The 227,872-nt window shown below is 38.2% G+C and overlaps 1 protein-coding gene across 2 annotated transcripts; it reads right to left on the bottom strand.

The window, feature by feature from the left end:
* Positions 1-92,997: 92,997 nt before the first annotated feature.
* Positions 92,998-211,578, bottom strand: CHRM2 (cholinergic receptor muscarinic 2). 2 transcript variants are annotated; one of them, XM_054692696.1, is made up of 3 exons: positions 211,210-211,578; positions 210,804-210,960; positions 92,998-98,400 (listed from the first exon to the last, which is right to left on the bottom strand). In XM_054692696.1, exon 3 carries the CDS (start codon positions 98,353-98,355, stop codon positions 96,955-96,957), a length of 1,401 nt encoding a protein of 466 aa, XP_054548671.1. In that variant the 5' UTR covers positions 98,356-98,400; positions 210,804-210,960; positions 211,210-211,578; the 3' UTR covers positions 92,998-96,954. The 2 variants fall into 2 exon arrangements, with proteins under 2 accessions (XP_054548671.1, XP_054548672.1); XM_054692697.1 differs by having other exon boundaries at positions 211,259-211,578.
* Between the last annotated feature and the right edge of the window lie 16,294 nt (positions 211,579-227,872).

Genomic DNA, 227,872 nt, shown 5'->3' with positions numbered 1-227,872 from the left:
GACAATGTGAAAATGTATTTTATAGAGAAATGGATTTCCTTCTGAAAGTGAAGCTATGAAATTAATGTTTAATAGGTGACATGCAAAGACCTCTTATAAAGTATAGTTGTTAGATTGAGGGATTGAGTGATGTAAGAATGATGTCACAAATCATGAAACAGGACTGCTCATCAGAACCAGAAGGCCTGGAGGTGATCGGGGGTGATGAAGGATGGTCAGGATAATGAAGGGGAGATGCAGTGACCCACATTTCAGGGCCATTTTGAACATGCTTGAGGGAGGAAAGAATTTAAGCAAAAATACCTACCACATACAAACCTACTGGCAGGACATGACCGATCTTATTGGGACTCCATTAAGTTCTATCTAAAGGAAGAAAATCAATTACATCCTAAGATATAATTATTTTCCTTATTCCAGTATAAATTAAAACAGAGAGATCATGATATGTGGCCAGTAAGTAGGTAGCTGATAATTCAGCCTTTGAGTCAGTTGGGGTCAGCCCTTGAACCAAGATGTACTAGTCACAGAAATGCTGCTCCATGGGGTAATTTAAGTGTGCAACTTCCTTTTCCAAGTGATATTCTGTTTCATGTAACTGTTTTTGAAATTTCTGCTGTCGATATGGGTCATTAAAATGACTAGAGGAAAAAGTGCTCTGTCTTAAATTATTTAAAATACCATCAACTTCATAGTAATATAATACATATTCAGAGTCATAAGTATTTCTATACTCTGATGTCTCTTGGGATGAATAGAATTAAACCCAAATTAGGAAACACATCAAAATGAAATTACTAGGAAATCTCATTCTCAACCAATGAACTGCAAAACAAACTTTAATAACCTTCTGAAAGAAGACTCTTCTCACATTTGATGAGAGCAGTGAAAAGAGACTCCAAGATGATAAGTAGGGAGAAGATATTTCTTGTATATATAAGCTGCAAGAATGGATGACACTTTTTACAGTATTTATATGCATTGTATAAAAGCTCATAGAAAATGTGTGTATAGACTGTCATTATAAAAGTGTGTGACCATGCTCTGGCTACCTAAAAGGTCAAAAATGAGAAGGAAATCTTAATAGGGGAGAAATGGATAACGTAACAAAGGGAGATTAATTTTTTTAAAAAATTTATTTATACAAGCACTGGGTACAGTCAGAAGCGCGGGAGGGTGAGAGGATTCACCAGAGCCAGAGCGGGGAGCAGAACAGGAAGATTGACGAAATACACTGCTGAGGGGAGCAGCAGGCGCTGAGCGAGAGGTCTGCGTGCCATGTGGGGCCCTCGGCTGGGGGTCGAACTGGCGCTGCAGAGGCTGCTGGCAGCTTAGCAGCCCAGCGCTCAACTGCTGCGCCACCAGGGAGGCCCAGGGAGATTAATTTTCTTTCTGTCATCCTGTTGTATAATAAGCTCGCTTTTGGTGATAGTACAAAATACACGAAGCACAGTGAGTATTCTTAAAGAATAAAGTATCTTGGCAATGTGGAAAATATATGAGAAAATACATAAGAGATGAGATCTATCAATCATATCTTCATTAATCTGGATAGCAGCTATAACAAAGTGAATTTCAGTTTTTCTGCAAAAATCTCTCACATGTCTTTTCTATCCAGGAACTCAAAGCGAACTATCCTGCTTTTAATTTTTATTTACTTAAGCTGTTGTTTATTTAAATAAATACTTGGCCATATTGCCAAATAAGTGTACATGGCATGTAACACACACACACACACACATCCCACGTTTGTTTGTCTCTGAGAACCAAGCAGAACCTTTGCTGCTATATTTGTCATCTTGGGCTGCTCTGACAAATTAACATGACTGTGGCCTAAATGGATGATATGGCTTCCACTTCTTATTTATCTTTAATTGAGATAATATTAGGACACCCCTAGTCTTGGATGTAAGACTGCAAGACTGTATTTAATACATAGAATATCAGCAAAGCACTCCATGATATGGGCTTCAATGATATCTTGGGGCACTCGATGCCGACAGCCAAGAAAACAAAGGCAGAAATAAACAAAGGGGCTGCATCAAATTAAAAAAAAAAGTCTCTGTGCAGCAAAAGAAACTACCATTAATATAAAAAGACATTCCACTGAATCGGGAAAAAATATTTGCAAAAGATACCTCTGACAAGAGGCGGATATTGAACATCTACAATGAACTCACACAATTCAACAAAAAGAAAATAAAGAACCCGATCAAAAAATGGGCAGAAAACCTAAATAGACACTTCTCCAAAGAAGACATGTAGATTTAGGAATCATGTCACTAGATAAGTTAAATTAATATTCCAGCTACTTCAATTTTTGCATGACTTTGAACTTAACCGTAATGAACTTACTTTACCCTAAATCAAAATAGTGACAGCAATATTTCCTCTCTCAAAGAGCTGCTGTGAGAGCACCTGGGAAACGAGGTTAGTACCATTTGTGCCATCCAGTAGATGCTTAAAAATATATTAGTCTGGGGCGAGGTGGGGAGAGGAAGGATTAGGGTCAAAATAAGGGTGGTGCAATTGTATGGGGAATACAACCAAAATGAAAATGCATACATTGTGCAAAAATGAAAAATGATGTAAAAATTATATAAAATAAAATATTAAAAAGATATATATATTAGTCTAGTTATTATTGTTAGCTCCTATGTTCTAGTAGCCACATTCAAAAAAGTTAACAAATAACAGGTGAAATTAATGTTAATATTCTTTCTTTAGCCCAATATACCCAAAATAAAGATCACTCATATTAAACAAACATAAATAGGGCCTCCCTGGTGGCGTAGAGGTTAAGTCTCAGCGCTACCCCTACCACGGTCTGATTTCAATGCGTCGGCCAAGTGGCTTACCCACCTATGGCAAAGCAGACCTCTCCTGGATGATATGGCTTCCCCCACCCCTGCTGCCCTTAGCAGTGTATTTCAGTAAATCTGCCTCACCTGCTCCCCACTCTGTTTCTCATCCCCTGCACCTCTGGCCTACAAGCCAGTTCTTCTATGCAACACACACACACACACACACACACACACACACACACCCCTACAAGCCAGTTCTTCTATGCAACACACACACACACCCCCCTACAAGCCAGTTCTTCTATGCAACACACACACACACACACACACACCCTACAAGCCAGTTCTTCTATGCAACACACACACCCCCCTACAAGCCAGTTCTTCTATGCAACACACACACACACACACACACGCCAGTTCTTCTATGCAACACACACACACACATACACACACACACACACACACACACACACACAAAACCCAGAAAATGAATGCTGGAAAAGCATTCAACAGAAAAAGCAAGTCAAAACCCAAACACATTTGTGTAAATAAGAAGCATCTGAAGGCGTCCGGGTATTGCCACACGCTGCACCCTACAGCTCACAGAGCCTGCGTTTCAGCCACAGGTGTGGAGACCCGCCATGGGAGGGAAGGGCACTGGCAAGTTACTCACGGGAGCTCCAACCTGAGGCCAGAACATGCTCAGCGCTTGGAGAAGCCTGAAGTCCGGTTTGCGGAGACAAGGCCGCCATCATGTGGAGCCTGTGGGAACTGCAGGGAGATTCAGGTTTCCCAGCGTGGGGGTAGAGCACAGGGCTTAGAGCAAACCTGCAGAGTGTCAGCCCAACGTGCCTAGCAAATGGGCCACAACCCAGCAAAGATGCAGAGCAGGTTCAGAAAAGATCATTACTATTTCAAAAGAAAGAAAAGTGGACCTCATAACTGGAAAATACGTGTTTGACATCAAGATAGAGTGATACAAATCTCGCGAAGCTGAAACCAGGTTCAAGGGATAACAATTAAAGTACAATATTGGATTAAATTCACATTTTTAAACAGGAACATTGGGGGCATCTTTATTATAACAGGAGACAGAGATTTAAATAAAGAAAATGCTCTGGCATCATGAGTTCTTCTTACTGAAGTCTCTGCAAGCCCTTATAGACAGTTATCAGAAAGATTTGAAGTGACAAGATGACTTCCAAATGGTGAATTGCTTTGGCAACATTAAGGAAGTTAGCATTTCTAAGTTAGTTAATCCCATTCTAAGTTAGGCCCATTTCTAAGATGATTCTATAGAGTTTGTCTTCTAGTTTTAAAAATCACATTCTACAAAACATGTGAGTTTCAGAATAATCAGACAGCTAAGTTGGAGGCTCACAAAACTGAGAAGTTAGTGAAATGGCCAGGGTGTATGTTGAGAAAAAAAGGAGAGAATCATGTGATATTAAAAATAACAGGGTACCACAAATAATATCAACATATGTTCCCACCATATCTTTCACTGAAATATCTGTATTTTCCTTTGCCAGAAACAAGGCCCCTAAGCATGCAGATATTTGGTCCCAAGAGAATTCTAGAACCTCATTAACCTTATGCTTTCTAAGACTAGAGAAAAGATTATGTAATTGAGACAAACCAACCCGGATTCACTCTTAACTAAGCATAAGTCAGAACAAATCACCCTGTTTTGACAGGATTGACATGTAGGGTATAATGATTTGAACACAGCATTTGTATAAAGCTGACTTTTATTTTTGCTTCATAATGTAGTGAAATATAGTCTGGATTATCATCCTGCAAACAATTGGATCATTTCTCCAGATATATTCAGTTCTTTTTTATTAAGAGGCATTTCTAACACAATACTGTTAGACTTTGTGATTTAGAATTTTTTGTGTGTGTTTGTGTAGAAGAACAGCATGTAGAGCAGAGGCGTGGGGGTTGAGAGGATTCACCAGAGACAGAGAGGGGAGCAGAACAGGCAGATCTACTGAAATACACTGCTAATGAGGAGCAGCAGGCGAGACAGGAGAGGTCTGTGTCATATGTGGGTCAGCTTCCTTGCGGAGGATTGAACTCAGGCAGTAGCCGTGATAGCACTGAAACTAAACCTCTAGACCACCTAGGAGGCCCTAGATTGTGTTATTTAGCTTGTCCTTTTAATAATTTAGCCATTTCTAAATAATTAGAAAAATACAGTAGCCGAGGAGCAGATGCCATCAAGTTTGGAGGCTGGTTTATATGATAGATGTGAGAGTCCAGTGTCAAAATGATTGTGGCAGTTCTAATCCAAAATGATGATATTTAGCAAAGATAAATCATCCTGCATTTTAATTAAAACAGCAAGGTTTATAACTGAATCAGGGAGAGATTTCTTTGAAACAATTCATATAAAATCTTGAATTTTTATTTACCATTAGGTGAGTGTAAGTCTGGCAACCCCCAGGCAATTTCAGTTCACTGAAATGGAACTGCTGGGTGCAAATCAAATTTGGCCACAATCCTGCTACACAGTGAACAGGTAAGTCAGATAACATCTGAGACACTGTTTATTTCTGAGCTGAATTTTGTGAGCGGTATTGACAAATTAAATGGTGTATGGAGAGAGGATTTTGAGATGGTAAGTGCTGGAGCAGCCACTTCATAAATGTCCATTTTAAGGAGTTGTAGTTATTTTCAGTACAGCAGTGTGGGTAAGCTCATAGATTATGGAATCAAAGAGAACTGAATTCAAGGCCCAGAATAGTCATAAAGCCTGGCATTCTGACTCTGGGTAAGTGATTTAGATGATTTGAGCTTCAGTTTCTGCATTTGCAAACAGCATTTGGTCATAATGCCAAAGAGAAGTTAGCAGAAGTAAGATTTAAAAGAGGGGCTACACAAAATGGTAGATTGCATTTGGCTTTGTAAGGTAAAAATCAACAGAACAAAGGGTACTTTAACTCAATAAATTCAGACCATCTAAATTATCCAGTTGTTGAGGTAATTAATAAATTAAATCAGGGTCTCCCTCGTGGCACAAGGGGTTAAGCACAGCACTACGAAGTTGTCTGCAGCCACTGCAGCACAAGTTCCATCCCCAGCTGGCCAGGGAGCTTCCCACATGGCACAGCAGACCTCTCCTGTCTCCCCCGCTGCTCCCCTCAGCAGTGTATTTCAGTCAGTCTGCCTGTTCTGTTCCCCACTCTATCTCTGGTGGATGAGTCCTCTCACCACCTAGCCCCCAGAACCTCTGGCTTGTACCCCAGTCCTTGTATGCATAAATAAATCAATCTTTAAAAAAATAAAATAAAAAGTAAATTAAATCACCTAACTACATGACTTAATAATTTAAATTACCCAAATTGCCTTTACCAGTATCCATCTCTTTGTCGCTGATATCATTCAAAGCTGTTCTGAAATACCAGCTCTCAGGGGTGCCTGCTGCCAGGTGGAGGTTTGACTGCAGGAATGATCACTAGTTCTTATCTATATAGCCGTGTTACTTATTCTTCCAACAAACAGTTGTTGTCGCCAGACACTGTGTCCCCAACAGACAGGCATGTGGCCTGCCTGTGAGTCTCTGCATCTCATGGAAATAGATGCACAGACTGCGTAAAGGGATGAGCCTGAATCCTTAAATTGAAACAAAGGAGGGACACCTATTCGATTTCTTTAGCTCCATTGTCTTTGTTTTTCCTTGAAACATTATGCTCTAGAGTAAAATAACACGAGAAGTTTTTCCTTTTTTAAAGATTTTATTTATTCAATTGTGCATAGAAGAACTGGGGTGCAGGCCAGAGGTACGGTGAGGGGGGGAATGAGAGGATTCACCAAAGACAGAGTAGGGAGCATAACAGGTGTATCTACTGAAATACACTGCCGAGGGGAACAGTGGGCGAGACAGGAGAGGTCTGCTGCGCCATATTGGGTCAGCTCCCTGGCCAGGAATCGAACCCAGGTCTTCGCAGTGAGTCTTCCCGGGGGTAGTGCTGAGACTTAATCCATAGGCCACCAAGGAAGCCCACAACTTCAAGTTTTTTTATTGGCCTACAACAAATTCTTTTCTCTAGAATCCAATTGTGACTTTCCATACATTTCTCTCTCCTCCCAATTCTTCTCAGACTCTTCCTCTTGAAATTTTCTTAGTTCATCTTTCAAGGGGCGTCAAGCAGACATCTCAGGAAGCTGCTTCTCCCACCCTCTTCTTCCTCTCTGGGCTTTACTCTTACCATTTTTAGTAGACTAGCACAGGTTTTCTATGATCCGAGCAGATGGGTAAAGGAGAACTCTGTACCCCTAGGTGGCTTTTCAGGCTTTTGTTTAATTTCACCAGGTGCACAGCAGGCAGGGGTGCCTGCCAGCCTCCCAACCCCCAACAAGTCTTCACTCTTTCTGGACTCTCTGGCATTCTCCCGTGGTGTCCCCACTGTCTCTGCTTCTCTGCTGCTTCCACGACTGCTACTCTTTCTCTGCTCTGCTGGCATCTTCATGACGCTGCCTTTATAAGCCAGTCTCAGCCCAGGTGTACCCACCTATACATGCCCACACCCGCTCCAGGTGTCCGCCATCAGGCATGCACGTAGGACTGCAGGGAGTCATCATCATCAATGCCAATGGCGGGAGGGCAGAAAAGCCTGATAATCACTTACCCTACATAGACCAAATCTCCTTGGTTCCAGAAGAGCAAGGAATAGTCATGATGGACCTATGATTGAGGTTCCAAATCCTTTCTACCGACAACCATTCCTTCAACTACTAAGACAGCCTCCATTTCAGGGCCAAGTGCCCAGCTTCTATTTTAACTGGAATTTGGAGTTCTCCTGCAGTTGCTTTGGTTCTTTAGAAAACCATAATCCAACATAGTTTTCTAATTTTATTTTCCAGCTGTATGGATATCCAGCCACATCCTTTTTCTCAGACTGTGGCCTATCTTGACTTTCAATAACACGGACAGCACAAAATCATCCTATTTTGAAAGGGATAGAGGGAAATGATCTGTTTTTATTAATGAAATTGTTCTATTAATTTGATTTAGGGCACATATGAGAAGAGAGGGTGGCTTGGCTTCTGCCATCTCTTGACAAAGAAAATTTCTAGGGTTCCAGCATTCTGCGTCAGGTTTAAAGGAAGAGAAGCACATATCTTTGGCGAGCCTGATAGGATTGTATAGACTTAGGATGTTGCTGCTTTAAACAGAGCTTTTACCTAAGTCATATCATATCCCAAATAATTATAGGCTTGTTTTTCCATTTCTTCCTCTGACTGTTGAATCCATTCCACATTCAGTGCACAACTGATTAAGTAATGAAGACGAATCATCCATCACTAGCCTGGCACAGGACAGAGAAGGCGTCCCAGCCAGGACGTCTGATCCCTGAGGAGAAGGGGTGTGCTGGGATAGCTGGCTGGCCAGAAAGAAGAGGTCCTCTGGAGAATAAGGCTGTCTGGAGCATTTTTGTCCCCATCCAAGTCACACTATCAGCTCACATTGGAATCTTTGAAGTATCTCAAGAGTTCCTTAGCTAAGATTTCATTTCTGGGGGCTATTGTTATTTTTGTTCGGATGTTGGTTTAATGTCTAGCTTTATGAACTAGATATCAAAGCTTGTCACATGTTGATATCTGCTTTTTGGAATTTTTTGAGAGGTTAAGAACAAGTGAATGATTAGTCTTTGTTACTATGTCAAGAACCCTTAAATGAGGACATGCTTTAATTTTCATTACAAAATGGAACTAAGGGAGGGCTGCTGAGAAGGGCTACTGGAGTGTAGGGTAAGGTAAAAAATCAGGCTTTTCTGCCCTCCCACCATCAGGATAGATGACGGATCCTTGCGGTCCTGAATGCATGCCTGATGGCGGCACCTGGAGTAGGGTGTGGGTGTATGTAGATGGGATTCACCTGGGCTAAGACTTTTTTTTTTTTTAAGATTTATTTATTTATTTATTTATACACGCACTGGGTACAGTCAGAAGCGCGGGAGGGTGAGAGGTCTCACCAGAGCCAGAGCGGAGAACAGAACAGGCAAACTGATGAAGTATACTGCTGAGGGGAGCAGCGGGCGCAGCAAGAGAGGTTTGTGCACCATGTGGGAATCTCGCCAGCGGCCAGGGATCGAACTGGCGCTGCAGAGGCTGCGGGCAGCTTCGCAGCCCAGCGCTCAACCGCTGCGCCACCGGGGAGGCCCAAGACTGGGTTTTTAAGGGCGGTGTCACGGGGACACTAGTAGAAGCAGAAGCCAAGAACGAACAGAAGCCAAGAGAGGAGCAGAGAAGCCCAGAGAAGAAGAAGAGAGAACACGAGAGAAGTCCGGAAAGCCCAGTGTAGGGCCAGGAATGGCCACTGAGCAGTTTTCTAGGATCCAGCAGACCGAGTAAAGGAGGCGTCAGAGTCTTCAGTGGTTTTTTGCAGGTCTTTTTTTTTTTTTTTTTAATAGAGGCATGTTTTATTTATTTATTTGTTTCTTTGTTTTGTTTATACATGCACTGGGTATAGTCAGAAGAGCGGGAGGGTGAGAGAATTCACCAGAGCCAGAGCGGGGAGCAGAGCAGGCAGAAGGACCGAAGTACACTGCTGAGGGGAGCAGCGGGCGGCAGGAGAGGTCTGCGCGCCATGCGGGACCCTCCTCCGGTGGCCGGGGAGCAGCCGGGGATTGAACCGCCACCTCAGAGGCCATGGGCAGCTTCGCAACCCAGCGCTCAACCGCTGCGCCACCGGGGAGGCCCTTTTGCAGGTCTTTTATTGGGATTTAGCAGGTACATGGCAGGCAGGAGTGCTGGGGGGCCGGAAGGCTGGCAGTGCTCCCAACCCCCAGCAAATCTTCACTCTATCTGGGCTCTCTGACGTTCTCTTCCTCTTTCGGCTTCCATTCATTCTTGGCTTCTACTGGCATCCCTGTGATGCTGCCCTTAAAAGCCCAGTCTCAGCCCAGGTGAATCCCATCTACCTATGCCCACACCCTACTCCAGGTGCCCGCCATCAGGCATGCATTCAGGACCGCAAGGATCCATCATCTATCCTGATGGCGGGAGGGCAGAAAAGCCTGACATTTTTCCTTACCCTACAGCCAGATAGAGTGAAGACTTGTGGGAGGCTGGGAGGCCTGCCAGCCTCCCGGCCCACCAGCGCCCCTGCCTGCTGTGTACCGGGTAAACCCCAATAAAAGCCTGCAAAAGCCTCTGAGGACTCTGACTCCTTCACCAGGTCTGCTGGATCAGAAAACCTGCACTGTGGTCTTCCTGCCTCTACATGGAGAATGCCAGGTCATGGCCAAAACAAAAACTACAGCCAGTGTCCAGTGATTCCATAGGCACATTAACCAGCATACCGATAAGCCTTGATAATCATAGCACAATATTTCTATGAGCATCCTGCTTCCCTTTCACTTCTTGAATACTCATGTTTTTTTTTTCTATTAAAATAAATCTTCTGTTAACTCTGGATTCCTAGATTCACAGTTTACCATCTTCAAAAGCTACTGAGCTTGCTTTGTTGTTTTCTGACATTATTATTGCAGATACATAATTAAAGCAATTTAAGCACAGGTGATTTATATTCTTTGGAACATAACCAAATTTTCTATTTGTAAAGGTTTTTTTTGTGTGTGTTTTTATCCCAAATACCTATAAAAATTTCTCTTTTGGTATTATAATAGCAAGAAAAAAACTGTATGCTTTTAAGTGTGGATTTATTTTCACTGAATTTTCTGTCATGTCCAATTCCAACTTCATGCTCTTGTTTTTTGTAGTTAATTTTTAGCTAAAGAAATGTTAATTATATTTCTTATCATCATTGGTTGGAATCTAATTATTCTATTACTCCTAGGAAAAACTGTCATTCTTCCTTTGTATCTTTATAATTTCTTTTCGCTATCTTATATATTTATCATTGTTTCCTTAACTCATCCTATCCTCTGCCTTATAGAAATGTTTTCAAGTTTGTTTGGCACATCACACAATTTTGTACAATGCCAGTTCTGCTCTTTATTGTGTTAAAGAAGATGAATATTCTTTTCAGTTGTATTTTCAGTTTCCATGAAACTGCACCTTATCCACCTGTTTCTAATTCACTGTGATTGTGTCCAGCCTCTCCACTAGCCAATGTTTGTTTCTAGTTTTCTTGAAATACTTTTTAAATTTTTAAAAAAATATTTATAAAAAATAATTTTTAAAATTAGAGAATTAAAAGCTGTTTTCTAACTCTACCTAAATATATAAATTTATCTACATATCTAGCTATATGTAAAGTTTAGAGGATGTTCTTCCTCTACATTTTTTAAATTCTCCTTATTAAATCTCAATATTTTTATAGACTCCAAGTGTAGCTGCTGTCTTCTCAGTTTCCATTTCTGTAGTGAGTGTGAGCTATTCTCCAGAGACCACTGTTATTATTTTGTGTGAGTATCAAAATACCTCCTTCTCTACCCTGTTTCCAAAAGTCAAATCTCTATTTTTGGTTTATAGCTGGGAGTACGGAGTTTCAAGCTCTGTTCCAAGTACCTGGCAGCTAACATTTGCCACATGCCACACATTGTTCAAGAACTTTCCATATCCCATTGTAGGGGCAGGAAGGGGCACTGAGCAGGTTTTCTGATCCAGAAGACTGGGTAAAGGAGGACTCAGAGTCCTCAGTGGCTTTTATTTAGATTTACCAGGCTTATGGCAGGAAGGGGTGCTGGGGGGCTGGCTGGACTGCCAGCCTCCCAGCCCCCAGCAAGTCTTCACTCTCTCTGGGGTCTCCGGCGTTCTCTCTGCTTCTATGCTCTCCTGCTTTTTTGGCTTCTGCTTCTACTGCTTTTCTCTCAGCTTCTGCTAGCATCCACGCAACACCGCCCCTAAAAGCCCAGTCTCAGCCCAGGTGAATCCCATCTACATAGGCCCACACCCTACTCCAGGTGCCTGCCATCAGGCATGCATTTAGGACCACAGGGTTCCCTCAGAAAAACCTGATACTTTTTACCCTACCCTACACCCATCCACTCCATTCTCCCATTCTACCCTCTGTGGTAGATACTGCTATTATTCCTATTTTATAGTTGAGAAAAATGAGGCACAAGGAGACTAACAACCTTTTGAGATGACTCAGTTGGTGATTGGGAGAACCAGGATCCTATGAAAAGCCGTTTTGATCTTAAATTAAAGCCCTCTACTTTCCTGAGATGGCTTTGCCTTTCTTGTGGGTTTCACTCAACATCAGAAGTTCTAAACTTTCGGATCTCAGTCATCACAATACCAAAAAAAAAAAAAAAAAAAAAAAGAACCAATGCTCTGCTCCCCATTCTATCTCTGGTGAGTTCTCTCACCACCCCCACCTATGGCCTACACCCCAGTTCTTCTATGCAAAAATAAATAAATGAAATCTTTAAAAAAAGTAGCCAATTATTTGTATGCAATCTCATACAATATTGCCTACAAGGGATCTCTGGACCCTCTAATGTTTAGTTCTAAATAGGTCAAATTCCAAGTATACTATCTCTAGAACATTCCAATGCCAGGGCTGTTCCTGACTTTCAGATAGCTCTTCAAAATATGTCTTCTACTTTCTCCTGTCATCTGACACATCTGGATGTGTCGGACATATTTAGAAATCAATCTGACCACCTGAAGGACAGACCTCTGGGTGGGAGGGGATGGACAATGGCATGATGGTAGAATCAGAACAAAGTCCTCACAAAACAAGGATATTACAGTTCAAGGGGATAAACTAGCAGCAGAGTTTAGTCAGTAAGTCTTACATTCTAGTAACTTAGTGGTACATTGTCACAGATTTTTCATTAACTAAGACAACTGTGGGAAGATTTGAGGTTTCCATTTCATTTTGCTATGAGCTTATATATTGCTTCTTGTGATTTCAGACATATCAGTAGAAATGAAGGTGATGGCTGTTCATAGGGAAGGATCCAGGTTCTATTGAAATTGGAACTTTTGTTATTTTAATTAAGGATCATTCAAAAATTTCCTTTTTTAATCTAAATTATGAATAGTGTTATTGACTGGATAATTGTGTCCCCTGAAGCTCATGTTTTTAAAGTTTTATTTTTATTTATTTATGCATACAAGAATTGGGGTGTAGGCCGGAGATGCATGGGTGGTGGTAAGAGGATTCACCAGAGTCAGACTGGGGAGGAGAACAAGAGGATCTGCTAAAATACACTGTTGAGGGGAGCAGCGGGCAAGACAGGAGAGGTCTGCTGTGCCATGTGGGTCAGCTCGCTGGCCAGGGATTGAACTCGTGCTGCAGTGGCTGCTGATAGTTTGATAACACCGAGACTTAAAGCCTTGTGCTACCAGGGAGGCCCCTGAATCTCATGTTTTGAAATCCTTGGGAGGTGACTACGTCACAGAGGTGGGGTCCCCAGGAGTGGGATTAGTCCCCTTATCAAAGGGCTCACAGAGAGCTCTCTTGTCTATTTCACCCCATGAATACACAGGCAGCTAGATATCTATGAACTAGGAAGGTCCCCACCAAGCACAGAATTGGCTGGTTCCTGGATCTTGGAGATCCCATCTGTACAACTGTGAGAATTAAATGTTTAAATCACCCAGCTTATGGTATTTTTATTATAACACCCTGAACAAACAAAGACAATTACCAATAAGGTGCAAAAATCAGTGTTTAGAAAGGGAAAGCAAACCACAACATATCAAAGATTTAAAAGCTGACAAATGATGGTTAAATGATTATGCTTTCTTATTGCGGAAGACAATGTCAGCCATTAGCCATCAAAGGATAAGGATTTCATTTCTTTTAATTATAACTAATGAAATTGAGTGTAAGAGTTTAAAACTGAAACTTATTAAAGACTCATTCATTTGTTTTATTGAGGAGACATTGGTTTACAGCATTGCATATAATTTACAGGTGTAGAGTCACCCCCTTCTGGTGTTGCTACCACACCACACCCACCCACACCAAGACACCATAGCCCTCCACCATAGTCTGTTATGTTCCCTCCTTGTGGACTTCTAGTGAGTCCTGGACCTGGGACACGATGGTGAGGGAAATCAGACGTGGGGGACTGTCATGTCCAGTATACAGTAAATCTTTATTGTCTTAGTGCTCATGATATACTATTTTAATTGCAGCAGGTGTAACATCAAAGCATACCACATACTGATGACACATATGAATGATTAGTCTACTTTCTTACTATTATCTATTTACTTCAGACAGTAGGCTACCAGGTGGTTAGTTCTCAAGCACATAATCTTATCACCCCCTAGCTAGAGCTTGGGAAGTTCACTCATTATTTTTGTTATTCTAAGACTGGAGTTGTAAAGGCCTGACTCCACGCAGGTCACTTTCCGGGCACTCAGCACCAAGTCCTGTCACTCAGAGGTTTTCCTCCGAGACGCATGTGTTTTCACATGCCTTAGGGACTCAGGTCAAGGCCCTTCTGCTCACTGCGCGGGGTCTCTCCCAACACCTCCTCTTTTCCCTCCTCTTCCCCCTTCTTTTCTGGTAGGCCCAGTTTTCTACTGTCAGATTTCTAGAGTTTGTTATTGGTTGGGTTTGTCTGACCCTTTGTTTTGTTTCTCCATGCTCCACATATGGGTGCCACCAGCCAGTATTTAAGACAGTTGTACCAAAATATTTCTGATTACAGAATTACAGAACTGGAGACTTTCACAGTTCTCTTTGAAGAATGATGATTTTTTTCCAAGTAGAACTTGGCAGACAAACATTAAATAAAAACTTTTATAATAAAAGAGAAGCAAAGCTGGTGTCCTTATTTTATTAACTTTTGCTCTCATCTATTTGCCATAAAATAAATGAAAAAAAAAATCTGGTCTATGGAAAAAGGGAAAAAAATGGGAAAAAAATAGCAATTAGGCATCGCACATTAAAAGGAAATTCAGCCCCATCTTTCTGTTAAAGAATTTCCTTCTTGCTACCATTTCCAAAGCACTGAAGGTAGATTTAGGACAAAGGGTATAGGCACTTCAGACTTATCTGGAAAAGTGCTTGTTATTTCATTGCCTTGTTCTAGGAAGGCCATGCTCAACTATTTTGCAGTTAAATGGCAGAGAAAGTGACAGATTATAACAGTTTTAGCTATTTGTAGCATTTGGTAGTAATTGGTCTAAGCCTACATTATAAAAAGCCAAAATTGAAAGCTCCAAAAAATGACCAAATTGTTCCTTAATGAAGTTCTTGGTAACTTCCAGTTCTTGAGCCATTATCTATCTGTGTCTATGCCATGTCTTCGGAGCACCCTTTCCACCCTCACTTCTACTAAGCAGTCTTTCCTATCCTCTTCTATCCTCCCACGGAACTAAATCATCATTTCCACACTGGTAGTCATGATTTACTTGTAGTGTCTTCCTTTAGAAAGCACCTAAAGGAAGGCAGAGACCTTCTGCGTCTGTGGCTTCTTAAATCCTCAGTGCCTGCAGCACAGCAGGTGTCCAATAAGAAGCTTTAAGTGAATGAGTAAGGTTGTTTTATTAAGTGTTGTCAAGTGTTCATGAAAGGAAAGCACACTGTTCCCTTTAATAATTCAGAGCAGTTTCAACCAAAGGCCTGTGCCAAATGGTGAATTATAGAAACCAGAGAAGTAAGCAAAAGTTGCACTTTTGTTAGTAGCAAAAGTTGTAGCAGTTGTAAGAGGTAACTGGGTATTTCAGGACCAAAACTCACCTCTTTCTAATGGGAAAAAATATTATAAAGAGGCATGTCCAAGGGAAGGTAGTGGGGACAAGGTGTATTTAGCTGTTTTTGTCTTTTTAATTTAATTTAATTTAATTTAATTTAATTTAATTTAATTTAATTTAATTTTGCTGTTGCTGCTGGTTCCTGAAAGCAGAATTCGGATCTTGGAGCAGAGAATACCAGTTTCTCCCACTCAGGAGCACAGAAAGATATGGACTTGGGAGGCAGAGGAACTGCTATTAGGGCCTAGAACCACATATGGCCCTGGCTGCAGGAGGTGGGGTAAAGGCAGCTAGAGAGGCATTTGCACTGTGATCACTTACTGGAATCCTAAAGCTTTCACACTGAAAAAAAAAAAAAAAATCCCCAAGATATTAAAACAAAAGAGCTGTGTCTAAGTCAGGGCAGTTACACTCCAAATGATTATTGACTCTGAGAATACAACTTTTCATTCAACAAATATTCATTAATTCCATATTGTAGTCTAGGTTCTAAACTAGGATGATGTGAAATCAGTTTTGCATCTAATAAACTCCATCTTGTCTCGATGTTGAGACTTCTACTTGGAAATTGAACTGTCTTGACTCAGCCATTTGATCACTATGAATAAACAAGAGATTTCTGCCATTGTGACAACAGACACGGAGTGGGCAGAATCTGCAGAAAGATACCAATCGTGAAGAGACAAATGGGCTTGGAAGCCAATCCAAAGGCATTATCACAAATGACCTAATCATGGGCCTCCATTGGTGGCGCGGTGGTTGAGCACTGGGCTGTGAAGCTGCCCGCAGTCTCTAAAGCGCTGGTTCGATCCTCGGCCACTGGCGAGGGTCCCTCATGGCGCAGCAGACCTTTCCTGCTGCCCGCTGCTTCCCTCAGCAGTGTACTTCATCAGTCTGCCTGTTCTGTTCCCTACTCTGGCTCTGGTGAATTCTCTCACCCTTCTGTGCTTCTGACTGTACCCAGTGCTTGTATAAATAAATAAATAATTCTTTTTTTTTTTTTTTTTAAAGAAAGATTATATCAAAGATATGTCAACAAAGATAGAGTAAATAATATACAAAGCCCCTAACCTCCTTGAGATTAGAGTGTTGTGGGTTCAGCTGTGGACATTAATTCTGAGCTGAGGTAGAGGGTAACTATGTGTGCTTATTTATTTTTCTTTCCCTGGTTTCTGTTGCCATCCAATGATGACATTATTGAATAATTTTCATTTTAATTATTATTTTTCAAACAATGTTTTCTTCCCTTTTTATGTATCCATCCAGTTGCATACCAGTCCATTTGCTAGTGAGGGCCACTGGTATACAAAATGGCAGCTCACAGGGAGCAAAAAAAACCCCACTGTAGAGTGGTTTCTGAAGTCTGATGGAAGTGAGAATCAGTGGTCAGGGGTTAGAGTGGACCTTTCCACTGGGTATTCTGACATAATAGATCTGAAATGGAATTATGTGAACCACATACTAGGGATTGCAAATGACATCATTCTCTCTCTCTCTCTCTCTCTCTGTGTGTGTGTGTGTGTGTGTGTGTGTAGAAGTACTGGGGTGTAGGCCAGAAGTGTGTGCATGGAGGGTAAGAGGATTCACCAGAGACAGAGTGGGAAGCAGAACAGGTGGATCTACTGAAATACACTGCTAAGGGGAGCAGCGGGTGAGACAGGAGAGGTCTGCTGCATCATATGTGGGTCAGCTCCCTGACTGGGGATTGAACTCAGGCCACAGGGTGATAGCACTGAGACTCAGCCCCTAGGCCACGAGGGAGGCTCAAATGACATCATGTCTTACAAAATAAATGGTGGTCTTTGACCAAACACATCTATTTACCCAAATGCTTTAAACCATACTAATATGTTGATTGTTTCAATGAAGCAGCCATTCCTATGAAGAGCTGAGGAAAGAATTCCTGTTTTACTAATGATGGTGGTCCTATTCCACATACAAAGAGACTGTGATATAGCTATTGGAGAGGAGAGACGTGGCTGCTTTTATATCACTTTTGCATTTTATAAATAGTACCATAATTTTGATCATCCCCAGGTAGTAATAGTAACCCCAAATAATCAGACAAACAGAAGACTGGCATCTAGTATAGGAGCTGAATTTTAACATCTGATCCATCAGGGTGTAAGTGGTATGCAGAGTTTTGTATCTGTTTTACTCTCTACCCTATTTAAAGAGACATTAACTCATTAACAGATAGATAAACCCTGCCAATGATGTCATGCTTTTCCCCATATATGAGTATTTCCTTACCCTGTGTGACTGGCAAGTCTCTCTCATTCACACACACAGACACACACACACACATACACACACACACACAGAAATATGCTCCCACATACTCACATAAGCACACAAATATCCTCTCTTTAGATTTCTGTTGAATTCCTCTCCTTTTGTAAAACTATCAGGACAACAACTGAAAGGAAAATTTGAAAGAAATATTTTTCTGCCTCTTCTCTCTGGCTGCCTCCCAACAAACTAAACTCTGCAGTTCTGGATTCTGTCTGACACATCTTAACTACTGACATTTAGCAGATGCTTCTCCAAGAAATGGGGGAGGGCGAAGGTGAAGCAGGGGTGTGATATAAGTAATTAGACTAACGATGTCTCAATTATCAAGATGTTCCCACAGTGTCCCCTTCTGTTAGCAAATCTGGAACAGGATGGCTGTCTTTAGGGAAGGAAAGGTTGAGTAAAAAGATACAGTGATTTGGGTCTCTATGAGGGTGAAAGCAGAAAGTTAAAAAAAAGTCATAGGTCCAGTTTGCATGCCAAGCAATAAGTAGATAAACTCATGTCTTAATCCATATAAAATCACTGAGCCAGCAGGGTACGTATCAGTCTAGTTTTGTAATGTCCCCACTCACCTTCGATCCATCCATAGGACTGATTTGATTCTGTGATGGTCTCACTAATATTACTGCAAATAATTCTCCTCCTTTTTTCAGTGTGGGTCTTAACTGTTTGTTTTGATTTGATAAGCTACAAAGTTGTCCAATCTTTGTTACTCAGCTGAAAAATTCAATCCATTCCATCCATATAAGAGACTTGATTCTTTTTCAAGCCTTGCTTAGGTTTCATTGAGATATTTCATATGCTTTTTCTAAGCAAACAATTTAGTGTTTTTTTAGTATATACACAAGGTTGTGCAGTTAATCCCACCACCTACCAGAATATTTTCATTAGCCCCCCAAAAGAAACTCTTAGCTGTTAGCAGACACCTCCTGTTTCCCTGCATGAAGACATTAGACACCCCTGTTCTCTGGTATTTGAAAATCGGGCTACGCATTGGGACAGATGTTTCTTTCTGCTGTGAGATTGTGGGCAAAACATTCATAGAACTCAACACAAATGAAATCACAAACATTTTAATCAATGTTTTCAGGGAAATATTTAAAGAATGCATTAAGACAAGTCCCTATCACAATAGTTTTCCTTGCATCTTTTGATCACATGTTGACCACTGTGATGGTCAGAATTATAAGATGTCCCTCCAAATTCTCAGTGCTGGAACACATGTATAATTTTCCAGGATATAAATCCAGTGATTTGGTCATTGATGGGTTGATTTGAAACTAATTAAGCAGGAGCTTGTCCTGGGTGGGCCTGATCTAATCAAGTAACCCTTTTAACAATAGTCACATGTTGGATTCCCTTCCCTGCAAGTTTGAAAGCAAGCAAATAAGTATGTAATGAATGGCTTATGCAGTGGAGCCAAGTGACTACCACCTGAGAGTAGCCTCTAACAGCTGAGCTTGGTCCCCCACCGATAGTCAGCAAGGAACCAGGAGCTTCATGAAACTGAATTCAGCCAACAACCTGAATGAACTTGGAAAAGTACCTGATATTCCAAATGAGCCCACAGTCCTGCCAACACCTTGACGTCAGCCTTGGGAGACCTTCAGAAGAGAACCAAGTCATGCCACATTTAGCCTTCCCACCAACAGAAGCTGGGAGAATGAAAGTATTGCTCTAGGCCACTATGTTTGTGGTCCTTGATTACGCAGCTCTGGAAGACTCAAACAACCACTCTTCAGAAGTGGGCATTACAGACCCTAAAGGACATGCTCACATAAACTCAGATTTCTCCAGCAAACGCAGAGGAGGAAGCCCCAGGAGTCAAGCCCTGGGATCGTCAACCCCAACAGGGTGGAGCAGAGCCCTGAAGAATTTGGACACAGATGTGTTATTTGGCTGGGTAAAGTGCATGTTCCCCAAAACAGTGCTTCTCATGTAAAATTTGGAGACCTGATCTATTGTTTGAAGGCTCCTTTAGTAAAATACAACACACATGAATGAGTAGAAACATAAAAATTTTTCAGAAGGACATACAAAATAAAAATCTTACATTTTTATTATGTAACAGATATAAAATTGCTGTCAAATTGCCATAAAGCTTTCCGAAAGTGTACTGTTGATCTTGGCGTTCACCATTCTGCTGACTGGTCACAAACCTCAGACCTCAGAGGCCTAGGAACCATAATCTGATGATTACTGCTCTAAGAAGCACCGACATGCCAAATGCCCCCGGTTTCTATTTTGCAGTATAGTGCCCAGCCAATATACCACACAATGCTCAGAAAGGACTGTGCTTGATCATGGATGGGTGTTTTCCCAGTTTTGGAGCTAGCTGGTCATTTTCTAGTTTGGTGCAGACTGTCCTCCAAACTTGCCAAAAAAAAAAAAAAAGAAGAAAAGAAAAAGAAAGTCTGCATTGTAACTCAGCTCTTCAATTTAAAAACCACAGGATCCTGGCAAGTTTCTTATGCTTTCTAGACCATATTTCTCTTATTTGTAAAAATGGCAATAATATTAGTCATCTGTCTCATATGGTTGTGAAGATTAATGAGATCATGGCTATATATGCAAGCTGTTCAGCAATGCACACATGTAGAAATTAATAGTATCACTATTCTTCAATTCTTCAATTCTCTCTCAATAAGTTACTCCACCACGCCAAGCACAGAGGATGGAAAAGGAGGAAAATATGACCATGTGTTTTAAACCTCTTGATTTTACTTTACCCAGAGGTTCTGGGAATGTCTGGGGACTGGCATGTGTGTAAATTACAGATATTGAAAGGACTGTTGTTAACATGACTAGCAGGCTCCCTGTACCTCTTGTTTATGGATGGAGTGTTCCTAATTAGTAACATAAACAGGAATAATGGTCATTGAATCACCATCCCATCATGGTCTCCATTCAGAGGTTATTCTCAGGGGTACAAGATGCAGGATTTATACTCAAATAACTCTCCTGGTTCTATCTATGAGCAGTGAGGCACCATGATAGCACAACTTGTGGAAATGGGATAGCAAAAGGAAGATGGCAACATTGGTCTTTACAAGAATCTCCAGGCTGAATAATACCCACTGTATGTGTTTATAAATACATGCTACATCTTTTTTCATCTGTTCGTCTGTTGATGGACATTTGGGTTATTTTCACATCTTGGATATTTTGAATAATGCTACAAAAAACATGGGCATGCAGGTATCTTGTCAAATTCCTTTTCTAACTTCCTTTGGCCAAATACCTGGAAGTGGACTTGCTGGATCATATGGCAGATCTATTTTTAATTTTTTGAGGAACCTCCATGGTGCTTTCCATAGTGGCCACATGAATTTCCATTCTCACCAAGAGTGTACAAGAGTTCCTGTTTTGCCACATCCTTGCCTGCATTTGCTACGACATGGACGAACCTGGAGCATTTTACACTCGGTGAGATGAGCAGACACAGAAAAAACAATACTGCCTGAGATAACTTTTCAGGTAAATTTTAAAGAGTCAAATGTGTAAAACAAAAAAAAAATCAGAACATAAAATAGTGGTCACTAGGGCATGAGGGTTTGAGGCATACAATTGATGATTTTTAAGAGCACAATGTGTAACAAGTGCTGAATAAACCAGAGCGATCTAATCTAATGAATGTAGGCCAAAAAACTGCATTGTAAGTATGTAATACAATAAATATTATTATAATAGCAACCACAATACAATATGTTGCTAAGTAACATAGGTACATCTTAAATTTACACAATGCTACATGTCAAATTTGTCCAATGAAAAAAGAAAGGAGAAAAAAAGATTTAAAGTATCTTATCTCTTCGTGTCTGTCTATAACACTGCATTCAGCAGTGCAGTTATTTCAGATATAGATAGAAAAACAATTTTAGGTTACTGCAGTGTTTTCTTATGTCCTCATAAGGTTAAAATAGTCTCCCATATGTCTGTCTTCTACCTCTTCCCTATAAAAGAATCACTTTTTTTTTTTTTTTTTTTTTTTGGTAATCTTCAAAACTATTGTTATTGAAGGAGCGGTGCACCATAACATATAAAGTTCAGCTGAACAACGTGGATAATCAGCATGTGCATATAACACATTAAGTTCCCCATTAAATGTCCAATGCTACCTTTCACTACCCCACTGTCTTTTTAGCAATTAGCCACTGCTTTCCCCTTTCCTTCTAGTAACTAGTAATAAGTTATATAGTTCCAAAGGTTTACTTTTATTTAGTTTATCTGCTTGTTTGTTTTCTCTATTAACAACATCTGAGTGAGATCATATGGTGTTTGTCTTTTTTCTGTCTGGTTTATTTCCAAATTTCCTCCAGGTCCAGCCAGTGTTGCAAATGGCAGGATTTCATCTTTTATAGTGGTATAGTATTCCATAAAAATATTTCTTAATAGATGTATTGTGTGCTAGTCTCATTTCACTTTAGAATGAAGAGGAAGGAACAATATTGTGGACTCCTGGCTGTTTTGTTCTGTTTTGGCCTTTGCGAGAAAACAAATTATTCTGTTAAATGTATTTTTTCATTCACTATTCCACTGCGTATATTTTTTATGAGTAAAACTACAAAAAGTTCCCTCAGAGAGCAGAAACAGTCTCTTCTGACTAAATGCCTCGAATCACTGTGTATATTTAGAATGTCTCAGTTTGCTGCTACATGCGTGCCTTGTGTAGGCCAAGCACTGCTTACGAAATCATCATGAGAACTGGGTGTGCTTTGTATGTATGTGTTGGAGAGGGACAAGGAAATAATAGAAAGCACATTCCTTAGATATATTTGTGGGACATATCAGTTGTGGGTGACCAACAATTCAATAAACAGACCTAGCAGACGTTATTCTATGCAAGACTAATAGATGCAGTTCTCTGCGAGTCCAATCCACTGAATTTTAGCTTTGACAGTGACCTCAAAAGAAAACATCAGCAAGGAAACATTCTTCTAAATGATAACCTAATAGCCCATCTATTCTGTAATAAGATTGTGAACAGGGCTCAAAAATGGCAAGATAGGAAAAATACTAATGATAAGAAAAAGTAAAAATGGTGTGTAAGCTTTGGTGTGCATTGTGGAGTGAGGGGGACAGAGATTAAAAAAAAAACCCAGAAATTCTTGGAGTTTTCTCAGCTATTTTTGCTTTTTATCCATCTTCCTCGAATCCTCTTCCTGTCTTCATTCATATTCTTCTGTTTTACTCAGGATTTCATCTCATTTAAGCGAATTATGGTATTTAACAAAAGTCCTTAGTCCTGCTTAGAATGTGTTCCTTTGGATTATGGAAAGCTATTAAAATGTTCTTCCTGCAGTTATAAAAATTTTTTTTAAAGATTTTATTTATTTATCTATACAAGCACTGGGTACAGTCAGAAGCGAGGGAGGATGAGAGGATTCACTAGAGCCAGAGCGGGGAGCAGAACGGGCAGACTGACCAAGTACACTGCTGAAGGGAGCAGCAGGCATGGCAGGAGAGGTCTGAGTGCCATGTGGGACCTTTGCCTGGTGGCCGGGCATCGATCCAGTGCTGCAGAGGCTGCGGGAAGCTTTGCAGCCCAGTGCTCAACTGCTGCGCCGCCAGGTAGGCCCAGTTATAAAAATATTAATGACCAGAGCCTACCAAGCACTCCTCTGTGCATCTTAGAAGATTCTTTGAAAGGATACATCTTGTCAATATGTGATGTGTGCCACCATGGAGTAGGAACTTACCTTGGGCAAGAAGCCAAGACTAGGCAGGCTTACAGCCACTTCCTTAAGTGGGTTACAGCCACCCACAGAACTAATATCCATCTAGCTGAATAAGAGGATGAGCAAGAGAGAACTTACTGTGTTTCACAAGGTGTTCCAAGAACACTCAAGGTGTCTAAAAATGTTACAGCATAGTATGTAGAAGCAAAAATTAAAAGTAGGAGGGATACCTGGTTTGGATGTGGGTAGTGAGAGAATTCAACTAGAAGGATTATTTCAATTACATGATTTGTTTTGGTGTTCCTCCTCATGGTCTAAAAACCTTTCCCCTGTTTAATGGTCCAAAGACTTCCTTGGTCGTTAAGACCTGTGAGCTTAGGAACATATAGAAAGAGCATTTAATCAAAGCTAGCAATGACAGGAAGAAATTTGAGAGCAATAATGTCTCTATGCAGGGACACTTTCTTGGGCTTAATCCCTGTGCATGCATCCTCTCCATTTTTGTGTGATTCTGAAGATTTGATTGATTCATTAGTTTTTCAGCCTCAAGTTTCTGTTTTTGTAGACATTTGTCAATTATGATGCCAGATTCTGTTTAAGTTACAGCGACCAGGTTATAGCCGGAGTGTTACTGCTTGAATACGACAGTAAATATTTATTCCTACTTTAGGGCTGCAGTCCAGGGAGATGCTGACTCAAGAAGCACTTGAGTTGAATGCCCAAAGAGTTCTGTGGGGATAGTGCTTATATAGAGGCAGAAGACCACCTTTATGCAAATGTAGTTTTCAGTCAGGGCAGTTCTGATTGGTGAAGAGTTGGCCAAGTGATGATTAGTTGAATTTCAATGCTGGTTGTAACCCACGAGTGTGGTATATTTCTTCTTAGCCATGAATATGTCTGAGCATATACCCCAACTTACCAGGGCCCTGACCTTCAACAGCCTCCAGGATGTTTGGTTTTTACCCACACATTGGGCTCTGTTTGTTTTTCTTTTTTATTTATCACACTGCTCTCTAATTCTTGTTTTGGTCTTCTCAGATTAGTTCTTTCCTTGACTTTTATATCAGTTGCTTTATTTACTTTTTTTTTTTTTGATACTCCGTGACTAGATTTTTGACTCTTTTCATACATGCCACATTAACAAATGCAGCTAGTCCTTCTGTCAGCTTTTTATGTGACATCTCTTTGTTGTCTCACCTACAACTGGATAAAAATATCAATAGCTTCTTCCAGTTTTAGTTCTATCAAGACTTCAGTTTCTGCTGGGAACACTATCATGTAACAGTGATTAGACATTCTTGTTCATCATTTGGAGGAACTTGGCATAAATAAAATTGTCCAGCAGAAAAACAGTGTGAAGAAAACAGGGCATTTGTTTACTGGGTGTAAGAACTAAAATAATTAGGAGGAAAGGCTTGGAGTATGTGCGGAAAAGTGTTGTCAGAATACTGTTCATGCATAAAAATTTACTACACTGTGAAAGGTCTTAAAATAAGGTAAGATAAATTATTGACATGATAACATCACTGAAAAGAAGAGGATGAGCTTTCCTGAGAAAAAACCACAGGGGTACCTATTTGTCTGTATGATAGGAATGACATGATTTGTGTTGCTTTAAAATGGAATAACTCTGTTTGTGTGTGTGTGTGTGTGTGGTTTGAAGTCCCTTTCAATGGGAATGCTTAGGTGTTGACCAGATAATATTTGGAAGCATGCACTACAGAAGAACATTCAGCATGAGCAATTTTATAGCCTGACTTCTCCCCCAACTTCAATGAGGTGTATCACTAATGTAAAATAAAATGCACCCATTTTTGGTGAAGAATTATATGAAACTGGTAATGGAATATAGTCCTGTAATCAGAATCAAAATCATAATACATAATAACTAGACATAGGTTTTTCATTGATGACCTTCATTAGGCTGCAAAAGTTACTTTTAATTCCTAGTTTTTTGACAGTTCTTATCAGAAATGGAAGTTGAATTTGGTCAAATGTATCTCTGAATCTATTTGAATTATCAGATTTTTTTTTATATTAATATGTTGGATTGCTTTGATGGGTCCTTCGAATAGAAAATCAATCCTGCATTCCAGGGATACATTCCACTTGATTGTGAATATCATATTTTCAAAATGCATTGTTGGACTCAATTTATTCATTCTTTAAAAGTTTTTGTATTGATGCTCACGTTGGATATTGACCTTTTTCTTTCAACATCTTTGTCCAGTTTTGTACAATTATCACAGTAATACTGGCTTACCAGAATGAGTTGGGAGGTGTTATGAACTGTATGTTTGTGCTCACTGCCCCCATTTATACATTGAATCCCTAACATCCAACATGTTTATTTTGAAGATGGGGCCTTTATGAGGTAATTAGTATTAGGTCATGAGGTTAGGGACTTCTTGATGAGATTAGTGCCCTTATAAAATATATGCAGAGACCTTGTGGACACTCACTCCCTTTCTGCCTGTCTCTCTCTCACTTTCTCTCTATCTGTTTGTCTGTTGTTCTCTCTCTCTCTCTCTACACACACACACACACACACACACACACACACACACACACGAAGTCATGTGAGCACACCATGAGATGGGGGTTACTGACAAATCAAGAGAAGAGGCCTCAGAATGAAACCTACCTTGTTAGCACTTTCCTCTTACGTTTCCCAACCTCCAGAACTAGGACACATAAACACTATATATGAATAAATATGCCACTTAAACCACCCAGACAATGGTAAATGTTTATGGCTTAGCATGAGCCCATACTAACTCAGAGAGCACTCTATTTATTTCATTTTCCTATCAATAGAAGAGTTGCAGTCTTTCTTCCTGAAATGATGGTTTGGATTCCCCAGAGATGCCATCTAGACCTGAAGTTTTCCTTGTGAGAACAATTTTAACTTCTGAATAGATATTAGGATATTCAATTATTTATTTATGAGTGAGCATTGACATATTGTGTCTTTCAAGGAATTTGTCCATTTCATCTCAGTGGCTAAATTTATTGCCTTAAAGTTCTAAAGATAAAATAGCTCAGTGTCATCTTCAATGACGTCTCTTCTCTCATTTATAATATGTATAATTTATGTTTTCTCTAATGGTTAGAGGTTTGTCTAATTCATTATTCTCTCTAAGAAATAGATTCAGACTTCACTCTTTTCTTTTTTTCTGTTTTTATTGATTGTTATTTTGGTCTTTATTATTTCCTTTCTACTACTTATCTGGGTTTAGTTTGCTCCCACTTTTTGAGTTTTTTAAAAGATGATAGAGCTTCAATAATTTTCACTTTAAAATTTTCCTTTAGCAATTTCTATTCCTCAAGTAACTGTGAATTATTTGATTAAGTTCTTAAACTTATATATTCATAGCATTATAAAGTATAAATAGAAAATAAAATTAAGTATTTTTGATCTTTTAAAAATATATTTTATTTATTTATTTTTGCATAGAAGAACTGGGGGTATAGGCCAGAGGTGTGGGGGAGGGGTAAGAGGATTCACCATAGACAGAGTGGGGAGCAGAATATGTGGGTTTACCTAACTACACTGCTATGGGGAGCAGTGAGCAAGACAGGAGAGGTCTGCTGCGCCATATGTGGGTTAGTCCCCTTGCTGGGACAAACTCAGGCCATAGTGGTGATAGTGCTGAGACTTAACCCCTAGGTCATCAGGGAGGCCCAAATATTTTTGATCTTATTAGCATTTGATTTCACTATTTATACTGGTAAATCATTTGTAGTTTTTATGTAATTGAATTTTTGAGAACATAAACTTTTTAGATTTTTATTACAATTATATTTTAAATACTTCCTATACCACTGTATACTATTGAAACTCTTTGTAATGTAATTTTTAGTGAATAATGTACCAACAACATGGCATGCCATTATTTATATGGTTATCTACCAATATTTAACATTGGCCATCTTTTTCAACTCTTCACTGTCACATGTAACATTACAATGAGTTCCTCGTGTCATTTAATTATTTACTTAAGATTAGTTTCCAGGAATTCCTGTCTTTTGAATAATTAAATAGGTGTAAAAATCATAATGGATTGTTTATATCAGGTTATTATTCCTAAAGAATTGATCCATTTATTCATGATTTCCTAATTCACCAAATATTTATAAAGGGTGATATGTCTATAAAAAATGTTAATATAATAGGTGCAAGACAAGATTTAATAGAGAGTCAAATAATAATACACAGTGATAATACAACAGTACAATAACATAAATATCATCCAAGGATGGTAGTTATGTGCCTAATTTCACTTGGGATCATGAGAGAGTTCTCCCCAAAGGATGTAGCATCTAAGGTAGGGCCTAAGAATGAGGGGCTATTTATAGGCAAAAAATTGAATATAATATATACCTGAGGAAGGAAATAATTTTGTAATGCTTTTCATTTGATGAATGGAAAGTAAAACTTACCTCCTTACATGATGTAATTGCATGACTTAGGATTACCCAGGACCTCAAACTGTTAAGGGGTATATGTTCTAAAAGGGGTCTGGCCATTCACACTTACAATGGCAAAGGGAATAGACTCTTAGGGTTAAAGGTCTTTAATTTGTGTAGAAAGAGAAATAGAAAGAGAAGGAAATATATTCCCAAAAAAAACCGTGAAAATCTTCAATTCCCTTTTGGGCAAATGTCTGGTCAAACAGGTTCAGTCCAGAGTGAGGCAACTGAGGCCTAAAAGTTTGCCACAAAGCTAAGGCAACTTTTGGCAAGGAAGCACAAGAAACAGGGTAGGTAGATCCCAGAGATTTGGGACAGGAGAGACCAGAAATTCAAAATATACTATATGATCCACCATGAGTTCAAGATAATGGTTTCCATTGTGTCTTTCAAGCATCTCTCCACCTGGCTGTTACCCACATGGTCTCCCTACAAGTCTTTCATCCAAGTGCCTTACCCCATGTTTTCATCCACCTCTCTCCTTCCCAGCTGCCCCCACATTTCAGCATGGCACACTAGGAATGTTAGTGTAAGGCAGTTGCATGCACTTGGGGAAGGTGAAAATAGTACTCTTTTGCTGTGTTTCAATGCTCCTCCCCCTTTCGGGGACTTGCATTCTGTCACAATGACACATTTCATCTTTGCTTTTTTTCATAGGTTTATAATTGTTTGATGACTGTAAGAATCAATGCACAGTGGATGAATATCTAAGGATGATAATTTAAAATAACATTATCATCACAATAATAACAACAACATAATACTTTACACATGACCTTTAAAGGCTGTTCTTAGTAGACCTTACCAGATTTTCTCAACATTGACCTTGTGTTCCAGTTACATTAAACTCTTCACTGCTCACTGAAGTCTCCTTAGATCGGGTGAACACACACTAAGGAATACCATGAAATACTGAAAAAAAAAAAAAAAAAGAAAGTAAAAACAAAATCTTATTCTATCAATCTAATGCAAAAAGTGATAATGATGAAAGAGAAAAATAAATAAATTCAGATTCATATTCTAATACCACTTATGTAAATTAAATACTATTTGGAGATTAATTTTTATCACAATGAAGCAATGAAGGACTGTTAAGCAAGATTATCCTAAGCAGAGATAAGGCAAAAGGAGGACAACATGACCTTCATTGTCATCTTATGCTAATTAACCTGCTTTAGGATCTACTGACTCCAGGGACTTAAGCTTTTGTTTGATTTACCATTGATTAGCAGCAGGCATTTTACAACTCTTTAAAGCTGAATGTTAATAATTTGTAAAAAACTAATTGGATGCAAATGATTTTGCCTAGAAGAGAAGATAAATCCTAAAGGTTATACATTTTTCCTCTGTAAGATAAACCTTTTATTCCAGCATTATTTACTTTACACAAACACACACACACACACATTCCTATATATATATTCCTTTGAACCAATTCTCTCATTCCATGAATTCTCTGCTTAGAAGATGAATGAGTTAAATAACATTTTGGCAAATGGTCATTATATTACACACAAAAACATTACATGTATGCAAAATGGCACCTCCAATTACATATATATCTTTAGATCCCTAGTTTGGAGTTTTATAAGACAGCTTTGCATTGCAAAAAATAAGAATTGAAAATAGCTGTTTAAATTTGTGTCATACAGCATTTTTAAAAATTGGGTTTTTTGTTTGTTTTAATTCAACATGCTTTTAGATACTGCTTTAGTCAGAGACATATGTAGAGAAACAATGCAGTGGTTCAATAGTTTTAGCATGATAGTAATATATATATATTTATTTTTAAAAAGCATATTTAAATATGCTTTGATTGAATTCAAGGAGATAAAGTCATAGTTTTACTAGCTCATTGTACAGTGAGTAGTCATTGTGATATCCAGAGCAACTTGAAAAAGGGAGGAAAATGCTGAGAAGGAGGGGCTCATGGGAAAGAACACTGAAATTAGCATAACCATTCCATCTTAGTTTTTACTGCTTGCATAGGGGAAGCACTAAGAAGCACAATGGAAAAAAAAAAACAAAATCTTATAAATTAAGTAAATAGAGATTTCAGTTGCTGCCTATCTCAGGAGAAGCAGTTAGGTGTTTGAGCTAGAGCAAAAGTCAACACTCTTCAAAGGTAGAAAACCAAATCTAGAGTCTCTACAAAGTATTATTCAAGATAGAAGATCTAAAAAAGCACTACACATATGAAGAAACAGAAGAAATATATAGTAATATTCCAGAGAAAACAGTATTATTCAAAAATGACAGAACACAGACACTAGACTAGTATACAAAGACTTCGAATCATGAAAGAAAATATCTAACTGAATAAGCAAATGGCAAAGCTCACTAAAGAAATTAACAAGATATAAAAAGTAACCAGTGGAAATTACAGATCTTAAAATTACAATATCTACACCTGAAATAAAAATCTCACTACATATGGGTTGATAAGAGATTAGAGAGTGCAGTTTTCTGTCTTGGAAGTTGGTAATTAGTAAAAGATGATTATCATATCTTAATAGCAAGGAAAAATGTGGTTTTGGAGAACAGAACATAATTTGATTCTGCATATCCAGTAGAAATTCCAAATGGGATATTTGAATCATGGATTTAGTGCTGAGGAGAGAGCCTAGAATTTGATTACAGGGTGGCGGGCATATCATTAACTATGTGAAAGGTATTTGAAATCATGTGCGTAAATATGATCACCTAGAGAATGCTAGTCACCTAAAAATAGAAAAGATGAAAGCTGAATAACACATATGTATGCACATGTATTTCTTAAAATATGCTTTCTATTTCAGTTGGCTGAAGTTCACTCTGAAATATTTTAGCTGATTTTGTTGTTGGTGTTGGTTTGTTGGTTTGTTTTCTGTTTATACATAGTGAATTCCTTTATTTCTTGTAGTTTCAGAAAAAGTCTACTACTGCTTTAGTGAGAGCTTGGGTGGGCTTACCGGAGATAAAGAACTGGATTGACTGTCCTCAACCATTGAGATGTGTGTGTTGCCCTGATTTTCTCTTTAGAAATAATTGACATTTTTCTGCAAGACCTATATGTTTCTTTCCTTCTTTAAGAATTCAGTTTTGTTTTGAGAATAGTCTTTCTTTAAACATATTTTTTGAATTATAATTGATATTCAAAATGAATATATTTAATGAATACAATTCGATGGCTCTGAACATATCAAAGCCCATGAAACCATCACTGCAAACATAGTCATTGACAAAGCCATCACCTCTAAGAGTTTGTCTTTGAAATAGTTTTTCTCTGTTGACGTTTTCCTGGGAACACATGAACCTTCCATTGTCTAAGCAAGCTTTCTTTTATTTTTTGAAGATAGTCATTACACTCCCATCCTTTTATTAGTTCTGTTCGCTTCAGGAAAATCATATATAATATTTCTGTTGTTGCTTCTCTGTCTGCCTCTCATGTTCCTCCTTTTTAACTTCTCTTTTCTTTTGTGTTTCCATTATTTTCTTCAGGCTGTTTCCCATATTCTTATTTATGCTTTCAGTAATATCTCTTTTTCCACTTTCTAATGTGACTTCCACTTCTATAACAAGTACTTTTTATCATTTCAATTTGTTCCCCGTGTGCTTCGGAAGCTAAATTTTTATCTTCTGTTCTCATCTCTTATTTAAGAACTTGCAGGTGTTACTTGAGTTCTTTTTTTCCCTGAAGACAGTAGTTTCTTTATTTCTCAATTTTTTTTCAATTTTCTGTAATTTCCATATATTAAGCAAATTCTTTTAGTTTGTGAAAAACAAATTGTATCTATACTTTTCAGGTGCCTAGGGATATACTTCATTTGGGGGGGGCATATTTATTTGTTTCCTTTTTGACTGAAATGAGGGGTATTTTGGATTTTACACATCTATTAATGAAGATTGCTCTTTGGGAGCTCTGAGTAGCAAAGTTCAGTGACGAAGAACAGGGAGATGACATCTTAGAACCTTCATTCACTCTCATGTTCATGTTGTTCCAAATACATGTTTACTCCAGACTAGAAAGTTTCTTTCCAGCTTGAAGTTAAGCCACTCATAGAACTGGTTTTTTGTATGATGGTTTATCACTGATTTACTATCTACAGACCAAGAGTAACAGAGAACTTCCTGACCCTCACCCATTGTCCTATGTTTTACCATAATTTTAACTTACTAAGATTATGCTGACCAGTGTTATTAACCTCTGAAGATGTACCTGCTGGTGTGTTTGTTCCTCTACCTGGCCTGCTAATACTCTGTGTTAATAGGAGCTCAACAAGTGTCCTCTTCTAACCAATGAATAAATGATTTAGCCACTCGCTACTCTCATATTTGCTCAATAAGTATTCAAGCATCTATTACCCCTCTTAGGTACATAAAGGGTTCAGACATGTTCCAGCACAGTTAAAAACTTGCTTCCTTCCTCCCTCTTGCTTGGGTTTGTACCTATGGTGAAGAAATGAATGACAATGTGTTTCAGGCCCAGGTAATAACCATGAGATAGTACTGAATTAGTGTGTACAAGGCCAGCAAAAAGCAAGCAAGATGGGGACAAGGCAAGGGCATGTCTTCTGTCAAGGTGTGTATCTATGGAGGTGTATTTCATATTCTCTTTTGGTTCCTTCCATCAGCCAGTTGTAATTTTTACATGCTTACTCCAAATTCTCTGTAGCTCTGCCCCGTGCTTTATACTCCTGGCTGACTTTTGACTTTAATATTTTTTGTTGTTGCCTCTGATATGGTGCCCGGCTCTTCCCCTGCATGCAGATGCCTCCAGCTGATTTGGATCCAAACACATGAAGTCTCTTCTTTCTTTCTTTCTTTTTTTTTTCAAAAAGATTTATTTATTTATATAAGCACTGGGTACAGTCAGAAGCGCGGGAGGGTGAGAGAATTCACCAGAGCCAGAGCAGGGAGCAGAACAGGCAGACTGATGAAATACACTGCTGGGGGGAGCAGCGGGTGGCAGGAGAGGTCTGTGCGCCATGTGGGACCCTCACCCGGTGGCCAGGGATCAAACCGGCACTGCAGAGGCTGCGGGCAGCTTCGCAACCCAGCACTCAACCACTGTGCCACCAGGGAGGCCCTGAAGCCTCTTCCTTCATGCTCCTTTCTCTTATACCAGTTAAAGGAAAAAAAATTAGGTTGAGCCCACTGCCTCTAGAGTTTCCTACTAGTAGCCTCCCTTTCCATCACTTTTCTGAGCTTTATCATGTCAGTGTACAGAGCTGATCAGATTTGGTGATGCCAGCTCATGCTAACAAATCTCACCCCAAATATAAAAACAGAATGATGATTTACTAAATTTTAGTGGGAATTATGACCATAACACAACAGAATGTTCACATCTCCCCAGTTGGTGTTTTATTTTTTCTTATGAAAAAGCTACACAGAAAGACAATTTACTAGAAGATAATTTGATGAGTATGAGTCAGAATAAAATGAGTTAGTGTGATGTGGAGAATGTTTAGTGACATCAGGCTGAATGCAATAGGATTCTATACAATAGGATCCCATCTAGCAAAAAAAGACTGAATACTCTGTTAGTCTGAGTCAATGTTCCAAGATGAGCCATTTGGAAGAATCTCAGCCAACACTTGCATCTAATTCTTTGCCCCCATGCTTCTTCAGAAAAAAAGAAAAGTATTTCTGTTTGATGCATATAGTAAACAGCACAGTAATTTCTTATACTTTTTCTTCCTTCTTCCAGGCATTTGGTAATATCACACCTCCTCAAGCTGTTGATGTTAGACATGAGCTTATGATTTGCTTTGGCCAATTAGCTGGGTGTGGAAGCCATAATCGCCCACATGTGGTCGGCAGCCTTCCCCTTACTTTTCCAGGAGACTGTGAGCACTTCCTCCTGTGTCTCCAAGGTGGATGACTCAGAGGAATCTTCCTCAGCCAGCCACAGATCACACACAAGGCAAAACACTCTTGTTTAAACCACTAAAACTTGAGGGCTGTTTGCAATCATGGTATTTTGGGTTCTTGCAAGAGGGGGTGTCAGAATTCCCCCAGTCACCACCAACAAGTAATTCTCTGTGCACCAAGTACCTTACAATTTAGCTCAGTTCTGACAGCATCTACCCAGAGATAGCATGAGATTCCACAGGTTAAGGAATCAGTCCCATGGGACTACCCTCTCTTCATACATCACAAGCCAGAGTTATCACCTGTGCTTCTTTTTTTTTTTTAAAGATTTATTTATTTATACAAGAACTAGGGTACAGTCAGAAGCATGGGAGAGTGAGAGAATTCACCAGAGACAGAGTAGGGAACAGAACAGGCAGATGGACTGAAGACACTGCTGAGGGGAGCAGTGGGCGAGACAGGTGAGGTCTGTCCCACCATGTGGGTTTCTCCCTGGCCAGCTGGGAATGGAACATGCACTGCAGAGGCTGTGGACAGCCCCACAGCATGGCACTCAACCCACTGCACCCCGGGGGAGGCCCTCACCTGTGCTTCTAATTGACCAGCATCAACTGGAGGCTCCCACAATTTCCTCCTTAAGTTGCATTGATTTGCTAGAGTGCCTCATAGATGTCAGAGAAATATTTTACTTGCTAGATCACAGGATGATTTTACAAGATGAACTCTTGCCATTTGCAACAACAGGGATGGAATAGAGGGGATTATATTAAGTGAAATAAATCAGAAGGAGAAAGACAAACACCAGATGATTTCACTCATATGTGGAATATTGAGAAACAAAAAAGAGGAACAGACAAAACTAAACCAAAACAAAGCCTAGAAATCTGACTGCAGAACTAGAGGGGGAGGATAAGGAGTGGGGAGCAAAGCTGGGGGTGCCCAATGAACTAGGCAGAGCACTGTGGTGCCTTGGGTGAGCATGGTGCGGTATCATACAGCTGAAGAGGTATGAATTCACACCCCTAAATTTTATAGTGTGTAATCTAATGTCACCTCAAAAAATGCTATTACAAAAATAAAAACAATAAGAAAATAAGAACACTGACACTTGGCAAAAACAAATAAATGAAAGTATATAACTCAGTAACAGTCAGAGGGGGGATGCATAGAACAAGGCATGGGAAGGAGGCAGAGGGCTCCCTATGATCTCCTCACATGTCCATCTGCTCTCCAGCCTGGAAGCTCTCTGAACCCTCTCTTGTTGGGTTTTTAGCCACTTCATGACATAGGCATGGTCACCTAAATCACAGGTCCCTCTCCCCTCTCTGGAGGCCTTGGCTGGGATTCAGAGCTCTTCTACTCACATGACTGCCTTCACTGGCGACAGCGCCCATCTTTAGGAGCTGGTCCCAAGGTCACCCCATTATCATAACACGAGTCACTTTCATTGTTCTCCTCACAAGAAATGCCAAGTTTTAGGAGTTCAATATTAAGAACAATGGATAAATATCAAAGATATATCTTTCATTATACAGCACAATATCACACACAGCAAAATCAGGCCTGTGCTAACTGATGGGGATACTGGTAACTTGAAATAAGGAATGTTGAAAATGGCCTTAAATATGGGTCAGACAGCAGATAGTGAGGACAGGTTTTATTATAGACTAGAAGAGCGAGGGTTCTTGTTATATTCTGGCTAATCTTTTGGTAACAGGAGCAGTTTCGGTAACTTACAAGCAATATGAGATAATCACACAGGCATTAAATAATTAGGGAAAAGAAAGGTAAGGAGTGGAGAAAGCTAAGACATATTGAAAGTTAGAATTCTGACTCAAAAGAAGTTTGCATGTGGCCACTGCCCATCCAGCTGAGTACACTAAAACAGAGAAGTCAAAAACACAGTTTAGAAAATTGTGCTTTCAAAAAGGCAACGGTTTGGATTAAAATAGACAATGACTGATAGATTAAAAAAAAGTCCTGGGCCTTCCAACCCTTTATAGGTAATATAAGCAGAAATGAGCTGAGAGTTACTCAACCTCCAAGAAGAACATCTTGGTGATTTCCAACTGAGATATGGTAAAGGGGGGTAGTAGGGGGTGGGAGGAGACTGAAGAGGGGGAGACGGGAAGGGGATTTCGGGGTGTCTACATCTAGGGACAGAACCAGACAAGCAGGCTACTCCCAAGAAGGAGAACCAGACATATTTAAGAATCATTCCCCATATATATCTGGGTGGAGAGAACCTTAATATATCTTTTCAGAACCTTCTCAGAATTGCTACGGACAAGTCTGTTATGTGGGGTCAGTGTGTGTGAGTCTGATTCTTTCTCTGCCAGCATGTTTCCTGCAGTTATGTGTCCTGGTGACTGCTTCATTATTCCATGTTGGATTTGGGAGGATTTCATGGTCTTCAATCAACAAGAGTCATACCCCAACTTGTTATGAAGAGGCTGCGCAAAACTACTCCCCGTTCCTTCACTACCCTGGGTGGTGGAGCTGATGTTGTGGTCCAGAGAACTTCTGCATTTCTCCCGTGGGGAGGTATCTTGTACATAGGATGGAAAGCGAAAACAAAATGTTTTCTTACCTGAAGTGTGGACTATGGTAGTCATTATATCTATTTACCAACATTCTAGTTATTTCCCTCTGTGATCCGGAGAAGTGCAAGTCCCCAGTCCAGTGCAAGGCCAGGTGAGCAGCCCTAAGCAAGGAGCTATGAGCAGATATCCTCTGTGTGTCCTCCAGAAACAAGTCTTTCCCCCTCAGCACAACTTCGTGAGACTCCTGGTGACTGGAGTTCCAGATGTTCCAGATTGTGAGAGCTCTGTCCTCTTGAGTCCCTGTGCGACTGATGTGAAACGAGAATGTAACACCAGAAATAGGGACCTCCCTGGTGGCTCAGGGATTAAGTCTCAGCCTTATCAAGCTACCGCCAGCCAGTACAGCATGAGTTCAATCCCCGCCAGGGAGCTGACCCACATGGCACAGCAGACCTCTCCTTTCTCACCCGCTGCTCCCCTCAGCAATGTATTTCAGTAGATTCATCTGCTCTGCTCCCCACTCTGTCTCTGGTGAATTCTCTCACCCCCTGCACCTCTGCACTATATCCCAGTTCTTGTATGCATAAATAAATAAAAATAAATATTTAAAAAAACCACCAGCAATAAATAAAACATTTATTGACATTTTATCCATTTAAATTAGGGGATGGTTTCACTGTGGCATAGCATGATGCACCCCAATGGATATACCCCCAAACTAGATAAAAATAAAAATAATCAATAACATAGGCCATTTTCCCTTATGATTTCAATAATTCTAAACAAAATGTTAGCAAGAAAAAAATTCTCTCAAAAAATTCTCTCAAAAAAATTCCCCCATTATAAGTTTAGATATGTCTCAGGAATGCAGTGATATTTTAATATTAAATAATACATAAAAGTCCTTCACTGTATTAGCAGATAGTTGTAGGAAAAACCATAAACTCATCACAATGGATGCAGAAAATTATTTTTATAAAACTCAAACCTATCAACAAACTAATAAGTAAAAGGAAAAGAACTAACTTTATACACCAAAACAACAGCTCAGCCTTCATTTGTACAATTATAAATGAGCAAACACTGGAATTATTCCCTTTTGATTTTGGAATAAAACAAGGATTCCCATTTTAAGTACTTCCATTTAACATGGTATCCCAGACTGAGTATGGAATAACATAAAAAAAACTAAATTAAGGGCATAAAATTTGTAAAGGAAGGATGACAGTGTTATTATTGGACAGGTTATTATCAATAGATCTAGATTAAGATTGTTGATTATCTGATTAATATATAGAAATATCAATTCATATTTCATCACCAGCACAAAGAGTTAGAAAACATAGCAAATGAGTAAGAGACCACCACTTTGAATAGTAACAAAAACAATAAACTATCATTGAATATATCCAGCAAATGATGTATAAGATGGGCCTGTTAAAATGACAAAACAATACAAAAAAGCATTAAAAGTACTTTAATGGAAGGAGAGATTTCATATGCTAATGGATAAAAAATGGTATTTAAATTATGCTAGTTCCCTACCCCAAATTTTTCTAGAATGCAGAGTGTAACTTCTTTACAGATATATGTATTTAATTATGCGGAATTTGGCAAGAAAGTACACTCTGACATGCTCTAGGGTTAACGACCATGTGAAAAGTGAGAAAGCATCACATATCAAGCTCTCTGGAAATGGAAAGATGGAACCAGCTTCTATTTAAAAGATAGTTTCACTCTCATCCATGAGGTGAGCTCATATGTTAGAACAGGTTCTCATGGTGCACATAAATGTACTGTATTAAAGACAATTCCAATTAAAATTTCAATATCTTATACAAATTGATTATTTGATGATGAAATATGCATGGGTGCACAAAAGATATCAGTAGCCAAGGTAATCTGAAAAAGAATGAGAAAGTGGCAGACTTGTCCTCCTAAATATTAAGGCTCATTACAAAACAATAAGAAGTAAGGGGTTGGGGCATTGTGACTGGATGAGAAAAATTGACTGATGTGAGAGCAGATGCAGTATCCGACCTGTGTGTAAGTGAAAATGACGTCTATTTCAGAGATACATCGCAAACCAAAAGCAAAAGGAAGTTCTACTTAATAGATATGGTAGCTTTCTATATGAAAATAGATCCTACAACACAGCAAAATCAAACAACCATCCCAGTGGGAAGAAATCACTCAATATCGAAACATAATTTAACACAACTAGAAAAAAATGTACAAAGAAGAAAAGGGAAATGCATTAATAAGATAGAAGAAGCATTATCAGCAAGCAAAGGCTAATTTAGAAATGTTAAAATAGCCCACACTAAAAAATATGGTGGTTCCCAGAGCTGAAAGTGGGGGGGGTGTGGCTCACTGGGTATGGGGGACTATTTGACAGTGTGATGGCACTAGAACTTTGGGGGTGGATAAATGAAGCATATGTACATATTAAGGTGTGAAGCTGTGCTCCCAAAATATACAGTTTTGTAGACACCATTTGACTTAAAACAAATAAATTAGGCCACATAAATTAAGATATTTCCCTGATCAAAGTCACCATAAGAAAGGTAAAGATGAAAGCTACACACTGAGAGAAACTGTTTTCAAGTTATAGAAGGACCGATGTCAATAATAATACCTAGACTAAAAGGCAGGTTAGTAACACTAGAAATACGGAAACAGACAAGAAAATTAAATACAAGCTAAAAACCCATATCAATAACCATAAGAGGAGGAGCCATATATGCAGTTAGACTTGCTCACAGATATGTAAACACTTATTTTTAACTCCCACATAATTTAATATATGTATAAATACCAAGAGGTGAACAGACACATAAAACCATACATGTAAACATAGGTAGAGAAAGAGAAAATGGTATTATACTTTTCGAACTATTAAAATCTGAAATCTCATGGGTTTGGAAAAAGAACTAGGGATGGGTGAATTGATGGGTGGATGAAATGAAAAAAAAAAATATGCACAAGGGCAATAGTAGGGAATGAAAATGGAAAATGTTCGAAGAGTAACAGCAGCTCTAAAATGTTTAATGTAACATCAGAAATTTAAAGTGTTTTATGTACAAAATCCTCATTTCTAGACATATTAATTTATTCCATTTTCTCGACTTCTGTTTGTGTGTGCAGCTTATAAAAACGTGTGACACTCCCACCTTCCAAGCTGGGAAGTTGTGAAATAACAATCATCACTTCGTGGGTGATATTTGGCATTGGGAGGGTGTTGTCCAGCGCTGGGATTTCCTTCAAAAGAATTAGCTTAACAGTGTAGAACTTAGAAAAGCTAAAGTGTGAATTTTCAGTACCCAAAGGTCTGACTAATTCTGAAAGTCTAAGATAGAAATAATCAGAAATCTCCAGGGAGTCCTTTTTGTTGTTCTTTACACTCCAGTTTCAGTCTCTTATCAGCCTATTGTTCCTCTCTCTTTTTGAAATCTTGGAAGAAAATATCTGTAATCATTTGAAATACAGGCATTTCCCAGTACATGGCTTGACATAAAAATATATATCCAGGTGAAGAAGCGTCTTATATCCTGTTGTGTCCTATAGTCTGACAATAAGAAGTGTGTTTTTTTCCTCTCCCTTGTTCTCTTTAGTATATATTTGAGGAGGAATTGATCTAAAAAATGTGCTTTTTAAATTGAGCATTATAAAATGCATAAGCAATTGTATCCCTGAAGTATCTAGGCCAATTTCTTTCTGAAACACTTTCAGAGAGAGCACAGAAATGAACCCAGCACCCATGTTCTGAGTCATAATGCATTCATACCAGAAATAATATTACAACTGTAGTTAGAAGCTGTTTAAATTAAGCTAAGTGTGTGCACTTGAGATAAATCAGCAGTTTTCAATGGGGATAATGTCAAATCCTAAAGGATATTTTGTGGGAGTAATTTTGGCTGTCACAACATTTTAGGTACTATTGGCATTTAGTCAGGTGAGGGTATTAGACTGTTACCCATCCATGGAAGTTTAAGTGACTATTGAACCTCAGTGACTCACTCTATGTCAATAGGGGACATTTGCAAGTGTTTCTTTCTTCTTCTTTTTTTAAGATTTATTTATTTATGCGTACAAGAACTGGGGTACAGGCCAGAGGTATGGGGGGTGAGAGGGCCCACCAGAGACAGAAAGGGGAACAGAACAGGCAGACTGACTGAAATACACTGCCGAAGGGAGCAGCGGGTGAGTCAGGAGAGGTCTGCTGTGCCATGTGGGTAGCTCCCTGAACGGGGATCGAACTTGTGCTGCAGAGGCTGCAGACAGTTTCATAGGTTGCGTCTTAACCCCTTACACCACCAGGGAGGCCCGCAAGTGGGTCAAAATAAGGGGGTTGCAATTGTATGGGGAATATAAAAATAAAATTAAAAAGAAGAAAACATTATTGAATGAAAAATGATGTAAAAACTAATAAAAAAGAAAATATTATTGACAGAAATATAATTGACAGCGTTTGGTTCACTAATATACACAACTGTGTTGCTATACATTATTAACCAGTGAATTCTGTGATTCTGTGCATAACTGCAATTTTTATTTAATTATGTCTTTCGTCTTAACTATTCATCACATGAAAGGTAAATTATTTTATTATAAATGACTTTTCTTTGAATAGGCTTCCATTTCCCAAAGATGGTATTCATTTTTCAAGATGGAAAAAAAATTGATTTATTGAGACCCATCAAATATATTTCAATACATGAATTAATAACACCATTTAAAATATCTAATTAATTACCTTTGGAGGATAACAGAGAGCATATTCATTTTCTTAAAAACTGTAAATAAGGTTTGCATATGAATATTCATAGCAATTTTAACCATAATAATCCTAATACTGGAAGCAACTCGAGTTCCCATGAATAGTAATGATAAACAAATTGAACTATATACAAAATAGTTATTCAACAATGGATAATATTGGAACCCAAAAAACAATGAAACAAATGACTGATGTATGCAATTGCTTGGATAAGTCTCAAAACATTATACTTGGTTAAAGAAGCTAGACACAAAATAGTTCTAATGGTTTCTATTTATATGAAACAATTGAAAAGACAAAACTCATTTGCAGTGATTGAAAGCTGATTAGAGGTTTCCTCGGGGTATTGGTGGGGACAGAGATGACAGTAAGGGATCAAGAAGAAGTAATTTGGAGCCTCAGTGCCTTTGATTTTAAATTAATTTAACATTAAAGCTATTAAAGTAGGACATCATACAGATTTTTTCTCCTGAATGTCACAAATAAGTTGTGATTGAATCAATTTAAAAATAATAGCTAATAATTGATTGTTTGATATTTATCAGGTTTTGAGCTAAATGACTTTAATAACTTTGTTTTGTCCTCATAATAACCTCTTGAATTTGGTGCTATTATCCTCAGTTGACATTTAAAGAAACTGTAGCTCATTAGTATTAAATAGCTTCATCAAGGTCCCTCAGGTAGTAAACATAAGAGTATGTAGTTCCTTATCTGTACAGTTTCAGAGAGCCTAGTTTTAATTAACTATCTTCTCCTTGACCTTCCGATTCTTAACCTTGAGTCTACATTATTTTCCTTGCACAAAAACCTCAGTTCCTTCCATATTAAGTTATGTTCTTGTGTTCTTTTCTCTACGCATCCATTCAATAAAAAGTACTGTGAGTATGTCAAGAAATCATGGAAAGGAAAGCAGAATATACCAAAAATACAGGAATTATATAAGGAGGCTGGATACATAAGTTATTTTTATACATTTCTATATTTTATACATTTGTAGCAATGTTGCTACATTACTTCTAAAATTTATTTGCTTTCAAACGCAACATAAGGTTGAGGACTGGTTACACTGATCTCAGCATCACTCTTCCTGTATCTATTCCAGGACTTACACTTCTTGCGTCTATAATAGAAGCTTGATGTAGAAAGCTGAAATCTGAAAAACGTAATAAAAATACCAGCTCTGAGAGGTAGATACCACTTAAAGGAAGTTTATCTATTAAATTTTATCTGGAGAAGACAACTTAGTACCAATAACTTCTGTTGCTGCCTATGTGTTTGCTCTCATATTTATTACCTACTTATCATCAAAATTGCAGAAAGTTTATAGCTTTTATTTTTATTGCAAATATTTCCTTACAATGACAGGGCCTCTGCATTCACTTTATCAATTCATAGTCATCCATGTAGTTGAAATCTGACTCTGAACTCACTTCCTTCCAAAAAATTTTTCCAATTAACCTCTCCCTCCTGAATACTTTATTCCCTGTGACTGAGGATTTAATAAATAACCCTTAATTTATGCTGTTACTTTTTAAGACTTGTGCCTACTAATTTCTATGTCCCTTGAAGGTTTGTGTTGACTTTTATCACTATTATCTCTACTATTAAGACTCAGTAGGCAATTAACCCAACCACTATAGAAATAGCATCTATCTATCTATCTATCTATCTATCTATCTATCTATCTATCCTATCCATCCATCTACCTAGTTTAGAAGGAGAATATGTAACATTTCGTCTTCTGTGTCCTGTTAATGTATGAAATTGTATTATATGTTTTGCTAAGCTCAGACTATAGCAGCTAGTTAGACTTTCTACAACATTTCCTAATTTTCTTTTCTTTCTTTGTCATCTCTTGATCTGTGATGAATGGTTGGGTGTTGCTTTCTTAAATCCCAATTCACAGTGGAAAGTATTGGTTCACTACCCTGCCAACTGCCTCAATGTCTCAATGTCTCAATGTCATTGTAAATATTTCATAGCTTTCTATGCGTGCAGACACGCTTACTCTTTGTCTTATTTTAGTAACCTTCAAAATGTCTGCATGATACTCTTTGGGGCAATTTTTCTCCTATTTTCAATTTTCTTTCTACTGTCTACCTACATATTATGAGATTTTTTTTTCCCAAGAAAATTGCTTCTGTGTAGAAGATCTTGCTATCTTGGGTAAAATGGTCAGAAAGTACAAACTGCAATCTGGTTCTTTCTAAGGGGAGATCTAATTACCCAGCTGGCACTGGAGAATACAAACATTTTCACTCTGGACAATGTTTATCTGTTTTTTTTGCAAGTGCATCACTTTGGAAAGCTACTTGCTCAGCTAATCTGTAACTGTCATGGAAATGTAATTTTTCTCTCCTCCAAACCAATAGCAGGCACCTGGTAAGACTGCCTTATGCACCCATGCATTCAAGTTTAACTGTTTCCATGGAAACCTATATGAGCAAGATTCCTAGCATCCTGAAACATTTCCCTTTTCTCTATGCAATTCTAACTCCATTCCTTTAGTGCCCTTGTATGAGACTACAGTGCTTTACAACAACTCTATAATGGGCTTCTTTTCTACTTTTGCCCTTGTCGATGACTCATTCTTGCCATGTAAAGGGGCAGAGACTGAGTCTTAACCACTTGGGTAGACTCCTCAGTACTTAGTCCAATGCCTTAGACATAATGGGTGCTCAAAGCATATTTGTTGAATTGCACCTGATTAAGGGTATATTCTATTAGTAAGTTTTACTATTGTAGTATCTAAAGTAGGCTCATTAAGAGCTTCTTCAGCAGAATAACTGGAAAGATAAAAAGAACAGGCTGACTGAATACAGAGTTTAAATCACCAATTTATATACTTCCAAACTAACCATGAATTTTCAGCCCTCCCATTTCAGTTGATAAAATTTAAAAGTGAAGGAACATAAATTTGGGTTTATTGAATAACTGCTAAATATCAAGCACTTAATTCACATTTCCCTATAAATTCAGTACTATTATCATCCATAGTGACTGGGTATTAAAACCTTAGGAGGAACAGCACATGTAATTTAGATGCTATTTTTTTTAAAGATTTATTTATTTATTCATTCATTCAATCATTCATTCATTCATTTATTTACCCAAGCACTGGGTACAGTCAGAAGCGCGGGAGGGTGAGAAAATTCACCAGAGCCAGAGCAGGGAGCAGAGCAGGCAGAAGGACTGAAGTACACTGCTGAGGGGAGCAGCGGGTGGCAGGAGAGGTCTGCATGCCATGCGGGACCCTCTTCCGGCTGCGGGCAGCTTCGCAGCCCAGCGCTCAACCGCTGTGCCACCAGGGAGGCCCAATTTAGATGCTATTTTACTTACTTAACCTGATGAGCTTCTTAAATATCTTTATTGGCACAGAATATGTAATCATATATTCATAAATTTGGGGGTTTAGAATGATAGAAAATAATATTTAGCATATGAAAAGATGAAACAGGCCAAAAGAATATTCTTAAAAAACCTTTTAGGGCCTCCCTGGTGATGCAGCGGGTTGAGCACAGTGCTGTGAAGCTGTCCGCAGCCTCTGCAGCGCAGGTTCGATTCCCAGCAGGTCAGGGAGATACCCACATGGCACGGCAGACCTCTCCTGCCTCACCTACTACCCCTCTCAGCAGTGTATTTCAGTCAGTCTGCCTGCTGCGTTCCCCGCTCTGACTATGGTGAATCCTCTCACCTTCCCACACATTTGACCTGTACCCCAGTTCTTGTATAAGTAAATAAATACATCTTTAAAAAAAAACCTTTTAAAAGATTCACTGATAACACAGCAACAAAGTGAAAACTGGAATGTTCAGGAGAGATTTCCTTAGATTTGAGATACACCAACATGTAAGGTCAATAATTATTATTATTATTTTTTAGCTTTTTAAAAAAGATTTATTTATTTATTTATACAAGCACTGGGTACAGTCAGAGGCACAGGAGGGTGAGAGAATTCACCAGAGCCAGAGCGGAGAGTAGAACAGGCAGACTGACGAAGTACACTGCTGAGGGGAGCAGCGGGCGGCAGGAGAGCCCTGTGCGCCATGTGGGACCCTCGCCCAGCAGCCGGGGATCAAACCGGCACTGCAGAGACTGTGGGCAGCTTCGCAACCCAGCGCTCAACCGCTGTGCCACCGGGGAGGCCCAAGGTCAATAATTATTACCATGGAGAGTGAATAACACAGAATGCATACAACATTGACAAAGATGATCAAAGCTAAAGAATTCTAAATCACTGTATTTATGAGAAAAGACACAAATTAACTACAATTATATTTAAAAAGGGATGCAATTTGAGGTGTTGTAACAATTTAAAACATACTAAGAGATTATTATAGACACTTTTTTGCCAGCAAATTAGAAATCTATGATAAAGTAGGCAATTCATGAAAAGCACTTTCCATATAAGTGGTTTCAATCACCTAATAATTGGTCAATGCTCATAAACAATTTCTGTTGGTACTTAGAATCTGTTTAGTTCTTGAATTTTTGCACTTTACCCAGGTACCATGACCAAACCTTTATTACATGGAATATCAAAAATATTATTTTTAAAAAATCAATGAGTTACACCATTAGTAAGAAACTGAAAATGAAGTGAGAGCAAGAAGTTAGTAAGTGAGAGACAGAAATCTGCATTTGTCCTGAAAGTATTTGCCATAGTTTGAGAACTTGAGTGTTGGCTGTCATGATCCTAAATAACCAAGACAAATTCACAGCATGCCTTGGAAGGATATTCTAACAGTTAAATTTCCTAAATAGAATTGGAACCCCAAACTACTCTACCTTCAGTGAAATATAAAAATACTTGTTTCCTCAGAGTACTGCAGTGAAAATTAATGTCAAACATCTTGGCTGTTAGTGAAGAAAAGAATTTTAGCCTCAAAAATTCACATACACATGAGTTTGCACTTAAAATTTCCACTGTATATGACATCTGAAAAACTCTTTCAGGTAAAAATCTTCTCTGAAAGAAATTACCCCTGGGCTTCAATCATTTCCACAAATGACCTTCAAAAATATGTATGTTCACATAATCAAAAACCACAAAACATGCAAGTAAATATATAGCATAACCAAAAACCAACCAAAATGATAGACTGAAAAATCAGACTTGGAAATTGTAATACTCAGACATAAAACATCACAAACTCATGCTTAAAAGGTTTAATGAAACATAAACAATTTTACAATCTTAGTAACAACCAAGAGACTATAAAATGAAATAAAGGATTAAGAATTAAACTTCTAAAACTAAGAAAAGCATAATAATTAAAAGAAGAACAGATGACTTTAACAGCATAGTAGGCACAAATAAGAAGAGAAGTAGCAAACTAGAAGACAGATATGAAGAAATAGCTGAAAAATTGTTAAGAGAGGCAATAAAAGAAAAAGGAAAAGAAGACTAACAAAAATAAAATAGAGAAGGTCTACTATGTTCTTTAATCAGTGGTCAAAAAAGGGGAAGAATGTGCTAAGTCTTATTTGCATGCTATACATTTTCTAGAATTTTTGAAAAACACCAACCTACAAATTAAAAAATAAAATACATCTCAAGTCATATATAAAAGAAAATCTGACCCTAGCATTGTATAGTAAAAGGTAGATCATGAATTCAAGAATTTAAAAAGCCACAATTAGCTTTTGAAAAAGCGAAAAATCACCCCAAGATGCATTATTATTAGCATCTAAATTCTCTCTACATTGATATATAGATTCAATACAACAGCAACCAAAACTCTAGCAGATTTTTTCCCTTCAAGTATTTCTAAAAGAAATTCATGAACATTCTATAATTCACGTGGCAATACAAAAGACACAATTAAAGAATATGTATCTTTGAAAAATGTGAACCAATTAGAGAACTAAGGTTTGATTTCAAGCCATGTTGTTTTATACTGCTCTTAGTATGTTTTTAACTGGGGTTGTTATTACACTGGTCACTGGTTCTTGTTCTGATTACAAGGTGCCCATCAGCAATAACCATCAGGAAGGGCCTCCCTGGTGGCGCAATGGGTTGAGTGCAGCGCTGTGAAGCTGTCTGCAGCCTCTGCAGTGCGGGTTTGATTCCCAGACAGCTCAGGAGAGACCCACATGGCGTGGCAGACCTCTCCTGCCTCACCTGCTGCCCCCCTCAGCAGTGCCTTTGGTCCGTCTGCCTGTTCTGTTTCCCACTCTGTCTCTGGTTAATCCTCTCACCCTCCCACACCTCTGGCCTGTACCCCAGTTCTTATATAAATAAAATAAATCTTTAAAAAAAAATAACCATCAGGAAACTTAAAAAAAATAGTTTATTCTTACAACACTTAGAAATTACTTAGCACACCTGGGCCACAATGAGGTCACAGATGAAACACAGGCACAAAGATCTTATTTTTATTTGGGTGAAGAGGGGGCTGGTGGAGAAGACTAGGATTTTGCATGCTTACTTTTTATCAGTAAGTTAACAGCATAAGAGCAGGAAATTAAAGCTCTGGTAAAGAAAGAAAGAATAAAAAGAAACTGTCAATAAAATCCAGACACTTGGAATATAGTATCAAAATGTCCAGGTATCAGTTGAAAATCACCTGTTGTGCATACCAAGAACCAGATCATCTCAGGCTGAATGAGAACAAACACCAACACGGACAGAGCTGTCAGGTGTATCTAATAAGGACTGAAAGCAGTTCTCATAAAAATGTTTCAACTAGCAATTATAAACATGTTTGAAACAAATGCAAAAAATAAAAATTATCAGCAAAGAAATATAAGATATAAAGGAAAACAAAGCAGAAATTATATAGATGAAAATGTCTGAAATTTAAAAATGACCACCCCAAATGCTGGCAAGGAAGTCAAGAACCCAGAACTCACATGCGGCTTATAGGCATATAAAATGGTACAACAACTTTGGTTAAGTGAAATAAAAACATGTACTCATACAAAGATTTGAACATAAATGTTCCCAGCAGCTTTATTTGAACAATCTAGTACTGGAAACAATACAAGTATTTAGCATCCATGAGTATCTAAACAAACTGTGTTATGTCCGTATGGCGTAACACTGCTCAATAGTAAGAATGAACTATTGCTATATCCTGCAACATAGATGAATGTTAAGGTAATTATGTGGAGTAAAAGCAGCTTGACAAAACAAATAAATGCCATATGTTTCTGTTTACATAAAATCTGGAAAATGTAATAGTATAAAATGACAGAAAGTAGATGAATGGCTGCCTGGGATGAGGGAACGGGAAAGCGTAGGGGGAAAGGATTAAAAAGTGGCAGGAGGAAATGCTCTGGGGGACACACACTAGTCTTCAGGAGATATCTGAGTTGCCCACTCAGGAAGCCTGGAGCTGTTTGAAGGACTAAGAACAGGTGCCAAGTGGGATCTTGTGGAAGTCCTTGCACTACTGGAAAGACTGCAGAGGACACTCTGTGCCCTTGTTGTCTTCCTGGGTCATTCCTGGAGCAGGGATGGGACTAGGGCTGCTACCTGGGCTTCTGCAAGGCCATTTGGGTAACTGGGCAACTGTGTGGCCTCCTGGAAGGTGGGATGAGGCAATTAAACAAAGATGCCATGACCTGTGGGGTCTATAATCCTTAGTGAAACACAGCTCTGGAATCAGAGGAAGCTTACTACTATAAAAAAAAAAACAAAACTGCATCTGGTTTCTGGAAGTATTTAGCTCCCACACTATCCTACCTTTAATCCTGAAGACTCCAATTAAGAATATCATTTCAAGCAGTTCTCTCTGACCTTCTTTTGCATATATTTTCTTTAATTAAGTATGGCAACTAGCTCCACAGGAATTTATGTCCAGTGAGATTAGCTGTAAGACTAAAAACTTCAATGTCTTATACTAGGATCTGCTCTTGGGGTGGTTATAGGTCACATGTCATTGACAGTTGATAACGTGTCCTTCACAGAGTATAATTACATAAACATAGATAATATAGCCACTTACACACCTAGCTTCTATGGGATAGTCTATTGGGATAGTCTATGGGATAGACATATTTTGGATGGTATTGACCCAAAAGTTGTTAAGTAACACGAGACTATATAGCCACAAAGTCTTTTGATCACTGGAAAAATATGATACATGGCCTTAGTGATTATAAATGATTGTGCATGACATTGTATGCTAGATGAATGAGTATACTGATCTAGATTAAATTAGAAAATCACTTTATAATTCAGAGCACCTTAAAAAATTGATACACACCTTTGACAAGACCATTGAAAACCTCAGTTTATGGAAGAACTTTCCACCAAAGCTTCACCTTAAGAATGGCATTTAGAGCAAAAGATCATAGATCTGAAAGTGACAAGCATTATAGAAGAAGTCTGTTTGGTGAGCTCATTCTCTTACAACAGCAAATTTCAGAGCATGAAGAGGAAGTTGTGAGCTGCTCAATGGTTTGACAGGAGTTATGCCTAACAGAAATGCAAGATGTCAACGAAAGAGAAAACCAATCAACCTCAAGAAGAACTTCATACTTCACGTGCCAAACCATTTTGGAATGGTTAGAAAAGGAGTACAAAGAATGAGAAAATAAGTATGGCAGAAAGGTGACAAAGCATCCATCATAGAAAATGCAAGAAATCCTGGATTGACAGGTATTCCCAAATTCTCAATGTTGTCTGAGTTTAATGCTGGTTGTAATACACAGCATCATCTGTCAAATGCTGATGCAGTTGGATGTGGATGGAGGAGGTTTGTTGGGACTGTAGAATTCTATGTTGGTCAGAGTCTACACTAAATATGGCTTTAACATGGCAGCATCCCAGGAGTGAAGGAACAAAAAAATGCCTAGAAGGGATGAATGGACCCCGGTCAGAAACAGCAGGTCAAAACCACCGTGGGCTCAGCAGTGGTGCTGAACGTGTGAATTATCTCTGCACTAGAGTCTCAATGTTGGAAACATTTTGAGGGTGAGGTCATATCCATGGTCTTGATTGTGGTGATGGAGGCTACATATATGAGAGTATTACGTTGTATACTTTACATATGTGCAGTTGTTATATAGGTCATACCTTAATAAAGCTATAAAAATTTTAATTAATGGCTATTAAGAGTTGCATTTTTTCATCTAGAGGGACTCATTTTCAATGACATCAATTTCTAGTCTCTTCCTTATATAGCCTTATTAAAAATGGCTGGTGCAGAAGGGTGTGCAAACATAGACATAACCTACCCTCTACTTCCCAAATTGGAGTTGCCTGACATTTATGTACTAGGTCCTATTGTGTTTTCACATCTTCCTTATCAAGGTAAGGACTTTAGTCCACTCATGTGTGTGGACTGGTTGGAAGCCAATAGCTAATAGTCAAATCAGTTATATCAGAATTATGTATTATTTATGGTTATTGTTGTTATTCTTAGTTTGGGAAGGTTATTGCTTACTATCTGTAAATATATATACACCACATTCCTTTTAATGGCCACGTAGCTCTCCATTGCACAATGCAGCATGGGCAGTGTGGACAGATAAATTTGTTTTAGTTTCCAGACGTTCCTGAAGCTGATCAATAATGTAGATGCTTTTTAATGTTGTCGACTTCTCCATGGCTGGTCTGTGCTTTTAATATGCCATATGAATTGTTGCTGGAAATTTATGGATGAGCCTCTCTAGTACTTAATTTAGAGCTTCTATAGTTTGCATGTTGTCAAAATTCACAATGATTTTCCTCGTCTACCTAGATGTACTCTGGTCTCTCTCCAGCCTACTGTGTAGTTGCTTCATCTTTCTACCAACTTCTCGAATTTGGTTTGTGCCTTCCTGTACCATATTTCTCTACTGCTTCTGGTTTGGTAAATATATCCTCCAGTATTTCCTAAGGAAAGATTGATGGGAAGATAATTTGATAATTACATAATATCAAAAAGTATCTTCATTTTGCCCTCAGGCTTTATTAGGAGTTTGATTAGGTAAATGAATCTAGCTTGAAAGCATTTTCTTCCCAGAATGTTTAAGATACGGGCCCAGGGCCTCCATGGTGGCACAAGGGATTAAGTCTCAGCACTATGAAGCTATCACCAGCTGAAGCATGAGTTCGATCCCCGGCCAGGGAGATGACCCACATGGCACAGCAGACCTCTCCTGACTCACCCATTGCTCCCCTCAGCAGTGTATTTCAGTCAATCCACTTGTTCTGCTCCCCACTCTGTCTCTGGTGAATCCTTTCACCCCCAATCCCTCTGGCCTACACCCCAGCTCTTGTATGTATAAATAAACAAATCTTTAAAAAAAAGATATGGGCATACTCTTTGTTGTCACATGTGGTTAATTGGCATGTTTATTTTATATCTTTGTTATCTGTTAAATTCCATTGTTATTCCTATCCAAGAACTACCTATACATAATAATTAAAAAATTTTAAATAAAATATTTGTAAAAATATATTTTTATGAATCTTTAACCAAAAAAGAGAATATTCTTTTACTCCTCTCCTGCTCTGGGTGGACCCAATTTCTCCTCTCTCCAGTGGACTATTTTCAATGCCTTTAGTTGTTTTTTTTTTTTTTTTTCCTGGCATTTATAGAAATGTCCTTTCCACTCACTGGTCTCAGGCATCTCATGTTCCTAAGAACCAGGGGAAGCAGGTCAGCCAGGTCTGGTACCTCCACTGGTGCCCTATCTCAGCCTTTGCCAGGGAGTGGACACCAATGGCTCCTACTTAAAGAACCAGCACCTACATGGATATTATTGGTGGAGAAATAGACAAGGCAAAGTAACACAAATATGCCTACACTGATTTATTTAAACACACAAGAAACTGAGCTAGAGAAACAACAGACGGGAGCATCCTAGAAATAATCAAATTTGCATACTTGGATTTCCATTTGTATTAAAAACAACAGTAGCAATAATAGAAAGCTCCTATTTCCCCATTAATCCTTCTATAAGCCCCTCTTTAAATTTCATTACTACTTGAATGGTCTCATGGTCCAGCCCACTTCCATGACTAAATTAGGCTCATTAATTCCCCTTCTGGAATGATCATATCTTTATTTCAGTGTTATTTCTTTTTTTCATTTCTTTGATATGTGCTAACTGCTTTTCTCCCAAGTTTCTGCAAGCCAAATTAAACTTCTATAATCCAGATTATGCAAAGAGATAATTGTTTATCCTCTGTGATGCCCTCTAATATGGGTATTAAATTGTCCTATATATATTTTTTACTGCTTTTTCGTGTGTGGGGGGGTGGGTGGGGGGGTGGGTGGGTGTATGTGTGTGCGCGTGCCCATGCATTCACACATGCAAATCTTTCCCTCTTACTTTGTTTTTATGGTCAATTTTTACCAATTTATCATTTTGTTATGTAACATTTCTACTATTTGCAACATTCTCAATTTTCAGGTTTAGCTATTATCCCTTCAGGACATGTGACAAATGAGAATTGAGAGTCCTGTTTCTTATCTTTGGAATAAGTAAGATAATATTTGCCTTTCATATTTGAATAACATATATCTTTCACTTATGTCAAGAAAATAGATACCATAATGACAAATTCAGTTTAGATATGAAAGTGATAATATGAGTGGTTTCAGCCATGTAAACAGGGCTCCTGTGATTAAACAAAGAGGCTGGGAAAATCACTCACCAGTCTCTAGCTGAGGGCTCTGTGGGGTCCCTCACTTAAGCCCCTGTAGGTCCTATTTTCCACCTATGCTCTTTAACTAGCACTGAGCCAGTTGCTCTGTACTAGCCTCAGTGTGACTTGGCATCCTATCACCTGCTAACTTCCCTTTATTTTGCAGCACACTTCATTTTGATTCTAAATTCTTGGAGTATAGTCTCATTAGGTGGAAATTTTTCAGACTGCCTAAATTTGTCTCTTCCTGCAGGCTATTTGGGACCCCATTATCATGCCCAGTGAATTATCTCTCTTTCTATTCTCAGGAATTTATCCCTTGCCTGATTACTAGAATTGTGCAAATTATTTATACTGCAAGTTCTATGGCAGAATTTAGGTCATAGGTGCCTTGCCTGAATTCTTATGGTATGCCATGAGTGTTAAGGGCTGCTAAATGCTAAGTCCTTTCCTCATTAAAGGAAAATGAGACAGATAAGAACATATAATTGATTTGCCATAAAATTAAATGTCTCCAATTGAAAGATTATGAAATCATACCTTTCCCAATTTTGTTGTAAATTTTTCCTTTGTTTTATTAAATAATGGAAGTAGTAGTTGGTTCCTTTATGTGCTGTGACTTTATTTGGCTAAATAAAAATTCTCCTGTAAAAGGGAAAAATATATTAGGTATCATATATCATTTTCCAAATGTTAAATTCAAATCTCTAGTGACATTGACCTATCTCACCTTGAGCGGAAGTCATCTTTCCAAGTATTTTATATTTTAATGCTGGATTTTTCTCCAAAACTCTACCTATTAATCCTAAATACAAAATGCAAGTTTGAGATGTATTGATTATAAAAGTGTGTACAAAATTATGAGGATTTGGACCTCATGTTTTAGCTTTAAAAATTCAGTGAATGTTTTTATCTCGATTAGCAAGTTGTCTTACTTTTCAGTCACTAGCTGTCTGACAATTATGGAGAACCACCTGGAAATTCATTGGTTAGGGTCTGGCTCTGCTTCTTCTCCAGTCTTTTTTTTTTAATGAAAGATTTATTTATTTATGTACACAAGAAGAACTGGGGTGTAAGCCAGAGGTGTGGGTGGTGAGAGGATTCACCAGAGAGTGGGGAGCAGAACAGGCAGATGTACTGAAATACACTGCTGAGGGGAGCAGCGGGCGAGACAGGAGAGGTCTGCTGTGCCATGTGGGTAGCTTCTTGGCGTTGGGGATCGAACTCATACTGCAGTGGCTGCCAGCATCTTGATAACACTGTCTTTAACCTCCGCACCACCAGGGAGGCCCTTCTTCTCTAGTCTTATTTCATGGCAATATTTATCATCCTCTTGAAGCAAAAATGACTTGGGATCCCTCTCATGCTCTTGGATACACCAAGATCTTTCCAATTCCTGGGATTTCATAGGGCAGTTTAATTTGCTTGAATCATATATGCATATATATGTGTGTGAGTGTATGTGTGTGTGTGTATATATATATATACACACGTATATATATACACATGGCTCAAGCAAGCTGAATTTTGAATATATATAATGTGCATATATATATGTGTGTGTATATATATTCAACTTGTATGCTCACTTTTTAGCAGTTTGCTGTTTCATAATAGGCACATCCTAAATGTTTCTTACATGAATAAATGAATTTGTGGTGTACATCAATCTAAAAGTTAGGCAACTAATTAGAGGAAAACTAAAGCTGTGCTTCAACAGTGTAAATTAGAGATAAAACTAAGATTATTTCCCTAGGAAGATAAAGATACAAGGTATTTACTCTCAACTAAAATGGCCATTGCTATACAGAGATAATTTGAAACTATGTCAGCAGATGGACAATTTCCTCCATATTTACATTTGCTCTCCAGAACCCTCTTCTCTTATTTGGAATTTCTTTTAAGAATTCCAATTTTTCCAGCAGTGATTTTCCAAGCGCACACTTTCTGCTAACACACATTATAAATACTTTTAATGCCAAGCTCTAATCCTGAGCTAGATGACAATTTTACATCTTTAATTCTGAGTCAGATGGAGGCATTTCACACGCCTGTGTGGCAGCAGTGGGTGTCCAAGCTGTTTAGCTTACTGATCCTTCAGAATTTCTCTCCTTATGGAAATTTTCAAAAGCATAAAAATACTGAAAAAGCTAAACTTTTGGTCTAGCTCAGTGATTTCTAACCCCAGGCCTGACCGTCCCTCTTGGGGAACCTTATGGTCTGAATGGCTAGAGGCCTGAAAGAGATGTGAAACTTGATGAGTCCTAACCCTTATTCCTGGTTTCATGATGAGAAAGACAACAGGGCACCTTTCTAGGAGAAATTGCACAGCACCCCGAAAGAGCCAGCACTTTAATTAGAACAATATTTCAAGTGACAGTGGATAAGACTACTAAAGAAAGCAGAAGGGTAAGCTGCTGGAGGCGGGAAAGTCCTTGAAGGCACTTTAAGCTCTACAGAGAATAAAGAAATGTGTAATATACACCATAGGGAAGCAGAATGATTAAATATAATTTATATCTCTAGATCTCAGTATAATCAAATGTCATGTTATTGTTCTTACTAATGGACTTCTGTTTTGTTTTCAAAGATTGTGTTGACAACGCATTACCTTTCTTTACAGGCAGTGAATTGTTAGACTTATTGCTTTTTTACATTACCACTTTGTCTACCGCGTCTTGTGCTGAATTTAGATCTAGTCCATACACATGACAAAGATAGGTGTTTGCTCTATCTGGAATACACTTTCTTCTTTCTCCAGGGCTCCTTCACCAGATTAAGTCTTGTGTGTTCTTTGACATTCAATTTAAATCCCTTCTACAATGTCTGTTTATGGTACTGGAATTGTCCTCCCTCAAAATGCCATAACCTCTAGAATCTATCATGTCCCACGACTTGATAAACAGAGATTCTATGTTCATTTCTGAATTTCTACAAGGAAATTATAGCCTCCCATTATAAAATGTTTGGACTCCAGAGTAAAAATTATACCCATTTTATCCTCTTTGTGGCTAACTAGCTCTAAGACTTTGGAAAAATCGGGATCCTCTCTATTCACTGATCTTCCATCTATTAGTAGAAATGATGATGGTGATTGTTTCATAGGGTTGCCAGGATGATAAAATAAGGCAATGCACATAAAGAACTTAGTACAGTGCTTGACTAGTCAAAATGTTTTTACTATTTTTACTTATTATTTTTCATGAAGACAGAATTGTGGTTTATACCTAGTATCTCTAAAAATATTTAATAAATAAAATACAGGCATTTCTTTTTTTTCTCTTCTTAGTAGCCAAGAAAACATCATTTTAAATTAAAAATAAATAAATAAAAACAACCAAACAAAACACTTCCCTTTTATTCTGAGTAAAACTGAGAGTAAAATGGATATCATCTTTGGAGAGAAGATACTCAAGTTAAGTAGATGCACTAAAGACCATTCTCATGGAAATTTGTACTAAGAATCTCTGGTGGCTAAGGTCTGTTTTTAGGTCATTTCAGTGTGATATCTGTATTTAGTTTGTACTACTGGTACTTTCTAAAATGTCACATAAACCTATATTCAGGTCTGCAGATAACATTTTCAAGCATTCAATATTTTATATTTCTCCATTTTCAGTTTTTGTGTATGAATAACTTATCTCACCTACTATGAGAATCTCCATGGCCATGATAAGCAAAAAATCTGGAAATCTGCATCATTAACTTAGAGGTTACCTGATAATCAGTGTTGCTCTCCTAGTTTGGATGCTATTCTGGAAAAATCATAACTATTTGGGAGAAAAATTGTTCCCCAGAAAATGGAAAATAAGATTTCCTATAATCTTCTTGTTAGCCTTTTAGATTCCTATAGTTTATTGCATTGTTTCAAGTCCACCACCAGATTTTAATGATGATTATTATATACTGCGTGTATGCACTTCTTTGGTATTTATAAAGTGTTTTAGCCACAATCTATTCATTTTCTCTGGGACTTCCAGTCTGGACACAGAAAAAACAAAACAACTAGAAGCTGCAAACCCAAGTGTCTTGTTGGTTCTAGAATTGAGGCTGAGTCACTGTGTGGTATAATCAAACCATGAATATGTTGGTAAATTATTGAAGAGGATATCACTATAACAAAGAATGTTTTATTCTTCGAAGAGTCGCAGAAGAAACTTCTTACTACCATGGTCTAGGAAATAACTATGTTGCTCTTGCGCGGTTAAATCCTACAGATACTGTACACTAGAGATTTGATCAGATGTCTTCTGTGTTGATAAATGATTGAATCAATTTTGCTGAAATCCAATAGCAGGGAGAGAGGACACACATTACCCTCCTTAGATATCTTATATGACTCTGAGTCTTTTATTCTTATCTATTTCACATTTATTTCATCTTGCCAAATTTTATGTGACACTACAAACTACTTTAAATCCTTTCAAAATAAGGCAGGACCTCATATTTTTAATGTGTTTTCACATATAATATTCTACTTGATTCTCTATCAGTCCTGTGAAACAGGCATAGTACTAACCTTCTTTTAAGTATCCAGCCATGTTTCTCACTATTTTCTCCAAAATGGATATTTTCTGCAAAGTTTGACACTGACAGAAAACTGTGATTGGTTTTAGTGCTCTCAGCCCTGGATCTTGCCTTATATAACGGATCCCAAATGCAGGCTTATGCAAGCAGGCAGCCCAGAATCTATGCCAGGGGTGTTTCTCTCCAGCACTGATTAATTCCTGTGTCTAAAAGCCATGTGTTCATTGTGGATGATAAGCTTGTTGCACAAACACAAGCTAACCACACTGAGTAAGTTTGGCATTAGTTCTGCACAAACCCCAGCGAGAAGGATATTTGCCAAAAGGAAGGAGAAAATTCCTGCCAATTTAGGCATGAATGAAATGTTTTGAGGCATCTGTAGACTTTTACATACTAAATAGAGAAAACAGACGTTTATAAAGCTGACTTGAAATGTGTTCAGCCAAACTTGTTGCCCTGAGGAATCCCAGATTCGAGGCTTGGGAAGGGGTCTAGCCCGGTCCTTAGAATCAGAGGCACATACATATAACTAAATTTAAAGTCACTGAGAGTTGAAACACACTGCTGTTCTAATTCTGCTCCAAATATTCATGTGCAAAGAGAAATGACACATTTTGCAGTGTGCTAAAATGTGATTTCTGTGGATGTAATTATAGAGGCCTGAAAATACTCGGATAAATTTTCTCCTCCTCTGTAAAAAAGAATGAATGAGAGAGAGAGAAGAGGAGGAGAGAGGAGAGGAGAGGGAAGGAAGAAAGAGAAAAAAGAAGAAAGTGGGGTAAGAAAAAGAAGAAGAAAGCAAAAGAGGAAGAGAGAGAGGGAAGGTGAGAGGAAGCTATTGTAGATCGGATCACCTTTTTGTTTGAACTTGGGCAAACTTTTACTTTTTTATCTTTTAAAATTTTTTATTGCCTTATTTCTGAAAGCAAGGCGAGTGGTCATGGGGCTTCTGCCCACGGGAGCTCATGCATGCCCACACGGCCACCACCTCGGGGAGGGGCTCACTCCACCTGCACTGACCCAAGGACCCAGTGCACACCGGCAATATGATCCTCTTGTGTGAGACTTAGTGATTAAAAACTCTCTGAAATGTCTGAATTTGTTCAGTATATGCTTTTATTTTATTCCATTGTTATTATTCTTTACCAAAGACTTGAAGGGAAGATGACATGCTAATAAAATTTTTCAGAACTGCATGGAAACCATCCCCAATTGCTTGATTTGAGCTAAAGATCAGTGTGTAGATATGTTTTATTTTGCATCATCTTTGCATGTCCTAGATGGTCTATGTAACTGGGAAATCTGGAACTGGGTAATGCCATGTATCCTCATCATTTATTTATTTATTTATTTATTTATTTTTTAAGTTTTGTTTTTTGTTTTTTTTTTTAATAGAGGCATGTTTTATTTATTTATTTATTTGTTTGTTTGTTTATACAAGCACTGGGTACAGTCAGAAGCGCGGGAGGGTGAGAGGATTCACCAGAGCCAGAGCAGGGAGCAGAACAGGCAGAAGGACCGAAGTACACTGCTGAGGGGAGCAGCGGGCGGCAGGAGAGGTCTGCGTGCCATGCAGGACCCTCCTCCGGTGGCCGGGGAGCAGCCGGGGATCGAACTGGCACTGCAGAGGCTGCAGGCAGCTTCACAACCCAGCGCTCAACCGCTGCGCCACCGGGGAGGCCCCTCATTATTTATTTTTAAACGTGCTCTAATAAATCTCCCTCTATCTTGTCCTCCACTATTCCATTGGCAGCTTCCATGGCTTTCCTGTTGTTGAAATAAAGTATATTTTGGTTACAACACCTTTCCTATTCCTCCTCAACTGTCACCTCCTTCCCTCCCACTGGCGCTAGGTAAGCTTGTCTGAGGGACAGGGAGTGAGTAGGATGCACTTTTGCTTCTCTTCATTCCTTGGGAAAGGAATGAATGGACAGGAGAGGACAGGAGAGGCTGGGCTGAAGGGGGTTTGATTTGGTAGGGGCACCAATAACACTTCCACATCGCTGCCTGATTTTTTTGATGCTGAGGGCTGTGGCAGGGAATGATGGAGAAGGCTTGGTGCCATTGACATAATTTCCCAAGGTCGTCATCCCTCTGACTCAGTTTGACTGTCATGCAAGGGTCTTGGGAGCAGGAATTTCCATGTTAGAGCCTCAGGATTACTGCACAGGTCCTGTCCGTCATGTGGGAGACATCTATCTGGTTTGACCTGATTTCCTCATAGACTCCACCACTGCCAGAAGATTCCACACCCTCTCAGCAGCTGGCATGTCCTCAGCTGGAAGGCAGCCTTCTCGGTGGCTGTGTTTTCACTATGGCAATACACTGCCCACTTGACCATGGAGATCGTATATATATTTTATGTGCCAAAAAGTGAACAACAGGGTTATTTACCACTGGTCCCTCTGTACACAGTCACTTCTGGTTTGTAAACTTTTTTTTTTTTTTTTTTTTGCATAGAAGAGCTGGGGTACAGGTCAGAGGTGCTGGGGTGAGAGGATTCACCAGAGACAGAGTGGGGAAAAGAATAGATGTATCTATGGAAATACACTGCTGAGGAGAGCAGTGCGTGAGACAGGAGAGGTCTGCTGTGCCATGTGGGTAGCTCCCTGGCCAGGGATTGAACCCCACGGCCACCAGGAAGGTACCTATAGCAACTTCTTTCATTTATCTTTTAAGCTCTATTTCTGAAGCAGTTGTTGTCTGATACAGGTCTAGCAAAAGAACGGGAAGCAAGCAGAGTCATTGCTGGTGGACATCTCCAATCACAAGGAGTGATATTTTTCGAAACTTCTTTTCTTTCAATTTGGGAAAAAGACAGACACTCTCATATCTGTGTGTGTTTTACCATAACTATTGCCTTTCTCCCAAGGATCACAACTATGGGTCTCTTCTTTGTTTCTCTCCTATTCTCTGAGTGTATGGTGAAGGCAGTTGATTGTGCTGCGGAATGTAGGTCTCCTGCCAAATGGCACAGACGGCAAGAACCACATCACCAACTGCTGAGAAAAGACAAGGCACCTTGCAGGAGAGTGAAGGCAAGACTCAAATCAGTGTGCCTGAGGAATGGCTTCGGGCAGTGTGATGGGATTGAGGAACAAAGGAAGTATAAAAAATGCAAGGTGGTAGAGGCTGATTGGCTGCTTTCTGCTGAATCATGATATAACTTGAATTGGGTGCAGAAATACAAAACTGAGCACCCCTCACTTCTGAGTTTGTCTATTCAAACTTGAGCCCAACATCTAGTTCCTTTTTCTTTTTCTTTTTTTTTAAAAAGATTTATTTATTTTTATACAAGAGCTGCGGTACAGGCCAGAGGTGTGGGAGGGTGAAAGGATTCACCAGAGACAGAGTGGGGAGCAGAACAGGTAGAAGGACCGAAATACACTGCTGAGGGGAGCAGCAGGCAAAACAGGAGAGGTCTGCTGCACCATGTGGGAATCAACCTGGTCGGCCAGGAATGGAACCTGTGCTGCAGAAGCTGCAGACAGTTTCACAGTGCTGCGCTTAACCTGCTGTGCCACTGGGGAGGCCCTGGTTCTTTTTTCCTATGGCATTTTTTGTTCCAGGCAATGAGAGGTCACCTTAAGGACGGTGAACACTTCCGGACCTGCGCTCTGAAACACAACTTGTTATCTTATGAAAAATAGGGTTTTTTTCCTTCTTTAAAATCATATGGGTTTTTTTCCCATCGTTTCACTCTCACAAGCCTTCCCTGCTGTTCTTGTGAGATAATAAGCAGAAACAGGAAAGGCCTGATTCCTTTAGAACAACCACCATGGTTTCAATTGGAATAATGGAGGGAGGTTCTTCCAGTCATGTGTGTGTGTGGCAGGATGAGTCTTCTTAATCATGGAAGTTTCTCTTTGGGCTCTAAGGTACACATTGCTTCTTTGGAGTGTCAGTCTTTCTCTGCTTAGGAGCCAACAAATTTGATGAATAATAAAGAGAGGTGACATGAAAGTGTTGACTACAGGAATTAGAAAGGAGACTTAGCTACAGACACAGGATCTTTAAGTTCAGTTGGACATGAAAATATTATGTGAGGGCCTCCTCTGGTGGCGCAAGCGGTTGAGCACAGCACTGTGAAGCTGTCGGAAGCCTCTACAGTGCCGGTTCTATCCTGCCAGCCAGGGAGATACCCACATGGTTGGGCAGACTCTCCTGTCTCGCCTGCTGCTCCCCTCAGCAGTGTATTTTGTCAGTCTGCCTGTTCTGTTCCCCAATCTGTCTCTGGTGAATCCTCTCACCCTCCTGTGCATCTGGCCTGTACCCCAGTTCTTGTATAAATAAATAAATCTTTAAAAAAATATTATGTGAATCTTTGTTGCAACACATATGAAATCCAAAAGAAAATACTTTCCCAGGAAATTATCATTTAGCAAAACTGACCCAAGTAGAAATACCAAGCTTAAATATATCAATAAGAGATTGGAAAGCAGACTACAATAAGGATATCTATGCCACAATAGACTTCTTGCCAGGACTATCTCCTCCATGTCCAAAGTAGAATTTATAGATTTATAGAGAGCTATGCTAAAATGAAGCTCAATGTTTATGCACAATGAAGCTTTTTGAAATGAAATACCTAAGGCTTCAGAAACCTGATATCCCTCCTTGTGCAGTAGCCACAAAGATATTTGAATAAAAAGAGCTATTGAGATAACCAGTTAAGTGTCTTCTAATCCACTAGTTTAAGTGAAAAGGTGAAAAATAAACTAAGTGTTTCCCTTTTTGGAATTTTCAAGAAAGCAAGGAATATTAAAGTTTGGAATCAGTGAGAAATTATTATTTGGTGTTGTTTACTCTAGAACATTTTCTATAATTTTGTTTTTTAAGCTAAGTAAAATTAAATTCAATTGTTTTAATAAATGTTAACAAATAAGTTGTCAGATGATTTTGCACAATCTCAAAAGTCATGATTTCCTTTGGACATACTACACCACTTTGCTTTAAAGAGTTGCACAGAAGGGTATCAAAACAGAGGATGTGGATTTGTAGAACTATAATTTTCCATGTTAAACTAAATAAAGGCACATGGTTGAGAAGACCAGAACATCCTTCAATTGCCTTTTAATAGGGAAATAATCTTATCTCAGTGGCTATGTTTGCAATCCAGCCACTAAGCCAATCATGAAATGCTTGATATTATCACAACCAGACTACTAAATTATCTCTGCCTGGCCTGCAAAAGCAGCCTTGTCTGGAACCACTTGGGGCCTCAATACCAGACCAGAAAACATCTGGGTTCTGGCATGGGCACTGTGAACTTAATGCCAGCTTCCTCAAGGAGCACCCAGTCAACCAGGCTGTTTGTAGTTTCACCCATCCTGGACTCCACTGTTTTTCTTTCTTTCTTTTGTCTTTTTTAAAAGATGTATTTATTTATGCATACAAGAGCTGGGGTGTAGGCCAGAGGTGGGGGGTGGTGAGAGGATTCATCAGAGACAGAGCGGGGAACAGAACAGGCAGATCTACTGAAATACACTGCTGAGGGGAGCAGCAGGAAAGACAGGAGAGGTCTGCTGTGCCATGTGGGTTGCTCTCTTTCTGGCCTAGGATTGCACTTGTGCTGCAGAGGCTGCAGACAGCTTCACAGTGCTGTGCTTAACCCCTTGTGCCACCAGGGAGGCCCTGCCCAAAGCCTATTATTCTGCAGACATAGGCCCACCTATTTTCCACACCTTGTTGTGTTAGTCAACCCCTCTTCCCCCACCACTGGAGATTCTAAGCCTGGTTGTCTGGGTTCTAATAGGAATTTTATGAGAGAGAAAGAGAGAGGTCACAAGGCAGACATGGTAAAACATCCATGACATTATTCATTCAGTCTTTCCTTAGCTTTGACACTTGTTAAGGTAAAAATGAGGAAACCTGTTCTTTTCCCGCAGAGACTATTTCTTTTTAGTTACTTTGGTTTTTCTACTTCTTTTCTGTTAAGACAATTTCCTCAGATGTTATAGTCTCTTGGCTGTCTTTTCATGTTTAGAGTAGAAGATCATTTTTAAAATGCGGATCTTAAGCTATCAATGTAGGAGGGGCTTGTTTACTATGGTTTAAATATCATGTTATCTATCTGGGTATTTTTTTTTTATTGTGGATAACCCTGCTGAAAATATTGCCTCATATATATCTCCTTACAGGCAGGTCAGGTTCTCTAAAATATAGTTTCTTAATTTCCTATCTGTAGCTTCTAAGCTTGGTTGCTTGGGTTCTAATAGGTAAAAAGTCAAGAATCTCAACATCCATTATATGATACCGCATTTAGGGCTCCATTTTCACTTTGACATGCTCCCCCGTGGCTTCTATCTTCTGATGGATCTGGTGCTGAGAACTTCTAGTTGTCCTTTCAGAAGACGAATCTCAAGTAAGGAGGAGTAGGCGATGTGGTTAAGTATAAGGGAGCAGTTGAAGGGCTAGAACAGACTTTCACACAACCTTCTGCTTTAGGTCTTTTGTACTTCCAGTTAGAGCTAACGGGCATTGTCAATTTCTGTGATTCTATCTGGGATTCCCTGTTGCCAACCTAGGATTCCGCTCTCTTGTGTTTGCTAAATTGGTTACCACTCACCCATCTGCTTTCAGCTTCCAAATGTGTGCTGCTTTTGCCTCTTTTCCAGCTATTTTTGTTCTTGTAGATTTCTAACAGCTTTTTTTTTTAATCCCTTCACTCTCATCTTAGTAGAACTTTGGGGTATTTATGTGTGTGTCGCTCATTATTGTAATCAATTTTCCTAAGAATACATGTGGATAAAGAAGGACATTGAAAACACTTTGCTATGACAACTGACATATTTTTTATTTTTAAAAACTAGTATTTGGTAATTCCAGTTTCATCATATTAAAATATGTAAGCATAGAAAGGGAATTGAAAGGACAGATATCAAAATCATATTGATAGGACTTCAGGTGAATTTTTCCTTAATATGTCTTGCTTATCTCTAATTTCTCATTTTTATAGTGACAAATTTTATTACTGAAATGAAAACATATGCAGAAGCTGCATCATAAGACATAGCAAATAACCCATGTATTTTGATTGGTTTCATAGTAGATAACCAGAATGTCAGAATTTTAAAAAATTACTAAGAAAATGAAATAGAGTTTGTATAACTTCAGATAATGATCTGAGTTTTGCTATTAGTATGGTGTTTTTGAATCATGAGTTCTTTTCCTTGCCAGGGGGTATATGGTATGACTGTAACAGAGAATCAAAAATATTCTTTACTGTCATTCAAAGAGTGAATTGCTATCCCCCAAGGTGAAGCAATCCAAAGGTCTAGTCTAAGTAGAAGGGTGAACTACTGTCCTCCCTTAATGGGCCATAAGATCTTTATCTTATGCAAACTAGACTTTCTAAACTATGGAAACAGATGCAAACGCAGTGTCCGTTTGAGTCCATCAGGCACAGCTAAACTGACTTTGAATATATCTCCATCCTTAACGAATTCAGCAACACACTTGGAAGGAAATCATGAGACTTCTATTTAAAAGCTTTCAGAGGACTTGTGACCCAGTTCTGCTCTCTGATTGTCTGCCAACAAGAGGCCAGTCCCAGGGGTCTGCTGAAGTCATGTTCATTTGCCCTTTGTCCAGAACAGACACAGGCAGGCCGATAGAATGTACAGCTTCAAGAATTTGCTACTGTATTTCATTATTTCAAGTTTACATCAGAATCTGAGAATGATATGACTGGTGGTGAATTGTAAATTTCCAAGAGGAAAGGATGCCAGGAAATTGAGCCTTCAGATCACCAGGGACATAGATTGTATAGATTTGTGTCAAGAACTATCTTCCGCCTACCCTATTAGAAGGTGAAAGTTGAGGGCAGGTGGCATTCTGGACCTCTACATTCAGATGATCCAAATCTGAACAAGGGAGGAAAATTCTGGCTCACAGGCTTATCTTAGCATCAATTTTCATTTTTCCTAATGATGTTCTAAACTTTCTACTGAAGCCTCTTAACCAGCACCTGACCACCTATTGCCCCAGATTTTCTACCAGGTTGTTGATCATTTAGTTCCTATTCTTTTATTGGGGTTCCCAATCCTCCAGGCTACCATTTTCCTTTTCTCTGGAAGTCTCACAGAATTAAATACATTCCATCGACCTGTTACTTTCTTTTAGTTGCCCCCTCTGGACATAATTCTAGAGTTTATTGCTTAGTGTACCATAGTTAAAAGGAGAAAATCTCTGCCAATTTCTAATCAAATTCAGGGTCCTCATTCTCTCTGTACATTCCATGTAAAACCTCACATATAAACTAGAAGGAAGAAAGCAACATCTCTTTTCTTAGCACAAACAATCTGGAGTAATTCTTCTTGTACATGGATTCATCTTTTTTATAGGTTTTGAAATCAACTCTTAGAAGTTGGTCTTTATAGACTATATCTAATCTCTCAAATTTGGAAATGTATGCAGTCCGTTAGCCCCACCTTCTCCACGTACTCCATATAGATCTTTGACACCCCAACTCATTAAGTTTCTAGATGAGCTATTCCTTGCAAATTGTCTTTATGCAAGGCTATGTAGGGTCCAGTACACATAATCCTAGTTCACCTGGAGCAAACACCTATCTTCCCAGCATCCTGTTAGGCTGACCATGTACCTTATACATTCTCCTTCCCTGCCAAATTACATTCAGTCTTAAAAATATTCTGGCTTGCATGATAAACTTTTTTAAAAAAGATTTATTTATGCATACAAGAATTGGGGTATAGGCCAGAGGTGTGGGGGGTGAGAGGATTCACCAGAGACAGGGTGGGGAGCAGAATAGGTGGATCTACTGAAATACACTGCTGAGGGGAGCAGCAGGCAAGACAGGAGAGGTCTGCTGTGTGATGTGGGTTAGCTCCCTGGCCAGGGATCGAGCTCATGCTGCAGTGGCTGGTGATAGCTTCATAATGCTGTGTTTTTAACCCCTGCACCAGTGGGTAGGCCCCTGCATGATAAACTTTGTGATCATTCTTGCTATAGAATTTTCATTACTCCAAGTAAGCATTTAAAGTCTTTGTCTTTGATCACTGAAGCGCAACTCTTATGTATGACTAATGTCTTGCTATGCCTTTTAGAATAGGATAAGCTTAATAGAATAAATCAGAAGCTGGATATGCTTTTGTAATCTGATCTAAAGACTTTTGGTTAACCAACTATTTTCCCATTGTCTTAATTCTCACTACCAACCTGCTAAATAGAAAATGTATTTAAAAATAGTTTGGGTGACATAAACAATGAGTTTAGCCAGAAACTGGTGGAGATATTTATCTAAGTATGTTTGGCTACTAAGTCAGATATTTTTGATTATTAAAATTATTGGTTTATAAAAGCATATCAAATACAGAAATGCAATGATAAAGAAAGCTAATTGTTTAGAAGACACATTCTCCTTCCCCTACCTATATCCTTAGAGGCTTTCCATAATTTTCTTTTTACTAATTTAATGTTATACAAATGTATAGATTTTTTTTTTATAAATGAATGCCTGTTTTACCAAAATTGGAAGATAATCATAGACTATTTTATATATATTGCTCTTCTCCCTCAAAAACTCTTATAGAAATTGTTGCAAATGATGTAACAAACTTACAAACTTACGTGATGTAAGTCCATCACTTTTGAGTCCAATATTTCAGATGTTAATGTCCCAACATATACTTAGCTAGTCCTCTGTTGATGGCCATTTACTTTGTATCCAGTTCTTGACTACTATGAATAATGCTTCTATAATCAACTTCCAATACAGATATTTGAAAATTATTGATTTTATTTTTGTATAGTACTGTCATAAGAGTAGAATTGTTAGGTCAAAATACCTATGTGATACTGATATTAATGGTACTTCCCAGTAGTCTGCTGAACAGGCTGTGTCAGTTATTTCTTTTACCAGTGAATAAAAGTGCATACACACATACTTCCTGGTAATAAATCTAACAGATATTTATGGATATGCTGTGCTTTTTTAATGTGCAAACTAATATGCTATTGTTTCTTCTATTTATTTTATATCTAAAATTTGATTCTGTTATATTGTTTTATGATTTATAATAATTAAATTACTCAATTGTTATAATTTATAACAATTAAATTACTCAAATTAAATGACCAATATGATTATTTTCGTAAATGTATAGTAATGCAATTGGCACAAAAGCAAGTGCCACCTAGGACTGACTCCATAGAGTGTGACTCTCCCAGTAAAATGAAAATATGGGTATCTTTGGGCCTCCCCTGGTGGCGCAGCAGTTGAACACTGGGCTGCGAAGCTGCCCACAGCCTCTGCAGCGCTGGTTTGATCCCCAGCCACTGGCGAGGGTCCCACATGGCGCAACAGACCTCTCCTGCTGTGCCCGCTGTTCCCCTCATCAGTGTATTTCATCAGTCTGCCTATTCTGTTCCCCGCTCTGGCGCTCGTGAATTTTCTCACCCTCCCGCACTTCTGACTGTACCCAGTGCTTGTATAAATAAATAAATAAATCTTTAAAAAAAATAAATCTTTCAAAAAAAAAAATAAAATATGGGTATCTTTTCTCAAATGTTATTAAAATTTTCTAAACGATAAAGGCAGAGCATTAACCACAGGCAGGATTGTTCTGAGCTCAGGGTCCTGGGAGATTGCAAAGGTCACACTCAGAAATTGGCTTGGCTCCAACATCTCTAAAAAGTGCTTACTTCTTCTCAGTTAATCCCTGGCACCAGGCAGCCCTGCCTCTACTCTTTGTCTTTGCCTTTTCTAGAATTTCATAAAAATGGACTCATACAATACACAGACTTTCATGTCTGGCTTTTCATTGTATTCATTCTCTCAACTGTTCATTTTCTGTTGCATTGATTTCTTATGATGTCTACTATTTTATCTATTTCATTTTAATAAAGACTACTTTAGGTTTAAGTTTTTATTGCTGCTTAACATGGAAGCTTAGATTTCAGTTTTCATTATTCTTGTCTTCTAATATCAGGATTTATAGCTTAAAGTGTTCTAGAAAAACTGAATTTTATGAATTTTGCTGTGTTGTATTATTATCTTTTAGTTCAATGTATTTTCTAATTTCTTTTGTGAATTCTTTCACCTCTGCCTCTGTGCTACTCAGGAATATGCTTGCTATTAAAAAAGATTCCACATATTTGTAGAGTCCCCAGATTTCTTTTGTTATTGATTTCTAATTTAATTCTGTTGATTGCCAGGACATAGTCCACATAAATCTAATCCCTTTTGACATCTCTACCATAGCATTTGGCTGGTCAATGTTCTGTGTAGCCTGGAAAAAGAAAGATTTAACTCTTATTGGGTATTTGTAGATATGAATTAGGACAAATTGATTTATTGCATTGTTTAAGTTGTCTATATTCTTACTAGTCTTCTGTTGACTTGATGTTAATACTGATTATGGGGATGGGATGAGAAATAGTAAAATCATAACTGATAGTAGTCAATTTATATTTTCTGTTTTTCAGTTCTATTAGTTTTTGTTTCATGTATTTTTGGGCTTTTTGCCATATGTATGTATAATTGTTATAAGATCTAGATGGGTTGACATATCATTATGGAATGTCCTTTGCCACTAGTAATGTGCCTTTTCTCAAGATCTTTTTCCCCATAATAACAGAGCCAATCTAGGTGTCTTATGCTTATTGCTGTTATGACATTTCTTTTTATCCTTTGATTTTAAGAACATCTCTTATAGATAGCATCAGTTGGTTGTAGCCTTTTAAAATTCATTTGAACAATCTCTCTTTTGATTAGAATAATTAGGTACAATTAATATCATTAGTAGCAATATTATGAAGTCTGTCATTTTTATATTTTGTTGCTGTTTTAATGTTTTCTTGAAATAACATTGATTTATGACAATATATAGTTTTAAGTTTACAACACTATAGATCAACATCTGTATATATAACATTTAGTGAACCAATAAAAATCTAATTCTATCCTTGACCATACAATTCACACCTTTCCCCCAATTTCCCTATCTTTCCCTTCTTTGCCTTCTGGAAAACACCATTTTGGTCTTACAGTCTAACATTTTGCTGTGTGTTTAATTTATCCATCTAGAATATCTTAAATATATTTAAAAAGACTACAAGATAGTATGTTCAATATGAAAACAAGAATCTCAAATTCAAAATAGGAAAATAAAAAGAAGAGATGATCTTACTTCTAAGAACTTGATAAAGTTGTCTGATACTTGTCTATAAATAAAAGGCATATACCAAAAAAAAAAAATCACCATAGAAATATACAAAAAAATGATCAGAAGCATGCAGCAGTTTGTGAAATGCTTACTCATTAAAAACAATAGTGATTTGTGATCTCCTTGCCTTGGATGTTTGCTTCACCTCCAGCTTCAGCAGATCTATTAACGTTTGAGGGCATTTGGGAAGCTGAGAATATAGGCACTCCACATTTCCGGCTGACCAATAAAATATGTGCTCATGTAAGAGATTCTGTAGAACCTGAAAGTCTAGGGATTCTGACATATGTTCTACATCTTGGAATCTACTATTCAAAGTCGCTAGAAATGGATACTTTAATAGCTTCAGGCATCTAAGCTACAAAGTCACAAGGAGCAAGGAAAAAAGCCAAAGACATATGAGATGAATTTCTGAGACTAATTAAGGCAAGTGTCTGTTACCACAATAACAAAGAAATTCCCAGATTGCAGAAAAAAGAAACAATACTTAGAGTCAAAACAACTTGCTTTCCACATTAACTTGCTTTCAACCAAAAATTGCTAGACATGTGAAGAAACAGGGATTTGGACTCATTGATCAGGTTTGAAGACACAGTATTCCTTATAAGGAAGTAATATCTTCTTGAATTTTTGGAAGTAATTAAATGCCCTGTTTTTGAGTTTTCCTTTGTTTCCTAAATTACTTCTGATTTCTCTAAGTATTTTTTCTTGTCTACTATCTTAGTCTTCTCCCTATCCTCACCCCCTTTTCTCTTTTGAACTTTCCTTACTTTCCCTCTTAATCTCAGAAACCACTTCATTTATGAATGTCTGCTAGTTTTTACAAGTATTTTACTTTATTATGTTGTCTTCAATGTAAAGGTCCAATATTCATCTTTGTCATTCTGACATTACTCCCCCAACGCCTTCCATTTTGTGGATAACATAGCTCAGTTCTTCTAGTTGATGTTTCTACCTTTACTCTAATATCTGACATTCTTTGATCATCTGTCATATTCAAGAATGAGGCAATGAAAATCTGACCATGGGCTCTCCAATGGAGATATTGTTCTGTTTTACCTCCTCTGTGAGTCCGCATCCTCTCCTCTATATTTGTTGATGCCTATGTACATAAGAATCTTACTTGACTTCAGGTTCATGATAGTAATTGACAGTGCTATGGCCCGAATGTTTGTGCCTGCCCCCACCCCCATTCATATATTGATAGTGCCCAAAGTGATGGTGTTAGGATACGGGACCTTGGGGAGTTGATTAGATCATGAAGCTGGAGCTTTCATAAATAGGCCTAGTGTCCTTGTGAAAGATATCTAAGAACTTTCCCTACTCTTCTGTCCTGTGGACACAGAGAGAAGTCTGCAGTCTATAACTCAGAAACATCTCTGACCTTCACCAGAACCAGATTATGCCGGCACCCAGGTATTGGACCTTTAGTTTCCAGAACTGTGAAAAAATTCATTTTTGTTGTTTATAAGCCACCCAGTCTATTGTATTTTGTTATAGCAGCTCAAATGGTCTAAGACAGGTAATATTTAAACTTGGAATTCTTACTTCTAGGCACAGAGTAACAGAGAACTTACAGTGTGAAAGACCTTGAACTGTCAAAACTGAAATGGATTATCAGAGATAATTTTTTTTTCTATGCTAAAACTTTTGGGTAGGATCATAATTGTACCATGTTAGGAAGATAAAAATATGTTCTCTTTTGAAAGATTTTTAATTTAAGAATTATTAGGAATAAATGGGTATTTCCTGCAAAAGGGATGAGATTTTAAATGGTCATATCAAAGCAATTTAAGTTTTTAAGACAATGTAAAAGTTATTACCCTTAAAAAATAATTGCATTTTTCCAGTAAATCAACTGATACATTTCTGAATGAATCCCACCCAAACTGCTGTATATACATGTGTGTTTAACAAAGCTAAACTTTTAAAATGGAGGAAATATCAAGGTGAATGATTCTCTAAAAGTGTTTTTCAGAACAGTCATCCCAGGAGAAAATTCTTGAAAGAAAGTGTTCCCTAAGCAATTTACTTTGCTTTGCTCTTAGGACTCACCGTGCATACTAACACCCCTTAAGAAGCCCTCAGTAAACAAACTTGGATCACTTTTAAACTCCTTGTCAAATGGCTTGTCATAGTCATCTTTTCCAAATTGCAACTCTTGACTATGTTTTAGGACCTAATATTGAAGAGAGCATATTTTAGGAACTGCATATCTAAGTTCATGTGCTGTTCTAATAAGCTAGAAATCTATGGAAAGACAAAAGAAAGCACAGTTATTAATTACAGGACATTTTTGCCAAAGAGAAATTTCCAACATTTGTGCTGTTCTAGTCAAATCATATGGGAAACAATTATCGAAGACTCGAGCCAAAGCTTTTTGTACTCCAGACCCTTGGCCACTCATACTTTTAGTCCTATCACTGAAAAGAATTGGAATATTTAAGTAATATCTGAGAGTCCTCAAAAGAAAATAATTTCTTGACAGAATAGATGAACAAATGGATCTTTCTTTAGGAGATGTCTGTTGTCAATTTATATGTCTAAAATTTTGCTGTTTTGCAAATCATGGATATATTTTATTAAAAATTATGTCTAAATAAACATGAATGAAAAATGAAAAAAGTGAAGAATGTTAAGTGCTCTAGTGAGATAATGACATTGAACAGGACACTTGGAGGAAATTCTGGTTAGAATAGATCCTGACCTTCTGGTCTTCATAGAGGAAGACAGTGTCCAGATCTGGAAATGGACTTCAAGTCATAGTGTCCACTGAGATGCACAAGCAGTAGCAACATTATTTCCAACATTAATCTTGCCCAGATTCATATTTAGATCTGATCAATGTTGTCTGGACATTTAGAGTCAGCTGCTCCAGCCTCCCTTGGCCCCCGAGAAAAACTGCCTCACCCCAGGTTTTGGTTCAGCAGAACATCTAGAGAAACTAGCTGTCTGTACTCTTGGGAAATAGCCTTAGGGGTATGAGGGAAAACACTGATTAAGTGCAATGTGATCTAACTTCAGAAGTTCCCTTCTGTTCAAATGTTCGCAGTATTTGAATATCTACCTTATTTTAATTTTTTTAAAATCAAAGTAACATTGGTTTACATTGTTATTTGTATTTTGGGAGTAGAGGATCCCCCTTCAGGCACTGCTAGTAGGGTTCGCACTACCCAGATATCCATAGATATATAGTTCACAACCATAAAGTGTTGTTCTCCTTCCCTACTTTTTTGCTTACCTCTCTCCCACCTGCTACCCTTCCCTTTTTACCCCCATCCCCCGGCAGTGTGTCCTGGGAGGCCTCTCTTAAAATGCCAGATTTTTAGACTACCCAGTTGGATTATTCTCTGCCTTTATGGTGTCATTTTGATTACAACTGTGATTCACTTAGAAAAAAATAGACAATAACTGTACTGAGGACTAATGTATTCTAGTCTTCATCTGCAAGAAATCTATTGCCAGTTTCTGCCAGTGTTTAATCATTCATTTTGTTCTATTTTGTCCTATAATAACTTATGAGCTCCATTTTTCTTTCATAGTAATGGCTATGAATTACTTGGTATTCTATTAGTTTTGGAACATTGGTAAATATGAAACCAGACTGTCATTTTTTTTAACATCCTTCACAGCATAGAACAGAAAAGTAACCACAACACTGATTACCTAACATAACATTGCAATTAATTCATAATTATAAGTGACTCTATTACTGAAAAGAGGATATAGTGGGAACCATACAACTATAAAGGTATAAGATACAAGGCAAGCATCTTTTAATTGGAAATGTTCTTGAGGAGGTTTCTGTCTGTTAATGTGGAGCATCAAATTCTGTTCTAAGACCATTAAAGAATTCAGCTTTAGTAAAGAAAGCTCCTGGAAAATCCTTGTGAAAAGTAATCAGGCCCCCATTTTGTACTTTGATTATTTGTATTCTCAATTATCAGGATTTTGCTAAAACCGAAGCCATCTTTTCACTGGAACAGGGAGGAAGTAAATAAATAAATAAAAATAGGAAGGACGAGAAATGGGCTGTTCTTTCTGGTAATGCTATAACGTGATTAGAGTTTTTTTCTTCTTGTTTTCTTTTTAATGAGGGCATTCTGATTCTGCACTAAAAGATTTTTCATGACACTAATTGTCTTCTCAGCATGAGAAGATGAATCACTTTCATGAGAGAGAGAGAGAGAGTTTCTAGTTGTCTTTCCACAATAAAGATGTTAAAACTGTAGATAAAGTCCTATAAGCAATTCCAGTAAATAATTAGAAAGTGCTTGTGTTCGCCCTTCAGAGAGCTAGTATTTCCAGAACATTTAGAGACTGATTGTCAACCAGGTTGAATTAAAAATCTGATATCTAAAAGCCATCTTCCTTGCTTTCAGAGTTTTATATGTCTAGAGTTGGCGTTCTTTTCCCGTGGGAAAAATTGAGCACTTAAATTCTATTTCATTGGTTTTGTTAGCACTTTTTGCATATCCATTCACTTTTTCAGACTCAGTTTTGTTGCTCTTAGCTTTTTTTTTGAATTTTGCTGGCAGAGTTATGCGTGCATCTCCATCTTAAAATTACAAAGTTCTGTGTAAATGCTTTTATCAGAGGCGCATCAAATTGTAGTAATATATGGCTTTCTCTGGACAACTTATCAGGTGTTTATCATCAGTTGTCCATCACACACTAAGAAAAAATGACATTTTTATCTTTAGACATTTTGACTTCCTAAGAGCTAGTACATCCTAGTCAACCTATTTTCCATGGGTGTCATTGGAGAGATGGACAGTGGCTCTGGAACAAGGACCAATCACTCCTCCTTCATGTGATTCTTACCTGTGAATTGTTTTAGACGTGTGATGAGATTCCCCATCACAGTGAACTTGTATACATCATAAAGCTTACCCTTCCTTTGATATCTTTTTTCTGAAGTACCGTCTATTGTGAATATACTGGGATTTAATGATGAGGATTTAATAGTGAGTCCTTTTTGCCATTAGAGTATAAATTCTATATGCTGCTATGACTAAAATTAATCCTTATCTAAATCCATCAAATCTCCTATGAAAGCCTTAATGAGAAACAGGTGCTGTTTGTTGAACAATTTAGGCTTTTGAAACAAACAAAAAAAATTAAAAAAATAAACATTTGAAAAATCTAATCACTAAAATGTGGTGCTCTAGAGAGCTGACTTAGAAGGTGGATGAGTGATTCAGCTATCAGCTATTAGGTAGCCCAGTAATTTCATGATGTTCACTAATTTTGTGAACCACTGAAGGGACCGAATAAGGTCTTTCACATGTATTATATTTTTCTGGGGGTATATTACTAACTATAGTTTTCAAGTGAAGAGAACAGGCAGCATTAACTATGTAACTGACAGAATCACAGAGGTCATGTTTTATTAAACAAATAATGAAAAGATCTATAAAAACAAAGTTAGAGTCATAAAAATGCCCAGGGATTTAGTATCAGTTTAGAAACAGGACTTAAGTCTCACAACTATAGTGGGTATTAATTTTATCTTAATATATAAATTCTGAGAATTTCTCAGAAGTAGGTTTTAGATAATGAATGCTGAGAAAAACCTTACCACAGTCACATCCCAGTAATAATGAACACACCTAGCACTCTGAGCTTGGCTTCTAAAGACCATATTCTAATAAAAGAGAGCAAAGCTACTTGGGGAGATGGATGATTTTAGGGACGACACAGAAAATACAAGATGAGTCTAGAGATTCTTGCAATGCCAGAAAGTAAGAAAATCCTTAAACAAAACAAAACAAAAGATAGAGACTTATCAAACTGACATAGGAGTCAACTTCAGGAAGTTTCCAGGGATCCAAGTTCAAACAATTTAAGCATGAAATAAATAATAATAGTCACACAGCTGGTACAATGTGACGTTGGGATTTGAATCCAGTTCTGTGGCTTTTGTAGACCTATACTTAGCTAATAATATGCATGGCATCCTTGAGAGCCCTATTGTCTTGCCCCATTATACGCAATCCCAGGATAAGAGTTGGTGGGTCAAAAAAATATGTGCTGGATTACATTCCACAGAATAAGATAAATATCCATGAGTACAAATAAATAATTGAAAAAAATAAATGGTGGAGATGGAACAAATCATCCTTACAGAAGAACTCTAAATAATAGTTAGTGTTCCTTCTCTTAAGTATGGAATAGATTCAGTGATTCACTTCCAAAGGAGAGAGTTTGGAAAGAAGAAATAAAAATAGTAACTTCATAACGGAGAAACTTGGCAAGACACCACCACACCCAAGTGATCAACTTAACATAATCAGTGGTTGGTCATGTTGATATATTCCCTCTGATCTGATGCAATGAGAGGACACTTCACCTTTAGAGATTTCTTCCCCCTGACTTATACTGCTGTCTATTATGTGGGAGCATCAATCAAAATTGAGAATGTGCTATCAAACACTTGAGGTGCACACTTCAAAAGTGTGAAAATCATGCAAAATAAGAAAAGACAAACTCACAGAGGAGACTGCAGAGAATGTGGACTAAATGCAATGTGGTATCTTGACTTGCATCCTGGAACAAAAATGGGATGCCAGTGAAAGTTGAGAAGCCAAATTAAGTCAGTAGTTTATTTAGTAGCACTGGAACAACATGACAACTGAGCTTTGGTGAGTGTGTTATGGCTACGGAAAATGTTAACATTAGGGGAAACTGGATGAAGAGTGTATGGAAATTCTCTGTATTATCTTTGATACTATTTAGTAATCTAAAATGATTAAATGTAAAAAACCCTAAAAATAGTATTTTATAATATTGTATTTTGTTCCCTCTGTTAGAATAAGTGTTTTCCAAATAAAGTAGGAAAATACTGCCTCCATCCAGTAACTTTTTATAATTAATTTTCTCATACCATTGTTCATTTTTGGACAGTATTTATTTGATTTCTTCCCACTAGGTGCAGTCCCCATAGTTGTCCCACCACCATAGAACCCATGAGCCATGGTGTCCATCCAGTAACTTTTATTCCTACTCTATTCTTGTGCTGGAAAACACATATTCCAAGGACAAGATTGATTTTATGGTGTTAACAAGGTTCACAAATTTAATTAGATGTACAAGTGCTGAATCAATAATCACGCCTAAGTTCTCTGCTCTCGCTCTCACTATGCATCAAGCACCTAAGGCACCTAAAAAAACAGAGGACAAGACCATATTCCAGGGTTCAGATTCCACTGTTGGAGGTAAAATCTAGAAATCAGTATTAGCTTATGATCATTCTAGGTCATTTTATTATGCAGTTGGGTTTAGATCCACGGTATCTAATCTACTGAGGAACGTAGGGATTGGGTTCCAAAAAAAAAAAAGAGAGAAAGAAAGAAGATACTGTTATTTTAAACCCTTAAAAGAGTCATTGGTTAATTTCAAGAAGAAAAAAAAGTCAAATACGATTATTCTACTAATAGGTGAATTATTCATATATATCACAATCACAGGATAGATACGGAAGTAGCAAGAATATCAGGGTTTGATATGGAATTGTTTTCATAAATTGATGCTGATTTTTCTACTTTGAATATAAAAAAAGGGGAGTGGTGAGTCAAAGCGGGGTAAAGGAGATGTAGGAAAATGAGGATCTGCCGCTGATTTTGTCCAAGGCTCCCTAATTAGGCTCATCCAATAGAAGTAGCAGTCTTTATGGTTGGTGTCCCCTCAGATTAGTATTCAAAGATTGCATTGTCATTGGTAAGTGACTTTCATAGCATATTAGCTACTATGCATACTAATTCAGAGTGATGGAGAAGCATTCATGTGAGAAAGAATTTGCACTTGAGTTCTAGCCATTTCCAGCTGAGAGAGAGAGAGAGAGAGAGAGAGAGAGAGAGAGAAGGTGGGGGAGGGGGAAAGGAAAGGAGAGAAGAGAAATAGAATCAGTGGAACAGAAATCTCACAGGCAACATTTCCTATTCTTAACTCATATAAATCAACCTGTACATTTTTTTTAATACCTAAGCAACTTCACTTCCCTGTATTTTACTCCAGAATGTATTCATTTGCTTAACAGGGATTGGGAATCCTTTTGGTTCAAAGCTTACTTTGGTTTCTACCATTGTCTTGATTCTAGAACCTAACAAAATAAACAACATATTTTGTTTACTGGTTTGCATGCATTTTATACCTATCCAACAGATATTTCTTGAACTCCTACTACGTGTGAAGTCCTATTCTAAGTTTAAGGTGATCCACAATGTACAGAATAAATTGTTATTACAACTTCTAATATACAGTAGATATTTGCATTTATAACTGAAATCAAATAAAGCTGGAAATTCACCCATGCAATGGTTGTAAATATATCAGAGATACTGTTTAAATGTTTTGCTTTAGGCTAACTGTTTCAATAACCACTGTTTGCATACAGGTTTTTCTTACAGAATATTCTTCTATTATTATTCTCTTAATCATTCATTCTTTCACAGATAACTTGTGGTCATCAAATGTTTATGGAGTTTCTACCAGAGGAATGAAAGCTATGTGAGAGCACAGAGTATGGTGTTTTTCTTTCTATCCTAGTGCCTGTCAAAGTGTCCTATATACAATGAGATGCCAAACAAATGTGAAAAAATAGAATTTTTACTACAAACCGCAGTAGCAAATAGGAAGATAAGGTCCCAGTTTCTATCAGCAGTTTGGATTTCTTGCCTTACCCAATAGTTTTGTTTGTTTGTTTTTATTTTTATCTTAAAATGTCATGTCTCCCATGGGCATTTGTATAATTTTCCCTGAATTACATTGTATTTTCTGCATTAGTATCTTCAAATCCTGAATCTTACTGAGATTTAGTTGAAATTTAAAAAATAAATTATTTATAGATTTCTATAGTGAGTTCAACGATTCATTATGACACATTTGGATTTTATTCTTGCTATTTTATCTCAGAATTTATTAAAAATCATTTTTCAGCTTGGTTGAAATTAATATTTCTTAAAATTATTCTCAGAAAGGAAATAAGAAACAAAATAAAATTCACTTTTCTAGGGGAAATCTGGAGTTAGAGTGTGTTGGCAATTCATGGTGAGATATTCCAAGAAATTATTGAGTCCCCAAATAATTGGCCACTGTGCAAGCAAAACTGAAAGAAGAAAATAGTAGAAGTATAGGACTAGGGAGGTTTACAGCCCAGACTGGGAAGAACTACATCTTTAAAAAGGTTTGAGTAGTGATGCCCCCAGTAAAATATCTCAGCTGCACAAAGTAATTCAGGAAAAGGCAAGACATAATATTTGCACCTATATTCCAGCCAGCTCAAAATTAGGTCCAACTTTGGCCTCCCCTGGTGGTGCAGCGGTTGAGCACTGGGCTGCGAAGCTGCCTGCAGCCTCTGCAGTGCGGGTTTCGATCCCTGGCGGCTGGCAAGGGTCCCACATGGCACAACAGACCTCTCCTGCCGCGCCCACTGCTGCCCTCAGCTGTGTGTTTCATCAGTCTGCCTGTTCTGTTCCCTGCTCTCACTCTGGTGAATTCTCTCACCCTCCCTTGCTTCTGACTGTACCCAGTGCTTGTATAAATAAATAAATAAATCTTTAAAAAAAAATTAGCTGCAACTTAATGGAAAAGAAAACAATGTTAATACGAATGGAAAGGGAAAAAGAGAAATAGATTTGCTTATTACGTCTTAAAAAAAGTGCAAGCACACTTACTATAGCACAGAAATGACTGTCCTGTGAGCAGAAACATTTAAAGTGTTTGAAGGAATTGTATTACAAAAGACTGAGAGCAGGCCAACAATTCTTTGACTGTTCAAAGCAAAAATACAAAACAGAAACAAACAAACAAAAAAGCTTTAGCTCCCTATATTGGAAGGAGACAAGTTCCCAGGAGGGCAAACTGCAGCTTCATCTACATTTTGCATGAAACCAGATAAATAATAGACAAGGATGTGCGTGCCTGAAGATGGAACCCAAAGCCTTGTAAAACAATGTCCAAGGGAATTTTTCCCTAACAACAGAATGTAGGATCTTCCCCTCTCTCTCATAATAGGGAGCATTTATACTGCCCCAGGGAACTGCTGTGGGTCTGTGATATGGAGGGATCCCCACTCTCCCCCATCTGGAACAGGAACACCACTGCAGTCATCTTGCAAATGTGGTCTCTGCTACAGACCTTGGAGAAATGCCAGAGTTACTTTTTAGTTGATAGGTTGCCAGGCAAAGACAGAAGGATGACCCCATCACACAAAGATCTTTGTCACTGAGTGGGTTGCACTGAGGGATAGTTGTCTTCCTTGGGGGAGAAAAGGATATTTTTTTAAAGATCTATCTATCTATCTATCTATCTATCTATCTATCTATCTATCTATCTATCTATCTATCTATCTATCTATTTATACAAGCACTGGGTACAGGAGTGTGAGAGAATTCGCCAGAGCCAGAGGGGAGAGCAGAGCAGGCAGATTGATGAAGTACACTGCTGAGGGGAGCAGCGGGCAGCAGGAGAGGTCTGCCGCCATGTGGGACCCTCACCAGTGGCCCGGGGGATCGAACCGGCGCTGCAGAGGCTGCGGGCAGCTTCACAGCCCAGTGCTCAACCACTGCGCCACCAGGGGAGGCCTGAGAAAAGGATTTTAAGGAAGAGAGGGACCATAGAATGAATGTTTAGTGACTAGATGGGCAAGATAATAGACTGGGAAAGAGATGACTTCACGATTACTTACCGCTGATTCCCCCCATTCTATGGAATAATGTGTATATATTTAATATATTACCTATTAAATGAATCTCTATTTTGAAATAATTTTAGATACACATTCAGTTGTAAGAGATAGCACAGAAAGACCCCATGTAACCTCGACCCCATTCCCAGTGACAACATCTTATAAAAGTAGTAAAATAGGCAACCATAGTATTGACATTGACAGTCAAGAAGGAACCTGCCTTTCCACAGGACCCCTCATGTTGCCTTGTGAAGTCTCAGTCACCTCTCTCCCTCCTTTACGTTGTCAAAGGTATTGCATTTTGAACAAATTTGAGGGGCCTCAAATTTTGCAGAAACACATTTGATTTATGTATGTTTACCTTGTATGCTATACTCTATTGAACTCACTCATTACATTTAGGAGTTTGTTATAAATTCCTTGGGATTTTCTGCATAGATAATGATGTCACTTGCAAATAAGGATGGTTTTTCCCCTTGCTTTTAATTACTTTTACTTTATTTTCTTGCCTTATTACACTGGTGTGTAATAAGCATTATGTGATTAGGTGTTTTAAGAGGGGACATCTTCATTTGGTTCTCAATCTTACGGGGAAAGCGCTGAGACTTCCATTATAAGTATAATGTTACTGGTAGGTTTTTGAAGATGTTGCTTATCAAGTTGAAGTGTTCCACTCTGTTTCTATTTTTCTGAGAGTTTTTTTTTTTTATCAAGAATGGGTATTGAATTTTGCCTAATGCCCTTTCTTGCATCACTAAGTCATATGATTTTTCTTTTGCAGTTTGTTAATATTGTGGATTACATTGCTTGATTTTCAAATATTGAATTAGACTTACATTCCTGGAATAAAGCACAATTACTCATGGTGAGTCATACTTTTTATATATTGGTGATATTTATTTACTCACTTTGCCAAGAATTTCTGCATCTATATTGATGATAGACATGATCTTGGTCTTACTTTTTTGTGCTGTCTTTGTCTGGTTTTGGAAGTAAAACTACATAGAATGAATCAGGAAGTACACCATGTATTCTTCTTTTCTGGTGAAGAGTGTACATAATTGTTGTTAATTATTTTATAAATGTTTAATAGTGTGGAACACCAAAAGGAAGTCAGGGGCATGAATATTATATCTCATTTTCCACCAATTCTTTGAGATATTGCAAAATCCCCTCACTTACTTGTACCAGAAACTAGAGGGCATAAGTGGATGCTAATGTAGTATATATAGGTCAGTTTCTCAAAAAAGTACAGAGCAACATAGAGAAAGTAGTAAGGTGTAGGGGCTAAAGAAAAACATCTGGTGTGTTCTGCTACATGTTTTCAGGGTCCAGATGTTAGGACATCTGCCTATTGACTGATGCTAAAGTCCTCTTTTTATCTTGCTATCTCTAGGAGGATACCCCACCTGGCAGAGAGCCTTCAATTACTCCCTTCAATTGCCTGCTCTAGCTCTTTGTCACTTATTAACAGGAAATTTCCAGATTTTCTGCTAAATTCCTTAGTTCCAGTCTAGCTCTTCAGCCTAATTCTTTCTTACAGTTCTGACTTTTCTTTGAATGGAAAAATGTTTCTGACGCTTGAGGCAGTTAGTGTAAGAAATATATTAGAAGTCATAGAAATGAATAAGGGAAATAGAAAACTCAAGTCTCAGCTTTCATATCCAATAAATTAATTTATAAACCTCAAACAGCTTCATCAGAATTTATCCTAATGCTTTTCTAAAAATGACCTTGCTTTTCTCACCCTCTTTTCATCACAGGAAATGAAAAGAAAGAAAAAAACAGAAAATAATTTAATATTAGCAAGTGGAGACTAGTTAGAAAAATAAGTAATAGGTCTTGGAGATTCTTGAGCTATTTTGGAAAGCAAATTAGTGGTCACTTGAATGGAGATACTATTTTGAAATAAATTAAATTATTGGATCCCATGACCTGCCTCACCTAGTGCCCCCTGCATCATTTGCTTTCCTGTAACAATATGCTGAAATTCTTAAGTAGTATCTGTGAGGAGACCCTAAAAGACTGACAGACATGAACTTACAAGGCTAGGAAAACACAACATCCTTTACTGTAAGCACATGTGAAGTCTATTTTTTGTCTACTGATTTTCTACCATGTAGAAAATGTTCTACTAATCTCTAAAATGAGTATGCACTTTTAATTATGAAGGGACAATTTTTTCCATATTTACAGGTGATCCAACTTGTGTAGATCAGTAATTTAACTTCCTAAGCCACCTCTTCTTCTGTAAAAGGGGGTAAAAGAGCACTACTTCCTAGAGTAGCAGTGTAAAATGTGTAAAGTTTATGGGGAAAGTAGAGGTATTTATGAGGGACAATTTGTGTCCCTATCTAGTAGTTTCATTGTTTTGTTTGAGGTTAGTAGAAGCTGCCTTGTTTGAAGACTAATGTCAGAATATCTGACTATATTAATAGAAAATCAAAATAATTTAACAGCAGTAAGAAACTTGGGCACAAAGGAAAAAAACATTGTTTTGTGTTATCAATAGCTTCAAACTCCTAATAGCTGCATTGTAGTAATATAAAACTAGTGGGATATCAGTACAGGAATACATAAATATACATTCTTATACATCATATAGTATATACATATATCTTCCCTGGAAGGGAATTCCAATACAGGAATGAAAATCTATCTATCTATCTATCTATCTATCTATCTATCTATCTATCTATCTATCTATCTATCTTTCTATCTCTATCCATCATCCTCATTGTTTTTGTCTTCATATGATCATCATCCTCATGTGTTTCTTAGAATTTGCCTATATTTGATTTTTAGCAATGACACATGACTTTCTGAAAACAGAGTTATTGTGCCAAAGTGTGCAGTTTGGCCATAATGTGCTTATCACCCTCTGTTAGGTACAAGAAGAGGTTTAAGTTAAGTCTTGGTTAAAATAAAAGATGGAGTGTGTTCTGATTTTTCTTACCTATAATATAAAAGAAAATTTACTTTCATTTTCATCCTGTTTAGCTTGTTTAGTTGATATACTTTCACTGGACATTTTCTGAGGCTACTTAGAATTTTTCTATATCATTCTTTTTAGGTAAAAAAAAATCTATGAATGCATTTACTCTGGCAGCCATTTAATTTACTAATTGTATTTTTGAATTTTAATGTACAAAATAAGGTTCTACATGGATGAATTCTCTGAACTTCCTACCTGGTGGTTGCCTACTCTAATTCCAGACACATACACATCAATCTTAAATCCTCAAATCAGATGAAATATAGGCAGTTCCTTAAAGCATTCTTAGACTGCAGACACCAACATTAAACCCCGAGTATCAGTGCTACCCTTCTACAAATTATTTCTAATAGTCATTTATTTAATCTTCAAAGTAATACAATTTTTACTAAATCAAACAAATGAGACTTCCTGTAGTCTTAAAGTTAGGAAACAGAGTTGGGGACCAGAAAATATTCCCCACCAGCTGCCCCCTCCACCAAAACAGAGGGTGACTATATAGTGTATTATCCAAGCAACATTGTCCGGGGGGGGGTGGTTTCAAAGGACATGGTTAATTACATCAAGTCAGCTGGAGTAAACCCAGGCCTGGACTTAGGAAAAAATGTCAGCTGCTCCTCATGTGATTTCTTCATGTGATAAATGCCTTTTAGGGTTTGAGTTCCCATTGTACCACATACCAGCTGTGGCCTTGGATAACTATTTAGTGTCATGAAGCTTCTGGTTCTTCACCTATAAAGTTTCAGCCAACTCTAAGAAATAAGAGCTAGCATGTGACATGAGCTAGATCTATGTAAGATACCAAAAAGTTTATTACTCTGATATCAATGATGATTCAAGCAAAAAAACTAAAGAATTTGAGACATGTGTCAAAAGGAAAGAACAATTGCATCCTGGGTAATTCAAAGTTAATTATTTGTTCCCAGAAATTGGTCCTGAGGGTACAGAATTCTCACTTGTTTCAGTAAAACTCAGAGTTGACAGGATACTTAGGGTTTTGCAAAGTATATTCTGAGAAGTTCTGGAATCTTTAGTTTCTACTCCAGTCCTCCACTATTATGAAGATGGTATATCTATAGCTCTTATTGATTATGTTTCTTTGTTGGGTACTCTGCTTCTCTAACGATAGAGTTGCTTCAAATCCTCAAAACTTTGCTTATATATAAAACATAAAGAAATACTGTGTATACATAAATATGGTTTATATATACATATGAAGAAATTAAATGCCTTTTTTAAGGTCATATAACTAGAAGGTAGAGAAAATTTGAGAGTAAGAGAGGGGGAGAAAGAGAGAGAGAGAGAGGACGATGATTTTATACGGGGCTCTGATTCAGGTGAACATGTATAGACACATTCTTTGTATTTAAAAAACCTACAGCCTTAAGGCAGAGACAAAAAAATTTTCAAATAATCCTATAAACATAAATAAAATTGTTATTATGAAAATGCTGTGGGATGTAGTTTGAAAAGTCATGGGAGACATTCCTTTTTTTTGTTTGTTTGTTTTATTTATTTATTTTTTTAAATAATAAATTTTATTGTTATATTCCCCATACAATTGCAGCCCCCCCATTCTGACCCCAATCCCTCTCCTCCCGCCCCCGCCCTCCTAAAAGTGTCTCTGGTTCATAGTTTTTTGTTGATTTTGATTTTCACTTTCTTATAGTTATTCATTTTCCTGGTCCCTTATTTAAGTTTTCTAGATTCCTGCTATGAGTGAGACCATCCAGTATTTTTCTTTTTCTTTTTGGCTTATTTCGCTGAGCATGATCCCTTCCAGCGCCATCCATGTTGCTGCAAATTGCATGTGTTTATCTTTTTTGAATGCTGAGTAATATTCCATGGTGTATATGTACCACATCTTCTTGATCCAGTCATCTATTTTTGGGCATTTGGGTTGTTTCCAAAGCTTAGCTATTGTAAACAGTGCTGCTATAAACATAGGGGTGCAGGTGTTCTTTGGAATTGATGTTTCTGTGTCCTTTGGGTAAATACCTAGGAGTGGAATTGCTGGATCCTATGGAAGCTCTATGTTTAGTAGGTCCAGAAATCTCCACACAGCTCTCCACAGTGGTTGGACCAGTTTGCACTCCCACCAACAGTGCAGAAGAGTTCCTTTTTCTCCACACCCTCGCCAACATTTGTTGTTGCTAGTTTTTTTAATATGTGCCATTCTCACTGGTGTGAGATGGTATCTCATGGTAGTTTTGATTTGCATTTCCCTGATGGCAAGTGATGTTGAACATTTTTTCATATGCCTGTTGGCCATTTGCATTTCCTCTTCAGAGAAGTTTCTTTTTAGCTCTTCTGCCCATTTTTTGACTAGATTATTTTCTTTGTTGTTGCTGAGTCTCATCAGCTCTTTGCAGATTTTTGTGATCAGTCCTTTATCATTAGTGTTGGGTGCAAAAATGTTCTCATGGGAGACATTCTTGATAATGTTACCCTACATGTTTTATACTGAGATGAAGGATGAGGAGAGCTCCCAGGCAAAGTTGTATCCAGGGCATGTGCAAAAGTCCTTTGGCAGGAGAGGACACAGAAAGTGCAAGTGTGACTTGTGGCAAGGTGACAAGAGCAATGAAATCATGTAGGTATGAGGGCAAGGTGAGGATGGTGAGGAGGAGCGGCTCAGCCCATGGAGAGTTGGTGGGTTGGATGAAGGAGTCTGGACATTGTCACTATCAGCTATTACAGGGAGTGAGAAGTTCACATTTGTTTTCTAGAGAGATCATTCTGGTTTAGGGCACAATATAGAAGCAATAGGATCAGAACTGATGTGACAAGATTAGTTAGATTACTTGCAGAAGAAGTTGATTCATTTGACAGATCTGATATTTAAGTGGTAAAATTGGGAGGACTTGAAGTGTGATTAAGAGAGAAAGTCAAAGACGATGACTTGGTTTCCATTTTGGACATTTGAGTCAATGATTGGTTAAAAATAATAGAAAGAGTCAATTTTGTGGGTGAAATCATGAATGCAAATTTGGACATGTTAAGTTTTAAAGACACTTAAGATATCCAAGAGGGGGCTGAAGTAGTTAGATCATAGTATACACAGGTTTGGTGTTCCATGCAGAAGACTGGGATGGAGATAATAATTATGTGTTATTATATTCAAGATAATAATACATGCTGAAGTCATGGATGAGATCATATTAGGAAGAATAATTATATGAAAAAGGGCTGAGTATGAATCTCTGAGGAACTTGACTGCTTATTGCCCGGAGGAGTGAACTAAACTTTTATGACCCATTAAGGAACTTATAGAAAATGTCTGCTTTTAGATGGAAAGAGTAGGTGGTGAGAGATTTGGACCAATCGTGAAACTCAAAGAATTTAAGTTTACCATAAACTTGGATGTGTCTGAGTGGATGCTTTCCTTGGGCTCAGTCAACTTTGAGTTTAATCCCCATGAAGTTTGTGCCCTAACATATTTGATCCTGTTTGTACTGGTTTTGACTTGTTTGTCCTTGTTGAGATAGAGGAAAGGAATTCCAGCTCAGTTTCCTCATATCAATTATTTGTGGAAAACACACACAAAAAAGGTTTCCCTACCCACAGGGCCCACCTATGCTGCTAGAAACCCAGGCCAATCTGGAATCCCTTTCTGCAAAACGAGATATTTGAGAATGGAAAAGAGGATACAGAATACTCTGGAGCAATTTTCATCTGCTAGACTGAAAAGGTAAAATGAAAAATTTCAAGAGTAGAAGCAGAGTTCTGTATTGAAATTTGTACTGAAATTAGTATTGTATTTGTACTGAGTTGAAGTTAGTGGCTTTATCAAGCAAGGGAGTGACACCAGTTGATATTCTTTCTTAATAAGTACTCAGTAGTACCTGAGTCTGACTTGCAAAATGTTCACAAGTGTATCCTAAACTTGATGACACAAATTTTCTTATGGAAAAAAGCATTGTATTGTTGAATTTTCAGACTGATATACAGCTTCATTTAGGATTATATTTGGCAAAAACACACCCAAGGACACGGAATGTAATTGTCATCATCTTCCAACTATTTCTGGGATTTGGCACCACTGTTTCTTCAGTGCTGAATTTGGAAGTTGGAATGTCTTTGCACACAGGCATCATTAAGGATTAAGTCAACACTCTTTCGGTATCGGTATGTTGAATATTTTCCACTGGTACATATATCCTCCCTTGTATTTGGGCATCACTTTCCATAAAATTTAAACATGTTCTTTCCCTTATATAAATAAAATATGCACTACATACATAATTATGCATACTTGTATCCATACAACCAATTTATAGCAATACTATAGATGTACATATATAGTGTTAAATGTATGTCTATCCCCAATCAAATATAAATTGGATTGTCTTTAAAGATACTATCAAAAAGTATACTTACACAGCTTATATACTATAAAATGTACTCTTTAAAAATTTCACATTCAATTATGTTAACATATACATTTCCTGTGTCAAGTAATAGCATGTGATGTGGAACTTACATTTATTTATTTATCTTTTAATGTAGGATTTTTAAAAGATTAGGACTCTGTATTATATGTGTATTTCTCACTCATGAATGTTTTATTTCTTACACTTAAATAAAACATAAAACAATGGAAGTAAGAAAGATCCAAGGTTCTTTTGTCACAACAGGACTGTAGGAATCATAGCTAATGTAATGATAACCCTAGGTAGTCAGTTTTAGCAATATTTAACCTGCACGTGGCCAAGGAATTTTATCATGTGTTAAAATTTGCTTCTAAATGGATATGTGAACACAGAACATAAACTTTAGCTCTCTTTTCCTCATGTTTGCAACTTTCAATAATTTTATTTTTTCTCAATCTTTATGAGCTTGTGATCATATGGTTTCTCATATATTCCATGTGCAACAAAGAGCCTGGCGGACTTTAACTTCTTAATTTAGGGTCAATATTTAATCATGACAAATTGCCACCTGATGATCATGCCCACGCATGTCCCCATCAGGCCTGGTGTGGGGTAGGGTGACAGAGGATTGGTGTTCAATGCACAGCAAACAGCTGTGAGGGGGCCTCCAAGGACACAGAGGAAATAGAAGCCATGATTTCCAGAATTAATTGCACATGGAAACCATCTGCACACAAAACTGTTTTTTCATTTGAAGCCATATCATTTTTCTGTGTTGTTGAAGTCTCAACATTTTGATTTTCAGAGCATATGGGTCCTTATTAGCAGTTAATTTTTTTCCTGCTTTCTAGAATAGCAATGTCATACAACAAAAATAATAAATAAGTTGACAGCTCTCCTCCCAAGACCGTCTGCCTGTGACTATGCAGGCATCTCTTTAACAAACCTGTCCCTTTCAGAAGCAGCCCTTCCTGCTTGCCTGTGAATATGTTGGGGCCTCTTTTTCTCTCTCCTTTTCCTAGTAAGCCTGCTTCTTTGGATATTAAAAAAAAATAAAAATAAGTTTAGGGAAATGGTATTTTTTGTGTGTTTACCTTTCAAAACATTTTTAAAAATTACTTTAAAAACATTAGGAAAGATCTTAGTAAATATAATAAAAAAAGACAAAGAAAGTGACTGTACAAAAAAAAAAAAATCTAAGAACGTGGGGGATATGTTCTACTAAATATTTATTGTAAATTCTCTGAGAGAACTGAGGATATGTTCCTTTCTTCACTGGGAAATCATATTTTTATTACTGTTATTTTGTCCCTAATTTTATTCCTGATGTTTTTTCCCTTCAATATAATTTTTTTCAGATTATATTTCCTATGTAGATTAAGTTACTGATCAGGGTGAGAAAAAAGCAAAATGATTTTATTCAGTCATTTAATAAATGACCCCCTTTTCTTCTTGATTAATAAACAAAATATTAGGAGAATCCCAAGAGAAGCACAAACAAGATAACCTGGCAGGCAATCTTACTTTCTCAGCAAGATAAAATATGCATTCCGTACTTTTTGTTTGTTTTCCAGGATACCAGGCGTTTTGGTTATATTTGGTTAACTCCTACATATTCAAAGTATTTATCATTTCTATTTATAAATACATAAAGGTATATAAAGATTTTAAATCTAAAAAGAATGTCTGAGGGGGAGTTCATAAAGACTGTTCTAAGAAATCAGTCACTTTTGTTTCTACTCAGCTATTTAGTCATTGTTGATATTAAAAATAGCACATTGTATCACAGCATCGTGTGCGAGGGTCCCCATTGTAGAGAGTTGGGTTTGTAGGTGTGTCTTTTAGCTCTCGTGATGTATTTCTCCACTCTAAGCAAGTATTCTCACCATGGCCCATGTAATCACATGGGATGTGAGGGGGCAGACCTGACGCTCAAGCTCATATGTGATCATAAGAGCTGTGCTTCTGTACTTTACTGACCATCATACAATGAGGACACAGAATTTTTTCCTCCAATACCACTTGGCTCACTTGAGAGCTCATTGTCTTCTCTAGCAGAGTTCCAAATGCTTTTGGAAGTAATAGAAAGGTTATGCAGCTGGGCACTGTCAAGATACACAAATGAGCTGTGTGTGAGGGTATGTTGTGTGTATTTGATGTATCTATGTGTACAAGTGTGCATACGTGTGCTTTTGTGTCTGAGCATGTGAGTTTGTGTATGTATCTATGTGTGATCATGTGTGATAAAGCAAGGTCAATGATTTGCTATTAAAATACAAATATTTTTCACTTGGCATTTTTTACTTGGCATCAATTCTAAACAATGACATAATTCAAAATATTCATATGGATCTTGCACACAAGAGCGATATAAATGTACAATGCAGGTGTTCTCACTAAATGTCTGATTAAAACATCTTCAACTGGAGATACCACTGACAGAAATCAAACCCTTGATGTATTTGTCAAGTAAATTGTTCAATATGGTTATTTTTTAATTCCCGATTCAGATCACTGCACCAAAACTTTCCAAAAAGACAAAGAGAGGAGAAGACCATGTGTAAGTGAGCAACAAAGTTCATGTCTAAGAAAGTATTTCCTTTCCCATGCAAAGTGTCTTAAATGTTAAGTCTTTGCCATCACTAAGATATCTTGCCAGTTACCATGAATGCTTTGGGGGAAAATTTCTATTTGATTATAAAAGTCAGTGGGGAATCTAGAAAACTTAAATAAGGGACCAGGAAAATGAGTAACTATAAGAAAGTGAAAATCAAAATCAACAAAAAACTATGAACCAGAGACACTTTTTGGGGGGTGGGGGGTGGGAGGGGAGGGATTGGGGTCAGAATTGGGGGGTTGCAATTGTATGGGGAATATAAAAATAAAATTTATTATTTAAAAAAAAAAAGTCAGTGGGTCTCAAAGTATGGTCCTCATCACAATTGCTTGTGTAGAAGGCAAATTTCCAGACCTATTTCAGTTACTGAATCAAAGTCTTGGGGTGGGCCCCAGCAACCTATGTTCAACAAGCCCTCTAGGTGATTCTATTGAAGGCTTAAGTTTGAGAACCACTGACACCTGGTGTGAGATAAAATGGCCCTGGGAAAGATACTCATGATATCACAAGTTGACGCACCTGGGCAGTAAGGCAAGCAAGACTTACTATGCTGAAGAAATTGCTTTAAGTATAGAAAGAGGAGCCTCCCTGGTGGCCTAGGGGGTTAATTCTCAGTGCCATCACCCCTACAACCTGAGTTCAATCCCCAGTCACGGAGTGGACCCACATATGGTAGCAGCAGACCACCCCCGTCTCACCCACTGCTCCACTCAGCAGTGTATTTCAGTCAGTCTGCCTGTTCTGCTCCCCACTCTGTCTCTGGTGAATCCTCTCACCTTTTCCCCCTCCCCCACCCCAACCTCTGGCCAACAGTTCTTCTATACAAACGTAAAAAGAAAAGGATAGAATGAATCATCACTTTGTTGCTTCATACAAATAGTCCAACTATTATCAGGATTTAAATTAGCCATCTCCACAAACCATTGTAATGCTTTCTGGTCACAGATGCACTAACATCAATTTTTATTTTATAATAGGCCAAACATGATACTTAATATTAAAACCTCCAAAGATACACACATTTCCATTAAAGTTAGATTTCTAGGGTTCAGATGAGCTGCTGTGTATATGGTGAAAATAAAGAAGACAGATCCCTTTTTCACTTTGCAATTGTCCATGACTCATTATATGAGTACGTATTTAGGAAAATCAAAGGAGAGATTCTCTAGAGTGTTATTATCTATTTAGCAAATATCAACATTATGCAACTTACCACATTCAGCTTCTTCCATTTTTGATTGAGAAACACTGGTCATGTGAAGGGTCAGTGGAGTGGCGAGGCTTTTTTCCACCTTCTGGTTGCTAAGCTTCCTCAGCTTCCTGCCACCTACGTGCTCGGGAGGGTGAGCACTGGGCGTGCGCGCCTGAAATTAAGACACCTGGGCCCAGAGAGAAGGCCATGCGCATGTATGAATGCTTACTTACGCCTGTGCCTAGGGGAGAGGGATACATACAGTGGAGGCAGCACAGTGAGGGGCCCACTCTCAGGTGACACGTAAGACCGTGACTAAAACCTCCAGAGAGAGGGCAGAGAAAAAGCAAAGATTCCTGGGGGGCTCGGTTGCCTGTCTCCCAGCCCCTCTGCCCAGCCCATGCCTGCCTCCTTCCATGCCAACCTTCCTGCTTGCGATGCCTCTTGTGTACCTGGTTCCTTGAGAGCGTTAAGGCATGTAAAACCCCACCGAAGGCTCCAGACTCTATCCAACTGCCCGAATGGAAAGTGAGCCTGCCCTGAACATGCTTGATTTAGACATGCTATAAGGCCGGCTCTTTAGGCCAGCTCTTCCTATATGCCAGGTGGTTTCCCTGTTTCAGTACTGGCAACCACCACATCAGGAGTAATATTTGACAATTAATCAAATACAGAATTTGATTCAAATTCTGAAAATGAAATGAGAACATTTCACTGGCACAATAAGAAACTAATGAGAATTGATAAAAACTCAATTATTTTCTTTAATGAAAAAAATGAAATGATTTTAGTTTAGATAAAGTGAAATCACAAGGATGGATTGTGGTATCAAAGGTAAAATTTGGAATGGAGAGACATCGAAGTATGTTATAAAATTTGAAAACACTAGAATTCACTGAAAAATGCCTTTCCATGGAGCCCTTGGTAACTAAAGATTAATAGGCCTCTTTCAAATGTTCAGTATTTGATTTTTTTATGAAAATGCAAGTATCATTCAGGATTGCATGGCAAGTATCAACTAATAACACTCTCTGTTAACTGAGAATTCAAGCTAATAGACCAAAGAAAATGGTCTGGGCAATGTGGGTGGCTGAGTGGGTGTCAGGAGAGGGAGAGGATTTGCTATGGGGTAAATGCAGAATACTCAGAAATAAACCATCTTTTTGCTCATTTCTTGGAGAAACGTGTATGTTCATACCACACTAAAACATTTTGGCATTTAATATATGAGTTGTTGTATCGGACCCAAACTGAAAAGGGCAGTTTATAAAAAAATCCTGTGCTTACACAATTTTTACCTTGTTTTTCAGAATGAAAAACATTCTGAAGGTTATCCTTTCCTCCCAGTGTGATTATTTTATATTTGACAAAAATCAGTTAATTTGGATGAGAGCAAAGCAAAATGAATTGGTTGCAATCTCATCAGGCAATCAGACTTGACTTCAACACAGCTGCTGGAACTGTAACAGCCAAGAAACTTCTAGTCAGAGTCTGTTAGGAGCACGGGAGCAAAATGCATTGTCATTATGTGAGGTGAGACCAGCTACGATTTATTAATATATTCCTCCAAGAGATATTTAAAATCAGTGCCATGCTTTCAAAGGCGATAAATCAGTTTAATATTAATGAGTAGGATTTTGACTGTACTTAAATCTCTTCCATCAGAAGCAAACACTCTCTTCTAAACTTAGGCATAAAAAAATCCCTTATTACTCTAAAGCAACATATGTGATATAACATACCAAGTTTTGTGTATAATATATTTATTTGCATACAGAAATATGTATTTCTATTATACAGTTCATTACTTTATTTATAGAATATGTATATTAAGCATACAGCATATTCCAGGAGATACACTTAATATGCACACAGTTCATGCTGCAGCGTGCACCCTTTTAAGAGAAGCATATTTATGAGGCATGGCATGGTATATACATGCTGAAAATACACTTTGCACAATTCATCCAGATTTGGGTGCTTCCCTAATCTATTGCAACACCACTACTGTGGTTGTTGAAAGGGATATTATTCAACTGGGAGAAGGCAGCTATCAATGAACTAAGGAGAACATAAAGTTATGTGTCATTTCTTAGTTGATTTTTCTATCATTTAAATGCCCATCTTCCTCTATATCAGATCATTAGGATCAAAAAAAGCTGTGAATAGACAAAGAATATGAGTCTGTGGATCTCCAGCTTCTGTGATGAAGCTGGAGTATATATCCCATGTTAATTATTATATTGGTAACTGTTCATAACACTGGGGAGCTGGCATTAAATTAATGATGAACTGGTAAAAGGGCTATCGTTTCTTTTTTCAAGAAATGAACTCCCCCCCACACACACATTCTTTGTCTCCTCTTCTTCTAAGACCACTCTGGGATATTTACATTATTGCTATAAGGAGAGAAATTTTTGATGGATGTTTATCTTTCCAGTGACCACAAAAGAGATGAGACATTGTTTCTGTAAGAAACTCTTCATGATTTTAAAGGAAAAATGGCAGCTGCAATAGAACTAACTGCAGCAACTGCAGTCATTGCAATGGACAACTACTTCATCTCAGTTGACTGGACTTGCGATGATAATAACTGCATATTAAAATGTTAGAAACATTGTGCTAGCGTGAGTGATCTGGTCATTTTGGGTATATAGATGTGGCCTGTGTTTCCACTCTACAAATTCCAAAAACTCCAGGCTCAGTGAACCACCAACTGTGGGTCTGATATACAATTGGTGAGCATTATCTTATTTAAACAGATGAATAATTTGCACTGATATTCTAATAATGATATAGGATTATTTTCCCATTTAAATGAAGTTAACTCTAGAATCCCGTAAAATACATCAGGGTTTCTCAACTTTGGCACTACTGACATTTTGAACCAAGTGATTCTTAGTTGTCGGGTTGTTTAGCAGCCTCCCTGACTTCCAGCCACCACGTGCCAATGTATCTTCCAGGAGCTGGAACTGTGGCAATCAAAAATCCTTCCACGTATTGTTAAATGTTCCTTGGGAGCAAAATTGTTCCTGGTTAAGAGTCACTAAAACAGACAATCCCAGCCATACTGAGTGCAAATCCTTGAGTACAGTCTCCATATCTTTCTAATCATTTATCAATTCAGTATTCTTTCCTTTCCATTTTTTGATTCTGGTTGACAAAGCTTAGATGATGTGTCAATCTTCAGTTCCTTTCTTTAATACTTGGTGGTTTCTCTTTCAACAAGACGGGAGATGACGGCAAAGATCAAGGGAAAAAAGGAAGAAGATGATGCAATAAAGAGAAGAGGCAGTTGGACTCATGATAAGTTGGATTGTTACAGAAGACAAGAAAAAAAAGATCCGAATCCAGAATCCTAAATCTTTGCAACCAAAGAATTCTTCCTAATTAAAGCTGAATTTACATCATAATTGTACAACAAGCTAATATGTGAAATATCCAGCTAGTCAGTCATATTGTTTACAGGAAACCAAATAACCCATTGACTTGATATTCCTCACTCTTGATTTATTCATTGATTCCAAGAAGAAAAATAAATATGGAGTTAAAATGTAAAGTTTACATCGGTGCAACTGTAGAATAAAGGAATCTATATGAACAGATGCTATATGTGTATACATAGAGGATTTGGGAGGGAAAAAAAAACACTGAAGTTATTTGGGCAAGAAGGTATTTTTATAAAGGATAAATTAAACACAAATATTGTTGGCAATTTTCTTCTTACTGTTCTTTTTTGTTGTTGCTTGCATTGTGCTTCTTTTTTAATCTCAAAATTATTGAGGTGCCATCAATGGGGCAAGTCACACAAAATGACCTTACAGTGGTAAGATCTCACACTGACAAATCATCATGCAACTCACATTGATGTTACTGACATGATGTCATACTGGCATGATGTCATAGAGCCCATAAGCCTAAAATGCAAAATATGAAATTTTGAAAGACTTTTATAACTTTGATTTCTATTGATTGGGTCATCTTTACAAAATCTGATTGGAGAGCTATAATAAATATAGTAAGAAAAAAGCTGAGAGATGAAAATAATTAATTTTAAATGTGAATCACTCTAATTCATGTTTAGCTGGAGTAACAAATAAAAACACTCAACATGTACAAAATTCTTTATAAAGCCACTGTTTGGATAACAGTGTATGTGGTGAATTTTTATGGTCTAGGATTAGAGAGAAGTGGTAAGAAATGACATAAGTATAGCCACCTACATTCTTCTTTCAGATTCAGCTGAGCTCAAATGGCCTGATCTTAGTTATCCACTACATTTCCATCACAGAGATGGCTAGACTTCAACTGAGAAATTTAGAGTTAAAAAGCTTAAGGAGAATTGACAATTTGAGGAATACACAACGTAGTTTCAGTAAATGTTTTTGAATTAATCCTTTTGCCCCCTCCACAGGATCATAAGATGGTTATAAACAATCTCGGAGGACTATAAATTGAATATTATGCTTTATCAGGCATTGAAGAGATGGTCTTAATCTTGGGGCTGACCCAGAAGTCACTGGTGCCATGTGAGTATGGTAATCCTATTTAGGATTGCTAATGAATAAAGCAGCATCTTCTTCCTGCTGACAAAGGCCAGGAGTTCATGTTTTACAAGTTAGCATTTTATACATGGGTCAGGCAGGTTGAGGTTTAAACAAAATGCCCTTTCAACCATCTGTTTTCTTATCTCAAAATTCATCTGGCCTCAGTAAACATTCTCACACCAGAACAACCATGACTTAATTGGATGATACCTCAATTTCAAAAATGGCTTTGGTTTCTCAAGCACATTTGTGTATTAGTTTGGCTATTCTATTAAAATAAGAGGCTAGTTTAGGAGAAAACTGGATCATAAAATCATTTCACATAAAGGATCAAAAGTGAACTCAATCCTTTTAAACATTTATACTCCCAAGGAATGCAAAGGACAAAGTGGAAAGGGTGAAATGCCCATTTTCATGACTGTATCTGGATGGATTTAGGGAAAGTCCTGCACATTTTCTCTTTACGCAAAGTGGAACAGAGAAGCACACAAACTCACGCCATAGTGCCATTATGAGAAAAGTGATGATGTGATCTAGTTGGGGTGGTTTGTCTTTTTGTTGGCTTTCTTTTAATGGTTGGAAAAAGGCATGGTAAAAAAATTAGCATTTATAATGTTGTAATGTTGTAATTTTCCAAGTAAAACCACAACAAAAGAATAATATTTATGGAAGAGTCTGGAGATTGTTTCTGCATCCTTTTTTGATTTTCTTTATGTTTAAATTTTCTTATGTTTCTTTATGTCAATTTCTTTATGTTTAAATCTCCATATTAACTTAGGAAGGTGGCCTTTCAACTTCATGTGGATACATGGAAACCAAATAATGGGGAAAAAACAAGCAAGTTTATTCTTCTTGTGCAGAGACTGGCAAAATTGTAGATTCGCAAGCCCTTCCTCAAGGAAGTAGGGGAAGACGTAGATCCTTCTTTATATCCACAATTCCAACGTGTCTCTTTTATGATCTCATGGCTCCATCCTGATAGTGTTTAATAAGGTGCAAGTTTCTCAAACTGGAGCATAGGCACCATAAGAGTGTCACTGCTTGGCTCCTTAATTGGACATCCCACAATTAGACTATAAAGTGCAATGGCAGATTTTAAAACTAGGAGCTCTTCCACACCTTTTCCTCTTCCTAAGCTCCCCTGGACCTCCTTCCTTCTTTACAGAGGTTTTACCTTGTAGCGCCTATATTCTTGTAATGACACATGAGAAGGTGTTTAAAGGTCTTCTTGAAGGTGGCATTGCAGAGTGCATAGCAGGCAGGGTTGATCGTGCTGTTGATGTAACAGAGCCAGTAACCAATTGTCCACACTGTGTTGGGGATGCAGGGTGCACAGAAGGTGTTAATGAGCACCATGACATTGTATGGGGCCCAGGTGATGATGAAAGCCAGCAGAATAGCCAAGATTGTCCTGGTCACTTTCTTTTCCCGGGAAGGGGGAGGCTTCTTTTTTGCAGGTTGCTTGGTCATCTTCACAATCTTGCGAGCTAACATGTTCTGTTTCTCATCTCCATTCTGACCCGCTGAACCAACGAGCTCCACAGTGGTATTAGTTGGGGTACACGAGTCACCTTTTTGGGTCTTGGTGCCAATTTTGATGCATGTTTGTTTTGAGTTCTCATCTTTGGAATAGCCCAGGGAAGTGGAGATTGTGTTTTCATCCTGGGTGATTTCATCATATACCATATTAGAGGCGACAGCACTGACTGAGGTGGAGTCATTGGAGCTTTCTTTCTCTTCCCCCTGGACACAGTTTTCAGTCACAGCATCTCTGGGGGCTTTGCCGTTCTGGATCCTGCTGTGCTCCAGACCATCATCGCTGCAGGGCATGGTGGTGTTGTTAGACTTCACTATCCTTCCTTGAACCAGACTTGGAGAAACTGGATCTTGGTTGGCCACAGGCTCCTTCTTGTCCTTCTTTATCCTGCTTTTGCTGGCTCGGGATATGTGCCAGTATAACACGGCCATGATGATCACTGGCAAATAGAAGGCTGCAATGGCAGTGCCGAAGGTGACAGCAGCGTTGGAGAAAAACTGAATGTAGCATTCCCCATCCTTGACAGTTCTTACCCCTACGATGAATTGCCAGAAGAGAATGGCGGGAGCCCAGAGGATGAAGGAGAGGACCCAAGCGGCTGCTATCATCATGCCCGCCATTTTCGTGGTTCGCTTGACTGGGTAGGTGAGTGGTTTGGTGACACAGAAGTACCTGTCAAAGCTGATGATGAGCAGATTCATCACTGAGGCATTGCTGACCACATAATCCAGAGCTAACCAAAGGTCACATACCACAGGTCCCAAAGGCCAGTAGCCAATCACAGTGTAGAGGGTATACAAGTTCATGGAGAAAACACCAATGATGAGGTCAGCACAGGCCAGGCTGAACAGGAAGTAATTGTTGACGGTCTGGAGGTGGCGGTTGACTTTGATGGAAACCATGACTAGGATATTTCCAATAATAGTCACCAGACTGAGGGATCCAGCCACAAGGACAATAAATACCACTTCAAATGTCTTATAAGGACTGGGCAGGGCCTGGCCATTGTTAGAGGAGTTTGTTGAATTATTCATTTTGTGTTCTTTAATCAGTAGCCAAGTAGCCAGATAAACATTTACCTGCAGGGAAATAGAATAAAATGAACAAATATAATACAAATATTGCTTTAAAATAGTTCACATTTCTTTCTTTTGAGCCACATTCTTCTTGACGTCTTTTTCATGTTTATTGTGCCCACCTGCTCTAATTCCCATACAAAAGGCAAAGACTTTAAATGAAGGATTGATAAGACCTATTCAAGGTAGCAGTGTATTCAAGTGTGATATTTTGAATAGGTTCACATTTGGATGTATCTAAGTATCGATGTATCTATCATCTGTCGTCAGTCAATTAAACTGGCAATAATATGCATAAATTGAATTAAAGAAACCGAAATTGTATTTGAAATCTTCCAAAACATCAAGAAGTTTCTAGTAATAAACTAGTGGGAGAACAAAATTATGGGAAAGACACAAAATCTGTAACATTAAATGTGTGAATTTTATAGTCAATAGCACCTTTCCTTCCACATTTCCTTTGTAATAGCTTCACTATTATAAAGACTTCACTATTATAATCTTCACTATTATAAAGATAATACTGATAATGATTATAACAGAGATAATATAATAATATTTCATTAGTCAATACACTCCTCCATGAGTATTACTCTTCTTTGATCTCTGTTTTACATTAGTAGTATCATACAGCTTTACCCAAATTCCATATTTTACAAAAAGGTCATTTATTAAGTGCATATGGATATAATTGGACCAAATTTAGGCATGTTTCATTTTTCAAATCATTAGCAAGTTCATTATACATATATATTAAACTCCTGAATGTTTATATATACATATATATTAGACTCCTGAATGTTTCCTCATGATCTCCAGGCAGCTCGCCATTTTGTCTTCTAAAATTGCATGTTAGGTATTAATTTCTGGGTCAAAAGGAAGGATTTATCACTGTTACATTTGACATTATTTACACTTCAGTGTGCAATTTAATGCTCCCATTATGAACATGTTCTTTTATAACTAAACAAAATGTAGGTTCTCAGCCTTATTCCCGACTTCCTGTGCCAGAATGTGAGCCATATTTGGAAATACTTCTAAAGCCCTGCTTCTCTTATCTCTTTAAAATTATTTATTGTTCAAACAATCTCTGTTGGCTTGGTCTTCAAGTTATCACAAGCACTCCCAGTGTCTCTTGTGTATTACATTTAGGGGAAAAACACTTTCCTCAATATTAAATTCTTTACCAAGCGTTATGAGAAGTTTGGCTTTATTAAAGCATAACAGGAAAGGTTTACCCATGAGGCTGCAGAGGTAAATAAAGGTCTTGTCATATAGTCCTCAGGGAACACTAAAGAAGTCTGAGTTTATTTTGTAAGTCATAGAGAGACTTGGAAGAGCTTATTCAGGAGAGTGATTTTGATGGAATGGAACTGACATTCCCTTCTAAAATTCTTCAAATCTTGCTTTACTAACCTCTATGAGTCACACACCATCACTTAAGTGCTCAAGCTAAAATTCAGAGCCATCTCTTGGTGTCCTATCTCTCCCACACTACTTGTAACCAAAAGGTAACCATGACCTATCAACACTATCTCTCAAATATCTTTTGATTTTATATGTTGCTCCCATTTTTCATTTCAAAGTCTTTATACTAGGTCTTTCCTCTACCTTTGACAGAGTAAACCCTTGGTAAAAATTTTAAATTTGCCCCCTTGCATCTTTCCAGGAGTATCTGGAAACTTCCCTAAATACCCCACATCCAAGACAACTGCATGCAATATTCCAAACACAACATTCTGTGTCTTGACTTCATGCTATTTTGCTTATTTGTTTACCTTAAAGCATTTCTTTCACACCCCCTTGTCCTTACAGCCTTACTTTTCTGACCTCTCTGTCTCCCTTTGAGTCTTGAGGCAGGCCCTTGGAACTCATTTATAGAACTTAACTGAGCTGTTATCTATTCCTTTTCTGCTTCCATAGCATGTCTTCCTTCATTTTACTCTGTTCTATTGTTCTTATTCACATTTGTCTGGGTTTGGTCTTTTGAGTTTCAAGTAGACAACAAAGTTAATCATACTCCTCCCCATACTACAACCAACCTCCTTATCAGTCTTTGCAAGGCCCTTCTCTCACTTTTATTTTATCAACATTTTCCTTCCCTTCATCCCTTTACTCCTGTGCTCCATTAGGACTTGCTGTGATGGCTTAGACTATTTCTGCAGTTAATATGTCACTCTGGAAAATAGAAGGTTTGTTTGTTTATGATTTTAATTTACTACATAATATGGTTGTCCAGTTTTTGTTTGACTTCTTTTTATTTTCACTCGATACCATGCTTTAATTTCATAGTGGGCAAATCATGATATTTGCAGCTTCCTAGTATTTGCCAATTCAAGAGAGGTAAAGGATGGTTTTGTTTTAATTTGTATTTCTCTGATTACTGAGAGAGGTTGAATATTTGTTTTACAAATACACTTAGTAGTCTTTCAGATTTCCATTTTTGTAGATCCTCTGTTTAAAACTTTTGCCCATGGGTCATGGACTGATACACCTGTCTATGTATTTTCCTCCTAGAAAAACAGTGAATTTTGATTTCTTAGACTTTGTAGCTCTACTGTTGAGTTCAATGATTCTATTATAATGGGTATTAAAAATATTTGTTGAATTAATAGAGGACCAACAGCTAATATTATTAATTCACCTCCTATTTACCTAATCAGTGTAGCTATTTCAATAGCAATTTTCTTTAACAGCATTTTTGTTATTATTCATACAATTATTTATTCATGAAATTCACTTGAAGAAAATAATTTTACTAGTCCAATCATTATTCCAAAGATATCTTGCTAGCTAAGTTAAGATCAGAATGCTGATTTGCTTATAAACATCACTTTTGTCTACAAATTAGGTAAGTTCATGGGCATTTTGCAAATTGAGCTATGCTTATACATTTCATGAAGTGCTAGTTTTATCAGCTTTGATTGGCAACTAGCAAATATTTATTTTTTTAATTTTCCAGTTCACACTCTAGTTTTTCTTTATATTCATTTTAGTAAAACATAATACTCTATTCATTTTATTTGTGACAAACTTTTTGGTGACTTCCTCTGGAGAATAATGTGAAAATTTAACATTTATGTTAAAAATAAACTATTTCAGGTTGAGAAATTGTAATAGTAAGTGATTTGCTCACTGTCATCTGATTCTTGCCATAAATTGTGATAATAGGTATCATTGTTAATTTAAAACTTTATAATAACATAAAGCTGTATGGTTCTCACTTTATCAGTTTCGTATTATTTATTTATGTTAGTTACTTTCTCTTGTGCTCTTTTTCCTCCTTGTTTACCATGAGCCTTCACTTTTTTTTTTTTTTTTTTTTGGTGGGACCCTCGCTGGTGGCCGGGGTTCGAACTGGTGCTGCAGAGGCTACGGGCAGCGTCGCAACACAGCACTCAACCGCTGCACCACCAGGGGAGGCCCAGCACTACGTTTTTAACCTAAAAAAACTCAAAGAAAACAATATTAGGATTCTTCAATATATATTATCTCACTTAATATTAACAACTCTGTAAAATATGCAGGATAGATCCTATTACCCCTTTATCTGAAGAAGGAAAGTGAATCTAAGAAGGAATTAAACAGTCATCCTTGCTTTCAAAGCTAGTCAGTAAATCATCTGCAACTCAACCAGTTGTTATCCTTACTTTTCAGTTAGATACTTTTTCTCTGTTTCCCTCCCTGTTTGAGAATTATACTTGATCCAATGACATCTGAAACTGTTAGGTATCTGTTTAATGATGAATGGTACCCAGACATTGTTAACTAACACAGAGTCTGTTGGAAGGTATGAAATGCTTAACCAGGCAGACCATAATATCAATAAATGTATATGAATAAATTTACTGATGGGAGTTGCTATCATACCCTCTCAATGCTGAGTTATAATACTTGCTGACTTCTATAATGCTTTATGTAAAAATGGAAAGCATTTCACTTGGAAGCAAGCACTGGCGTTTGAAGGGTGACATTCCTTTCTCCCCAAGCAATGCACGAACTATGAAAGGATTGTGCCTCCCCTACTCAGGAACACGACTTCCTTTCCTCAACCTCTTGCCACCTCTGCTGTTTACATTTCAGCAAAAGTGTGCATTTCTGGTGTGGTAGTCCAGGGTTTTATCAAAGCCATAGTGGTTACATCATTGATGGAATAGTGTAATCACAACAGACTAAACATTGAATAGGACCTTCAGAGGACTTGACATCTTAATATGGCAAACGTATAATAATCTGTTGGGTACTTTACAACGTTAGTTTATGACTGAGTTCTGAAAGTACAAGGGAAACTTCGGAGAAAAGATTTTTTCGCTCCTTAGTTTCTTCACTCCTTGAGTACCTACACTTAGCAGGGAGGAAAGTATCGTGGTTTGATGTTATCCTTGCAAAGCCATGGATGCCAATTTCTGCTCTTAATTACTAACTGGGGGAATCTGAACATGTCACTTAACTTATATAACCTTAATTTTCTTTTTTCCTCAAACAGGGATAATAATAACCTAGAGTTGTGGAAGGAAGGATCAAAGTGAGGTAATGTCTCAGCCATGATCTACACATTTTAAACATTAAATGAGTATTATTAAAAGTCACATATATTCAATGGTGGAAATTAATCACCTTTCTGAAATAGATTATGAGTGTGGAAGTGTGAGGAGTAGCGGTAGTGCTAATACTACATCACCACTGTCAATAATCTCATTACAATATTATTAAATCACCAGACAAAATAGAAGCCTGCTCATCCACAAGGAGTTTATAATCTAGGGGAGATAGAAATTGCTGATGAAATTCGTATTTCCATAAAACAACTCTGCACCAATTGTAATGGCAGCTATGAAAGCTCAATCCTCTGAGCAAGACTAGTCAGGATGGAATGAAGCAAAGACAAAAGGCTTCCTGGAAATCTTTACTAACTATATTCTCTTCCCTTTCTCTTTATTTCTTTCCCTTCATCATTTGCTTGTGTGTGACATTTGTGAATTGTTTTAATCTGTTCCCAAGATTCTTCATTACAACGTCTCAGGAAAGTATAATATACTCCAGCACAAGGAGCCAGGTAGCTGTAGGTTCAGAGAGAGCGCAGGATTTCAATTATATTTAAAAAGATAATGCTGACAGTGTGCTGGAAGGAATGTGTGGAATTTTTCTCATTTAGGAAATTTGAGCACAGTCCTGCCGACTTACCAGATATCATTATGTAAATATTTGAACAAAGAAAAACATACTTAAAATATATTGCATTTGTCAAGCTGTGCCCTGAGGGTTTGTACAAGTTACTGTAAGGAAGCTGCGCTTTTATAAAAAAAAAAAAAATGTAAAAAGAACTGACAAAAAAGAATGATTTGATCCCCACATCAGTACAAATACAACAGAATGCATGACTTTTTCCAGTGTGAAAACGTTAAAAAATTTCCAAGTCTGCATTAAGATGTAAACTTGTTGGCAGTTCTGGCTGCCTGTCGACCATAATACAATTCTCCAGGACGCAGGGACAAACTTGCACACCGTGTTTGCCAAACTATCATCTCCCTTTTTTTTCAAAAATGCATCCTAAACATCACTTTCTGTAGAAACATTCCATGACCACTGGGGATCAAAGGCCTAAACATGATTGAATGGGGACCCTTGTCCTTGTCTCTACGCCTGTGGCACCTTTTCATTGTGTTTTCATACAGTACATCTCCTGCCAAAGAGGAAAAGAAGGCTGGACAATATTACCCAAAGCAGTCTGCAGTAGACTGTTCTTTTAAATTTTCAAATGAAATTTCAGTTGAATAAGCCCCAGCTACCTTTCCTTCTCTCTCCCAGGAAACTGGATGGAATTCCATGGCTGATGATAAACAGCACCAATCGGTGGTATTGACTTAATAGTGACTCGAGAGCGAACAGCTCAGTAGTGGAAGGACCCTCTGCGGAAAGGTTAACCTGCTTTCCGAAGGAGGGAGAGGGGAAAGGAAATCCGAGGGCTGCCGAGCACTGTAGATGATTAGGCAGCTGTATCAGAATCAATGTCTGTGTCTTTCTTACCATCTCGAGAAGTTGAAAATTTGTATAGTTGGCTTTTTAAAATGTTGTTTTGTCTTTTTTTCCTAGAGTCGGCAAGCTGCCGGTTTAATAACTCCAAATTAGTTAATTCATTGCTTTGAATTAAACATGTGAATCAAATTTGCAGAGGGATTGAAGCTTGTTAGGACTCTGATGGAAAATTCTAGATTGAAAGCTGTTGTTCTGGAGAAGCTGAGCAATTCACAATGCACCCCTTTAGGGCTCCTTTTCTATGCTGCACGTGTCTGCCACTGGGAGCTGAGACAGAGGACAAAACAGCTTGGAACTTTAGAGAGTTCAAGGACATTTTTGGAGTAAAGAATGAAAACTGGCTAAGTGCAGAGAGAGCTCAAAAAGAGTACCTCAATATTTTTTTTCTGAATAGAAAAGAATGGTTAAGAATAAATACAATCAGAAATTTGTGAAAATATTAGGAGGGACATGTAGAAGTGAAATTTCCTCTTCAAAGAAAATACAAATTTAGACAACACATCTTATAACAGGTAAGTAGACAAAAGTTGCTCTACATTTTTTAAATTTGCATTTATTTTAAGTGTGTCTCTATAGTTCTTACTGAGAAAAAAGAAAAGTGAAAGCATGTGTTTCCTGTTTCATAAAAATACACATTTATATGGAAAAATAAAGTGGGCTATGTTTTACGACATAATCCTTGACTGTTACCTCTTAAACAAATGCACTGATAAGTATAAGCTTAACAGATACCATTCTTCTTCCAGCAGCAATACCTAAAACATGGGGGGAGTGCCAGGAAACTAATTCACCTCCATAAGACTACCACTTGGGTCCTGTAACTTTTCAGTGGCAGAAATGACAGAGGCCTCATATAATTATAATTCATACCAGATTCCACGAAGCTATAAAAATAAAATAGTAATGAAATGTAGAGAGTAATGGGCAGCAACTATTTTTATTGTTTCCAATCGAAAGACAAAATGATTGTTTCCTCAGAGTCTGATTGCATCCTATTTCTAGAACGGAGCAAAATGACCAGTGTTATCCCACTAAAATGTGAAAAACAAGAGCATGGAGACGATTAAAGTCTTTACTAAATGCTTTGATGGTGATGGAGATGAGGAAACATAAAAAGCTGCATCAACTCAGCAAAGATTTCTGTATCTACAGCACTAATTTAGAGTTAGAAGGAAGGAAGTTGGTCAGAGGGAAGGAAGCTCTGTGTGGTAAATCAGCTGTCAACTCTCCTACCTGCTTGAATAAAATTGTAGGGGAGTCACAGCAGAATTTAATACATGTAATACCGCTATCATATGCTGCCCATCATATTCTTTGGCTACCATTCCACTCAACACCATAGTTTAAATCTATGTAAATACTCCAATGCCTCCTCATTTTCTGAATGAGAAAATCTCATTCAGACTGAGCAAGCCCTAGTCTTTACCTTTCCGCAGAGGTAGTTTCCATGTCGATGGAGGCCAGTGTGAAAAGTATAACAAGACCCTTCTCTTTCTGAACAATACCATCTTGGCTAGTAAAAATGCCGGTGCAGGGCCTCCCCTGGTGGCGCAGTGGTTGAGCGCTGGGTTGTGAAGCTGCCTGCAGCCTCTGCAGCGCTGGTTCGATCTCTGGCTGCTGGAGATCGCAGACCACATGGTGTGCAGACCTCTCCTGCCACACCCACTGCTCCCCTCAGCAGTGTATTTCATCAGTCTAGTCTGCTTGTTCTGCTCCCGGCTCTGGCTCTGGTGAATTCTCTCACCCTCCCGTGCTTCTGACTGTAACCAGTGCTTGTATAAATAAATAAATAAATAAATAAATAAATAAATAAATCTTAAAAAAAAAATGCCAGTGCAATTCATATGTCTCTATAGCTGCCAATGAAAAAGCAGCTAATCTTTGAGCAGTTAATATGACAGAGGTCTTTAAATATAATTTTGGCCTCTAAATTATGCAATAAGGGAAGATCTTCAGATAGTGAGACTGCAAATGGATTGGGGTTGTACAGAGATCTGCTGGGGGTTGGGGGAGCAGGGATGATTTTTCCTTCAAGCACAACTGTACATCAGCCAAGCAGGTTTAATTAGTGTTATCTGCTGGCACAGCAATATACACAGCTGGACCTCTAAAGTATCATTTTAGGGTAGAAATCTGAGCAAAGCAACCCCCCCAAAATGCGAATAAAGGGAAGTAGGAAGTTAGGAGAATTTGTCCTGGAATCCTTCACCTAAGCATTGTGTGTGCAAGTGTGTGCCATGTGTCTTGGTTGAGGAAGAAGGGAGAATAATTAACACATCAAAGAGCAAAAGAAAGGGAGATGATCTATGTTCTTAGCAAGGTAAGAGTCGAGGACGATTTTCATGAAGGATCACTGTCTCTGGACAAAGAGACCAGCAAAGGCCCAAAGGGCCAAGTATCACTGTAAGACATGCCAGCAGAAGGCATGACCTGCTTCCTATTCAAGGTTTCTAAGCCTATCTCTGCTATTTTCTACTTGTGTGAACTTAAATATGCTGCCCCCCGCCCGCCCTTCCTACAGCTGGGAGATATGGAAAGTAAAATTTACCATTCAAAATTAAACATATATATATGTGTGTGTGGCTATAACATATACACACACCTATAGTTTGTATGCACTCCCCATACACACATATGTAATCCACCAGGCCTATAGCAGGTGCTCATTAAATAGTTACCATTTTTAAGTTTATTATAATTTGGTAAGTGGTTCTAACCAGGAGAGAGTGAACAAGATGGAGGGAGGGGGGCAGGAAGGAGCAGGGAGAAGGAAGAAAAGAGAACAAAAGCATGTGCTCGGTATTATCCCAAGAAAATAAGAATGTAATTTGAAGCAATTTTTATTTTGAGTCTACTCGATGACTTTTTCATTATTTGCTTCCATTCATCATAAGAATCTGGGGAATGCCATGATTCTTCCATGGTACCCTGATTCTTTTGCTGAGATGACAAGAATCTTCAACCTAAACTTCAAGAAATTTCACCTACACACGACCCACTAATTCTCCTCCTAACCAAAAGGACAAAAGTCCACAGGCAAGTAAACCTCCATTTCTAATTGCTGCAGTAGATTATTTAGTGACTTTGTACTTATATTTTAGCTTAGAAAAAGATGAGTTTATTTTGGAAAATATGTTCTTACTGAGGGAGTAAGAAAATTCCTGCCCCTGCAGGAATTTAGAACAACTCATGACACTAAGAGAGAGAGATCTGTTATTAACAAATATAAAAATAGCGGAACTCCCTTCTAAGTCAAACTGTGACTGTTTAGAGCAATATGGCCACATGGCCTATCAATATGCATAAAATTAATCTGTGATTTACATTTATTGTATCATTCTAAGAGCTGTTTTTAAAGAACTATTTTTTTTTTTTTTAATTTCAGCAGTCCTCCATTGAACATCAATACCTTCTATCAACAAAAAGCAGCGTATTCACTCTGCCCAACCCTAGTTTCCTCGGGTGAGATGTTTCAGACTTTCTCTTCCCTACCCAAGCTTCTTTCTCTTGACATCTCCAATGTCTTTATCCAAATCCTTTTCTTCTACTTATGTGTTTATTCTCCAACATCTACCATATCTCCAGTGAGTATCATCTGAAGGAATTGGAAGAAGTTGTCTGAGGAACCATCACAGGTGGCCTATTACCCAATCTCTGTGTCATGTCACTCTGCCGCTACCACTGACTACACATAAGGAACTGAACTTTATTTATTGTATGGTGACAACTAGACATTCATCTGGAAATAATAGTCCACAGGGACACACATAACCTCCTCATCTCAGTATCCAGGCGTCATGGGATAGAGTTGGCCTCCAACAGCAAGACCCGGGATTGTGACCAACTGCACTGACAGTCCTTTGGAGAAAACACAGGCCACAAGGGCCTGCTGAGCCCACCCACTGCACTGTGGCACCGCCCCGTCTCACCCCAAGTCTGGCTATGAGCTCTGCACCTCTCTCCATCATCCTTCACTTTGGTTCATATGGGGCTGCTGGCTTGGGAACACTTAGCCAAAGTGTTCCAAGGGCAGACTCATTTGAAGCCGCCTCTTAGTCTCTGTTCTTCCTGATAAAACATCCTCAGCTCTGTGTCTGCATTTAGGAATGTAACTTGAGCAGCCTGCCTCTGGCTCTTCCCTTGTTTGGTTGCTTTCAAAGCCCACTGGAAAGCTGAAAGGTGACAGCTTGACCTACTTTGCTCCAAGATTTTTTTCTTTTTGGTATTGTTATTGATATAACACACAGTGTGTGCACAGACCTGATCTCTTTGAAGGAGGGCTAAACTGATAATTTTCAGTGGTGTAGTCCCGTTTAAAGTGGGAGGAGAAATAACTAGAATCCAGAAATACCAACGAGTATTTGGGGTGCAGGAATGGGGAGATGGGCTGGGGTGATATTGCATTGTGTTTGAAGCAATAAATCCTCAAATTTCCAAACTGTGTTTTAAAATAAACACACAGAACCACTTGAATAAAGTTTAATTTCTGGTTAGATATAATTTCAAGCTTTATAACTAAATTTTTAACACCCAACCTATTGCAAGGTCCTTTAGTATTAGTATCAACTGCACAATCTCTCTCAAACCAAACCAATCTTTAAATGACTCTTTTAAAGGGCTCAGTGATTTACAGTACCCAAACAATATTTTCTAAGTTGAGGTTAAATGGAATAGAAAAATATAAATTACTCTCAATGACATGAAAATCCTCTGGATATAAAAACCACAAAATGAGAAATCATGAAATGTAGTTTTGTACCTGCTCAGGCTTAGGATGGAGAATAGAACAAGGTGGCTGGACCACCTGCTACTTTGTAACTTGAGGGTAAAGCAAGGAGGTAAGCTAGGGGAGGTCTTTGGTATAATTTCTTTTTTTAATACATAAAAATGACAACCTGAAGGGGAGAAAAGCCTGGTGGAGGACAAAAGCCTGAAGATTTAGAGCAATAGGTTTCGTAAGTTACTGGTGAATGGAACAGGAGAGTCAATGATGCAGCATCAATCTTTGAGACCAAAGAGAAAAGGTTAGGATGAGAGGGGATTCAATGAGAATAGATTCAATTATCCTGGAGCTATCAAGAATCAGAGAATCTAGGAAACTTTCTAAACTTCCTAAAGGCTAGACATTGAGTATGAAGCAAGCCGGGTAGGTCAGAGAACAAAAAGTGTAAAGGAGATTGAGATCTAAAGTCAGAAACTTGATAAATTATTTTTTACTGCCACTCCTTTTTTATTGTAGTAAAATACACAGAACATAATATGTCACCATCTAACCTTTTTTTCATATTTCATTCCACATATATTTATTGATTTATTTGACACTGTTCTGAATGCTGGGGATACAGCAATGAACAGAAGAGGTTCTTGGACCTTACATTACAATGGAGCAAGCCTGACAATGCAAAAATCAATAAGACCCTCAAGTACTACCTAGAGGATGTTAACTGCCATGGAGGAAAGCAAAGCAGAAAAGAAGGAGACAGTGAATGCCAGTGTTATGGGGAAGTTACATTAAGTCCTTCCGGGGGGTGATAAACTATTGGTATAGATGACCAAGCTGGTATCAAGAGCTGTCTCATTGATGAACATCTTTAAGTGGATTTCAACTTCAAATCAACCATCCTCATGGCCTCTCTATGGACTCATCCCTGCTGGACCTGATCTTTTGACCATGAGTTGTTCGAGTGTCTTCCTTTCCACAACCTCAAATTTCAATCTATTACATAAGTCCACTCCAAACTTTAAGTAAGTTTCTCACATTTCCAGGAATAATTGTTTTCATCGTGATAATATCTGTTCAGCAGAACCATTTCAAGAATTAAATGAGATGATGCTCACAAAAGGATTTAAACCAAGTCTCTCAGTCCAGGTTCCTCAGTATTCATTCATAAACTTAAATAAATGCATAAAGTTGGCTCTGGCTAGAAGGGGAGTAGACTTGGAAAGAGAATTTTGCAGTTTGTAAAATTGTCAGCTGCATAAATAGGTCTGTTGGAACCGTTTGATTACTTTCTGTCATTTAGACACTATTCTCGAATTTCTTGAGCTCAGATGAATTGCAGAGAATTCCTCTAATTATCCCATATAATAACACTTTTCATGAAGTCACATCTCTTACATTCAAATAATCACTATTTCTTATTGGACTCTACAAGCTTATAATAAATACGTGTGCTAAGAATTGTTGTCTGTGTGTTAACTAGAAACTGATCCTTGGGGTTCATATAGTGGCAGTACTTGTATCAGGAAGGCGTCAAGTCCTCTCTGCTGTTTACAGTTCCTGGTATGTTCTAGACCAAACTGTACCAGCTTATGAATACCCAGGGCAAATATGTGTCCTGTATAGCTTCTGTTTAAGTCATAATACATTTTGGAAGGAGGGCAAGCAGTAAACAGATGGCATTATTAATGATTGCTCCAGGGCTTTCCATTTTTAGGCTATAAGATGAAAGGGGATTGTGAATATAAAATAGCGTTCACACGACAATTCAATGACTAAATGAGACAAACTATCCTTGTGAAATGAGCCTCAATTCAAATTTGTCTATGTAAGGATTTTCCTCTAACTTTAGGATTAGATGGTATCTGATATCAGCAGTTTAATGAATCTGAGACTTTTATGCAAACTACCTATTGTGTTCTTTTAATTGGTTAATAGCTGGTCCTATTGTTTTCTCCTCCTGAGCCTGTGTGTGTGTGTGTGTGTGTTAAATCTGGAAACTTGAATTCTATCTGGAAGGGGTTTTAGCTTGAATCTGTTTCATCTCAGAAAACAGCTTTATGCAAGATGGTGTCTTCTTGGCAATTCAAGAAGGAATTCAAGTGCTCTGAAAGGAGGCATGCAAGTGCTTCCGCCACTACTGTCCCACATGAATCGCTTAGGTTCTTTCACAGAGGCGTTGGAGCAAACACACACTCAGAGCAGGGTTCTGTGATGTGGACATCTGTCCCGTCCTCGAGGAAATGGTATTTACATCCCCACCTCTGAGTTTGATTTTGTCCTCTGCGGCAGTGGGGACAGCCATCTGACAAGGTCTCTTTCAGCTCTCAAAGCATTCTAGGATTCTCATTTTACTTTATTTCTCCTAGGATCCATATGAGGTTCCACTGAGAGGTCAGAGATTGAGCCTCTCTGACATCTGCCTTAGATCTATATTTTCCTGACTACTGTACACTGTGTACCTACAGAGAGAAAACCACTCCATCATTTTTGAATTTATATACACTTCGGGCTTTGCTGGTCTTGCTGAAGAGGCTCCTGCTTTGTGTCAACTGGTTTTCTTAGTCACTATCACCAGGCCTCCCACCCTCAATATCCTGGTGTGTCTCAGCTTCCCTCTGTGACCCTTCATCCATGCAAGCTTGGAAATTAGATTCAAATTGCTATCTGTATCTTCATTTCACTCTCAATATTGCAAACGTACAAGCATGAGCTAATTCTCTCCATCTAGCTCCATATTTACCTACCAACTCATTAAAAAGTGGCTTTGCACTGGAGCAAGGATCATATGTTACAGAAAAAAAGCAATTTACTCAGCAAGTTCACTTGTGTATTCTCTCGAATGTCAGAGCAAAGGTTCGTCCTTGGGATAAGGGTGCTTTCTCGCCCAGTCTGGTCTCTCTGACTGTCTGAATCTTCAATTAACTGACACCTCTGTGCCTGTGATTTCATCCTGGACTTATTTAGTGGACAGACTAGACACACACATGCCAGTTTCATTGCATCACAACTATCATTGCTTAGATATCCCTGAGTGGGGGAAGGAAGATGAAAATCCATTGGAAAGGGTTTGTTTGGTTTTTACAATTATGTTAAGAAAGGGTATTTTGACAATTTCCACTAGAAACTAGAAATCTAAACAGAATCACAAAGATTAGACCAGAATAAGTGGCTCTTGTATTACACTGGTGCGATAGATCAGATTTCTGTGTTGTCTCAACTAAGAATCGTGTGTTTGACTTTTTGATTTAAAAAAATACCCAAGATTTAGTTATGATATATTTTTGCTCTGTTTACAATTCCTTATACCCACTTTTAAGTAGTATAATTTACTATGCATTTTCTTTCTGATTTAGAAATGTAAACGGAAAGAAAAAAATTCAAATCATTCAAAAGAGCTACCCACTTGACCTGATCATTCAACAGATAATTTTCTTCTCGCCAACTTCAAGGGTTAAAATAGTGGATAAGATTTGTTTCCTACTGTCAAAGACTTTACAGTATGGTTGGAGATACTCATGAACTTCTACTGTGGCTGAAATTCTGTTGTGTAGCTTTGTTGTATAGCTTATAAGAGCATGTGGTAAATACACTCACCCACACACATATATAGACCACAGAGCTATTTGTCAGATATTCATAATTGCAAAAATACATGGGAAATGTGGATTTTATGTGCATTCTCCAAATTTCTAAATTTTTGGTTCACATTATAAAATACTGACAAGCAAGCAAAACATGTCTAAGTGGAAGCCTCCAGTTTATGATCTTTGGCATTTACTGGCTTATAATGTTTTCAAATAAATATAATCATGGACATTTTTCTATGACATTAGATAATCTTCTAATGAATCATTTTAATGGGTACATTATATTTAGTTTTGTGACCATGCTCTAATTTAATGGAATAACACTCTACCTGTGACATTGAGGTCCCCTCTAAATTTTCACTCTAAAATGATAGTTTACTTTCTTGTACACATATATTTTTGGTAGGTCTCTGAGTGCTTTCTTAAGATAACCTCCTACAAGTTGTACATTGGCCAAAATTACAATTCTGTTTTTGATAATAAAATCCCCCAGCAATTGAAAACTGTTATTTTCCTGGAAGTGTTAATAATAAAAAAGAATATCACTAAAAACTTTGCCAACAAGATAAATATTTCCTGAAGTCTGAACTATCATTGTATTGATTTTTGAAGTTTTAAGTTTTTTGTATTATTGACCACTTTTTTTCCACAGGGGATTTTTTAGGACATGTATTATATCTGTTAATATTTAATATTATAATATCATGAAAACATGAAGACCCTCCAATTAAGTAAACATTTAAGATAAATCTTTAACTGTTCACATATTTTATACTTGAAACTGAAATTTATATAGACTAGATTTTAGAATAAGATATGAGGAAATCTTATATTTATTTTCCCCCAGTAGTTTAAATTTCCTCTTAGGGACATTTATGGAACATCATACACTTTCTGCACAAATCTCACAAACTAATTCAACCATGTATTGACTATTTCCATAAACTTAGGTTTATTTCTGGACTTCCCATTCTATTTCACTACTTTATCTTGTACCAGAATCATTATTTTTCCTATTGCAACTTTATAATAAATTTAGGCATTCTAATTAGAAATCCAATTTATTAGTGAACCTTCTAGATTATCTTTATTATATTTTAGTACAAGATTTAGAGTATTTTGTGAACCCTCTTATCCTTATGGGATTTTTATTAGATCAAACTGTTATAAATTAATTTGGGGAAAGTTAATGACTCTAAAATTAAGTCTTCCTATCCAGGAATATTTTCCATCATTCAAGTTTTCTGTTATGTTCCTCTCTGATCTCTGATAGTTTTCTTCATATATCTAACATGAAATTTTTATTGACTTGTCATTATGTGTGTATACCTGTATATATTTTGCCAAGATTGAACTTACTTATTTTCAATTGCATAATACATAGATTATTTTCGGCACTATAACTCTGTGATGTGTGATATGCATGTAATTCATATATAATATAGAGAATACATTAATAAAATGATTAAGTATGTATTTGGTCACCTCTATATAATGTGTGCAGGATATATTCACATGTGAAAGCTATTATTTCACATCTGGTCACTTTTCATGCGTAAATAGCTTATGTATTAATTTAAGCCATGCTTATATAGTTACTAAAGTCCATATTATTCCATAGATATTGCACAGTTGAATGAGGATAACTGCAATAAGTTGATGGTTATTCTCCAGTTTTATCCTGTATCCAGTTTGGTGCCACCAAACTCATCCTGTAGAGAGCTGAAGTTTTCCAAAATAATGACTACAGCACATCAGTCTCCAAAGCCCCTTCTTCTGACTAAAACCCCTCTCCTTCGTAATCAGCTAAGATCTTTAGGATCTAATCCAGCTCATAAGTTAGTTTTTATCACATACTTTATGATAGCTATAAATGATGCATTTATATCCAAAATGTTTCATATATTTGCTTTAATCACATGAAATGGAAAAATAGCCTAATAATTACAGCAATTATCTAAGTAAAGATAATAAAACTAAATGTGTCTCTGTTGGAAAAGAGAAGAAAACAGTTTGAAAAATGAATTCTGTCTAACTAAATAAATAGTATTAAAGAAAGAATTGATGTAGCCTACGTAGTTTGTCCCAGGAGGAAAATGGAAGGTGCAAATAATATTTTTAAGCCAAAGACAGACTATTGATTAGATTTACAATGCAAGTACAACTCAAAAACCATTTTCATATGGAATAATCACTAAATGTCAGTGAGCCCAGCACAAAATACATTACTGACTCTTCTGAATCACCATTGATGTTTGAGCTCTGACACTTTTGACTAAAAAAATGACAAGTTTATTTTTGTTTTCGAATGTCCCTTCATTCTCCCTAAGTCTGTCATTTGTGATGGCGGGGTCAGGGAAGAGGTGGGGGTATGGGGCAGGTGCATACAGCCAGCAGCGAGAACCTTTGGGACAGCAGGTCCTCATGTCCCCTGTCCTCCCCGTGCCTTCTGCATTCCCAGGGCAGCTCAACAGTCCTGTCAACGGGGCCACCTTCCACCGCAGGAGTGGAAACCTGGTCTCACCTGACTCTAGCATCATGCATGAGAGCTTGTTTACCAAGGATTTTCACTTTTTAAGTGGTAGCTGTGACTTCTATGTGGACTGACTTAGTGAGTGCTTTCTTCTTTTTAAAAATATTCAGGTATGGGAAGCATTTGAGTCTGTATTTCTACCCATCTCACCTATTTCTCCTTGTAACAATGGCCACACCTGCCCAGGGGCCATGGCTGCACCCTACAGGAGCTCTGTGTGTGTGCACAGCTTCCTGTCTCTGCACATTCTCCTGGGAGCTGGTACAGAGAAGAGCTAGGATGTTTTCAGCATTTAAAAAGAATAGATCCTATTTTAAGGGTGGGACTGCTGTTATCCTTTCTTAAGCAAGGAGATTTCCTTTCTTAAGAAAATTAAGACCCATCTAAGTAAGGATGTTTTCCATGCCAGCTAAAGGGGTGGTATCAGACGATAGAGTCTAATAGAAAAGTGTTGGCTTGATCATACAGACCCCTGCCAGAGCAGAGCACCTCTCTCTCTGTAGGTGTGAAGTTACAGTTATAACTCATCTCCATAAATAAAAACACTTAATGCACTCACTGTAAGCTCATCAGTAGCTAACACGACTGTGATGGTTCATTATTTTTTGTGTTATCTGGGTTAGGTCACAGTGCTCAGTTATTGACAAATGGGGAGCCCACAAATAGTGGATAGGAAGTGTATGTACATATAACCACATAGACCTATTGCTATGGATATAACCACATAGACCTATTGCTATGTGCGTATATATAAAGTATATACACAATTGTATGTATATATCTGTATATTATATACACAACACATGCACACACACATTTAGCCTAGCATGTAATGCTCCTAATTGATAACAGAACAAACAGGAATGAAAGAAGCAATGCAAACCAGCTTATTGGTATATGATAAGCACAAACTAGTGGTTTCAGGGTCTTCCTTGCAACTTTCTCTTTCCATTTCTTCCCTTTGTTTAATTCACTTTTCTTTTAAGTAAGAAAACACTATGACTGATCACATCTGAATTTTTGTGGATCTATCTGTCTATATAAGATCCTTTCCTGGAAAACAATACACTGTTGTCTATTTTCAAAAATTTTAGAGGAATAAGATATCAGTGAATTTGTATTTTTAAGTCTGACATGGACACAAAACATTCCTTTTCATTCCAGAAGGGAAATACTAATATAATACTAATGTTACCTATTTTCTTGTAAAAAAATAATGCTAATAAAACAACAAAAAAAATGCTGGACCTTCTGGATCAACAAATAGTCCCTGAAACAGAGAAAGACTTCATTGAAGCCTGAATGTGTTTAAGAGAACATTTCTGTGGCCCCATAGAGGACAATCTGGTTCTGACTATGAAAGCAGGGATGCAAATGTTTAGATTTATTTATTTTTGCTACAAGAACTGGGGTGTAAGCCCGAGGTGCAGGGGGTGAGAGGATTCACCAGAGAGAGTGGGGAGCAGAACAGACATATCTATTGAAATACACTGTTGAGGGGAGCAGCAGGTGAGGCAGGGAGGTCTGCTGCACCATGTGGGTCAGCTCTCTGGCTGGGGATAGACTCATGCTGCAGTGGCTGTAGATAGCTTGATAGCATTGTCTTTAACCCCTGCGCCACCAGGGAGACCCCAGGGATGCAAATGTAAGAGGCTGATCTCTGGACACCATCATGAATGGGTCACTGATACATTCTTGTCTATCTGCAGTTTATTCACTGGCCTTCCCAGTCTGTGGGCATAGCTCTGGCCACTGGGCAGGGTGCCACAGCAGGGTAGTCCCCTTGAGAGACATTGAGGATTTATATTTTCAGCTGGTAGGACCATGCCTGATAAACACTGACTGTGCAGTTGATGTTAAGTGAATCCAGTGAGTAGAAGGGAGAGTAGGTAGAGTTTTGAGAAAAAAATTTTCCAGAACCATTCTCTGGTCTCTACTTCAAAATGTCAAGAAGTCCCTGGTTTCGGGATATGCAAGTCAAGGCACAGTGGATCAGCCATATGGGCAACCAACCCCCATCAGGGGAAGAGCAAAGCAGAAGTCTAGTGCTGATGGGGCTGGGCAGGCATCGAGGCTAGAAGCACGAGAAGAAAGATGTGAACGTGGCCACTGCTCTAACACAGTCCTCTCGTGCTGCTCTGTGGCATGGCTGTGGAAAGGGAGCTGTGAGCCTGAACAACAGGGAAAGAGGAAAGTGGAAACAGGGAACAGAAAAAGATGGTAGGAAGAAACCGTCAAGGGCATTGAAGGCATGTTTTTTCAAGCAGAACAAACAATTTTGTCTGGTTTGTTCTGCTTTTGCTTATTTGTTTTTGTTTTACTCAATATGTTGGAGTGAGATACTTTTCATAGAATTATAGGTAGAATTGAAGTTAAATGAATGAATGAATATTCTAAAAAAACAAATTGAGTCAAATATAGGATGAATGTATTTCATAGAGTGATTCTGAATGAGTGTAAAACCTCTACAACTGATAAGTGTCCCTAAAGATTAGGTATCTATTAAGTATGAGCTCTGGATTAAATGACCCAGCGATGGAGAGACATTGTTTGACATTTTCGTAGCTCAATGTCTTTGGACATTGAACCAAAATTTAAAGATACAAATTGTCAAATAAGACAAATCATGGAAGGGTAAAAATAACTGATCCTAACTGGCCAAACATATCTTCATAGAGGACCATGAAGAAGGAAGACCACTTGAGAAGGAAGAGAGAGGGCTTGTGTGTGCCCGACGGTTGAGCAGTTCACAAAGAGTTGAACTAACCTGCCATCAGGACCTTGCAGAATTGCATAAACACTGCCTTCTTCTGCTCATATTAGAGTCAGTGAAAGTTTAGACTCTACTGATAATAGAATTGACCTTACATGTGCATTGCTTAGGTATTTTTTAAGAATGAATGAGGGAGTAGGAAAGTAGCCCTACAAATAATTTAGTCTTTGCAGGAAAAAATTGGAGAACTAGAGAAATAAAGAGAGCAGTATAGGGCCTCCCGGGTGGCGCAGGGTGTTGAGCTCGGCCCTGTGAGGCTGTCCACAGTCTCTGCAGCTCTGGTTTGATTCCCAGGTGGCCAGGGGGACATCCACATGGCGCGGCGGACCTCTCCTGTCTCTCCCGCTGCTCCCCTCAGCAGTGTATATTAGTCAGTCTGCCTGTTCTGCTCCCCGCTCTGTCTCTGGTGAATCCTCTCACCCTCCCACACCTCTGGCCTGTGCCCCAGTTCTTGTATAAATAAATAAATCTAAAAAAGCAGTATATTTATAATATATTAAAAAAAGAAACTGCCATAAAGGCAGTGCTCTGATGTTTTGCAGATATAGTTCAGTTAGGAAATTAGTTGTGGGCAGGTTCTGGTTTTCTGAAAAGGGAAATATTCTCCATTTCCCTTATTGCCTAAATATGAGTCATAAATCAGCAGATTGGATTTTCACTACTCTTTAGGATGGTGGAGGGATAGGTCATTTGATGTTCTTATGGAGGGTCCATCATTTTTTAGCAAGTAGAACAATTTTGAGGGGTCATCTGGTCATCAAGACCCCTCCCCACTCACCCTTTCGCTATAGAAGAGATATTCAAAAATGGCTGGCTAAAACATTTTCCAAATGAGAAAGTTGGTCTTTGCCAAATGCACATGGAAAATAGTGCTGTAACCTTATAAAACATTCATTCAAAGAAGTTTGCAGAACAATCCATATAACTCTGCAAATCCACCTTAATATTCAGTAGAACACTATATAGAGAAGTTAAGAAAATAGTCAAAGTACAATATATCCTGAATATATAAGATATTTATCTTATAATGATATATAAGAATATAGGTAAGGTATATGTATATTTATCTTATATATTCAGGATATACATTTAAGCTACCTTAGAACTACCTCTAAGTTATTGATCTAAGTCCCTTCCTGGAAACCTTGAAAGACTGAATAACAATCCTTTTTTAGGCTAAGCCAACCCCCTTTGGTTTCTTGAATGCCATGATGCAGGATATTGCAGATATTAAAAGTCGCTTTCAAATTCTATCAGCCTCTGAAATCCTAGTGAGTGGTCAAAATTCATACAATTGAAACACACATGTTCTCACACCAGCAGATTTCACCTTCTTACCATGTATTGAAAATTTGGAGGGGAGGGATTGGGGTCAAAATAAGGGGGTTGCAATTGTATGGAGAATATAAAAATAAAATTTATTTAAAAAAAGAATAAATGAAGAATTATTTAAAAGAATAAAAATATTCAATTATATTGATTCTATGTTGCAACGATGCTATTTTCCATATAGCGAGCTAAATAAACTATGTATGTTATTAAAACTAAAAAAAAAAAAAAAGAAAATTTGGATTCAGGGTTCCAAACACCTTATCACCATGCTAGACTAGCATTTACAAAAGTTTGTTCCACAGAACACCAGTTCTACAAATTGTCCAAAGATGTTCTTTGGAATAAGCATGTATGTTAGATAAGTCTGAGAAAAGTTGCATCCTCAATTTTTCTTTGGATGAATCCTGATTAACACTGACGGATTGAAAATTCTATAGGAAAGAAACCATTAACATTATTTCAATATTTCTCCAGACTATTTGAGCAGAAAACACTTCTTCTTGCAGGATATATATTACCATCTTGGGGAAAAAAATGCTGTGGAACACAGTTGGGAACATTATGTTAAATGAATCAGGAAATTGATGGTGTATTTGAATGGAAATAATTGAAGTTCCCCGGACATTTCAATTTTTCTTTCTACTTCTTTGCATTTGTGCATACTGTTTCTTGTCCCTGGAATGGCACTGTATCATTAACAGTCTTCTGGTACCCCCTTCCTGGCTCCATGTTGGAGAAGACCTTTCAATTCCTTACTAAAAAGCAAATTCCTGTGAGAAACATTTTCTACCTCAAGACCGACTGGGGTCACTTTTCATTCATTCCTAACACTGTGAACTAATTTTATGTTAGCACTTTCTTTTATTTGAAGGAATTGGCTGTGCCTTGTTTTCTATCACTAGCCTAGGGTCTGTTATAAGACCCTGTATGTGAGAAATGATAAATATTTGGCAAGCGGATGAGAGGAAAAAATAAAAGAAGTTTCAGGAAATGTATCCCCAGAGAGGTTTGGCTGACCAGGAAGAGACATAATAAATCTTAAGGAGAGAGGGTTAGGGAGTCAGGGGAAACCACAGCTTCCCTTTACTATTAAGACTCAATCCCAGAGAGAATAGATAGCATGTGACCTTTAAAATCATGGCGCCAGTTCTACCGGACAGTAAGCTCTCAGTCATGTGGGCAAGAAAGTCCTTAGGATAATTTATTCACAAGTTGCTTACTAATCTGCTTTAGAAGGAAACCATGTGGAGAGCTTCTTTTGGATTCCAAAGCAAACAGATGTTCTGTCTCCCACAATGATGCCGAACTACTTACATTTTTTTTTCCCTAAGCGCTAATAGTAGCACACATAGTACAATAGGAAGTTTATGCATTTTCATGGAACAGCAACTACACCATTTACATAGTCAATAGACTGCGACATGTCCAGAAAGAAAACTCCATGCATGGAATTAAGGAAATGATTGTCCTTGAGGGGAAGAAATGATCACCAGCGCCAACAGAGAATTGGGAGGGATTGCTCCAGTGACCAAGTTGATTGAGGTCTGGTTGGGAGATCCATTTAAAGAGAATAAGAGTTTCTCTTTAAATAAATTTGAACTTGGCCCTGATAGAAATCTTGCAGTGTGTAACCTCCTCTGTAGTCACTAATGTCAGAACTTCAAAATCCTAAATGGAATATTAATACATGAAAATAGACTCCTAGGTGATTTCTCAGCTCTTCATCCCTGTTTTATTTAGTTTTACAAATAACAAGCCATATGCAAAAGATAAGATGTCAGGTTGCATTTAACTCACAAACTTGCTCTCGCAAGTGCTTCTTGTATTAATATTACTTGTACAATTTCCCTGGCCTTTATAATTTATAAATCTGGAAAATGGGCATAATAATCATATCATCCACATCATTTGGTAGGATCAGGATTAAATTAGTTGCTAAGGGTCTGCCACTTTAAATAGCACTCACTAGTATTAGCTATTGTTAATTCTATTAGTATTAATAATATTAACATGTTATTATTCATAAAGTAGTAATGTTACTCACTCCATCTCCTATTCAACTTCTAAGGTCCTCCCAGCCTAAACTATCCGAAAATATTCTGTCTCATATAATTCTTTATATCCCACTAAACTTGATTTTCAGCCTAAAGTTCAGTCTGGGGATTTCCTAAAAATATCCCAAATATGTTTTGCCTTTTGCTCAATCTTGTACACGTTCTCCTTTTAATAATATTCTCTTTGATTTTTCTAACTAGTTGATTTCTAATTATTCTTTGGGTTCTAACACCAGTAGAACTTCAGTGGCAATGCCATTCTGTCTCTAGAATCTTAATTCCTTTCCTAAACCAAAAAGCACAGAGCCACATATGAGCATTGATAAATATTTCATATAGACACATCCTAGTACATTTGTCTTGAAAAAATGAACAAGAACACCATTTTTTTTTCTTGAGACTACTGGACTGTCCTGGCCTCTACACTCTGGTCGGAGAAGGTGATAAATGGCCTTAATATATTTCCTGGTTTTGTTTATTTCATTTAGTTTGTGTATCATAGGCACTAATCTTACATGTTTTTTTTTTTCCCCAAACAGTGTACCAGCTTGCAAAACCAAAACAAGTACGAGAGAAAATAAATGGAAATTATTTCCTAAAAGTATTGGTCCCTTCATATTAATGACCTTGATGTGAAGGCAATGAACAAATGATAGTTTCATATATGAGAATGCCAGTGTGATTATTTTATTCTTCCATTTTATTTTGTGTTATTGGGTCATTGCAAATTAGTTTTTTCCAACCGAAAAAGTGAAATCTTACTTTCTGGCTTCATCTTCTGTGACAATAATTACTAATTAGCCCTTTTTTTCTTCCTGATTTCCTCCCCTGTCCTTTTCTGAGGTCTGTGGCAGAGGATTTATTTATTTCTTCAATAGAGATGCAATTTTATTTGGGAATGGCTATGGATCATATCTAAATCCACTCACCCTAACTTTTCTGAGTAATGAGGGAGAAATTTTATGTGGAAGTCAAGTGACTCTCCAGAACGTAAAGAGGAAACAAGAAAGTGAATTTTAAATCCACTTAGGAAAATTGCTTTTTAAGAGTATTGTCTGTACTGCTTCTCTGATATCCCAACTTACTTCCTGACACCTTCTGCAAGGAGCCATCTTCAATTATTGCTCACTCCTATGAGCTTCAAAGTGCTTATTTTTGAAACTGCATACTTTAGCAACTAATTATACACTGCCTTGCATTGTTCAGTCTCATGTCGTAAGCCAGAAACCTGGAAATCATCCTTAAATCTTCCCACATTTTTTAAACTTTTTTTTTACTCCCTCAGATACTACTTATTTTATATCCTGTGTATTAGTCATCACCTTTGCATTGTTCCATCACTATCTTAATTCAGAGTTTTATCAGCTTTCAGCCCCCCAATGGCCGCCAACTGGTTTTCCTGTCTTCAATCGGCAAGCCCCCTACTTGCCAACCTTACAATGGTCTTCCTAAATTGCAAACTGAAATTTGCCAATCTACCATAGAAAAATGCTTCATGGAGAATAAAATCCCAGCATGGACAACCAACAAGAACAAATGCTTCTTCCTGCTTGCCTAGTCTTGTTTCAAATCATTATTCCATTCTCTCAAACTACTCTTTTACATGAATGACTTATAATGGGAACACCGAATTACCTGCAGTCATCATAAGAATGCATATACACTCAAGCTGGGGGATTTTTAAACAACATATTCCTTTCATTTGAGTGCCTCACTCCTTGCAATTTCCCTGCAAGCTTTGGCTAAAGTGCTCCCTCCTCAAGAAAAACCTTTCTCAACCACTCTCTGATTTCCACTCTAGACATTTTTTGCTATGTAATGGGTTTTGCAATTCTGTGTTCTCAACTACAGATTGAGTCAAGCACTGTGTCTCCTCATTTCAGCACATCATCTAAGAAGGGCAAGGTATTCAAGATCTATTTCTAGAGTAAATGACTATAACCTCCCCATAATGATGTGAAAACAAAAAATATGCTAAACCCCTCAGTGTCGAAGTAGGTGTTGAGTGTTTTAGAGAAGCTTCTCAAGCACTTTCTGCCAAATAGATCAATTTATGCAGGTGACATAAACATAAGATACTCTCATAATATTTATGATGGGATCTCCACATAAAACATTAACAAAAGTATGTGACAATAACCAAGGCAGAAAGTAAGATGGCACTTGCAAAATCTTTCATTCCCAAGAAAGGCAATTTAACTATTTTTTTTTTCATTCTTGAGAGTCAGACAAATACATATTACCTATTATAAATTATTTGTTGTCATGTTAAGCTACTAAATATGTGGGGTTTTTCCCCTATCATTCCATAATGCAATCAAATTATCCCCAGAACCACTTGACCTTGAAGAAGGAAAGGCACTCTGAGCTACAGACTCTATGACTATTATCACAACCATTATCACCACTGCCATCAGCACCATTACTAGTATCATCACCACAACCACCATCACTATCATCGCCAGGATCACAGCGACCACCACCACCTTCTTCAACAATTCAAATGCTGGTCACAAGCATATGTTAACATCCAGCCTAATTCATTCAAAGCTGAGTTTCCATTTGGCAGAACTATCAACCATCTTTTTTTTTCTTTCACAAGAAATTAAATCTGAGGAAATGCTAGAGGGAATGGAATCACTGGCCTGGAAAAGCAGAATTCTTGGCAAGTGGCAGACCATTATGTCACTGACAGAAAGAGAGAGTAAACAATGGAAGCACCACAGGCTATTGTTTCTGGAAACAAGATATATATAAAGTCATAGACATGGTTTTCCTCCAGGTTGTGCAGAACAAGGCAGAGATTCAAACGAGGAGGAAAGATGAGACGGGCTTAAAATGAACAAAGATAGTAGAAACTTCCTCCAAGGTGGAAGATGGAAGAGACTTTTAAGAAATAAATATTTTGCTCTCACATAAAGAAAATAAATCCTTTGGTTTTGTTTTATCTGTAAGTCGATTTATGTACTTCTGAAAGATGGCCTTTATTGAACTTTAGGAAAGAAGCTGGGGTAAAAAAAGACATGAAGATATTGCCCCAGATAGCTGCTTTTGTATTCCTCTGAGGGTTATTATGCATAAAGTCCAAATAGCAGATCAGTCACTAACAGCACAAACCATTCCTCCCTTACAATCATGTAAACAAAGCAGTATTTTCAAACAGTTCAAGTGAGCACAGATATTTGATCACTGTCTCCTCCCTTTAGAAATTAACACCAAAATATAGATGCATGTAGTAGATGTCAAAAATAAAAATAAAAATGAAATATGCTATAGCTTGTAAAGAACACACACGACTCTTTCAGTTTCTCCTTGGGTCTTAAGGCAGAACTTGACCAAACTCTTAAAAGAAAGATAGGAACCACGTGTTTTGTGAAAAAATAAATCAATCCTCTTCCTTTTATATTTTTCTTCCTGGGTCTTTATATCATTATCTTTTTTATTTCTTGCTGTATTTTCCCAAAACTCCTTCAACAGATCTTTAAGTTGTCCATAACACTCATTGCCATAGAGAGGTCTATACTATGGAATATAGTCAAAAGAAGGCTAGATGGGGTGTGGTCAGTCAGAGTTCTAACCCAGGGTAGCTTGCTTTATCTGACTTGGGGCAAACAGTCTAACTGCACAGACTTCTATCATCTAGAAAATGAACAAGTTAATCTAGATGATCTCTGAGACCGGATACTAATTCCAGTGTTTTTGATTCCTATGCAAGCAGACTTCAGTAATTGTCCTGAGAATTATTTCATTTAATATTCAATCTAGTTCTTCAGTGCTTATTATTGGCTAGGCTATATTGACACTAGGCTAAGTTGAAGGTCAACCAAATGGGGGAAACAATAGTAATTAATTTCTTCTGCCCAATTTTCCCAACTATTTTCCTCAGAGTTTTTGAGAGGAAGTTAAGAGAACATTGTGTTCATATTCTCTCTGTTTCTCAGTGATGCCTGAATGAAAAATGGTCCTCTTAGTCTTTAGATACAAGTAAAATCTGAGAGTCACTAGTAAGGCAGGAGAGTGTTATTATCTGTGTGAAGTTATAAAGGAGAAGGCGATAGAATAGATGACCTTTTTCTTCTGAAATATTGACATGAAAGTTTTGGGGAGAGTAAAAAATTTTGAGGAACAGATCTATCATATGGCAGAGAATTACATTTAGCACAAGCTAGAAGATCACTAAATGCAAAGGATGAAGGACTGGAGGTTTTGCAAGACTGTGATCTCTCTTCCTGGTCTTCTCATTTGATAAGAAGTACAAGGTAGCTGTGGAAGAATTGTCTACCCTCCATTTAGTCATGTGAAGGTTAAATAAAATAGAGTTAAACAAACACTTTACAAAAATGAACAACAATGTAATAAGACAAATTTAAGAAGATCTATCTAGATAAAATAAAAAAACAATTAAAAAAATAGAGTTGAACTGGTTTAAGATAATAATAGAAGAAATATAACAAGCTAAAGATGGATAGGATTTGAAAAATAGGGAAGATATTTATCTTTTATTGGAGTCCAAAGAACAGAAATCTTGTCATGAAGAAAGATTAGATTGAGTTGAAGAAGAGGAGATACACAAAGGAGTACCAAGAAATAAAGCTAGACATAGACATGTGGTTGGAAATCAAACCATATAGAGACAGTTTTCTTGAACTAAGTGCTTGCTTCCCCTCACCCCCAACCCACCAAAAAAAAAAAAATCACAGATTAAAATTCTCCCCCGCAAGGATGGTATTTGAAATGGGATTTTTGTGAAGAAATCAGTATTATATTAGGTTGTGAGGATGGGACCCGCACGATGGAACTAGTGCCCTTATAAGATAAGACTCCAGTGAGTTACTGTTTCTCTGCTCTACGAGGACACAGTGAGAGGTCAGCTATGGGAAGAGACTGGGAAGAGAATCGCCATCAGCAACTGAATTTCCTGGCATATTCTCTTGGACCTCACAGCCTTCAGAATTGTGGGGAAAAAAAAAAGATTGGTTAAGCCATCCAGACTAAGGCACTTTATTATGGCAGCCTGAGCCAACTAGTGTACACTTTATCCCACAGAGCTGGTGGGAAACATTGGCTTTCAGGCAGTAGTTTGGGGATGATAAACAATAATTAAAGTAGAATTTTGAAGGATTGTGTTGGCAGGCTAGTTTATGAAAAATGAGGGGGGCCCAAAAAAAGACTGGTGGCATCGCCCAGTTAGAAGGTTTTTGTAATGATGAAGTGTGATGATAAAATATATGTGGAAGCAGGACATGAAGGAAAGCATGAGCTGAGGATAGCATGAGGACATGACCTAGTGAAAAACAACACACACATCCTGGTAGGTGATTTGGGCATGATACTTTGGAATCAGGTGGGAAATCTACAGTGGGATGTTTTCAGGATCTAGTTGTGAGCAAGACACAAGCTCAAATTTGGACAAGCAGTGGGTCAGGAATTTGGAGGCACATGAAAATTAGAGTTGTGAATCAAAACAGAAAATTAGGGATCACATGGATCCAAATAAAAGGCATTAATTGATGCCAAAGAGAATACATTTTTGCAAACAGACTTTTTTTTTTAAAGATATATGCGGTAAATAAATGTTTTATTCTTGCACATATTCTTGATAAGTCATTACTGAGCTTTTGAGTACCACCTCTTACCTAAAAAAAATCCTAAATCTGTTTGCTGCATATATATATACACTATGTTTAACTTCTATTTAATAGTCACTCAAATAAGAGAAGATAATTACCTCTTTCAAAGCAAAATACATCTACTTTGTTCAAACATTCTTCATAAAACTTAGTTGAACGATTTTAACATTCAACTTTAACATTAAACACAGACTTGAATATAATATTCAAATAGATTCTGATAATGGAATTATTCCTGCTCATTCCCTCAGCCCAATATCCTCACTAGTGCTCATATGACCATATAATACATTTGCTGTTATTGGTTTATGTTAATGGATACTGGGTCAAGATAGAGTAGTGAATACAAGATCCACTTTTCTTACCTCTCAAGCACCCAAGGTGTGACCTAGGGGTGTGTGTGTGTGTGTGTGTGTGTGTGTAGATGTGTGTGTGCACTAAATCTACAACAGAGTTGGTAACTTTTCAATTGTTTCATCAATTTACAGAAATTCTTTAAAGATTTAAATATATGGGGCTTTAATATGACAGAAAGGAAACAGCAGAAGACTCTTCTGAACAAAGGTGTAGTTTTAGGGGAACTCTAAGCTCAGGGACTGAAAAGGACCATGGAACAGAAAGGTGCAAATTTAGATACAAAATCTAATAGAAATTATGGAAACAGAGAGCAGAAGGAAATAAAAGGACAAGATTTCTAGATCTAAATAAAGTTCTAATCTTCAAGTTAGAAGGGCCCAATGTGTTGAAGATAGATTTGCAGTTAAAATATAATACCCAACTCTTAAATATGAATTATTAAACCATATCTAAGTTCCTGTACTGTGATAGTTGATCATCTGAACCCCTGTAAAATTCATTTTGGTTTAATTTATTTATTGCTTCATAATGTCAAATTGTTTTAAAATATTACCTAATACGGTGCCAATTCATTTTCTTTCCATATTTGCATAATTCACAAATTTGCTAATCACACCCACTTTGTCATCAATGCCTTCATAAAATGCTAACATGAAAAACCTTGCAGTACTCAAGAGGAGTAAGTTAACCTTTAAGGTCCCTCCAAGTAGTAATTAATCTTTTCTGTTAAAATCATTAAATTTTGAGCTGTATATTATCCTTCCCAGCTCCATACTTTCATCCAAACACAGATCCTGAATGACACTGTCAAACATCTAATTACAGTCAAAATGTATAAGATATACAACATTCTACAGTAATACCATTTCAGGAATTTTGATGACATTTTATCAATAGTTTTGTGAATTCATATTTGTTCCTAGTCAACACTACCCCCTAATTTTCTAGAAGTGGCTTTTGCCATCAGTCTAAACATGAAGTTCTCTCATGACTGATATCGAGTTCATCAGTATGCAAGTTCTTAAAGTATTCTTTTTCTGCTTTGTGAAATATTGAATGAGCATTTTTATATTTCCTGTGTTTTGAGAATTAGTTTAACCTACAGATGTTTCAAGAACTTTTAACACTGATTTCACAAACATGTCAATAACATCAACAAGTTATTTAATATCTAGATTTAATTTCAACTCAAAGTACAATTAAAGTAGTGGAAATTGTTTATCTTCTATCTATCTAGATCTTCTATATGAAAAAATAAGTATAGATCAGATGTAAAAGCCACTATTTGTGTGAAAAACTCAGGCAATTTTCATGCAAATTCCAGCACTTGTGGAGAATTATATACAAAATTAATTACAACGGTTGCCTTTCTGGAGTATCTTAGAGGTCAAGAGCAGGTAAAATATTGTGTGATGTGTAATTTTTCCATTACTAACATATGCACCTTATTCAAAGGAATTTTAAAGTTAAAAAAAAAAATCTAGTGACTATCAGGTATTTGAATTTTGTGAACCAATACAACTTAAAATAGGAACTAATATCACATGTCAATCTTTTTATTTTATTGTATAAAGACATCACAACTGTCATCACCATCTTTTTTTTTTAAAGGGAAAACAAATAATATGAAAACTGCAAAAGCAAATGGAGAAAATATCAGACAAAAGAATACTATTTTAAATGAAATAAATAGGGTTTTATAAAATAAACCCAAATATATTGCTTATATATTTCTTGTTTTGCAGAAAACAAAGTTTGGAGGCAGTGATTCAAATCACCAGGCTCTTCTACAACTTTCCCTTTTTTGGCATCAATTATTATTACGCACTTTCTAGGATCATCAATTAGTATCCTCCTTCATAGAAAAATGTAGAAACAAAACAATGTTTTCTGAGTTCATCTCCCACTGGTAATCTGTAAAATTATGTCATCTCTGAAGGCAGGGAACCCAGTTTTTTCTTGGGTTCTTTCTCCAGTGAAAAGTTAAGATTACTTTTGCCACTCATTTTAGCCTCTGTTTTTCTGAGCATATCTTAGTTCATTTATGTATTTTTCCTCCAAATATCATTCTTAGCATTCCAATGTGTTATTTTTTTTTTTTTGTCCATGAACTTTGCATCCCAATTTGTCTACATATTCTTTAACACGTGAACTCATCATAGTAGGGGTTTCTGTAGCAGACCCCTGGTGGGTAGGGGTTACTGAGATAGAACCTCTTTTTCAATTCAATTTCATGTCTGTTGGAGTTTCTCATTCATCTTCATTGAAACTTCATTTCCTCATTTTCTATTTTGGACTCGTCCACTTATTTTGAGCTACTATTATTTTTTTTTTTCTTTTTGAGTATGTGGGCATGAAATTTTACTCATTTCCATTTCTGCTTGCAATTGTTTTTTAGCAAAGTGTAGTTATCATTATTCACAATAAAATAACTTGGCCACACTCTCTGACAATGTCTGTTTGCTTTTAGGTCACCTATTTGTTTTTGTAAATGAGAAGAAAATACATTGTAGTAATTCCATTTTCTGTTTCTTCAATATCTGAATGATGGAATTGACAGTAACATGAGACATTTTCTTCGACTTAGAAAAAGTTGACTCCTAAACAATATGTCAACATTTGAATTTCCTCACCATTATATACATTGCTTTTTATCAACTTGGATACCTGAATTGAGAAAGCATTTTAACAAGGCAGTGTTTATAAATTGCCCTAAGGACATTGCTTCTGCTTCTTTATTAATTTGTCATCATTTAAAAGCTCACCATAATGCTTCTCTGCATTTTATTTTTACATTTCTGAATTTTAATATAACTTTACTGAGCTATAATTGACAATGTGACTGTATTATTTTCAGGCATACATCAAGATTTGATACTAGTTCATATTTTAAGATAATTCTTGACATAGAAATTCCCCCTTTTACACAATACCTGCTTTATTTAAATAAAGTATAACTCTGTGGCATTGTGTTAGCCCTGAGTACTACTCTATTCTATGCTACCCAGGACAGAGTTTGTTCAAACAATGTTTAAAGTTTCAAAAGGAAAAGAGCTTAATTCCTTTTAAGTTAAGTAGGGAGTTGAGGTTAGTTTTGTTTACTTTGTATACAGTGTTCTCAATTATTTTATTAAATGTAGTTGTTCCATTGGTCAGAAAGCTAAATAGAAGTTACAGAGAGAAGCTACAAAAGAGACACTACTGAGTGTTGGCTGCAGGCTCCTACCTACAGTGCCCTAATGATTTAGAGACTGTGTAGGCAGGAGCGAGTCTGTCTTAGTCAAATTTTCAGATCATTTTCTTTTAACTACAAAGGAAAAGGAGGTAAGGATTCAATATTTTCCATGAAAGACTAGACGAAGAAGCAAGCATTTTGGCAACACTCACTAGTTCACTAGTCTAGTAATATTGTCTGATATTTTGCAGGCAAACAATTGAAAATTGTTTTGCTCCCACTTCTTTAACTACCAAGGCCACTTCTTTAACTGACCAAAATTCAAGGTTCCAGACAGCATTCAAAAGACTTACAGAAGATATAGAATGTCGAGTTGGGTTAGTCTTTGCATTCAAAATTGATAGGAGAGTAAACATTAAGATGCATATTGGAACAAACTGAAATGCAAGTTTTCTGCTAAGCAGTAATAACAAATATATCTTACTTAAAAGTTCTTGTTCCTAATTTTCTTTTGAAATCTTATAGATATATTTACCTATTTCTTAGCAATTATAATTAGCTGATACTAATAAATTGAAAATTATATTTTCATGAAAATGCTATTCTGTCAGAATTTAATTTCTTTTGCTAGATACACCTGGGAGAGAACTGTTTGGCCAAGATATGTGGCAAATAGCCCACATTTCAAAACAAAGATGTTTTGCAAATAAAATCTATTTTATTCAATACCATATCATATGGAAGCAACCAAATAGAGCAGGATACAAATGAAAAATACAAGCAGACATGAGTGTTATCAAAAGACCGGTCTGCTGAATTACAACATCTGGGGCCAGTCCAGAAACTTTAACAGCATCTGCCACACAGGATCAGTCCCAGTCCACATGGAGGCTGGTGGTTCTCCGGAAGCACATTAAAATCATCTGGTGAAGTTTTCTAGTTATCGCCTAATTAATGCCCAGGTTCCACGTAAGTGATTTTGACTAATTTGTACCAGCCTGGGATGCAGACAGGAGTATTAACAGACTGTACAGTGAAATCAGAGCTTAGATGGCCAGTTAACCAGACCAGGTCTCTAGGTAGGAACAGATGTATGACAGCTGATCTGACTAAGCTAGATTAGTGGGGAAGTGTGTCTGGAATTAAGAAGAGTCAGTGTCATACATTAATTCCAGCACATTCTCCCTCTGGTTGTCATTCTTGAAAATAAAACACCCAAGATCCTGGCCATGTAAATTAACTTCCTCCTAAACGCCCATCAAATACTTCCTTTGTCTGGCAAAGCATCCCCCAACCCCCATCACAGTCTAGCCAATGCTTTACTGCTTGGCATCCCCCAAATATTTTATTTTATTTTATTTTTTAAAATAAATTTTATTTTTATATTCCCCATACAATTGCAACCCCCTTATTTTGACCCCAATCCCACCCCTCCCTGCCCCCCACCCCCCATAGAGTGTCTCTGGTTCATAGTTTTTTGTTGATTTTGATTTTCACTTTCTTATAGTTATTCATTTTCCTGGTCTCTTATTTAAGTTTTCTAGATTCCTGCTATGAGTGAGACCATCCGGTATTTTTCTTTTTCTTTCTGGCTTATTTCGCTGAGCATGATCCCTTCCAGCGCCATCCATGTTGCTGCAAATTGCATGTGTTTATCTTTTTTGAATGCTGAGTAATATTCCATGGTGTATATGTACCACATCTTCTTGATCCAGTCATCTATTTCCCCAAATATTTTAAGTTCTTTGAGGGTAGGGATCACATCTTTTTTAACTCTGCTTCATTATTGCTCATTACCAGGCCTGGACCATATGAGACACCTGCTTATTCAGATGTTTTCATTCATGGAACACGAATGGGGAGAGGCCAGCACTCCCAAGCTACTGTCTAGATTGCTCTGCTGTCCTCTTTTGACCTTTCTATTTTTGTAGTCCAAACTTCCCTCTCTCTGACCTGTTAATTTTTTTTTTTTTTTTTGCTCCTTGTGAACTCTTGGACATTTTGCCTCACACATAGTTGTCTCTCTCTTTTCCCTACGCCTGTTCCCTTCTTTCATTCCTCCATGGAATTTCACAAATCCAGTTCTATTCAATTTAGTGGTCATGCCCAAACCCCCCCACCCCAACCCTCGCCCCTGGCCGCCCTGTAAAAATACTCACCTGCCTGCTTTATCATAACTGCAGCAAATCTACCTGGCAAGTCCCTTGAATTTACCTACAAGTGCATGTGTTCTTGGAAAGCCAGGGTTGTGTCTAATATCCACCGTGGTTCCTGCTCCAGTGTACAGCATATTTTAAGCCCTTAAATAAATACTTGTTGACTTTCAGGGGCTTGATGACTTTTCTGTGAGTGAACTCTGAGTCACTTTGAGGCAGTTGTTCAGCAGCACAGAAAGTACTCAGCATAAATGTCTATTTTCCTGAGACCTTTATCCATTTTTGTAGCAGGCAGGCTGTTGTTTATTCCAACACAGCACCCTTCTCCAACTTATCTTCTAAAGTTGTATTATTTTTTTCCAAATGGATTCTAAGTAAATGAAAAGCTCACTCTTAAAAGTTGTATTTCTTTAAGAACTTGAAAAAACATTTGCACATTTGAATACGAGAAGTCTGAAGTCTAACAAATGAGCTCAGAGGCCAGGGCTTGACTTTCTGTTTTTATTTAGAGTTCACTTAATTGCCTCTTTCCCTCCCCCATAGTTACCACTCCACACCACCCGCTATGTTCATTTGGTTGACAATAGCATCCCTACTTCTGAATTTTAAAATTGCTACTGCATACCCCTGAGTGTAGTCTGTCTGAGGTCCTCCAACTGTTCCCTTGCTTTTTGTAGATGTCTGAGAAGCTATTTTTGTATGTTAAGTAGATAAAGATATCTTTATCTACCCCAAAGATATGAAACTGCTCTCCTTTATTATGTTGTTTTATCTTTCACATCTAGAGCTACAATCCAGCTGGGATTGAGTTTACTGTATGGTGTGAGGTAGGGTTCAAGAAAAGCTGAGAAGCTATTTTTATATCTGTGCCCTGGACCCTGAGGCTCTTCTGTGATAAGCACAGATGCCACCTGAACAACTGTGACCCTCATCCTGCAGCCTCATTTTCCACTTACCCGCTTCCTCTCTGTCTAAACTCACCCTTCACACAAAGGGCCAGCTCTACTCTGAGGTACAAGAACTGGGGTAGAGGTCAGAGGTTTGGGGGTAGGGGAAGTGAGAGGATTCACCAAAGACAGAGTGGGGAGAAGAACAAGCATATCCACTGAAATACACTGCTGAGGGGAGCACAGAGTGAGACAGGAAAAGTCTGCTGTGCTGTGTGGGTCACCTCCCTGGCAGGGGATTGAACTCATGCCACAATGACTGGCAATAGCTTGATAGCTCTGAGACTTAGCCCCTTGCACTATCAGGGAGGCCCCAAATTTCCTTTCTTTATATCTCCCTCTCAGTTCCTTTTCTAAACCCTTTTTCCCAGCTCTTTCCTCTAAAAAGTTACATCCAGGACATCTAATTACAAAGGGCAATTTGAGAATTCATTCACCAATAAATTTATATAACATAAATAAATGAATAAATGTAATCTACTACTGTCCTAATTTTTACATGAACATGTCTCTCAAAGTAGACATTTTAAAGAGTGAGGAAAAAATAAAATACTATCTTTAAAATCTTACTTTTTATTTATTAATGCATTGGAAAGTTTTTGTGCTCATTAAAAAAAAAACTGCAATGAAAAATGATTTTAGTGGAAGAGATTTGGTTGAAGATCTATCATTTAAAAAGTATCTTGTGGGTAAAAAGCACCTTGAGATAATATTTTAAAATGGAGTAATTTGAAGATTTGATTCTAACTTTGGTTTGTTTCTATACTTGTGAGATTGGCTTATTGTGGGCTGTAAACTGCATTGGCTTATTGTGGGCTGTAACACTGTGGGCTGTAAACATGAAACTGTAAATATTTTATTAGCCATTGGCTTCAAGTACACTTGGCACAATCACTCTGTAACATCAGCTTAGGGAGACCTCACACATTTGAAGTTGCTGTATTTGGGATCCTCCACTTTAAGACATTCCCCCATCACCACAGGGACTAATTTTGTGGCTTCTGAGTGAAGCAGATCCCTATCTGTTTGTCTCTTCCTCCTACTCCTGCCGCTTGGATTGAGTGAGTGGGGTGTTTTGATGCTGAAACATTGGTTTCCTTCTTTGTCCAGGGTGTAGTTCCTCTGGTGTTGGGAGTAGTGAGAAGGGAAGAGGTATGGTGGAGACCCTCTGGTAGTTATTTACATCTTCATGATGCAGTGGCAGCCTTGGATCAGGCTAATTTCATGGTTGCTAGAACCACTGTCAACAGGGCAGTCTTTACATGGATGATCTTTGAAGGCAACCAGAGCTTTATTTCAGTCCTTTCTATCTCGTAAGAGCAAGTGACAGAGAAGCACTGGCAACAGCTTATCCTTCAACCTCTCAGGTTGGGGTGCAGCTTGCTTAGGTGCCAGATACCAGGGTAGCTTCACACCTCCTGCCCTTCCCTGCAATCTCATCTCCTTCACCTGGGACCACAAGAGGCATTGGGGCAGTATCTGTACTATATGAGGCTGCCAGGAACTGGGTGGGGTGGCCCCTACCCTTAATATCCTTCTCAATATATGCTCACTGAGACTTTGGAACATAAGTATGGAACAGTAATGCTTGCCAAGCACCCTTTGTTAAAGACACAGTTGGTGGGCCCTTTCCTTTTTTTTTTTTTTAAATAAGATTTTATTATTTATTTATACAAGAACTGGGGTACAGGTCAGATGCGTGGGAGGGTGAGAGGATTCACAAGAGACAGAGCGGGGAACAGAACAGGCAGACTGACGGAAATACACTGCTGAGGGGAGTAGCAGGCCAGACAGGAAAGGTCTGCCACGCCATGTGGGTATCTTTGTGGCTGGCCGGAATCAAACCCGCACTGCAGAGGCTGAGGACAGCTTCACAGCGCTGCGCTCAACTGCCTGCACCACCAGGGAGGCCCGGGCCCTTTCCTTCTTATTTCCATTAAAGGAATATTTCAAATCACTTATATCTCTTTCAGTCCTAGCCCTTCTTTACCCATTATCATTCTCAGTAGACGATTTTGTTCTTTGTTCTTACAATGACAAAATAGAAGTGACTTTAAGAAGACATCCACCATGACATTTACATTGCCATGAGCATCACCATTCAAACGCTCCACCTATCACTTGCTGCTCCCGATGATGAAGTCTCCATGTGCAGACGAGGGACAGTATCTCCCTTGTTCACTGCATTCCACCTTGGCTCGCCCACTCTGAGAAGTGTCGTTGCCAGATATTTTCCCTCTCACCTGATACATGCCCGTCATTTACTTGTAATGTAGTGTAAACTAATACTTTACCAAATTCTCACTAGAAAAATAGAAGAACTTTATAAACGACCCCAGTATAACCACTTTCAAACTATGACCCCAAATTGAACAGACTGCATTTTTCTCAAGCAGCCACAGGAATGACTTATTTTTTCAAATCAAGTAATCCAATGTTAAAAAATAGTTAAATATAGTTATTAAAATTCTGGTTTGGTTCATAAAATACAAAAATGAATTTGATTTTCTTAGTCAAGTGATGAAGAAAATTTCCTGACTGGATAAAATGTTTTGACAAATTGTATCAAAACATGGTTTCAAGAAAATATTTTAGTTTAGTTTACAATGAAGATTTCTCGTGCAGTAACCAGTCACTGAGAGGTCAAAATATTTTGAAATCAGTTTCAGAATTCTGCAAAACATCTTGTATATTCACTAAATAAACCTTTTCAAGTGACTGAAGGATGATTAGACCTTAGATATTTAAAACAACACAGAAAAACACGATGCTGTATGTACCTTGTGGCTTCCTCTAATATGTGTATCTCCATAGTTGTTCTTCATAGATCAGAGATACTAACTTATTTCTCAGTTGGCACTAGGCAACAGTCTAAAAGAATAATCCACTATCTTCATAGTATTGAGGATGTCATTGCATAGCAAAGAAAATATTCATTTTATTTCTCTGAAGTATGTGTTGTCAACTTGTTTAATGCTCATACTTCTGATTCCTTTGCAGGAACATCAAACCAGTGAACCAGGGATCAGACAACAATGTAGAAATTAGAAGCCACTGAACACTCCGCCAATAATGAAAATATCTTGTACCTTCCTCAACAGACCTATTTTAGAGAGAGAACACTGTGACAACTTTTATGTTGGCAGAAAAGGGCTGCCTCTAAAATATATGCTGGACCAGGCAAAGAAATGCCCATTTACAGCACTGGCTTCCTGCCCCCAGTGACGTCCTGACTACTTGTGCTGCCTACCCAGCAAAATTGAAGTGGAGTTTTGGCATTTTATCTATAGGGTCAGCCAAGATGGTGGACAACCCAGGCCAAAATACCTACTTCTGCCATGAGGCATAGTTGAGGAGACATGGAGGAGGTAATGTCTCCCAGTTTTCTTGAGCTGTGGGTTCCAGATCTAACCTCTCATCACCTCACATGTTGTCTCCAAGCAGTGCAAGCTGTATTTCCTGAGAGGTTAGTTTGAAAAGAGGTCATCATTCTATCGCTTACTTACACACATCCACTGGTAAAATGGGTCTAATGAAAACAATAGGAAAAATACTTCCTATGGTTCCATTCTCTCTGTTCACTATCTGCATTGACTTGTCACTTCAATTTGCATTAAACAAACTTCTCTCAGCAACTGACTATGTAGCCACAGGCAAAAGAATTCAAATTGAGGTGAATGTGTCAGTTGTCCCTATTTATTTAATAAAGAAGGATAATATTAGGACACTGTAACAAGGAAAGAGAAGTGTTCTAATTTTCAATTCCTCTGGGCAGAGTGGGGAGAGGGAATGTGGTTAGAGACTTCCCATTTTCTTGTGCAACTGATAAGCTTCACTTACATTTATTTTTTTTTATATTGGTGTTCCGGAATGGAGGATTCCAATTCCAAATCTGTTTCCAATCTGTATTTCCTGTTATTATCTATACCCATTAATCTTAGGTCAGAGCAAAGTAGCTTTTCTAAATGACTAAGAGTTGGCATTTCCCTTTAAACAGTACATTTATATTAAGTATCATCTAAGAGGCAGTTCAAACAGAAAATAAATAGTACATAAGAAGAATGCATAAAACTCAAGCAAGAATCAAAACAAAAAGGCTACTAATAATCCTTTCTCCGTCTTCTCTTATAAATGCTATAGACTACCTTGTAGGCCAATAACAGAATCCTGAAATAGACCTCATCCTTTCACAAGATTTCCTTGCTCAAAATTCTTTTTAAATTATACTCTCCATCATGACAATTTTTCTCTCTCCTTTTTCCACCAAAATCGATCAAGGTGGAATAAGAATCCAGACAACATTCTTCTTGAATTACTTCTAATACTAAGAGAACTACAAGGATGAGAGGTGTTCAATCAATATCAGTTGGCCCATTATCCACTTAGTCCAATAAAATAAAATATGTAAGAAATTAAAATAAAAACATATGCAGACAGCAAGTGGAGTTAATGTTCCCACTATGACTTATAACTTTTCATTGATGATATATATATTTAATGTGCCATGTTAGAATTCGAGCATCAGAGAACAGGTCCCCATTAATTGTCATCAACTCAGTTTTATGACAGTATTTTTTAAGAACACAGAAAAATAGTACCAAAGAGCATAGAGAACTCCACAAACATCTGTGTGTGAGACTAATTCAAAGTTGTGTGAAACCAACTGTTCAGATCAATGACCTTGCTTTCTATGACTCTCAATAGTTTGACAGGATCAAAGTGTCTTCTTAAGAACGTAGGGAAAAAAAGAGGTCAAGATAGTCCTGATGGGAAAGATGGTAAGTTAAACCTTCTATCATGACTGTGGATACACAAGTCATCACTGGAATTTAGTGAAAAATATTCTGATTTAATGAACACAATTGAATGGCTCCCATTTTACTCTGCTAATGAAATCGAGACTTGTCACTGGAGAAATAATAGTGTTATTTAGGACGTGACAGTCTGAGGCAGGGATATTCCAAGGATGTGACCATGTACCAGCTTGAAAGTTTGAAGGAATAGTTACCAAAAGCACCAATTTTGCTCAATTATTAGTATTTGTAGCAGAACAATTAATGAATACATTGATGTGACTGGAATATAAAATGTTCACTATCTTGGTGTGAAGGAAACAGTCAGGACACATTTCAGAATTTGGTCATGAGAAACTGAGAGGAAAAATGAATGTCTTTTTTCAAAAAGGAGTTGTTCAACGGTGTTAAAGAAAACACAAATGTCTAAAACTCTTTTATGGCTAAATGGAAATTGGAACTACTGGAGCAATAAGGGAAACTGTGAACAATGGTTTATCCTGTGGTTCCTCTACCTGTGAAAATAATTAACATCCAACTAAATGAAAACTATCATCGAGATCAAGACCTGTTCCATTTAAATTAATGTACTGTAAAGAGGAGAAAACAATTGAAGCAGCTACTGAGAAATGTTATTAGTGAAAATGGAGTCTAGCTAAAGCATTTCTTTCTATAAATACATAGCACGTGTTAATTTATAAAAGTTCAAAGACATCGGGACTTACTGTAACATATGAGAAAAAATTTTAAAAGATTTTTCCCCATTTAAGGAACATTCTTCTTTTTTTCTTGACTATCTTTTAGTAAGTTTATGTCTTAAAAGTAGGAAATATGGATGAGAGGAAGAGACTAATATGGCAAAACACCAAGAGAAAAATTCCTTAAGGTATTTTCAAGGTCCTCTAGGTTTTATACCCCAGCCATTTTCCATTTTTGTTCTGAACACCATTCCCTACATCAGCTACCCATCTATACTTTTATACTAGACCTTCTATTCTGAGCCTCGGGCTTATATATCGTACCAGCTACACAATGCGTCTATGCAAATGCCCTAAAGGACAAAGAATAAAAAGTGTAGTGCTTTGTGTATACTAGCAAGAGGCATCATTAATACCCTTAGGGCTGAAGGGAAAAGAGAAGAAAGAGACTCCTGGAACCAGGTTGTAACTCTTGTGAAGCAGCCTGATAGGACCTTGGTCTTCAATGGAGGGAACAGCAATCTGCAGTGACTGGGTAGGAGAGTGAGGATATGGTCTCTTGTCTACTGATCATCATTTGATGCCTTCCATTGGTTGAACTCAACTGGCAGCTAAAGGGTAAGAGAATCCATGGATATGGTCCAGATGGGTTGACAATTTGGGACATGAAGCAAAGGTAAAAGAATGGGGAATAAGATACATCCAGCACAGCTATCTCTTTAAAAGTCTTGCATGGTTCTATATTCTGGTCTCCCAGTGTTAGCAGTTTCATCAACTCTATGTTCATGGGAGAGAAATAATCATAAAGGGAGTTCAGACAGGGAATTTATTGACTATGAATAGGAGAATGCCCAAGGGTTAGTCAAAGGACGCAAAATAAGCTGACTTAGTAAGTGGGAAAAGCAGGTAATATAAAGGATGAAGCAGGCAGAACTGTGGGATGACTCAAAGTCTTTTGACTCTACAAGTGAGATGAACAAACGAAAGGATGGTGAAAGCTTGAGATTGAACACAAAACTAAATGTGTGTACCTGGTTTATTTGATCAAACAATGGGTCATCAGCTTTTAATAATAACATTGTTAAAGAAAAATACATATTTGTATAATAAAAATAAGAAAAATCTGATTAGCTTTGGGTCATGTCTTCTCCCATTTTGTTAGGTTATGAAGGTGTCAATCTTATCACAGTTTTATTACATAAAGGAATAATAATAATTTTTTGACTTATATAAGTACCTGAGTGCTGGAGATTCACCTCATGTTAAAAAGACATTTTCTCAGGCCTCCCCTGGTGGCGCAGGTGGTTGAGTGCCGCACTGTGAAGCTGTCTGCAGCCTTTGCAGCACCGGTTCGATCCCGGCCCGCCAGTGAGGGTCCCACATGGCGTGGCAGACCTCTCCTGTTGTGCTCGCTGCTCCCCTCAGCAGTGTATTTCATCAGTCTGCCTGTTCTGCTCCCCGCTCTGTCTCTGGTGAATCCTCTCACCCTCCCACGCATCTGGCCTATACCTTGCTTTTTGTATAAAATAAATAAATAAATCTTAAAAAAAAAAGACATTTTCTCCAACAAGATTCATCTCTTGTTACAGAATTGACTAGTTCAGTCCTGGCCCAGGCTCCCTCTCACTATCATGGCAAGAGAGTTGAAGGGATATTGAGTGGAAAATGCAGTACCTTCTTCTTGGATGGTCTTCCTGTCTCCACTCTCAGTCAACAGTGTTGACGGACATACAGAAGTATAGTAGGGTACAGGCCAGAGGTGACTGGCACTGCCTCCCTGCTGCTGTCATCACTTTGACATGTTTTTGACTGCCTGAGAATAATGACTCCTTCTTTACATCTTAGGGCAAAGGTTGTCAGCGCTGGCAGAGGATTTAAATGATCAGTTTACGTCCCTTTCTGCCACTGTTTATAGACTCTCTGAGGGCAAGAATGATATTTTCCTTCATATTCTCATCGCTGGTCAGTTGAATGCATATGACAGTATTCAATGAATGTTTTTTGAATGAGTTATTGTCACGAGGCATAATCAAATGTCTCATTTGATATGAGATTTTCACTAACTACGGATCCTGAAGCACTGGCAAAAAAATACACATTTAAACAAGCTATTTGTGATCTTGGAGAATCTCAGGAAACAAATGCACCAGAACTATATCCACACTGAATTGCATTTTCATAAGCTTTCATTTCATGATAACTCTATAATGTCCCTGCAAGTTCCCTTTGTCAATACCAAGTCAGGGGTATTGATATTGAAAACTGACCTAGGGGGCTGTGGAGCACTTAGAAGTTCCATCTCTGAATATTCAAATTATATCTGTTTTACTGATGTTCAGAAACAGAAAAGAGAAAATAAGAGCCAATCTGCAAGCTTAGGAGAGCATGTGTGAGAGGGAGTTCCCTAGAGTATAAACTCCAATCACAACAATGGTTTGAAGACAGGAGTCTAGAAGTCAGAATACCAAATCTTCAGGATGGAAGATTGAAGATGACAGAACAATGTCCCTGGTCCTCAAGTTCTTCAATAAAATGACAGAGTAAGATTACAATATTTTAAACACTAACTCAATGAAGTCTAAGTACATCAATTAAGTGAATATGGAAGTAACAGTAGAAAGATGGAAGGAAGAGGAAAAAACAGAGACATTAGAGGGGAATTAAAATATATTGCTTTTAAGAGCACATTTTCCCCTCTGTGTTGCTAGAACATGGGCCAGTCACAAATATATTTTAGGTTGTCATTTTAGAAATGGCAAACTACTTGTCTTATACCAAATATTGCAATGTTTCACTCATGGGCTGTTAGGCCCTTTGCTCTTCTCACATCCCACAAGCCCTCCCATGGACTCCTGTTCTTGCTGCGCCAGTTAACCCACTAGTCACAGAGCTCACCTTACGGTGCACGGTGGAGCCCACCCATGACCACAGTCAGTTCCTGTGGACTCTGACAAGCTACCGTCTCGCTACAGTGTCTGAAGGGCCAGGAGCCAGCCCTGTGTGTCTGATAGTGGAGAACCTGAGAGGCACGTAGAGGGCTCCAGAGCCACAATTTTCTCCTCAATGTGAGAATCACCAGAGGAGGAAGAAAAAGGAAAGAGCAAGCAGGGAAAGCGGAGTGGTAGACGCCAGGAAACAACAGCAGGAGGAAGGACAAAGAATGTGTGTAGAACACAGGATGCCATTTCAGTAGAAAAATAGGATTTCTCTCTCTAGTTCAACTCAACATATTGTTGCAAGAAGAATGAATTAGTGCTTAAAATGATGAATGAGGGGGTACGAGGAGGGGGAGAAGAAAGAGTAAAAGAATGGACAGATAAACGAACTCCTCAAAGCATTGCACTGGTACAGCACTCTTATATCCCAGATCTCAAGGTATTATTTGGGGATGTCACCAGGAAATGGTAAAAAAAAAAATCATTTTACAAGGGCCTCCCCTGGTGGGGCAAGGGTAGAGCACTGGGCTGCAAAGCTGCCTGCAGCCTCTGCAACGCCAGTTCCATCCCTGGCCACCAGTGAGGGTCCCACATGGCGCGCAGACCTCTCCTGCTGCCCGCTGCTCCCCTCAGCAGTGCATTTCATCAGTCTGCCTGTTCTGCTCCCCACTCTGGCTCTGGTGAGTTCTCTCACCCTCCCGTGCTTCTGACTGTACCCAGTGCTTGTATAAATAAATAAATCTTAAAAAATAAATAAATAAATCAGACTTTAAAAAAATCATTTCTCTGTCTTCTTACACACCAATCTCCCATTCCCTCTTTTTTCATAGACAATCAGAGAGGCAAGAAGGATGCACGATCAAATACATTCTAAATACCAAGAAACAAAGGCTAGTAAACTGCAGTAATAAAACCTAAATCTGGCCATCCAGCCTCTCTAGCAAGTCACATTTTATTATTTTCTGCTTCAAGAGCAATTCTCTAATGCCTGTCATATATCTTACATAAGGCTTCAAATCATTTCTACTTTGACCCCTACCTTTCTCCAGACTGGGAGTTCTATGCTAGAGGTTGCTTTACAAAAATTCCATGTATCCTCAAAATTGACATGGTTCCCTTGTAACTGATGTGTCTGGCACATTTCATTTCATTTCTATTGCAAGAATAAAAGCGAAGTAACCAGAACCACCATGGGTGGATATCCCACCTGGTCCCATGGCCTTAACTTGCAAATGGCCTTGCCCAAGGACCCCTTTGTTTGAGGAGGTGAATCTCAGTGTAAAAGCCTTGGACTGACTGGGTACTAGTTCAGGCTCTTCCAACTGGTTTATTGCGTAGGTATGTGCACCTTTCAGCAACTACTCGATGCAAACTTTGCATTTATAAAAGGACAGGGTCTTCGTAGAAAATGGCAATAACTCTAATAGAAAAATGAACAAAAAACATGAGCAGACATTTCACCAAAAAGGAAATATTTATGACCAGTACACAAATAAAGAGATTCTCGGTCTCATTAATAATCAAAGAAAGGCCAATGAAGACAACCAGATACCATTTTACTCCTTCTAGATGGACAACATGAAAGTGTTACAATAACAAGTGATGAAAAGAATGGGAGAAAAATTCCTTTACATTGCTGCTGAGATTTTCTCTTCTAGAAAACAACTTGGTTTTCCCTTTTAGAGGTGAATATTTCTATTTTCTGCCTTGAGTTATTCCTCATAGTATTGGCTTATACTATAGAAACACGATTACATTTGAAGTTATTGAATAAATAAGTGACTTATTTACCTGTATTCACAAGGATATAAGAGCACAAGAAAGAGTAAATTTATGAAAGAAGTTAATATATGAGATAGAGTTTTGTATGTTTCCTTCAGACTGATTTAAACAAGTAACCACTCGGTCATTTAAAAAGTGTTAGACAAAGATATTATTGTTTTGTTTGTTTGTTTTTGAGCCAGATTTAGTGTGGATCCAGAGCCATATGTCAAATGTAGAGGGAGAGTGTTCAGATATCCAGGGTTGGGATTTCTATGCTAAGTACTTGCTGGTATTCATGACCTTGGAAGAACGATATTTTATCTTTGGGTTTCTGTGTCTTCATCTCTTAAACAAATGAGGACAATTATGCCTACATTCTGGAGCATTTATGAAGATTAAACAATGTAATTTAGTGACAGTGTGACAAATATTAGTTTCTGACTCCTTTAACTTCTGTGATACAGGCCTCTTTGCAATGAGCCCAGGCAGCGAATGCCATCTATGTTATAAGGAAATAGGAGAACTTAAGAAAAAAGGGCACACATACACCTTTTTTACCTAAAACAAATATATTTCTATTTCTATTCCTTTTTCAGTCACATCTGCATCAGAAAAACAATCATTCTTAACTGCTTTTATAGTTGATACTTTCAAGGTATTCTAGCTACTTGCTAGCCTTACACAGAAGGCTGGCCAAATCCTGCTTCAATCTGCTGAGACAATGATAGTTTGATGAATTTATCTCTGGGAATAAGAAGTGAAAACAATTTTACTAACAGCACATGGAGGACTTTATTGGGCAGAGATTTCAACAGAATGAATGCAGTGATTAAGCCTTTGTTATCCTATGTGTATATTTCACCTTCAGAGTCACCACAGTGACTCTACCTGTCTCCATTTTCTATGTCAGTAACTAAAATCTTAGAGATTGACAGAGTGAGTCAGAAAAACTCAATGGAGTTGGGAGGTAGTTTTTGAAGTTTTTTTCTTTACATTTCTGTCTTTAATTTGAATACAGATCATCATGTGAAGTTTTAAAACATTGCAATGCCTCTCCAAATTCAAGTGGTATTTACAAATGAGCCCATTTTTCTACTTGTAAAAAGTGTGAATACAATACAACACAGAGAATATATATATTGCATGAAACTATACGCTGTATTGAGAATTTGTGGAAACAAATCAACCCAAAATCAAAAATAATCTCTATTTTCTCCACTGGTACTTTCAGTCACAACACACCAAAGGACAATAGTATATTTTATTATCACCTAATATGCTAGGACATATGCTGGAAATAAAATTGCATTTTCTGGGTGGGATATAGCAACTAACACCACTAAAAGTTTTCAGAGTGTAAACTCTTACAGGATGAACTATGTCTTATAAAATTTACATTTCCTATTGTTCTATGCAATCTATATTTCCTATTGTTTCTATGTTCTATGCAAGACCTGATATCTGTGCACTTCATACATGTTTTGAAAATTAATACATAAATGATTTAATATGATTTTAACAGTTTGTAGCATGGATTTTAACAATACTTCCAACATGAACATATCCGATGTCTTCTGATGATATGACCCAAACACTTTGTACCTATGTTATCTTTGGAAAATTATCACAAGCATTATATTACTTGAATTACTAGCTCTTGAGCTAAGTGGTAAATTCCCATTTGCCATCTGAAACAGTAGATGTTAAGAACTGAAAGATTTGTATAATGTGAATTTAGCCAGGAGCAATGCTGGCACAGAAAACTATGCCTTCAAGTTCTCAGTCTGGTTCTTTCCATTTCAACATTCTGCTAGTTTTCACTTCATAGAATACAATCAGAAGATTTGTGAGAATTCTGATCTGTATGATCAGAAGAATTGAACAAACTCTTGGAGGTCATTGGAGTCAGAAGGGGAAGGCCAAACCCCACATGCGGTGCTTCGGCCCTTTGCTCATCTATCTTACTGGGTTTGAAACTTGAATTACTACCAGTGTGATCTCCAAAGATAATTAAACCACTCAGATCTTTGTTTTCCTCCTCATTAACAAAGAATAATATTTACCTTACCAGCTTGTGAGGATTAACTGAGATACTGTAGGAAATGCTTAGCACTTAGGCCAGGCACAAAAAGTTTCTGATAAATGGTTGCAGAGGGCCTCCCCGGTGGCGCAGCGGTTGAGCGCTCGGTTGCGAAGCTTCCCGCAGCCTCTGCGGCGCCGGTTCGATCCCCGGCTGATCCCCGGCTGATCCCCGGCCACCGGAGGAGGGTCCCACATGGCGCGCAGACCTCTCCTGCCGCCCGCTGCTCCCCTCAGCAGTGTACTTCGGTCCTTCTGCCTGCTCTGCTCCCCGCTCTGGCTCTGGTGAATTCTCTCACCCTCCCGTGCTTCTGACTGTACCCAGTGCATGTATAAACAAAACAAACAAACAAACCAGCAAACAAATAAATAAAGCATGCCTCTATTAAAAAAAAAAAAAAATGGTTGCAGAAATGGAATGTTTAATATTAGTAAGATTAAGGAAATGTATTCTTAAAATTGAGATGAGAAAATCTCTAGGAGATTTTCCATGCTGCCCATGTGAAACCTCATTGACTTGAGTCCTCCCTCATTGGTTTGAGCCCCCCCTAATTCGCCCTGATTTCTAGCGGACCTCTCTTTACCCAGCCCTTCCTGGCCACCCAGACACCACTGACTGCACCTTCTATCTCTTCTCTTAGTGCTTCTCTCTGTGTGCGTGTCTGCACCTGGGTATCCATGCCTACAGGTAACTCTCAATCATAGTTGCCCAGGGGGCAGCATATAGCTGTTGCTATACCAGCTTCCTTCATCGTCCATTCCCGCAAAGAACATGAACGCAGAGGGTCATGTTGGACATATGACTGCAGCTGTGGTTGGTAAGTCCACACTCACACATCTGAGTGTCCTTTTATCTGCCAGAGATATGTATTACCTCGAGCTAGGTCTGCCCTTGTATTTGATATGTGTCTAGATACCCCTTTCCTGTACATGGGAAGGCAGGGTCTTTCTGGGTTAAAATTTCTGAACAATGTCTATTTGCCCATGTTTTGATTTGTATGTATGAGTCTACATGCTCTCTCCTTTTGTGATATTTAGTTTGAGCTACTTTCTGTTTTCTGTAGTGAGCTTACAGATCATTTTAATCTCTTGTTCCTTTCTCCTGCTGAGTTCCCATGCAATCATATGCCATGACATCGATTTAAAACATGATCCTGTTTTGAAAAGTTTGTTGATTCTTAGCCCCATTGTTTGGATCTTTGCAATAAATTCTTTTCCTCTTGCCCTAAAATGACCTGGAAGGTAATACTAAAGTGAAGAATCACGGATTCGGGAAATGACTGGTCTGTGAAATATTAGCTTGGTGTTTGTTACTGGCCTGATAGGAGCAGAATGTGTGATGGATGAATATATTAACATATTGAAGAATTTGCATTAGAATGTAAAGGGCCTTAGGTTGTATTAGTAAAAGAAATAAAGATGCTATACCAGGGACAAAAGTTACAGTTCTATACTCTTTGTTTGCAACTTGAGGGGACACACAGGGGCTAAATTGGAATTCACCAGCAGTTAAATAAACAAATCAGGATGCCACACTGGTTTTTTGTTTTCTGGGTTTTTTTTTTTTTTTAAAGATTTATTTATTTATGCATACAAGAGCTGGGGTGTAGGCCAGAGGCACAGGGGATGAGAGGATTCACCAGGGACAGAGCAGGGAATAAAATGGGCAGAGTGACTGAAACACACTGCTGAGGGGAGCAGTGGGCAAGACAGAAGAGGTCTGCTGCACCTCGTAGTGGGTTCAAACCCACGCTGCTATAGCTGAAGATTGCTCCATAGTGCTCAAACTTAACCCCTGCACCACCAGGGAGGCCACAGATGCCACAGGTAAAGGCACAAAGAAAGGGAGCACCTGAGAAAAGGTAACATGCCCAAGAGGGGCCAGGTGTACACTGTGTCTCCAAGGAGCTCAGCAGCAATGGGATATCACCAGGAGACAGCCGACGGCTAAAAATAACAAAAAGCCTTCATGATGCGCCTGGTCCTATGATGGGAGGACTGACTGCTGAAGAGGGAGCTTCCTGACATTGGCCGGGGCCATGGAACAGGGTTACCTGGCTGTCTGCCACACAAGCTGAAGACAGAGTCTCTGTGTGACTTGGGCTTGGCGACCTCTCGGTTTCCCACCACCCCTCAGATGCTGTGATTAAAATGGAAATGTGAACACATCGCATCTGTAGCATGGAATGAAGACTCTGACAGTAAGAGGTTAGACAATGAGGTGAAGGACAAAGACAGATTTTGCAGGAGAGGAAAAAAAAAAAAAAGAAAAGAACTAAAAGAAACTAAATAAAAAAAAAAAATCCCTAGTGTATTGTCTGTGGCCGCCCCAAGTGATGCCTGCAAACCAGCAAAGCATGAGAAAAATCAAAGAGGATAAAGAGATTTGGGAAAAGCAAAATTATTTTTCTGCATTCCTCTTCGCCACAAAGGATGATGAGCAAACGGCCTGCCCTGGGGTTATTATCCCCGACAGTGAAGGTGAGCCTCTGTCAAGGAGTGACGTGTTAAATGAAAGGGTAAAGGGATAAGAGGAGAACTAAAAATGCCAGACATCACAGAGAAAGGACAGGAGCTCTGAAGGAATGAGAGAATAGCGTTTGGGGCCTGCCGACAAAAATATTTTATCTTTCAAAATAGGCACTTTGAAAACCGAGTCCGGTGGGGGTGCTGTGTTTGTGACGGGGTTTTCGTAATAGAACTGATGCCAAGTCCTCCAGGAACAGTGACGGGAGCACTTCCTCAGGGAAGAGGGAGGATGAACTTCTGGAATGTGCCAGGACACAAAATGCCCAATGTCCCCATTGCGGGGAGCAGAAGTTAAGGACACACGAAACTTGGGACCTCCCTGGTGGCCTAGGGGTTAAGTCTCAGCACCATCACTGCTGCAGCCTGATTTCAAAACCCAGCAGCCAGGGAGGAACCCACATATGGTGCAGCAGACCTCTCCTGTCTCACCTGCTGCTCCCCTCGGCAGCGCATTTCAGTAAGCCCACCTGCTGTGCTCCCCACTCTGTCTCTGGTGAATCCTCTCACACACATCCCACCTCTTGCCCACACCTCAGTTCTTCTATGCAAAAATAAATAAAAATCTTTAAAAAACACACACAAAACTCTTGCTTTTTAAAAATTTTTAAATTTATTTTATTTTATTAATTAATCTTTATTGGCTTACATGATTGTATTTGTTTCAGGATTGTTTCAAAACTGTTCTAATAGATGTTTACACTACATGTCCACCACTAAAGCCATATCTATGTGATGAACCCTCATTAAATTAAAAAAAACACAAAAAACCCTCATGAAAACAATAAAAAACAAAAACAAACACTTGCTGTGGTTTGTTTGGCCAGGGTCCTTCTCATGGAAGATTTCGGTTGCACCCAAAGTTGGGGCCCTCTACAGAGATGACAGTGGGTCCCTGAGAGAAATATAACACACCTCAATTGCATTTTCCTGTCTTTATCCTACTAAGTGAATGTGCAAAAACCTACACCAGGTGTTCAAAGGAGCAACGACGACTAAGTGCAGCTGGAATCCTTGTGTCCCCACCTCCTCTTTAGCTCAGACTCTAAAGATTGAACAGTTACTTCCAACTTATTAGTTCAATAATACCCCATGAGCATCAAAAAGTAAACTACAAAGGTTTCTGTTTAAACTTTGGAAATGGAGACTCAAAGAAGTGTACTTATTATCCCAGGTCACACAGAGAAACGGACAGACATCCAAGGTGTTGGAACTGGACCATTTGACTCCACTCGACCATTTTCTCTCTAAACCATGAAAGTATTTTGGCAACTACACAAAGGCATTCACAGCTACTAGGAGACCTCTCCATCCTAACACCTGGCTCAGAGTTAACAATGGAAAATTATAAATTAAAGCAAAAGCACAAAAATCTGAGTGACTGTAACCTGGCACTTCACTTGACTTTGCCTGGAGTGACGTATATTTTTAACAAATGGTTCCAGACATATATGTAAGTTCAAAGAAAACTATATGAAGACTCCAGTAACAGGATCTAAAAAGATATGAAACGACATAGAGGAAACTTACATTTTTCTAAGGCAAGAATTCTATCTGAAAATGTATGATTCCAATCATATGTCATTCTTGAAAAAACCAAACTATGGAGACAATAAAAAGATCAGAAATTTCTAGGGGTGTAATGGAGGGATGAATGGACCATTTGACTCCAGACTTCCATTTTCTCTAAGCCATGAAAGTATTTTGGCAATTATGCAAAAGCATTCGTGACACATGAATTCACGGCAAAACACGGGGAACTTTTAGGGCAGTGGAATTATACAGTAAGTATAACACTCTAATGGTGGGCACATGTTATCACATGTCCAACCCTATAGAATACAGAACATCAAGAGTGAGCCCTGACACAAACTTTAGACTTCAGGTGATTATGATGTGTCCATGTGGGTTCATCAATTATAACTAATATGCCGCTGATCTTGACAATGGGAAGAGGTAGGTATGTGAGAGGGCAGGGCATGGATGGAAAATCTTTGTATCTTCTTCTCAATTTTGTGTCTTTGTATCTTCTTCTCAATTTTGCTGTAAACTTAAAACTGCTCTAAAAACTACCTTAAAATTTGGGGGAAAAGACAAACTTCCTCCGGGTTGCATGGATGAAATGTGTATGGAAAACCTGGAGAGAACTGTGAATTTTGCTTTCCTTCAGCTGTTGCTATTTTGCATGCATTATTTATAATAGTCATGGAGAGGCCTGAATGCTCTTCTCTTGACTTGCTGTAGGTTAGTGATAAATTATGCAACTTTTCAGAGCTTCATCATATGATCATCCTGGGACAGGATATATTATGTCTGCGGTACCTTTTGGTCTTAAAAGTAAATGATTCTAGATATTGGCTACAAACAGGTCTTGAGAAATTTGGAATGCCAAGTTAAGGTACCTGGACTTTATTCTGCATACAACTGAAGGGTTTGAAGCCAGAGGCTGACATAATAGTGGTAGTATTTTTGGAAGATTAATCTCATAACAGGATGCAGGATGTATTGTACTAAAAATGCTTAGTGGTAGGGAGTTCAGACAAGAGGTTAATGCAGTCAATCCAGGCCTGAGCAAATAAGAAGATGAACTACAGCCCTGTCCTGGAATCTTTATGTTGGACTATATTATTATCTGGGCAAGGTTAGACCCCTGTTCTATTTAACAGTCCTTGAAATGTTAGGGGACAATATGCTTCCCCTTGGTCTCTGCTGATCTAGTTTAAACTTACTCAGTTGTATCACATGATCCTCAAATGAGCTTTCCTTAATGGAAAAATGAATGTCAAAGTCAAGCACTGTCTTTCATTTATTGGCTGTGTTATATAACCTTTCAGATTCAGGTTTTTCATATACCATATGAAAATGATAGGTGATTCCCAGGACTTGTGAAAGGCTTAAGAATGCTTTAGTTCTGGGGATGAGTTCAATGTTCTATCAGAAGTGATATATTATTATCTTTGTGCAATCCTATTTGCCTCCTCTGGAAATACTCCAGATTGTAAGTGCTTTTCTTAATTTGTGATTCAGAGTTAACAGTGATAATCATAATGATTAACCCACTTCGTGCCAGGCTCCATTTTGAGTCCCAGAACTTTGCAATAAAGCCTCATAATGATATGTCATATAATTATCGTTAACTCCATTTTGTAGCTGAAGAACTCCACAGTCACACAACTAGAAGACAGTCACAAAGTCATGACTTAACCAGTGATCTAGTTCTTGGGTTTTGTCTTCAAAAACTATTTAAGATTTCCTCTTCAGGAATGTCTTTCTTGTATGATCTACGATTCAGGGCTTTATAACATCTGACATACACAGATGTACTGATCTTGCCATCATGTTAAGTGACTCTCTCATACAAACTTCTACAATTTCTTCCTATTTGGCTTATTTCTCGAACTGTAGTATAAGATATTGCACTTATTTTTTCAAAAACTATTTAATTAGTTTGGCTCTTTATTTAAAGCTACTGATATTATATGGATTTCTGATTCTAAATAAGAAAACTATCCTTTACAGCAATTATTATTCACAATATATTAAGTTACTTTTTTGGGGTTTCATCTGAGATGTTAATACATATATTACAAAGAGCAAGAACCAAGTACAGAACAAAACACAACCAGTGACCAATTCCAAGGCAAATATTGATATGCCCTCAACTTTCACTGGGTAAAATTGAATAAATGGCTATGAACTCATTTAAACCCTCTTTTATTTCACAATATTTAATTTTCATTGCAAGTACAGTTCTCCCTATGAAACTTCATCAAATGTCAATTTAAAATATACTAAAATATGAGTTTGATTCCTTCCACTGTACTGTTGTGTGACCTTTCCTTAATTCATTTAATTTAAATGAACTCCTATCTCTGCTCTTGAAAAATGTAGGTTGTAAGTCCTACAATACTGATTTGATTTTTTTTTTTCTGGGGGTGGGGAGTTGAGCCAAATTAAAGAATAGTTAACATAATTGACAAATATCATAAGTTTATTTTTTTTCATAAGTTTATTTTTAAAGAGGAAAATGTAATAATATTCATAGAATTATTAGCATCTATGTTTTTCCTCTAGTTTTTACAACAACTCACTAGTTGAGTAGTTACAGATACAGAAACTAACAAGTTAATTTCTCAAATCTACATAACTTGAAAGGGTTACAACTGGAACTTGAGCTCGAGTCTACATAAGTACATTATTTTAAAAACCGGTAAAGCTCTGAATGAAATTACAAGTTAACTAGGCTCCACACCCATGTAAGCCTATAAAAGAGGAGATAAAATAGTCATTCTTGCCAAGAGGAAGCAGAGGGAAAAGAGTCAGGGGATTCGTATTGTCTTGTAAGAGGACCTGTGTGGCAATTTCCTTTCTGCTGCTGCTTTCTCACAGGCCATGAGACTGTTGTCTGCAAAGGCTAAGTGGGGCCAAAATAAAGAGATGACTTTGGAGTCACGAACAAGTTACTCTAAATTAAAATCATTGACTATGAATCCTGCCTCTTAGCACGAGAGTTACTTAAGCATTAAACTGCTTCACAAGCATCCTTCTTTTAAAAGTCTATCAAGTCATTTGTCAAAGCCCCAATAACACAGATAAGCAACCTTCCCATTAGGCAAGTGTGTAGAAACAGTCCTCAGATCCCGACACAAGGAAGAAGCAAGGAACGGTGCACCTGAGTCCATTCCACCCACTGACCATTTTCCAGCTCCTGAAATGCCTTCACGTTCCCTGACAGTGCCTTGTCCTGCCCGACAGTGTCAGTGCCTTTGTCCTCACTATCCTGACACCATCAAGTCCAATTCCTCTTATTTCTGGGATAAACCCTCAATCAGAGAACAACCACGGGAGACCCTCTCCTATTAATTACATTTCGTGCAAGAAATGTCATCACTGACCGTGGACTTAAAGATGAAAGGTACTGAGCGTTCTATGTCCTTTCCTCAAATGATAGAAGGGTCATGTTTGATAGCAAAAGTGTGAGTTCAAGATGTGGTTATTTTCTTCAATCCCCATTTCATACATTTATGTCAATCAAAAGAAAATTTTTCACACTTCTTCATTTGGATAAGAGCAAGAGGCTCATTTTCTCATCAGCTTACTTGGAAACCTAATTATACTGAACCAGATGTCCTGTTTAACACCAATGGATGTGGCAAACATTCATTTTTGAAAATGATACAAACGTCACTTTAGACTACTCAGACCTGACCCTGGAAGCTGAGGTCCACTGTAATCACAACGGTTCCTTCATTTCTCATTTTTAGCTTATTAAATAAAAAGGGTGACCAAGTGATGAATGTACTGTAATATAATGAATCTTGAGCTGCAAGCAAGCTAGATCTTAGAAAAAAATTGATATTTAAAAAAAGAACACTGAGAAACAAAACACTTTCACCAAATTCAGAAATTAATTCTTACATTCAGTTTGGCTTCTTGTTAGAGTGAGAAAAAATGAATTTTTATAAAAGCCAAAATTCTCCCAAACTTTTAAGTTATTTTAACAGTCCTAAGCCTAGTTGAGTCACTAAGGATAACTTCATTCATGTGGCCACTGAGGGTTATGATCATTCTTTCTATAAATCACTGAACACATTAGAAAAAAATATCAAAACATACCTATTTTCATTCCAATCAAAAACCTCTCTTTGGACTAAGGAGCAATAAGCTGAAGTATATTAATATTCAGAATGTAATGAGGTGCTATGTATTCCTCATTTAAATCACTGGGCTTATAAGAAACTCCATTCATGATGACAGTTTACATAGAAAGGATTTGATCTTGATACTGGAGGCATGTGTGACCTTGACTGTTTGAAGTAGAACAGATTACAGGAGAGCAGTAATATATCTGCTGTATCCCGACCCTTGATTTAGAAACTTTTGAACTTACAAAGAAATAAGTAGAGATGTAAAGGTGTAAGATGGAAGACCATGCCAAAGTTACTATTGGATCCTATATAAAAACATAGCAGATATTTGAAAATTATAATTGATTTTACTTTTGATTATAAAATAGCAAAAGTAACTGAAGAAAAACTAATATAAAATTTAGAAAATGCAGAGAAACAAAAGAATAAATTCACTTACGGTCTATATTCAGTCATTTATTTCTATGTGTACATAAAATATACTCACACAAAGTCTTAAAAGATTCAGCTCTGACATTTAAGTAATTTGTAAGGATTGATTTGTGTTTGAATTATGTCATTCATTTTCAGGCAATTTCTACAATATTCAATAGCCTATTGTAGCTGCCTATTAACCACCTATTATATCCAGCTGCAGAACAATTTGTTTTGACATTTGCAGTTTATTGTTTATTTGTATGGAAAATTCAGTAGGTGACACATTAAATATTGTATTTTCTTTAGTTACCTCCATTTGATTATATACATACCTTAATCTAAAATATGTCAGACCATCAGCAATAACAGTGAATCATTCACTTGATGGTGGGGAAGTTCATGGCATTGGTAAGGGATATTACTTTCTATATTTATTATATATTATATATGATTCATAGTATATAAAATATGTAATATATTATATATTTATTTATGTGTCATGGCTAGATTATGTGGAAAATCCTCACTGTATCCAAATATAGATTTGAATCTTGGAAACAAGTTTCTTGGGTCAAGAGTTCTGAATGAGACAAGTTGTGTGAAGGTTGAAACATACACTTAATATTCCATTGTGTATATATGCTACATCTTCTTGATCCAGTAATCTATTTTTGGGGCAATCAAAAAAGATAAACTCATGCCATTCGCAGCAACATGGATGGAGCTAGAAGGAATTATGCTCAGTGAAATAAGCCAGAAGGAAAAAGAAAAATACCGGATGGTTTCCCTTAGCAGGAATATAGAGAAACCCAATAAGACATCAGTGTAAAAAAAATAATAACAGTACAATACACAACAAAGCAAAAATAGACAATTATAAATCAGAGACAAACTGCAGGGAAGGGGGAAGGAGAGGGATCCGAGGGAGGGAGGGAGGAGCTCAGGGGACTGAGGTGATGGTGCACAGGTGCCTTGGGGAAGGAAACTCTATGGAGACTACACCTGAGGGGTGGGGGGAAGCAAATATTGTTTAAAAATGAACAATGATGTAAAAAAGAAAAAAAAGAAAAAAACATACACTTAATTTCCACCCTCCGAGGACAGAAGCACGAGGACACCAGCACTATGGCAGTAATGGAGGGAGCAGGTAGCCTGCCTTTTTCATGCAAATATCACAGAGGGTTAGTGACACAGGCTCTGGGTTGGAGTTAGGTCCATTCTGCTTTCTCAGAAAAGACAAAGTTTTTGGAGGATTAATGTTTAAGTGCAGGGGAAATGGGTCGTTCCCTGTCCTACGCTAGCCAAGCCCCTCAAATTCTCTGAGGATATGAGCACTTACATGGAGACCTGAGCCAGTCCTATGTCTAGCTCAGTGCTCCTTTAGATAAAAATACCAGTAGATGTTCTGAGCTTGAAGGTAGCTCCATGTCTCCAATGCAATTTTAACCTGCTAGAAGGCAGAAGATTGCAGGAGGGTCACCTAAGCCAGCAGCTGGGGCTGCTTCCAGCAGGACTTCAGTCTCAAAGGGAACAACTATCCTAAGGACAATATAGCTCAAGACACAATCTGTAAATCTTGGTAACACTAGCTGACTCTTCATGTTTGTTTCAACCTCTCCATGAGGTTTTCAGTTACTTGATGCTCCTACTATTTTTATCAAATCCAGCTTGATATCAAAAGATCCAGTTTTATTCTATTCTGCACTCTCTCCATTCTAGTATCATGTTGTAACCTGATTTCTTTCATAATTGATGCTGCAGACTTTATATAAGAGAACAGTTTCCATATATGTACAGGTATGTTACTGAGGTTTCTATTTTATCCTTTTGGCCAATTTGTTTATCTTTGCACAGGATTATAGTGCTTTAATTAATGTAAATTCATAAATCTTAATATCTGGTAAAGCATAAAACTTCAGTTTCTCTTGCTCTTTATTCTTCCATGGACATTTTAGAAATTGTTTATAAAGTTCCATGGAAATTCTTATTAGAAATTTTAGTTAGAATTGCACTGAACCAAAAGTGCAACTAAAGGAGAATAGGTATCTGTAAGGTACTGTCTGACTAACCTTGAATAGAAATCTAATCTTCACTTATTTATATCACAAATACCTTTTCCAGTTTATGATTTTTTCCTATTCATGGCTTTAAATTATTGTTTATAATTATTTCTATGTTATTGTTTAACTCTGATACTATAATAAATAATGTTCTCTTTGCAATTATGTTTTCTGGCTATTTGTTGCTGGGACATAAAAGCACAATTCCCTCTTTTCATGTTAATCCTTTACTCAGTAACTTTACTATAAACTATTCTATTATTTCTAATCATTTACTGATCATTGTATTGGATTTCTATATTAAAAAATCACATAATTTGTAAATAAAGGCAGTTTTACGTACTCCTTTCTCAACCTTTTACTTCTAATTTCTGTTTTGTTTTTTTTTAAACATTTATTTATTTATTTGTACAAGAACTGGGGTACAGGCCAGATGTGCAGGAGGGTGAGAGGATTCACCAGAGACAGAGCAGGGAACAGAACAGGCAGACTGACAAAATACACTGCTGAGGGGAGCAGTGGGTGAGACAGGGGAGGTCTGCCATGCCATGTGGGACCCTTGCCGGCCAGCGAGGGTGGGATGGAATCTGTGCTGCAAAGGCTGCGGACAGCTTCACAGCACTGCACTCAACCACCTGTGCCAACAGGGGAGACCCAAATTTCTCTTTTCTTGTTTCAATATGCTGGTCAGGACCTCCACACACTTTCAAAGCAATTGTGATAATAGTAGATGTCAGGCTTTCATTCTTGATATTAAAGAAAACACTCCTAGTGTTCAGTTCATCATTACTGAACTAGAATGTCACTAAATTCCTAGGTCACTGAGTTCTAACTCTTCTTTCAGAAGCAAGTTCCCTTAAGACAAGTGGAGTTTCTGGTGTGTTCTTATTTCTACAATGCATAGCACAGGGGAGAAAAGTTTATAGAAGGAGGCATGACTTCTAAACCAGTGATGCCCAGAAGCGACAACAGTTTCCAGAACTTTTAGAGAACTAAAAGTGGTGGAATTCTGGGCTTGGAGTTTTCTCTGTGGGGAGTTTTAAAATTACCAACTTAATCTCTTCACTTCATATATATTTCTCCAAAATTTCTATTTCTTCTTGAGTCAGATTTATTGGCTTATATGTTTCTAGAATTGCTTCTTTTTTAAAAAAAAATCTATTATTTAATTTGTTAAATAAAATAATTTGTAAAGCTGTTCATAGTATTCACTTTTTATTTCTGTAAATAATATAAAATTTAAAATATATTATTTTGTAGTTACCACTATTATTATTTTACCAAATGTAATCTACACAGATAACCAATATAGAAGAGTGATGAAGAGGGAGCTTATCCAGCAATCTTAGAGACTTGGTCCCTTGTTTTTTGTGGGGACTCTTGAGGCAACCCTTAAAAAAATCTTACGATTTTATTAATACACACTGGAAATCTCATACGTGGAACTAAAAATTACAAATTTGGTTTTTTTGAGTTTGTTTCTTTTCTGATGAACCTGAATTGTAGGGGCAGCCATGATATTCTTGTTTGGGGACCAGGGTGTCTGGGCGTAAAGTGTGTTTTTAACTCACTTTTCTGGAATTGAAAATTAAAGCAAGACATCTTAGTGGTTGAAAAAACAGTGCAGACTGGACACAAATGTGGACAATGTAAACCAGGTCTGCAAAGTCAAAGGTAGGGAAAGTAGGAGTGTCCAGGAATGCATAGCAGTATAAAGGGAACAGAAAAGAATTGAAAAAAAGAGCTTTGTATTTGGTAATTGAGGTGGTGCCAGAAACTGTTTTAGTACAACATGGCACTGTTTTCATGATCTACAATCAATTGTCACCAGTTGCAATTACTTGTCCCTGTACGATGCGCCTCACTTGGCACATCTGATAGTACCCAAAGGCATCTTCATGGCTCCAGAAGATTCTTGCCATTTCTATCTGCTGTCTTAAGTTGTTCCTGCTATTTTGATGTTTAGAGCTTGCCACTTTAGGAATCAAAATCTTTATCACTTAACTGCTATGCTTAGTGCATTATCTCTCCCTGGGTTTCAGCTGTTCCTGCTGTGCATTTGCTGGAACAAAATCCCTTTCTGTCTTTGTGCCCACAGTAGTCCAACCAAATAGAAAGTTAAAGTAATGTTATTTTCCAACATACTTAAATTCTCTTATCAGAAAAGACACATTTTTTACTTCTTTTCCTAGTTATTTATAATCACTTCCCTAAAGTTTCTAGGATATCTATTAATGCTAACCATGCATCTAAGCTACAGAAGGCAGGAATGTATTAAATGATCCTAGTAGTATAAACAAAGATATAATTGTACCAGAAAAGTCAGAAATAGGACAATTCCTGTAACTGAACATCTATTAAATGCCAAGATTCCTATAGATTAAACAAAGTGGGAATTTGGGATAAAGACCATTTTGCCCGGTTTTTTCTACTGTGTAACCACAGATAATTTTAGTTGCAGAATTAATATATCCAGCCAAAAAAGATTCTAGAGAAGTGTTTCTCAAATAAGACTGTGCCAACAAATCAACTGATAGTCCTATTAAAATACAAATTATCATTTAGAAGTTCTGGATCCTAAGCATCGGCATTTCGAACCAGATCTCAGATAAAAGTAAGGCACAATAAGATACTTTTAAAACCTGTACTGCAAGCACACCCATATGGCAATTCAGCAAAGAACAATGAAAAAACTCCTTTTTTGTTAATACCAACAGGAAATTATAACCTTAAAATTAAAGGACGAGAAAAAGAAAGCAACAGCAAAAGAATCTGAAATTTTAATTACTAAATTAATAATGATCCTTCTCATTCAAAATGCATTTTAGAGTCTTAACATACATCTAGTGCAAAATTTTCAAGTATGACCAGCACTAAAAAGAACAGACAATAGGAGTACCACAAAAACCCTATCAACTCAAACAAATTGATTGCAGTTTCACCAATTAGCCAGGCTAACTGACAAAGAGGAAATGTGCAGGGATTTGAAGGCCTAAACCAATCACAAATATCTCCTAGATTGACAAAAGAAAATTCTCCTTTAGCCACAATGCAGCCTTGTTACTGGATGGCAGGAATCACTATTTTTTAAATAAAATAATAAATAAGGAAATGCAGAATATGAAATGCAGAGTTCAGAAAGTCTACACACCAGTCTAGAGTTATGTTCCTTTAAATCTAAGTTATGTGACTAGAAGTTTTAAGAATTTAAAATTCACTAGATTATCATTACCACAAACAAAAAATGGTGTCCATTTTTAATTATCAATCTTTATTCTATTGTTTTATTTTTCATACATACTATACACTGAATTTTCTTTCTAAATACAATCTGATAATCTTTGCCATTTAATAGAACATTCAGACCACTTATATTTAGTGTAAAGATTAACAGATTTGATATCAATCCTGCCATTGAATTTTATTATTTATTTTCCCTATGGTTTTTCCCTTTCTTTTTTTTCTTATTTTTTCCAACATAACAAATATTCTATTCATTCCATTTTGGTCTTTGTTAAACTGGTGATTTGTTATCTCTCTAATTACTAACTTTCTTTTTATCTGGATAAGCAGACATATTTTTGAAAACAGAATACCAAATACTTCCTCCCCCAATTTGTTCTCTTCCTCAGTTCCACAATCATTTACATTTTCTACAAGTATCTTTTATGATTCAGGGATTCTTTGCCCAATTAACCCTGAAGTTACCGTCTCTCATGTACTATGTACCTCTGGTCTGAGAAAGATGAGTCTCAGAGTAAGAAGAAATACACAGACTATCAAGACAGGAGTGGTTAAAGTGGGACTCTCTTTTCTTCCCAGACCTGAACTTTCTGGTGGAAGCCAGGCTGGCACCTCATAGGGGGGAGCAGACAGCTAACACGTATCTTAAGTGCCTCCAGCTTCCTTGGGTTGGCAGTGAAAACTTGGGTGGTCTAAGACAGAACATATAATCACCTTGTCAGATGAATAGCTGAGTATCAAAATTGGACAAGAGACCACTCTGTCTTGCTCTAGTCAGAAAAACCACAGTGCCTTTGGGGACAAAGGGTAAATTGCAAAATTTTTAATTTAGTCAAAAATTAAGAAGCTTGGAAGTTCCATACTATTTTCCATATTGGCCATATCTACTTATAGTCTCATAATAGTGTACAAAGGAAGCATATAAATCTCTTTTCTCCATAACCTTACCAATACTTGTCATCTTTTTGACAAAAAAACATTCTAACAGGTGTGAAGTGATACCTCATTATAGTTTTTATTGTCATCTTAAAAAAAATTAGAAGTTTGGCTTAACTCAGTAAATTTGATGGGGCATAAAAGGAAAATAGCTAAAGATTCCACACATCTATCTATTGATCCTGGAAAATATATATTGTGACATAGTAAGAAATAAAGGACTGGTCTTTGTTGCCGATTCCTGACACAAAACTTCTAAAAGTCTTGGTATTTCCTAAGTGAGAAGGGTGATAAAAGCATCTTTTATTCCAATGCGGCCTCTCTTAGTGGGCCTCTAGGAAGCTTCAGGCTGGGACCTGGTATGTAGAAAGGTTAAATGTTGACTAAAAACTTGGAACTTTCAGCCTTACCACCCCTCCACCCTCCAACCTCCAGGGAACGTAGAGAGACAGGGGTGAGTTAAATCATACATATGTGATGAAACGTCCATAGAAGACTCAAAATGATAGAATTTGGGGGGTTCCTAGGTAGATAAATGCATTCAAATGCTCAGAGGGCATCACAGTTCTGGGAGCAGAAGCTCCTGCACATGGGATTCTTCTGTACTTCATCCTCTGTACTCCTTCTCAGACTGTCTTTGCCTACATTACCATATCCATTGTATTAATCCAGCATCACCATTTAAAATGTTTCCCCGAGAAATGCAAATCAAAACTACCATGAGATACCATCTTACACCAGTGAGAATGGCACATATTAAAAAAACTAGCAACAACAAATGTTGGCGAGGGTGTGGAGAAAAAGGAACTCTTCTGCACTGTTGGTGGGAGTGCAAACTGGTCCAACCACTGTGGAGAGCTGTGTGGAGATTTCTGGACCTACTAAACATAGAGCTTCCATATGATCCAGCAATTCCACTCCTAGGTATTTACCCAAAGGACACAGAAACATCAATTCCAAAGAACACCTGCACCCCTATGTTTATAGCAGCACTGTTTACAATAGCTAAGCTTTGGAAACAGCCCAAATGCCCAAAAATAGATGACTGGATCAAGAAGATGTGGTACATATATACCATGGAATATTACTCAGCATTCAAAAAAGATAAACACATGCAATTTGCAGCAACACGGATGGCACTGGAAGGGATCATGCTCAGTGAAATAAGCCAAAAAGAAAAAGAAAAATACCGGATGGTCTCACTCATAGCAGGAATCTAGAAAACTTAAATAAGGGACCAGGAAAACGAATAACTATAAGAAAGTGAAAATCAAAATCAACAAAAAACTATGAACCAGAGACACTTTTAAGGGGGCGGGGGTGGAGGGGAGAGATTGGGGTCAGAATGGGGGGGATGCAATTGTATGGGGAATATAAAAATAAAATTTATTATTTAAAAAAAAATAAAATAAAATGTTTCCCCGAGTTACATGTGTCACTATGGCAAATTTTTGAGCCTGACGAGGAGGTCACTGGAACTCTGATTAACAACTGGCAGGTAAGAAGTCCAGAAGGTATGGGACTTAGAATTGGCATCTGAACAGGGAGGAAGTCCTAGAGAAGACATGAAATCTACTAACTGGGTAGTTAGTGGCGGAATTATATTGAATTGTAGGACACCAGAACTGATTGGGGAGAGAAAAAAAATCTAACATACATTTGGCATCATAAGTGCTGGGAGTAAAAACCAGCAGATAAAGAGGAAGTGATCTTCCACCTCACCCTAGGGAAGCTCTTTTTCTTGTGGTTTGGATCAGACACAGCAGATAACCCACATTGTTGACAGTGCTTTATTTCCTCCACAAATATATCCACATACATCCCTGTGCCACTTTCAGCCCTTTGAGAGAGGTGTGATTTTGTTTCCATTGCCATTTTAAGTTACATAATCTTATGCTCAGAGGTTAAGTACTTTATTCCTGAAACAGAAGCCAATGACTGATTTGGTTGGTGTTCAGACAAAATATCTGATTCAAAATCATGGGCTCTTTTCAATACATAACGCTGTCAAGAATAGCATAGCTGCAGCCACTTTGCTCTACAGTCTTGAATCATGAGTGGATTCTCCTCTGAAGAATATTTACTAAATAATCTCATTTAGAAAGAAATAGCAGCTGGAATAGCCAAACAGCTAACTCAGTCAATCATTTCCATTATTTGCAATGAATACAAGTAAAGTGGATAGATATTAAAAACATTGTTCCCTCTGATTCTTTTTTGAAGAACTAGGAAGCAAGGGACTATGATCTAGGATCAACACAGTATAGGATGGGCAACCCCCCAGCTCCCTTATAACACTCAGAAAGTAATCACTACAAGCAGGGAACACCTGCAAGTTTCCAATCTCTGTGTAGATGCTTGACATGTGTCACTTACTTGACATCCAATAATAAAGGTATTATTATCTTCAACCTACTCATGGGAACCTGAGATTCAGAGAGGTTAAATTGCCTACAGTCACACAGTCAGCAAGTAGGGGTTTAATCCCAAATTTAACCATTATAGTGCTTAGAACAACTATTTCCTCTTTCTTGCTTTCTCTTTCTTGTGGCTCATGACTTTTTCCTTCTTACACATTTGATTTTCCCTTTCCTGATTCACTCCAGAGTGCAAGGTTCTGCCACTGAACAAGAGTGGATATCAAACGTAACATCTTGTTTCTATTTAAATTAAAGGGAACCCTATGCATAACAGACACCACAGCATAATCAGAGAAATACGTCCCACTCCAAGATCCCTTTCCAGAATTATCCACTATCATGAGCCTGCTTCTTTGAAGTAGCCAATTTAAAGTAAGCTCTTTGTCACATGATGAAATTCTCTGTACAGGATTTAAGAATTCCTACTTCAATACCTGTATTTAAATTTGCTACTATTGTGGGAATGACAATGAGGGTAGATCTGGCCCCTGGGGACTGCAGTTGATCCTTTCTACACTGACCTCAAAGAGTTTGTTTTATTTGTCTAACGACATCATTTTGGAAATCATCAATACCCAGTTGTAGGTGTATTATTCTATCATTTGTATATTCTGGCTAAGTATTTCTTATAGGTCTTAATGCTTCTGTAAGGAGACTTTAGGAATAAAATTGTGTGAGGCTACCAGAGTGGGTGAGGGGGGATGGAAAGGCATGGCAGGGGGCCACTGGGCTGTGGAGGAAGACTATGAGCACCTTGATGGTGGGTGTAGTGTGGTAACATACATCTGCAGAGGTGGGATTCTGTATTTCTGAATCCTATACAGTATAGTAAACCAATGTGACTTTAATAAAAATATAGACATCTAAATAAATAAATAAAATTTCATCAGTAATATTCATCTTTTTTAAAAAAAGACATGTTATTTAGTTCCCAACAACTGATGTCGATGATTCCTTTTGTCCTACAGCAACAGTTGACATTTAAAATGTGGGTCTGCTAGACTTAAATGGCCTGCTCAGCCACTTAAATGGCCTGCTTGGTTACATGCAGTTCTGCAGTCAAGTACAAGGTTGGTCCACACCAGTCAATTAGTTACAAGGTTCCTTTTAAATTTATTTTTTTTTAATAAATTTTATTGTTATATTCCTTTTAAATTTAACAAGAACAGGATGCTTGATTGTCCTGGAACAGTGGGTATGCATCAGGAGGTATGACTGGGAATGCCTGGGAGGACCATTAACTGATGCATGACCCTGCCCTCCCAGAGACTGTCAGTCAATGCCTTATCAATAAGATTGGACCATGAGAAGGGGATCTGGGGTATCACTTCCATCTCAATATCGAGTTACCAAGCAGATAAAAAAATACCTGTCAGCAGACTCACCTTCCCTAAGAAATCCTAGATACACATGCACATTTGTTCAATTTCATCCATCCTTTCTCCTTGTTCTCCTATCCCGTGTAATTGACCCTGTATTATTAGTCTATCAATAAAATGCCCGGAGCTTGCTCTTTCAGCAGCATTCTGCTTTGTACAGCTTGCTTCATGACTCCCATTAGTTAGTGTGGTGTTGTCAATGCAACAATTTACAACATTGTCACACTCCCCTCATGCACACCTATCTTATACACAGAGAAACTCAGAGAAGTTCTAGGACTGGTGTAACTTCCTGTAGTCACTTCATTTCTGAGTAGCACACCTGAGGTTGTAACTCAGTTCAGAATAACTTTCTGCACACCTCCATCCCTCTGTCTGAACTTCAGGTAAAATAATGATAATAAAAAGTACTTACTATGTATGCAGTTACTGTTAAAGAAGCTTTAGGTGACATGGCTTATTTAATCCTCACTATAGCACCGTAAGGTGGAGACTATTATTTTCATCTTAGGGATAAAGAAGTTGATAGACTTGCTCAAGATCACACACATTTTTTGACTAGAGCCAACACTGGAACCCAGATTGTCTGACACTGGATGTTGTACTCCCAACTGTTGCTCTATTAGCTGATTCAAAGGTGGGAACCAATTAGTGACTTTCAGGACAACAGCAAATCTGTATCATAGATGCCACTTGGCTGACAAAGACTGCAGCCGGGGACCCACAGAATATGCTAGTTTAGGCAGCATGTCTTGGTTTGCTAAGTTTATCCCTGGGTATAAATAGAATTTCATCAATTATGTCTCCATACATCTGACAGCTGTGGCAGGAACACCATCAGGAGGCGTCGCGATCGCAGTAACTGCCTTGTTCCTGGATGCTCACAGCAGAGGACAAACCGAAGTCTACAGAGTGATGGAGGCAGATGCAAGTCTCCTGGGACTCCATTCTCCTCCACAAATAGCTAATTCCTTTCATGCCACCCTTCCCAATACCTCCTTTGAAATGTCTCATGCTACCACTTTCATAACTAATTTGAACTCCACTGCCTCAGTTAAGAGACATGCTAGAATAGCATGTATAGAATTCCTTCTTTTGCTTTTCTTCCTTAATATCTATTTAGGAGGACTCAAATCTGCAAAGCCCAACACCAGAGAGTTACAAAGATAGATTTACATGACGGAATAAAATGCACAGGTTTCTATTGCTCAGTGTTGCTCTGGTACCAAAGTGGTACCAAAGTGTCTGTCACTTTACCTATCCAAAAGCAGTGTTCTATTTCTTCCTGACAATGAGGAGGGACTTAAAAATATCTGTTGAGTAAATTAACCTAAGTTGAATTGTTAGTAAGTGTTAGAAGAGCCAAATCAAAGCCTTGCTAACATTTGTAGTGATCTTCTCCCAGGAAGCAAAAAGAAGGTGTATCACAGCTGGGAAGTATCAGGGTAGAGGAAGTTAGTGAAGGTTGTAGGTCATAACAAGGAAATATTCAGGCATGCAATCAGTTGTTTCATCATTTCAGTCAAAGGTAGGGACTGAGAGATGAGCAACTTCTTCGAAAGAAATGGTCATGAAAATAGACTCAATGAGACTTGCATTGTATAAAGAACCCCAAAAACTAATATGGTAGGATCTATGTGCCAATATCTTGATGGACATGTGCATTTACCCTATGTGACCAAATCACTTAAAGAAAACATCTTACATGAAATATGGTGTCAGATTTGTGAAAGCACCTAAATACCCATTGCTCTACTGAATGTACAAAATGATATTTTAGTTAAGATTAAAGGGTTAATATTTTCCTGTCATTTAGTGTTCTTCTTATGCACTTCCTGTTTATACTCTCCATCCTGGTGATAAGTAAAGTGAGGTACAGAGGATTTGGCAAGCATGTGAGAGTCACTTTCTCTCATCCCTTTGTAAATTGTACTATTTCCCTTTTGAAAAAAATGGGGTTCTAATCAAGTTATATTTCAGCATAAAATTAAGGAAAGTAGAAAAAATAACTCAAGATATAGAGTCTTTGGTAGTAAGGTCATAGTGGCAGCAAAACTCTCAAACAGTTTCCAGATGCTGGAGAGGGAGTGGAGGATTGCATCCCACATCTGAAGGATTAATTGCCATCATTCATGCCTGTGGGAGGGAGCACGGTCACTGTGGAGATCAGGGAGGGTGGGCAAGTGAAGGAGCTGTAGACAGAGGGTGAGTGTGGACAGAGCATGGAAAGGCTTACACTGGAACAATAGCTAAGGCAAAACTGCAGCAGAAGATCCCACTGGAAGTTGAATGTCAGAGAAAGGAGTTTTGGTTTTTCACTAGGATGATCTGAAGAACATCTCTAGGTCTGTGAAGAGACTTTCACTGTCAAGAGCTTACATTAGTTACTATGTGAAGAAGAGCAGGGTCAGAGAAGCAATCTTACAACAACAACAAAAATTAAGGTACTTCAATAATCTAGGGGAATAAGCTGTGGGCTAAGGAAAGGGCAGCGCAATTGCAGAGATTTGAATGGTATCATTGTGTTTGTGAATAAAGCTGACAAGATTTCTGACAGATGTGATGTGTCACATGAATGAAAGCTGAGAGTCAAGGATGACACTGAAGTTGCTGTGGAGCAAATGAGGTTCAGGAAAGTACAGAGCAGAACACTCAGCTGCTGTGTTTTCAAGACCCCTGAACATCTGGGGCCTGCTGGAGACTGGAGACCATGACCTTATGGAGGCCCCAAAGACCCGTAACTGCTGGAACTACAATGTATGTAGAGCACAGTAGGACCAAAAGAGCAGGAGTTAGAAGGGACGTGGGCCACAGTTCATGAAACAGTAAGACCAGGAGTTAAAACAAACAGAAACTTGAAAGTTGAGTGAGCCAGTTAGAATGGAAAGAAAAACGTGCAACATCAAAATCACAAATAAGCAACACTGTGGTTGGGGAGCTGTATGTGGTTTCAAGAGGGAGGAACACAAGTATATGAATTCTACTAAGTAGTATATAAATCTTAGAGTTTCAGTATAATCTTAAAACTTAGTCATCTCACATTTTATTACTTTTTGTTATTAGAAAGAAAGAGCAAAGTACAAATTACTAGTAGTTAGTAATTTCTAGGTCAAAATCTCACCAAATATTTACAAGTTAAATAAGGAGCATACTGTGTGAATGGAAGCGGTCAATTTCAACTTTCTCCTGAGGTATAAGTCATCATTATTTAGCTCACTTGTTGATAAAATTCCAAGGTCTCCAAAGGATAGAAAGCTTTCAAGTGAACAGCACCCACCTTCAGTGGTTTATAATCTGGTTGGAACGGTGTTTTGTCCCCCATGCAAATATTGGACCTGTTTTCTGTCTCCTACATTTTCCCCATTTCTTATGTTTTCTTCTTTTGCAGCAAAAATCTATTACTCTAAAACAAAGGCCTTGTACGTTCTGTGCACACGTCTTCGGGAGAATTTCTAAGTTGATCACCTCTGCCCCATGGTGGTATATCTCTATGTAAATTATGTGAATATTTCAGACCCCAAAAGAGCAATTCAAATGTCCATAGCCAAATCTTGCTTACTCTCCAATTTTATTTTATTTTATTTCATTTATTTATTTTTGCAAAGAAGAACTGGGGTATAGGACAGAGTTGCAGGGGGTGAGAGGATTCACCAGAGACAGAGTGGGGAGCAGAAAAGGCAGATCTACTGAAATAAACTGCTGAGGGGAGCAGCGGGCAAGACAGGAGAGGTCTGCTGCGCCACATGGGTAGCTCCCTGGCTGGGGATCAAGCTTAGGCCACTGCGGTGATAGCGCTAAGACTTAACCCCTAGGCCACCAGGGAGGCCCCCTCTCTAATTTTAATAATCCTGATCTCATTGGCTAACTTAGTAAGGGAAGATGGAAGACTTTTTTTTAAAATCTTATATCACAGCTTTTCGTAAGCTACTCCTATATTTACTAGGAAGATTATGAACTGATACACAATTGGGATTTATGCTTAAGATTGTGCATTAGTTTTCATCAAAATTCTCAGCAATCCACCACCCATGCTTGTTTCCCTCATTTTCTCCTTGTGAAAGTAGGAAATGTATGTGAAATAGTTCTTAGGGTTGAGTCATGCAGTGGAGCCAAAGGGGACAAAAACCACTGCTTTCACAGAACCCTTTGCCTGAACCTGTAGAGAGTCAGCAACCGGTTGTCCCTTTCAGTGGGTCAAGCAGTAATATGTTCTGACATTATTATTAATCAATAGGAAGCAAAGGGACACATAAAAACTTATTATCCACACAATTCCCCCCCTCATCAGATCATAGGAAAGCATAGGGAAATTAAGTATACAGTGACAGATGCTGAACAAAGAAAAGATTTGAACATCTACTTTTTCATGGACTCTAAGAATTATTTTTGTTATGCTTTGCCATTTTGGGTGATTGGTTGTTAGGTTACCAGAGGGGAAGCGGGGAGGAAAAGAAGAATGGGTAGGAGGGGGGATGTGAGTGTATTGGTGCTGGAGCTTTGGGGGACATTGAGTGAAGCACATGATATATGGAGGTGTGAACTGTACTAGCAAAATTATAAAATTATGTAAATAATTGGTAAATCAATAAAATTGTAGAAAAAATAAACTTGAGCTTCCTGATAAAGGGACTATATAAATGTACATATTTACAGTGAAAAGGGCACAGAGATGGAGAACACAATACAAAGGACCATTGATTTCCCTTAATCCTAAATGGCAACAGGTGAGAATTTAGCTTTTGTGTCAATATATGAAGATCTTTATATAAGATAGTAAAGGGAACCTTCAATGTTGTTTATAAAAACACAGGTGCACAATATGCTGTAATATTAAAATAAGAAAATAGTTTTTAAAAATGAACATTTAAGAATAAAAGTAATAAAGGAAATAAGTGGAGGAAATAATAAAGGAAATAAGTGGAGGAAAATGTGGAAAAGTGTGGAAGAAAATATGTAGAGCGCAAAATACAGCAATACTCATACAAAGAAAAGGACAGCGAGAAAACAGGCAAAAATAAACCTTCAATTGACTAGGTAATTTGAGGACACCTAATAGATAAAAATGAGATTCTAAATACTTAGGCAAAGAAATTCTCCTTAAATGAAGAGCAAGGCAGACTCATTATACAGTGAATAGTTGTCCATAAAGAATAGCATAATATCTAAAATAAGGGTTGGAAAATAGATGAAGAAATAACCAAGGGCTAGTGAAATGTGTACTTAATTCACTTATTCAGTCTAAAATAAATTTGCTTTCAAAGTTATGCAGCTGTTCACAAATTGAGATACTAAAGAAGCCAGATAAGATTTAATTTATGCTTATATCACAGATAAATTAATATGCTTCATAGCATATTATTATGCTTACCAATAATAATAATTCTGACATGGAAACCAAGCAGCAATTGTAGCAATGCTGTTAAAGGAGAGTCAGAATCACATTCTTCCTGATAAGAGGCCCTTATATTGGAGGAAAAAACTCTCCAAGCCACTAATTGATGTTCCCAATTCCATTCCCTGATGTCCTTAGTGGGGTTCAAGGGGAAATAGGGCATGGTCAGTGCTTTGACAAGAGTAGGGAGGAGGGGTGTCCTTGAGAAGCCGCCATCTTGCAAAATGCAGTTTAAGTTTGGATCCTGGTCTCTGCTCAGGGAAGTCTCTCTGGGATAGGAGAGACAGCATCTGGCCACATATGTGCCAATAATTCTCCTTTTTTTTCTGTCTCTCCCTTCTTTCTTTTCTTCAATCCCCATGCACATAACCCTGTTTTGTTTCCCTCCTGTGTCTGCTATGGGTTATTTTCTTCATTCTTATTCACACAGATGAGAATCCACCAACCAGGCCATTCTCTTTTCCCTACATTTGCCCCATTTCACCTATCTCAGATTAAATAATGAAAATAATACAGTCATAGTTTCTATAAATAGGACCTACATCCATTGAATTAGATCATCACTCTACTTTTCTTTCAAATCATTATGGTATTCATTCAACAACAATATATAATCACTTACAAAGGGCCACACTTGAAGATGGACAGAACTAAAAGATGAATATCTAAGACCTATTGACTTCTGCTTGTCAGTAAGAAAGTACAGTTCTCCAAAACACATTGTAAATTATCTCGGGGAATTCCCCCTGTATCCCAAAAGATGACCTCTGATCTCTGATTTAGAAAACATAACTGTGCTTGCCACATTTTCTACTGTGGGTGTCTCCTGGGCTGATTTCACTGTGGCTAGTATATTGGCAGCATGGGAGGAAGTTCTCTCACAAGGAATAATAACAGGCATTTCTCTATCAGCCTTCATTCTGAGTTCTGAGAATTTGGTATGTTACACCATCATAATCCTCTCAATTTATCAGTTGTAATCAGGACTTAGAACTTGTTGACTCATGTGAGACTAAGAAGAAATTCCAATTGAAATGTTGAGATGCCTCAATCTCCCTAGAGAGAAAAATTTGTTTCTATCTTTTAAAAGTCTTGTGATTTCTTAATATTTATTACACATGGCATGAAATGGAATCAAAATGCCCAAATCACTGATCGCTTCCATTTAAAACCTATCAGTCAATTCAGGGAAGGTAAATTAGTCACGTTAATGATTCATTACAGTGTCAGCACTTGAAAATTAAGCAGACTTTTCTCAGCGAATTACTCAGCAAATTAATCTTATGGTGTGCATCCATACCCTTAACCTTAATTAATTAATCCTGTTGAACTTGAGATGGATAATGCAAGAACATACTTTGTGACTTTAAGCAAGTATTATGACTTTACAAAGGCGTTTCTCCTTGTATTTTTCTTTTTAAAAACTATCCAATGAGTCTTTTGACAGTTATACTTCTTTCTTCCCAAATCTAACTCTTTTCTTCCAAGTACATTTCTTACAGAAATGATGTGAGCATTGTAGTAGACAGCTGTAAATTAACAATGATACTAAATCTTAAATGATCTGCAAGTCATACCATGGACATAGCATGGATACTTTAGAGGGTATATTAAGCCCTCTGCATAGTCCCCTAGGGTATCACATAGGATCAGAGTTCTCTCTGGTCTGAAAAAAATTAGCAATTATCCAAAGGAACTAAAAGTACCCAAGGACTTAATTTGCCATTCATTCAGCAGAGACTACTTCCGTACAATAACAAATGTTTGGGTGTAACTTACAGTTTATCAAAACCTGTCATTTGAATTACCTCATTTGTCCCCCTACAACAGTCTCTAGATGAGATAAGAGAGGTTTGATTAATATTTCTATTTTAAAAATGAGGAGACCATGGCTCAAAACCACACCATATATTAGTGCTATCCAAGATATCAAGATAGCACCTGAATCAGCAAAGTCCTCATCCTTCTGTATGTGCCTGCCTCATTTTGAAAATGTATTTTAAAGGGGATGTTCTGATTCCTTTCATGGATGGCTCCAGGTGCATGCTGCAATGTTCTAACGCAGCCCTACTTCCAGATGTGGAAAAGGTGAAGTCATTCCCAGGGGAGGACCCAATGTGAAAGCCTGGTGGCAACCCCCTTCCCCGGAGCCTTGCTCCGCCGTTTTGAAATAAGTAGACTGATGGTGTTTATTGTTCCACGAACCACTATAATATGCAATAACGAATGAAAGCTGTAATTGTTTTTCTTCCAAATATAGCCTTTCTTTAGATGCTGTTTTATGAATCCTTTGCAATCAAGTGGAGGGTGGGTGAGCCTGAGGTTGCCACTACAGTGATTGCATAATCAGTTGAGAAAAATTGCATGAACCAGGGACAAGACTAACCATTGGAACATTAATGAAATGAAATAAAAGGAAGCAGAGGTAAGCGATTGCATGTGTATTTTTGGAAACTTGATGCAAGATAGGAGCCTTGAGTTAGGCTCGCGAGGACAGGAGTTAAAGTCAGGTTTCATTTATATTGTGTGCTCTTTTGAAGTCTTGACTTTTCATCCATTGTGTTAAAATGATGTTAAATAAATGACCAGTTTTGGCACTGTTCTTGGCACAGTGTTTTACCAACCTGGATGTATATATAGCTCCTGCATTCAAAAAATGAGTTTTGGGAAATAATTCTAAAGCAGGGCAATGACATATAATGGGAAAAGAAAGGCTTTTTCAGTTTTCCATCTATCCATTTGGTCATTTCACTGGATTTCAGCTTCATTATCTTTAAAAAGTGAAGCCATTCCATAGCATTGTTTTGGAAAATTAAACATCAGTAAAGTGATGAGTACTTAGTGATGGTGTTGGTTATTCGGTCTCCAGTGAGGTTACATTATATTACAAATCTCCAGTATTTGAGGGTAGAAACTGTTCAGCTATATTTATTGTGGGCATGAGCTAAAAAGGAATAACTTCTCAAAAATAAACAAATGTGCTCTAGGGACTTCCTCCAGAAACTGAGAAATTACTTCAGCAAGATTTCTAAAGATTCTCATTTGCTTCAGAAAAAGAATTCCTTCAAACAATGCCTTGTAGAATTAGAAATTGATATTCTACCCCTTTGAATAATAAATAAGCTAATACATTATTTATTTTTATTGTAAAACTTTCCATCAGAAGGATGCCAGTCACCAAGAAGGTATTCAGAAAACCTTTATCATATAAATTAATAGAAGAGTCTGTTTAAGATGATCAAAGTATTTGGCTAGATAGCAAATACCCATTGTTATTGCCATTAAGACATTTTGTCATGAGCTTAATGTATGAAAATGTATTAATCACATATTTCTATATTATACATACTATCTGAAATAAGTTTCCACTTGAAGTAAGTCTAAGGTTTTACTTAATTCTTGAACTATGGTCACATTAGGATTCTCTCCTTCATGTGTCACTACCATAGGCGACCTGCCCCCAAATCATTCACAGCCCACCACCATGGCCCATTGTGTTGAAATCTGTTTCCCCCTCCTTTGCTTTCTACATAATAGTAATGACTTAAATAAAACTGTAATAAGATGTATGGAGGCCTATCATGTGCTGAGCTCATAATAAGTATTTTGGCAGATGGTCTCGCCCTACATATCAACCCTGTTACCCAAGCAGCCTTATTACCCCATTATACAGAGGCTGAAACTAAGGCATCAGGAAACTAGTGTTACGCAGCTTGGTGCTAAATTTACTTAAAGTCAATTAGCAGCTTTGTGGCAGGAATGACACATACATGTCTTAGTTACCCTTTTCTACCTAACTGGGCATTTCCATGGAATAACTCAGGCTCTGTCCTATGTCACATTAAAAATAACAATACTTTAGGTGGTAAAGTCTTTAAGCTAAGACAAGAGTCAAAAGTTCGGAGTTCACATTCCAGCTTTGTTGTCCATTGATGAAAAAGAGGAGACCCACATATATGTGAGATATGTTCTCATCAACAGAGAGGTGGATATGAGGAGTGACAAAGGGAACACACAGAAGAACAGGAAGAGGGCTGGGGGCTGGTTTCTTTAGGATACAGCAGGATTTGCCTTCCCATTTCTCAAAGCATGATCTCTTTTTCCTGTTATGATATACATGGGTCATTGAAAGGACATTTCCTTAGGCATGCTTGGAAATGAATAAGTAATAAATATTTTCTGACTTCTTTTTCTCCCACTCTACTGAGCTTACTGCCTGCATGTGACTAAGATGAAAATGGATCTCTTTTATTAAAGTTGGAAGACACTCCCAGAGTTTTGACCATATATATATATTCAATAAATTACTTGTGAAACATGTCAAAATATTGATGGAAACACAATAGGGAATCTAAGCCAACTTGTGATATGTGCTCAGTAAATATTTGTTGGATTGAATACACTTTGAAGAAAGAAAGAAGTCAAACAACACGTATTTTTTCATTGACAGCATCTAATATTAAAAAGGTAAATATTTAAGCATGTCTGGCTTAAAGAAAACCATAACGTTATTGACGGAGAAAGGGTCTGAGCATTTAATTATCTTTTTTCTAACATTAAAATTATTTTTCTAGAAATATCCTCTCATAGAAAGGAAAAAACAGTATTCTTTAATCATATTTATATTGCAAAGGCAAAGTTGCAACAGTTAAAATATTATTTAAAAAATGAGAAATATGTATAATGCCATGAAACAATTTTATGGAATCTGTCCACAGAACATCGAGAAAGCTGAGTTAAGACTGCTAAACCATATCGACAAGAATATCATAATCTGTATAGAGAAGAAAAACAAACAAAAAAAAAAAAACCCAGATTCACCAGAATCATAAACACTACATAAAAAGGACTAGGAAAGTCAGTATATAAATGGGTTTGAAAATGGTTGGAAATTGATCCAACATTTTATGGCAAGGTTCTAATTAGTTTCTGGGTGTTAGTCCACTTGCCCTTCTTTCTCCAAACTTGTGAGCACACAGCCCGAGGGTATGAATAAATTAGCATCCATACCAAAATGAGAGGATTAAACCACCAATTTCTTAGATTCCTTAAATGTAAATTGGGAGAAAAATGGTATCTAATTTGTAGAGTGGTTGTTAATGCAGAATACTTAGATAAGTAACAAATTTATAACAAGGGCTAAATTAATGTTTCCTTTGCTTTTTTTATTATTGATGATTGTGTTGCTATAATGCTTAGGAAGCTGTCCAGCTAAAGTATTATATGGATATATTGTTAGGAATTATGTGGTCAACCATGGTGTTAGTTACATGAAGTGGCAAAGCATTAATTTTTAATCCATGTCATTGCTGAAACCCAACATTTTATTTGCTAAGTAAAAACAACCTTTTCCCTAAATGAACAAGTGAGCATCATTGTCCAGTAAGGTGTTGGTTCTGTTACTTATTCTTAGACTAAGGCTATTTGAATGGGACTGATTAGAAATGCTAAAGTTTCATTTGGAAGTAACAGGAACTATGGGATTTCAATTCTACCCTTCAGGAACAGAATCTGTATATTGTAACAACTAATTTATTAAGCAAAAATGAAATTTAAAGAACTCCATTTGGAATGACAAATGAGTGCTTATAATGTGAATGATGTAATTTGGCATTCTCTTCCTCACACACACATGCAAAACATATCACTGAATTTTAGTTAACTGACCAAAATCTGAGAAAGACAGTCAGTAGTAAGAGCGCAACAAAATATTAGTAGCACAGAAAAAGAGTTACCATAAAAAAATTCAGGTTCTCAGAGATGACAACACGCTGTTGAAAGATGAGCGGATAGACATGGCAGCCTGAGTCTGCATAAGTATCTGCCCACCTGCAATCATGTTCCTTTTTATGTCCGCCCCTAGTCAACACGAAAGGCTATATTCTGGAATCTCAGTGATGAAAAGAGATTCGCAGTCTTTACATCTTACAAAGGTGACAGGTGTAGTAGCTGAGTCAAGAGAGTATTTGGTGCTTTCATATAACAACCTTAAAGTTCTGAAAAGTGATTCAAAATCTGCCAGAGGATCTCTCTTATTGCAAGGATAATTAGGTGGCTTCAATTCAAGCTCTCAGAAAATAAGGAAGCATGTAAGCCATGAGGACATAGAATGTTACTAAAACAATATTTATGGTTATTATGCACATAAAAATTAGACCTCATGAACATTTGCTTAGCATTTAAAAAGTCATGACAGTATACAGAACTGGACCATACTTTAAATATTAAGAACAAGATGAGTAGCGAAGCATTTGTCTATTTGTATCACTTAAATCATTTGAATTCAGTGGTTGTCTTTGCTCTTTCTTGCTCCCTGCTCCCTAAGCACAACCCAAGCCCTCGACTTCGGTAAAATCCCACTTGCTATTACTCACCCAGCTTCTACATATAAATAACTGCCTCTTGGAGTCTCTCTCTCTCCATACACACATTTATATTTCAATTCCCTGATATCATATACAATTACTATCTTAAGCCAAACCCCAAATTTACATACATACATACATATATCTATATAAATATATAGATATAATTTTGTCATGAAGGGGAAATTTATTCACCTATTCACCCAATAACATTTTTTCACCTATTATTTGTTATACACCACACATGACATAGAACAAGATGATTTTAGTATCTTAGTCAACGCCTCTTGCCAAAAACGGTATGTTACAAATGCTTATTTATGCATATTTGCATAGATTTGTGCCAATGTTTGAGAAACAGGTGTGGATGTATGTGTGCAAAGTGAGGAAGGAAGTGGATCTGAAGGTGTACATTTATGCAGGTTTGTGCAGGAAACTCTACAGACGTGCTTGATAAGCATGAGTTTCAGGAAATGTGTTTATTCTGCAGGGTATCCCCCCAACCCCCAGCCTCTTGTGTGTTTGCATAGATATAAAGCTCTTCAAATGCAATTTAGCATAATTATCAGTTTAAACTCTGCAGCTGAATTCAAATCCTAGGATAAATATTTGTAAGCCATGTGATCTTGAGCAAGTTATTTGAACTCTCTTTGCCTTAGTTTCCTCATCTATAAAGTTGCACTTAACACAAGGGAATTTTCACAAGGATTAAATAATCCTTTAAAAGGATCAGCCTTGGCACAGAATAATCAATAGATAATATTGTCTATTACTATCACTCTGAAACAAACAAGTATACATGTTCTGATAAATATAAATATCCCTGCCATGATTTGTTAGAGAGAAAAACTATGTCTTGCGGGCATTTATTATTTCTTCCTTTTCTCCCTCCATAAAATATGTTGGCACTTTCCCCATCATTAGAATAAAGTAACAACAAGAATAGCTGGAAGCAAAAATTGAGCCCAGAGTAATCCCTGAGTCAATGAGATGAATTCCAGTGCGAATCACGTGTGCCCCTGACTGATCAGCATATTAAACATATTAGCATATAATTAGCACTCATAAAAATAAAACAGAAAAACTTGTTAACTTCTTGTGTAAATAAACTTGAAAATTCTTAATGCAAAATAATTTTAAAATGCCCTGTTTTTTAATACCTGTACAAATGACTCTAGCATTTCAAAATTTGTTTATATTAGAGATCTCACCTATATATCAGTCATGCACTTTTCTATAACTCTTCAAATTTACTTATGCATACTTCACCTCTTCTTTTCATCGAATCATGCAGGAGATAGACAGAGTACTTATGATTTTATAGGATATTCAATAGTAACAGATTTGCAGATACAACTGATTTGTCAAAATTCCACTTAGAAAACCAGGATGCGCTTGATGGACTTGAAAAAAATTAATACCTGATGATTCAAAATTTAGTCAATACACCTAAGCATACAGCTGTGGTCAAGGGGATTAAGATTCTTCACTGTTAATTAATCAGAGAGCTCGATTCTACCTCACACATCAGAGTCAATGGCCTCACCCTTGCCACCCAAACACTTTGTTTTCTACTTCATAGGTTTGTCAAATCTTTACCATTGTCATACTAAATACCCAATTTATAAAGGTGAGCATAACATAATTTGAATATACATTTATTTAATAACAGACACAATTAGTTACATCCTATATTATTCTCCTTTAGTCCACAACTGCAAAAGCATTGATTATATCTTGGATAGTACTTAAGAATAAGCATGCTGCAACTGTGCCCTCTCATGTCATCAGAAGCAAATTGTCTCCTAAAAGAAGGAAGATGCTGAGGCCTCCCTAGTGGCTCAAGGGGTTAAGATGCAGCACTATGAAGTTATCTGAAGGCACTGCAGCGCAAGTTCGATCCCTGGCCAGGGAGGTGACCCACATGGCGCAGCAGACCTCTCTTGTCTCACCTGCTGCTCCCCTCAGCAGTGTATTTCAGTCAATCCACCTGTTCTGCTCCCCACTCTGTCTCTGGTGAATCCTCTCACCAGAGGATTCTGGCCTGTACCCCAGTTCTTATATGCATAAATAAATAAATCTTTTAAAAAAGATGCTTAGAAGTGTAATCTTATAAAGTTGTCTTGAGAATTAAATGAGATCACAAATATAAAAAGCTTGTAGATTTTTAGGCTTACGTTAAGTCTTGAAATATTTGATCGTATTTTTCCCATGTTCTATGTCTAAAATGCCCTTCTTCTTCCCTTCAAGCAGAAACCCAGTTGATTGCTTTGTAAATTCTTATTCACACATGCAAGGAAGTCAAACAAATGATTCCCTGTGGAGAAACAGGGAAACACGACTATGGAAAGGTGAAGACACCCCTCATAGAAACAAGCTAACTTAGGAGAGGAGCAGTGTCCTGCAGAGAGTCAAGAGCTTGGTGAAAATCCACTTTCTCCTTCCTGAAACCAGATGGAAACTGCGTAATCAGAGATGGAGCTCTGGAATGGAAAGTGAGGGGTTCCAAAGCTTGTGGCAAAGCAACACTGGGATATTTTGGTTGGATATTTGGGGTCCTTCCATCTCTCTTTTATTCTTTGGCCTGGTCTTGACTATTTTGCTGGTACTTTTGGCTCAGATTACAAAACAAAAGCATGTTACACAGGCTGACCCTCAGCTCAAGAGAGAGAACAACAGGGTGCTCTGAATTTCATTCAAATATTTACTTCTTCTTGGATGCAATAAAATTAGGAATTCAGGGTGAAATATAGGAATGAAAACATCACTTGACTAGGCCAGAACATCTCTGACTTGGTGTTTCATAATAGTTTGAATATCAGACAAAGTGACGTGCTTCGAGTACTGCAGACAAGCAGCTACCAGTCCAGTAGAAAGATGGATTCTCAGAAGCTCTGAAGGGAAACCATCCTAGTTCTGGGTCAGAAACAAGAGTATATGTTTATATGTAAATAATGAAAAACAGACTTACAGTAATAATAACACTCAAATTCATTACATTATATTAGACAGCTGTATCTGAGTATGGAATATGCAAAGGGTAATAAAAATACATTTTATTCTTGGCTTTGATAGTTTTAATAATAATAATAATAATAATAATAATAATAATAATAGTGTTTCATAGTAAAGCTAGAAATTAATACATTAAAAGCAGATATAGACTCTCCAAATCATTCTTTTGAGAGAGGGAAAGTTCAGAAGGCAAAAGATGGACAAGAAATGAAACAAAGTATAAAATAAAAGTAAAAAAAAAAAAGGAGACAAGAGAAAAGAAGAGGATTAAATTATCAGTTTCTATTTGTTTCTTTTCTATTTTTTAAATGCATTTACTGACATAACATTGGTTTATAACATTGTGAATATTTTAGGGGTACAGGTTCACACCTCTACAAACACACATTATCACACCACACCTGCCACCAAAGCCCTAAGAATCTCTACTATCATCCACTGGGCCCCACTTTGCTTTACCCCCATGCCCCCCTGCTTTTCTGGTAGCCCCATAAACTGCAATTTAAAAGCAAATACTCAAGGATCAAAAGTAAAGAAACCGAAATCAATGAATACTACTGAAAAGAAAAGAACCTAAAAAAAATTGGCACACAATTTAAAAATGAAAGGATAACAGATGTCTTCAGGAAAAAGTAAAAGAGAACAAGGAGGTAGCAATATTGGTTTCATGCAAATTAAGTTCACAAACAAAATGTTTTCAACAGAGAAAATAATAATTATGAATAAAATTCAAAATATTAAAAAAAATAGAATTTGACCAAAGCACAACAGGTGCAAGAAATATAAATTCAGTTGCATATCAGGTAGACTTAAAAAGAACAAGAGGAAGTGAGTAATATAAAGAATATGAGAAATAAATATAAATAAGACACATGTACATGTATGTCTGTACGTGTGTCTGTGTGTGTGTTGTTTGTCCTCTTCAATAAATAACTTGACCTTCTTTTCAATCATGCTAGTAATTTAAAAACTTGAAAATATCACAAAAATGAAAAAAGCCTGATTAAGCCACCTTCCCTCACCAAATTGCAAAAAAATAGAAATTTATAAGAAAAAAATTAGAACAAAGGCAACAAATAGCCAAATATTTTAGATATTAAAAACTAAAATGATCATTGAACTAAGAGAAAAACCAAGTGACAATTTTCCACAAGTACTGTTATTTGTGTTGAGCAAGTGATTTTGCTGTACTATATACTTTAAAAATATTATCTCATTTAATCTTGCATAACACTATAAAATGTTCAAAACACTATGAAGTATCCTTTCTGTAAATTGCAGGTGAAGAAATTTAATCAGTGAAAGTTCCTTCCATAATATGAACAGAAATCAAACCTAAGGCTGCCTCATTCTAAGCCCATATTCTCATTAACCAGACTATATTTCAAACTTTTAGATGAGAGCTAAGCAATTTTTAGAAAAAAATTCTTAGAAATAAATGGTTTCAATATTAAACAAGAAGGTTATTTTTAAAGAAGGAACTAAATATTCAACTCAAGAAGCTATAAAAAGAAGGGATATAAAAATCTCCATGGACTTAGGATGTAGAGACTACAAAAATAAGTTAAGTATAACATAAAACCAAAAGCAATAGAATTAGGAAAGTAAAATTCACAAAATCCTGGCAAAACTTTGCAAAAAAGCATGAGAACAATACAACTAAAATTCGGAAAAGAAAAAGAGAATTAATAATAGACTTAGAGAATAATCAAGTTTAACAGAATCAAATGTACAAATATTTCATAAAACTATAAGTATTTTCATTAAATAGATAATAGTGAACTCATAATTTACCAAAATTAACAAATGAAAATATATAAAATATGAATAAGCAAATCATGTATAAAAATGTTATGATCCATTTATAATTTTTTAAATACTTGAACATTTTATCAAAGTTTTATAGGTAGAACATTCAAACATTTAAAGAACTAATAATTCTCTTTATAAACTCTTCAATAGCATAAGGGGAAAAAAGCCACAAATTAATTTTATAAATCAGTGTGATTCCAATATAATTTGAACCAAATAGAACTCAAAGAAATTTTAACTTTAAATAAATCTGTTGTGAAATTAAATACATGGAATTTCAGTAAAATTGCAGCAAATGGATTTTAATAGTACATTTAAAGAGTAACATCATGACAATTAAAAACCACTAAATTGGGATATGTGTTAAGATTAGGAAAACTGGTAATATGATACATCATATAACAGTCCCAATAAGAGTATGTGTGTCTGTCTCTGTGTGTGTACACACACACAATATATCAATATGCATGATAATCCTAATGCAATAAAGTAAAAATATTTGACAAAAATAATTCCTTTTTATTATATACAGCACCTACCTTAAACCAAATCACAATGCCATATTACTGGCAAAAGGCTAACAGGATGATTAAAGTAGAACAAGAATGATATTTCAAAATTAATTTTGTTTCATAACAATATAGTTAGATTGACAGTTTCATAACATTTACATAAAACATCTACTCAATTTAAAAGGAGATTAAATGTGAAATAAAAACAATCTACTACTGCAAAGCAAGGGGCTTTTTATTATTTATGAGTAAATACAACAAGTCAAATAAATTCAAAATTGAGGGGAAAAATACATTGTTTTATATACTAGATTCACTTACTACTACTAAAAAACCTTTAACACATAATTAAAATCCACAAGAAAATAGTTGACTTATAGTCTTGACATTTTAATTAGCTTTTATAAAGGTGAAACTTTCAATATTTCCATCCTAAGAGTACACTGTGACAGCAGTATTGCTCATATCCACAAAAATAACATATATTTTGATGCAGAGGTAGAATGTTTGTTGGCTGCCATTTTTGAAAGAGGGAAGAGTAAGATTTTCTTTTGAAGAAGATTCACATATACATGATGGAAGAACACCAACTTAAATCCTGGGAAGATGGGATTAGAAGTGTCCGCTGCTCATGAACAGCTCAACAGCATGGAGTCCTCCAGGTTGGTGTATCTCTAAACGTGACCCACCTGGAGATCCATGGTGTCGAACAATGAACTTTCCAAACCAGCAAGGTCTCCATAAAGTGTAGGGAGCTCCTCTTCACCATCGTTGGTTGGAGAATACACAACCTCCATCTACACTAGCCCAAATTAGCTTCTGTCTTTGACTCCTCTGCCAGAATTTCCTCCATCCATTTTCCAGTTCTGGCCCATATTTAAGCTCCTGGCCACAATGTATACTTCTTAGGTTCCTCATTAATTCTAGTCTTGGACATTTTGCCATTGACAAATAAAAATGAATAGGGGAACTAGCAGAAAATTGTAAGATGTGTCTACCTTAACATAAAGATCCAGAGAGTACAAAATTTTGGTTGCTGTATAATAAACATATGAGATTCTATTTGGTGGCCAAATAGTTACATCTGGCTATGGGATTTCAAAGTTCAACAACTATGCTTCTGGTGGTAGTACCTACAATAGTAGCTTATTATCTGTAACTATTACTGTTATGTACAAATGATAGATATATAGATCGATCAATAGATAGATAGATCAATAGATAGGGATACATAGGTGATTGATAAATAAAAATATAGAGTTGATAAGACTAGATGGAGATAAATAGAATTGATATATTAGACAGATGAGAGAGCGAGAGTTTATAATAAAAACCATAGCATGACCATTAATATCAAAAGATTGTTTTCAAATTTTGATTTGAAAGTAAACTTTGAAGATATAGAGAGGACCCTGGAAACTATTGAAGTCATGGAAGGAACAATGATCTGATAAGGGGAGAGGGCATAATTAAAGACAACTCTTAATTTATCTAACCTGGCTTACCTAGAAATAACATTTCACTGTAAGAGGAGAGAATGATTAAAATCTACTGACAGTTCTTCCTATCAGGCCACATGATGGACTGGCAAAATCAGAGACATGCACACACACACACACACACACACACACACACTCCTGTGTCAGGGAACCTAGATTCCACTCTCATGTCAGTGCTCTAACAATTTATAGCCAGTGACGTCTTTGCAAGTCGCTTAGCCTCCAAGTCCAAGCTTCTCATGAATTTTATAGAAATAACAGAAGGGGGTTTTATGAGATATGAATAAGATAATGTTCTTTGTCAGTTATAAAGTTTCCATATTTAAGAATATTTAACAATATTTTTAAAAGTGTTAACTTGGTCAGCACAACTGATCAAGAAGCTAAAGGGCTAGGTCCTTACAACAAACGGATCAGGCAGCATCTGTATGTGTCTAATAATAGTAGTGTAAAGGAGAAAAAATGACAGAAGGAATGACCAAAGTGGGTTCATCAAGATCCAAAGCTCATTGATATTCACATCACTGAACTGCAAGCGCATGTGAGCAGCTGCTGGTCTGTTTGATTCATTCTAGCTCAGGACCCAGCATAGGATAAATGCTAAATAAATATCTCTTGGATGAAAAAAATACATGTTTTTCTTCTCTTTTAGTCAGCATTTAGTGTCTGTTTTCAAATCTGCCTAAATGGGCAAAACCAGAGTGACATTGGAAACTTGTCTTTCAAGTGTCTGTGTGCATGAATTACCTCCACCCATTTCCACCTTGAATGCAGATGCAAGCCCACTGGACTGTCTACTTTTCCAAGAACCAGGGGTCACCACTCTATGTCCTTAATTTCACGCAGTCCAAAACTTTTATGTTTGAATCTTGAAAGGACCTTTTTGATTTCCCGGAGCAATTTTCTCCATGTAGAGATACCTGGCCCCACCCCAGCCTGTGTATGACAAGCCACTTGCTTGCAGGAGAATTTATTTGTATCTCATTCCTTAAGGAAAAAAAAGTATGTCTATAATATAATAAATATAATGATATTATATATGATATTATATAATATATAATATAGCAATATAATATAATATGTTATATTATAAGTCAAGTGATGCCAGCCCATCCATGTGATTTCTGAACAAATAAAAACCCATACATTGGTCAGGGCTAAACATGGTCTCACGATTAGAGCTTTGTAACTGGCATGTTCAGGTACCCTCTCACAACACCCAGGTCTTCCATTGTCTTCCTGCTGACTTTCTTATGCCCTTACCTGCATCTCTGTGTTTCAGCCTTTGCAAGAACCCAGGCAGACTGTTCTGTCCACCGCAGGTGGTAAGCTGATGCCCCAGGGATTTATATTTTAAGGAGCAACCTTCAAACAATGATTATTCCAAATATTGGGCATATAAATATCCCAGCTCCCACAACCCTCAGACAAAATAATGAAGAGGCTAGTGATTTTTGCACAATTTTTCAATTTCCCAAATTTTCATGCTCCAGTCACCCTCTGAGATGCCCAGTTTAATAGAAAACTTTTTATTGACTGATTCTTGTTTCTCATTCCTCCTTCCCTGAACAGCTCCCTGCTATCCCAAAAACAGCAGTAAGGTATTATTCAGGGGTAACCCAAAACCATAACCTACGCATGGCTAAAATCATTCAGATGCTACTGCCTCAAAGCACAACCCCTTTTTGTAGATTACAAGGCAATCTGCTCACAACCACTGACAGAAGAACATCAGTCTGTTTCACTTCTGATGATGGAGAATAGTTGCAATGTGATATAACATCCCCCCATAAAAAGAAAAGGTGAACTTGGCAGTAAAAGTGTAGGTTAGTCTTAAGACTTGTTTCTAATCACCAGCATCTTCCATATCCACACTGGGTAGCTAGCGCCCAGGTCCTCAGAGTGGAGGGACAGAGGGGACCTTCAGTGGTGATAGTAACAGAAATGACCCAGCCTTTGTTTGGGTAGAATTACTTCTCTCCTATTAATTCATACAAATAAAACCATGGCTCATTAGGTTTCTGTGTTTGATTTTTAATAGCTTGCAATGCTTCCCAGAAAAATAATGAGTCTAACTACCTCCCGTAGTTAGAGGTACAGTAGAGCATGCAGACACACTTTCAAGCCACGTGGTGCAGCCCTAGTTACTGCCTTTCATTTAATCTATAAGACTCTCTTTGTAGCTTTCCTTCCAAATATTAACTCTTCAGAAGAGTCTGGTGTGCCCAAAGCCAGGTTTTTGAGTTTAAGGAACAGTAAAACAAAAGATGGAACGCTACAGTTTACATTTTGCAATACTTAACACATTAGGGAAGTGGACACAATTTAATTTTCTCTATCTACATCTCTATTGGTTCTGAAGGGCGTAGTGAAATACTCTCAAATCTCTTCTATTGAGACCTCTTTAATTTCTTGACTTGATTGGACAGTGTATATTCTGACTCTAAGTAACATAAATTCCATATTTCAGCATCATACTTCACTAACAGGTAAGCAAAGATGTGACAGAACTTTGAAAAGTAGTTGATTTTGTTTATCTCATTTGGGTAGTAGATGAAAATCAGGCAAATTAGTAAGAATTCCCTGATAGCCCTGCTATGAAAACCCATTAAGTTTAGAATCAGCAGGATCTGGGGGTGAAGCCAATTATTCACATTATAGAGTTAATGAGCGCTCATTTGTGGTCTCTGCGGTAACCGGAAGTTCTGTCAGAGTGCCCAAATGTGGGGTCATTTTCAGTTTGCCAATGATGGCATTTCAATACAGAATCAGTTTTTCTTTTTATATAATGAATAAAAGTAACATGTATCAGAAGCCCTTCCAATGAAATTGTTCATTTTTTGAGAGCAATGGGCCATCCCACTCATCTGCTATTGGAATGACACACCTGATAAGGTATGAGACCATGAGGCACATAACAAAAATATTGAAATTCAGAATTACCTAATCTTTTCTAGTGGAAAAATTCCTGAGAATAATAATAACTGTGATGTTTTATGGATGTTCTACACTGTGTAGAACTAGTTCAGTATAAGCCATCAGTCAGCCAACTCAACTTGAGCAAATAAAATGTATTCTCCATATGAATTAACACTTGATTATTAACTCTTTCAAATTCTCTATTCTTCTGTCACAGCTCTATGTCCGTCCTTATGTTAGCAACCAGATTTGAAGTTCACTATTGTTCACTATTGTGTTCCTCCTGAGAGTTAATAGTGCTAGGTTACTTTACAAATCCAACCAGTGTTCATTTTAGTCTTTTACTTTACCACTCTGTGTGGCCATGCCACAGCATCAATTCTGCTACCTTCAGGACCTATTTCATTAGTATACATTGAATTAATCCTTTATTCTATTACCTATTTACTGTGTGCCAAGACATGGTTCATCCTTTCCAGTCAGCTACTTCTTTTACTCTGAACTTGAAAGTAACTTAGTCTCTGGAACAGACTCAATCTTTCCAACCAGGGCACAGAATGGCCCCTATATAATCTATTAATTCACACACACACACACACACACACACACACACACACACACACACACACACAGAGAAAGACAGAGAGACATTCAATACTGTTTTAGAGATTTAATGATGTGAAATAATTTCATAAATAATAAAATCAATGTATTAAGAATTGGTTGTCAATATGCCCTAAACAATCTTTTACTAGTTGTATCTAGAGCTCATCAATGGTGGTAGCTTATACTGAAATTAAGAGTATGTTCTAGATCAACACTACACTGAAAGCATTTAACAACTGATTAAATTTTTGCCTTTAATTTTACAAGCACATGAGGCTAACATGATCTTATCAAGCAGTCATTCCAAAAAAACCTATGGAGTATGAGAAAACTATTTCATGATCTTCAATGTTAGTTCTAATATTTGGTTCTGTTAAACTCATTTTCACCTCTTCAGTTGTAGTATCTAATAACACGAAAAAAGACAATTTGGAACCAATTTACCGCCATCACGTTATGGCTGCTGCTGACATCAGTAGCAAGACCAAAGTACTTCAGAGAGGAGGTCTGTCCCCCTATAAGCCAGTCTTTGTGGTTCTACTACAGAAGGAGGGACAAAAATTAGACAGGACACTGAGTTTAGATGGAGATGACATTTAGAATTTTATTTTCTTTTGTTAAGCATTATTTTAAAATCCGCTAAAGAATACACTGAGAGAATTAGAGAGTTCACATTGGGGGAAAAAAACATACTGAGAGAAACATAAATTGTTTTCTGTTCCAAAGTGGAGAGAAATAGTGATTAGGTTTACACACAAGTAAAAATGAAACATACAGAGATCTCCAACTATAAGCTCTCCCCTGTGCAATACCCCAGAAACCATGTCTGTTTTTAGTTTTCCTGATTTATTAATGCTTGCTAGAAATGATACTATCAGTGGTGCAATCCACGACCCTTATTTATGTTCTGAGTTACACCTAGCTCTGCAGAAAGCAAACACAGAAAACAAAAGTAGGAAAATGAATAAAAGATCAACTGTCTTCAATTAAGAAAAAAATGATCTAATACTGCTGTCCTGTTAGGAGCACATTTATCACTCATCTACCTTTACCTGTCACTACTTAGTGATTTTACTTCCTACAATAAGAGCTTTTGAGTTGGGAACAAATGTAAGCTGAAAATAAAATATTTATATATGAAAACATATATGCAATAGTAGCTTGTCACTGATATGCTGGTGATTCTTAAATACATATTTTCACTTAAGATCGGTCTGTTAAGATTTGTATATCAAAGAGCTTTACCCTAACACCCCTCTAAGATATGCTTCCTCAAATTCAAAAGGAAAAAGCTGAGCTAACCATCCTTCTTAGGAGACTGGCACCATCATCCCTTGCCCAATTAAGTACCCTGGAAACTTAGCTGCTCTCAGTTGTCATTTTGTTTGGGTCATTCCACCACCACCACCCCCCGCCCCCTGCTACCTCTCAGTACACACACACACCCACCCAGGCCAACCTGTCCTGTATCTTTAATAGTTTCTCAATCTGTCCCACCATTGCCACCTGCAGCCACATCAACTAGGTACAGAGGTCACTTACATAGTCTCTCTCATTTCAACCTTCTTTTTAAATCATTTTACGCTCCATGTTCTTCAATCACAGTCATTTTTCTTGAATACAAATCAATCATTTCTCCCCTTGCCTAGCCCCCTCATAACACCCCCCCTCGAGCACAGTGGATTATGGTGGTGAACTCTGGATGTTTGGGGTGGTAGAAACACTATGGTAGTAACACCTTCAGGGGGAGATGTTATACTTGCAAAATACAAACACTGATGTAAAACAACACGACCTCAATGAAAAATAATAATTTAAAAAATAAATAAATAATACTTCCCCTCTTTAAACTCGAAATTGTTGGATGAGAGTGAAGACTCATGGTCATCTGTCCTGCCAACCTCTGCAGTCACATCTCCACCTCTCGTACCCATCACTCCTCAAGACAGCCATGCTTTATCGCTATGCTGGTAAATGCAGTCACATCTCCCTTGTAACGAATCTTCAGCTTCATCTGGGTTTCTGTGACTCTAGTGCTGTTCCTGAGGACTTGTGCCCTTGCAGCTCTTTCATTCAACCACTCTGTACACACAGATATGAGGGCACACATGAACACACACATGTGCACTCACTCACACCCAACAGATATGTGCACAAGCAGAATTACTAATCCTAAATGCACAGTGGCCTTATATCTCTCTGGAGTGTATGAACTTATGACTTCCTAAATAATCTTCCAGCCTGGTGAGTAAGTACTACATTCTACACAGAAAAACCAACTCTCCTAGCGAGGAAAGTCAACACTGCCTTCAGCTACACTGGACAATTTCATACCAATGCATGAGAATTCAGGAAAACAACATTCATCCTTACCTCTCATAGCCATTGAGAAATTGTGTTCCATGTGACAGAGAAATGTGTCTTTTCTTTGTGAAGAAAACTGAGGCTGACTTTCCAAATGCCTCTGATGGATAACAGCTCGTAGATCTTCCGGAGGTCATCTAGCTCCTTTCATTTTCTGATGAGGAGACTGAATCCCGAATGTGACACACTCTCCAAACAAGTTTACTTGTATCTTTGCTTTCTGTTCTTTTAGAAATATTTAGAGGCAATTTTCCTACTACTCCAGTGTTCTCATTCCTTCTTGCACTACCTTCAAAGGAACAGCCACACATGTGGCTCATACACTGTGGAAGACCTGGGATCCATGAATCATGGAACCCATGATAGAATTTCACTCTGGTACGATGAAACATTTCTGGAGTGGGTGATAGTGATGGCTACATAACAGCATGAATGTAGTCGATGCCATTGAACTATACACTTAAAAATGGTGGAAAAGGTAAACATTAATTTCTGTATATTTTATCACAATAAAAATGCAAATGGCTTTGGAAAGCACCTACACAGCCTGTATTGTGTTATCTCTTTCTGTAACACTAACGTAACACCAATGTCAAAATAAAGAACACACATGAGCACAAATCCTTAACACGACCATCTGGGGAGAGGCTCCGAGAGAAGGTCAAGAGGATGCATAGGTTGGGGGTGACTTTCAGTTGTTTGTCTTTTTTTTATATGTCCTTTCCAGAACCTCTTTCTTCAAAGATGCTTGATCCCTCTACAACCACTTGTAAGGATGATAACAGGACCTAGAGACAAGGACACGAGCTCGGGCTCCACAAATCTAGAGAATCCAAAAATCCTGGCTCTAGCTGTCACTGGCTGTGTGATCTTCTTGGTATCTCAACCATTGTCAACCTCTTTGTTCTTATCTTTAAAGTGAAGATGATATTTATATTGAAGGTTTTGGTGAAGACTGAATGCAGTTATATTACTTGTGCATGCACACACGTGCACACACATAATCCAAAGAGGAAGACCCTGCACCCTGTTCAACCTGGAAGGTCCTCACTAGAGCAGAACCCATAGCTTCTGGCTCTCAGGACAAAGCAGCACTCTGGGGCCCCTCCCTAGAACACCCCTTTTTAAACAGACTGTTTCTATTCATGAACTTTCTGCCTCTGAGTCACACGTTCTCACTACTGTAGAACATGGCAATTTTCATTTGAGTGCTGACATCCTTTTGGGATTCTGCAAAGGAAAACTGCTTAATTTGAAAGGTAGCCAATGTTCATAAAATACTCTGTTCAGAAACTTCCTCCCCCCGCCACCAGCAGATGAGATCAATACCATGAGTTATGCTCAGGAGTGGGCAGGCAACAGCGCCTCACCTTGAATTCCAGGCAGCCACAGGACAGAGAGCTGAGTCCATGCATCCTCCCTGTCCTCCTTCTCATGAGATTGCATTCGAATTTCCTCCTCCCCAACCTAACTTGGATACAAGAATATAAGGCAGTTCCTCCAGAAATCATATTTAAGGGCAAACTAGACATTTCTTATTTCTTAATCCCCAAGATTAAGCATATATTATCTCTATCTTGAAGGAATTTCCTTGAAATTTAGCAGTAACTCTAAACCTGTCACCCCAGGTTAGAAAAAATATAGGAAAAGTAATAGTCAGTTAATGCTGGACATCAATGGATAATTAGGAAATTAGGAACAGCTGGGTGTACTGAGGTGTGTGGGGGCAGGGAGAATTCTCCATTCCTCACTAAGTAATCTCGGTCAGTTGAGAAGGCAGGCACATGTCTGGTTTATGTTTGTGAAGTATCTTTGATTCTGACAGGAATAGTTCAGTCTACAAGACTAAGAAAAAAAATTAAAAATACTGCTAGATAGAAAATTTAACATCCATGTAGCAGTGCTATATAGTTAAGGCAAAAAAAATTGAATGCAAACTATTGTAATAGTAATAACTTTCATACACTTCACTTGTATAGCACGTGAAGTATGTAAAAAATACTTCCCATTTTATTTCTTCCAAATCTTGAGTAAACTTGTGTTTACTTGAGAATCACAGGTGTTGGTAATATCCACGATGGAGATGAAGCGCTGCAGGATTGGATGATAACCTGAGTAATCTTTGTTTGGAAAAAAAGTATGTGCATTTGAGTTGAAAAAATTGACTTGTTTCCTAATTCTGCCATATATAGTTGGAGTTAAGATTGGGAAAATTCTTAACTACTCACATTCCTCACCTGAAATCAGTACTAAAGCCTACATCACAAGATGGTAAAAAACACAGATGGTAAATAGACGCAGAAATAACCATGAGAGTGGGGAATGTTAAACAGGTCAACAAAGCCAATGGCCTCTTCCTTATCTAAAGAAGAGCTACACACGTTTTGATGTCAGGCCACCTTATGGAAGGTGTGATGCCCCAGCACATTTAAAACTAGCTTTAAAGGACAGGTGTGTGGTGACTGACGATACAACCTCACAGCACCAGCCTTTCTCCTAGCCTCTCTTTCAATATTGCAACAATATTCAAGAGCAGTAATTCTGAAGGAAATGAGAATAGCACATATCAGTTTATGAGATAGAAAAGCCCACTATTGAATAGGTGGTCACTTCTGACACTTGGAATCATATTTGGTGTAACTTGAAGCTCTTGTCACTTTATTAGCGATAACTATTCTTACGATATTCCCATTGGAGAAAATTTGTTCCCATTGGAACAAATCCTAGTTCCATGTTGAACCAGTGGAAACTGAGGCACAGAGCTCTTCAACCAGTCTGAGTAGGAAAACCAATCCCTCCTCTCTCACAATTCATTCCCTAGCAGAGAGACCTTTTCACCTGACGATGGAGGACTGATGATTGGTGTGACTTAAAAAATGTTATCCCTACTCATGTATGTAATTCCTTTCTGAAAACCTGCTAAAATATTTCTCACTAAATTCCCATAGCTTCCAACACCACAGGTTAAGTATTTACATCAAAATGGAAGCAAAGATTAAATCAGGGAGTTTCTCAGAGGTATCACATCTCTCCCCTCCGCAGCGCATGCTGGGCATAAATGTGTGCATTTACCAGACATCACAGGGAAGAGGAGACTCCAACTCTTAACCATTTTAAGATAATCAGGTCTGGACTGAGCTATAACTTGATACTGTAGTCCTCTGTGGATAATGTCAGCACAAAGGGAAAGCTCCCCTGTCTAAAATAAGGTAAAGCATACACAGAGCCATGTCAAAGAATACAGATACAGTAGGGTCTGTTGATCTGATTTTGGTTCTGAGGAAATGAAGTCTGTCAAGGCATCTCTAAGCGCTCTCCTCAGGTCTCCCAAGAGAGACATATTCCACCCAGAGGCTATAAACATGCTGTTAGTAGCTTTCCTTCAGATTTGCCTTCCCCACAATTCCCAAGCTGGGATGTGTCAATGAATCAACGGTGGCCATCAATGTACCTCCCAGGACAGGGACATTTAAATCTCCACTTCTGTTCTTCAAATGAGAAATGGAGTCTGAGTCAGATATTTCTAAGTAGAATTTTGAAATCAATCTAGTGTCTCACAAAGGGGAACTGCTTCCCAGAGACCAAGAAGCAGAGACTTTTTCCTCACCTCCTTCTCAGGGACACTGGCACCCTCAAGATGGAGACAGAATCATTCTGTGAGCTGAGGTCAGTGCAGTTTTGAGTTCCTTAATGAATTCCCCGTTTTATGAGTTGATTCAAGATAAAGGTTTGGACCATTATTACTCAACATATGAATTTCCAGTGGACTCTTGTTGTACCCTCAAGGGCATTTTTAACAATGACCCAGTGGGTCTACTCTGAGGAAGACTGGAACACACCACAGGACAGGAGTTGGCATTCTGAATTCTCACTCAAGCTGTACCAGCTTGGGCAAGTCACATGACATCACTAGTTCTGAATTTCCTCAACTTGTTATCATCCTGTTAGAGCATTTGTGAAAATGAAATGAGGTGGTGGATCGCATTGAATTGCAATTTTTAAAAACACACTATTGTTTATTTTAAACTACCCTGAAATATATCATATATATGACTTCAACTGATGAGAATCAAGCATAAAGATGAATGATGCAAAGACGTCCCGGAACAGACATGTTCTAAGAACCAAACCAAAACACATGATTCACTAGGTCATTTCTGGGACAACAGGATACAGAATTTATCAGTTAGTAACGCCAGGACAAAATAAGTTTCCTTAACCCAAGTCACATGGTGCTGGGCCACCACGCTTCACTCATCTTGCCTTAGTGTCAGAGAAATAGAATGGGTTACCCTTTGAGCAGTACTGCAAGTACTTGGAAGGATCGTAAAGAAGGATTAGAAACTTCTTTAATAAAGTGACAGATATTACATTTTATTGTCCTTGAGGCCACATTTAGCTTCTTTTGCTCCTTCTCTTCCTCTTGATCACCCACCTCCCTTGTCTTCTTCTTTTAACAACAATTTAGCAATGCAAAAAACATTTTTGGCTAAAAGCCATCTAGAAGAGGTCAAAGAGTGTACTTGGCCACAAATCCTACTTTAAAACAATGCAATGTCAAGCTTTGGGAACCCTAAAGCAACATGTAAATATAAGAGGTTATTACCTCAAATCTACATTATAGTTTTTCTGACCTACCAATGTGTACTTTAATATTTGGATACATTTCTCTGTGACAATCATTACTTAATAAGTTCATGTATTTATTCTCTTATACACACCTATATCTAGAATTGTTTTATATAAATTTATGTCTTCAAAATGGCTTATTTATAATAAGTACTCAATTATGATGACAATAAATATTACTATGTAGTAACGTTATACTCTATTTTATATATGTAAGTCTTCTTTAATAAGAGAGATTTAGCCAAGTCCACGTAAGTACAAAACCAAGCTTTTCTATTTGCCTGATCTTCAGTAAGTTATCTGACTTCTTCAAACTTATTTACCTTTTATGTATAATGAGCATTAGAAAACTTATACCCAAGAGTTGTGAGGGTTCACTGAAATGATACACAGGGATGACGGTATCCCCATGTTTGGTGCTATTTAATAAAGAAATGTTCTTTTCCATTTCAAATAATCTCCTTCTCAATTACCCATTCCATCAAGTATAGCAGCGAGTCCATGATAAATGCTTTTTGGTGTATTCACTGGAACTACACATGTCAAGTTGGCTAGCTGTGCTTGCATAGCCAAACAACTGGAAGAAAGCACAGAAGGGTATAAATCATTGTGTTATTTGAGGTGTTTTGGGAGCCACCTGATTAAACTGACAGATCCTTATAAGTTGCTATGGTGTAACTCCTTGAGATTAAACTTGACTCTGACTGGATTGCTATGGGAGCTATTCTCTTTTCTGTCCATAAAAACACCCTTTGCAAAGCATATTGGAAGCTGAAATGCCAAGAAGACATAATAAAATATTTGGATGATTGATTCAATTATTCACTGCTTCATCCCAGAGGTTTTAGTGTCTTGGAAACAGGCAATCATTTTATATCCACCACAATTTTTAATGGAATAAATTTTGTGCTTTCTTCAGTGCCCGATTTATTCCTTTAGCAGACATATAGTGGACATATAGTGGACCTACTATTCCATCTAAAATCCATATCCTTTGAGTTTCTAAGTTGGATGGGAGGGATTCATTGAAGAATAGAGAAGTCTTATTCTATGTTTTCATGAATCTTACCCTTTCTTTTAAGACAAGTCACTATAAAATACCAGCAGACATCGTAAGTTAGATGTTGCCACTTGACCAAACTAGCAAATCTTCTCTGCCATAGTTGGATCCAGTTTTCAAAAACTTTCTTAGGTAGAGGTTTGGTGAATTCGAGTGGTATAGGGTATATGATTTAAATAAAATGTTTCCCTCTGATGAAAGATTTTTCTAATGGTAGCTGACAGCTTAAGCCTGGTCCTTAGGAATAGAATATTGAATTATTGAATTTTTTAAAAGATTATATTTATTTTTGTGTAAAAGAATTGGGGTATAGTCCAGAGGTGTGGGGACTGGGGTGAGAGAATTCACCAGAGACAGAATGGGGAGCTGAACAGGCAGATCCACTGAAATACACTGCTGAGGGGAGCAGCGGGCGAGACAGGAGAAGTCTGCTGCGCCATGTGGGTCAGCTCCCTGGCTGGGGTTCGAACTCCTCCTGCAGTAGCTGCAGACAGCTTCACAGCACTATGTTCAACCCCTTGTGCCACCAGGGAGGCCCTCACTCCCCATTTTTAAGAAGGTACAATCTGCCAAGGAAGGATCATCATCTTTATCCAAATCTGTCTTCTTTGGGCCCATATAAAGATGCATGAGACATATGCTAAAAAGATGGAAACAAATTAACTTCCAGCCTCTTCATGTACAGTTTCTCAGGAAAAAAAAAAGTCCCATCTGGTTCCAATGGATTACCCATACCAACTAAAGGCATAAACTCATTGGTCTCACAGAGGAGAAAGACTAAACAAACAAACCGTGACTTCCTGCAACTTTTGTTGAAATGTTGCAATTTTACTTTTAGGTCATTTTGTGTGCAATTCTCTTCTAGCAAGGAAGGGATAAGCAGTTTCATTTCCTGGCAAAACATCCTCTTGATTTTGTAACTGAATAACCACTGAAGGTAATACAGTATTTACAAACAAGGCTTCTGGCACATTGTCCTATACTTCCTCGTCCTTTCACAGTTCCAAGCAACTCTTAAAATAGCTTTGAAAGTGCCTGTCCAATGTCCCCTGGAGCACATCACATTCCCGATGTAAGTGACAGAGGTCTGAGAGAGCATTCTGTCACCTTGTTGTGAACTTTTCTGGGTCAGGAAGCACCCAGGGTTCCAGACAACACCCATCCCTCCACTCACCACCAGTTGGTTTTTCTCTCCACCTTCCTCTGATATAAAACAAAGCAAACACACAACCCCAAACACAGCCATTTGGTTTTGAAAACATTTGTGGCAAAGTTGCTTATGGTTATCAAGATGAAGTAAGCTGCAATTTGTAAGAAAAGCACATTTACATACTTAGGAGAGATGACATCAAAATACAGCTTTGCAGTTTGTCTTTTTTTTTTAACTCTAAAGATACTACATGATCAATTGTTAACAGTTTGGCAGTAGGTGTGACAACAGAATTTACTACAAGCTCACGAAATGCAGAAGCAGAAGAAAAGTAGAGTTTGACGTCTTATAAAAAGCCTCATCCACTATATGTTCTTCTGTTTTTTAAACTGCCATACATCTCCAGGAAACAAAGGCCTTGTGAACTTTGTTTTTGAATATTTTTTTTACCACATAAAGTCAAAAGATTGAATCTTATCTCTTATAAACATTGGCGTTATTTTAAAATACTGGTTCAAATACAGGCTTCCCTGGTGGTGCCGGGGTTAAGTCTCAGCACTATCAAGCTATCACCAGCCACTGAGGCCTGAGTTCCATCACTAGCCAGGGAGCTACCCACATGGCACAGCAGATCTCTCCTGTCTCGCCTGTTGCTTCCCTCAGCAGTGTAATTTCAGTAGATCCACCTGTTCTGCTCCCCACTCTCTCTGGTGAATCCTCTCACCCCCTGCACCTCTGGCCAACACCCCAGTTCTTGTATGCATAATGAATCTTTTTAAAAAAGGAAAATACTGGGCCTTCCCTAATGGTGCAGCGGTTGAGCGCTGGGCTACAAAGCTGCCTGCAGCCTGTGCAGTTCCGGTTCAATCCCTGGCCGCCAGCGAGGGTCCCACATGACGCAACGGACCTCTCCTGCCACCCCCGATGCTCCCCTCAGCAGTGTATTTCATCAGTCTGCCTGTTCTGTTCCCCGCTCTGGCTCTGGTGAATTCTCTCACTCTCCTGTGCTTCTGACTGTACCCAGTGCTTGTATAAATAAATAAATGTTTTTTTTAAAAAAACGGAAAATACTGGTCCAAATAGATAATAAAAAATTAATAAATATCCTAATTATTATGCAAATGAGAAGCAAAAATGAATAGATTAGATCTCCAAAGTTTCTGGAAAGCAAGAAAGCTGATACTCTCAAGATTGGAGGAGGCTGCAGCAACATTGATATGCTGCAGGCTCAGCCACTGCAAGAGCCGGTATGAAAGAGAACCTGTGGGTCCAGCCATTCTCCTTCCCCATTGACATTCATGAGTGATGCTAGAGAGGGGTCAGGTGTGGGGGTGGGTAGGAGTGTGGGTAGTTAGTGGAGTCACAAGCACTGTGTTATGCAAAAAATAAGTGTTCATCAAATGTTTGTTGAATGAATGAGTAAAAGAATATATGAACACCACCATCCTACCCTTCAGAACAAGGTTATAGTGTGGCCAGTTTTACAGAATGATACTTAGGTTCATGATGTAATTGTTTTCCATCATATCTTGCAGGTGGAGTCAAATAACAGGGTTGGAGGTAGTGTATTTACATCTTGGGGGGTCTGTTTAAAGCATGTATGATCTGTACTGGTTAAAATTTGCTACAACCTGTTCATTGCATTATACAAGTGAGGTTCTTTTAAAAGTTCATGTGCTAGGTATTAATTAGGGCAACTTAAATAAAGCAGTAACATGATTTTAAATCTACAAAGGTATCCCATAGAAAATTTTGCTCAGACTGAGATGAAATGTTAGTTTCAAAGAGTGGAAATTTGACAGAAGGGAAGATTTATCTGAAAAGAAACTTTTTACCTTCTTTGAGCTATTTCAGATAATGATGTCTTGCTATTGTGAAACCAACAGAAGCAGCAGATTAGGGTAAAAAGAAACTTCAGACTTGCAGCAGGCTAGTGGCATAAAATCATCATTAAATAAATATTTATTGAACTCTGCTATGTGACTAGAATAGAGCCAGGCACAGGATTCTATGCCGAGAAGAATGAGAAAAAACAAAACAAAACAAAAAAAACCGAATCCTGTCCGTATAGAGCATGTCTCTTCTAATGGAACCACAGAATATCAATGACAATTGCATAAAGGAGTTAAATATAGATGCATGTGTGAGTGGAAGAGTAGGCCCAAGCAAAGATAAAAAGAGTCAACTTTTAAAAGTGGGTGCATTCATTGTGCGGTGCAATGGTTATGTTTAAATAGCTGAATGACCAGATAGATCCATAACAAACAGCATCAATTTCCCTAAAGGCAGAAAATATAGAAAAGGCACAACCCAAAGGAGCTCTAAAGAAGCTCTAAATAATTTCTTAGGATTTCTCTTGCTTCTAAAATAGAAATAAGAGTGCTCTGTCTGCTGTCTGCTTGGTAGAAAGAATTAAGATTTATAGTCTTCCATTTAGGAGTGAGTAGAAGTATCTTGGGTAGGTTTTCTACTCTTTTACTTGGCTCCATCAGGAGCATGACTGCTGAGGCTTGGAAGATCAATTGGGAAAGAGAAATAGCAAAGAAATAGCTCTGTGATGCCCTTTTCCCTTCTCCTGTACTTACAGACCCAAGTGAGCAAAGGAGTAGCCAAAACTAGAAACCAACCATTTCAGTCTTTCAAGGAAGAGGTGAAAGATTTTTGTTGCCTAGTTCCAAAAAATAATTGTAAAATTTAATAATGATAAAATAAAAGTAGTTAAATAAATGGCACAAGATGCCAGATAAAGATGCTATTTCCTAAGTGCTGATCCAGAAGTAGGGTGAGTTAAGGAAGAAAATAGAGATGGGAAGAAAACAATCGGTGAGTTCTGTGGATATTGTTGGAAAGTACCAGAATTTAAGAAGACAGAAATGAAAGATTAGAAAAAATCCAACACAAAAGAACAAAATAAAAGAATACAATATACATGGCAAAATAAAAATATACATCTCTAATCATGAGTGAAATTTTATCTTCAAGGAACAAGGGAACCATTCACTGCTTTAATTCAAACACTAAAGAAAAAAACAAAGGTAATGAAATACTCAGCACTAAAAATATCAAGCCAAGCAAAGACATGGAGGAACCTTTAATGCATATTACTAAATGAAATAAACCAATCTGAAAAGGCTACCAACTCTATAATTCCCACTATTAACATGTGACATTCTGGCAAAGGCAGACCTATGGATACAATAAATGGAACTGTAAAAGTAAAGATTAGGAACAAATTGGCGGAGCACAGAGGAATTTTAGGGCAATGAAGCTCTTTATGACCCTACAATGGTAGATACACGTTATTACAGCTTTGGCTATTACTACCAAGAATGAACCTTAATGGGGCATCCCTGGTAACACAAGGGGTTAAAGACAGTGCTATCAAGCTATCACCAGCCACTGCAGCAAGAGTTCAATCCCAGGCCAGGAGAGGCCAGGGAGCAGACCTCTCCTGTCTAGCCTGCTGCTCCCCTCAGCAGTGTATTTCAGTAGATCTTCCTGTTCTGTTCCCCACTCTGGGGATTCCTCTCACCCCTGCACCTCTGGTCAATACCCCAGTTCTTGTATGCATAAATAAATAAATCTTAAAAAAAAAAGAATGAACCTTAATGTAAATGATGAACTTCAGGTGAGTAAGATCCATCAAAATAGCTTCATCCCCTGTGCTAAGTGTAGCACTCTGGTGCGGGATGGAGACAGCAGGGAGGCTGTTAGCAGATTGGGCAGGGAGTATATGGGGATTCTCTGTACTTTCTACCCAATTTTGCGGTGGACCGAAAACTGCTCTAAAAGGTTAATTTAAAAGATTAATTAGTACAGCAAGAAAAGTTACCTTGCTGTAATTGCACAGAGTAATAAAAAAAAGGCAGTTTGAATTTTAGAAGTTTGAACAATGGATATTGATTCATTTTCAAGTATATTAGGAAAGTAAAGTAGAAGAATCATATGGGTATTTGGCAGAAAATTTTAAAAACAAATATTTGCTGCATGTGAAATGAACAAGTCATACTAATTTAATTAAAAGAAGCAAACAGGGGTAATGATCTTTAGAAAATATGGTTGCTATAAGATACAAGGATTTCAATCTGCAAGTCTTAAATTTTGGGGAGATCAGCTTTCAGATTTACAGTCACCATCAATTATTTCTGAAAACGCATCTTACACCAAAAGGTGCCCAAGTATAGGCATTGGAGAAATATCTATTAAAAGAGAAGAGAGCAGGGTTGCCAATTAGAGCCAACACTCTAGATTCAGTGTGTGCTAAAATAATGGGGCTAAAGAAGGGGGGAAAGGGATATGGAATCTTATGCCCTGAAAAAAGCTGCTCTCGCCAGAGTAATTAAATAGCTGAGGATTGAGAAACGGAAGAGCTTCCAAGAGGAATGGACCGCAGGAACTTGCATTGTGATAAAGAAGCTAAAAAAAGCTAGTGAACATCAAAAGGATTGCATCTCACAACCTCTCTTCCATGAAAACGACCCCAGAGATTCATTCTGAACACTTCAATGATAGAACGATGTCATTTTATGTTGTTTGAATATGGGAACTTGATGGAAAATAAATATGACCTTCTTTTACATCAGTGCTTGGAAGTAAAAGTAATTTGAATTTTTAGAAAATACTTACAGAGTTGGAGGCCAAGGAACCAAACCTCCTTATAAATGGAGGAATTCTGAAGAGGAATGCTAAGGATGTGAATTTCCTGAAGGGTGTCTTATGTAACTAACAAACTGCAAGGGAGAGGAGCAATTATCACTTTAATTAATTAAGGCCCTGTTGTAGCTCCCTAGTGAAAGATAATCCTTGATTAAAAGTGTCAGTACGTAAAAATATTGACTGATATTGAAATGTAAGCAAGTGAAATTTCAATTAATTGTGGAAAAAGTAGCTAGTAATATCATTTACCAATAGACACCAATGATTCTCAGGAGACTTGGGGCAAACAAAGAGTTACTCATTGACAATGGACTTGTAAACAGAATTAGCCTACACTGATAGTTTATCCCTTACAATAATTAGCTTCTTTCACCTTTTGTTTTATATATGCAATGCAGAGGCTAATGTTTAGTAGTAGTAATCCCAGCACAGAGGGGAATAGATGAAACAATATGAAAGAGAAGGCGATCAAACAGTATTTTGCCAACACAGTAACTTTCACAGTCAACAGATATGGTCCAACTTACATACACTTTATAAATATTGATGTGAATATTTTATGCCTTAGAAATTCCATATCTAGAAGCCTTGCTGAAATTCTTTCCCCCTTTGTGCCTAGAAAACACCCCCAGGGGACCATTCAGGAGAAAATATTTTCAAATGTAAACCTTATCATTCATTCATCAAAGCTTGGAGGTGAGCGGCCACAAGGGATTCTAAATTTCATTAGAGGCTGATTCTTCCTACACGAGCTCTGTTGCCATGATTCCATTTTATGACACTGACTCAGAATGTGACATGTCTCTATTTCATTTTCTTCCCTTTTTTTCCTCCATGTGTTATCAGAATTAGATAGAAAATAACATAATGGTATATTCTTTTAAAGAAACTACTGATGGTAAATACAAACAAAAACCTAATTTTTAAAACTCATGTTTTGACAATATAGGTGAGATTGATTTTCAAAGAAACAAGTTCACTCATAGACATAGAATAAGTTGTTTAGTGTCATTGAGCTCCAATTTCTAGACTGACAAAGAAACACAAATATACATCTACCACAGAAGGTCTGCATGAGATATAGAAATAATATATGTAAAAGAAATGCCGAGATCCTAAAATTCAGCACTCAAGAGAGAACAGCTGTCATTTCATTGTGTTTGTCATTACTGTCAGAGAAGAATGTCTCATCGAAAATTCTGGAACATTCTCTAACATGGAAATATCCCAGACATGCAAAATATGCAATCATACTCACTCTCAAATAAAAGCAAAATGGGAGCTCCTTGTTTACCTTCAGATGACACCGTGAGTTGGCCACAGAAGAAATTAAACCTACATTATCCACTGCTCTCCCAGTCTTCAAAACTCCCAATCACAATACAAAAGGGAGGAAACAAGTCTGCAGTATATAGGCTCACAGGTGAAAACACAACTACCCACCCCACTGATGAATATGATTGAAAAGTAATTTGAGGATGAAGTGAGGAAACAGCAGGCAGATGTGGCAAACACTTTGTGTTTGATTCTGGAGCTGCTTTTTATCTTCCCCCTAAAATGAAAATAAATATCAGATGCTCTTCAAAGAACCCAATTAAATAGAGTTTTTGTATCAATTCCTATTTTCATGATGGTTAGGGTAGAAGCCTCTCCTCTGTAGCAAAGAAGGCACAAAACATTCGAAACTCTTCAACACATTCAACAACATGAAATTGTGTGTGAAATGCATGTTTTCCCTCTACCTATCAAATTATTCCATGCTTAGCTTTCTAGAAAGAGTGGAGGAAAAATCGCTTTCAGGTAAAACCCATCTCACACCTTCTGAAGAGCTTCTTAGTAGCTAATTTTAATAATAAAAAAAATAATAGGTTCAACTTCCATGTAATGTATCTTGTTTATTGGGTTGGCATGACTGGAGAGGTAAGAGCTTCTCTGCTTTACTAAAGCAGAAGGATTATTTTCATGACTATCCGTTTTTGCGGGGGACCATCACAGTGCACTAAGATTTTGTAACAGTAACAGTAAACACATTCCCATTAACATTTAAGATAGTTCCTCCCTCTCCCTAACTCCTCCACTAAGGCTGGAAGAGAAGCAAAGGATTAGTGGCATGAAAATCAGCTAGATTAGTAACAAGAGCCTAGACAGAGCCAGATAGGAAAGAGGACAGGGGAGCTTTGCAATTATGCAGATATGTGTGGTCCATGAAGATAACAGGGTGAACGAGAAGGGAACATGAAGCAAGGCATAGGCAGAAAAAAAACAACCTAAGTGCTTATTTCTGAAATGGTCAGGGCTTATTTAACTCTAAACCCTTAAGGTGTGTGGATAGGTCTGTGCTCCATCTAAACACACAGAACAGGTATCCTATGATGGCAAGAAATATCTTCAGCTATGGCTGTCCTCCTGAAATGTTATTCATCACCCACTCTGGAAAATCAAAAACGTCTGCCACAACCAGAGCTCTCAGCCTGGATGGATCCACACAGAAATGAAAGACTTGGAACTCCCCTGGTGGCGCAGCAGTTGAGCGCTGGGCTGCGAAGCTGCCTGCGGCCTCTGCAGTGCCGGTTCGATCCCCAGCTGCTGGCGAGGGTCCCACATGGTGCGCAGACCTCTCCTGCCGCCCGCTGCTCCCCTCAGCAGTGTACTTCAGTCCTTCTGCCTGCTCTGCTCCCCACTCTGGCTATGGTGAATTCTCTCACCCTCCCGCGCTTCTGACTGTACCCAGTGCATGTATAAATAAATAAATAAATAAATCTTTGGGAAAAAAAAAGAAATGAAAAACTTGCATGATGATAATGGTGGCAACACCATCTCATCTTTCCTCTTCAGTGCCCTTTGCATGCCAGTTCCCTAAGTTGGCATGAATTAAAATGTGGTCCTGCGATTACCCACCTCACTATCAGCTGTGGCACTAGGCAAAAATATAGATTCCTGCGTCTGATCCCAAACCTGTAGACTCAAAATCTTTGCAAGAGGAATAGGCTATTTCAAGGATTCCACCTGTGAATGAATCTTTCCTAAAGACTTCTTAGAAGACAGTAGTAAACTTGCTAATTTCCAATCTGGTTATTCAAAAGCATTATACATGATGACTATGATACTGACCGTTTGAAAATATGGGTCTGGGTCTCCCATGAGATCAGCATTCAAGGGTATCCAAGGTACTGAGTCTCAGGGAAAAAAAGGACCCCTGCTTTTCTGAACCCAATGATTATAGATAACTCCAAAATACTACCCGGCTATCACACTATTTGCTATTCTTTTTCACTGATCTTAAAAGTATAGATCTTCAGTTTTCTTGCTGTGACACAGTTTTCATGGTTTGGAAATTTGGATTTAAACTAGCATTTAACCTACGGATATGCTTTTGACTTCTTCCATACACTAAAATGGAGAGGATGTGTATTTACAGCATTGCACATTGTATTTGCAAAACATTGGAAAATATAAAGCTCCATATTTCTCATACATTTGAAATAAGTATTGTTGTCATTTATAAAAATGCAGCTTCTGTTCTCGTTTCAGACCACATCAGCTCCCTAACAAGTTCCAGTGGGTGCTTTACCACCAGCACCAGGGAAAATCATAAAGCCCAGCACTTTTCCAGGTCAACCCTTTCCATAAGTAATTCACTTTAACAAACAAAAAGCAATTCAGTTCTTTGAAATGAATAACTCATGTTTTCACCTTCCACATAACTTTTCTATGAATATTAAGTGTCAAAAATGTCATTATCAGAATAAACATATATGGCATATTCATACTGAATATCTAGAATATATCAAGCAATGTGCCTAATCGTGGGAGATTAAATGAAATATGTGATGTAAAATATTCAAACACCTGCCACATCATAAATTTTCTCATTATAATTATTTGGGGGGTGGCTATTATAAGTGTGGTGCTTATCATTGGTTATGAGTATTATATTAAAAATAAATTAGATGAAGATGAGGAAGAGGAAGAAAATAAAGAGAAAAAGGAATATAGTGTATATATAATGCTCATTTCACATTTATTCTGTGCCAATCACTGCATGAAGCTATTAATTTGTATTGTCTCCTTGTGAAATGGAATGAGAAAAGGGCTGATAGAGACACGGATGGACAAGAAGTCTTTGATCGGTCACGGAAGATCTCACACAGGTTTGATTTTAGAGTTGATGCCAGATAGTGGAGAAAAGTGGAGAATTTTAAACAAGAGAATGACACGCTCCACTTTGCATTTTAGAAAGGTCACTGGCAGCAAGAGGCATAGACTGTACTAGGGAAAGACTGGAGGTGGGAGACCAGTAAGAAACATAAAGTTCTGGTGCTCGTTCATGTGAGAGATGCTAAAGGTCTAAAATAGATGTGTGGAGGGGAGAGGAGAGATGATTTCTAGACCTGTCTTGAAGATAGGTCTGACATGGTGACACAATTAGATGGTGACAGTAGAATTGGTATGTGCATAGCATATCAACCTCACTTCCAACTCATCTGTAATTTGTGATTAATAATAATATGCAGGGAGGGCCTCCCTGGTAGCACAAGGGGTTAAACACCACACTACGAAGCAATCTACAGCCTCTGCAGCACGAGTTCAATTCCCAACCAGCCAGGGAGTTACCTACATAGCACAGCAGACCTCTCCTGACTTGCCAGCTGCTCCCCTCAGCTGTGTGCTTCAGTCAGTCTGCCTGTTCTGTTCCTCACTCTGTCTCTCGTGAATCCTCTCACCCCCCACACCTCTGGCCTGTGCCCCAGCTCTTGTATGCATAAATAAATAAATCTTTAAAAAATAATAATATGCAGATTGATATTGCTATTCACACAGTACTATAGAGTAAAACTTTCAAGTTCTTCCTATATAACAAAAAACAAATTCTATACGTGGAAGAGTATGTAGATATACCCGTATGTAGGTATACACACACATCACACACATTCCATCCAGAAAGAAAAATGGTTTCATTCTAAAGACTTCAATTTTGACGTTTCTAAGACTTAATGATATAGAATGTTTCATTAGGTTCTCCTCCTGGATATATATCAATGGAAATGGCTTTGTCTCTCATAGAAATGTTTTCACAACATTAAATGTATAAAAGGTATAAATATCACCCCTTTCCCAATTCTTTCTAGAATTTTACTGAGCAAAGAGTACTTAATATTCCCGGGAAATGAATGTATGCCACTCTTTTTTTTTTTTTGCTTTAAAAACATACCCCTTCCAAGTCTCTTTTGCTTATGTGCGTTTCCAATAATAATTGAAATTGAAATTCTCTCAGTTGTAAAAAAAAAAAGGCTTTCGTCCGGCCCAAAGTCATGTGCTTCCCCTTACTGAACACCAGAGGGCGTCATTCAGTGACTGTCAGGATTTGGGAGTGGGGAACAGAGAAGGAATCCCATTGCTAATGAAAGAAACTGATTTTTTAGTATGTATGTACCCTTATCTACCATGAAACATTGCCATGGAAACAGAACCAGTTAAGATGATTGTATATTTAGGTCACAGTATAAAAGCAGCAGCTTGAACATGTTGGGGGGGAGGGGGGAGTTGAGGGAAATGAAATAAAGTAAGACAAGAATATGTGAATCCTTGAAGGAGGCAAACCTGCCCAACCTACCTCACTCTCTGCTCATAGCAGTTTCTCTCAGTCCTCTTCTACCATTCAAAGCAAAGGCAGATAATACATTCTAAATAAAATGAACAGTCGCCATTGAAATTCAGAGCCCTAAGTGCCAGCAAGCTCAATAAAGAGAGTGGAACTCATTCAGGGTGACAAAATGAAGAAGCAACTATCCTAGAAGTTGGGGTATGTGTGTTCTTAGGCAGTTCTTGATCAATAGCCCTACGGTCGAAAAGCTGCTTCATGCCCTTCCACAGCCATGAGGAGTTAAAGGAGAGATATCCATTCTCTTCCATCCTTTCGCCTGAGACAAAAGACAACTTCAGAACAGCTCTGGGGGGAAATGTCATCTGCTCAAACCTCAGGTACTTCCTGTGCCCTTCTTGCCTCTGCCAGCAGCAATCACTGATTAATCAGAACCAGCATGCTACACCAACGAAGAATCTAGTTGGCACTGACTCTTCCTTGCTGAGGGTTCAGGGCACCTAACAAGAATATGCAGAATTGATTAAATAGCTGGGGAAAACATCACTGAACTCTGAACAGTTTTGATTTCCCCAATCAAAGGAAAAGGAGCTGCAACTACCACTGTTTATAGAGAAACCCCAGTGCTACATGAGCTCAAGACAGGGGTCCCCCAGGGTTGTGTTTGAATCCAGGGCTGCAACAGACCAGCCGTGTGGTGTTGAGCCGTGCCCTGACCCTTGGCGTTCTCTCCTCATCTATAAAGTGGACAAAATATGCCTCTACTTCAGAGGATCATTGCAGTGATAAAATGAGAAAATTGATTTATCTATTCAGTCATTCACCAAATCTCTAGTAACCTCTAGGATGTTGTAGGCATGATCTTAGGCAGTAAGGATAAAACATGGACAGAATGGGTGAGGTCATCCATATAAGGTGCTGAGGACAGAGCCTGAGACTTAGCACATTCTATGGAAAGGTATTTCCAAGGAGAAGCAACCTTCTCTCTTTCTCCCTCTCCCCCACCAAACACATATCACCGCATACCCAGCAAGCCAGCTGAGTTGTGGGGAAGCATTGCGTACTATGCTCCAGGACCCTTCATCAAAATCACTCTCAACACCTGCTCCATGACATGAAGGTAGGCAAAGTGGGGACAGGTGATGCTGTTGATAGTCACCAAGAGAATACTGGCAGGACTTGATACGTGGGACTCCACTGAGATAATAACTAAGTCCACATCATAAAATGCCAGACCCACTGAAACACACACATAAAAGAAGAAAACCTATCCTCGAAGGAAACCATGTGACAAAGATCTGCGGCCAGTCTTTTGATCCTATTGAGCAAAGTAAAAAGACTGAGATGAGATGAAGTGTGGGTTTGAGCCCTTGCATGGAGACGATTACTGATAGGCATTCTCCCACAGGCATGTGTCAAAGACCGACATGGGAGATGGAGGCCGAACCCAGTCCCACTGGCTGTTAATTGCACACTCAGATGCTCCTCCTCCTTTAAAAAAAATCCCACCCCTCTTCATTCCCATTTTTCTATGGTTCCTCTCCATCCTCTTGCACTTGCTATAACTTTCTTCATAGGTGTGGGTCGGAGACAGTTGTCTCCAACCCAGCCTCCTCCGTGGCTGGGGCACCCCACTTCCCTGGCAGCCAGCAGGCTGGGTACGGCTGTGCTCTTCAGACATCTGAAGCTGCCCCTCTCTCCTGTGCCCCGGGGGTTGGCTGCCTGGGAATTAGCACTGGAAACTTGCCACTGTACACTTGTGGACACCAAGCTGCCTAACAATGAGTACCGACCCGGGCAAAGCAGGGGATAGGGCCACATTTGGAGGAATGTGGTTTTTAAGTGTGAAATAGCAGCCTCTGCCCTCCAAAGTTGAGAGACTGTGGGAACTTATTCCAAAGGGGCTTTTGCTTGTTTTTGACTGCTAATCTCTTCCACATCTGCTCTGATGTCAGTTCAGAGCAGGAAGCTCTCTCTGAATTCCGGGGTCCCAAGGTTTCTCCCCTACTCCCACCCCACCCCATTCACTGAGTTTTTAAATAGTCAGCGGGTGTGGCTAGAATTGCCATATACTTTTAGGGTCAATCTAATTTTTCAGTTTGCATTGACACAATTGTTTAGCCCAGCAAAGCAAATAGAGTCAACAGAAGTTGCTCATCTCCTGTATTGCACCCCGGAACACGCTGCTAATAATAGTAAGAACACTAGCATTTCATCTGGCATTAACTTATTGCTTATTGAGACGTTAGCTGCCAGATCCCACCAAGCTGCGACATGGCTGGCACCAAATTCTTTCATCCATTTGACAAGAGTCTCAAAAGTTCAATTTCTGAATCACAACCTCATACAGTTCTCAGTGTGAAACTGTCTCTTGGCCAAATCCAGTAGCTTCCTTCTGTGATCACCAGGGCCCTGTTGTGCCCCAGAGATGCCCACACAGACCTTCCTGAGTGTGTATCATCTCCAAAGTGTATCATTATCCTTGTGTGTTTATCAATGAACTTGGACTACATCCATGCCATCTCTATTTCCATATGATATGTACAGATTGCCACCCAAATACAAAGCACTCAGCTTCACTGTGCAAAGCCAAGTTGAGCACCTGGAGTTTAGGATCTGGGTCCCTTTCAGCAACATTTCACCCCACAAGCCAGAAATGCCTGGAGTGAAGTGAGGTGCTAGCCCCCCAAACCTGGTCTCCTGACCTGGGTGGGTCCTGACCTGGGACTCTGCTTGCTGCCAGGCTGGGCAAGTGAGGGGCAGCCTCACCACCATGACCACCAGCAGCAGCAGCAAAAACTCTCACAGCTGGAGCCTGAGCTCCCCAACTCTCACCCCAAATTCGAGTTTTTCCACAGACCTTTCTTGTCTCCCCACGGTTTCTGTCAGGAGTTGGGCTGACTCCCCTCTCGTCCCTCCTGACCCTGGGTGGCGCCCAGGCCAAGGCTGCCACGGAGCGCAGGAGTGCGCTGCGGGCTCCCGGCGCTGTGGAACCCCGGGCGCGGGCGGGTGTGCGGTGGAGCGTGGGGCCGGGTGTTTGTGTTGCTGGCTGCATGCACTGGGGGACCCACCAGCCCCACAGCCGGCTATGACGTGCCCAATACCACCGAGTTCTAGGGAAAAGAGCAAAAACCAAAACAGACCAAAAAAAGAAAAGCCGAGGGGGAAATAACAAGTCAGCGTGGGGGATTCCGGAGCTGGGGCGCTGGGGAGCCCCGCGCTCTCGCTGGCTGGCGTGGCGCGCCGGGGCGGCGGGCTCCGGAGCCTGGAGGCCTGAGTCACAGACGTGCAGTGGCCGTGAACTGACATGAGGACACGGAAGGGCAGCTTGGGTGAGATGTCGGCGGGCAGCTCGGCTTGCCTTAGGCATCTGCCTCCATGTCTCTGCTCTCCTCCGCCTCTCTGCACCCAGACAGTCTCCCCGCGCCTACTTCCATGCAGGCGAGAAGCAGCCTTGTTTCCCAGCCAGGGACTGGTGAGGTCGGAGGACCCTCCCTGAGATGGTTTTGTAGCTCAGAACAGCGACGACCCGACACGCAAGAGGCCAGAGAAAAGGATGAAGAGCCTGGAGGGGTTGAGGCAGTGGGTGTGTGTCGCTTTTTTTGGGGGGGTGGGGGGAGCAGGGAATCTTCACCTCTGAGAGCCCGGCCGGGTCGGGTCGGGCCGTCCCTTCTGCTCCGCGGGGCGCCGCAGGGGCGCAGGGTGAGCGCACAGGGGTAATTTCTGCGCGATGTGCCCAGCGCGGGCTGGCACCGCACCTCGCGGGTTCCAGGCGCCACAAGTGAGCACGATCCCCAGCTCCGCAGGTGCGGACCTCAAGGACGTGCGGGATGCAGCTACGCCCTAGCTCCGACCCCGAACCTCGCCTCGGTGGCCCAAGGCCCAGCCCAGGCGAGGTCTGGGACCTCGCGGCTCCTCTCTGAGACCCTGTCCCCCAGGGGTGGCCCGAGAGCGCATCTCACAGGCGGGCTGAGACAGGATGGAGTGACAGAGGCGTCCCCGGCCCGCGTGCCGGGACCCGTGCACCGTTCCTGTCCCCGCTCCCCCGTGGTCAGGGTCCAGCAAAGCGGCGCGAAGCCTCAGGGGAGCCATTGCGGACGCCCAGGGGGGCTGCTGGCCAGGCATAACCGGGGAACCTGGTGGGACTGGGGGACCGCGCGGAGCTGGGGCCAGCCGGCCTTCACCCTAAAAGCCAGCAATCCGCGGGCAGACCCCCGGCAGGACGGACAGCGAGGGGCAGCAGAGGGCGAAGCTCTCCCGGGCTTTCCAGGGAGGGCGTCTGGACTGGGGGAGGGGGCGGCTGGCAGTGGCGGGGCTCTCGGGCTGGAAGACGCGCCGAGGTCCCGCACGCTGCCTTCGCCACATTCCCCTGCACTCGGCGACCCGCGGCCTCGCGCCCCCGCCCGCGCGGCGCCTCGCTGGCCCCTGCCAGAGCCGCCATTGCTGCCTCCAGCCCTCCAGACCCCGGGATCCAAAGTTTGCGTGGAAAATCTGCACTTGTGGAGGACCCATCTCCCACCCCCACCGCCGTGCCCTCCGCGCCGGGTGCGGCACCGGGAAGGACCTCGCCGTGCCAGGGTCCTCGCCGCGGGGCAGCAGAGAGCGAGAGCCGGGCGCCCTTACCTGCGGCGGGATGCGCTCGTGGCCTCGGCGAGCTGCGATGCCGGGGTGCAGGCTGGCGGGAGCGCGGAGCTCTTCGCGGGTTCAGGGCTGACGCGCCCGGGCGCGAGCTGCGCACCGCTCGGAGTCAGAAGCCCGCCCGCTCCTTTTCTCCCTTGATCTTGCGAGAGAAAAGGAAAAGATTAGTTGGTGCCACGACACCGGAGGGGTGGGGCGGGGGAGGCGGGGAGAGCGGACCCAAGCCAGGGGCCGGAGCTGCGGGACTGGGGCGCGCGAGCCCAGTGGCTCACCCCGCGCCGGTCCCAGCCCCTTGGCGAGCCCGCCCGCTGCTCGCGCGGCTTCCCCGGGAGTGAAACTGACGCTGCCCCGCCCTCCACACAAACCACCAAAGCAAACAGGACTTTCAAACCTGGCTTTAACTAAGACGATGAGTCTGGAGAGCAAAAGGGAACAGAAACCTGGATGGATGGACGCACTGGGCGCGATTCATGTCTTCCCCAAAGTGCCGGGGGAAGTAGTAATCAGCGTCGCGGGCGACACCTGCTTCGCTGTCTCTGGCTACTTCCTACCAGGGATCTGCGATCTCAAGGCTGTGGCCGACCCGCAGGCTGCTCTGTGTGTGTGTGTGTAAGTGTGTGTGTGTTCATGTGCGTGTGTGTTTGTGTGTGCGCGTCCGCGCCCCCGCGCGCTCTCGGTGGAGCTGTTCTCTGCGCCCGGGCGCCTTTGCAAGACCAGGAGAGCGTGTCTGTGTTGGTGCGTGTGTGTTCGATTAGCTGCAATGGGCGGGTAATTTCTGGAGAGAACATTTACAATTTTCTTTCAATATGACAGGATTAGTTGCTGGTGAAGGCGCTCCTCCAATGAAATCTTCTCTGCTTTCTGATTTGGCGGTTCTTCTGAGCAAATATGACAGCCCTTTCTCTAGATTCCTTTCCGTTCCTCTCGACGTCCATCCCCAGAGCCCCAGCTCTCCAGCTGCAGTTTCTACATCAGAACCTTCACAATTACCACCGGCACCACCACCCAGACCCATTCCTGCAAGTATATGATTACTACAAGGGTGACTTGACATTTTGGGAGGAACATAAAGTTGCTTTTCTAAGGCCGAAGATGCTTAAGTTCAGTTTTTCCAGGTGCGAGAATTTTAGAATAAATCCGTTATGCTTTGCAAACACATAATCATGCTGAATTCACAGATTGTTTATTCCTTTGGGGGACTGGCAAATAAATGCATTACAGGAAGAGGTTTTCTTTTATTTATTTTCAACATAAGTCAACACCCATGTTTTCTTTAACTAATAGGCATTAGGATAAAAACTAGTGTGCCATTTCATGGAACCTGGGATTTCTATGAAAGATTTAGGATGCAAATTCCTTATTTGTGGATCAGTCTTAGGTTTTTATTTCTTCAAGTTAGTGAGAAATTCATTCCAAGAAGAGTAGTCATCACTTTTAGATACTTACCCTATTCAATAAAGGTACAATGATAGGATTCTAAAATGTAGTTGAGGACAAGACTTGCCTTTTTGAACGTGTATGTGCCTATGAACATTATATCAATATATGATATGTTTGCTCAGGCGACATTTTTCTCTCATTCACCTTTGGCAATCAAATGAAAGAACTGAAACCTTAAATTGAAGAATGCAGAATCCGGTACATCATCTTTTGGATCACAAAGCCAGACAAAGAGAAAGTTAAGGATAAATTGGTTTAATATGTTCAATTCAATTTTTGATGCCCAGTCTTTGCTAGGTGACAAAGTGCAGCAAGAATCACTGTCCCTCTTTTTTATAAGCTTCTGATCTTACTGGCAAGGAAAGGCAGCCCTATGAAACACCTACCTAATGGTTGACAGTCAAGATCAAGATGATTAATAATACTGCAATATTAATTCATTAATAAATGGAAATCCTGAAGCTGAAAGTTTCTGTTCTGTTAACTCATAGCTTTCCCCAAGCAGGCTGTGGCACAAACTTGAGTGTGCTTGATTGAAGCCATTGTGAAATAATACTTTGTAATACCGTGGCTTTACATTTACTCTACATCTCCTTACACCCTGCCATCCCTGGGAGTAGATGATGCTTGCTGAAAAATCAAGACAACTCTGTTCGGTCTTTATCTCAACTTCCCCTCGCTTGTGGTCCATCACATTAAATCTCTCTTTTGGCATTTCTTCTTTTTTAATCTAGATGTCCTTTGTCCATATATGACTGTCAATGAAGAAAGCATACATTTCTATCTTGAAACAAAGATGCCTGTCCTTCCCCTAGTCAAATACAGAGCTTCCACAGTTGCTTTTGCTCTGGCTTCTAAATCCATGAGTGATACCCATTAACTACTAAAACTAGGTTCTAATCCTCTACACCATAGGTATATTACAATAAATATCTCTTTTGTCATTTCTTCTTTAAGTGTTCTTCTGAAAATGAATTCACATTTTTCTTTCCTTAGTCCATTATTTCTGCCTATTAAGCCTCCATGGAGTGGTTTGAATCTATTGAAAGACACATGCGTGCGCGCACACACTCACTCACACACACACACACACACAGAGCACAGCACAGAAAAGCAAAGGGGAAAAGATTCCTTACTAGCAATAAACAAAACAGTGATCAGTTACTAATTTGTTCTTTCATATTATTAATGCCTTCTTACCAACAGGGTTATATAGTTCAAAAGAGAGCAATTAAGCAATAAATAAATAAATAAGAAAATGAACAAATATTTTCTCAACATTGAATACAATGGAGCCAGTGAGTGACTGAACGCCTAAGTTCCACAGCACTCACTTATGCTTATGGATGACTGAAGAGAAACAGCAAACAGAAGGGGCACTTCTAGCAAAATTCGGCAATGCCATCCACTTTCTTCTAGGTCACAATAGAAAACTTTTTTTTCTTTTTGCTACGTATTTGTAGCTATGCCAGCCACTGTGGGATCAGGAGAAACTGTTTCACTGCTCTGTGCTTCAGTTTCCTAAAATTTAAAAGAGATATTCTAAGAATAAAATCTCCAAGGATTGTTATAGGAAAAATAGTTAATGCATGTAAAGTTTCTGATAAAAACAAATAAGCTATGATTATAAGACCGTCCATTGGATTTGAAAGCACAGATTCCTGGGTCATGCCTCTGACCTACTGAATTAGAAAATTTAGGAGCGAGGGCCTCCCTGGTGGCGCAAGGGGTTAAGACAAAACCTATGAAGCTATCAGAAGCTATCCACAGGCACTGCAGCACAAGTTCGATCCTGGGCCAGGGAGCTACCCACAAGGAGCAGCAGACCTCACCTGACTCACCTGCTGCTCCCCTCAGCAGTGCATTTCAGTAGATCTGCCTGTTCTGTTCCCCACTCTGTCTCTGGTGAATCCTCTCACCCCCCGCACCTCTGGCCTGTACCCCAGTTCTTGTATGCATAAAGAAATAAATCTTTAAAAAAGAAGAAAATTTAGGAGCGAGTCTCACCTATGCAAATCATACTGCTCATCAACATCATGAAATAAATATCTTAAACATAATCCATGGAAACACTGAACCCAAGAAACCTTATTCTTTCCCTCAATCTCATTTCTTTCTACACGCACACACAAAAATTCATGTGTATTCTGAACATTTTATTTTTATCTCTTAAGCTGGTTCATTTTCTGAGATGAAAGATAATCCCAGAAATATAGTTTTTACCTTTATTGGTAACTCTTGGTGTGGAACATTTTCAACAGTGCACTTTAAAGACTTTGTAGAATGCATCTGTGGGTTTTCCTTTATCTACATGCTATTTTCCACCTCAAAGGATGCTAATAAATTAGTCATTTCCACTCATGAAGGGAAACTTCATTACCTACAACCTCACAAAGCTAGTTCAAGGCATGTGCTGAACAGCCCTGATGTCTGAAGGGCTGACTTGAATCTGCAACAAAGCTCTATTTTGAAAACGACTGTAAATAAAGTCTCCATGAAGATGTGGAGAAGGGGCTTCCCAGATCTCATTCCTGGGAAGGTGGCAAGTATTTTACTGTGCCATGTTGATTTCAGCACAGACAACTAATTAGGCTTCAGTAATTAGATGCACAAATCAGGACTCTGTCATTATAAGTGAATTAAGAGGGTGATGAATTCTACTCCAGTGATGTGTCACCAGGTATGGTGGCCCCCGCGTCTTCTTCATTTTCTGCTTTCAAAGAACTCAGACAATGAAGGGGAAGGTGTGGCTGGTGGGGAAGATGCTTCAAGAGCAGGAGATGGTGGCTGGTCCTTCACCTCCCACCCACACACACGGTCCCAGAATCAAGGAGGAAAGCACAGCATTTACCGGCAGGAGGTTTGGAAAAGGCAGCCTGATTGATCCCATGGAGGCCAAAGCAACCTTTCTCTTCCTTGATCTCAGTTTGAAATATAACAACCCTGGATTAAAAGTGACCCTCCAGGAGATGCCAACTGCTTTTGAGCACCGGTCCTTCTGTTTCCTCTCTCCTGAAAACCTCCTAATAGCCCTTGATAGACACACCATTCCCAGAGTTATTTTTCTTATTAACCTTCCCAGAAAGTAACTTAAGTGCCTCCAGAGCTAGAAAAGATGATCTCCTTTCTCCTAGGAAATAGGAAGCTTTTCTTCTTCAGACAGTGCAAAAGCAGTTTCCAGATACATATGGGGCTGATTCTGAGAGAGAACGTTTGGTGACAATCTAAAAAAACAATGCTTTCCTATTTTTTTCTTTTCCTTTTTCTTAAAGTTCTGCCTCACAGCTGTTTTAAAATCTTTCTCTCCTAGCCCTGGTGGTGCTATCCAAAGCCTGGAAACATTTATGGCTGCTGAGTCTAAAATATTTAAAATACAGAGCTTTTTTATTTTTATTTTTTCAAACAGGGACTACGAAGAAGAAGAGTAAAGAAGGAAGGTAAAAAAAAAAAAATGAAGGACCATCTTGCAAAATGCTAAGCAGCTGCAATGGTGATAAATCAGTGTTAAGAATGCAGAAGAAGGCCACGTGGGACTCGTGTTTACTTACAGAAGCCTTTCCTGGATGCGCCCTCCGCAGCCCGGGAGCTCTGATTTAGAGGTGAACCTCGAAGACAGAAAGAGATGAGAGATTTCATCAGCATCTACCTTGGGCTGTACTTCGGCAAATGTTTAACTTTTCCCTTTCACAGCCTAAGTTAGAGGCCTGAATCTCAGATGGAGATAAGATGTGAGCAGGTTTAAAGTGAAGATTTTAGCAGACTCTGTGCAGGAGCTTGCAAATTCTGGATCACTGGGGAGTCCTTGCAGGCGAGGGGGATTTGGTATCTTTTTAGTCTGCAGGGAAACTTAAGTTCTTAGAATTTGGAGTGCACTAATCACACACTCATAGGAATTCACATTATTTCTCAGATCATATACTCACCCAATTGTTAAGCTAATTAAAACGGTCCTTCTAGGGAAAAGGTAGAACATTCCCAAAAACCTATCCTGGGAGCTACCACTTCTGAGGAAGGCTGTTTACTAAATTTGATCTGCCCTCTATTTCTTGTGAGTGAGATAATGTGGAAAGCTTCCTTTTGCCAAGCAAGACTCAGCTGTGCATGTCTGATAATATAACTCCTTATTAGATCTTCTCACTTTAAAAACAGACTTTCTCCTACTTGTGAGGCCAAATCAGCATTCCCTAACGCATGCCCTGATTTCCTGTACCTAATAAGAAAGATTCTGGACACCTTGTCCTTTCCTCCTCATTTAATCAGCAAGGTGACTGGGTTTGGGGCATAAGAACCTCACTTAGAAAATCTCATGGGCAGGATTCTATTAATCCCTGCAGGAGGGAATGAGACAAGATCCCTCACAAAGTCAATGTACGTGACACTTTCCTACCAGGGCTTTATTGAACAACATTTTCCTAGAAAGTGAGTTAATTTGAAAAGGATGCCCAATATGTATGCATTGGTAATCATTGACTGCCTTCAATAACAACCACTCAGAATCCACCACCCTCTATCTGCACAGCCCACACAACATGTTTTCCTTTATTAATGCAACGGCATGGAGCAGACAGATTCTCCCGCCTGATAGTAATCGCCAGGAAATGTTTCTCTGTTGAGCAAGTCTCATGTAAACAAGCTGCCATTGCTTTCCTTCCTTCTGGAGTGTTGTGAATTGCAGGGGCACTTCCGAAGACGCCAGACTGCGTCTATGAGAGTTGAGTGTTTATTAAAAGTCTACCATAGACTGAATTTGAAGTGTTGAGATTGGTTCAACAAATATTTGTCTATCATTCAATGGTCTCTTGGATATTTGGACAACAAAAACAAATAAGATTTCTGTCCTCTAGAAGCTAACTCAGTAGGAAAGAACAACACAGAACATTCTTAGCACCTGTGGTACCATCTTTGATCTCATATCTCAAGGGGGTGATGAAAGTGCCTTGACACTTGCCCTTTAAGGCATTGGTCCCAGAGGTGGATTATAGCTCAGTCATACTCTGCCTAGGATTTGGAAGTGATGGCAAGTTTTATCTTGAAAGTGAGATACTTGGATAATGAAATAAATGACAATTAAAATATTTCAAGCAATCACCAGAAAGGCAATACTAAAACTGAAGACCTATATTAATGTCTATCAACCAAAACCTTGGACTCGTGCTTTATAGTATCCAAGGTGGGAAAACTGAGCTACCAGTCATTAAAGTCCATATCTAATTTCTAAAGTTAGGTAATGGAGAAGTCTCAAGTCAAGGTAAAACTGGGAATATACCAGCCAGTATCAAAGGAGAGCAATGCTGTGTAGAAAGCTTATTCGCCATCATCTCAGAAGTAGGAAACACGTGGTCACTAGTAGGAGCGGTGAAGAAGATGGAAAACTTCTCAGGTATGAACATTATACTTATTTTTAGGACCAAAACAATGGAAAGACAAATCTAAACTCTCCGCACAACAAAGGGAAGGGCAGGTTCAAACGTCACCTCTTATGAGGCATGTGATCTTGGACAAAATGATAACTCTCTTTACACATCTATTCTCTCATGCATAAATAAAGTCCTGGCGTTGACATTATGATTAAATGACATCATATTTTTTGGTGAAAAGCATTTTGTAAATCTGAGTGGATACTGACTGCAGATATGTAATTAAAGTGTGATATGTATGACAATTTTCCCTTTGCTAATCCCAACTCCTTCCAGGCAGGTATTTCCTTCTTAATTAAAACAAATGTCTACTTAGGAGAATATTAGCCAATCTGTGCTTGGGGACAGAGAAAGTTTTGGGTAGGGTGTTAGTTATGTTCACTCAGTCACACCAGGAAGGTATAGATGTGTATTCTTACCGGAAACATGAATGGGTCACTAATGTCTCTTCTCATTTTTTAAAAGATTTTACTTACTTTTTTTTTTTTGCATAGAAGAACTAGAGTGTAGGCCAGAGATGTGGGGTTGAGAGGATTCACCAGAGACAGAGTGGGGAACAGAACAGGCAGCCTGACTGAAATCCACTGCTGAGGGGAGCAGCAGGTGAGACAGGAGAGGTCTGCTGCACCATGTGGTCAGCTCCCTGGCTGGGGATCAAACTCCTGCTGCAGTGGCTGCGGATAGCTTCATGGTGCTGGGACATAACCCCTTGCACCACCAGGGAGGCCCTCAGTGTCATTTCCTACGGATATGGGTGTAGCCACTGCTGCTGGCTGTATTCACAGTAGACCCTGCCCTCATTCAGCAAGTCAGTTTGTTTAAGTGTATTTAATATCCACTTTATTTTGATACAGTTAATTGCTCACAACTTGAACAACAATAAAGAATATCTCTCAGGAAACTACTATGCAAATATGATGATTATCCTCATGGGAAAAATTTAAAACATATTAAAATATGAGTTATCTTTGGCACTGGGCTTATTACTTTTGACTAGAGCACCAATATACAAGTTAACATAAATACTTATTACATATAATCTCAGCACATTATTTATATATCATTGAATATAATCTCAGCACATTAAAAACATTTTTTTACTATGACTGATTAGTTATGTGACTTACTGTGCAGCATTAGAAGTGGCAAAAAAAAATTTATTATATTCTTTCTCCTCTAGAGAACTTCTGATTATCATTTTTGGTTCTAATCTGGAGAGATCTCTGATAAATTTAACCTGTGAGTTGGGTTAAATAAAGACTAATAAAGACAGAAAAAAAAAAGAAATTCTAATAATGATTGCAGTGGCTAGAATGAAAATAGGGGTGCAGATAAGGACAGTGGGAAGACATTGTGAAAAAGGCACTTACCTAGTGAAATGAGATGTCCTAATGAATCCAATACCTACCATATAAAAAAGACAGCTGAGAACCAGTTCTCTGCATCCACTTCAAAATACACTGGGTGGCGGGATTGGGGGTTACTGAAACAAGCACCATCAAGAAAAGGCATGTTGCTTTGTGCTCCTTTGCTAAACTTCTAGAAACCACAGCACAGCTCTCATGTTAAGCTGCAAGTTCTCAACTCCTCAGATAAGCTCATAAACCCAGGCTGCTGAGCTCTTAAGGTAAATAAGTAGGAAAAACAAAAAAATAGCCTTGAGTTTCTATTTCTTTCTCTTTTCTTTGCCTGCTTTCTCCCTTGTGTGGTGACAATTCTCTCCAGAGCCTCTTTAGAAAACTGATGGCATGGATGAAAAGAACTTATTCAAAAAGACAGGGGGTGTGGTGACAGGGTGCAGAGAGAATTGAAATGTACAGCAATGTAGTTGCTAAGGAAAAGGGTCAGACTCTAATACTGGACCCAGCGTGCCACAGTGGTTCTCAAAATGAATCCGTGGTGAACCGGAAAAATTAATCTAAATGTTTTATTAAAGCTATAAATAGCACCTTCTATGCCAGTTTTACAAAGCACAGCAGCACTGAGACAGCATTTTTAAGCATTTCTATGTGACTGTGTATAAACATGCAGAGTATTTGTTTAGCTTTCAGCCAGCCCCGAGGAATAAAATTGTCTCTCCAGTATAGATAACACTTCATGATACAGTTCCAAACAACATGAATTTGTAGCTGAATAGTTCCTTTGGGATAAATCTCAAGTCTCCATTTACCTTCCTCTATGCCTGTCCCCAGCATCACAAATGTTTATAGTTTTTTCTTAATAGTGACTATCTCGACTCACTTAAAAATAACTCCCAAACATTTGCCCAATTATGTGCACACTTCTGTTTGGTGAGATCAGCAACTGGTGAACTGGAGGTTCTCATGTAAGAATGTGTCCTGTATACAATATAACCCTATTGCAATGGTATGAATTGGGTACCTATGCACTTGAAAAATCTAGGAACATCCATGTAGATAATTAGCTCACCCTAGGCATTAGGATACCCCTTGCATTGCATACTTAGAAGAATGATCATTTAACCAACATCAAGGATGAACTCATTCTATTTTTTCCCAATTATCCCAGTAACAGAAATGAATCTAAAAGCAAAAGTTTGGAACTTGATAGATTTGTTCCAGATTGTATTACAAAATAACTTAGATTCCCAAATGGGATGCAACATTGATGTCATAATATAAAGTGCTCTGGATCCTGATACTAATTCTTCCAAGTTATATAGCCTTGGATAAATAATTGAATTCATCTCAATCTGTGAAATAAAATGATGATGTGTTCATCTTAAGTGATTCCAGATCATTTAAAAAAACAGGTACTCATAATACTGCTTGGCCCCATTTTATGATGATTTTTATAATTTTCAGTGTTTATATGTACCAACTTTGTTAGGCAGAATAATGCTTCCCCTCCAGAGGTCCACAACCTCATTTCTCTAACTTCTGACTATGTTACCTTACATAGCAAAAAGGAATTTTGGTGACAAATGGAATTAAGATAATTAGTCAAATGACCTTCAAAATAGGAAGGTTCTTCACTATGGAAAGCTGTCTGGAGGTTCCTCAGTCTACTAAAAATGGAGCTACCATATGACCCAGCAATTCCACTCCTAAGGATTTACTCAAAGGACACAAAAACATTGATTCAAAAGAGCACCTGCACCCCTATGTTTATCGCAGCACTATTTACAATAGGTAAAACCTGGAAACAACCCAAATGCCCCAAAATAGATGCCTAGGTCAAGAAGATGTGGTATATACACACAATGGAATATTATTCATCAATCAAAAGAGATAAACTCATGCCATTCACAGCAATGTGGATGGAACTAGAAGGAGTTATGCTCAATGAAATAAGCCAGAAGGAAAAAGAAAAATATCGGATGGTTTCATTTATAGCAGGAATATAGGGGAACCAAATAAGACATCAGTGTAAAACACAACAAAGCAAAAACAGACAGTTATAAATCAGAGACATCCTGCAGGGGAGGAGGAGGGAGAGGGATCAGAGGGAGGGAGGGAGGAGCTCAGGGGACTGAGGTGATGGTGCACGGGTGCCTTGGAAAAGGAAATTTCATGGGGACTACACCTGAGGGGGTGGGAGGAAGCAAATATTGTTTAAAAATGAACAACAATGTAAAAAATAATAATAAAATAAAAAAGGAAGGTTGTTTTGCATTATTCAATTGGGTCCAATGAAACAAAATTGCCTTTAAAAGTGGTTAAACAAGAAAGATCGGTTAGAGCAATGTGGTGTGAAGAGGACTTCATTGGCTGTTCCTGGCTTTGAAGATGGAAGTAGGCATGAGGCAAGGAATGTGGCAGCTTGTAAACACTGGAATTTGCAAACAACAAAAACAAAAACAAAAACTGTACAGAAATACAGCACTATTGATACCTTGATTAGTGTTGGTCCTCTGATCTACTAAACATTGTTTTAAGCCACCAAATTTTTGGTAATTTGTTATAGTAGGTGTGGAAAACAAATAAACCAGTTTCCACTATTGTCTTAGAAAATAATTCAGGTGTTGTAGGCTTAATATTAATTTGTCCAAATTTCCAGTTGGGTGTTTATGTTACAGTAATTGAATTATGCCCCAAAGTCACAATCAAGTATAATAGCTACAATAATCTTCTAAGAGTAGGGGGGTGGACAAAAGGGGTGCACAATTTTGAAGAAGCAATTTATTGACACTAAATGTTCAGCACTTAGGACAGTTCAGCCATATTTACTAGGTTTTGGATCAGTACCTTGGAGAGAGGACAGAAGGCATTTCTTTCACAGTAATTAGATTTCAGTAGTGTCAGCCTCTCTTGACATTCTAAGGTTTGGAGAGGGATGGAGTTGAACAGAACCTAAGAAGGAATTACATATAGAAAATTATATATATATAAATTATAAAAATCATCATAAAATGGGGCCAAGGAGTATTATGAGCTCTTAAGGTAAATAAGTAGGAAAAACAAAAAGTAGTCTTCAGTTTCTATTTCTTTCTCTTTTCTTTGTCTGCTTTTTCCCTTGTGTGGTGACAATTCTCTCTCTGAGCTCCTTTAGAAAACTGATGGCAGGGATGAAAATAACTTATTCAAAAGAGACACGGGGTGTGGTGACAGGGCGCAGAGAGAATTGAAATGTATAGCAATGTGGTTGCTAAAGAGAAGGGTCAGGCTCTAATACTGGACCCAGTGTGCCACAATGGTTCTCAAAATGTAAACAGTTTTACTGCCTTTATCCACAAGTGAGGTGTCCATGGCAGGAAAAATTTGTCTTAGCCAGATTTCCTCTCTAGCATAGAGAACCATGCATGGCATATGGTAAGCAGTAAATAAATATCATTTATTAAATAAATGAAGAAATGAATAGTGCTTGGTAGCTTTCATTGACCCATAGTTTCTTCTAGCCAAGTCTCTAGAAGGATGTAGAAACACACACACCTACCCCCCCCGTATATATTTGATAAATATAGAGATAGACATAGATATATACAGATAGACATAAATTAAGATTGATATATAAGTTGATATAATAATATACAACAATAATAGTTTCCATTAAATTCAAAAGCAACTAAAGGGGTTGTACTAGTTAAAGATATTATGTTGTTTGCCAAATGTTTACAGTTCTCCACACTTACAGACACAAAGCCAGACTGCAGTGGTGGTGGGATAGGTCATGAGTTACATGATGTCTCAAAGCAGAGCATTTAATTTCCACCATGAGAACCTCCCAGTCTCTCCTTCCCTCAGGTACAACAACTGGCAACATCCAAGATGGTATCATCTGAGTCTGCATCTGAGTGGTTCCTGCTACTCACAGGGGATACATAGTGGTAGTGTAAAAAAGAACATTGTTTTGTTTTTTTTTTATGTCACAAATACTTGGTTTTCCCTTCACAAAATCATCTATGCTGATCTGACTGATAAAACTAGTCAGAAAAGTCATGACTCTGAGGAGCTGACATTTCAGCAGATACTTGAATGATGATAAAAAGTGAGTGGTGTGAAGACTTAGGGTAAGATTATTTTAGGCAGAGAAAACACTGGTGTAAAATCTTGGAGAGTGAGTAAACCAGCTCTAAGAAAAGATTGCACAACTTGAAGCTTGAATTTGGATCATAGTTCTGGACAATGCTAGTTTTTTATCACGTGTCTCATTTCTTGCCTAGTCATTTCTATTTCTTTACATTCTAATATTTATTTTGAAAAATATAATGTTTGATTAATGTATCTTGAAGTTTTAGAAACCCAATCCTGGGTATATTTTATGGACTTAACATTTCTTACCTATCAGTTATCCTTTCCAGGGGCACTCACTTTTTTTTTTTTTTTTGCCTATTATCTTTGTACTATAACCCAAGTTCTTCTCATAATATTCTTTAAACTGTTAGGAGCCCATATGACATTTGAAAAATTGTGATATCATTATTTTTCATTCATTCATTTATTAACTAAATATTTCTTAAGCAACTACAACGTGCCATTATGGGCAAAACACTAGGGATAAAATGATGAACAAAGATATAACTTGTGGTATAGTGGAGGAGACAATTATTTAAAAAGGAATCATGCCAATTCAATGGGAAATAGCAACCATGATTAATGTAAAGAATAAAGGTCATGTTACTCTGAGAGTACAAAATGGGGGATTTGAATCTGCCAGGGATGTCAGAGGAGTTTTTTTGGTGAAAGTGAAACTTGAAGGATTTGTTATACATAAGGAGGAATTAATCGGGTGAAGAATGGAAGGAAATGTTTGCCAGGAGAAGAGAACCACAGGTCAAATCTTCTGTGGTAGGAAAGCATGAAGAATTAAAAAAAAAAAAAAAACTAAAAAAGATTCAGTGTGCATAAAATTAGGAGATTTATGAGTGTCTTTCACAAGAGGATATGGGTTGGCAGAGAAGGAAAGCCATGTGCAGAACTAGAGTCATGTTTAGGGTCACTGTCTTTATCATAAAAGCAGTAGGAAGCCATTGGAGGATGAAAGTGGGTTTGGAGAAAGAAGATTATAATAAATTGTGTGTGAAAAATGTCTGCTGGTCACAGTGAGGAAAATGAGTTGGAAGAAGGGAAGATAGATATAGCAACTTGGCCATTACCTAAGACCAATTAACTGATGAAAACAACTTTGGCTTAGGGCATTGTGTTGAAACCAGAGAAGAGATGAATGACAAAATATTTGATGAAGTGAATTTTTTGAAATTTGGTGCAGACGGTTTGGTGGAGGAAGAGGAAGTTTTTGAGGATGAACCCTGTAATCTGAGATGGTGATGTCATTGACTCAAACTGGAAACAATGGAAGAGAACAAAGCTCTCAAAGGAGGTTTCATGTTGTACATATTCAATTTGAAGGACCTTTAAGATAAACAAGAGGGGATGACAAAAAGACAGTTGTAAATACAGATCTGGAATGCAAAATAAAGGTCTAAGCTCGATATATAACCTTGTGAGTCATTTGCTCCTAGGTGGTAATTGAAGCCATGGCAAGGCTGCCTAGAGAGATCATAGAATGAGAAGATGCAAGGGCGGGAAGCAGGACTAATAGAAGATTAGCAGACAGACACGAAAGGAGCAGAAGGGGCTGGGCCAGAGCTAGAATTGGATCAGGACCAATGTCAGAAAATCTGGCATCTGCCCAGTATGGTCCAGCTACAAAGGTTTAAAGAGTTTGTATCCCAGCACTTAAGTTCTCCATTAGCGAACTTACTCTATCAGTTAATGATTCAGATTATTGGAATTAGTGAATGAAGGAGAGTTCTGGTCTCCAAAATTGGCTATTGATGTTCCCCCATAAGGTGTCCAAAGTTGAGAGATTTTAAACCAGAAAGAGATTCATTCTAAGACCATGACCTTTGCGGTATATTGCTATCAGATGCAGGTGGTAAACATTCCCTGGGGAGGAGGAGACGAGCTGGCCTCATGTTTAAGGACTAAAATAAAGCAATAGTTCACTTAGAAGACAGACTTGCACCAAATACAGCACTTGGAATCTAAAACAAATAAGTAAATAGACATCTCTTTTGCCTTAAAAGCAGCACATAAAAAGAGACCATGAGATGTATTTCATGGGGGGGATTCCTCAGACACTTGCTAGCTCCATTCTAGTCCCTTCTTTTATATAGATACTCTTGGATACTCTTGTCTGATTTCCCAATTGATAGAAGATTAACTGAATCCAATTATGAAAATTAGGAACCAGGTTTATAAGACACTAAAGAGAACAAAAGCATAACAACTTGTCAGGAGTGGGGGGTTGGGGAAGGTGAGAAAAATGAAAAAATAACTCCAAGACCTTGAGAGACAGAGCTGCCCAGGATGATAGTGAAAAAGCTTAACCCTCTCACCCAATGGCCCTTAAAGGAATTTTTGTATTACAAGTTGGCAAAATACTTTTGTGTCATCCTGCTGACCCTGAGGTTGAATGATGTGAACTCTACTTTGTATTTTTTCATTAATCATTTTATTTTAAAATTAAATTAAATTTTTACTGCTTTATTATATTGAGGAAATGTCATTTTATAACATTTTGTATGCTTTAGAGGTATAGGGTCACACTTCTTGAGATGTATGTTACCACACCACATCCACCAAGACACCCATAATCCTCCACCACAGTCTATTGTGGTCCCTCCTTTCTTTGTTACCCAACCTTCCCTTCCCCCTCTGGTAGCCTCCATTCTACAGTCAGATTTCTAGGGTTTGTTTTGATTTAGTATTGCATGTTCTTTTGTTTGATTTCCCTATAATCCACACATAAGTGGAATCATCTGATAATTGTCTTTCTTCTTATGACTTATTTTGCTTAGCATAACTCTTAAAAGGCAGAAAAGCTCGTGCCCATTTTCAATAAATTTCTTTAAAGAATTAAGAATGATTACACGTGAGATATAAACTTCAGTAATCTTGAAAATAAACATTTCCAAGCCTCTTATTTCCATGTGAGCTAGATGAAATATAAGTCTGGATTATTCAGTGCATTAGTTGCTAATCTTTCCTGCTTTTAGTTATTAGCTGGGAGCATATTTGAACTAGTATATTGGTTAACTGGGACTGCCATACAAAGCACTACAAATTATGTGGCTTAAACAACCAAAATATATAGCCTCACAGTTCTGGAGCCTTGAAGTTTGAAATCAAGGTGTGAAGAGGATTAGTTTTTTTCTTAGGGCTACAAGACAATGATCTACTCCAAGCTTCTCTCTTAGGTTTATTAAAAGCTGTCTTGGGCCTCCCTGGTGGCGCAGGGGATTAAGATGCAACCTGTGGGGCTGTCTGCAGCCTCTGCAGCAGGAGTTTGATCCTATGGCCGGCCAGGGAGGAACCCACATGGCGCAGTAGACCTCTCCTGACACACCTGCTGCTCCCCTCAGCAGTGTATTTCAGTTGATCTGCCTGTTCTGTTCCCTACTCTGCTTCTGGTGAATCCTCTCACCCCCTCCCACCTCTGGCCTGTACCCCAGCTCTTATATGTATAAATAAATAAATCTTTAAAAAAATAAATAAAAGCTGTCTTCATGTTCATGTGTCATTCTCCCAATTTTGTGAGTCTATCTTTAAATTTGCCCTTTTCATAAGGACACCAGTCATATTGGATTAGGACTCACCCTAAAACCTCATTGTAATTTTAAAGACCCTATCTCCAAAAAAGGTCACATTCTGAAGTGCTGGTGGGTAAAATTTCAACATATGAATGGGGGTTGGGGGAGGCGTGACATAAACCATAACACTTGATATCTATACAAAATGAAAAAAGGAAATTAGTACATTTCTACCTGCTGTTAATGATAGTCAAAAGGATGCTCTTAAAAGTCTATTTTAGTATTTCTGAGATATTACCATAAATTCACTAGTCTCATCTGTTTCATGATCTGAAGCAAGTTTAATAATTAATCATTCGCCACTACTCCCATAATACTATCAGGGTCAGCCTGTGCTTTGTTATTTCATAAATATCACATCCTTTAATTTTCTTGTCATCATCTTGGGGACATGGATCATATATTGATCATCTAGGTATACTTATTGCATGTAACATTGTGCTTTGTAACTGATCAGTCATTAATGAGCCTTTTTGAGGTGAACTGAATTGAAATGTTAGTTGAGATAACAAATTTGCTAAGCAACTGTGGACCTGTATAAAGTTAATTGACTCACATAGGAGATAGTCTCATTCACCAAGTTCTAATTAAATAAGATAATGAAAAATTGACAAATGGTGGCTCAATTACACCAATTCCACCTAACATATTCTCTGGATATTCATTGTTCTCACATTCCAGGGGTGATTTTAATGAGCTTGGATGGCTCAGCACTCCGGCCCTATCACTAAACAATGAGCCCAAGGAATTGTTGATCTAACTATATTTGAGTCAGCCCAGTAGTTTTCACTAGTTGGCTAGTGAGGTTGGCACAATTAAAGTTAATTCATACCTAATAGAAATTCCCCAAAGGTCACATTGTAATTAAATGAAATGGGAAGAAACGTATAAATACATGTAAATTGCATATAATCGGTTACCTATAGATTCTGATGTCATTTTAGGTGATTCAGGTCTCTCTAATACCATATTTTCAAAGACACTTTACTGCTTACTCAATATAAAGATAACCTCTATCTCATTTATTTTTTATTTTTTTAGAAAAAAAATTTAGTGCTGCCCACTATCAAATATAATCTTTTTTTTTTTTTTTTTTTTTGCTTATTATCTACTACTCTGGGCTCCTTGAGTACAAATCCCAT

This window comes from Talpa occidentalis, unplaced genomic scaffold, assembly GCF_014898055.3.
Source record: "Talpa occidentalis isolate TD23 unplaced genomic scaffold, MPIMG_talOcc4v2.1, whole genome shotgun sequence".
In the NCBI taxonomy this organism is placed as follows: Eukaryota; Metazoa; Chordata; class Mammalia; order Eulipotyphla; family Talpidae; genus Talpa; species Talpa occidentalis.
This window is presented reverse-complemented; position numbering and strand designations above follow the sequence as displayed.

Excerpts from the sequence above, each read along its gene's own strand:
- CHRM2 (XM_054692696.1), bottom strand. The coding sequence starts at position 98,355 with ATGAATAATTCAACAAACTCCTCTAACAATGGCCAGGCCCTGCCCAGT.